Source organism: Grus americana, chromosome 5 (genome assembly GCF_028858705.1).
Source record: "Grus americana isolate bGruAme1 chromosome 5, bGruAme1.mat, whole genome shotgun sequence".
Taxonomy (NCBI): Eukaryota; Metazoa; Chordata; class Aves; order Gruiformes; family Gruidae; genus Grus; species Grus americana.
Window position 1 is genome coordinate 42,595,430 of NC_072856.1, and position 206,748 is coordinate 42,802,177.

General features: G+C 41.8%; 5 protein-coding genes and 1 long non-coding RNA gene across 17 annotated transcripts; 3 read left to right on the top strand and 3 right to left on the bottom strand.

Annotated features, from left to right (window-relative positions):
- Positions 1-10,914: 10,914 nt before the first annotated feature.
- Positions 10,915-15,340, bottom strand: LOC129206531 (uncharacterized). Its single transcript, XR_008577188.1, has 3 exons — positions 15,241-15,340; positions 14,249-14,323; positions 10,915-10,994 (listed from the first exon to the last, which is right to left on the bottom strand). It is a non-coding gene; the product is annotated as an uncharacterized LOC129206531 (long non-coding RNA).
- Positions 15,341-30,702: 15,362 nt separating this feature from the next.
- Positions 30,703-55,228, bottom strand: LOC129207402 (uncharacterized). The gene is made up of 8 exons (XM_054828276.1): positions 54,724-55,228; positions 42,140-42,261; positions 40,897-41,035; positions 39,914-40,035; positions 38,068-38,178; positions 33,748-33,854; positions 32,403-32,493; positions 30,703-30,918 (listed from the first exon to the last, which is right to left on the bottom strand). The coding sequence occupies exons 1-8, from the start codon at positions 54,980-54,982 to the stop codon at positions 30,802-30,804; spliced, it is 1,068 nt and encodes a 355-aa protein (XP_054684251.1). The 5' UTR covers positions 54,983-55,228; the 3' UTR covers positions 30,703-30,801.
- LOC129207397 (signal recognition particle subunit SRP54) lies at positions 55,228-92,366 on the top strand. 4 transcript variants are annotated; one of them, XM_054828264.1, is made up of 17 exons: positions 55,228-55,459; positions 58,931-59,039; positions 60,441-60,532; positions 61,109-61,193; positions 62,134-62,238; positions 63,457-63,523; positions 63,609-63,666; positions 64,368-64,518; positions 65,459-65,607; positions 66,990-67,090; positions 67,196-67,282; positions 67,675-67,748; positions 67,992-68,100; positions 68,888-69,058; positions 69,508-69,603; positions 89,151-89,248; positions 90,087-92,366. In XM_054828264.1, exons 2-17 carry the CDS (start codon positions 58,962-58,964, stop codon positions 90,297-90,299), a joined length of 1,734 nt encoding a protein of 577 aa, XP_054684239.1. In that variant the 5' UTR covers positions 55,228-55,459; positions 58,931-58,961; the 3' UTR covers positions 90,300-92,366. The 4 variants fall into 4 exon arrangements, with proteins under 4 accessions (XP_054684239.1, XP_054684236.1, XP_054684235.1 ...); XM_054828261.1 differs by lacking the exons at positions 89,151-89,248; positions 90,087-92,366 and adding exons at positions 55,874-55,936; positions 70,234-70,687; XM_054828260.1 differs by lacking the exons at positions 89,151-89,248; positions 90,087-92,366 and adding an exon at positions 70,234-70,687.
- A 772-nt stretch (positions 92,367-93,138) lies between these two features.
- Positions 93,139-109,844, bottom strand: PPP2R3C (protein phosphatase 2 regulatory subunit B''gamma). Of its 5 annotated transcripts, none has more exons than XM_054828266.1 (14): positions 109,698-109,844; positions 108,766-108,893; positions 106,967-107,071; positions 106,257-106,369; positions 105,340-105,437; positions 102,521-102,591; positions 101,459-101,591; positions 100,852-100,908; positions 100,271-100,326; positions 100,115-100,190; positions 99,348-99,484; positions 97,545-97,682; positions 94,277-94,336; positions 93,139-93,558 (listed from the first exon to the last, which is right to left on the bottom strand). In XM_054828266.1, the coding sequence occupies exons 1-14, from the start codon at positions 109,744-109,746 to the stop codon at positions 93,370-93,372; spliced, it is 1,410 nt and encodes a 469-aa protein (XP_054684241.1). In that variant the 5' UTR covers positions 109,747-109,844; the 3' UTR covers positions 93,139-93,369. The 5 variants fall into 5 exon arrangements, with proteins under 5 accessions (XP_054684241.1, XP_054684240.1, XP_054684244.1 ...); XM_054828265.1 differs by having other exon boundaries at positions 100,271-100,347; XM_054828269.1 differs by lacking the exon at positions 109,698-109,844 and adding an exon at positions 109,282-109,564 and having other exon boundaries at positions 100,271-100,347.
- A 98-nt stretch (positions 109,845-109,942) lies between these two features.
- On the top strand, positions 109,943-165,378 carry PRORP (protein only RNase P catalytic subunit). 4 transcript variants are annotated; one of them, XM_054828257.1, is made up of 8 exons: positions 109,943-110,117; positions 110,672-112,095; positions 114,370-114,417; positions 119,953-120,085; positions 134,604-134,711; positions 159,687-159,835; positions 160,712-160,907; positions 162,573-165,378. In XM_054828257.1, exons 2-8 carry the CDS (start codon positions 111,092-111,094, stop codon positions 162,699-162,701), a joined length of 1,767 nt encoding a protein of 588 aa, XP_054684232.1. In that variant the 5' UTR covers positions 109,943-110,117; positions 110,672-111,091; the 3' UTR covers positions 162,702-165,378. The 4 variants fall into 4 exon arrangements, with proteins under 4 accessions (XP_054684232.1, XP_054684234.1, XP_054684233.1 ...); XM_054828259.1 differs by having other exon boundaries at positions 109,971-110,117; positions 160,712-160,839; positions 162,573-162,974; XM_054828258.1 differs by lacking the exon at positions 109,943-110,117 and adding an exon at positions 110,280-110,576.
- A 3,521-nt stretch (positions 165,379-168,899) lies between these two features.
- On the top strand, positions 168,900-179,561 carry PSMA6 (proteasome 20S subunit alpha 6). Of its 2 annotated transcripts, none has more exons than XM_054828274.1 (7): positions 168,900-169,100; positions 173,237-173,331; positions 174,066-174,147; positions 174,403-174,558; positions 176,533-176,711; positions 177,580-177,674; positions 179,358-179,561. In XM_054828274.1, the coding sequence occupies exons 1-7, from the start codon at positions 169,025-169,027 to the stop codon at positions 179,413-179,415; spliced, it is 741 nt and encodes a 246-aa protein (XP_054684249.1). In that variant the 5' UTR covers positions 168,900-169,024; the 3' UTR covers positions 179,416-179,561. The 2 variants fall into 2 exon arrangements, with proteins under 2 accessions (XP_054684249.1, XP_054684250.1); XM_054828275.1 differs by lacking the exon at positions 168,900-169,100 and adding an exon at positions 172,109-172,136.
- The last annotated feature ends 27,187 nt before the right edge of the window (positions 179,562-206,748 follow it).

The following is a 206,748-nucleotide window of genomic DNA, read 5'->3' on the forward strand; positions in this document are numbered from 1 at the left end:
CAGATATTCCAAAATATCTATTCAGCTATATCCATTACCAAATAATTCCACGTGACTAGTGTTATTCTAGAACAAGTAGAGCACATGGAATTATTTTACTAGAGTGTTGCCACTTTAAATTCACACCTAACTTTATATTGGAATAACTAATGTTTAGCCAAATCATATCCTTGGAATCATGCAAAAGCAAAAATTTTACTCAGTTTTATCTGTATTATCATGGAATTGGTGGGGGTTTTTTCTGTAGACTATGTTTAGACGCTTGCTTTTTTGTTCCTTTTTTCCCCCAGAGTTGCCACTTTGTTCTCTCAGGGTTCAGCTGAAGTCAGAAAAAAACCTCATTGAATTTCTTCATAAAGAACTTCCTTGGACTTTGAATGGCATGCTAGGTCCTCAACTCTAATTTTTGTAAAAAACATATGGTTGAAAAGATAAATGTGAAAAATGCACTTATTTGTGTAAATGATTGCTAATGAGTTGTTCAGCTAAATGACATGATATCAAGAATCGCTACCTTTTTCTCAGTTGACGGGAGCATGTAAAAAAGAAGTATAACATGTATGTGAGTATTGACTCATTTTATTGCACTTAGTAGATTTTTGGGGGATAATATCATCCCTTTTCATTCCAAACACTGTTTTGAAAATCCTTCCTTTCCATAATGCAAACAAACTGTAGATCACTTTTTTTAAAGCTTACGGCACCCAGCAAAAACATCTTATTTATCCAACCATGCATTTTATAACTTACCAATATAGAGTTTTTCACCTTTTGCCCTTTTGCTGCCACCTTGCTGACCCAATTTACTCTTTTGATCATATATCTTTATTTAGACTTTAAACTATGTGAGCAAAGACAATGTGCTGGTTTTATCAATCCACTCCAGCTGTGGGTAACAGTAACATTTGGTCTATTGTCTTTTACTGGCTGTAAAGCACTATGCTCAGTTTTTAATAACATACTCACTTATAAATAACATACTTGAGTCAAAAAAAAAAAAAAAGGAAGAGATACGCAGATGATTTTTCACAAGGCATTTCATTTTTCTTTCATTCTAGCTCAGTTGTATTTCAACATGTTCTAAAGAAGTTCTGTAATCACCAGGATAGGAGGTTCCTTATTCTGCAGCTGCCGGATGTGTTCACTACTTGTTGTTTTCACGAGTCACAAATAAAAGTAAGGAATCAATCCCTATGGTCAGTGAATTTTTGGTATCATCACATTTTTTGGTGGTTTCTTAAGAGTCTTAACCCAGGCATTCCACAGTTGCAAATGCAGACACAGTCTTTGGGTCTGCTGCTATCAGTGAGGGCAGTAAGTCATGACCGGAGTCTGCTTTGCCTATTGCTAAGGTTAAACACCACCTGATACGGCAGGGCCCATCCCTCGACAAAGCCCTCGGGGAGCACTGAGATGTTTCTTACATCATCAGAGTTATTCTACAGAAAGGTATTCCATCTTCTTCATTTTTTCCACAGTTTAATAGGATTTAGACATACAGTTTTACTGCTTTTAATGGATGCTGCATGCTTAATTTCCATGCAACTCTAGAAATTGAGAGATGTTCCTTTAAAGTTTACTTTAATCATATCCTATTTTTTCCCTTTCAGAAAGGGCTATTAAAGCTGATTATTAAGCTGATAACCTTATACTAGTGGGGAGGAACTCTGACCTCATGTATTTTGCAGCGATGGCCATGTATGATTGGCCTCTAACCTGATTACAAAACGATAAAATGATGTTGTGAAACCACTATTCATTTCCTAATAGTGTCTCTGAAACCAGCTTAAATTCTGAGAGGATTGGTAGTGCATTTTCTTAGTTACAGTTGTAGTGCACAGGATACAAGATTATTGACACTACTGTAATTTTCTGACACTAAAACATTCTGAATTTCTCATTGCTAACCAATATTTAGAATGAACGATGACTGATGAATGCTTTTGAATGAATGATGGGTGAATTTGCTATCTTTTGCTACATAGGCACATTGTCACTATTAGAGTGATGTATGGCATTTTAGAACAGATATAAATATCCTGCATCAACCTGCTTGAAACCTGGATCTGAATCGACAAGATATTCTTTATGCAGTCAGATTTTAAGACTGAGAACTCTCAAACTACATAATACTAACCTACCATTTACTAAGTTTGCATTCATCTTATTTGAATTACTTACATCAAACACCTCTCTGTCCAGTTGATGAGTAGAACCAATAATTTCAAGGATGTTACTTTATGATTTCATTATATGACTATATAATCCCAACTTTTTTTTTTTTTTTCAGTAATACTGAGATTAGACAAACCTGCTTGCATATTGAAAGAGATCCCATGCAGTGCTGTTTCTGTTGAGGAGCACATGAAAAAGAGTTGGCCCCATAGCTGATCTGGCTTATATTTAGTCAAAGATTACAGTGAGGACCCAATCTGAAACACATAATTCTGCTCAAATGCACACCATGTTGGATTTTCACAGAGTCATTCATTCAACAAATGTGATGACTCACGACTGTGACTAGTATTCTGACTTACGTATCCATTTAATATGAGACCCCCACCTTATTTTTCTCTGTCCTTTAGGAAGGATGAGGCAAAGAGATTAACTCTCTAGGGACTGTTTTGATGGTAGATGAAGCCAGTAGCTGTTGTAGCCTCAGTTTGACTAGACGGGGACTCCGGATGTCTCTCCACTTGACCACACGCAGGCGAGTTGTGGTGTGGGTGGGTGGAATGGCCCCACCATGGCACTTCTGCATGTGCTTAGATCCTGGCCACCACTTCAGCCCATGCTGGAGTAAAGCGGTAACTTGCCCTGGGTACAAAACAAACTACAGGTTTGATTTCATGCTTTTGTAGGACTCTGCTTTTCCATAACTGCTTGTATTAACAGGGTGCTGGCAGAGTGATCCAACCCTGGTGTGCTGAGTCCTAAAGCCGGAGAGGACCCCACCATACTACGTCATGGCCACAGAATATATTCCTTAGGGGACTGCTACACTCAAGGGAGATCCTTTGAAAGGAGAGCTCCTGAGGCACAGCCTACGTGACGATTCTCCCTCCTCCCACAGATCCAGGGACAGGCATGTATTAGGTGGACACTGCTGTCCCACGGCGTTGGGGCCTCACACCCAAGAGAAAGGGAGATACTGATGGAATTTCTACACTTCTTAAAAGTCAGGCACTTGTAAATATGTTTGGCTTATATAAAGCATGCACGCAGAGCAGAACTAAAGGAGAAACAACTTAAAAGGTGCTTTGGTCTTGCTGGCTTTGGAAGACTTAGGACAGCTGGAAAGTTAGGAGAATTGTTACTGCACAGTTGCTAAGCATTCATAGCAAGGAAGAAAATGTAAACCTTTTTGTTACCGGCACCAATTTAGCACAACAATTGATAGAACAAAATTGTTAAAGATTCAGTAACTTGTGAATTAAGAACCGAAAATTATTTCAGTTGTAATTTCCAGTCATTCAGGAAGTTCCTAAACAAAAAGCAAAGGCAAGCCTTTATAATCCTAAGACCACCTTCACACGTGGAAGTTACAGTGCCTAAGACTTCATTCAGTATAACCCCACAGCGTGGATATAGATACAATGTAAAAATGCTTATATCCACAGTTTATTGTTCTATAGGAACACTTTCTAGTGATGCAATTTTTCATTATGCATCTCTAAATGTACCCATGTTTAAGGTTGAAATGGTATAAATATCTCAGGCTAAAATGCTTTTTAAAAATTTGCACCCTAGTTATCATAATTACAGAATATCATAAAAAATTGGATGTAAATCCACCTTTACAGAGACAGTAACACTTAAACCAGCATACTGAGCATCCCACTGTCCCCCAGAAATCAGAAAGTTACTTTTAATTGCAAGCCTCCTTTAGGGCAAAACAAAAGGTCACCTACAGCTCTGCCTAGTCCCCAATGGATTAGGTTAGACCGTCCTTTAAGAAAAGCTTTCGGTTACACTCAGTACCACTGACTCATCTGAGGTCCAGGGACAGAAATGCAGCTAATAATGAGAAAAAGGAGAAAGTGTGCGAGATGGTTCTTTTGTACCTTATCTTGGTAAGTACCTCCACTAAAGCCAGTACCAAGGAGAAAGGTTTAAAAGGTCAGATCAGGTTTAAAAATGCTCATGCCTTCCCATCGCCGCCCTGAACTATCTCGATTTTTGTTTTCTTGTCTGTGAGTGGGTGTGTTGTGCCTCTGTGACAAAACTAAAGTTCAGTGAGAGAATTTCCTGCTTCTTAGATAGGTTTTTAACCATGCAAGCATACTCATGACCTCGATTCTCCATTTCTTGCCTGTTGTGCAATTGAGAGTTTAGCAGCAAAAGGAGTTACAACCTCAGTATTATCTAATACTTGTGCATATTGCCTGCACACATAGTTGAATAAAAATGTTTAACAGCTGACATAAGTTGAAATAAACCACTTTTCCCCCCCCCCCCCAAAAAAAAAAAAACTTCATTCACACAGTCTGAAGGAATCTCCTGGCAAGAGGACAATTTGTCATAAAACTCAGGAGGAGGAAAGGGAAAGGTACGCCAGGAAACACAGCTCGGGTCTGTGCTGATGGTCAGATTCTCAGTAAGTTCCACAACAGCCTGTGACTACAGCCCATCTCTGAGGCCATCTACAAAATCTTCTTCATGTCTAACATAAAACAGTTGTGACTTTCCAAATGACTTTGCAGAAGCAAATAGAAGCAGTGCCCTTCTGGCTGGCAAAGCTCGGTCCGACTGTATAAATGAGGAAATGCTGCCACAGAAGTTTTACTCACTGCTGTCAATTTGTATCTTCGTTTTAGGCAGACGCTGCCACCCCGGCGGGCACCAACTCGGCAGGCTGGCCTGTCAGTGGGATTTGGACAGAGTTTGGCGCTGACGGTGGGATGTAGTTGAGCGATGAGGAGCCCAGGGCCGTTGTGCAATGGGTGTGGAGGAGGCCGGACCTGCTCCTATGCCAGCCAGGGTTTAACAGCCAGGGCACTGCTGTGGTGCTTCCATACGCGGCTCCCGGCTTCCCCAGAGAAGGGCTGGATGTCTGGCTGTTTTCATGCCCCTCCTCGCTGCTTCACGCCTCCCTAAACCATGAGCGGTTCGGCATTGGTGCAGGACGGGGACATCCATCCACCAAGGGGCCTCGAGTCCCTCCAGCCCGCAGCGCAGTGCGTGTCTGGGCGGCAGGGAGGAGGCCAGCCGGCAGGGCGGGCCGCTGACCGAGGCTCTTTGCCCTCCGGCCGCCAGCCCGGCCACCAACCCGGCCGCGAACGGGGGGAACCGGCCTGGAGCCCGGGCCGGGGCGCGGGCCGGAGGCAAGCGGCCCGGCCGGGGCGCCCCCTGGCGGCGGCGGGAGCGGGCGGGGGTCCCGGGCGGTGGGCGCCGCCGCAGCCGCCGCTGCGGGGTCTCTGCGTGGGCAATGGCGGCCGTACGGCAAAGCCACTCATTAGGGGCAGCCTCGTGGCGGGAGGAGCATCTGCGCACTCGCCTGTAGATAAGGCGTCTGGTTAAAGCTTAACCCGAGTGGGCTGAGGCAGCGAGTGTCGGCGGGAGGAGGCGTTTTAGGGAAAGCCCTCGCGGTTTGTCCGACCCGTGTCCCAGGGGTGCACGGGAGGCTGAAAGCCGCCGCTCCCCAGGTGGCTGCCTGAGGAGGAAAGCTCGGGGTCAAGGCTGCCGAGGAAAGGCCGCATAGTCTGTCACCTTAACCTCCTCCGCACGCCCATTTGCGTGTGTCTCCAAATGGCAGGTTGGGAACCTCGGCAGCTGCCTGGGCTGGCACCAGCAGCCCACCGTGAAGGAGGTCCCCGCTGCCCGAGGGAGGCCCGCAGCGCTCTCCACCTTTTAGCCCTTTGCTGACGTTGGGTAGGAAGTGTCTTCTGGCTGCAAGCCACGTGGAAGCTTTGAAGCGTGTGGGTTATGGGCACCCGGGTTTGGCCGTCCCTTTAGTCAACAGTGAAGAAGCGGCGATCGGTTCGGTGCCATAAGCTGCGCTGTTCCTCATACTCCAGCCAGGTCACAGCCAGTGCTCAGCGTCGGTGTGTGGTGCATATAAAGCCTCTCAGAAATGAAGAGGTCCTTCTGCTGAGAGTTGTAAAATGTAATCAGTTCCAGTGGGGGTCAAACAACAAAATGCCGCTGGGAATAATTTGGACTTTGTTTCTTCAGTTAAACCAGAGTTGATCTATATAGCTAGTCTTTCATATGTCCATGGTGTATAGACCTTGTGCATGTGACCATCCTTTTTTGTAAAATTAAGTCTGTCCCTTCTGTCCCTTATTTTGTAAACTTTCAATTCATAAGGATTCAGGGAAGGATAAAAGTCCCTGAACATAGTTACGGTTTCACAGTGTTAGGGAATGCAGGAGGGAACTTTCCTGACTCCTCTTTTTTTTGTTTAACACTGTCTACTCCTGAATCCTACTCTTAGAGGTATCGTGAGCTTTGCATGCAGACCAGACCATGAACTACTTTAAGTAGAGTTATTTTGGCATCGGTTTAGCTGCTGTGCTGTGAACTGTCAGGTGGACACACTGAGAAACAAGGTGTAAATGTTATATTAACACATTAACACAGGGTTTAAAAGGTATTTAGTTAAGTGGGTGTAAAAAGTGATCTAGATGAGCCAACATAAACTTTGTGCGTAGACTAGTTTTAGCATTATTTGGAATTAAGTTATTTTTGTCTGGAGTTTGCCCATGTAGGAACTCTGCTTAATTATGTATCAGATGACTGGGGTAAGTATATGCTTGTCCCACCAAAGGGAGATTTGCCTTGCAGTATCTGAAATATGTGACATAGTATGCTTTCCTCCTATAGTAGTAGTAAAGCTAAAAATCCAACCCTATCAGCTGACTTACTTACACACTGTTTTCTTTACACTTAAATGTCATTTATTAATTCCTTTGACAGTCAATAGCCATGTATTTCAAGACATAAGTATTTTCCCCTATACGAGTATGTTCCAAACCGTTTGCAAAGGGTCTGTGAGAGGAAAAGCTCATTAGTGTGCTTGAACTTCTAAAGAAATTAAATGTAGGGTGAGCAGTAAGATGAAAAAATATCCAGAAGGAGGGAATGTTACCCCCGTAAGTTCAATCATACTAAAATTACTCTTTAGTTCATTATGAAACCTGATTGTTTTTTTTCCTAATAAAAATAATATGGATGAATATGATCTGCAATTTTTCTGAAGGAGTAAGTGAATACACACACACACACAAACCTCTCGTGGGCAGGATCTTTAAAGATTCAGCACTGTTCAGCATGTCAAAACACTTGAGCAGCTGTAAGATCAGAACCCAAAAGCCTACAAGCAAGGATGCAGCACCTGGGAAGGCCATTAAGGTAAAGTGAAAAATGCTTACATGCGTCCTATTGTAGTTGCTGTTTAAATAATCTTATCTGAACTTAACCATTGTACTAAAAAAAAAAAAAAATTAATAATCAAGTATTGCAGGTTACTTGCACTTATGCAACTTGAAAACAAAATCTATCAGTTGAGCCAGGTCCTTGGCTCTACTCCAATAGTTCAAAACAGGTCTAGAGCCAGCTTAACTGCCCCAGCCATAGCTATTTTCACTCCTCCAGGAACAGCTCTGCAGGGCACGGACCCGCTGAGGCAGCCTACGCTTCCCTACTTCTGAACTCCGACTCCCGGAACACAGGCGCAGAAACAAACGGCATGGGCAGCCTGTACCTGCTCAGCAGTGCCTCTCTGCCTCGGGAACACTCCCCCTGGGCTAGGAGCAGCTGATTAATTCTTTAAACAACAAAACAAACCCCAAGATAGTTAAACAAAACGTTCACTGTGCCTTTCCTTTGTTTCCTTTTTTCTTTTTTTTTTTTTTTTAATTCCTCATCTTTGGAGATAGGCTAGAATTAGCATTGAGAAACTATTATTTTTTAATGTCAGCTGATAGGGTTCAAGCATGTTTGCTTTTCCTTGGTCTCCAGTGAATCATCCAAGGTATCATTTTAGAGTTCCTGTTGCTTGTTTTATACAAACACGCTCTCAGGCTTCTGTCTGGTGAGGAAGTAATGAGAATTTGTGGAGTAATAAAAAAGAGTCAACATTTTACAATGTTGAAAACTGTTAATAATCAACATCAAAAGGCTTTAATCTGTTGACAGTCATATACTTGATTTATATAGCTGGCTGCCCTACTGCCTCTTCTTTCAGGCTAACTGGAAGGTGCTCCGAGATACATGTCTTTGTACAGGAATAACTCTGGAAACATTGAGGTAGCAGCTATCCAAAGCAATGGGTTGAATCAGAAGGCCTGAGCAAGAAGTAGTCCATGCGGTACGTGTGATTTTCCCAGGTTGGTGTGAATGAATTAAGAGCAAAGGCGCTGCCTCCAGGAGCAAAAAAACCCCAAAGAACCCCAAAACAAAACAGAACAAAAACCCAACCCTCTGTCTAGCAGTTGCCTAGAGCGAGGGGACGGAAATTTTGTTTTTGTGTTCCTGTTGCCTAGAGTCATGTAAAACCTTTGCCCTTTTACAACTAGCTACAAATCCTGGGGCTGCCTGGGTGTTGCACTGTGTGAGAAGGAAGAAGAAAGGCAAGAGAGAGAAAGAGGCCTTTGGGGCATTGAATGGGCCTGAGGGCCAAGCACAGGCTTTGGGAACAAGAAATTGCTTACTGTCTGTTTATTTACAAAGACTTTAGAGGAAGGGCTAGGGCTGGTACTACCCCTTTGTCCTTCTGATAGATGCACTAATTCAAAGATTCCAATAATAACTTTTAAAGCCAGGAAAAAAATGTTATTTTTCCCCTTTTATGACAATCAGATGTTCAGTGGGAGGAACACTCAATGTGCATCTAAGAGATTGGTGATGCCAGTTATGAGGAAAAGAGAACTTCACCACCCTCAAACTAGTTAGGTTGCCAGTACAGTAAGCAGCCTAAACAGTGCAGAGATAAGTCCATACTCATTTCATGTGTAGTAGGTAACACATGTAAAACCCTTATCTACAGACACCATAAACTTGCAGGGCTTGCTTAGCAAAATGAAATGACGACTAAGGTTCTCCAGACGTGGGCTAGTCTCTTTCCGGGCTTGACTGAGAAGGGAACAGAACAAGGACACCTGAGAGAGATGCTGATTTCAGCCCATTTAAAGCTGCTTCACTGGCATAAGTGATTATCACCTCCTGTCCTTTGTTTCTGCAGGTGCATTAAACCCTGTTACAAAGAAGGATTTTTATCAGTACCATATTTTGGAAGGTCAGGCAGTGACAGTGGTGGAAATATGACATCCAAAAAATGAAAAGACAATGCAGGTACCTTGTGGAAAGTACTCTTTTCATCATTTCAGCACTCAGCTTCTCCTAATCTCCTTATCACTTTGCGTGAACTTTGTCTCCTGAAAAGATAAGAAAAAAATTACACACCAAATGATTCAGCTAACTTCCTATTCTAACACTCTGCAAGGAAAGTGGTATATAAATGTTATTCGTACAAGGTGAATTTCACCTTGATTTTCACTGTCTGATTTAAAAAATATGAGATGTATAACATTTCTGTTAATGTTGCCATTTTCAGCTCATTGTTTGTTTTTTTGGTTTTGGTTTTGTTGGGGGTTTTTTATAGCTTTGAACATGTTACAGTTTCCTAGAATTTCTAGTTCCAGAATAATTTAGATCATTAGGAAAAATAAATTGTTAGTATTACTTTAAGTGCATGCTTATCAATCAGAAACACAGCTCAGCATTGGACAGTCGTATCCAGTTTTACAGCAGTAGTGTACATCAAAAATTAGTTTGCTCTGATGTTAAAATTTTTTGGGGGGAGGAGAAAGAAGTCACAGTTCCTTGGGATATTTATAGTATTTAAGAACACTTTTAAGTAACTTGTAATGGTAGATGCCATTGGGTACTCTGTCATAAATGGTTTTCTTATTCACAACATGTAATGCATATTATGCTACGCTTCAAGCTAGGCCCACATTAAACTTTGTAGAAAAATAAAGACCTCGTCTGTATTACTGTATGAATTACATTTGGATTTTGTTAATGCCACATTCTATTTTGATTTTTGTTTTGAATACAGCTCTTAAGTGGGGCTTTTAGACATCAATTTGATAGTATAACACATGATGGACTTCAACGGATTATGTTTGAAGCTCCAACACAGGTATCGATGGCACACGCTGAATGTTGTTACCATGGAGTAGAAAGTGGACTTGTTACAACAGGACTAACCTTTGAATGGCTTGGGCAAGAGGCCCACAGAGTGAGATTCCTGCTCTTCCAAGTGCTGGCCCCTTTCTCCCTGTCACAGGAGACATACCTCCTCTCACCTCTACTGGGCAGCCTCTCCCCAGGAGCGTGTTCTCCTCCCCCGGGGTACGTGGTTGCGGATTGCTGCCCCAGCAGACAGGGAGATGGCTAAAGGACATCCTGACTTGGGTTAGAAGAGGAGGAGGGACTTGGAGGACCACTGGGAACTCAGAAGGGCTGGGATACCAAGCTGCTCCAGAAGGATCCCAGGTGTGGAGCTAACAGTTGGCAATGCACTGGAAAGAGTTAGGAATTGTTGCCCCGTAAGTGATAGGATCAATTCACAGCACCGTAAGTCTTCCTAGAACAGGACCAGGCCACATGCTAACAAAAATTGCCACATTTAACCAGATTTAATGTTTCATTAAGGCTTCTCCAGGGTAGAAAGCCGCACTCCCTTGCAAATGACAGTGGCTTCTCACACTGCATGTGTGAGGCTCCTAGCACCACTACAAGAGTTTTAACCTTCTTTCAAACAACACATTTCTGTCCTGTATGTCCCAGCCCCACTTACTGTCTCTGGCCTTACCTATGCTTCCAGCCCTGATCCTTTCCAACTGCTGCTCTTAATCATCCAGTCATAAACATCCCTTTTAACGTGTATGTTGAGCTGCCAGCTTGCTTTTCTCCTTCTAGAATGGCTGCGGTTATCGATTATTCAAAGTTCTACTGTAACTGGCAAGTAACAAGTGATTTCACAGCTGTTTAAAAACATCCAAGAAAATAAAGTTGGAACTTCAGGGGCATGTAGATAAAAATATTTACAGTCGTCGTTAAATAGGTTAAAAAGTAGGTCATTCTTCTTTTATTTCTTCTCTTTCCTCTGCCATTTAACATCATGTGTGAGGATTTTCCTTTTCTAAGTTACACAGCTGCCTTCATCAGCACTGCTCTCCCGTCTCGTAAAAAACAAAGAAACTGGACCAGGAGCTTCTCGCATGTTCTCAGTTGAGGCCTGTAGTCCAACCTGCATCTTAAGCACTGTTTGTATGATCCTCACTGGGAAGATGTAGTTCTGCTGATTTCTGAGTGGTTTTTTCCCCTTGTCTTGTCCTTGGTTTTTTGTTTTAATACTTTTATGTAGAACTAAGCAGATAAGTCTCCGCGTGGTGTGCCTCGACATGCTACTTGAATCACTCTGGCTTTGTTGAAGGACGGAATTGACACCCATCTTGGTTTACTGCTCTGTTCGTAGCTGCTGAGTCCTGCCTACCGCAATCCTTCCACAGCCTCATAACTCAACGACCTGTCCCTTTTCCCGTCAACACAGCATTTCTCTAAAGAATGTTGTTGACCAAACAAATACCTGCAGAGAGGATGAGACTGCTTTTTAAAAAAGTCAGTCATCTGGTGAGGTGATGAGAATTTGGGGAATTCTGTGCTATAAATACACAGATGTTTATAGTACATATATGGCCTGCTTGTAGACAAAGCCAGCACTCAGGAGACTTCAGCATACAGAGAGAAATATAAACAGGAGATGTTTAGCTCTGTCCTAGTGAATTATGTACCAGACACAAAGACTGGGGATTCTGAGGGTTATTTTTGAAAAGTTGAGCGTTTGAGTCCTACACCATTCCTAAATGCCCTAAGTGAAGCAGGGGCTGAAAGAAGGGAAGTCAGATTCTGGTGGCAGAGAAAATCTTTATATTGCTGCTAGCCTACAGTTTTCAGTTATTGCCTTTAATTATTCTTGAATTGTATCATATTAGGCATGGCTTATTCAGGTGTTTCTCAAGCGCAACAAGTGTTTTGTTTCAGCAAAGCGTAAGGGTTACCGAAAGAGTGACTCCCAGCAAGTAATAATTCAGTACGGAAATGTAGATTTAATTCAGAGGAAACTATTTTTAAGACGTGTCATCACTGACAGAACAGGCTTCGGTTGGTATAAGCTAGTTATTAATGGCTTTCTGATGTTAGGCACGGTATAGGTCTGAATGTGATTAAGTTAGCAGGAATTCTGCCACTCTTTGGTGACAATGACGTTGAGGCCTGAACTGAAAAATAAGAACATCTTAGCAAGAGAGTAGCTATTCTGAATAATTCAACTAAAATATTAGAAAATTTCAGGGTAAATGGAAAGAGCAGACCTTAGCATGAGTGATTAAAAAGAACTACAGTTGTTAAGTTTTACCGTTGTTAAGATCTAATTATTACGCAAAGCTTCAAAAATCCCAAATGTTGCAGTTTACCATTATCAGCTTTTTGAGTACCTTATTTCTCAGCGATGGCGTGATTAACATCTAACTATGAAGGCAGCTCAGACTTCTTATAGTGCTGCTTTAGCTGTTAGTAATAATATCAGCCCTAGCAGAATCCCTAAACCTAGTTTTCAGTGTATTAGTACAGGAATAATTTGTTTCTCAACTGTTACTTTGAAACATATTGATTTTTCAGCCTACACATGTTTTCACTTGTTTGCGATCTTATCTTATTCAAATTTCAGAACCGCACAATTCACTGCTAAGATAAAGAATGCAAAATTATCCACCCAGTTTGGCTTCAGACAAACAAATGCAACTCAACACAAACAAAGGGAGTTGTATCCAAGCATTATTTGCCTGTGTTCTTAATATTTCAATACTTTGTGGAAGAAAGCAAGTTGGGTAACAAGCTGTTTTGACTTCATATCCAGTACACTTTCAGGTTTCTCTAGTCTCCAAAGCCAAGAATCCAGTCTAAAGATGCCACAAAGCTTCAGCATGCTTAAGGCAAGGCAGTGCCCTGCTTTTTTTCGAACTTTGTTGCCATACTTTGGAATAAAATAAAAGTTTTGCTGTAGATAAAAAGAAAAGCATGTCTGAGACATTACCTAGATCTTCTCTGCCTATTCCATATATGAGCTATGCTCGGAGGAAGGAACCTTGGGTTGGAGCTGGTTAGATTTGCTTTTTCTGCTGAAACAGGCTCCGAATTGGAAGCACTCTGCTTGGATGAACTTTCAGCAATCAATCAGAGCTGAAGCCAAGCTCCCCAAAACAGGGCACTGCACCAGCCAGGTCTCCGGTCTCCGACCCGCTGGCAAATGGTCTGTGGATACAACATCCAAATCATCCATCTCGATACCGGCTGACACAACTTCCTTAAAGAGCAATTTGTGACTTTTCCAGGAAAAGCTCAAGCCCCACAAGTGTGGACGTTGGCATGTGACTGCTGCTCTTGCTATCATGTAGGAAACGGGGTCAGCTTTGTAGAGAGCGGCCTCTTGACTGCTCTGGGTTATTAAACTGGCAGCTTGAAAGCCAGCTGCCAGAAACCTCCACAGCCCCAGAAACCTCCTCCCGAGAGTTAGCAAGCCTGAACTGCAGCCCTGTGAAGGACTGCGCTTTCTAGCTAAGTAAACCCCTTTTGTGATTCCTTGTCTTTTAGTGAGGTCTCATTTTGGACTGACTTGTTTGTCCCCATCGCTACCAGGGAAGACAGGACCTGACTTCTCAAATAACTTTTGTGTTTGTCCCCAGCGGGACTTGACACTTCTTGCCCACGTTACGCAAGGCTGTCCTACCCTACGTGTGACAGAACTGCTTGGCAAGATCTGCCACCACCTTTCCTTACAGACAGGGCTGCTCTTTCAACCCTGATTGAATAGAAAGTGTTTGCCAATTTGTGTGTGTTTTATTTTAATTTCCTCCGCCCAGATCTGGAGAGTGCCTGCCTATAAATATCTGCTTATAGGGTGCTTGGGGAACCACCGTTTTCTCCAGGGATTAGATCGTGCTTTCCAGTCATATCTTGCCATGGAAACAGACAGGTAACGAAGGAGCTGAGTTGGATTTCTCTGCATCAACATCTCAGTTATTCGTTCAGCCAGGTGGCAAACTCTCATTACAAAATAAAGGCTGCGATCCAAAATGATGGTTACAGTAAAAGCAGGATCCCAAAACCAAAGGGTTCGCAGTTTAATAGAGATAAACAATCTTTTCCAAATCAAAATAAGTACTGCAGTGGTACCTACCAAATATGATAAGGAAATTTTCCAATCTTACTATAAAAAGTTTTCCAGTCAATTTTGAATGTGTTTCAGACTGGCCTATGAATTAAAAAAATGTATATTAAACCAGAGACCAGAATGTGTGACTCAATTCTGGTTCAGTCTGCAACTGAATTCCAGACGTCATAGAATGATTTTCAAGATGTTATTCAAAGCAATGGAATATGTATTTTAAAGTCAGCTTAATCTTGCCTAGATTTTGCACAAAAATCATTTGGAAATGCGTGCTATTGCAATTTTTTATTACACTTTAATCTGTTATAGTATTCAAAACAGCTATTGGAAATTAAAGGCTATTATCCTGCAAATATCACCATTAACTTTACTGAAATTACCAGCATGCTATTAGGGACTGTTAATACCAAGAATTAATAAGTAAAAGCTTTCTTAAAAGTCTTTGCTGAACCGGTACAAAACTATGTCAGCATTAACAATAAAATTATTCTGATTTTTCAGGATGCTATTGAAATTATAATGAATTTCTGAATATACAGATTGATCAAAACAACTAGTCAAAAAAATGAGGGGTTTGAGAAAGGCTAAGCCTTTCTTTGACAATATACCACACTGAAATGCCTAGAACCCCTGCAATGGATGCAAAAGATTTGCCGTGGAACATCTCTCTGTGCTCTTGATCAGAACAAGAGACAAAGAGTATTCCCAAAAAATTCACCATGTGTTTGACAGCCCTTAGTGAAGAATGAAGAAAGACTTTAGAAATCTAAGTTTGTCCAGGCAGAGCACATAGTTTCTATATCAGCTTTAATAAACCTTGTAATAAGTCTCATCATATTATTTTAAAGGTTATTTAAGAAACTTAATCTAGAATAGTAGTTTACAGTAGTGTCATTCCCGGGCAGGAGTTACTGATTGCGTGGTGCCATTAATGTATGTTAGCTAACTGGAAAGTGTTGTGGAGATCAGAGAGAATGTCAGCAGAGAACTAATTTTCTTACCTTCAGCTTTGCTTAGCCCTTTTTACCTCTTGTGTGTGAAAGAGCAGTGGTAGCATTTCGTTCCTCATTACTCCACGGAATTAACATTTTGTGTGTGATCGCCATTCAGCCCAGTTTGTACCTCGCTCATGATGCTAGACCCAATAAAAAGGGTGGTAGGAGCATTCTGCCAGAAGGTGAGGGAAAACAGCTACAGAAGGACTCTCTAAGTGAAAATGTTTGAAAGTCAAAGGGAGGGCACATGTTGGACTTCACAAAAGAAAATGCTGGTTTCTGTTGCAATGTTGGTTACACAATCACATAAGGTTTTATTTTTAAAAGCAAGTAAAAAAATTACAGTGCATCAGCTCCTCAACTGGTGTAAATCAACATGGTTTTATTGACTTTGATGGAGCTATGTCGATTTATACCAGATGAGGATTTGGCCCACTGTATGGAGATATTTTTATTTCTCTTCTCACTCTATCAGTTAAGGAAAGGGTAATAATCAGCAAGCTGGAAGCAATTATGTGTGTGTGAGGAGGGGGTAGTTTCATAATAGCTAACTTGATATTATTTCCTGTAAAATGCATCAGGAGAATAGAGCCTGGAGCCTGCTGACCAGTTTGGTTTGTAAAGAAATATTTGTTCAAATCTGTTTATAATAATTTGTCAAACGATGGGCAGGCTTGGCTCAAGCGCTTGCCCTCCCCTGTCACCAGAGGCGGCAGTCTTGGTGCTGACCAGGGCACCCAGCGGCAGCTGGCGAGGAGAGGGCCAGGCAAAATTTGGCTTTCCCTGGTGTAAATCTGGAATAATTCTACCAAAATCAGTAGAAATATTCTCTATTTACAACAGTGTGCCTAAAAGCACAATTTGGCAGAGTTTTCAACTGAGCATTTATAAGCTGTTTCTGGCAGCAAATAAGAATGGGGGAGGGGAAGATTATTCATTGCAGATGCTTTGTAAGATTAACAGAGGCTTTCTGGTGACAATAAAGTCTACTAACACAGTCACTTTTGGAAAACGCTTTTCAAAATGTGATTTGAGGGAGTTTTCTGTCATCCTTTAATTCTTAGAGCATTTCATGGTGGTAAAAAGTGCTAACCGAGACCTCAAGTGAAATGATCTAAATTGCTCTCTTTACCCTGGCGAGGCAGACGAATCCCAACCTGCGATACCAAGCGGACTAAAGCAATTGATGGGAAGCCAAGACTTCTGAGAAATCATTTTGGATAAATGCATTTCATAAGGTTCAGCTTTAATTATTGTTAAGCAGCCACACATTGACAAGGGAGCTGAAGACAAACTAGTCACAACTAAAATAAATTGAAAGATTTATCAAATTATTTTAAAGTTATAATGCAGGTTATTCTAAAATTCCAACACTAGCACTATTAACACTAAAGTATGCCAGCCAGCTCTTGCAATATAGCATGCTCATCTGTTATCTTTGCTCTCAGGGATAATTTAAACATACTTTTGTAATGTTTTTAACATACAAATATCATTAAAATTACTTCACACCCTGTTAGATTCGATGCAGTTATGCTAGGCTAACGGTGCTTCTATCACTGTAGCTCGTACGCATATGGCTACCTCTTCTGAGCTGATCTACAGTTAAATTGATCCCAAAACTGGCATGTAGGTGAACCCTTAAGCATTAGCAGACAACTCATAAAAGACCGGAGAATACGCGGTTCAGAAATTATTCTGGAAAGATGCATAAATGCAGTTCTTGCCCTGGCTACGGAGAGCCCCATGGAGCTGCACAGCCCTTCTTCCCTGCGCCGGCCCTCTCCAGCCCTCCCTGCTGTCTTTCCCTGGGAAAGGTCAGGTAGCCTATTAATCACGCTCTCGTCTTTGATTTGCGGTATATATATGTCCACCGCTTCCTGGATCCTTTTGAAGCAAGGAACAATGAGTAACTTTCCAAGGAAAGAGTGGGCTTGCTTATTTTGGGATTCTTTTTTTAATAGCTCAAATACGAACTCCTTAAAACCAACAGGAGATAACACACCGTTTCAGCTAGGGCAGGTGACAGCGTTCTGACGTTGAATTTAAATCCACTTTCCCATAGTGAATGTGTAACTTTAGGTATAAGCCACTAGGTTTGTTATTGCGTACGTTGTTACAATGCATCTTTCACTGGTTTTGTTACTCTGCTTTTCAGCTACTCAGGGAAATTCATGGGGTGATTTTCCCCAGCAAGTTTCAAATGTATATGCTGTTCTGCTCTGGGAAAGACAACTGCAGGGTCACGATCACCTTTTCTAGTGAGAACATAGAATTGAAAAACAAGTGCAGTATTGTAACCAGCACTGCCTCTTGATTGATTGAATTTCTATCGTTATGGGGATTGTATAAAAGAATTATTCTTTTTTTTTTTTTTAGAAATACATGCACCCAGTTCCTTTTTACTATTTAATATATTGCACAGATCATAACTGCTTACAGACAGTATTCCTAGAATCAATTCACACAAAGAATAATTTAAAAAGGATGAGAAAACTTTGAGCATGACATATTAGTGAAATGAAGGTAGGCTCTTTTCATTTTTTTTCTGCTTAGGTTTTAGATCTTTACAGAAAAAAACAAACAATGAAAAGATCATTTTCAAATGTGGTGTGCATTGTGAAGACGATGTCCCAGCTAATTTTGATGTGGACAGAGATTATGACTGAAGTCAGGAACACACAGAAGATTAAATCCTAAACCGTAACCCTGTTTTCATAGAAACGTATTAAGGAAACAAAATAGAATGACATACCTAAACCAAAGCATTTCTAAGTAAGGCATCTGTCAGATTTTTCCATGAGGTGTAGGCATTTTAAGATGTGCTGTGACAGTATTTGAGATCGTTGTGTTTTAGTATTGCTCAGCTTTCAGGGTAAGGGTGGTCCAAAGCCTGAAGATGAATTTCAGGGACAAGCTGAGTAGTAGCCAGGAAAAAGGTTAATATTACAGTAATTACCAGTTCATACGTGTCAGCTAATCTTTAACTTGAGAAAACACTGGACGAGGTCATCATTAAACCAAGTGAAGCTTGAATGTATGATTGAACTTGAGTTTGGTGTCAAACTACATAGAGGACGAGGTATTACACCAGTCTCTGCTCCCATACATACTACTGGAGTTAGTGCTTAGCGCAGCAGAACTTCAGGCTGACAGCGCAAGTTCTCATAGGCAGCATCTGTGGGATGTGGTGCATCCCTGTTTGGTCTTGATCAGGGACCAAGATAATCCTGTCTCCAGACAGAACTGAAGTCTACTGAGAGACCTCCGAAAGGGACCTCTTGGGGTCCTGTGGGAACCAGCGCTAACCTCTTACTGCTTTATTCACTCACTGATCCCCAGACACAGGAGGGGTCCCATGCTGCACCCACCTGAGGTGCTGCCGGTCTCTGAAGTCCTCTGTTGGCAGAACCCTCCTCCCGCCAGCCGGCTCCTTGGCCCCTCTTCCCTCTAATCCACAGTGAAAGTTTTTGGTTAAAGCAAAGCATAAGAGAGTGCAGGCAGAAAGCAGAACGGCTCTAAAAGCCCTTTCACCCACCAGCTGAAACCCCCGGCCAGGCAGAATTGGGGTAAAAACTGACAGACTACCGGTTCCCTTCCAAGTGCTCTAGCCTGGTCTGAGAAGAAATACTAATCACATCTCTACGCGTGTCTACTGTCTAAAAGAGAGGTCAGCTATTCTGAGGTTTTATTTAAGGTTCTGGAAGCCTCCTAAGGTTTTTTGTGGGCTGTTTTGGGTTTTTTATTGTTGGGTTTTGGTTTGTTGTTGGTTTTTTTTTTTTGTTTTTTTGGTTTTGGGTTTGGTTTGGGTGTTTTGTTGTTTGTTTGTTTGTTTTTTTTAACTACACATGTAGTTAATTGGTTTACCAGTTGGGAATAAATCTTTGGAAGCAAGAGACGCCCACGTCTTTTTGATCATCATGTTCCCATAGAAATTACGAAGACTGGAAAAAATAGAGGTGGAAGGGATCTCTGGAGGTCATCTAATCCATCCTCCATTCTAAGGCAGGTTGAAACAGCAAAGATCAAATTGCTGGAATATCTTCACTCACATTATCTGTTTCCAGTGTGCAGCCTGTGTCTGGCTCCGCTACAAGGTTTTACAAAAAGAATTAGTGAGGGACTTACAGCTCCCTGGGGAAGAAATTAAAACAGGAGTGGAAGTCACAGAATGACTTCTAAAATGCTGTTGCTCAGCTTGGCCTCCGATTGAGTATAAGTTTAGTAGAACTGTTAATTAAAAAAACTTAATTTGATTACTCTGGGTAGTCCTGAAATTTAAGAAGCTAGTGTCAAGGCCCACAGAGCCTGATACCAGCTACAGTCTAATTACTAGGCTGGAATTTTTTAATTACTACAGATAAGAGTATTGGGGGAAAACTGTCATGATTCAAAATTCAGAAACCACATCCTCCCTATTTTCTAGCCATCCCACTCAGCCTCTGAGAGGGAGTGTTGAGAGTGTAGTAAGTGGAGGCAGATAACCACATCCCCAATCTGCTGTCATCCTCAGACAGCAGAATTTCCGACGTGCCTTCTGCTTAACAAAGAGAAGTGATGAAAACAAAGAGGATGTAAAAGCAACATCACTCGTTAACAGGTGCCTTCACAATAACTACTCGTAGCTGGCCTTTTGCCTACAGGCAAAATTTCCATTGGCTTTTTAGCAAATTTCTGCCATGTCTCCACTTAGAAAACTCAAGATGAATCAGCTAAAGGCATGAAGAAGTCGTGAACAATTTAAGACATCTTAAACCCAACATAGATCATCTTGTTCAGGAGCAAAGGGTCTGCAGAGCTCTGATCTCCCGCTCTGAACGTCCCTTTTGTCGGAAAAAGTTTAAGATATCATAGTCATGAAAAGTTACTGTCTCTTTTGCCAGGTAGCAGAGCAGGATTCAGGGATTTGTGAGGGATGTCCTGGTTTACAGCTTGGTGTCTTAGCATAAGCCCACCTTTAGTATTGGCTTAAGCTGAACGCTGGGCTGTGAACAGGGAGGGGTGAGGTGTGGTACCCATCCTGTTCTGCTCTGGGGATGAGAGTAGCAAACTGGTTGTGTTAACGCATTAAACTGCCCAGCTAGATTTGGCAAAAACTTGTCCAAGTTTTTGGTTCGTTATAAGCAGACCCTACTAAATAGCATCAAACTAAAGCCACTTGATTTGTGATGGAAACCTCCATCTTGGGACTGAAGGCATTTTAAGGGCTGTGACAGATGGGCTCTGCAGCAATCTTTAACGCTTTACCTCCCGTGTCTGCTGTAACCCTCTCCCAGCGCTGTCTGCCCCAGCAGCAGGGGAATGGAGAGCAGATGCCACCCAGGGTGGTTTTGCCTCGGAGTCTGGCCTGGGGACCCTGCGGGCCGAGGCAGCAGCCCCTGCTTTGGCCACCGCTGGTGCAGAGGCAATGACCCTTGGCAGTGAGGTGGAGGAGATGGGAGGCAGGCAACGTGTAGCTGTCACTGCTAAACCTGACAGAGTCCAACCATGACGTCTCGCCCTCAGCCAATTTGCCAAAACCTTCTGTAGCCGCCTCATGCTTCTTCACATGCATAATAATTTGACCACAGTGAAAGTTTTTGGTTAATGCAAAGTGTAAGAGAGTGCAGGCAGAAAGCGGAATGGCTCTAAAAGCCCTTTCACAGCTTTGATCTGAAACTTTCTGGGTTCCAGTAAACCCATTTTGCCCTGCCAGCAGCAATCCCCACAGGAACACGAACACGGGCCCCGTCTCCTCCCTCTCGCAATGCCCACCCCCCTTGCGTCTGGGCATACCTGCCAAGTTTTGTGCATCTCTCTGTCTGGCACCTATGCAAATTAAGCAATCTGTATCTAATTTATATGTGGTCATAAATACGGCTTCTGAAAAAACACCGGCTTTAGGGGTCATTAAAAGTGTTAGGCTGAGCCTAGGCTCCGCAAGGAGAGCTCCTTCAAGTACCAGGGTCTGTGCGCAGGGGAGACGGGAAGGATCCTTCTTGCCAGCCAGCCTGGAAAAAGCAAGTTTTTGTGGAAAGCACACGTAAAGGTGAATAGCAGTGAGCACAGCAGCAGGACAGAACTTGAAAGAGGTCTGTTCCCACGGAAGGAGGAGTGCTAGCTCCTGTCCCATGCTGCACCCACCTGAGGTGCTGCCGGTCTCTGAAGTCCTCTGTTGGCAGAACCCTCCTCCCGCCAGCCGGCTCCTTGGCCTCTCTTCCACCTAATCCACCTCTTCCTCAGTGGATGCCCAGTGCCTTAAAACTGCCCTGGGAACGGGGAGCACCCAGGGGAGGAAGGCAGGGCTGTCTGCCAGCTGCGCATCACGCCAGCTCCCGGGGACAGACACAGAAACCACAGCCCACGCCAGCCTCCTTGCCTGGAGCAGTTTTCCCTAATTCTTTCAGAACAAGTCTTGCTGCTCCCAATTTCTCCTGCTTTTCCTTCTTGCCTTGCTCCTCTCCCACCTCACAGGGAGGCTGGCTGGGAACCAGCATCCAGGTGAACCAGTTTGGGCAGAAAACGATCCCAGTTGGTTGACCTCCGTACTCCAACTCCACTTACTGAGGGGTAATGGGGCAGCCCGTGCGCACTTCTGAAAACACTGTAGGAAGAGTAAAAGGTGGGAACGTGATTGGGAGAGGCGGGGTGGTTCTACAGGGCAGGGGAGAGAAAACTGGCTGGGTCATGGAAGAAGCAAAGTGGAAGCTGTGGGGAGAGGTCCTCGCTTAGCAAAGCCAGTGCTGCAGCAGCAGAGGGTTACGCTTTTCAGGGCTGCAAGCGATGGAAAGGGCTCAGCTATGGTGCAGGGCTAAACAGAGCTTATCGCTAGGCTCAGGTCATCCTTGGGGCTGTAGGCTTTATCTTGTCTCCCTGAGCAGTATATTGCTACTTCCCCCGCCGGACGACCACCAGTGTTTGCTGCTCTGGGGATGCTGAGAAGTTTGCACCTTGTTCCTCCCGTGCTGTGATCACAGCAGTGGGGCGAGCCCATTCCCATGGGCTGGAAATACTTGCCTTGGAGCCGAGATAGCTCTGCCAGTTAATCTAGGCTGTGAGCATGGATGTCATCTGCGCATACAGAGCTTGTCTGCTCTCCTCTCCGCCGGGGTCCTTCACGACCATTAAGGCCTGCATGGGGAGGGGGGGAATGTTTCTGACCAGCTGTGTGTCTTTTCCACTCCCTTCACACCCTTGCAGGAAGGACAGAAGAACAATCCCAAGTCTGGATACCATAACACTGTAAGTTACAAGACAGTACAAAACCATAAATCCGTATTACTGAAAGGCCAGTAGCTCTGGGTTGAATGGTCTGCTTCTAAGTGTCAGTAAAATACCTTTTTCTAGCTACTAAATAAAAACTCATCCCTGCTATTTGTGAAAGCTAAACCATATGTACAGTTATGATGAAATGTGGGTGCTGCAACTAACTTCTGTTAATTCAGAGCATGAATATCAACTCAAACCGATGAGTGGTAAGAGGAAAAAATAGTAAAACATGTAAGAACATCCTTCTGTTACCAGAGTGTTTCAGGGTGGCATCAACTGTTCTGAATACAAAGTTTGGGCAAAATAGTTGACCAGGAAAAAACCCCCACACCAAACAAAACCAAACAGAAACCCAAAAGACAAATACCAGAAGGGCAGGCCAGAGTGGCTCAGAGAAAAAGGAATGCAGTGTTGATTTTTGTCGTACACGTACTGTAAAAGGGGATCAATTTGAAAGGGATTGGAAAATTTCACAGAAACCATCTTCTTATCCACATCAGTATAAACAAATCTAATTCTTGTGCAGTGCTCAGTCATGCTGTTCCTGTGAGCAAAGCCCTCTCAGAGCTGAACAGCAAAACAAGTCATTTTAAGGTTCCTCTTACCTGCAGGAAAGCCTAAGGAGGATGGGAAGGAAGAAAAAAGTAGCCTTAAGAGGTGCTTTCAGCCTTCTAGACCTTAGCTGGTATTAGAGACCCTGGGATAACTGCTAACCAGCTCATAGTTGGCTATTCTTCAAGTTAAAGCATTAATATTTGGTTTTTTAATCAGAGCAAACAAAATAATACCAATCCAGAAGCACTTCAAAGGTAGCTTAAAGCCATTTCTGTACTTTCTCCCTCAGCCCACACCTTTGGCTGTAGCTCAGGATCTGAGTATCTGTGCATAAATAGGTTTAAAGATCCATCTTCAGAAGTCTCGGTGCCCTGAGTTAAAGGTGGAGAGCCAGATATTCAGCTGATAAGAACTGAAGGAAATTCACTGATGTCTTGCACACATGGATTTACACCAGCAGGCATTGAAACAGCACGCTCCCCTTTTTATTTATCTAACAATTTCTGTACTCAGCACCATCTGATAGGTCATGGCGGCTCTTGTGAAGGGAAGATGCTTAAATTGTGCAGACTTTGTGCTGCACAGAGATACTTCCACTCACTCGGTTACCTGATGGGAAGGGATGAGTGCCCTGTAGCAACCTCTGTGCCGGCGCCTGACTTTTGGCACCTGATCTAGCACATCTCCCATTCCCATGCGTGCCTCCAAGGCACTGGTTCCAGGGCAGCAGCACAGCGTGCCTCACTGCGGAGGCGCACCAGCATCTGAGATGAGGCATGGAGCAGAACACAGGCTAAAAACCTCTGCTAGGCGTGAGCTGAAGCTCCTCTCCAAAGCTGGCACTCACCGGGGAGCAGTAAGCAAGAGCTCGGGGAGTTGGGATTAGGAAACAGCCCTGCAGAGAGGCAGGATACAGCAGAGCCGGCAGTGGCCAGGGACGGGCCAAGAGGCAGGATCAAGCCCGTGGGTAAGAAGAACTGAGAAGGCAAGAGCCAGGACCGTGCAGCGGCAGCAGGAAGTGGCCCAAAAGCAGGAGCTGGAAGGCGAAGATGCTGTACTCGGAGCCTGCATGAACAAAAGAAAAAAAAAGCTACATCTGAAAGGTAGCTCCCCGGCTATATCCCACAACTGCGTGCACAAGTAAAGCAGCAGAGGTAGCATTAAAAGCTGGTGTAACACCGCTACAGCTAAATGTCAGCAGTAGCCTAAAGAGGGAACTTCACTCTGAAAAATGCATAGCTGTGAAATCCATAGACAAAACTGATGTGTGCTTTTATTAGTACCAAAACAGCAGTTTGACCTGAATAGCAATTTCTGTTTGGCGTCGAAAGACAAACAGGAATAGGGTCCAAAATGAGTCATTAAAAATAAAAAAAGCCCAACAACATGTACTCCACAATCAGCCCCTTCCTGAAAGAGGACCAAAAGCTGTACATATTTTGGAGTCTTCTCTTCCACAGCAAATCTTAGTGTAGCTTCAGAATTTTTGGCTGACACCTTGATGACACTGAAATAGAGAGTCAGTCTACAAAGCAGATTTTAACTAGGCAGTGGAGGTCCTTACTAATTCCAGTAAGTGCATTAGAATTACAGACTCACAGTATTGCAACACCACATGTTGTACTTACACGTGTGGTAGTTTTGCTTATAAAATCCTTGAATGCTTACTGTGACCCACTCATTGCCTGGCTCTGTTTTGGATTTTTTTGCTGATGACCTTCTGGGTTATTGCCCCGGCAGGAACGGAGCTCTGACAATGACCTACCAGTCATTGGTCCGGTCTTTCTAACATGCCCAAGTGGGAAAGGACCAGGGAGAACGTCCAAGATGCTCCTGTGCAGAGTTCCGAGAGAGACACGTACCTAGCATACTAGTTTGAGTAACTGTTTTCCCTAATTGTCGCAGTTCCTAACTGAAATGTACTTACTATTCAAAATGCTTTCAAAATTACCAAGAAAATGTACCAGTTTATGCACGTCCTCAGCTTGCACACCTTACGCAGGACTGAAAGAAAACACGCAAGCATCTATTATCTGTAGTACAGAATACTGCTCCTCAGCATCCAGCCCGGTTAGTTGGCAAGTGCTTTTACACCGTCATGCTTAGTTTCATTTTAAGACACTAAGCCTTGTGTTTTGTTAGCTTTCCATTTAACGTACTACTAAAATTCTTAAATTTTCCTTTGTTTGTTTCTTTGTTCAAGCAGTTGGAAGCAGGCAGCTCCACCCGAATTCTTCTTTTCATTACACCAGTGCCCTTGCAATGTTTATCTGCGTGTCAGCTTGGTGCCTGTACGCTAGTATCTTTAACGTTTTGCCAGGAAGCTGTCAGGGACGTTCCCCTCCCCTCCTCCCTCCCCAGTAAATTGTGTACTATTTATCTTCTTCATGTCATTTTTAAAATAGAGATTATTTATTTTAACAGCTATGCATGTATTTTCATGCTCACAATTTTAAGTCCCTGAATACATTGACCACAAAAAGTGCACCCACCTATACTACAGCTGATCATGTGCGTGCAATTACCTCATTTACACAATCACAATAACACCACAAAATTCAATGCCCCATCTGGAAGATAGGAAGTAATATTTCCTTTCTTCTACCTTTGTCCATGTACGCAGCAGACTCTTGAGGATAAGCAGAGTCTCATTCCGTGGGTGGATATATATACACACGTACACAATACACACACAGTACTGCAGACAATTGAGGCCTGATCCCTGTTGGAGCTGCTGGCAACTCTGGCAAAATATTCTGCTTCAAATTTTGGCATGAAATCTCCTGCTGACTTTCCCCATCCTTGCTATTTCCAGCCCAGGCCGACAGTTTTGGCTAGCTGCCTTCCACGCTCCAGCAAACCTGGGGAAGCACAGCTGAGCAGAGGCAGAGCCCCCCTCACCCCACTTGCCCCGCAGCCTTTGGTGGGGCCTGGGGCAGGTGATGGAAAAGCCAGCCCTCCCAGCCATCTGCACAGGGAAAGGAGCAGATGAGGAAGAGCCCAGGAGGACTCTGCTGCACCCTGTGATGACAAATGAAAACTGCTTTCCTCTTCTTTCTGTCCCATCAAATGGAAGGAGAACCTCCTGAGAAGAACAAATCCAAAACCCCCTGAGATAGGGTCTACAGGTAAAGAAGTACCATTGGGACGTCATGCAGGTCATACAGCAGAAAAAAAGGAGGGGGATGCAAAATGCTTAGTAGAAAAGACTTGCAACTAATGGGGAACTTCTGGGTTTCAGTTTTTAAGTTCTATTTGCTGGCATTCCTGAAAGACAGAAGTGGGGAACGACTCCAGCATGTGTTCACGTAGGGAACTCCTACATTACAAGTCTTCAAGCATACTGCTACCTTGTTCCTGTCAGAAAAGACTCATCCCTGGGGCCACACAAACATTTCATTTTTTAAATATGGCAAGTTGCATTGAGTTGCAGGAATAAAAAATATTAAGCATGAAGTTCCATCTCTCTTTCTACCTGAAAACCCTGTGCCACACTGATCTGCTTTCAAATAACGAGTGGAAGTACGGACATTTCCAGAAAGAGCATTTAATATGCATTTGTTGGCCAAGCAGCATTTCCGCCTCCTCCAGTTATTTCTACAAATACATGCCCCTCTACTGTAGAGGGCCTGGGACAGCCCAAGGGCGAATTTTGAGAGGCCATTTGTTAAAATGCTGGCAATGAGCAGTGGCATTGTGCATGCCGAGCTCCTGCTTTGCAGAGGTGGGGGAGCCAGAGCCTGGGTCTGTGGTGATGCCTGAGAGATGAGATGGAGCTGGTTCTGCCCGTTTCTCTGGAGTCCCTACCAAGAATTCCTGGAAAGTGCAAAGCAGCCCCTTAAAAACGCTTCCATCATTACTCCAGTCAGCACTGACCCTTAGAAGTTGCTCAGCTGAAGTTACTGGCTATGTTCACCATTATTGTCTGCCAGGAAGAGACAACATGCAGGCTGCAGCCACGCTTAGGCAGAGCTTGTGTGTGCCTCCTGCTGCACTGCAGGCCAGTCCTGGCTCTGTGAGCGGGGAGAGAGAAGACGGCTGAAGACACAAGAGACAGGAGGAACCTAAGAAGGAGAAAGAGAGGACGACGTAGATGGTGAGCAGTGAAGGAGGTGGATTTGGGTTTTCCCAGGCTTGCCCCACTGTCAAGTTTTCCCAGGCACAGGTCCAGTACTGCTTAGTGGGAAAAAGCACACGTGGCTTTGAGAGCCAGGCTGCCCACAACAGGCATTTGTTGGTATTTTTTTTTTAAAACACAATCTCGAGTGAAAATATCTGCCACGTTTTCTGTCTGCGAAGTTAATCTATCATTCTTACCACTTGATAGTTTTTGCCCTATTACACTGGATCTGAAAAGTCTTCTTTGGTTTATAGTTCTTCATGGATTTAAATTTCAGATAGCTCGTTCTGCAGAAGCCAGAGTACTACAGGGAAAGTTATGCTGCTAGGGAAGAGCGGAGCTGCTTTCCGTGCATGCCAGAAACTCCTGGTGATTACAAGCACTGCGGATGCGCAGGTCCCTCAGATTAATTTGTTCTAATCCAGGCCTACAAATGCAAAATTTTGTGATTTACGAGTTGTTCGTGACCACAGTGTTTCCGTCTCATAGCTGGGGTTAGGACCTCCGTCAGGTCATACGCAGAGCTGTCTTTCACGGGAAGATGCAGCACACCGGCTGTGCAGCCCAAGAGCTGCTGGGGACAGCGAACAGCTCGGGGGCTGGCAGCCTGCAACAGCCACCGTGCCATCTGCTGTCACCATCACGGAGCTGCCCTGCACCAAGACCGAAAATCTGGGTACCACTGGGGGTTTGTTTCTCCCCTCTCCTCCTCCCAACTCCAGTGGCCATCTAACAGCAAGGAGAGTATAAAAACTGAGGGCAGTAGCAAATAATTATTTGTGCATTTTCAACACTGCGGTGTGGTTAATCTAGGCTTCCTTTTCAATGCCATCTTGTGAAGAAAAGGGCCAGAAAGTTTATCTCAGAGAGGTACTGATATTTTCTTTGCCTTTCAGGTCTTTTAAATTAGGTCAGTCTACAAAGAACAGTTGCTGTTTTGCACTTTTCATATGACAATCTCAAAGCAATTGATATTCAATTAATTCACAACCTTGCTCTGATTTTGGATTTGTTATTCCCATTTTCACCGTAGACACTGAGGCAGAGAAAAGTTAACCATCTGCCAAATACTGCGCAATACAGCAGCAGCAGAACTGCAAACAAGGACTCAGCGTGCTGGATATAACCTTGGCAGCTTCCTTGAGCTGAACAAGCAAAACCTGCGTTGAAGCAATACACACTCTTGGGAGGATTTCAGCTGACGTCTGAGGCCTTTGGAGTGTAAGCAGGGAGGAACAATTTGCCCACTTCCACACAGGGTTTTGCAAACCTCCTCACACCTTACTTTTGCTATCCTTGTGCATGGGAATCTATAACAGGGCTAAAAGGGGCCAGATAAGAGAAGGTAAAGCTGGAAAAGGGACAAATTGAATTAATACCTTCTTTCACACACTAGCTGTTTCTAGCTCTTCAGCAGAGGAGTTAAGCAGCTCCTAACATCCTTAAGAATGGCCCTATGAGCTCTGGCCCTAGGAAGCCAAGTTAGGAAGAGATGTCTAAAGGGACAGAGAAGTTGTATTTCTCTGTACCAGTTTAACGAAACCAAACTGAATTACCACCACCTCTTCTCTGTGAGCACGCCGGGGTGCAGGTTTAAATCAATGATCTGCTATGGGCAGGAGAGGAAGACAGAAGTTTCAGCAGCTTGAACTCACCTCTTGAGTTTCTCCTGATGTCTAAAAAAGACAGAGGGAGCTTCCCTGTTGCACCCTCTGTTGCATATGAGCTCCAGATGCGTGCATGCTATTTCCAGAGTCAGAGGATACAGATGTCATCAAATATGCTGGTGATCTGCTCCAGTCTATTGAAATTTTTTTAATCTGAGATCAACACCCAAAAAAAGTATTTGAAGACTCAGCATGAAGAGGGGAAACAACTGCAATGAAAGCTATAGTTCCCATATTACCAAAACAAGGTGCAGGGCACAGATTATACCCAATATCATGGCAACTGATTCAGGAGATCTTGCGGTACCTCTGGAAGAAATAAGCAACATTCTGACATGGTGTTTTCTTCTCACGTGATAGTAGGGTTATGAAGTAGCTTTTTAAGACCCAGTCAGTTTTCCTTTTATAGCAGCCTATTTATACTCTCCAAATTCAGTCACAGCTTCCACTGTACTGTACTGATTACTCTAGTGCTCATTTCCTCATTCTGAATTGCACATGCACTTCTTTTCTCATTGTTTATTCTCTCCTTGTTAGATCTATTAGCCTTGCATTACGTCCACCCCGTTGCTTAGCCTCTCCTAGGTTCTCTTTCTTGGGGCATTTGTCTCATTGACAAGTAAGTAATCAACAGCTCAGCTATTGTACTTTAATAAAATAAACATTTTAAGAAAAGCTTTCCATCTTTGTTCATTTTTAAATGCATGAAGAATAGATTCAACACAGTATTTGGGCAGCGGTTCAGTATCACTCAAGTTAAAACATCCTCCTCCACTCCAAACAGACCATGAAAATAAGATTTCTTTAAACTCGCTGTCCTTTCTACAGTACCATTTACTTACTATGTTAGCGAGTGCCTAATGGCCACTGCTCCTTTTTGCTTACAGCATCTATTATCAAGTTCACTGACCTGTAAATCATTTGAAGACTGAAATCCAATTTGAAGGTTTCCCATTTGCACTATACATAAGTTGTGTAGAAAACTTTTAGACATTAACAATGCTTCTAAATTCACAATGCACTTAGTCCAAAACTCCTGAAGTTAATATTTTTGCACTTGGATTGTTAATGTCTGCTAAACCTGAAACATTCTTCAGCTGACTGAAAGCTTCACATCCTTAGAACGTAAAATCTAAATATAAATGTGGTAGGCGTATGTGGATCTTTTCTCTCCAAGGAGGCTCTGTTACGAATTTCCAATGTTTTACGCCACCACCAAGCCTCCGCTAAGCCGTGACACCTGTTCAGAATTTTCAGCTTCTTAACCCCTTATTACACTTCCTACCATCCCCAGCAGAAGTACAGGAAGTGGAACAGAGTTCTGTCGTCCCGGACTTGCTGTATTAATTCTCAATGGCTCCTCGGTGTCTTTCAGTATTTTACATTAATAGCCACCTTAAGGACAACTAACTAAATGGAAGGACTTGCTTCTCACAACTGGTGCCAGTAGATGCTCTGGTTATCAAGAGACCCTGGAAAGAAAACCTACAAATTCCATAGGAGGAACATTAAAGTTAATACTGTTAATAATAAATATAATCACTGATAATAATAAACAGTCTATACCAAAACAACAAACTCTAATGTACTGCAGCTTTTAAGTAACATTATGCTAACTGCATTCTTATCATTCACATTAATAATGATTTGCTATTCTTAGGTTTGATATATTTAGCCAACACTAGCAGTGCACAATCCTAGTGAACAAAAATTCTTTTAGCATCAGTACATAGCCACTCTAACATTTCTGCAAAAATTAAACCAGAAGGATATCTCCTAGTTAAAAGTCAATAAACTCTGTTGAGACAGAATGCCTCCATCAGAAAAACCTGTTTCAAAAGATTCCTTTTCATTACAAATCACTCAGATTAATCACAATAAGAATTTTGACCTGATTTATTCACACAAATCAATCCAAATTCATTTTAGACCCAAACTATATGATATTACAAGGATACTAGTAATTTTTTCCAGGTACTAGAGAATCTTGTATAAATGTATTTGTTCAAGTGCTTCTCTGTCAACATCCTTTTCCAAATACACATCATAGTTTAGCTGCATCTCTTCGACCCATTGGCTGAGCTGTATATCCATCTGAAACAATGGAAACAGATTCTTAACACAATGTTGAGAAAGTAGCAGCAGTTTGAAGGTCAGTACAAGACTAAGAAGGGAAAACATAATAAGAGAGATTAGTCATTCCAAATTATGTAGCAATGATACATTCATTTCTGGAAGTGCCATTTAACTTAAATAGGAGAGAATAAAGATAACTTTTTAAAAATTATCCCATTTAATAGCCTAGATATTTTGCTAGCATATTACAACTGCTTCTCTACATGCATTTGTTTAAGCCTCAAGCATCCTGATCAGAGAGCAACATTCTGACAGAAGTGTTGAGGGAGCAGCTAACTGTCCCATGGAAGAATCACAGGTACTTTCTTGTTTTACACCCAGGGAGTACTGCATTAAGGCTACAAAGGGCTTCTCAACTGCTGTGTAACTACTGCCTGCTCCAAGAAAAGGTCAAATGACACCACTGCTGCTCCTGGGGCTGAGGATCTATTTCACCCATCAGCATACAGGCAACAAGTGATTCAATTTCTCTAAAGCAGATTACTGTGGCGAGCAAGCCACTTTATAATTAACCTTGTCACATATGATCAGTGTTTTGTTTCCTAACTAAAGCCAGCCCACATAATTTGTCTAGGCATCATACACCTAGCAACTGTAATCTACCGATGACCTCTGGCAAAATGGACACGGAGCAGAGGTCAGTCCATCGGAAGTGGTTCCTACTCAGGGAACAGCAGCAGCAACACAGGGTGTTCGACATCTCTGAAAGTTGCGCTGTCGTCATGTTTCTTTCCAACTGCAATTTAAAGCTACGTCACTGATCCAAGGTGCCTGATGGTAATCACTTGGCTAGCTGGGAGACCGCATCTCTCCCTAATCTGTACTTCTAACAGCTCATACTGGCATATTATAAGTAATTTTCTATGCTTTCAGCAGGTCAGAAGACAGAGTATTGTCAGCGATGGTCCTTCTTTAATATGTCCCTTTCTCTCACTGGCCTAACAAAACAGTTTGTCATGTTTCAGGGCAATGTGCAAATGTAGAGCTAAATAGAGACAACATTTCAAGGTTTTGCCTCCAAAAGTTTACAAATACATCTGTACTTCCGAGTTTCTATCCCTATATCCGGAAGAAGTCTGATGGAAATGCAGATCATAAAACTTACTCACATCATAATATGGCTTTGCTAACATTTTGTGGGGCTTTTTTACCTTCACAGCTAAGGTACTGTTAATAATACATACGATAACACAATGATTCATGCATCCTATTGATAGAGGCTGGGATTTCCATTTTTACCAGTGGGGCAACCAAAGCACAGGCAGATGTGTTGGTAGTCAACCTGGAAACAGAATCCAGAGTCCTACATCTTTTAATTGTCGCATAAAATTACATATCCTTCCTCACAGCAATACTGGCAAGTAGCTAACCTCAGCTACAGAACTGCCACTTTCATAGGAAGTGACAAAATGTGTTGACTAAAACCGGCTGAAGGAGCTTACCTGGAGCTTTGAGATCGATTCTTTAAGGCTTGGAACTGTGACTAGTAAGGACCCTCTTCTCCTTACATTACAAGCAATGAATTCCCAAGCTCTGAAACATATTTAAAAGTAGGTCACCAATTTTTAGGAAAAACCCCACATTTGATATAAAATGAATCTAACACTTTTACAGTTTAGTGGCCAGAGGTAAACTAAGCTTAAAGACTTGCTACACATGCTTATCAGTCACTATTAATATCTAAGCAAGTATCTTTGTATGAACAACACCAAGCTTCGTATTAAAACCAGAGGGAATATATGGTCTTACAATGTTATATTTTGTAACTTTTTAACTCTGATACATACATGCCTATCATTTTGTACTGTCAACACCTTCACTTTGGACTAGGATTAAACATTGACATTTGGTCCCTTTAAACTTTCGGTTTTGAAGAAAAGTCAGTCTCTGAGTGCACTGTTTTATTAAGCTTAACAACAAGCTGCTCTTTACATACAGACTTTGCAGTTGTGACATAATACTTAAGACATTAGCAATCAGAGTACTTAAATATAGCCCCTAGCATTCCTTTTTTTCTGATTTTGCAAGTCAGATCATTTCTCACAGCATGGCAATTCAGACTAAAAAGAATTTAATTTCCGGCATTCTTCGAATGTCGTTTCTCTTCATGGTACTAATGCAACATTAAACCTCTATCCCCAAGTTCTTGAAGAATCAAATGAATTCTCAGTCATGTGCCTGGAAACAAATCTGGCAATTTGAAACAGCCACTACCCTTCACCCATCCACTCTGCCTCTCTGGTGACATTACTGCCTGGTACCAAGGGTAGGAGGACAAGCCTTCTCTGAAACTGCTAGCAAATGTCAGACTGGTGGCTGGGATGGTGGAGACACAGGCACCCTTTCTTTTTGACTGCCCATTCTAAATGCACAGTAACTTTGGATGGTAAAGTTATTTACATTTTAAACTGATACTGCTGGATGAGCTAAAGCTCATCTGTGAGTGTCTTGTACCTGAAAGAGAAGAATTGTAGCCACGCTTTATGCCGATCTATTAATTTCAGATCCTTTAACAGCAAGATACTATTTGAACAGATCAGTGCAAGGATTCAGGGCAAGGTTTGGGTAAACAAAGCACCAGTGTTTAGTGGGTTTAACAACAACAAACAACTGCCATTACACCTTAGCAGTTAAGTATAACAATTAAGTGTAGGCAGTTTAAAACAATTTCCTTATGCAGTTTATGTATGTGACTTGAAAAAGCACAACCTTAAGGTTTTCCATAACTCACAAGGTTACACACACACTGCCAAAGAAATAGATTACTTGTTTGGACACATAGCTTACCTGGCCTGTTCCTGTCTGTCAAGAAAATATTCAAAGACATTATTCATTACAACAACATCAGCTTTCTGAAGAAGTGAAGCCTGAGTACAGATGTCTGCGTGAACCACCTGAAGGAGAAAAATTTCACAAGGCATAAATTAATTTAAGAGACAAATACAGCCTTCAAGTAGCCATGAAGCCTGTCAACCTAATACAGACAGCACCTGCTACCACTATTTTGAACCAGTCACAAAAATGAGTATTTCACTGGCTTCGTAGTAGATAAAACTGAAGTAAATAACCAGAATAAGCTTTAAAAAAATGAAAAAATAAAAATCAGATTTATCTCCTCTGATTAAAATACTCCATTTATTACATTAAGTGAAATAAACTACACCTGACTTTTGGTCTAGAACACTGTGTGCCATAAAAGAGGAGATGATGTATGTGATGGCTGCTACATTTCACTTACCTAAATTTTATCACAAATGCTCGCTGATTTCAGGAAAGGAGCTAAGCTAGCTAAAGCTTCCTTGAGGATATTAAAAGGCATCTCACAGGCTCAGTGGGTTACTAAAGGATTATAGCTAGAAAAGACACTACAGACCCAGGTTTGACAGCTGAATGATCATGACATATATTGGGACTGGGAATGCTGGAAAGGCAGGATGCTCAGGGGCACTGGAGGACAGCAAGTGCTTTACCTTACTAAACAACTGCCTCTCCCGTCAGCATAGGGGCTGGTGTGATCTCAACTACCTTCACCTACCAAAAAGGATATTAGCACATCATGTCATTTTCAAACAGGTGAGATTATAGTGACAGGAGAACATGGATGCTCATTAACACTCTGACAAGATGTGTTTGATTTCCTCTTAAAGACGGAGAAATACATCACGTCCTAAATCTGAGGAGAAACATAAATTGGAATATCTTTTGAAGGGATAAGAGAGAAAGCCAATCTGAACATTACTTGCATTCCACAAATTTTTTGAAAGTGCATCCCTCTATGTTGAAAACAGACAGAAAATCTGAATAACTTCTTTTCTTTCCTGTGTGACCTGTTAGTAGGTTGTGCTGGGAATATAATAACCTGATGGATTCAACATTTCACATTTTGTCAAATCTTTCCAAAAGTGACCAGATGTAAAAAGGAATTCTTAATACTGACAGGAAAGCTGAATGTTAGTATAGAAGATTAAAACCACTCACCTGTTGAAAAACATTTTGCCCACTTAACAGTCTATCAATACTTCTTGGGAGGGTAAATTACGTATTCCTCCTCATAACAAACACGCAACGCATGCTGTTCTGATTGACAGAGGAAACAGATACTGCCACCCCTACAACTTGTAAGGGTTCAAGTGTGGAAAATACAATGAGTTGCCACAGTTTATGACGCTGGTTCATGCTATCAGAATGCAATTGCATTCATAGCCAAATATTTCAATATTAGTAATAACAGAAACAAAATTCTACCGTTCATAACAAATTAGGCATCACAGCATTTCATCTTTGAGAGCTATATTCTGTGGGTTCTCTGCAAGTGACCTGATTCAGTAAAACAAATAGCTTTATCTCCTTAAACACATCACCATGGAAAGTTGTTCACCACCGCCTGCAGCGAGTGGAAAGGAAGCAACTGTGTTCTTGTACCTTACCCAGAACTGGCAGGTTAGTGTTTGAAGGCTCTATCTCACTGAGAAACAGGGACAGTTTAGTTGTCAAAATGACTGGTTAAATTGCTACTTTCACCTCCAGTGTATGGACATCTGAGCTATTTATCCACTGGTTCATGAAAGTTAGAGCTTTTTAGGACAATTAAGATTGGCAGTAATTTATCTTAAACAGTGCACTGTAAACTGTAGCAGTACAGGAACTGATGAAGAACAAGTTTAAGCATTAAGGCAGCAGAGAAAGAAGACAGACCACTCAGGCCACCATCACCAGTCCTAAATGCAGTCGGTCCCGGTTGTCAACTCATGCCCTCTGCATAAATCCACTGCTAACTGTAGATTAAAATGAAAGACCATAAACTGGGGTGGTAGAAGTATTATGGATACAGGCTTGACTGCTGCCCTGTCACACAGGCAACAGCCTCCTGCAGCGGGGCAGGACAGACAGGTAGGGGTAAAACATGCCTCACCTAGATATGCCAGAACTCATGTATCAGAACTCAGATTTACCTAGACTGTAAATGGGATCTGGATAACTCTTTCTGAGGCTAAGGAGACATTTTATTTTACTCTCCTATTTTCAAGGGCAAAAATAACAAAACCACAGAATTTCTGTACAAAAAACCTGAGCAGCAGTCCTTTAATCCAAACACAAGTGACTGGTGAACTGTTCCACCAGTGGACTTCTTGCAGCACAAGAAGTCATGATTAATACTAAATTTTCTTAATGCCCTACTAATGGCAGTCCTAATATTTTAAGCCTCAATTCAGAGAGATACTTAAACTACTGGGAAACTTTGAACATGTGTTGATGTTTCCTTGACTTGAATAACACTTTAACTTAAAATTAATCTGCATTTACAGAGTAGGTGACTGAGCTGACTGAAGTGACCTAAGCACCCCATTCTCCCCAAACACATCCTCACTCCTGTTGGGGAATGTGGGACCACGTAAGCATGAGCCAGACCCAGGTATTGTTCCAGCCAAAACACTTTTTTGCTGGTTTCTTCTTCAGCTGGACCAGTTCCCACACCCGCTGTGTGCTGGCACAAGAGAGGAGGCAGCAACTGATTTTAAAGCTGCCCTGTTGCCCAATGGAATACGCACCAAGTCTTTCACGATTACAAGCAGCTTCTAAATTGAGGTCTCGAGTTTCCTAAGATTTGTTGAAATGTTTACCCTCCGCCCAGCATCTCAGTGTTTGCTTAAATAGCAAAAGATGCTGAGCAACTTTCTATGTGCTTTAACAAACCCAGTGTTGACCAAAGAAACACAAGGTTCACTCAGAAATTTAGCCACTAAAGATATCATTCCATTCTGCTGTCCTTTGGGAACATACTCTAATAAAAAATTCAGAATATCTTGAAAAAACAATCATTATTTAAGAAGGGTCTCTTAAAAGTTTTTCAAATTTGTGTCATAAATTATTATCAGCAACTGGATTCTGACTTTTTCAAGCTGGTATGTATCTCTAGAGAGGATTCATTTGGGAGTGAAATAAAAATCTAAGATTGAAATGTTCAAAGCAGGTTGATCACAGGAGTCACATGACTAAATTAGCATCTAATGAGACTCAAATAGCTAAGTCCTCAGGCACTGCTTTGAAAACGTATTATCTTCTTATCTTTATGCTCTGAAATTAATACTTCAGCAGAATTACAAGGTGTGAAGGAAAAAACCAAAAAGGGTTATAATAAAGAATATACAAGGCTGAAAAGCATGCATATAGACCTCCAGCTCCACTGAATTAACTTGACAGAGTTCCTAACTGCACTTTCAGTCTCATCACAATAAGGTGTTATGAACACAAAACATATGCAAAAGCCAAAGGTTATGGATAAACTGGCGGCAACTGGGATTGAATTGGGCAACCCAATGATACTGCTTACCTTGTGTTAAATATTTTATGTTTATTATTTCTTTCCAGTTTAAAATTGGTTATTTTAATTCCCAAGAAATTACTACACCCAGCAGTTTGTGTGATTCCATTTGAGAGCACATGGATGCAACACAGGATTAAAATCAGTCTTCTATCCAGCATATTCTACCTACCAACTTTTGCTGGTAACAAAATAACTGGTATTCCCCAGAAAGGGAAAAAAATTCTCATTAAAATAGTAATAGTTTTTTCCATAATGGGACTAGGGAAACGGTTCCCATAATGATATCACATTGTTTGAAACCCATTTTTTGTGGAAAGCACATATGCACTGACATTCCAAGAAAGGAAATACCAATAGCCATACGTCCTTTAGGTGTTCTTAGATGCAAATTTGCAAATCCTACAAACATCTTTCTGCTAATGTTAACGAAACAGAGACATTTAGTTTGACAGAACCTCTATACACTCAGTTTCACAGAAGTTAGTGGGAATAATGTCTTCAATTTCACTGGGAGAAACAGCTCAGATATATATATGTTTTGTGTGAGCCAGTAGGTAAGTCCATTCAGGAAAAAGGCTAACACATGTTATCATATTTTGATAGTTTCCCTCTTCCTCTCTGCTATATTTTTTTTTTCCCTAATGCAAAGCCTTTGTTAAGGACCAAACCAAGCAAAGGCAGAAACAACTTCTCAGAATGCTTATTTACTAGTCACTCACATAAACAGGATACCTAGCACACAATAGTTAAAAATACATACACTAAAGCATACATTTAGTTACCTTTATTCTGTCAATGAACTGGTATTTTGTAACCATCATTTCTTGCAAGTGGCAAAAGTCTGCATTCATTTCTACTCCATACAGTTGCGATGCTGAGCTATAAAGATAACCCTACATTAGGAAAAGGAAATTTAGTAACTGTGATGCCTTTAAAACAAGTTCAAAAATTTCAGTTAATATGGAAAAAATAAAGCATAGGTTAAGATTAAGAAAGCATTTTAAAACAGCAAGTTGAGAAATGTCTTTCAGTGGATGTGACATGTTTTTCAGAGGTAAGCCCCTGATCTGGCAATTCCCACTTAGGTCTCACAAATTTTAATAAGAAATCCAAAATGATATGTCAAAATAATAAAAAGAAAAGACAAACTCCAACTTCAATTGCAAAACAGATGGAAAATGGTCTAAGAAGGAAAAAGTAGTACAAACTAAGTTACAAAAATAGAGTGAAAGGAAAAGACTGCACATTTTTGTTTCTTGAGAGAATGGAAGAAGAAAATAGCAAGACAAAAAAAAAAACCCAAACCATGAGACATACACATAGTCAAAGTGAGTGAAAATGGAGGGCAATGTACTGGTAATATAATGGGATATGTTGGTACACAATCTTTGACAGCACCTCTAAGTATTGTATTACTGCCAGTAATTCAGTTGCTTCATACAGGTACATATGAAAAAAGATAAATTATCCCTTAATAATAAGCCCAAAATAATGGTTCAATTTCGGACTGAGATTTTTGAAAGTTGTTGGAGATGTTTGGGGAAAAAAAAAAAAAGCACAAATACTTGAGCCTACAGGGCCCTAATGAAGATATTGCTTCAAGTGCCATTGTCTCCAATGAACGCCATAATTACTCTTTGCCAACAAAGGCAAACAAACAATGCTAAAGATACAGAACATCTGAGATCTCTATGTACTACAGCTAATTATTACAGTTTTCTGAAACCATTCAACTCGGAGAGTAGAAAAGCAGCCTGTGAAGGTGAAGTCACCTCTCCTCCAATACAAGCCAAGAACATGATTAAAAAGGAGAACTCTTTTTAAAAAATGTTTCCCCTGCTTTATCTTCAGACTATCTTCTACTATAACAATACAAGCATTTAAGTACTTCAAAACAAATTGAGGCTAGCAGAAGTGTTACCATTTAAGGACCCAATGCTGCAAATATTTACAAATGGGAGTAACTTTCCTCATTTGAGTAGTCCCAAAATTAGATTATTCAGATGAGTAAAATTACATGCTCAAGCGTTTCCAAGATTGAGCCCTAAACAGCCATTGACTTTTGTAAGAAAGTTGTAATGTGTGTTTTGCATTGCTGTTGGCCATATGTTGCACCAGCCATGCCAAAAGCAATCAAAATTGCACTCAAGTTTCTCGATGAAGTATTTTATGTGCATTTTAAAACACAGAGCAGGACAATATGTTTTCAGAGACAAATTCATATCAAAGTCTTCCTTTGTATAATTTAACAGTTTGTCAGCTTCATAAAGGAATTTAACATAACTAATCTATATATAGACATGGTCAAGACATAGAGGACAAACTTACTTATGAAAGAGAGACAGAGCAGGAACTAGCAAAAGAGCAGCATGTGTGACAGCAATATGCTACTCTGTTGGACAACAGACTTTTCCTCTGCATAAGCAAGATCATTCATATTCCCTTTTGTAAGGAACAGAACAAGAACTGAAATCACTAGGAAACAGCACCTTACACTGTTCAGAGAGTCAGATCAGAGGTGCCTCTCAGAATTACCCGTCCAAGATGGAGTAATGAGAGTAGGCAGTCAGAGAAGAGGGAAAGTGTTTGTCACAGTAATAAAATATGAATTCCTGTGCTGGAAGTTACCGCAAATAGCACTGCACCAAGCCTGGAGCCAACGTCAACCACTACCTTTCCTGTCAGGTCAGGCAGTACATGGTGATAAAGAAACTTCAGTTCCATGAGGGAAAAGGAATGCGAAATAAACTCTGGGAAATAAGAACAGAACAAAGGTGTTGGGTGGGCAGTACTAACTACTGTGTTAGTAACCAATGAAATACTAATCTGAAGAGTTATCATCACTGAAAACCAGTATGGTTTCCTGCCTGAATTACCGTTGGGGACTCTGGAAAACCAGGGTTTGCAGCTCGGAGGTAGCCTGCTAAGCAGTCTATCCCGAGTCTGGGGATTCCTTCCCTTACATGGAGAATTTTGAAATCCTTCATGAAACTGAATTACCTTTCTCTGCACAATGACATACATTAAAGAATACAAAACAAAGTAACTTGGAATTGCTTAAGTGAAGAAGGAAACATGGTACCTAAAGCTCAATACAATTCACGCAAACCTTTTTATGGGCAGATATATTAATAGCTTGAATTTCAACTCCAAGGTTTTAAGGAACGGAATGTTCTCCATATAAACCATTCCTCCCTCAATGCCTGTGCTATACTGGCGACAGCACTGATCTGCACCACACCACACACAAGCTTTAAGACAGATGGTGCTTTCTACTGCTTTTCAGCGTGTGAGAGGCGACTGAGGCTATTGCATGGACTCCTACAGGATTGTCTTCCTCTTGCATCTTCCTTTTCAGTGGTACATAGCCCTGCCTCTTCCCTGCCCAGTTTTTGTGAGCAACTAGCGTCACCCATATACTGCAAATTAATTCAACTTACATGTGTAGGAATCTCCTTCCATTGGTCATGGGAAATAATTCTGGCCTGTGTACTACACCGGTCTGGACAAAGTCCTCCATCAGCTGGATGCTGCATTGTCCCGCTGAGTCACTGCACAAACCAGTTCAGTTAAACTGAATTTGTTTCTTGTGTTCCCAAAAGAGCACTTACCTAAAGATGCAGTCTTGTATGAGCCACACGCTGTGCAGTAGCTCCTACTCATCTTCCCCTCCTCACACAATGAATCAACAAAATCATCATCATAAAGGAATGCATCAACATGAATCATGGGCAATGGATTCTGGTGTATCTGAGAAGAGGAACAAAACCTAAGAAAGGCAGAACCAAGTCTCTTTAATTTCACTTAGGACTGTTACACAGTTAATTGTCCCATCATCCTACCTTTCCCAAAATCCCAGAGATCTAAGTATTTCCCTGCTCAAAAGTTACAAATCAAAATTAAACCACAGAAATCCTCCATGTAAAATGGATCATCAAAATCCACTGAAATAACCAGCAAGTGGAAGTCAACAAAGGAAAGCAAGCTGGTTTTGACAGCTGAATAGGAGACCTGCTGTCAATTTTGTCTCCTTAGAGCTTGCTTGGCTATAGAGGAAGTACAGCGTAAAGGAAGCTTTTTCTCTTCCACTTTTAACGAGGAGAATGTAACTTAAATTTAGGAAAAATGGCAATTTTGCTTCTCAACTTCAACTGCCTGAATATTTTCATCTTCATGCCTTATACCTCAATCTAGAAACACCACTGATTAACACGGGCGTCATTTTCAATCAAAAGCATACCAGTTAGGATGCTTGCCTTCTCATCATCTCAAGGGGTATAATCTTCATCCTCCTACTTCTCTGTCCTCCCTCTCAAAGGCTTGCTGCATGTGGCCAATCCACTTTTCCTGTTTAAGAGCCACACACCACTTTTCTGGGAAATGCGCTAATTTTCCACCTATACTGACAGCTCAAGTAGAAAAGGTGCTCTCCTCTCCCACAGGACTCACAGCCCACCTCTTCTGAGCCATCAGAATCTGAAAAGAGCTGGAAATCATTTCTGGGCTGCCCACATTATGGCAACAGTGAAACACTGGCCCTGTATTTCTGCTTTCTTTAAGGGGGCTGTTAGAGTGTATTATGAAGCTAGCATTAAAGAATCACTGTGACAGGTGTCATACCACACAGAATGAAAGCTACGCCAAATAACTTGTGATCGAAGTATTAAGAACTATGAAGCAACTTTCTTGGGGTCACACAATCATGCAGCAACAGACCTGAGAACCAAACTGAGATTACCTATACCTCAATCCGGTACTCATTCTCTATTATGAGCTACTACTAAAACTGAAACCAGCATAGTCCCCAAATAAATGATGTGGTTCAGCAAAAGGAGACCATAACAATTAGCTTACTTTCTGAATAGCTTGATGTTCCGAACTAAACATTGCCTCGATGGGTAAACAATTCCGCAAATCTTCAGCAATCTTTTTGAGCACAACATCATTGTTACTCACCACAAGCTCATCAAAGTCATCTATAAATCAAGACACAAAAAAAACAAACAAAAAAAACCCCTGAACAATCATATGTAGATCATGTGGACTAAGTGATGACCAGTACAATACAGTTGCAAGACATAAACAATACCAGATGGATAAGGTTTTTATTTGAAATGCATTTTTCAGCCGTTGTTAGCTTTTCCAGCCAATGACAGATTTGGATTGTAATAACTTTGCCACTTAAAATAAATGTAGCACTTTTTTGAAATCTCAAATTATTTTCATATTTATAAACTTATAACTCACATATGATGGTCTGGGCTGCCACCAAAGTGATACTGTTTCAGCTTAAGATATAAAAACATCAAAGATGTTTTTGAACTATTGGAGAAATTACAAAACTCATAGTTGCCTGAATGCAGGCTTTTTTTTTTTTTTAATACAAGTTTCTTTTTATATATACCATCTTTCTAATAAAGTGGTTACAAAAAAACAGGGATAATGCACAGTTCAACAGTTCAACTCACAATACATTTTACATGACTTAAACTATCAAAATATTTCAAATGTTAAAGAAAATAGGAATGGATGTAAAACAGTACGTTTTTGCAAAGCCACACTGTAAATTCTTGCTATTTTTCCAGGATATCCCTGCATTACTTTAACACTTTTTTTTTTTAAGACATCTAGAAAAAAAATCAAGCGGGAACTTTGGGAAGTCACCAATCCTTTCTTCTTCCAAGGCTGAATCAATAGTAAGTGTCACTACTTCTCCAACCTACTCTTTTGAAAAAGATTGTTAATGCTGAAGACTCTACAAGCTCCCTTAGAAGTTTATTCCAGTGCTTGACTACACTTACTATTAGAAAGGAATAATTTTCTTAATAATTGATCTAGATTTCCTCTGCCACAATTTAAACTCAGTACTCTCTGTCCCACTCACAATATAAATAGAAAAACTTGTTCCTCTCCTGTATATAGCAACTTTTTATTTCTTTGAAGGCTTGTCATGTGTCCCATCAGTCATCTTTTCCAGAAGAAACAAGATCCACTTATCCAGCCCTTTCCTGCATTCTTTCTAGGAGTCTGATCATTCTCATCACTCCCCTTTGGATCTTCTGGACTCTCTCATCCTTTATGACCTATAGTACTGAGAACTAGACACATTACTCCAACTAAAGGTTTATTTGCACTAACCAGACTTTTCACATCTTGCAGCCAACATCCTGCTTACACACCCCAGTTTCATGTTAGCACTCTTCCCAGAGCATGATGTTTCTAACTGACATTCAGCACGAGATCTGCTGTACACCAGTACTCTGTTCCCTTTCTGTTACATTTTCCTCAAAAGAAGGACTAAATGAAATTCCTTTTTGTCTGGACATCTCACTGCTCTGAGGGCACTGAACTAGTTCTAAACAAAGGAACATCTGAGGTCAAAACTACATACCTGTAAATGAAACAAAAACCACACAACAAAAAGCAGCCACAAACCTAATCCTGAAAAAATACGCCAAACCCATCTATTGATTCTTGTCTAAAAATAAACATGTTTGTCCTCTCTTCCTCATCCCTTCTGTTTGTTTCTTGTTCTATTTGGACTGCTACCATGTTGGGCAAGGAGTGTGTTTTTTGCATATTTGTATATCACTCACCAAAAGAAAATCTGACAGATTTTAGAGTTATTTAAAAAAAGTTAATGTTTGTTAACATTGCCGTCCCAGGTGGGAATATTAGTATAGACAAGCCTGATGGCAAGCAGGTTCAAAATAAATCTACAGAACATGCCACAAGTTTATCTATGTATATCTAACATACTTAATCTTTCCTGTGGAACACAGGCAATGCTAGAAACAGAAATTTTAAGGCTAGTCTAAGAAACAGAGACCAGCTAAACTTTTAACTATGAAATGCTTCTGAAATGTTTTTTGCTTAAGCACTGTAGTGAGAACAATTTGATTAAAAAACCCTCATTCATTAGCGCAAGGCACTATCTTCTTAGAGTCTAAATGTAAATGGTTCTTTCAACATGTCCCCAAATCGACTCCAACAGATAATCCTGAATCCCACATAGTAAACAGCAGAAACTTTACATCATCTGGATTCCCTTAACATATATTTGGTTTATTATTTATTAAATGCCTAGCAGTAACGCTCCAAGGCCCTGATGGGCACAATACCGTTGGTAGTCGTCATACGACAGGAAGACAATTTGGTGTTCCAAAGAGCTCACAGTTAAGTTCTCAAGAACCTCAGCTCCTAGAGAGATGCAGACTTTGCATTGAGGAACACAGGAGGGATACAGGCAGCAGCTGCAACAGCATGAACACCACAACAGGTGCAATGCAGCAGCTCCAGCTTGTCAGCATTTTAATTTGAAACCTCTAATGAGCACCCGTCTCCTGTTAACCTCATGGTCCATCCAACAACTTGCAGATTTGTTATGAATATCCCAGAAGCAGTGAGTGATTTTTCTGATCAGCTCAGGGAACATATCCATGGCTGTGACACAGCACATAAGTAACCCCAGACATTATGGGAAGATGGACAGATTCAATCGTTGCCTAACTGGGACTGTCAGCACCACGACAGGCCCTCAGAGTGCAAAGGACCCAGAGATTGCTGAGGTGGATAACATCTGAGGAAGCAAGAAGGAGAAAAATCATGCTACAGACAGAACAAGAGAGTAGAAAGCTGATATTAGCAGCTGTACAGACCAGTGCCTGTGGGCAATAAGCCCCTACATCTGGCACATGCTTTAAAACAATACTATTACTATGCAAGAGAGCTCATCCAGCTGTTATACAGCCTGTTAAGAGTATCAAATTCATATATAGCGTTTAATGAAATGCAGGAAGTGTTCATAGACCACCAGGCCAGCCACATCACACTGCAAATGCAGAACTTGAGCTCCCTTTCTCCCAGAGCTGGTGTTGTCAATAGGATCTGCTCCCTCATGGCCTGGGTGACCTTTTCTGGCCAGCATCAGTGGAAGGCAGCTCTCTAGGCTATTCAGTGTCCCAGGTCTACAGTAGAGACACGGGCACTTTCAGTGGGAGACCGCACACTCATCTTCCTCAAATGCAGAATACCCCCTTCCCTGCTTTGACTTGCACTTGTACAATACTCGTCACAATACTGACCATCTTATGTGGGGCCCTCTGAGCTCTTCTTATGAAACAAAGTACAACACAAAAGAGTTCTTGTGGATGCTTTGTATGAAACAGGTCCTAAGGAAGATCTTACAACACATATGTAGCTCAAACAAAAAAACTGTTGAAACATCGATACTGAAAAGTAAATGATGAATGGAAATGCTCCTTCCCAACTATCAGTTAATACTGTAAAGCATAAGCATGCAGGAACAAAAAAAACCCCAAACATGGCAGCTTCAGCAGAAGCTGTGCATGCAATGCTCTGCACTTGCGTTGTAGTCTGCAACTGAACTCAGACACGGAGAGTTGCCTCATTCCTGTCAAAGCAAGAAACAACAACAGCTACCACAATAACTCATTTACTTTTGCAGTATGTAAATATTTATAGATTGCCATCAAGTATGGAACCCAGGTGCCAAATATGAAAATGGGCATTTCTGCCTCAGACCAGTACAGTTTTATCAACTCCACCCTTGTGTTTAACAAATTGCTTGCTCTTGAGAATCTCAGTATCACCTTACAAGAGATCTTCAAAGAAACAAAAATAGAAAACTATTTTTGATACCATTTTAGTGCCTGTTATATATATGAAATGGAGAGTGGGCAAGCCAACCCCTGTGTTCATCGAACAGACAACTAACCAGGAAAGAACTGTACAGTTCATGAAATACTGCAAGATGAATCATAATCATTTGTTTATGGCGGAAGTCTGAGTGCATAGTGTTTGTATTTTACTTCAAAAACCGGTTCCACTGGATCTACTCAACATGCATTCATAAAATTTAATTAACACATTGCAAAAAGCCTAATTAACACCCTGGTGCTGCTCAGCCTTTCTACAGCAAATGTAAGACAAGCTAAGAAAACATCACAAAGCCTCACACTGGATAGAGGGCACCGCTACACCAACATCTAAACATCCTGGCACTGCGAAATACATGACTGAAGACAAGCAATATATGATTTCCAATGACAACAGAAGATTATGTGTCACATACATAGAAAGAAAAGGATTTAGCAAAGGCAACCACAACAGCAAGCACCTTATGGTTTTCTACGTATATGTTAAGACTCACAGAAGTAAAAAGCAAACATTAACATCCATGTTACTTAATATTAGGTTAATTTAATCATTCAGTGTGTTTTAATGATACTGAACAAACAGGTCAAGGAGGAAGTCCCATATCTCTAAAGCATTACTATCTCCTTTTTTGGCGAAACAATTTGAAAAGCAATCTGCGACCTCAGTATACCAACTTCTTCAGGAACTCTAAATACTATTTCTATCCCTAAGCATACTTAGCTATTGGTAGATAGTAATCAGCTTTTTCCAACAGGAATATAACCAGAGCTTATTGTATTAGTTTGTGGTGGGTTGAGCCTGGCTGGGGGCCAGGTGCCCACCAGAGCCGCTCTCTCACTCCCCTCATTCACTAAACAGGGGAGAAAAGGCATAACGAAATGCTTGCAGGTTGAGATAAGGACAGGGAGAGATCACTCACTAATTATCGGCACGAGCAAAACAGACCAAACTTAGAGAGGGAATTCATCTAATTTATTACTAGGCAAAACAGAGTAGAGGAATGAGAAAATAAAATCAACTCTTAAAACACTTGCCCCCACCCCTCCCATCTTCCCGGGCTCAACTTCACTCCCGGCTTCAACCTTCCCCCCCCTCAGCGGCACAGGGGGACGGGGAATGGGGGTTACGGTCAGTTCATCTCACGGTGTTTCTGCCGCTTCTTCATCCTCAGGGAGAGGACTCCTCTCATCGTTCCCCTGCTCCAGCATGGAGTCCCTCTCACGGGGTGCAGACCTTCAGGAGCAAACTGCTCCAGCGTGGGGTCCCCCACGGGGCCACAAGTCCTGCCAGCAAACCTGCCCTGGCGTGGGCTCCCCTCTTCACGGGTCCACCGGTCTGGCCAGGAACTTGCTCCAGCGTGGGCTTCCCACGGGCCGCAGCCTCCTTCAGGTGTCTCCACCTGCTCCGGCGTGGGGTCCTCCACGGGCTGCAGGTGGAATCGCTACACCCCCTCATCCTTCCTCCATGGGCTGCAGGGGGACAGCCTGCTTCACCATGGCCTTCACCACGGGCTGCAGGGGGATCTCTGCTCCGGCGCCTGGAGCGGCTCCTCCCCCTCCATCTGCACTGACCTTGGTGTCTGCAGAGTTTCTTACATCTTCTCACTCCTCTCTCCGGCTGCAAAAGCTCTCTCTCTCAAAGTGTTTTTCTACTTCTTAAATATGTTATCACAGAGGCGCTGATTGGCTTGGCCTTGGCCAGCGGCGGGCCCGTCTTGGAGCCGGCTGGCATTGGCTCTGTCAGACACAGGGGGAGCTTCTAGCAGCTTCTCACAGAAGCCACCCCTGTAGCCCCCCCGCTACCAAAACCCTGCCACGCAAACCCAACACATAGTTCTTTAAGTCTTTTACATTCATAAATTGAAAGAAGCTTCAAAGTTAAGTGTTAAACAAGATAAGTCACATAGCTATTTTATAATCACCAGTTTTCCCCACCATTATTAACTTTCAGTGACTAACAACTTAGAAGTACTTGGTATTCTTGAGACCTCTCTTGCAGCAGTATCATTTGTCACAACAAAGGAAATGAATGTCAATTCCTAAAGTTGGTGATTCATCAAATTACAGGTAACATCCCATTTTAGTTTACCAAACAACAGAGTAGTGGAAAAGATTTTTGGTATGGGATAATTTTAACAAAGAAATACATTCCAGTTAATAAGGCTCTGCAATGCTATTTTGATCTCCTCTGAAAGAATTTTTACCCAGATAAATCACTTCTACCAATTTGGATATGAAGCCTTGGACTAAATTGATTTTTCACACACAGAAAAAATTACATCCTATACTGGTTACACTGCAGAAACCCAAGCTTTCATCCTTTTAAAGGGACTCAGTCCACTTTAGTTCTACCTGCAGAGATAGTAGTTCTGAAAGGAAACATTAAAGACCATTTCCTCTAAAAGAGTCGAGTTTTTTCTTATATGATTTCCTATTCTTATCTTGTGAAGATCACCATCTGACAGTTGTACCTATCAGGTCTGGGAACACAATAATGCCTACATCATAAAGTACATAATAGAAAAAGCTGGACAAACGTGGTCTGTTCCTAAGAGTATGATGAGAAGTTTCTTTTCCATATGCAGAACACTGTACTAAAGCAGCAGGTCCACCATGGTCAGGTTGAGTTAATTTTGTCAGATGCCCCTCCCTCACTGCTTGTGAAAAGCCTGAACTGACAGCACTGACTGCCCTCAACTTTCAAGACACAGGACTAAATCTACGCCAATTTCTTAAGAAGCTGGTTTGCTCCCAGTACAAGTGAATCCAGAAGAAAAAAATTAACTTGCACTTAATTATATATTGTTTAGCCTTAACGTAGAGGATTTCCAACCATTTATTATTCAACAGTTGTTTTGAGTAATACATCACTGTATGAACAATCGGCAATTCAAACCAGTATATCACTTTGAAAGCTTTATATTTAAATGTTTCTAATGAAATGCATAGAATGGAAAAGTTTGTAAGATTGTTCTATTTTATTGTTGCACGACTGGAAAAAAAAAAAATAAAAGCTAGTATTAGAACAGTCAGTTTCAGCCCTGCTGTGAAAAATTTTTTTTAAATCTATCTCAGACCCCGCAACAGTACATGAAAAACCACAAAGGGTCTTTTTATCACTTTAGCTGTGCTTCACTGACATGAATCAAGAGATGGGCTTTTGTAATCTGCATTGAAGGCTGAAGTACAGCAAAAGTATTCAGTAGTTGCCAGTAAGTCGAGTGGTTTGATGACTTCAATCTCAAACTTGAAATTAGGATTCCTGTGTTTACTTCCTCTGATTCCTGCATCCCTGTTCATGAGAGAGAGCTTGATCAATTCTGCTTTCATTGCTTATCTTCTTCAGCACCCATTCTTACCAAATGCAACCTCTCCTGCTACTGAAAATCCTTAGTGAGCTTGGGTCAGTTAGGAAGCGAAAGGCAATATGACCATGCACACATTTATATAGAAGCTATACATCAAATGCTGGGACCCATCTGAGGGGGGATCTTCAGGAGGGTTTCCCCAAGTGGTTTGAATTAGCTCTTGGGCTTCACCCAAGTTTTCTTAGCCAGAACTTCTGGAACATGGTTATTGCAGAAGGATATTAAAGCATTAATCATCCTATTATAAAAAAGTTCAGTTAAGACACCAAAGGTTCCTGTTATTCTTTCCAACTCTTATTATTTCATTTTCTTTGAGATCTAAGGCTAATTCAAAAGAAAAGCTGGAATGCAAGTCACCGTGAAATGACGTACATTTCACTGCAGCATGTGGGAAGAGCTGGCTGATTGCGAAACAAGCAAAGCAGTGTTGCTAAGCAGCTGCCTTAAAACAGTAATGTCTTCTTCCATCATACGTAAAGATTTGGAATTTCTAAATCTTTTTTTTGCAATACCAAAAAAAAAAAAAAAAGCATGACTGGTTATTTTATTCTGTATTCGTACAAAGAAGAAAATGAATAGCATCTTGCATACACTTACATTCCCGTACTTACTAAGGAAGATTAGTCAGAAATCATTAGAGTGAGAATCTGTTCAATGTTCTCTCAGTTCCACGTACGTAAGAGTCTTTATTTTGTATAACTGGCTTTACTAAAAAGTAATTTGGCTCTTCCATGGAAAAGTCTTTCAATAACATTCCATGCATACAGCATGCAAGTCAGAAAACACCAATTAAGTTAAATTAATAAATAAGGCTATCTTTGCGACAACACTAATCCTAAAGGGCAACTGCTTTATGCAAAGCTTTACTTTCAGGCTGCATGTACACTTTACTTGAGAGAAAGGCGTGAGGGAGGAAAAAAGCCTGACTGTAGCTAGCACTGGAATCGTGCCCAGTCCTCCTCAGCTGGAAGTAAAACTAAGCTCAACATCTTGACAGAAACAGGAATAGGATGGCAGTAGGAGGTGGGGGGAAACCCACACGCCAGAAAAACAACTTGTCTGTGAGGATGCCATTTTTGTTTGCATTTATCCTATCCTTGTTTGCTTACACTTTTTTCATTTGGAGTATTACCCTCCCATCCCTAGATTTTTTTCTTTTGTTCATCAGAGGTTTGTTTCTTCCTACATCTGTATTGCCAAAGACTAGGCTTTTACGTCTGTGTGGTACAGACATCTAGTAACTTCTTAGCATCTCCCATAAAACTGTTTTCTCTCTGCCCAGAGAAACCTCAAATTCCCCAGCTGTATCCAGAGTACAGTAGCAGAAACCTCAGTACCGGCTCTTCACTATCCTCTGTCCAACCAGTATTACTACAGCACTATCCAGGTGTGACAATGAGCAGGACAATACAATTACTCAAACACAAGAATTCTGAGGGGGCAAAAAAACCTCACAGTAAAAGTTACCGTCAGTATGTGGCCACAGAAGCAGCTCAGAGAAACAATACAAATAAGCGTCATCAAGAGTGTTGTGTTGGGGACATCATCCAAAATATTTGCAACTCCAGGGAAACTGCAAAAAGGGCAAAGAAATGTGACCTGCTGGGCAAATGCCTCTGCTTACTTACTGTTCAATGCTGCAGGAAAATAAAAACAGTAAGAGAAAGAGATATCTCTATTTTCCTCCAGTCCTGTACTCGCTCAGGGTGAAGAAAAGGAAAACTGGAGATATACTGCAAGGACACAGACATTTAGAAAAAGCAGAGTGGAAAAACAAGAGGTTAATGGCCTAACGAGTCAATGAAACACATTTTAATTGGGTAACAGTGAAAAAGTATTACAGAAAGGTACAGAGCTTTCTAATTCTCTCTCCTCTACCATATACCTACATGTACATATGCTTGTACGCTAGAGGGGGAGACTGTAGCACCTCAAGATAGCACAGAAATTGGGCAAACATTAATACTTTTACTTAAAACTTCATAAGCAACAGATTCAGAAACCAGTAACTTCTACAAACAGTAGGAGGAGACCAAATTCTACAGGCTCTAAATTTCTCCACAAATGTGGCAATCTGGGAAATAAAATTAGCCTAAGTCATACATGTCCTAAATGATCCATCGGGGAACAAATATTGTTGCCTATAGCTTTATACTGCATCAGCACTTGGCAAAATGCAATCACAAACTGTAAGGAAATGCCAAAAATGCAGATGCCCAAAGTGCAATTTCATTTCTCAGAAAATAAATTAATAGCATCCAGCCAGGACATTAACAATGATTTTTTTTTTCCTGAAAAAGAGAGAGAAATTTGGTATAAATTATTATCAGAGCACAAGCCTGTAAACAAAGACAATAAAATATCATGGATATTGACTGTAAGAATCCTAAACCAAAAAAGATTCTGAAGATGGCCTATCAAGGAGACTACAGAGATGAAGTCATATTCATTACTTCAGCTGCTTGATCCTGATTGCCCTGTCTCCTGTCTACTCTGCCCTCTGATCTGCAGCATATGAGCTAAAAAGCCATTGAATGGCAACTACAAAATTAATTATGTTAGTTTCAAGATGATGTACATAGTGAAGCAGCAGCAATCAGCATTAGTACAATCAAACTAAAAGCAGGAGGACACAGATTGCTCAGATGTACCAGGCACAAAGTAGTCCAAAATTTGGAATCTGATCTACGCTTCAGCTTGCATCTTAATTACGAAGAGTAGACATGAAGCAAGAATATATATTTCCTTTCCCTGAAAGACTTAGGCATGGATCTAGATCATTAAAGTTCAGAAAAAAATATTTGAGAGATCATAATCTAATGAAGGCTAGGAACCATAGCAGACTTGTCCTTCACAGAAACGATCTATGAGAATTTTTGGAAGCTGTAGCATAAAAAGGAAGATTTTAATTAAAAAGTTCTTCACTGACACAGGATTTTTGCAAGTCTACATAAACTATGTCATTGGCTAAAAATTCCTACCGTAAAGCACAATCATAGAATCGAAGTGGAGAAAATAGTAAGTACCTGTTTCCTAACTGAAACAGTTTAGCATTTTCAAGTTTCACTAGTAAGTTCCCACGTGCTTTACTGTATTTGTAGGAGTCAGTAAGCTGAGAAAGCCGTATATGCACACCACACTAATATAGTGTAGAAGGAGCTGTAATGATTTACGTTAAGGGAACAAGCAATACGAATGATTGCACATGAAATTCAATGAGATTTTTAAATTAGAGCATATTGGATGGAAGAAAAACACTTCTAAGAAGATTATTTACAGTAACCCAGGCACTGTTTAGCAGGCAGACCATGCTGCTGCATCCAGACAAGGACTCAAAAAGGAAGGGATGAAATATCGCTTAGAGCAGATTGCTCTACCATTATGTCTATACACACGTATGTGTAGACATATATATGTGTGCAGACATATACATGTGTACGTACACACACAGATAGTTACAATTAACACTAACTACATCCATTGAACTTCTGCCTTCAAGTCTTAGGGAGTCCCATCTCTGCTCTAGTTGTGAAGGCTGACTGGCAGATGCTCTGAAACATGTGGCGATGTCTTTCCTAGGAAGGAACTGGTTGGGGTGGGAGGGCTGCATGCCCACCCGAGGAGGGTACAGGCTGCTTTCCCAGCTGGTTCCTTTCCCCTAATGCCAGCAGAGGGCCCGCTCAGCCAGGGAAGGATCTTTCCTGCCTCTCTCCATCCCAGTGGCCGTGGGAGCTGCAAACCACAGGGCAACAGTGAGTTTGCAGTTCTAAGTACCTGGACAGCTGGACAACTTCTATGTGTCATAGTTGGCCTTTGTGCAACAGTCCCCACGTGTTTGCTTATGAAGATATTTCTACGTGAAAGTGGAGGTGCTGCAATGGAAGACCTGAAGAAGAATAATCCTAGCACAAACAGGGCATGACTTGGGGAAGTAATGTATCATATAACAATTTTTTCCCACCCAACACACAATCACCAGGGAGTGGGTTTACTGTCCCAAGAGGCAATGATTAATAAACAAGACACACATTTATCAGCTGCTTGAGACTGGATCAAAGGATTCGGGGGGCATTCAAGAGTCATATCTGCAACAGCAAAATGCAAATATACCCACAGATTAAGCGGCATTTAGTCAGTTTATTCAGCATGGCATTATGTGCCTACAGCTTTAATGCACTGCCTATGTTCAGGTTTTCCATGTCATCTTTTTGTTCAGTTGCAAATTAACAGCTTGTGCACTGACCCACATTTCCTTTCTTCATCTGTCACAAGATGCTTGATTGCAGCACGTTGATGAGATTATACTGAGGCACAAACAAGAAAGTAAACAGACAGCTATGTTAACTTAAGGCGACATTAACTGGGGAAAGTAGTGCTTGCAAATTAGTTCAAACTGCGATTTTCAAGCTTCTGAAAGACTGCTGTGAACACATGTGAAGTTGAACAAGACAAGACTAATGTCTAAAAATCTCTAGATACGGCAGGAGCAGAGTACCTCTGTATGACCTCTGACGTTTCAACCTGGAGAGTTTAAGAGGTTACCACCCCAGCTGTCTGTCTTGCTCTTCTGCTGGCAGCGCCCATCTCGGCGGCACAGCCGGCAGAACAGCCACGAGCCTGCACCTCTGCCACGACACTGGCAACCCTAAGCACGCCACCAGCTCCCGTTCCGAGAGATGACAACGCGCTGATTACAGCGGCTGAGAAACGCGGGGCCGTGCCAAGGAACTGCTTCAGGCACAGCAACCTCTGCTGAAGAGTCGGAGAGGGCGGGCGGCATCAGACGGGCTGGCGGCACCACGGCTTCAGGCCTCCCCTGCCTCCCCGAGCACTGCAACCCGCGGCAGCAGCCCGGCTCCCGGGCAGCCCCCTCGTCCCGGCCAGGCCCAGCCGGGGCGCGGCGCACCAGGCGACTCCGGGACTCGGGCGGGGGGCTGCCGGCCGGTACCCGCCGAGGCAGGCGGGCCCTGTCAGGCTTGTCAAGCAGCGGAGCGCCCCAGCCCGCGCACGGCTCCCCTCAACCCGGGGACCGTTAGGCGGGCACGCGCTCAGCTCGCGCGCGGCCCCACGGGGGAGAAACACCTCCCGCCGCCCCCCCCCCCCCACTCCGGCTACCGCACCGCCGCTCTCTCCTCGCCCCGCCGGCGGGGCTTTCCGGCAGGCCGGCCGCCGGACCGGCAACGGGGAGGACGCCCGCTCGGTGCCAGCACCGTAAGAGACGGGGCAGCCAGGCCGCAGCGCCGGCAGCGGCTCGCCTCGGCGGGACACGGCTCAGGCCCGCTACGCCCACCGGGCCTCCCCCCGCGATCGGGGCCTGCCCGCCGGGGCCCGCCAGCTGCCGGGCGGCGGCAGCGGCACCCGGAGCGCAGCGCCCGGACCGGGCCGCGCTTACTGGTGTTGCGCATCCAGTGCAGCAGGCGGGGCAGGTCGGCAGCGCACGTGCCCCGCACGGCGGCCAGCACCGCGCGCCGCGCCGCCTCCAGCTCCATCGCGCCGCGCCGCCGCGGGGGGGCGCTGCTGCCGCCGCCTGACGTAGGCGGGGCCTCGCACCGCGCCTGCGCAGGCCGCCCGCCGCCTTCCGCCGCCCGCACGTGCCCCGGGCGCAGGGTGCCAGGGGAAAGGCCCGCACCCCCCCACCCGCTAGTGCGCATGCGGGAGGGCGGTGCCGCGCAGAGGGCGCCTTGTGCGCATGCCCGGTCTGGCCGGCAAAAGCCCTCGCTCCGCGCGTGCTCAGGGGGGTTGGTCTGATGCTGGCACTGTGCCCGGTCCCGCCTCCTCGCTCTGTGCGCAAGTCCGTGGGGAAGCCCTGCCCTTTCCCCGCCTGCGGCCGCGCTGGCCGCCCTTAAGCTAGCAGGCCGCAGTTCCTCGCGGGGCTCCGTGGGGCGTGGACGGGCGGTTTCGCCGGGGTCACCTTAAGGAAGCAGCGGGCGCGCGTGTCCCGGAAGCGGAAGCGAGCTGGGGCCCGCGGGGTGAGGGCAAGTGGTGACGTTTCGCTGGTCGGCGGGTAGTGGTGGCCGGTGGTGTCTCGCTGTTGCCAGCGGCGGCTGCGGAGCGCCGGGTGGCCTCACCGCGGCGGGCTGGGCTCGGCTCGGCTTGGCTCCGCCCGCAGGCCCCGTGCCGCGCTCCCGGTGAGTACTCGGGCTGTCGGCGCGAAGCGGGACCGCTCCCGGCGGCGGTTTCTCGGGATGAGGCGGGGACCCTCGGCCCAACCCCGGCTGTGCTGCGGCGGCGAGGGCGGGCAACCGGGCCCTGTCGGCGCTAGGGGATGGACGGCGGGCCTGTCCTGCGGCAGCGCGGGGCGGCAGCCGAGCCGGGCTGGGGCCTCCTGTCCGCCGAAGCACTGCTTGGCTGCGCTGTCCGGGCTCCGAGGGAGCGGAGCTCCGGGACTCCTGGGCGAGCCCAGCCCGGTGCTTCGTCCGTTGGCAGCCCTAAACGCACAGGGGGAAAGGCAGGAGCCGGGCACGTAGGTAAGGCTGTGCCTTCACCGTTTTTTTTTTTGTTTGTTTGTTTTTTTTTCTTTTCCGCGAAAACGAGGGCTTCAGGCCATAAGCAGGATAGTGAGTCCCTGCTGCGGCTCCGGGAGTGCCTTGCTGTCCGTCTGGCAGGTAATTTTAGAAGATGGAGACTAGTAAGGTGGGGTTTGAATATCGCTGCAGTAGCTTAAACTATTTCCATCTGTGAATCAGCCTTTGGGTTTTTTTAGGTTATAGTATTAGATTTTAAGCAAATCTTAAGCTGCGCATGTATATGTTTAGTATAGCTTTATTTTACAGGTTTTAACAAGCAAAAGGCATACTCACTTATCTTTTAAACAGCTGTTAAAGGTGTTATCTCTTAAAAATTCTGCGCATTAAAAAGTACTGCAAGTTTAGCTAGGAAGATTTTGGTTAGAGGATTATACTAGATGGATAGGTAGCCTGTATCTTCAGGGTTGATTCAGCTGGTTTGCTATGGCTTAAACCCCCACACACACTGTTTTTGTTGCCCTTTATTCCCAACATGCCTGCTTTTCACCAGCAAGCAAAGAGATCTTGGGATGCTGCGCAGCAGAAGGATGACCTGGGAGCTCAGTGCGGAGGTGCCCAGACTGCACAGAGCTCACGGCCTTGCTCAGCATGAGGCCCGTTTGATACAGCCTGGCTTGTTTACTGTGGGGCCTTGCCAGATTTAAACCTGTTCAGTGTGTTTGTGGAGTGCTGCATCAAAGCTAAAAAGCTCTTCCACAACTACAGATGCTCTGAATACAGCATATACGTGTTCTGCAGTGAAGTCACAGTTAATGCCTTCTGGCTACCTGCCAACCCAAGTTGGCTACCTCCTAAGACAGCTTATGTGTCTTTTTCTCTGTAGTGTGGCTCACAACTTGGATGGACCGTATATGAAAAGTTATATTAATTTCTGTACTTGGCATACCTTAGTAACTCTGATGGCGTATAAATCCTTAATGCGCTAGAGAAAGCAGTTGATACTAAAATACTTACACTCATCCCCTTAGCATAGTATTTGCATTATTCTTATTGTAAGGCTATTGGAAGAAGCTTTTAGAGTTCTGCAGTGGAAGCATTTGTTTATTAGGACATAATTAATTTTCTGTATTTGGAGATCCTTAGAATTCTGGAAACTAAATACTGAGTGTTCACCTGGCTGCTGTATGTTGGTCATCCTATCAAATTTCTGAGCTCTGACATCCAAGTGTTCTTGTTAAGTTTTGTCCATGGCTGCAGTGTTAGCAGCTCAAAGCTTACTGAGATGCAATGTTATTTTTAATTTTTTTTGCATTTTTGTGATTTTCATGGGAAATGAGTTTGAAAAAAAAATTTCAACATACGTTTTGCTGACGCACTTTGGTAGATCATAGTGATGATGCTTTTTCACACTTATTCTGTAAGAATGTGACTTGTATGTCTTGTAAGGAAAACTTGGAGTTTTCATGCTTCAGATGTCATGTAGAAGTCCTCTTCCAGCAAAGTAAGATGATGGACATCCAAACCTGTTAGTGTACTGATCTGCAAATATTTTACAGGCAGGAAGCGTAGACTCTTTTTTTAATGAAATATCAAGATGGCATGGTAATGTATGTCAACTTGGAATTGCCTGTACATGCAATGTACATTGAAATGTGTAAATATTTATTTCCATCATTTGCTACATCTGAGGCCTGTACTTAGACTGAATTTATTTATCCCTCATCTTCTGAAATTTCTGGAGACTTCGTTCTGTTGCGGCCTCAGTATTGGAGGGGTTGGACTGGCAGTTGGGTTTTGGTGTGTTTGCGTTTTTTTAACCTGCCAACTTTGTGACAATATTAACTCTCAATTAGGCAAAGCAGTTGGGAGGTTGGCTTATGTGAGTGACTTGTCTTATCTACTTTGGAATATATCTTTACACTTATTTATAAACGCATCGTAAGCATGACTTTTTGGAGCCTTTGCAGCTGGTAAATCTCAGTGTGTACATAATGAGCTTCCTGCTATCTTACCAAGGTTGGAGCCCTCTCTGTTAAATAAAAGAAGAATGTAACTATTGATGTATTCTTCATTTTACTAAATGGACCTGCCTTTCTTGTTTGTTTTCTTCTCTACCCATTTGGGGGGGGGGGGCAGTCCCAAAAATATTGAAAACTCTCAGCTACTTTCATTACAGAAGCTCTCATTATTGGGAAGTTTGCTTTCAATTCTGAAAGGAGGAATTCACATGTGAGATTCTGAATTCAGCTATCAGCAAGGTAGTAGTTTCAGTTGGATATGAGAAAACAACTGTGAAATTGGAAGATAACCGAGACAAGTCTGAAGTGTTCCATTTCAGCAGTAACTATGGTGTTACAAGTTTTTTTGCTCTTCAGACAAATTTTGGTTTGTCCTTTTCAGAATTTTAGATTGCTGTTTCTGCCATGTGTTCTACTGAACATCTCCACACCTTGTATAGGAGGTGGGGTGGTTTAGCATGTTGACTAGACTATGCATGTCCTTAGAAATTAACTTGTTATGGTTTCCTAACTATAAGTTGTGGTATGCTTTAAACCAAACAAAACCAGTCTGTTTTTTCAATAAAGTTGTTAAATGAAATTCACATTGTATTTTTTATTAAAATGCAAGTATGTTTGTACAGTTACTGAAATGGAAAATTTAGTTGTATTTAGTGTAAGGTAGATAAAATAGAACCAATCAATAATGTTCAATTTTGCTAGCAAAATATTTTGCTTCTGATCATACTGTCTTTGCAGGATGCAGAGCTTCTAGGCTATTCAGCTTGATTTTATTCTGTCATGCAGTATATTGCTGATAAGAAGATAAAAGCAGTTAGAATCCTATCTGGAAGCCTATCTGGACTGTTTTTTCATGGTGAATTCAATGCACAAATATTCCAGACAGTGAAATGCTTCCTAATTGCAATGTGGTATCTCTGTTTTTAAGTAGGCCATCAGGATAGCCTAAAATTAACTTCAGGGCAATATTTGCTAAAAATAACTTGAAAAAAGTAAAACTTATGTGCTTTCTGGAATGCAAAGCAGGTTTCTTAACCCAAAAGATACTGGAATAAATAATTTGCAAAGGCATAGCTTCAACTAGTTTTAAATTTAACTTTTAATTGTTTTCCAGATTCTTTTGAGTTGTACTTGAAGCAGCCAAAATGGTTCTAGCAGATCTTGGAAGAAAAATAACTTCAGCATTACGCTCACTGAGCAATGCTACAATTATCAATGAAGAGGTATGTAGTATGCATATGCGATGGCACTAACATTTAGAAAGCGAAGTTCTGAAATGCTGAGAAGCTTGAACTACATTGATGTTACCCTGAGGCTCTCTTCTTCCTTCAAGTAAAACTTCTAGCTAGAGATTTAGCCCCCTGATAGTATTGCCAAAACTTAGAACCAGATTTAGACATGTATAATCACCTCAGGTGTAGTGGGTCCCATGGTCAAAGGGTCCTTGAGCCTGGTGGCTGCACTTACGGAGATTAGTGTTTTGAGAAAGCGATACATGCCGAAGTTTGGGTGGGAGATGAATCGTAGCACTCGACATAGCCTCACAGCTTATGTGTGTGTGCATGCATAGCTAGACTATGGAGACGTGTACTACGAGGCTGCTAGAAGCTGAAGTCTGGAAGAACAGATAGCCTTCAATGTAAACTTTGCTGTCTGAAATGTGAGGATTATGTTTGCTGCCTTTATATTCAAGCCAATACAGTGTGTCCTTCTAGAAGCTGTTTGACTTCGTATAATCTGTATTTTTTTAGTTAAGAATTTGAAATTATAAGTAAGTGTTTTCTGTTTATAGACTGAAAAGCAAGATGGAAAACTAACTGATGTGGTAGTTTAGAAGTGCCTCTGAGTAAATAAATTGCTAGAAACTCTCTTCAGATAGGCAGACAGGTGGCTTAAAGTAACTAAAAAGTAGGCTTATCAAGGGTTGTAGGGTTGGAACTTGTGCATAGAGGAAAGGTTTTAACTAATCTTCAGCTGGGTGACAACAAATCATCAACTGAATCAAATGTAGCCCAATTTTTTTTTGTGGTAGAAACTTTTCTCCTGCAAGAGCTCAAGCTGTGCAAATGAGGCCATTTATGCAGGTGTTACTTTCAAAAAATCTTTTCTTTCCAAAGTCCTAGAGCTACTAAATTTTGTTCCTGAGGCACCTGTTTGCCTAAGGCATACCCCAGAGCAGCAGCTCAGTTTCTGCTGAGAATGCAGATAGCAGTGTGTCCATCTTGCATTCAAGGAATACTTTTATTTACAGAGATTGTATTGTGTTAAGAGATTCATTTGTGGCTTTGTTACAGCTGTCTCTAAGGAGTACCCCTAGGGAAGTTCAGGAAGTCTTGCTACCATATGAGCCTCTGTTGTCCTTAACATGATAGGAAGTGTTCTGTGTTACTTCGTTATAGTGTACATATTACAAATTGAGGACTCTTCTTTTTCCAGTATTACACTTTCAAATTAAATTGCATTTATGTAGGAACAAATGCATAGACTCTTTTGTGGCAGACTGCATGCATTTAATTTGTAAAAGCCATGGTTATATCATAAATACACTTTCATATTCATATTTTGCACTAATACTGGCCTAGTCAATACTGTGTATTATAAACCCATTTTTTTATACTCCAAAGGTTTTAAATGCTATGTTAAAAGAAGTATGTACAGCATTACTGGAAGCTGATGTCAATATTAAACTTGTGAAGCAACTCAGAGAAAATGTCAAGTAAGTGAAATAATTAAAATGCATTTAACTTCTAATGTTTGTACAAGTTGTAATTTGAGGTTACAGAAGAATAATTAACTTCTAACTTTATATGATTTTTTTAGACACACCCAGTTTACCTTTAATAGGAAAATAACAGTTTGAACTAAATGTCTTGCCAGTTCCATCAAAAGAATCTTCAAGTTTAGCCAGTTATTGCTGTTATAGTCTTGTTTCAAAGAAACTGTTGCTGTGATCAGTTGAGTGGTATAATAAACAAGTTCTTTCTTAATTCCTAGACACCTCATTTTCATGTGTTCTGTGCTGGGTATAAATAGATCTGTGTATATGACCAGTAGTGTTACCTTGGCTATTTTCAGATGTGTAATTCAAGTAGATTCAAGTCTGAAAGATGCAAGTATTTTAGAAACCTGTTTTTGTCTTGTATACAGAAGTAATGTTTCCAATGCATGCTGCCTCTTAAACATGTCCTATCTGAAAACTCAAGGCAAATCAAGAGTGCTGTTCTGGTTGCAAAGACTTCATTTATTACTAAGTTTAAGTTATGCTAGTGTTTCATGGTTTTCTTCAACTCAGGTCTGCAATTGATCTTGAAGAAATGGCATCCGGCCTTAACAAAAGAAAAATGATTCAGCATGCTGTCTTTAAGGAGCTTGTTAAGGTAGGACTTCAAAATGCTGTATTATGTCACTTCTCTTGTACAGCCTGGGCTGTGGAAGCAGTACAGTAGCAAGCGAAGCTTTAAGGTTATTGTGTGGTACCTACAGTTATGCTTTCTGTTGTAAGGCTACTTACTACTGCAAACACTGGTATTCGTCTGATTGAAGCTACTTTCTGGGCAACTCTGACTAACTTCAATTTAAGCGTCAAGTTCAGCTATTCTTACTCTTCAACTGAAATTTAAACACAAAATAAGGGTAAAGTACTGTTGGCTTCTGAACTGTCTTTGGTTGTCCCAGAAACACACCTTTGCTACCCTAATGAAGATTGGTTCACACTAATTATAAGCCTTTGAAAAAGTGTTAAGTAACAACCCAGCAGTTCATGGCAACCCTTCTCTTTAATCTGCCTGCTTGGTCAAATCAGCACCTGGGTATCAGTACTCTGTCCTCTTTCCAGTTAACAGTATTAGTCTTCTGTTCTTCTGTAGTCTCTGCCCACCCACATGATGGCTCTCTGGAATGTTTGTACCTTCTACTCATTGGAGAAGTGAGGCAGCAACCCTAAAAAGTCTTCTGTATTGTAGGATTCTCACCAGAAGAGGTCCATCTTTAGCAGTGATGATGGAGTGGACGTCACGTTTCTCTGTTAGTTGTTATACTTCTGCCGTATATACAGGCCACCCTGACTTTGGTGCTTGGCATTAGAAAGAAATTAACACTGTCACAGAATTATTACGTGTAACACTATATACTGTAGATATTTTGCACATGCTGTTGCTGCTAACTGTAAATCAATGAGCATATAAGCCAAATTAAGACCAGAATATGCAAAAACTGGTTTGCTCCATTGAATACAAAACCAGGCACCTAACATGACTGTGACACTGACTGTGCTTCTGAAATTCAGTTCTGCGAGATATATTATACTTTGTTCTTTAGCTTGTAGATCCTGGAGTCAAAGCATGGACACCTACCAAAGGAAAACAGAATATTATAATGTTTGTTGGTTTGCAAGGAAGTGGTAAAACAACAACCTGTTCAAAGGTAACTTGCGCTGAATCTGTTTGTGGTTTGAGTTTTTCTTGGCAGGGAGTGGCGGTGGACTCCTTTTGTAGGATTTGCTTGTGATCTGTGCTGTTTCTATTAGTGGGAAAGTACTAACTGATTACAACCTAGAGATATTTTTGCAGAGGGGTTTCAGAGATGAGATGAATGTCCAATGTAATAGTCTTCTGGGGCAATTTATGGTTTATAGGACTTGAAGATTTTTTTAAACTAAACTTTTGATGAAACAATACTGTATATGGATAACAGATTCTTTCTAGTCCTTGGTTTCTGGGTTTAAGACTAGTACTGTGAATGGAACCTATCTCACTTCATTACCTGTTTGGGGCAACCAGTGGAAGTTGGTGTCTGTGTTTGGTATCTCAGCTAAGTATGAGTCAGTGGTGTGAAACCTCTTCCAGCCCCAAATTCATTGAGGAAACTTGGATTTGTATTTTTAAGGCTAAAAAAGAATGCTCTGAATTAACATTAACCTATTTATGATGGTGGTTGGGAGGAAAAAATATCCCATGGAAAGACTGATGCATCTTTGTTGCTTTTTTTAGTCATATGTTTCTGAGATTCACACATAGGCTATACCAAATATATCACTGCTGATTTCATAAGACTTTCCTAGTGCTTCTGTAGGCAAGCTGCATTTTGGAAGTTTGTCTTTGGTCAATCAAATGTTCTGTGAATGTACATTGTACCAGTAAAGCTGAGTGTTACAAGAAAGTAAGGATTCCATCCATCGCTTTAAAACATGTCCTTGCAGTGGAAATATCTTTGTTCCTATGGAAATTCAGAAACAGAGCTGTACAAGTTGTAGCCATTCCAGTACTTAATATTGAGGTACTTACTGCTTTGGGTAGTTTCTAAAAGCTAGTCCTATCTGCGGTATTAACAGTGAGCAGAATCCAGGAGTTAGTAAAATGGGAACTGGAATTATTTATAGTCATTCCTAGCTCAGGAAACTGAAACCATAAGCAGAGTCAAGCAGCTGTTTTCATCTCACCATTAATAATTATTTGTATGCTTTTCTAAGTAACAGAGATGCTAACATTGCTACTTATACAGTGTTTCTGAGTGGTCTCAGTTATAGAAAGGCTGTCTTGACTTTGTGTCCTCTGCATGTACTTCAGTGACTTGTTAGCTGTTAGTGTCATGCTTTCTAGCGGGGTTTTGGTGTAAGTACTTGTTTTGGCTTTCTCTTCACAGCTAGCATACTTCTATCAGAGGAAAGGTTGGAAGACGTGTTTGATATGTGCAGACACATACAGAGCAGGTAACCACATCATTAAAGACTGTTCTTATCTCTGATACTTACAGATGTCTTTTTAACTAGTCCCTTGACTATACCTGTCTTACAGGTGCTTTTGACCAGTTAAAGCAGAATGCCACAAAAGCAAGAATTCCCTTTTATGGGAGGTAAGCATCTTTCAGATTCAGTTTGGAGAGCGATTCAACTCCAGCAATTTATTGTTCTTTAATGAATATCTTGCACTGAGCCTCATCGAGTGCTCCCTAATTGCTTAGATTTTATTAAAGTATTTGCTCTGATCAGATGAAAATTCTGCCTAGTTCAGTATACTGTCTGCCAGTAGTAGCAGGTAGGCATAGTGTAAGAAGAGATCAGGCATCCAGGGATAATTCCCTAGAATGTTCTCTCAGCTTATAGCAGTTTATAGGCATCTACCAGGCACATTCAGATTTTCAGGAACTATCTTTACAGATCAAAGAAGATGATTTTTGGACCCTTAATTTTTACTGTCAAGTAGTGGCGGGCCTAAAATACCTTTTATAAAGCAGTAAATAACTTTCCCTAAGCTTCACTGGAGGTACTGTCTAGGTGCTCAGTTAAATCTTCTTTCAGAGAAGGGCTAGTAGAACTTAGTGTAGGTGTAGAACTTCAGCAGGTGAGACAGTCCTTTGTGCTTCAGTTCACTGAATATTAAGGGCAAATGGCTTAGGAAAGAATATTTTTAATCAATTTTTGCTTGATGTAAGAGGAAGTCCCTCTTGAAATCCAGGTAGATTTACAGTTAGCAAGTTTACAGTCAAGTAATGAAAGTTTGAATTAGTTTATTTTGGGGGAAAAATTATATGTTGATGTTTCTTTTTGTGATCAGTTATACAGAAATGGATCCTGTCATTATTGCCTCAGAAGGTGTTGAGAAATTTAAGAATGAAAACTTTGAAATAATCATTGTTGATACAAGTGGACGTCACAAACAGGAAGACTCTTTGTTTGAAGAGATGTTACAAGTTGCTAATGCCATAGTGAGTAGTTTCAAGAAATACAAAACTTCTTTTATAGTACTTTGAACACAATTAATTGATGTTTACTTCCTAATGTTCTGTCTGGATTTTGCTCCTCTGGAATGTGTCAGCACTTTAACTGCTGGAATATAATAACAATGGCAAACACATATCAATAAACAAGAGCTGGATGATTGGTGCTTGATATTTCTGTGTCAGCTTCAATTCTTGTATCTGTAATTCAGGGATGCTTGCACATAACTAGACTACCATTCCTGCTTTAACTTTTCCTTTTCAGGATCTTTGCGTTGAGAAACTAGATAAAAGAACCAGTCTGATCTGGTGTATGTGTACTAAATTTTACTAATTGTACTAATTTAGCTATGTGCACTAAACTTTCTGTGATGGTCATGAATAATTGCCCTGAAAAGTGCAATTGGAGAAGGTGATTGGATAACTTTCAACAGTTTTGATATGTAAATGAAGCTGCTGTTTCTTGTATGGGTTTAAGTCTGGCTATTCATTTGATTCTGTGGTCTTGCATGACAATACAACGCTTCCCACGCAACTCCTGCTAATGGCTAAATTGTTTTCAGAGGAATGGATGTCTTGAAGCTCTTAATGTAAAACCAAATTGAAGATGATGTTAGCCATTAATTGCTTGTAGATACTAATAAGCTTATTGGCTCAGATACTGGCTAAAATCACTCAAAACATAAGTAATAACTGTAAACCTATTAAAACTTTAACATTCTGTGTTGTAGATAAGACTTTCACATAGTAATACAGCATCAGAGTTTTTGAATGGTCCTTAGACAATACTGTTCATAAAACAGTTGCCCTCTTGTTTTAAACTGCACAGCCGTTACACAGTTATTGCATTAAGTTCTGCTACTGAACATAATGCATGAACACTGGTTAAGAAAACAGGAAGTGATTATTTTGTGTATCTCTCTTCTAGCAACCAGATAACATTGTTTATGTGATGGATGCTTCCATTGGCCAAGCTTGTGAAGCTCAAGCTAAAGCTTTCAAAGATAAAGTAGATGTAGCTTCTGTTATTGTTACTAAGCTTGATGGACATGCAAAAGGAGGTGGAGCTCTTAGTGCGTAAGTATTGTGATATAATAGTGTCCAATGTCTGGCCATGGATGGACAACCACAAAATGTGTTAGTGTGTCATGGAAACCTGTCCTGTGAAAGCGTCCCTGGCACACTGCGCAGAATCTGAGATTTACATAAGTAATAGTTATGTTCTAACCCTATTTCTGGTGGATAGGATCACCCATTGATATTTAGAGTCAGTCAGAATTGGGTATTACGACGTACCTCCAATACAGTAGTGTGTATTGTCATGTGTTAGATGTCTGTCTTCTGAAAACAGCATCAAGCAATCCTATTTATTGCATCTCGCATATCAGGAGTTTTTACCAAAAATATAGGTTTGGACTTAATGGATACGGCTTACCTGAAGAGTTTTACTTATTTAATGCCCAAAATTTTTTTCCCAAAGGGGGAAAAACTCTAGTTAGTCATATCTAATGGCCTTAAAACTGTGATGCAAATCAAACTTCTGGATTGCCAGTGTCCAGCAATTTGGTAAAAAAATTAGTCTGCAGTCATAGTTTCCCAAATTCCATTCTTGTTGGACTTCTCATGTGGTGTATCTTGACAGACATTATTGACTAGAAAATGTTACATTTTATCTCCAGCCTTACATGATGGTGTGCCAGACTAATCTCCAGCAGCATCTCAATGATATAGCTTATATGGAGCTGAAATGATTTGTCAAAACAGTCAAAGTTAACTGATGCCAACTTACTAAAATCACTGTCTGGCTTTTGATCTTAAGTGTTAGAGTTCTTAAGCTGCCATATGTATTTTGCTGTTATATGTAGCACAGTGATGGAAAACTAAAGAGCAAAATGAAAATACTGAAAGCTTGTTCCAGTTGTCACGCACTTGTATGCATTAAGTCTGCTGTGTTTGTTCTATACTTTCTGTAGACTGGAAGCTGAGTTCATCTAAAAGCTAGTGCCAATGATTGATTGGTGAAAGGGTCTGATATTTTTGTCTAAGGTTTTTTTCCTGTGTTGAAAATGAGATTGCTGTAGGAGGTACCTTGAAAGAAAAAGTAATCAATACCTGTCTCATCTGACCTCCTAAGATTAGGATAGAATGGACATGATTTATTTTTCTTTCTTTCCTCTCAAGTTTTAAACTTAGCAATAAAAATAAGGACCTTCTATTTCTGTTGATTTTTTTCAAAGCAGAGTTTGTATTTTACAAAGTACTAATTAGAGAATCATCTTGTCAGCTACTCCCAGCTACCCATCCTAAATGCTGGATGTTTTTGCATTAATAGTTTGAGCATTAAGAAAGGTGCTTCAGAGAGGATGCACTGTGGTGATGCCTAGCTGATTACGTTAATAGTTGGTACAAAAGATGGGTGGGTTTTGACAGGCCATTTAATAAAATATCTTTTACTGCAGAGTTGCTGCCACAAAGAGTCCTATTATTTTTATTGGAACTGGCGAACACATAGATGACTTTGAACCCTTCAAAACGCAGCCTTTCATCAGCAAACTTCTTGGTATGTACTATATACAACTATACTTAAGACACTTCAAATTGGATAGTAGAAAGTCAAAGTGTAATATTTTTTAATGCCAACTTCAGAGCTGTGGTTTTCTTCCAGGTATGGGTGATATTGAAGGATTGATAGATAAAGTAAATGAGTTAAAGTTGGATGATAATGAAGCACTCATAGAAAAGCTCAAACATGGTAAGTCATTCCCAAAGCCTGAATAGCGGCTGTATTACCATGACCTAATCATGCCAGATTCTCAGAGATGTAGACCACTGAGTTAATTTGTGTTATATGTCGAGACAATGTGCACAGTGAAGAATGGTTATTCTTTCTCTAATAAATGTTGCAGGCAAGTAAATGATGTTTTTCAAGTGGTAAGTCTGTCAGACTATAACTGCAGAATAGCACATGTTTAAGCTTGTTATCTAAAATGGTTTAGCCATGTTAATAGTGGAGAAGTTTACTGGTCTGTTTATCTATGTAGTGTAGTATTTACCTTGTAAATACAAAGAATAATAATTGAGAAAGGACAGTAAGACCAAAATGTTAGTGTGACTTCTGCTAATCTTTTTTTGGTTGTTCTTCAGGTCAATTTACGTTAAGAGATATGTATGAACAATTCCAAAACATCATGAAAATGGGACCATTCAGTCAGATCTTGGTTAGTAATCCCCAAAATAATTTTATTTTCAGATCTTCATTTATATTTAACAACTTCTGCTGTAAGCTTAGAACTCTTCATTGAAACTAGTGCTAGAGTCTGTGCCTTATGTTTATCAAAACAAACAATTTGCCTACTGCGATGTATAACTGCTGAACTAAAATTTGCTGTCCATATTTCTGGCTGCTTAAAGTTAGCTTTGCCTATTCTGACACAGCTGTTGTTTTTAATTTTTAAAACAAGGGTATGATCCCTGGTTTCGGAACTGACTTCATGAGTAAAGGCAATGAACAGGAATCAATGGCAAGGCTAAAGAAACTGATGACTATAATGGACAGTATGAATGACCAAGGTAAAAGAAGCTTCACCCACTATTTCTTTTCTCTGTTTTTGAACAAGCTTATTTACAGAGATCTTTTTGGAAACAAGCTGGATGTAAGGCAGCATCTACAGTGACAGAAAATGATGTGGAACATTTGTCACTCTTAGAAATGTGAAGGAGTACATATGTGTCTCAAACTTTCTGAATAAGTCTAAATATTTAGAGAGATACCTTGACCATTGCCTGCTGCTGCTTTATCTTGTGTAGAATAGGTGGGACTCTGAAGCATTCTGTTGGAAATAAATGTATTTTTATTTTTCATACTGTAATTGTGCTTCTTAAATTATTAACACCATACTTGCAAATTAAAAAGTTACATTCATCTTTAATGTGTCATTGCTGACTGTCTTCCTACCCACCTTCAAATTTACTTGGTGACGTAGTCTGGTCTCTGGAATTCATGGTGTGTTGCTTCTCATCCACCCATAACTTTTGCAGGAGAAGTATGCTCTTACCCTTGTGCTAAAGCCACTAATGTGGCTTAAGACCAAGTATGCTGAGAGCACAGTTTATTCAGGTGACTTTTTCTATCATGGTGATTAGCATATGAACATAACAGCTTTTTAGTACTATTCCCTAGAATACTATGTCTCAATTATTTATGTAAAATTCTGCATTACCACTTCTAAAACTACTTCTTTGTTTTCTGGCTCAAAACTAAATTATCAGCAGTAATGAGAACAAGTTTGCTACCAACTGTAACAGATTTTAAGGTCTAACTGAATGGATTTTTTTCTTTTCCACAACATATTTGCAGAACTTGACAGTACAGATGGTGCCAAAGTTTTCAGTAAGCAGCCAGGAAGAATCCAAAGAGTAGCAAGAGGTTCGGGTGTTTCTACCAGAGATGTTCAGGAGCTTTTGACCCAATACACTAAGTTTGCACAGATGGTGAAAAAGATGGGAGGCATCAAAGGGCTTTTCAAAGGTAAAAAAAAAAAAAAACCCAAACCCAAATGTTTATTAACTCAGTGGGGAGGTCACTTGATGTGTGCACACAGAGGAAATGTCAAAACGTAGATGAGGTGTTGGGAGGAAAGAAATTGAGTTGCATTTCACTCATTTTCATGATGTTTGAAAGCTCTTTTATGTAACTGGTAAGAGCTGCACTGTTCTTCATGACACTGTGTAACTTAGCAGTGAAATCTACTGTATTCCTGGTTTTATCAATGGAGAGTTCATTACTACTACAATACTGACACTAACTTATGTACTGTTATGTGGGGCACAGGGACTGTTGATCCTTACATGCTTTTAAGTGGCTGCTGTAGTAACTTTTGATCATGGATTTGGATCTAGAATTAGGAGGTAAAATTCTGATTTATTTTTACCCCCATATATTAATTCACTTTATAATTGCTTCTTTCATTTTTTTAGGCGGTGATATGTCAAAGAATGTAAACCCATCTCAGTTGGCCAAACTGAACCAACAGATGGCAAAGATGATGGATCCAAGAGTTCTTCATCATATGGGTATGTGCTGGCTTTTTACAGCTTCGAGAGGATTACCAATTATGGTGGAGCATGTGAAATATAAAGTGAGGCAGGTGGTGTGAGAATGTGTGTATTATGTATCAGTATTAAGTATTTCTAGGTTTTCTAACAAGAATCATAAAGTTTAATCCATATGTTATGAATGCTTTGCACTTACCAGTGCTTAATCTGGTCTCTTCATTTGGATTCGGCTCTCAATGAGCAGTTGGAGTGGTGTCTAAAATAGTGATGACTTGAAACATGACTGTGGTAAAGCAAATCTATTCCTAAAGTTCCTTCCAAGCTCTGCCTCAAAGCTGCTTTTGTCAATTTAACTGTAGTAAAGACTCCTATACTGGAACCTCACTAATTGATAATGGTCATTCCTTCAAGGTTATTTTGTCTAGATCCTAATGCACAGGTTGTCTTAAAACCTACTTTAAGCCTGGTGTTTTGTGACCTTTCTGTAATACTCAGTTGTCCATTCATTAGCCATTTAAACCTGGCTTGACAGTCTTGAGCTTTTGCATGTTACTGAAACAGTGTGTGTGTTGTAATGAGGCCTCAGAAGCAAGATAGCTGTGCTTCAGAGTTAATTAACACAGCCATGTTCTCACTTATTTTCTGCAGGTGGCATGGCAGGATTGCAGTCAATGATGAGACAATTTCAACAAGGTGCTGCTGGGAATATGAAAGGCATGATGGGATTCAATAATATGTAAAGAAGCCTTAATAAAAATGGACTTGGTTGACTCTTCATAGCAAATTCACTGAAGTTGCATTCTTCCTTTTTGCAGTGATGGAGGAGTGGTCTTTTGAAATCTTATTCAGGCTTCTCAGTTTCTACATCTAATTTCTGAAAACTATTTTTGCTTAAATTAGTTCCTCTCCACTAATACCTGATGGCACAAAGAGTAATTCAATTTAATAATACAAGATCATGTAAAATTTTAATATTTAGAGACACTTTTTAATTGTTTACATCAAATGGCAGCCATTATATTTGTAAACAACCCTGATCTTTGGTTATAGTAACATAAAATGTCACAAATATACTGTAAAATAAACTTTAAGTGGTTATAAACAAGGGAATGACCTATTTCTTTAGTTCTCTTGTAACTGTCCTTTATTGGCTTGTAGTGAGATTTCCTTAGTTTGGTTTGTTTCTAATGACTGTTGTAACTCATGTTTGGCATGGATACTGTAAGAATAATTCAGTATCTGAAATGTGCTGTTGCTGCTCAGGTGTTCTCCTTGGAGCATTTTTAGAAGGTGGATGTGCTGTGCTCAGCTTTGTATAAAACTTTATTCTCAAGAATGTTATCATTTTTCCCTGTACATAAAGAATGAAGTGACTAAAACCGTACAGTTAAGCAGATACCAAGCTGTCTTATATACTGAAGATAATCTTATACCAGGCTGCCAACTAAGCAGTTTCAGAAACTGGGTAGACCAGATGAACCTTGAAATACCAACATACATCTTGGTAAATATGGTAAGATCTTTCACCCTTTATCTTAAGGAAAGAGGGTATGATATGCATTTATTTTAATATACTGCAGAGTGCTTGGGTTGTAAATGGACACCCAGCTCTCTCGCTTAAATAAGATAAAAATTAAATGTAGTAATCAAAACAAGTGTCCCTCTGTCAGCCAGTTCTTTGAGAAGGTGGCAGCTCAAACAGCTGACAGTGAATAGCTTATATAGGTAACTGTGCTCTTGTGCTAATAAAACATAAGGTATGCTGTAACATAGTTTATAATGTGGAAGTATCTGTGTGATTAGTGGTAGATGTATTCAATGTTGAAGGATGCTAAAAAATTTTCAGGTATGCCGTTTACCTACAGGACTGCATTTTATGCATAGCATTAGTCTGTAAAAGGATCAGCTAAATTGGATCTTAGTATTTTAAATGTAATGACAGAATGAGTCCTTGCATATCACTAGCTTGGGGGGGAGCTGTCCTCAGCTACTTAAGTCGTGTGTGTGTGTACTAAAACTCTATAGTATTTTTCAGTTCTTGAAGTACAAACCAATGCAATATATAAAACCATGCAGCAAAGAGAAGCAGTCGGTAGGGGAGCACGGATAGTTAAGTTGAATGGTTTTGATGGAAATCGAACATGAATAGGCATATTGAGGATGAACAGTGAAGCACTGTGCTTCTGGACATGCTCAGTCACAGACCATCAAGTTACCAACAATAACTCTATTTTCAATTCATTGCATACATTTAGTTTTAGTCTTCAGTTCACCATTTCCAAACTACTACTACTGCTACCAGACAGGAAGAGAGTTGTCACTAGCTGTGTGTTGGCAGAAGCAAGTTCAGAAAGCATTTCCTTTGAAGTATGTGTCAGTTGTTTATGCCAGCATATACCTTAGAAACAACAAATAGCAGTATATTGCTCTTACCTTAACATGCCAGAGTCTACTTGGAATAATTGCCTGAAGAGCTCAAATTTAAAAAAAACCCAACATTAAAAAAAATACATAGATTGATGTTGGAGCCACTTGAGGATAGAGTTCATGTGTATAGGAGCACCTATAAAATTCTTTCATAGCTTTATAGAACAACAGTTTTAGGGAGTGTGGGCAATAAAGCTTTTTTGTTGATTCTGCAGAGCAAAATGCATAGAAGAAAATCCTGAAGTTGTTGCAGGAGAGCAGAAGCTGTCATGTTATATGTGTTGGGTTTTTTTCAATTTGGTATTCCGAATGGGAGACTGAATTGTATCAAGCTAGGAGAGGCCACACAAAACACTGCCAGCAAGTGCCAGGAGTAACAACTCTCCCAGCACCATTTTCTTGCATTAGGCTTCTTGTACTCACCCTCCACAAGATCTCACCACATTGTACAGAAAAGCTCTCTGGCATACCCAAAGCCTGAAAAGTCAGAGAAACAAACTTCACTGGATATAATTAGAAGCCTGAGATCTATCTTCCTGTGTATATCTTACTGAAAGCTGTTGCTGCTGCTCAGACACATTTGTCTGATGTTTTGGACACATGGCTAAATGAAATTTCTTGAACTTGCAGGAAGGAAGGGTTAGGTAATTGTAGTGCCCGGGGAAGGCCACTAGAAGGAGGCAGTGGACAAGAGTAATGTACAAAACAAGCTCAGCTCTTTATTTCTGTTTTAGAAATGCACCCTTATTTCAAAATCGGTGACATCCTGCAGTCACCCTTTCTTTGGTTACAGGATGTTAATAAGCTTTGACATCCAGCACGCTAATACAGAAATAGGTATCTGTTGCATGTTTACTTTTTTGGAAGATGGTGGCAGTTCTGTAAAACTGGAAGATGTTCATCAGCTGTGAAATAATCATGTATTGTTTGTGCATTCTTTACCAGTTTGCTGCATTTTTAAGGAAAATCCTACTGATAGGGCTAGAACAATAGGTTTAATGGAATTTTTTTACTTCTTCAAGAAAGAAGATGACCTTAGCAATTCAAATATGAATATCCTCTCATTGCAGCTAGGGCAACTAAAGCCTCTCTGCTGAAGAGCCTACTAACAGTTATGGTCAATAGATAGGAGCTGGACAATTAACTATGGGCACACACAAACAGCCATAGAAAGAAACAGGCATGGGTTTATTTAACGGTCTCCCTTTCCTCAAGAATTTCAATATTGACGCTTGCTCAATCTAAACTTCAAATTTAAGTTGCAAATGCTAATTGTTCTAGGAGGTGAAAGATTAACTTCAGTATTACTGTACAGCTGCTGTCATTGCAGTAGAGGCAAAGGAGAGCAAGTTGGCTGGTTGATGATTGGGTGCTGTTTTTTAAGAGCTGCTACCCTATTTCAACCAGTCCTTATACTAGACAGAATGTAGACTCTACTGAGGGTAAGAGGTATTTATGTGTCCTTACATTTGGTTGTTTCTTTGCATTTTTAAGTAATACCTCTTTGTTTTAACATACAAGGCAGATGCTCAGTCCTGTACTATCTAAAAGAGTGCTCTAATCTTTCTTTCCTATGTTTCTGTAATCATACGTTCAATAATACATTCTGTGTGTTAGCCCTTTTCATAAGGGGAACATTTTCTGCCTTGTGCTAGTATAATTGTAAATCTGGTACATCTATACTTTACCTGGGACTTTGATAATATGACTAAGAAAGCATCTAAGAGCCCATCTATGCTACAGACTGTAATTCTTTGGAAACTATTCTTAATGATACAGGATTGAAGTAAGTACATGTTACAGCCATTGGCTCCAACTTTTTAAAAAAAAAAATAAAATTACTTACTCCTCAGTCCCATAAAAAGGATGTTTCAAATGCTTCCACCTCCAGCGGTTTTCACAAGTAGTTGGCACTGGCTGATGTGGCCTAGGTCAGGCCTGGCCCCTTGCTCAGGCAGTGAGGGAATGGACTCCCAGCTCTCCGCTGGAGCAGTTGAGCAAACCAATTATCTGACAGATACTTTTCCCTGCCTGCTGGGAATAAACATTATTTTCTCACCCAGGCCAGGGACCAGGGCACTCTTGGTTTGTATTTCTTTCTGTCTGGGGCTTGTCCTTTAAAATGCTTTGAATTGCCTCAGCTAAGTCCAGGGACAGGAAGGCTCGGCAAGCTGCCCCTTCAAGAAAGAGAGAGGGATACTTAAATGCTGTCAAGTAACTTCATGCGCTTCTCAAAATATTCCTCTGTTTTGCACATTTTTACAATAGTCTAGGAAGATGATGTGTGTGCTTCCCACAACACGCAGAGTTTTCCCTCTTCGCAGAAGGGTTATGTTTCCCTCTGTGTGTAGGTACGGCTGTACCTGCCAGCCGGGCTGCTTCTGCTCTCTTCCCCGTCTTCCTCACGGGCTCCGGTTGCTGCTGGGAGAGAAACCAGGGAGGCGGGTCGCGGCTTACGACGCGGCCAGCCCCGACGGGGCACTCCACCCCTCTGGGCGCGGAGGGGGACCGGGCGGCGGCCCAGCAGGCCGCGGCGGGCTCCAAGCGCCGCCCCGACGGGCGGTGTGACGGGCGGTGCCGCCCGGCTGCTCGCCTCCCTGGGCCGCGGCGGGCCCGCTGCCGCCCTCCCCCGGCGCCGCGGCGGGCGGGAGGATGGAGCAGGGGCTGTCCGCCATCACCCTCTACTGCGCGCCCGCCGCCGGCCCCGCGGCTGCCGCCTGCGCCATGGAGCCTGAGCAGGTGAGCGGTGCCGGGGCCGGCGGAGCGGCCTCTTCCCCCGTCCCTCCCGGCCGGGTCACCCGGCAGCGGGGCCCGGGAGGAGACTGCTTCCGGAGAAGGGCGAGGCCCCTCGGGCCGCGGTGGGGCGGGCGGCGGCGCTGGGGTCCGGCCGGGGTGTGGGTGGCGGCGGCGGCCTGGACCCCCCCGGGCGGTTCGTGGGAGCTGGGGGAAGCCCCTGGCGCTGGTCGGTTCTCCGCAGTGTGTGGGGAGGTGGTGGGAGATCAGTCTGGCTGTCCTTCCAGCGCTCTGTAATTACAGTCAGCACGGCGGGCACACATGTCTCCGGTGTCTGCTGTTCACCGGCAGATAATGCCTCTTACAAACGAGCCTGATTAATATTGCATTGAGACAGGTTTCCGCTTCCCTCCGCGCTGTCAAGTTGGCGAAGGTGCTGGAGGTGGTGAGGGACACGGGCTCTTAATGACAGTGTAGCCTGGCGAGCTCTCCCACCCCATCCACAGATGTCCCTGGCAGTGGCCTCGGCTTCGTGCTGAATGCTTTATGCACTGCACCTTCCCTCGTTTATGTGCCTTTCCACAGCTTCTTGTTCTGAGGGTCTTTTCTTACAGTTGTCCCCTCACTGTGTTATTTGGTTGTTTTCTGTTCCAGAAAGAATCGTGATGTTTAATTTCAGTTGAAACACAAGGGTGAAAAGCAATACGGAAAAAAACACCAAAACAAACAACCCTCCCAAAAAACCCTAGTCAAAAAAAGTAACACAAATTAAATCAGTAAGGCAGGCAAGATAGCATGAATAGAAATATTTCTCATTTACTGTTACCAGCCTCCTAGTAACTAGCACTATCAGGTCAGTAGATCTGTGCAAACCGAGTTACTCATCTTTCTGAGAGCGGACATCACAGACTTTGGCATTTTGGGTCATAAGCTCTTGTAAAGATACCCGAGTCCAACAGATTAAAAGATGCCAAAGTGAAGAGTCTGCTCTCCCTATTACTTTTTGCTTTTCTTCTTCCTCTCCTTGATGAAACTTTATGTTATTGCATCACCTAATATTTGTTGTGTGAGCTCTCCTAGCTCACCTGCAGGTGTCCTGGCACACCTCATCCTTAATTGTAGTTTATTTATTTTGGCATTTTGGTTGTGGACTGAAATGCCATTGTGCTGGGTATTGTACCAACACTGTCAAAATGTGCGTTGCTTGCTCTCTGTTTCTGGCCAAAGGGTGAGATAAGAGAGCAGGTGTAAAGAGAGTAAACAAGGAGCAGCAGCTTCAGATGACAGGCAAGGTTTCTGTGGGTGCCATAAACCCAAGAAAAATTCCAAGAGGGCATCTAAAAAAAAAAGGAAGTTGCTTTACAGTGTTCACCAAATACCTTCAGAACGTTAGCTAGTGTGACGAAAGCACAAGGGTGACTGGCCTTTGTGTCTGATAGTTGCTGCAATAGAAGCCAAAGTAAATACTTTTATGGCATGAGGTTAAGAGAAATGCTGAGTCTTTCAAGACCCATACAATGTGTTGGAGAGGGATGAGCCGTGCACTGAAAGAATGATGTTTGTAACAACTTCTTGAATTGGAAAAGAAGGTGGAATTTGTAAAGGAAGATCAAAAGTGTAAAGCCTCAAACAGGAGATACTGTAACATTTGAGCTATAAAGTGAGCCTAGCTGACAATTGTAGAATAGATCTGCATTGCCACAGTTTTGGAAAGATAAATAAAATTTACCAATGCTGAACTTTCTGCTTGCAGCTTGGAGAGTTGGCTTTTATTGATGTTGTGCATGTAAAAATTAAAAAGGACAAATGTTACTGTGATGACTAAAACTGCATCCGGGTTTGTTGACTAGGTGATAACGAAAGCAACAGCTGATATATATTATTTTATTTAATAATTTAGGACTCCAAACCAGTTTACTGAGGGAACCAGATTCATCATTTCTTGATGAATCCTTACTGTCTTGAACAACTGCATTTATCTGAAACTTTGTACCAGTACCAGCTACACGGAGCTGCTTAATGTAGGTAGTGTAAGTGGAGATGGGTGTGCAGGGAATTAAAACCTGTTTTTTTCAACTTTAAATAGTAACTACAATTTTTTCTAAGTTAAAATATTTGAAGCATTTGAGTTAAACGACCCAAAATCAGATGAAGAGACTGTGCCTTCAGAGGAACTTTAGGGAGAGGTTCGTGTTGCTTACTGTTATTAATCACAGTAATATTTGTGATGCTGTGTTGCAAGAAATAGTGCTCTTCAGCACTGTGACTAAACATGAAAAATGGCATCATTGTACGATGCCCATAAAGGAGACTGAAATGTTCATAAAAGGCTGATTCTGTGGTGCTCTTTGCTCCAAAAAAATACACAACCGAGTCGCAGTAAGTGGCGCCTGCTTTTACAGCAGCAGTAAGGAGCGCTCCCTGTGCTTAGGTTGCTTTGCTGTTTTCAGCATTTGTATTTTTGTAGCTTTGCTCTTCTGCTCCTGCTCTGTTCCCGAGACTGATAGGCAGCAGAGAGAGCACACTGGGCCCTAGATAGTCAGTTTTGTTTGTCTACATGAAAATGTATTCTGCGTGAAAATGTAATGCCGTTTCAGCTGAATTACCCCATTGAAAACTTTCATGCCCCTTCATTCTGCTCTGCTCCTCCAGGAAAATGCCCGAAATGCTAGGGGAAGCTGAAATGACTTGCAGTTTTGAGAAGCGGTGGTACAAGGGCTGGGAGAGACGATGAATGTGTGTGCTCCCTCTCCACGCTGTGGAGCTCAGCACGTGATCTTTACCTTCCCTCCCTCTACTCTACCAGCATGAGAAAAATCTGTGCCTGGAATGAAGAAAGCCATTCTGCTCCCCATGGCCCCCTCCTGCCCATCTCTACTGTGCTCACTGGCTTTCCCCGCTAACCGAGCCCGTTTGTGTTCTAAAGCTAAGCATAAGAGACAGGAATGGTGATGCTGTGCTTGCAACGATTAAGATATGTCTTACAATGATGTGATAAATACGTATTTTTATTCATAATTTTGATTTGTGACACGTACAGACTGTTAAGGTTGCACAGACAAGAAGTCGAAAATTGGAACGTGCCCATTTGATGCAACCTGAATTCTGTGTACATGTACGCACGTCTCATTCCTTACAATATGGCTATAAATTGCATAAGCTCGTGCATTTTTAAAAACCTTTGTGGTCTGTTAAAAACATGTGGCTGGCATTTCCTAACTTCTGTGTCCTTCTCTGCATGACAGAAATGTTTTCAAAACAGCTGTATGCATTTGATGCAGTAATATCTAAAAGCCCTACCAAAGTGAAGGCTCTGTTTTGATAGACACGATACAAAACCTTACTAAAATTCTCAGGCCACAGGAGTTACTAACCTAAAGAATTATCGATTGGCCTTTGAACTGGAAGGATATTTTTTAATGCTTGTGACCCAAAGACTGCACTGTAGTATTCAGCTGCTGGAAGAACAAAACCAGACATTGTACTTCTCTTTTTATATGTCCTTAGCCAGAAAACTAAGTGTTGTTCTTTTAGCATGGTCCCTTGTACTAATCGTGATTAGTACGTTGTGATTGCTCACGAAAGCCCACAGAGACAGATTCCTTGGTGCATCTTTTTAAAGCTTGAGCCTGCCTGCTTAGTTACCCTTCATTCAGTTCTCTTTTGCGCTAGAGGTGCCTAAGCTTGCTAAGAAGTGGCTACAGCCTGTGAACTACTTGATTAATTTCCCTAGATATTCATTCTGAAACCAATGATACTTTTAAATATTAACACTTATGTGCTCATCAAATTAATTTAAAGAAGTGTCCTGCTAAGAAACTCCTACATAACACAGTGCTTTTTCGGAATAGATGTTTTTAATACCACCTGTCCATGCTGAAGTGAAGGCACTTACCTTTTTGTTATTTTTAGCAAAGAGATTGGTTTTTATGTATCTGCAAACAATAATGTTTCAGTCTTATCTTTCACCTACAGCCAAGCTCTTGCAAAAGGCCATTGTATATGCTAATCAATCTAAAATACTTTAAATGTCTCATGAAGTGTTTTAAGGGAGAACTTTTCCAGTTCCAGAAGCATATAGTTGAGATAATGATTTATCTTTTTTCTTCTTTATAGCAACTTGCAAATGGAGATAGAGGCTTTGAGAATGTGGAGCTGGGTGTCATAGGAAAGAAAAAGAAAATTCCAAGGAGGGTTATTCATTTTGCAAGTGGAGAAACAATGGAAGAATATAGCACAGATGAAGAGGAAGATGAACAAGAGAAAAAAGACCTGTTGCCACCTGTAGATCCTGTAGGTATTTTACCTGATAAATTGCTATTTCTAGTTTACTGGGTAACTACCCACATTTTATACTTTTAATTTTTGTGTCACAGATCTGATTTAGTATTTAGTATTAAAGATTCCCTTAATTTGATTGGCTCTAAGCACTGAGAAATCTGTGAGAAGTATTCCTGAGAAGTTTTATCCTGGAGTCCTCCACTAAAGTAGCCCTATTAATTAGAAATGGGTTTAATTTCTTCACGGTTCTAGTCTGTCCTCTCCAGCATTTCCCCCTCTAATAATATTTGCTTGGTGTCTCCTTGATTCATACTGTTGTTTAAAAAAATGTGCAGGGAAGGCATCTGTTTCCTTATGTTTGGTGACAGTGGAGAGTTGAACCTATAATTTAGTGTTATCATACCAACAATTTGATATAATTAAAAGCGTATAGAAGGGAAAGAAACAGATGACTTGCAGAAACAAAGGAAAACTAGTGTAATACATGATATATGAAAAACAGGTTTTAAAGGACCTGCCTAGTCCATGTACGTAAAGTTCATCTGTGTTGTAAGCTGTTAAGATGTTGCTCGACCTGTGAATGGAGTCTCCATTTATTGGTCCAAATTCAAGTGGAGTTTCAACAATTAAAGCTGTCTTCCATAGCGTGTGCTGTAGCTGCTAAAATACGTTCTCCTTTTTGTCAATGATTCTGGATCTATACTTAAGGGGAAAATGAAATATATCATCTGTTTTATTCTGTTGGCGTGTCTGACAATCTATTTTGTAGCGATAGTGTATTTGCAAAGCTCGCGGATGTGCGTGCCAGCACTGGCGGCAGCACCTCCCGGCCCTCTGGCAGTCAGTCCCAGAGAAGATCCGCATCCATCTCTTCATCCCTCCACATCCCCAGTCTCATGTTTCTTTTATGAACTGGTGTCCCAGCCAAGTCTTTTCTCTACCCTCCTATGACAATCCTTACCCTGTGAAGTGGGTCTGCAGTCGTATTCCCTGATTGCTGGCGGGGCTCCCTTCCTGCTCCTCTCTGGGCTTGGTTGCCCGTTTTGGGCTAGAGCTGGAGACTCTGAAATTGGCCGGAACCTTCCTGGCATGCTGGAGTGTGGTCGAGTGGCCGGGAGCCGCTGCGTTGTGCAGCAAGTAGTCCTGCCTGGTGGCACAGTGGAGGCCGATGCCGGTGTTCCCACGCTTCAGATAAGAGTCTTTGCATGCACGGAAACCGGTGCTCTGTTTTCCACTTGACGTTGCTGTTGAAATGGCTTCTGCATCATTGTTTGGGAGTCTGTGATTAAGAAACGTTGTGGTTGAAGCTCTCTATTTACTGTACAGTAGCAGGCCCTGTATTTCTTTCCTGGGAGAGCAGGGCTTTGTTGCAGGGACTGCAATGAAGACTTTGACTTTCTGCTCATTCTCTTCTGAAGAAGCGGTGAACCATGAGGGGGTTGCTTTGGGAAAGACTGTCAATCAGTTCTTTTTTTTCCCCTTTGTAAAATGAATTTAGCTTGAAGAAAAAAGAAAAAAGTGTTTTGAGGACTGAGCTGCAATGAGACTATGGGAATTAAGCTTGGATTGGTGTTCCTAGTGATTCATAGGTGAAGCTGCTGCATTTCAGCTTGGATGGATTGATGGCACTACTATCTCTTTCTTGTTAGGCAGCCCTTGTACACAAGGAAGAGTAACAGCCTGAGAGCAGGTAGGATATCATCAGTATAAAAACATGCGTGAAGTTTATATATTGAAAATAAATGTGCTATACTTACAAACAGTGAGTAGATTTTAAGCTGCCTTGCTGGGTGTTGGATTTTTTTTCTCTGTAAGGATCTACTCAAAGAAATGGAAGAACTGTGAAACTTGCTGAATAATATGGTAGCATTCAAGTATATTCAGAGTCAGATCTGTTCCCCACTCTGCAGGTTGTGTCAGATATCCACAAATGCATACGAAGAGATATTTTTTTTTTTCCCCAACTATAATTAGCAGAGGACCAGATCTATATAGAGATAATACACTTTTTGTGTGCCATTTCCTCTCAGTAGAAGAGTTCCGCTGTGATGCAGTGATGGAAGGCTCGGGAGCCTTGACGTACGTGTTGTGAGGCCAGAGATGTGCATGCTGCTGTACAAATGGACACCTAACTAAAGACCTCTCAAAGATGCACAACAGCCAGGAATTCTGTGTGATTGTTCTCCTGCTTTCTGATACAGATTTTTTTTCTGAATACCAAAAAGTATATTGTATGGCACAGTTAAGATTGCTTTATTCTCCTTTTATAGGTTATGAAATCTTAATTTTTATTACGCTTTTTAATAAAAAGACCCTCCAAACCAGAATAGTTTATTGTGGAGCACAGTATGCCTTATTATGCATTGCTTTTTACCTTGACAGAATAAACTTGATTAGACCAAGGGTTGCCATTAAGTGAAGTTTACCTTATCTGCTGCATGCTTCGTGTAACCCAGCTGAGCCAGTCAATTGAAGAAATGTTAGTCCAAGCTGAGCTTTGATGTTTTAGCCAACAGCTGCCTTAAAAATGTTTTTATTGTAGGATTTCTATAAAAGCAATTAAATAGTCGGTTTGCTGAGACCAGCATGTCTAAAACTTGTTATCTCAGTTGGGATACAAAAAAGTATGTTGCAAGTAATAGCTGTTTCTGGTCCAATTTATTTTTAGAAAAAGTACATTTAGTATTTTGAATAGAAACTTTGCATCATGAAATTTCAAAGCTCAGCTGGTATTGGCATCCTGGCAGCTTCTGAACAAGTTTAAGGGAAACAAATATTTTGCCGTGTTGTAAAGAAACGCCTTCAGTAACTACGTTGGTTTAATTGTGTTTCAGACCTAAGCAGACAATGATAATGTCTTTCTTACAAAGCAAAATAACATGTATATATCCTGGTAATATGATAACCAAAGCAGTCAGTGTGATGGACTGCTGCCACTCGCAACAAAACAAATTCTCAACAAGAACTGGGTCTTAAATTTTGCTTTAAAACAACAATTCTGATACTTCTATAGGTCAGCATTCAGTTCATTAACATTCTTGGACTGAAGTGTCCATTCTGTTGGGTTTTGATTTGTGGGTGGTTTGTTGGTTTTTTTAAGAGTGAGTTGAATCCAGAACACAGGGTATGCTTAATAAATTTTTCTCTGAACTTTTTTAGATAATAGCATTCCGTTTTATCCGAATGTTCTCAGATTAAAATTTAAATGCTTTAATAACATAAATGCTTTAATTTTCACTGAATCTTCTATTCTGTCCTAAAATTAGGTGCTTACACTTTATATGTAAATCTCATTTTGCTTCTGTCCACAAAAACTTTATTTTATAGTAATTAAATGTCTCTAACCTGTTCTAGAAGATAATCTTTCTGTTTATCCCTGGAGGGCCACTTGCTATAAGGTCTGTTGCATTCACTTATGACATGAGTAGGCAGAAGGTGGAGCATGATACTTTGCAGAGCAATGGTAAGCAATATAACTGTTGGCGATAACCTTAGAATTCATCCTGAGAACATCTCTGTGACTGAGCTCCAGAAGAGATTTAATTATATTAACCTTGAGTGATTAGAAAAATTGAAACACATTCTTATGGCAAGATTACCTTGATATCCTGTAGTTGAAAGGAGCTTAAGTTCAAATAGCAGAAAGTCCTCTCTTGAGGACTGTCGAACTCTGATTTTCTTTTATGAATATGGGGATCAGGGAGGAAAATAGTTAATGACAAAATAATAGCTGCTCATAATATAAGTTTTTTGATGGAGGATGGTATGTGTGGCATACACTGAAGGACCCATTATAACAATGACCAGTCAGTAATTAAACTAATTTAAAATGTATTTTGGCACAGTAAACAATGGAAAAGTATTTATTTGGTGGTATATCTAGACTCTCAAATACATGATTTGTTTTTTCTTAATAAATTATTCTTTTTCTCATTCACCCTCTTCTCTGGCAAAAAAACCCAACCCTATGTTCTTTGGGAAGTTCAAGTGTTAATTAGGGACTGAAACCTGGCAAAAAGAAATGCAGATGTGGATTGTTTGTATGGAGGAACACGGTGCACTCAGAAGTTCAAGGCAGCATATGTGTGTTCCCTTCAGCAGCCCCATATTAGGAAGCAAAATCATGTTCTGTTGTTGAATCAGATAAACCCTCTTGGGTTTATCGATGGTTGGATCCACTATGTTCATTCCTACTTAAAATGCAGCACTTGAATTCAAATCGTACATTAAGAATTTTTGTAATTTAAAAACCATAACCATTGTCATAACCATTATGTTTTCTATTTAAAACAACAAAATAAAGTCAGGATAGCTGAATAGTATAATGAAGCATTGTAGAAACATATACTAAAGAGACTGATGGTAGGAGAAATAATGTCCCCTTGTAATAAATCAGCGTCCTGTGTTTCATACTGCTGCCCCTTGTTTCCAGTCAAGAAAGACTGTGCCCTTGCATTGATTAAAGACTGAACATTAAGGCTTCTCTGGCCAAAGGAGGTTGACATGCAGTATCTGGGTATGTGGTCCTTACTGAAGAAGCCCTGAGCTGGGTACCATTTTTCAGTATCACTCAATGCATTGAAGCTGCTTCACAGAGTAGGGTTAGTTTGTACCGAGCAGTTGCTAACAGCCCTGTTCGCATCACCCGAATGGTTCTGGTTTTCTCCAGTACCTCTCTTCTCACCTCACCTTCGCCATTCCTGCTCCAAGGTGCTCTGGGAAACTGCCTGAACTTACCCTGGGGAAGTAAGGAGATGGGAAAAGGAAGATGTGTTCCCTTGTTCCTGCTTGTTCTTGGTTGTTTCCTCTCCAAGACACCTCCTTTTTCCTGTTGAATTTGTGTGAAGTAGCTTCTCTCATGGTTTTATATTGCTTTTTGAGACATTTGAAAGAATGCTCATTTTTTAAATTGAGGGGACTGGCAAAGCCTTGCCTGGAGGGGGTGAAGAAGTGTCTGAATGGACTTGAGATGCATTTTGTCAGAAAGCAGAGGTTTCCATGAAGTTGAACTTAGAAGTGCTCGTAACATTCCAAACTGGCTTTTAATTGTGGTGGGGGAACAGTAGAAATAGGCAGAACCTCCGTGTCTGCCAAGCCTCAGATGTTCCCTGCGCTTGTGTTACCACAAGAATATTCTGTATCTGAGTTAGTTCTGTCACGTTGAAGTTCAGCTTCTCTTTTCATCCCTAAATGTTAAGGGGGCTCTTACAGCTTCTTGCTTAGGGCTGCACAGCAGGCCCTTGTTTGTCCTGCACGCTGTGTGAATGCTTCTTAACCCCGTCACCTCGTTACGAAGGATTGTGCAGAGCCTCGTCCATGCCATTATTTGCACCTGTGGCAACAAGCTTTTCCAACACTTTTCTTGACTGCTTCAACCAAACAAACTCCGAAATGATTGTCGTTAGCCTGTCTGCCAACTGAGCACATAATCAACGCGCTGGAGGTGCTTTTGTGCAAGCAGGATAGCAGCTGGTTTTGCTTACACTTTTAACTTGGCAGGACATTTTCCATACCCACTGCCAAAGATATATAGCATCTGGATTTTCTCAGCCTGCCCAACTTGAGTTTCTGGCTTGACAGACGATTTCTTGCTGCACTGATTTGTGGAGGCTATGCTTGGAAAGCACTGAAGTCTAGTAGCTTGGGTATGCGCGTGCTGAGGCTATCCCAGCTAGTCTCTGTAGCTGTATTATTTACAATAATATTGGTTGTCCTGTACAGATATCTATTAAATAGTAACCAAAAGCTTTTAGCAACAAATTAGAAATGCATATGTGAGTGGAGCTAATGGGTTTCATTTCATAAAAGGAGATGTTATAATTGCTACTTTCCACAAGGAAAGTACCTCTATAGCCATTTTTACTGGGGGGAAATACATAACAGAGCTTGCCTGAATACAAGACTGTTAACTGTAAACATGTTTTAGTTCCCTGTGAAATTTGAGTTTGCCTTTTCACAAAAGCAAAAGCCTACAGCTTTTTCTTAAGAGATTGTAATCTACTTTTCTCCTTCTCCTTTTTATTACATGGCTTGTTGTTTGTTTTATTTTATTTTTTTAAAGAGATACAGCCTCTTTCCTTAGTGAAGAGGATAGTCTATGTATGCCCATTCATTTCTAAATGTTCCTGAAGTTCCTTGGGGTAAGTCTCTCAATTTGTCTGGAGACTGCGGTACTTGCTCTGTGGTGGTGAACACACCATAATCATGCAAAGGGCAACTCTCCCTCCTCTTCTTCCTCGCCTGTCCTTCCTGTAGAGCCCGTATCCCTCCATTGCAGCACTCCATTCATGCGAGCTGTCTACCGCATCTCTGGGATCCCGGCAAGGTCCCAGCCCTGCACACAGAGCTCTAATTCCTCGTGTTTGCTCCCCGTGCTGCATGCCTTAGTGTGCAGGCACTTTGGAGAGGGACCACGCATGCTGATTCCCCAGAAAGGGTCTGGGGTTTTTTTCCCATAATGGCACCTTGCAGGTATTTCCTCACCTACATACAAATGCTTGAGATGACCTCACCTGAACCCTGTTTTGTTCATTTTGGGTTCTTCACTGTTCACCCCAGGCCCTTTGCTTCTTAGCCCTGTCCATTGCTCCCTCAGAGGTACTCTCCATAGCTCATCGTTCCTGGTTTTGTTAGAATCACAGAATAGTTTGGGTTGGAAGGGACCTTTAAAGGTCATCTAGTTCCACCCCAAGCAATCTTCACCTAGAAGAGCTCAGAGCCCCGTCCATCCTGACCTTGAATGTTTCCACGGATGGGGCATCTACCACCTCTCTGGGCAACCTCTTGCAGTATTTCACCACCCTCATTGTAAAAAATGTCTTCCTTATATCTAGTCTGAATCTACCCTCTTTTAGTTTAAAACCATTACCCCTTGTCCTGTCACAACAGGCCCTGCTAAAAAGTTTGTCCCCATCTTTCTTATAAGCCCCGTTTAAGTACTGAAAGGCCACAATAAGGTCTCCCTGGAGCCTTCTCTTCTCTAGGCTGAACAACCCCAACTCTCTCAGCCTGTCCTCATAGGAGAGGTGCTCCAGCCCTCTGATCAGCTTTGTGGCCCTCCTCTGGACTCACTCCAGCTCCATGTCTCTCTTGTACTGGGGACCCCTGAGCTGGATGCAGTACTCCAGGTGGGGGTCTCACCAGAGTGGAGCAGAGGGGCAGAATCACCTCCCTCGATCTGGTGGTCACACCTCTTTTGACGCAGTCCTGGATACAGTTGGCTTTCTGGGCTGCAAGCACACATTGCTGGTTCATGTCCATCCACCAACACCCCCAAGTCCTTCTCCTCAGGGCTGCTCTCAATCCCTTCATCTCCCAGCCTGTATTAATACTGGGGCTTGCCCTGACCCATGTGCAGGACCTCCTTACACTTGGCCTTGTTGAAGCTCATGAGGTTCACATGGGCCAATTTCTCAAGCTTGTCCAGGTCCCTCTGGATGGCATCCCATCCCTCAGGTATGTCAGCCGCACCACTCAGCTTGGTGTCATCTACAAACTTGCTGAGGGTGCACTTTATCCTACTATGTCATTGATGAAGATATTAAACAGTCCTGGTCCCAACCTGGCCCCCTGAGGGACACCATTTGTCACTGAGCTCCATTTGAACATTGAGCCCTTGACCACTACCCTCTGGATGTGACCATCCAACTGATTCCTCATCCACCAAACATTCCACCCATCAAATCCATCTCTCCCCAGTTTAGAGAGAAGGTTGTTGTGGGGAACCAAGTCAAAGGCCTTACAGAAGTTCAGACAGATGACATCCATAAGTCTTCCCTTGTCCACTGATGCAGTCACTCCATCATAGAGGGTCACTAGGTTGCTCAGGCAGGGCTTGCCATGCTGGCTGTCTCGAATCACCAAGGTGCAATTCCAAATGATAATTCTTATCTGGTTTTAAATACTTGGAAGCAGCCTCTTGCTCAGGGACCACTTTGAAGGTTTGGTTTGCAATTCTCTCATTGTTGTAATGAGGGACTATTTGGTTAACCCACTTCTCATCTTGGCCTGATGGAATTCAGAACATTATGAAAAAGTCTTTCTAGTTATAGGAGCCACCTTGGGACTGAGCTGGACACTTGTCATTTCCCAAGTCTGGGACTGGGAGACAAGAAGCAGTGAAACAAATGTCTTCAGATGTAAACAGCAGTTATCTTTATAACTTACAATTATACCTTCCTTCATGCATGGCTGCTCAAGACTTATTTTAAAACAAAAATATTTTGGTAGCTGGCAAACAGGCAGCATTGCAGATCTTTCTTCTCAATCTGTTTGAGCTTTTGCATGTATTAGATATGCGGCAAACACACAGCTATACGTATTCACACTACTCTTGTTCTTACAGACAACGCTCACGTGGGGACCCTACTTGTGGTTTCACATGCTGCGAGTTGCCACGTCAACCTTATCAGGTATTGTTTTATTTAATTCTTAGGTAAACCAGTAAGGGAACATTGCAAGTTGCTTTGACAGACTGTAAATTAGCTTTGTGAGCTACTGGCCATTTTTTCCCTAAGAAGTATGAATGAACCTGTATTTTAATCTGTGGCAATGCACTCTCGTATGAATGAACCTGTATTTTAATCTGTGGCAATGTACTCTCTTGCCTTGGGCACTTTTTAAAATTTATTTTCAGTCAACAACTCTTGAATGGAAGAACAAACAGAAAATTGCCTTTTGCTGAACACTTCCCCCCGCTTTTTCTCTACATGGAGATGATAGGGTGGTGTTGGCAAGGGAGTGTATCAGCTTTCTATTAGGTTTTGTAGGGAACCATTTTGTGTGATGTTACCTAAAAAAAATGCTGTTTGGAGTAACTAATCTGACAGGGTTTTTATGAAGAAGACAATGAGAAACGATCCCAAGAACACATCTAGTCTTGAGCTTTACAATGGACTTCTGAGGTTAAAAACCAAACAAAAATAAGACTATTGTCAAGAGTCTTAAACGCACTGCACAGAAATTTGACCTGTGGACCTCATAAAATTTTGTGAAGTTTTAAAAATGCTTGTCCTAGTCTGTGTTCTTCACAAGGTGTAAAGTAATCTTTGAGGGGTTTTTTGATAAATATTGTGGAGTTTCTGTCATGCTACACCTAATATTGAGTATTTTAAAAAAACACTGGCAGTCTATTCTATTAGCTTATCCTTATTTTTAGAAACACTTTTTCTCTAACGTACAGTGTAATTCTATTCCTCGTCATATTTGTTCTTCATACACAAAGGTAGCTACTGCTTTCCTGTTTTTCAGAAGTCTTTTTGAAGATTAGTGCTTCCTTCTTCCCACTTCAGTTTTCCCTCTTATATTTGTAATTTGAACTAGTCTTTTGGACAGAGCTCTGGATGCCAGGATAAAATAAAATAAAAATAAATAAAATTAGTTATTGTCAATATTCTTTGAACCATTCAATCACTAACTTCTAAGCTGGTTTCCCTGAAGATGACTCACTCATCTGCATCCGCAGGGCAGATTTGCAATTTGAAGTGCAATATATTTGAGTTTTTGCTTGCCTTTACTCAAGGACCAGTGCTGTAGCCATCATCATGGTAAAGAGACTGAGTGACACAAGCCCCCAGTTCTACATCTGTGCGCTACCTGTTCTAGCAAAGTAGCACTGCATGTAGCCTCCAGCTTGAAACTGGAGACCGCTGAAACCTAAATATTTTATTAATGCATTAGTATGCAACACAGAGCATTGTTAAAAATGTTACTGACTTCAAGTATGCATATGTTAGTAAATAACTCTCTAGTTTGCTGGTACCATTAGACTGAAGTGCCATGTATTTTTGTCTAACCTTAATTTTCAGTTAACGTTCAGTTAAAGGCTTATCCTTTAACTGATTCCCTAGCAGAACAAACCTAGATCCAAAGCTGAAAGTAGCTGAATTCAAACAAACACTACCACCATCTAGATTTTCACTGATTTCTATGTTGTTCTCCTTTTGTCCATTTTTGATCTTAAAGAACAATTATTAGTATATTGAGCTAATAATGACATATAAGTAGATTAGCCTGGCAGATTTTGGCTTCTGAGTGAAGCAGGACTATGGAAAACCATTCAGGAAAGGTGCTTAAGAATTTTCTTCTAGATACTAATTGCATGTAAACCTCTCTTTATTTTTTAGTCTGTGATTTCCTTGGGGAAAAGATTGCATCTGTTCTGGGGATAAGCACACCAAAATACCAGTATGCCATCGATGAGTATTACAGAATGAAGAAAGAGGTACACGTGTGAGATGCGGTTCTTGCACTCTTTTTCTCCCAACTTGCATTCCTTGGTATTTTAAGAAATTAAATTTGTATTCCAGCATTAAAATGAAGTTTTAGAACCTCTTGTTTCAGCTTGCCTTCAGTTTTCATTTGATGCATGATTGATGCTTGGTTATCCATCAGTCTCTTCTCACCAGCTCATCAGTCTTAGAACCGGCTGGATCTTGACTGCTGCTCTGTTTGCTTCCCTTGTACAATGCCTTTTCCAGTCAACAGAGTGAGAGAGGTGGATGGAGCAGGTACTGGACACTGTAAAGAGGCAGCTGCTAGGAATACACTTTTCCCACTGTAAATCTTATTCAACAAAGCATCAACGGTAACTTGAACATGAGGTTACCACATGTTCTTAACCATAACTGGAAATAGACTGATAGGTAGCCAGTGCTTTATGCAAAAATGACCCCAAAACAACCACTTAATAACCTTCATTTGGAAGAGATGGGAAACATATTCAAAGCTTTACAACTTATTTTTTATTTTTGATAGCCCTTTATTATTAGGAGATGAAAAAGCTTTAGCAAAGGTAGACCTATTGCTGTTGACTAAAAACTGCTTACCTAGACACAGGACATTTTTTCTGTTTAACACAGTTTAATCCTTCACTTTCAGCAATTCTTTTTTCCCTCCGATAATGGGAATTCTGGAATGGTATGATCAACTAGTCACCATTTTACAGTGGATCAGATGTCCTTGCCTTGTAATAGAAACTGGTACTTTCTTATGGAAAGACTTAAAGTGAAATGGAAGTAAGTGGTAAAGAGTAGCTTACAAATCCGGTTATCTATTTGTAGGAGGAAGAGGAGGAACAGGAAAACAAGATGTCAGAAGCAGCAGAAAGACAGCATCAGGAACAGCAGAACAAGGCACAAGCTGAAGCTCCTGTCCAGACAGACCAGCCTGAAGCAACAGCATGCACTTCATTTGTGAATGTAAACTTTGAAAATGAGGAAGACTGCCAGTCTGCTGGGGAAAATAAACAAGATGTAGTTCCTGTCCCTCCTTAAGTGTAAAGCTCTGTATAATGTAGGAAATAGGAAGTGTCAGGTGTCACAATCTGGCTATAAGCAGCAGGAAAAAAATAGGATTGTACTTGTTCAGTGAAATACAGCTTCTAGCATTCTTATTGATCAGGAGAGAGCTGGGCAATGTCTGTTCAGGCTGTGGGCCTAATAAAGGCTGAGGCATTCTGCCAAATTGGCACTTCAGTTGAAATGAAAATTGCACTACAAACATTTCATCTGAAATTGAATGTATGAGCTAATTCCTGTGTAAAGCAATTAAAAATGTCTTTTCTTTGAATTGCTGTGTCTCTAACACCTCTGGATTGCAGATGCAGTGCTGTTTCCTACTTCTAAACACCTACTTCTGATTTGCACATTGTTTGCAACTCAGCTCTCTATGAATAGATTAATAGGAATCAATATCCTGTAACTTAAGTCATTGTAATAGCATCTGATTTCCCCTATTTATTGTCACTAGTGTATGCATGTATTTTTGTTGTTGTGTTAAACACAAGAGATAATGCTAATTAGATTTAAGGGTCCACTGACTTTTTTTTTTTTAATTAAAAAGCCCACCAACTTTGAAGGAGGCTGTAAACACCCTTAAGAACTCACTAACAAGTACCAGCACTCTGGGAGGCTAATAGTGCTTATCTGCTCCATTCAGTGCTGTAACAAAGTACAGAACTAGCATCAGTGTAAAATGTTCTCACTCCAAGTCCAAGAAATAAGATACTCACCTGCTTGAATACTTCTTTACCTGCTCTGAATGGTCACGGGAAGTAAACTAAAGTCTTGCTAAATTATACTAAATGCACTGGACACTGTGTATGGGACCAATCTAGAACTATGAAAACTGCTCTGGACATAGATTACCTGAGTCAGTGTACTTGATTAATCTAAACAGACTATTTGTTTAATTACCAGTAAGGAATGTGCCCTTACAGATGGTTTTCCCCCCCTCTAGCACAGAATACATAAATAACTAGAAATCACAAAACCAAACTTAGGACTCTTCCTTTTTCATAAATAAACAAAACACTTTGTTGCAATGCTGCAACAATAGTAATTTTTTGTTTTTGTCTAAGTGAAATGGAGGTAGTTCCAGAGCTTTTAAGTAGCCCCAAATACCAGTTAAGGCTCTTTTACTGCAACAACTGTCATTCTACTCATAGCTTGTAAAAGGTGAATGGTTTACTTTGCGACAATCAGCTGTCAGTGCCCCAGTCACTTTCTATAGAGAATCATAGACAGAAGAGCAGAAAGCTCCATTAGTTACCACATGAAACATTTCTTCTGTCCTCAAGACTTCTAAAAAAATTTTTAAAGAATAGTCTTCAGTGAAATTTTGTGTTGGGTGTCATCATACATCCCTGGCCTTGGTCCCACTACCAGCTAACTAAGGAGCCCAATGTAACATCACAGGCCAGATAATTTAGCTTTTCGTTTCCAGAGTTACATATTTCAGACAACCCTCTGCCTGAAGTAGTGTCCCACAGAGCACAAATGCCTCCTCTCATCTGCCATTAGCACTCCAGTGCTACAGAAACTTGTCTGAGGAGAACTGATTCATCAGTTCTATTCCATCTGTTTTGAGGCTCTGTTCTTTGCCTCTCTTTGAATGGTAAGACAGAGGGTGCTGACAGCTGTGTAAAATCAGTCCTGAGCCCTGAACATCTGCCAGGGAGAGCTTGGTTCAACACCTGGGGAATACACACAAAACAGCTTCTTGGGAGTTCGTATCAAAGATAGAAAGCCTCACATAGCTCAAGAGTAAAACCTTTACAGCTGGAGGATGCTTTGCTTTTCTGCCAAGAAATTGTCAGTTGTGTTGGTTTTTAGGTTTTTTTTTTCCTTGTCTCCTTACTACCTGTTGCATAAGAAATGCTCTCACTGCCTGGGGTTTAAACTTCTTTGTATAAAATACTGTATTACTTACTGTGCCTTAACTGAATCCTTCCTTCAGTTTTTTTGCAAACTGTATGAAAGTTGTTACTTTCATAATGGTTTAATTTTTCTGTAAATGCATTAATTGGTTATTTTCTATTTAATATAATTTTTGAACTGGAAGTTGGCTATGGCTTTTCCTTTAAAAGGGTGTGGCCTTTGAAACTATGCCTGCACACAAGAGTGCTGTGCCTGTTCCCTGTTTTCTGTTGAGTCACACATCCTAGTGGAATACTCAAGCACTGAAATTCAAGGTACCATACCATCCCCACTCCTTCTGTACAGTCTCATGTAGTACTTGTTAACATACTCCATGCTAACATACTCATCACTACCTCAAGCTAATAAATAGTACAGGATTACAACCGCCTCTAGCCTGGAGCTACTGTAATTTTATCTGAAAGTTAAAACATTTCTACAGCTTTGTTAAGAGTTTTACTGCTTCAACTACCGCTGTCATACAGCTGTATAATTAAGTTAAATTACATAAAATATTTGCACAGGAGGTAAAGTTGGTGAAAGCCTGGTGTTTGGATTAGTTTTAACTAGACCTAAAGCTAGTGCAATTTTATTTCTGTTAACGAACCTCTTAAGAGAAGTAGGTAACGATTCAGTCAGGTCAATACCGTTTTTCTGTTAGGCACTTACAGCTGGACACATACAGAAGAAAAAGGCCTAAGCTCTTTACCTCTCATAAAAGACTTCTGCCTTTACAAGAAAATGCTCAACAGTGTTATGATTAGAGGAAACCCTATAGAATGCAGTGGTAGGCTTGGGATGGCTGAGTGGACACAGGCCAGTGCTGCAGGCACCAAGAACCCCATCCTTACTTTCAGCATAAATTTGCATTCTAGAATAGGGTATTCCAATAAGAATAGGACTTGGTACACAGGGAAAAAGTCCAAAAATATTTATTTTTAAAAAAAAGAATCATTTTTACCTCTTAAACACCACTCGGTTTTGTTTTGGAAATTAGTTCTGCAATTCTTGCATGTACCACATTTTATGTTATATGGGGGGCAGGGGAGGGAAGAGGCATTGATGCAGATAATGTTTCCAGCTTCCAATAGTTCATGCATCAGATTGAGATATCTCTATGGATACAGTCTGCTCCTGTTCAAAAAAGTCATGTATCGTCAACATCAGCAGTGTTGTCATTATCACTTGCTACAAGGACCTCTCTGTTCTCGTACGTCCAGAACCCATTCAGGTCAATGAGAATGCTGGTAACAGTGTCCCCTTGACTGCTATTGATTAAGTCTTGAAGGGAGATTTTGTAAGGATCCTTGGGCTTTACCATATCAAAGATTTCATCCTATGAAAGAAAAGTAAAAATTGGGGAAACACACACACACACACACACATTAATGAGCAGAATAATGGCTACTTTATGCCATATACAGAATGATCTTTGGGTAACTAGTACCCATCCACACCACTTTACCAAAAAAAACAAACCCAAAACCAAAAAACACCCTGTCAAGTCCCAAACCATTTAAGATACAAAGCACAATAATTGGCTCCAGATAGGAGCAGTGTGCTCAGCTCCCACTCAAGTAAGAATTTGCTTTTCTGGGTAGGCTTTGGCCTCAAAGGGGCAACATGAAACTCAGTTTGCTTGTATGAGCTAAGTTTTATAGAAGCTTTCGTACTTTAAGTACTAAAATTGCTAAATGTAAAGTAGGCAGTAATCAAGACAGTTTTATAGACAGGTTTTTTTAGTCATTCCCCCTCCCCCCGGGATGATCCTGAATCATAAAATAGACGTACCAATTATCTTCAAGCATAAGGCACAGCAACATGTATTTAACAGGTACTTCGTCTATTAGTAAGGAAACTACTAGAACAGTTGCATACCAGATTTCTTACAGAGCAACTGCTGAATAAAAAGATATTTTAAAAACCTATGAGCAGGATGAGTTAGATCATCTCTACTACTCTGAAAGTAGATATTCAACAACCTGGAAACTATAAGTAAATTATGAAATGCTTATTCAAATGTTTCATGTAGTAATTTGTTCAGTAAAACTAACCTTGACATCCTGAAAAGAAACTGGTTCTTGTCCATGGATTTTCATTTGTTCCTGAATAGCCTGGAAGCAAAAGAAAAGTTAGGAATTAGTGCAGTATTACACTGACACTGTATGAAACTTTTTAATGCTTCTGCATCTTAAGCTGTATTGCCCTGTGACAAAGCATTCATGGTACAGCTTGCAATCAACTCTCTTCCACAAGTGAGACAGGAGTGAGTTAAGGCATAACAAATGCTACTCATGTCTAGGTTCACAGTTCTTAGCCAATATAAGTATCCAAATTTCATGATGATCAGCGTTTGAGCATTCTGCAAGTGGGATATGCAGACACTTGAATATTAGCTCTCAACACTCCAAGCTTAAGATAGTAATACAGTCAAACCAGAAGGTTCAGTTTTCTGACAAAGTGCAAAATACAGACCACAGAAAGAGAGAAGGAGAAAAGACCAACCAGACAGACAGACAAAGCAGTGTGGCTACTCACACTTTCAATTACTTTGAAAATAAAACCTGTATTCTGGTTGATCGAATAATAACGTGAAGGAGACTATGTATTTGTCTAGTTGAACATTTGTCCATGCACAGATGGGTTCTCCCAGTTCATGCCATCAGTGGGCATTTCTTGTTTTGAGCAAAATAGTATTCCCTACCATTAGTTCTTTTAACATGGTACTATTTAAACAGCTGCATCACCAAACATCTGCCTGCAAATAACAACTATGAACGAAACTGTTTGTTGCACTAGTACAGCTGTCCTGACAGGGCCATGCAGCTTGTGCCAGCAAAGCCTCTGTAGGTGCAGAGCTACCCACACTCATGCTAGCAGAAAAGCAATTATTCACAGTGTCAAAAGGAACTGTTCTGATTTCAAGGAAAATGTAGAATGTTCCATTTCCAAACATTTGAAGGAAGGACACATTTTGGAGTATGATCAAGCATCTGCTGTACTCAACGAATCTTTTCAATAACTAAGCCAGAATAACTATGTAACAGGAGACACGCACAAAAATGACTATGCCACAGTAGTTTATGCAGAATTACCTTGTTAAATTGCTTTCATATTAGAATCAGTTACATACAATGACAACACTAAAATGAATGTTTTTGTAAAATGTAAAACTAAGTTAACACCCTTCATTAAAATTGGAACCAGAGACTGTCGATACAGCCCCTGGCCTCCCTGAATCCTACTGCCATGCGAAAAGAACTGGAGAAAGTGGTGGGAATGGTGAGCTGTAAAAGCAGGGAGAGAAGATGAGTCATTGCTTAGTTTCTCTAAGATCCTTAGTATTGCCAAGTCCTGGCCCAACGGTTGCCCATCAAGTGCACAACACAGCTGCAACTACTAAACAAAGTTCACAATGAAGTTCAAGAGGCACATGCAAAACTCCTGCCTGCATCTGCAGCAGAATAACCCCATGCAGGGGCCAGCTGGCTAGAAGCAGCATGGAAGGAAAGGGGCTGGATGTCTTTGTGCACGAGAAGTTTAAGAAGAATCTGCAGGGCGCCCTTGTGGTGATGAAGGCAGATAAATACTGGCCTGACTTCGTACAAGCATAGCTAGCAGGTTTGGGGAGGTGATTATTCCTCCTGACTGAACATTAGGACACAGTACTCCAGATGCAGCCTCACAGCTTCGGGCTTCCCTTTGTGAGACACTGCCAAACCAGTGGGAACCCACTAAGAGGGCTGTTGGGATGCTGGGGGGCTGAAACACAGCACAGCTGAGAGGAGAGGCTTGAGGAAGGGATTAATTCGCCTGGAGAACAGAAGGCTGGGGTAGTGGGGGAAATCTAATTACTATTTTCAACTACCCAGCAGGTGGTTAGAGACAACCCAGCCAGGCTTGTCCTGGAGCCACACAGTGGAAGGACAAGAGACAGTGGCCACCAACTACAGCAAGAGGCATTCTAATTTGACAATGATGGGGACAAGGGTGAGGGGAGAAAAAAAAACCAAACAACTTTTCAGTCAGGGCAGTGAGACACAGGAACATGTTGCCCAAAGAGGCCACAGAGTCTCCCTCCTTGGAGATACCCAGCGCTTGCCTAGACAAGGCCCTGAGCAAGCAACTCGACCTAACCATGAAGCTGGCCCTGCTCTGAGCAGATGGTGGGAGCAGGTGACCTCCACTTGTCCATTCCACCCTAAATTATTTGACAGTTCCAAGGCACTAAAAGGGGGAAAAAAAAAAAAAGTTGTGGAATTTTTTTTTCATTTCTTAAAAAAAAAATAAAGCCTTTCCTTTTTAGAAAAGGTCTTCCAGATAAAAATAAAACTTCTTACAAAATTCTATGGTTGTAGTCAATATCAAAATTTATGTTCAACTAGAGACTTATTACAACATAGAAACAATGTGATTTGCCTTGAGCAGGCCCAAATGCTTTACTTAACAAGCTGAACAAAGTATGTACCTTGGTCATCATACTTTGAGCATATGGCTAAGTACAATGACATTATTATAACTTTAAAAATAAGCAATGATCCACATATAGAAAATTGAAGTGCTTGTCCCTGTGTCTCAATAGATATCACTGAAAGGATCTTGTACATGAAAAAAGCATCAGACTCATAACTCAGCCTAAGCCATCCACAGCAAAAACACTATTTTACTACATACCTCAGGTATCTGTTAAAAACCAACACAACAAAACATCTGCTGACCCCCCCCAAACCAAAACCACCACAAGCCAGAAGAAAAACAAAAAGCCACTTACAAAACACAATTTTGAGGAAGACTTTACAAGCTTTAGGTTAAAGTTAACAGCAACTAAAAAAAAATTAAGTTTATTTTGTATGTATTTGGGGAGCAACAGATAGAAATACAAAATATGAAAAATGAAAGAAGCTTTGCCATCAATATATCCCACAGCTGTACATGCCCATCACTGCATTTCATTATTTTCATTTATTCTACTTAATTTCCACTGTAGTCCTGAAATTCAAGCCATGAGCAATAACTAATTAGAACCATCATAAAAGATTCTAATAGGTAATCATCAGGCAATTTTAGAACAATTTCAATTAAAAAAAGATTTTTCCTAAATGAAATCTAAACAGTTAATTTCAACTGCAGATAAAATGTTGAAAATACCTTTTGAATTCTTTCCAAGTTTTGGAATTTTTTTTAAAATATTTTAAATCTTCTAAGAAGTAGTTACTAGCCTCCCAGTGGGTACTGGTAATTTAAAGTGATTCCCTGCAGACCTGCATGCAGACTCTAACACTATAAACACAGAAAATGGCCTACCTGTATAAAGAGACTTACCCTAAAGAAATAATTAAGGGAAAAGACATTCAGGTATCCTTTGTTCTCTATATCAAGCAGTTTGAAAATATATTGCAGAGCTGCAGGCTCCTTTCTGTTTTCTAATGCAAGCACAAAGTCCAGGTAGGTTTTATAGTCCTAAAAGTAGATACAATCATGTTTATTATAGTCTTCTTTCTAAATTGATTTTGCAAGCAGGAACTTTATAATTGGCAGCTATTTCATTGTAGGGGATCAGTCTATTTTCTGAAAAAGACAACATGAAACAGAAAATGGCTGCTACCACCAACATGAACAGAAAGGTTAGTTTTTAAGGACTCCTGATGACAGGAAATCCTGCCATTTTGGAGGTAAAATAGGATTCCAAGCTTAAATCCAAATTAAACATGCTATATATACTTTTAAACAATGTTTAATACATCTTTAGACTGCTGAACATACCCAAGTAGCGATGAAAAGCCGTATAAAAAGTATTCATCACCACAAATCAAGTGTCCAGTAGCAGTAAGCCTACCGTTATCAAACTGTGAACTATATGGCCAACTGAAGTGTATAATTCTTAAGACCAGAGCAGGCAGTTTGGGAAATCATGCAGTAGAAGCATTAGCAGCCATCACAAATACGTATCACACTTTTTTTCACTAGTACTGATTCTTGGTTTCCCGCTCAAGATACAGTTGTGACAGGGACAGAAATCCGTCAGCCCTATGTATATAATAACCCTGTCCACCTTAAACACCAAAGTTATGCTGCCATTCAGAGGGAGCTTGACAGGCTGGAAAAATGCGCTGACATGAGCCTCATCAAGTTCAACAGCAGGAATGCAAACTCCTATATCTGAGGAGGAATAACCCCACGCACCAGTAGATGCTAGGGGCTAACTAGTCAGAAAAAAGCTCTGCACAGACGGACCTGCGAGTCCTGATGGGCAAAGTTGAACAGGCACCAGCAACACACCCTTCTGGCAAAGGCTGCTGACAGCACCCCAAGCTGCATTAGGAAGAGCTTTGCTGGCAAGCTGAGGAAGGGGATCCTTCTCTACTCAGCACAGATTGGACCACATCTGAGCACTGGGTCCTGTTCTGGTCTCCCCGATACGAGAGATATGGACCCACTTGGGCAAGTCCACCAAAGGGCACCTAAGAGGATCCCTCCCAACCTCAATGATTCTGTGATTCTATAAAAAACTGTTAAGACAGCAGAAGGACCGTATAGTGAATTTGTAATTTATCACTTTTAGAGTTGAGCCACCTGAAAGCAGACACTAAGAGTAGTGATACATTAAGCAAAGCTTTCAAAATAAATACAGATACAAGTTTTTATTTTAACTCTAACTTAGGTAGACTTCCCATTTTTCACAACTATGTAAAACCTACAACAAAAACCGCTATTGTCTTCATGAAGAAGTGTACGAGTCAGCTAACTTGCACTAGTCTCAAGTGTGCCACTTGTCTTTGGTTCTTTTTAAAGAATTAAATGTAATTAAAAAGCATTTCCACATATATAAATTTTTTCAACATGCACTTCACATTATTGAATCTACAAGAAGCTTTATCCTAGACTGGATTTTGTAGCACCTCTGTTTATTAAAACAAGCAACTTGTCTTCAAGTCACTCTGCAATGACCTTGCTGTTCAAAAATTAATTTTCTACTCTGCTGCACTGTCATTTGTGTGCACAATGATAACCAAAAATTGCTTTACCTCAAGCTACTCTATTTTAAAGATACTGATTATGAGACATTTCCTGTATCAATAAGCCAAAGCTTTTATGTTGTGAACAGAGTGAAAAGTATAGGATTACCATTTCTCCATCATAAGTTAAGCATTCCTGAAAGACACGATCCAAAAATATGTTGGTCAGAGTCCCTGTTCCATACCGGGACAGTTCTTCTTTGCTGAGCATGCCATTGTGATCTTTATCAAGGTTTAAGTACTGTCCTAGGAAGGAAATATAGAGGGCAAAACATAATATCTCTATATCAGCAAAGAACTGTTTCAACAGAGAAAGAAAATTTAACACTTTTTAAACATTTATTTCATTTTTATCATAAAGTTAATGCAGTTAAATGGAAATATGCTAGATCTACAATAATAGTCATAGAACATCATAAATGAGCACAGAACATGGCAGAGAGGGCAATCGTATTCCTAATAGTTCTACTCTAAGCTAATGCCTCAAAAGAAAAGGATGTGTATAAAAGGAGTATATTACTTTAAACATATTTGCTGTAAGCATGAAAAAAAGAGCTAAAGGTGATGCCAAAGCATGAACAGAACAGTCAAAAGACAAGGTTACAGAGGAAGCTTGTACCTTGTGCAACAAGCACAAGATGACGGGATAAAACTGGTAGAGAGCAACAGTGGAGAACCAAAACTGTAAAGAAAGTCAGGAAGATATACCAAAAGGATGGCTACAGGAGTTGAAAACGACAAGCTATCACAAGGATTTAAAGGGACAAAACCAGAGGAAAAAATAACACTAAGAATGTGACTAAGTCATACAAGGCAGAGAGTAGAGGGGAGAAGAAGGGGGGAAAAAAGCAAGCATTCATATATAAAGGAACCTACCATAAACTCTTAATGCAGAAGGAGCAGAAAACCAGTTTGTTTCCTGACTTTCTTTAGAAAGTTCTTCATCCCTTAACTAAGTGAAACATAAAGTTAGAATTCAGAAAAAGTATATGCTAAAGAAAATTAGTAAAGGATATACTAAGAGATCTTTACCTCCAATAAGTCATCCAGGAAGCTGCAAGCTAAAATATCCTGTATCTTTATCTTCCCTGCAGCAAGAAAAGGAAACACTTTTGACAGTCATCCAGCCAATATATACATTTGATTGTTCTCATTTAGGTGGTTCTACTTTAAAAAGACATATTCTGAGCAGAAAAAAATACCCTTTTAAAAAACCAAACCCAACTCCTGATGTTAAGGATAAGGCTGTAATTTAAGAGATGAAATAAAAATAGCTTTTAAAACAACTGAACAAAACTAGCCTGATACTGGCAGAAGAGGAGTTACCTTGAAGCCTTAAAAGCCAGAAAACTAGACAAATAATGTGAGTGTTCAACTCAGAATATAAAATAAAAAATGCAAAGAAAGCATGCTTAAAACATTTGTTGGAAGAATAGCCTCTTAAGTGATGTGATATTTTTACATTTTCAGAAACAACAGATGTGACACAAAGCTCAGGTGGCAGAACGCACTTCTGGTACAGCTTTGACTGCTGCACAGATCCTGCACAAACAGCTGTGCAAAATAATGGCATTTTAACTTCACACACACCTTCTCTACATGTTTGTAGTTACCTCTGCCAGAGGCTACTGCCCACACAACTCTGACATCTTCGAGTGGCACAGCTAGATCTTGAAAACACATGCAGTTTGTGACTTATATCAAAGGCATAGGAAAAAGCAAACCATTTCCAAGGGAGGTACATCTGTAATAAGGATTAGCAGCCATAAATGCAAACCTTTTCTAAGGAGTTTACATGGTGCACACAAATTTAATCACAGGAGAAATACATCACAATAAGCATTCTTGAGCATTTCCACAGCTCTGTGGATGTTCTCCCAAGCAGTTCTGTTGTTAGTTGCTGTGTTTTCTATCCACTCTGAACACTTACAAAGTTAGCTACTGCTAATGATGCATTAGGATGAAACAATATCACCTCTGTCAACTTGAGAGAGATAACTCTCTAGTACCACAACTGATAGGTATCTCGTTAAAATTCATTAGCTGTGAAAGTAGATTATTAGACCCACAGTCTTCACTGGAGATTAATCTTCAAATACAAGATTGCTGAATGAAAGCCCACAAAGACAACTACATATTACTTTGAAAACACAAGTATTTTAGGTGGAAACCTTTTTAAAAGTGAAAATACTCCCAAAAATTTAGAAAACATGGGCCTACCTGTTCTGAGAGGATCCAGAAAGAAGAAGAACTTTCTAACTGCTGTGCAGACATAGAAGGAGTAAAAAGATTTTTCTAAACCATCCAGTTGTGGCAGAGTAGGGATGAGTTCCAAAATATAGTTTTCTAAATCCTGCAAAATTAAGAAGAGAACACAAGCTTTAAACAGTACTATTGTTGCACGTTTGCTGTATTCCACCCTGGCTTTCAAGTATACTTTGTTAAAAGTACAATCCCGCAACAATGCACGAAAGCGGGCAAAAGCTTCTGTCTCTGTGCAAGAAATCACGGAGTGGTTTGGGTTGGAAGGGACCTTAAAGATCACCTAGTTCCAAACCCCCTGCCATGGGCAGGGACACCCTCCACTAGACCACGTTGCCCAAAGCCCCATCCAGCCTGGCCTTGAACACTTCCAGGGAAGGGGCATCCACAGCTTCTCTGGGCAACCTGTTCCAGTGCCTCACCACCCTCATAGAGAAGAAAAAAATCCTAGGTCATATACATGCACATGTGAAGCCATAACTGAAATAGGTCTACAAATAAAGCAGAATATTAACAAAGTAGATGATATTTACATGGAAATATAAGTGCATTCAACTGTACCTTTTTCAAATACCAATGCATAACTCTTAATTGGATTGTCCTATTGCTGAATATTCTTTAAGACATCTTTTTTAAGTAGAGTGGTAACTAGAACCTTCTTAGTTATTTTATAATATTAAGTCCTGTTAGAACAGGAGAATAATTCATTGAGGCCCACTAACCATCCTTTTTTGTGATTTCCACTATATCCTACTAAATCTAGCAATATGCTAACATGAAAGCTTTGATATCTACAATCTCTTTTTCAGAGAATTGCCCATATGTTAAGAAGACTAGCAGCACTCTCACTACCAAATCTCTAGGATATAGAGATTGCTATTTATCCAAACAAATGTGCCTACCCCAAATCTAATTATGATACAAGCTTTTATGATATAAGACCAGAAGAAAAGCGGAGCCTTTCTGATCCTCTATCGTTTGAACAAAGACAGACATTGAATTAATCAAGAATTTACTTACTGATTCTCTGAGGTAACCCTGTCCTGCCACATCATATAAACTGAGACCTATTCTTGTCTGATGAAGCCATACTGTAAAACAAGAAACAGAATTGCAGTGCAAGAAACCTGGGGGGTGGGGGGGGTGTGTGAGGCCTCATCAAAATTTGAAGTTATTCTAAAGGCAACAAGGCATTGTTGGATGTTAAGTGACTCTATTTCCCATTTTCCTGAGATTTAAGCTAAGCCATGATATACACCAGCTCTGCTCAGAAATGCCATTTCAGTCTAAGTTGGTCAGAGTCACTGGCAATATACGATACGCTGTGGCCAAAACTGCCTTATAGTAATAAGATGTGAGAAACAGCTGAGCAGACACCACATTTTATCTGGTACATGGAATCATACGGATTTGTTCTTTCACTGACTTAGAAACATGTGTAGCAGCACATTTTCACTGCATTAAAAACAGCTGTACAATGTGGCATACAGATTGCTTGTCAGATTGCTGCAGCCCCTTGTGCAGCATGAGACATTGCAGCTACAGCCAAGGGTCCCGACCTCACTTCTGAGTTACAACAGGAGAGTTAAAATAGCACGGGCACCTATTTTTGCAATGAGAAGGCACATTAATCAGGCAATCTACAGGACAATATGCAAGAGGCCACTGTTACAGCACAGTAACAGAGATGGAGTACAGATTAGGCATAAAAAAAACATTACTTACAAACTCCATGTTAAATTTAACTTCCATTTTATAAAAAAAAAAACCAACCAGTTTTAAAGTTCCTCTTATGAAATATGAGCTGTGCTTCATACCAACATTCATCTGTTCAAGGTAAGCATTTGTCAAGCCGGACTAAGTATCACTCAGAGATGACAGAGGTGGTACAGTGAGGCTGTTTGTTGGCTGAAGTTTAAAGGTGTGCATCATACACCCTGAAGCAATTCAAGACATTTTTACTAGGCTTGACTTGTTTGGGCAAAGCCAACAGACTTGACCACCTTTCCTCCTGAAGGGGGAGCATTACTGGAGGCAGATGGTGCTTTGGGAAATGCTTCACCATTATTCAGTTATTAACTTCACCACTCAGTCCCTCCCAAAAGGACTGTGTAGATCATTACGAAAGAGGAAGAAAGGCTGTAATCCATGGGCTGCAGGAAATCCTCCAGCTGGAGGCAGGAAGGAGAAAGACAGAATGCTATGTGTTCAGCACAAGTATGTGAATACATGTAGCTATTCCTAGAACTTTAACAAGCATATAAAAGTAAAAACCCAAAAGCTCATTAATGAGTTCAGCTGGTTAGAGAATACCATCACACCCCCAAGGCACAGCAGTTTAAGATGTTTTAAGCTCAGGGTGATATGGCCTCTTCCCTGCTGCAGCACCATTCTGGAGGCTGACCACTCCACTGGATGAGTTTCACCAAAACAAGGTGAAAATAAGGACTGCACTGCCCCAACTTGGCTCAGTTCAAGCAGCTGTGAAGTAACTCTCTTCATCCTCTGTTACTTCCGCCCCTTTCAGTGCCACACTGAAGGAGATTTAGCAGTAAATACAAATGGAAATCAGTAATTCCAATCTAAACTATTAACTGAATATTCCTACAGGAATTTAAGTCTGTTCTGTGTGAGGGCTAAAGACCAGGCCAGGCATCAAAGGAAAAAACTGTACAACAGACAACAGAAGTGATCTCAGCTACTGCACAGACATGCTACTGGGCTATCTTTACTAGGCAATTCCAATGCTGTAAGCTAGCAAAACCAAGGATCCTTATTCAACTGACCCAAACTTGCAAACAAACACTGCGATGGGACCTTACGTTGGCCAGAATTTGAAAATGAGATCTAATTGAGATGGGACATGCCAAAAGGCTTCCTGTCTTTAAATTTAGTAGGGTTCTTTGCTTTTGTTTGTTTGTTTAGAAAAAAGGTATCACCATAAATACACAAGACTTAAAACTTCTGGGTGAAACAAATGAAAGAGAGCTCTGAAAGAATTTCTGTTGTGTCCATCTGGGTGGGCCTTTTTGAAAGGCATATGGCTTTCACAGACTTCTTCACGAGTCTCCTATCCTGCAGCTTTTGGGTTTGCTGTTTGTTGCAAATGAGCCTGTTACTCCTTTCTCGCGCACTCTGCACATCTACTCACCAGGTTTCCTGCTCAACACATCTCTCACCCCTTGCACCACAAGATACTAAGTTAAACAAGCTGAGCTGCTCAGGGGAAAGGTACCATTTTCCCCTCCTGAAGGCTCTACCAGACCTAAGAACACAACAGTCAGAGGACAAGGCAACCTTCCTTTCTGCTAGCCAGCCTCATCTTTTTTAAATAAGATCTAATACAAATTTAAAAAAAAAAAATGCATGTTTCAGCCCAAGTAGTTATTTATGATCAAAAATAGCTGAAAGTATGGTAAGGCTACAGTGACAAGCACAAGAACATACTGACACATTTGACAAGTGCAGTTAGAAAATAGGTAACGGCACTCTGTAGAAGGAAAAACAGCAAAGCTATCTGCCAGACAGTCTGATCACAGTGGTTAGGATCACACTCACCACATAACTTTACTGTTTTGCTCTTCACAGTACTGCCTGAATAAAGGTAATTGGAACAGATCAAGGGTATCTCTGGCTGAGAGGAAAGGTGGATTTCAGAGGTAGGTGAACTCCCACATCCTAGTAACCAGAAGAAAACCCCAAGCCTCCAGGAAAACAGCATTAGCAATCAAGGGCTAGATCTCACTACTGTTGAGGAGAACAGCAAGTAATTAATATACCTTAAAATAGCCTTGAAAATAAAACAAATTCTCATTAACACAAGATAAATATCAACTAACCTTTTCGCATGACATAATTGAAAAACTGCATGATAGATACCCTCCCATAAGGATCATTATGGAGTAATTTAGCAAAGATCTTAGCTGTGAAGAACTGCCTGTAAAACATAAACACAAAGTTACTTCTATGCATCTGATTACACTGCACTGACAGATCCAGTTACAGTATTCAAAACTTACAGACACTTTAAAATACTGTTTTAACAATACAGAATGTGTTCAGTGTATTCAAAGATGTTAATTTGCTACACGACATCCATGAAGTGGGATTCTACCAAGTAACAACAGTAAAATCAATAAAAAGTAGCTTCCTTTGTTGCTCATGAGACTCTTCAGTGATGGGGGAGTTTTGAAAGCTTTCATTCAATTTAACTTCTCTTTAGTACAAAGTATTTGGTAGCATCCAATCTTCTACAATGATATGTACAGAAAAGAAACTGCCAGTGCTGACAACTAATCTGCTTCTGCCCAAAACTCAGTCACAAAGCTATGTGTGCAACAGCAGTCTGCAACAGGAGCATAAAGAATTCAGCGTATGCTGCATGCAGAGTATCTGTTAGGAAATTTTCCATCAGAAGATGTTAGGGAAGGTTGGGCAATATCTCAGGAGTCACGATCTCCTCCTCAAATACAAATGTGCTGTTTACTGGCCACTAAAATCATGAAAATGCTCATGCTGATGGGAATTTCTTCTTCAGAAGGATTCAGTACCCCTCTTGCAGACATTTCTATCAAAAATTCCCTCAGACATAGGGCAATACACCTTTGCAAGGATGCAAAGCAACTAATTCATCAAGAACTACATGGACACTATTTTATTTCACCATTAAACCATTTCCATCTATTTCAGCAACTGAAAGTTATGGCAACACTTAGGTTTAGCCAAAGCAAGCATATACAAGAGAAGGTGGCCTTACTTGCATTTAGGTCCAGCTTTTTCACCAACTTTCAAGAAGTTCTCATAGTTGATCATCGCTTCTTCCCCAATCATTGGTGATGTCTGATGTTTGTCCAGCAGAAACCACAGATTCTTAAAAGGCATTTATATTTGGTTAAGAAGATATCTCTCTAGAGAGATGTCAACATACTTAAGACAGAGCATCTAAGAAATGCAGCAAAAAATGTCGTTTTGCTGCAAGGTTATCTCAGTTAATCAGTACACATTGTCAGTTCAGCCAGAAAAGCAAGCAAGCGATATTGCCACTGCTCTAAACTGGTGTTAAACACACATGCGCACTCTCTCTCCCTCATTAGGATTTCCAGGGTCACATCCCTTTTGTCTTTGCACTGCAGTAAACACAACTCAACTCTTTGGAGTCTCTCTCAGTGATACATAAACAGGATTTGTTTCTTTTTCTGGACCCACTAGGGAAATGGCTGGAATATGCTGGAAAACTAGAAGCCACCAATTTAGTCCTTATATACATCATAACGAGGAAGCTTTACACTGACATCGCCAGCCCAAGACTACATAGAACTTGAGCCAGTACTTTGCAACCAGCCAACATGCCCAAATACAAAGCACCTTACCACCAGATTCTGGGGACAGACAGGAGACAACCATGCTCTGCAGAAGGAGAAAGTCTGTCAGAAACCATTATGAGACATACAGAAAATATTTTCTTACCTGCAGCTCTTCATTATCCAACAACTCTCTACTTTTTCGTTGTAGAAAGACTGCTCTAGATTCTTCTCTTAATTTCTGAAGCAAGACTTCATCTTCAGCTGGCAGCTAGAAACATTGTGGCAGTTTAATTTTCTGTACAGTGGTACCATTCAGAAACTACACATCTAGCAAGTACTCTTTGGTAGTTCTGATTCACACACTCTGAAGCTGTTTACTTGACAGAAAATAATGAACTATCTACCAGAATGCTGTATGATACCTGATTCTTCTACAGGGATATTACTTGCATACTGTCTCAAACTATTACAATATTGAAATATTTATTTAAAGCAGGACTTCTTTAACATGAGAGACAGAAACATACCCCATACCTGATAACCCATCCAGTAAGCACTTCCCCACAGTTGCAAGATAGGAGGGCTCACACATAAGAGACATTTACTACTGTGCTTTTACTCAGGAAAGAGCAGCACTTTCTATTTTGTGGTAGGTCTGACTCAAAAGTGTGACTGTGTACTAGACTTGTTTTGGCCAACAAAACAGATGGGACAACGCTTAGTATGAAAGTTCTGCTGATGTCTACATGCAAAACCGTGCAGCACTACCAGAACTTGGATGGTTGCATATGTATTCATCAATTGAAACACAGATACTTGAGAACTTAATTGGCAGAAACTCATGATCCTAAGGGATATAGGACCATGCAAGGTTAGACAACAGCTGAGTAGTCAAGTTGACAAGTGGCAGTATCAAGATGTCACACTTGTGCTCCCATACTACCCCATCCCAGTCTGATTCGTCTCACACATAAGTTGCCAGATGTAAGAACCAAACTCCTCCTAAAGAGTTAATGTCTCAAACCTTGAGTATGCGTACAGCAAAGAGATAACTAAAGCAGGAACTTTGTGGTTGGAACAACAAGCAAAATGTGCTTGCTAAGGAGGACATGGAGTGCACCAAAGGGTGCGTGGTCCTGACCCCCTTGTCCAACACCCATGACTGTTCCCAGAGATAAGGCCATTAGTGGTGTAGCCTACAAAAGGTCACTCAGCGGTAATAGGATACAGGGTCCCTGCAACCCCTGACTCAACTGGTGGAAAGGGTTAATACTAGCCTTCCCTTCCTCACATGTGCACGGATGAGAAAACACCGCCTTTCTTTGCCTCGCATGTAAACAAGGAAGATGGTCATTCATAGAGGCAGAGTTATGCTTACTATAAGAATATTTATACTGGGCCAGTTGTAACAATAAAGGAATTTGAGTAGACCTTTAGCATAAGTTGCCTTAATTTGACCTGAGCAGATCACCAACCTAAGCCCAACTGGATATTAGGTCCTAACACCGGACCAAGTATTTCTGCTGGATGATGCAAGCAACAGCCCTATCTTTAGTCTGCAAGACCAGTAATCCACCATTTTCATGAAGCAGCATCCCATCATGTCTGAACAGAAACAGGAAGATATGTTATTTATAACACCGGTATGTCAAAATTGAGTTAGAACTAGTTAAAACTAGTTTAGTTTCTCTGAAAGAGATTTCCGGTGTTTAGTAAACATCCAAGCCTACTGCCTGATTAGCAAACTACTTCCGGGCCTTTGATGAGATGTTTAGTAATTATCTGAAACTGGTGAAATTCACAATTGTACTAAACAAAAAAAAAACATGCTTAGCAATCCACATCATTCAGATTTCAATCTGCTTAACCTTCTGAAGCTGAAGTGTCCCTTTCAATAAGCATAACTTTATTTTGTAACACAGAATAGCCTCTTGCTGAAGTTTATCTGGATACGTCACTTACCCTGTAGTAAAATCGTGGTATGTTCGTATATGATGTAGTGTCACTTTTTCCTCCTCCTTTCCATTCCATGTAATATTTTGTGAACAATTCCATTTCTTCATCTTTTAGCTCCTGTTCACTCTTTTTGGCTGATTAACACAGAAAAGAATTTTCATGTTAGACTCAAAACAGAGATTTAATGTAACAAGGATCTTGAGAAAAAGTACTTAACGCTGATGCTTATATAGTTAAGCTGTTTAGTAACACAAATATTAGGTGAAAATGAATGGAGCACAGACCTATGATGTGATCATATAAGATACATCGATGTCACATATGTATTCGAGTATCTACACAGCACCTCTTTCACTAACTGCACACACCTGATTCTCTGTAGGGCGACTGTAACAGACACATGGTTATCACTGACAAAGCAGCAGCATTCTTGTTTTACAGTGGTAGCGTTTTTTTAAGATGCTGCAAGCAGCAGCATAAAGTCACCTTTCACTCTGCAACATTAGGGCTATCGTTACACACCTGTACGAGCCCTCTGCGGGCTCAGTTCGGAGCAGTGACCGGCCGAAGCTGCCTCAGGGGTACGTACTACAGACAAACCTGCCTTTACAGCACCAGGGTCCACACGGCTCCTCAGCGTCCCTCTGCCCCGCCCTGCTGTCACTCACCCCCAAAACAAGGGTGCTTGTTTCTCCACAGAACGAGTCCGAGACCTGCCTGGCCCCCACGGCCACCCGCACACGGGGAACTAAAGCAACACCGGACACGCCAACGCTCGCCCCGCTAGGCCTGACCCCCCACTCCCTTGTCCCTGCGTGCACCGGCGGCCGCGCACATCCACAGGGGACACCTTCCTGCCCGCCCCGCCTGAGGCGGCCCCAGCGCTCCGTCCCCTCGCGGCGAGGAGAGCCGCCGCCGCCCGGCCTCGGGACACTCACGGGCCCGGCGGGCGGCCAGGCGGCCCCGCAGGCTCCGCTTCCAGTCCATGGGCCCCGCCGACACGGCCCCGCGCGCCCGGCGGCACGTGACCGCCGCAGCCGCCAAGCTCCGGTCGGCGGGCCAACCCCGAGCGCATGCGCAATACCCCGCCCGACACGCCTGACTATCGGAGCGCCGTGCCCGTAACCGATATGGAGGAGCAACTCCCTCCCCTTCCGCCCTAACAGGGCACGCGGAATCACGTGCAGACCAGCCCAGTGAGACGCGATTGGCTGCAAGCCCAGGCGCGGGCCCGGCAGCGCTTCCGGGCTAGCGGGCGGCGAGCGCCTTGGCAGCCGAGTGCTCGCCTCTGTTGCAAGCGCCTCCCTGCCGGTGCCTCGCAGCGCCGAGGGGCCCATGGCCACCGCGCACCGAGCGAGGTAGGCCCATCCCGGGATGGGATGGATCACCGCGACCGTGCTTCGTTACGCTCTGGCGGGGTAAAGGGAGGAGGGGGAGAATGTTTCCCAGCAGGCCGCGCGCTGCTGAGGGCCGGGCCGCTGTGCACGCTGGGAGTTGTAGTGTACGGGGGCGCGGCCGGGCCGAGCATGCAGGGCACCGAGTGAGGGACGTGAGGCCTTGTGAAACGCACCGGCTGCCCATGAACCTCCTCGTATTTACGTTTATAACTTAACATTTACGTGAGATTTCACTGTAGTTACTGCTAGTGGTGTTGCTGTGCCTCTTTGGCAGCAGCATTACCAAGGATTTACGATTGGGGAAGCCAGTTCAACGGAAGTTTGTCACAGGTTGAAAGGTATGAGGGAACCAATGTAGGAATCCTGTGGTGGGACTGCCTGAGGGATCAGGAATGGGATTCCTGACCTGAAACTGTCGAGGTATCTTGAACTTTGTGTTTGCTAGCGTGCAGATGTAAATACGACAGGAAAGCACGAAGCAGGTCATGATGTTGTGGTGTTATTTTTATTTTTAGGAAACCTTCCAACTCGACTTGGGTGAAGGCAGGAAGAAAAAAATCTGTGCTTTTTGCCTAGCTGCATCAGAGTTGCCTGTCTGCATACAACATACTCAGTACTCATCTTTACAGTAACCAACAAACAGAAATGAGAAGCTGCAAACCTGCAAAGCATCTTCTCTAGGAAGAAAGATACCCTCATTTTGAATGAATGTTCTCACAGTCTGAAGAGATTGATTTTTGTGAAAGAAAGATTTTACCTTTTTTTGTTTTCATAAGAGGCAGAAAGGATTCATAGAACAAGCATTTTGAAACCGAAGCTTATACAGCTTGACAGCCCCTGGGCTTTTATAATAAATGTCCCGATGTAAACTGCATCTTCCATTTTATAACTTTGTTCTATAAAGTGGGCTAATAGTGAGCTAATTTCTTCTTGTCATGGCACTCCTTTCTCAAACTAGTCAACATTGTTTTCAGGCTTTGCTATGGAAATGTCGTATGTTTTGGCCTGTTTCAAGATGCCAACAACTGTTTGCTGTCTCTTTTAGCATCCCCAGTAGGGAAAAGGCTAGCTATTTCAGTTATATGACGTCTTCCAGCACTGCGTTACCAGTGGATCCCAAAGGAACTGATGTCTTTCCTACCAAGAAAAGGTCTGAAATTGATTATGAAGAAGAAAAAAAAGGATGGGATGAGGAGACTAAAGAAATATCTGAAGGGAAACTCCACTTTTCTTCCTCTGTTGGAGCTCCAAAGAAACGGTTAATGAGTCAAGTTCTGTCAAGGCATAAATTTACCAACATACAGCCTCCAGAAAAACCTTTGCAGGCTGAGGAATGGAACAGACTGAGGGAAAGCTTTCAGTCACCTGCCGTATTTGAAGAAGTGATGTTTAACAGTATGATCAGGTGCAACAGCCCCATTGATGTGGCCAAGTCCTTGCTGACCCATGTGGCAAAGAATAATGGTGACATTGCCTATAATTTGTTGCTCAAATATCTGGCATTGTGTGTCCAGCAGGGGCAGACTTCAGAAATTCATGATGTGTATGAGATAATGAAAATAAAATTTAAGATTTTAGAAAGTGGGGCTTACAACCTTATTATCAGGGGGCTGAGTAATTCAGATCAATGGAGAATGGCTTTGACTCTTTTGGAAGAAGTAAAAAAGATTATGATTCCCTCACGGACTAACTATGAATGCTGTATCAAAGCAGCCGGCCGTCACCAAGAAATGAACCTCGCATTTGAACTTTACCATGAAATGTTGACTAAGGATTTGGTGCCAACTCTGGATGTCCTGCAGGCCTTTTTTGACTTCAGCAGGGGTATGAAAGGTGCCAAGTTACAAAAAGAGCTGTTTGGTGTCCTCTTATATTTGAGAGACAACCAAATATACCCTCACAAAATGTTTATGCGGAGTATAAAGCTATGGTTTGAAAGGTAAATAATATTTCAATAGCAAGCTCCAGTTCATGAGGATGGGATTCAGATTATTCCACAGATCAAGTCTAATAAGAGCCCTCAACATCTCATTTTGGTTGTTGCTTTTCCATAAGAGACATATTGTCACGAAAGGATGCGTTTTATTTTTGCTCCAAGTGTAAAATTCATACCGATTTCACCTTTCCTTGAAAGATTTTACCTGTTAAATATTATTCCCTGGTACAGAACGTAGGAAATTGTGATGGGTCATAGCTATCCAAAATATCCTACTTCATCTCTTTCTGGGGTTGGTACGTTTGGAATATTGACAGATATAAGGGTTTTTCCTATAATCTGTCAGAGTACAGAAGTAGTAAGTTATTTGAAAATTAGATAGTTTCTCTCTTTAAAGGAGAGAGCCACCAAATTTACCTTAGGTTAAGTGAAGATTAAGTGTTGACTTTGTATAGAATAATAGGAGACGAATTATCTTGATAGGAGGCTCTTTGTTTTAGCACAGTACTTAGCAGGCCACGCAGTTTGTTTTCATGAGCAGTGACGGACAGACTGCAAATTGCAGCTAGTTATGCTGCGCATGCACAGTGTAGTACACCTGAGCCCACTGCATATTTGTCATGCTGTTGTATGTGAGCCCATCTGTGACTCTTTTTTAACTGTTGGCTTCGATTTACAAGTTAGTCTTCCTGGATAGAAAATATGGCTGTGGGAACGCACTATCACTAATAGAATAGTTTATACTGCTGTCCCCTAGCTGTTTTCTTTCCTGGGAACAGCCAGGGAACAGACAGAGTAGGCTTCAGTTGAGATGAATTGGTTTAGTGGCTGAAAGTATGTGGTGGGGTGCTATTTTCCCAGTGACTAGAGAAGGACTTACCTGTAGGTGTGTGCTGCATGCACAGGAAACTCAGCGTAATAAAAAGTCCTTGGCAAGGAGACTGCAGGGGCAGTGAGTATGTTGAAGAACCATATGTTGCCTGTATATAGTGGCAAACCGGTGCTGCAAGCTGAAGCTAGACGTGCAAACTCCTCTTTGTATCTTTAATACTGTGTTTGACTGTTAGAACAATTCATGAAAGATTGTAGTAGGCTCATGTTTTAAGATGAATGTTGGGTGTTTCCCTAAAGGAAGTAGTGTTTCAAACATGAAGAAGAAACAAAGTCCATAACAAAGGGATGAAACTACGTGATCAGTTATCCCTTCTGGCTTTTTATCTGTGGACCTGTACAGAATGCTTAGTTTTACCTGTCTGTTCCACTTGCCAGCACTGAATTTGTATATGCTGGTGGTTGAAAATAAATAAGCAATTTACACGGAGTTCCCAGAAAGGAATAGAATCAGGTAACTTCTAGCACTGTTAGTCTTGCAAAAACAATGCAGACTGGGAGGTAACTTTTGCTGACCCAGGAAACCGATGGTACAGTAAGCACGGAAGTGAGCTCTGTGAGTGTAACTGAATAGGTGTTAGTTTTAAAAATGATTTTTCTGAAGAGCAGACGGGCACTGAGTTTTACTACTGAGTAAAGCAAATACAGAGATCTGAGCATGCAACAAAGAATCAGAGTATTTTCTGTTGCCTACTGTCTTTGTAAGAAAACTAAAGAACCACTACGTATCAGCATGAGAAATGGGAAAGGAGTGCAGAGGCAGGATGGTTATTCCAAAGCCTACAGCATGTGTGATTGTGCAGCCTATGATAATAAACACAGTTGCAAAGGGAGAGATGTCTGCAGTTGCATGTTGTTGTGGATATCCCTATTCTGTAGCCTATTCCATTTGGGATCCTGTGGGCAATAAGGAATATTTACACCAGCATGATGGTGGTGGTGACGATGATGAAGATAATGATATGGAGTCAAAAAGGCTCAGTGTAGCATTTTGTTATGAGCGTATCTTTCTTAATTTCTCAGAATGGCATCGGCATAGAAATCTTGATTCCTGCTTTCCTATCTGTTTTCTGAGGTGCTTTATGAATGTGTAGGGCAGCAACTTAAAAAATGTCAGTGCAGCCTGGTTATTTGTGTGGTTCTTAATATTTGGGGACAACATAAACAGGGGAGGTTGATGATGTTTGTTCTCTGCATGTTGTTAAACGCTGGTTCTTTATATTTTCAAGCATTGCTAAATTATATATGAATCTTTGTAGGGTAGATGATTAATTGGTCTTTTATTTCTAAATGTTGACCAATATAGAATTATTCTTTATCTGTAATCCAGGTATTGTTAAATAAGAATCTAATGTTTTTATTTATCTTTCCCTGTGTACATATTAGTATACCAGGAGGGAACTGGAGAGGACAGCTGACCAACATTAAAGACAGGTAAATGCAACATTTTTTTTAAAAGTGAGGTGTTGTCTTTGATTATTCTATCTTGAACTCTTCTTTCATGAATATAAAAAATAGCTTTCCTTATATAAGAAAAGATTTTAATCCTTAAGAATATGAACCTTTGTTGTGAACATACGATTTCCAGAATTCCAGTTTCCAACTCATTCTTGTGCATTAAACAAGACCCAACATGCACAGTTGGAAAGGAGTTATGCTAAGCAGACCTAAGACAGAAAATTGCAGAGAAAAATAAGAGCTGGCTTATTTATTTACTGTTTAGGAATTAAAGACTTACTTTTTTGGTTGGCTGTGTAATACCATTGTTTAACAGGATATTTAACAGAGCAGTTTTGTGTGTAAATGGATGTCTTCTGTAAAACTGATACTACTCACATGCTGCAGTTAATTTGTACAGATGGAAGGGTTCTCCCTTCTCACCTGATTTTCAGTGAAGACAAAATGATTCTTATATTAGGTTTTCACAGGGATAACTTGGACACATGTTTCTATTACAGCAGAGTTTTCTTAATGTCTGTAAATTTCTATTTTAAATGTTACTCTATTTCATAGAATCATAGAATCTTAAGATTGGAAAAGACCTCTAAGATCATCAAGTCCAACCGTCAACCCAACACCACCATGTTTACTAAACCATGTCCCAAAACATAGTTCTGTGGTTTCATAGCAATTTTGCGACTATAAATGTATTAATTATAAGAATGACTCCAATAGATTATGGGGGGTTTTGGTGTTTTTTTAAAAATACACTGTGTTGCATACTCTGAAGTAAAAGCACATGTAGAGTCTGCTGGTTTTGAAGCCCATAAAACAGCGCAACTCCCTGTCCTAAGAGTAGGGATTGTTCCCTGGAAAGTGGATTATTATTATGTATGAGTGCATGTGTGTAACTATACTGTTTTTACCAAATTCTAGGCAACCTTTTTCAGCCTTTAGAGTTTTAAAATTCTAAAGCTGATTGTCTTGGTTAAGATGAAGTTCGTTATCTTACTGCCTGTAAACTGTTTTACAGACTTTAAGAGCTGTACTAACTTATATCACCTCACATTTTATCATGGATTAAGAGTCTGTGAGCAAAGTAGTGACAAGATGCCATATGGTAATTATTTTGTGATAGCTCTATGAACACTTCTTGTTTTGAAATAAACAAGTTTGAGGTAGGCTACTTGGATAAGTATTTGAATAAAATTTAAATGGCTTCATGAAAAGAAAAAGAATATAAGATTTTTGTTGTGTTTAAATTAAATGGCTGCTGACAGAAAAGATCCTTAGGATTTAAGAAAGCAAAAAAAAAAGTTTGTTGGTTTTCCGTGGGGTTATTTTGTGGTTTTTTTATCTTGATCATAAAGGACAAAGCCCTTAAGGTGTCTCTGAAACTTATGTGGTGATTGCTACTAGACTGGTCTCTGCAGTCTGCATAACTTATGTCTTAAAGCATGTTTTAACTGGAGTTAAAAAAATCCAGAAGAACTATTTTTTCCTGAACTGAGTTTGACAATTTAATGGGCTTATTCACAGGTTATTCTGATTTTGTAGAAATACTGGCAGATATATCAAAGATGCTCACATACAGGATATTTTCTTCTTCCTCTAGCACTGAGCTCCTAGTTTCTTTGAACTGTGATAGTCAGAAGCTTGAACCCTCTGCAAACAAACCTTGAAGTTTGCTGACCATATTTCTTTGAGAGTTACAAAAGCTTTGGATTTCAAAGGTCAGCTATAGAAAGCTGCAGTTCGAGTTTTTTGAGCCTGTGTTCAAATTACTGTAGCGTGTCTGACTTCATGTTTGATGCGTAGATGCCATGATACTCCAAATCTGTCTGTCTGTCTGTCTATCTCAAAAAAGTAGTCCCTCAAAAAAGTAGTTAAATGGTCAATTAGCTGTAAGGACAGCTATATATCCTACAGAGGTGAAAGCTTTGTGTGTGGGAATTTCTCGGCATGAAATCCTAAAATGATCAGTGAGAAGTTACAAAAATTGCAAGGTAATTTTAAAGGTGTGGTTGGAATAAAGCAGCGGTTACACTAAAGGTCCAATCCTGCAAAATGCTGAGTTTTTCTTGTGCTGCTTCTCCCTTTGGGAATCCACACTGAGAATTCACAAGAAGAAACTGGCTTCGGGAGCTTTGGCTGTTGCTCAGTGGTTGGGGTATGTTGATTTGTTGGGGTATGGGGGAGGTTTGTTTTTTTCAAGTAATCTGAAAGTGGTAGTCACAGAAGGATCCAAGTTAACTATGGGACAGGTCCTTAAATGTTAGGCCTAATGATTTTGAAATTGTCTCATAACACTTCGTTAGGCCTTTCTTCTCTGTTGCCAAACTGTGAAGTTCCTTAATGCAATTAGATGTATCTCATGGTAACTTTACAGCTATATGAGGAGCCAGTCTTGTTGCTTATATTAATACATAGGCTAAGCCTGCAGTGGCCACAGTGGGTTGAGCAACTGGAGCGTATTGTTTGTGTGCAGCAGTGAATGTCCATTGCTGAGATTCCATGCGTAACTTTTTTCAATTCAGTAAATGCACTGTCAGCATTGCAATTAATGCAGTCTTGGCTTATGGTATGTGCATTAATGTATACTAGACACAATTATTGGGAGAATTTAACATTGCTGATTGCCATAGTTTTAGAAAATTATAGCTTTGGCATCTCTAGGATATCCCTGTGGAGACAGCCAGGGAGAATAATTTGTTCCATTTTAGCACTTAAAGCTCAAATCCTACTACTCAGTTCTGAGATTGTGCTTGTGAAAATAAGATATTTGGATGGATTCAGAGAAGAATGGTTACTCCTTCAGTTCAAACTATGCCCAGCTGGGTGAATAGCTTCTGAGCATGATAGAAAAATGTGAAATATCAACAACATATCCTGCATGTAAGAGATGCTTAAGTGGGAGCAAGTAGCATTGTTTGTCAGCCAGGAAGAACCAAAGATGCCTTCAGACTAAGGGTCATTTTATTGCCTGCTGGAGAAGCTATTAGATTCTGCTTATTTTCTTGGTACTGTGGCTGGAGTGTCCAGTCTGGTGATGAAGACGTAAGCTGGATCTTATGTCTAATATTCTTGGCAGAAGTGCTTGAGAACAGACATGACTAACTGTGAATTCCTTTAGTGTTTGTTAATGTCCTATCTGACCATTTCTTTTTCCTTTTTCATGTAGCTATTAAAGAGTTAAGCTTGGAAAAATTTCTAGGTTTAACCCACAATCAGAGATGCAAGTCAAGAAGTGTACTCATGAAGTCTGTGTATATTTGTAGCTCATTGGTTTGTCTGTAGAAAGTGTATCTGCAAAACTTTCAGATAAGTTTTTTGGAAAAAAAAAGGTTGATGTAGTTCACAATTCAAGCACAGAGATGCAGGTTTTTTTGTCTCAGTCCTCCACTGTTACCCTACCTTACATGCTGGTTTTGTGGTGGGCCCAGAGGCTCATGGTAATGATGCATGACATACATTTTTGACTTGGGTATGGAGTTGTGCATTGTGTTGATTATGTGTTTTCTTTATAGGGGCTAAAGGGAGAGACAACTAGGAAGGAAAAGAATGGACAAATGGGACATGGAAGCAATGACAATTCCAGTTTGGTTTCCCGTAGACTATGCGTTAGGGCAGAGGTTGTGATTGTGAGACATGAAACAAGAGAAAAGGCTAGATATTAAAGATGATGTTTGTTCTTTGACTCAAGATACAGTTCTGGAAGACCATACAAAAATCCAGAGGTGGCCATGGAAGTTAGGCCTGTCTTGTTTTGTGTCTTGGAGTTATGTGTGTGCAGTGCTAGCAGACTGTAGGAATAACACCCCAACAAGAAGCTGACATTGTTCTTGTGGTTGGGGTTTGTTTTGATGGACTTTCCCAGTGATGGGGAGTTTCTGCAGCACTAGATTGGTTAGACAAAAACTTGTGCCTCATGGCTGGCATGGATCTGAGTGTTCTCTGTAGCATTGCCTCGCTCATGCTGTTCTGGAAATTTTTTCAGGATTTGCTATGATATGCCAGCACTCTTCCTGAGGAAACTAAAGAGTTTGATGTCTGTTTTTTCACATCCCTTATTGTTCTATTCTGTAATATTTTCTTTTATGATGGATTTTCAATCTCTTCAGTCTTTTAGTATTAAAAACATGCATGAACAGATCAGTGGAGAGTTCTTGTGTTTGTCAGAGACAGAACAACGTATAATTTGGAATTTGCAGAACCACAGTTGTCACCATAGCTGCTGGCCTTGCAGTAGGGAAACTAAGAGTACTGAGAAGTGGGCGATGTGAATGATGAAGGAAACTGTCCCGGCACTGCATGCAGTCACACAATCACTGACATAGCTGTGCATGATGGAGTGGTGTTTCTGGCTCTGGGAAATGATCACTAAATGATGGCGTTGGTTGACTATAGCTGCAGAGCTTTTTCATCTGCAACAGTCCACATTCCTAGATTGATGTGATGATATTTAGCCTGTGTTACACAGCAGGAACAAAAGTTTCTTAGCAAAAAAGAAACAAGTAGTGATTAGTCGCCAGGAGATAGCAATGTAAAACTGCTTTCTGTTTGGGTACAGTCAGCCTGATACTAGAAATCTCTAGTGGAACTGGGCATTGTACAGACATGCAGTGTTAGTGTTCCGGGCTTTCAAAGCAAATATGTTCTCAGTTTGTTCACTTTGACCACCTTAGAGAGATCTGATCAAATGGTCTTAGCCTAGAAATAAGGGGAAGTCTAATAGCAAAAGACAAGTGGCACAAAGAAGGCAGTCTTGCTCATTATTTGCTTTTCCAACAATACAGAAGATTTATGTTACCTTTTCTTTATTTATTTTATGTTTTGTTTTTTCTTTAGGGTGAGGGTATTCCTACACCTGTGACAGGTTTTGTTATTCCAAGCCTTGATAAACCAGGCACAGATAGCTTAGCTTTTTTGTAGGAGCAGTCAGTGGCACAATATTGGAACATTTAACTGGTGCATTTTCTTGTTGTAACGCTTTGGAATGGATTTATAGCTAGACCAAGGTTCTGTGGCCTGCCTGCTAGCTTCAACTAGTACGCCTACAGCTACTTCATATGTTCTGGCCAAATCAGTGCAACTGCATCACCTTCCCACATGGAGATCTGGGCTGTATGTTTCTGTGGGGACTTTCATGTGTAGTAGGGAAACTTCTACATATTAGAGATGTGGTAATGCTGAGAATTGAACTCTGATTTCTCAAGGCCTAGTTAAGTGCTGGTGAATATTTAAATACTCTTTTTTCCCCATGCTCTCATGCAGAATTTTAGTCCTAAATCCTCAAACGTCTCTAGACTTAAGTCTTTGATCCTGATCGCACTAAATCACATCAAAATATTTCTAGTGACTTTAGTAGGTTTTGGATGCATCCCAGAAAGAGTACAACTAATTTTCTGATGATTGTACTGTGTTGGAGTTCTTGTAAAGAATTGTGCTCGTACACAGGCACTCAATAAGTTACTAAAATTTCTTATATAAAAGCCTTTATCCTTCTATTTTCTTGTTTCACTATTACAGCGGACAGTGCCCAGTTTGCAACCATCAGTTGGAGGATAGTGACCTCACTGAAGAGGAGTATGATAATCTCAGAGAAAGAATAATAAGAGACGTGATACACGGAACTGACATGTTTAGAAAGACAAGCCCACAGGTAGGTCTTGCATGCTGTCAGGTTCATTGGCTAGGAGGGTAATATACAATTAATGTTCAAGTACTTTGAAAACATCACAAATCTTTTTTTTTTTCTTTACTTTAAACATTAATAGGCCATTAGATACTGCAGTATCCGATGTATCTTTTTCAATTATATTTATAAAATGGGTCTAAATCTTGACCTTTTCATATTGTCTTTGTTCTTATATTTTCAGTGAGCTGTTAATGGATACTGAAATCATTGAATTGTAATTTTTTTTTTACATTAAAAAATTTAAAAGTATGGAAATCTTTTAATCCTTCAAAAGCTAAACTTTATATATGTAATAAAACTCAGTAACTAAAACAAAATAAGACATCTAGTGTTTTGAGCTTGCAAAAAACTAGAAATCCTAGTGTTTCTTAAGTTCAGTATCATATCTGAAGTTTACGTTTATGAGCTGAATATTTGATTTTCCAGTTGGTTAGCTATTTGCTACAAACAATAAAGAACCCATTGTCTTTTTGTTCAGTCAACTTTCACAACCCACCCACCAACCAACAACCTACCTCTCAATTTTAAAGACACACTTTCATATTTATAATTCCAGTATACATCAGGAGTATTCAGTTTTTCAAAAGTCATCATAAATATATGAGAGGGCATAATTCCCAGACACTATAATATATTGCAGTTCTATTTCTTACTCATTTTGTGTGATCAGCGATGCGGCAGCAGCAATTCGGCATGAAGCTGAGCTCCGCTAGATGGAGCCCATGTCACATCTCAGGGTGGTTTTGCTTTACGTTTATGAGTATTGATGTCATTGTGCTGCAGCTGGCACCTCAGTACTGCACCAGTTCTGAAAATACGGAAGAGGACACCAGGTTTAGTTCTTCAGGCTTTCTGCCATCACAGACTTGCGTATGTGTAACAGTTGTAGAAACTTGAAACAGCTAGTGTTGGGGTGCTTGTGGTACAGGCAGCCTATTGTCCAGACATCTACTTTCCACACAGATTTTCTCCGCAGTTCAGGACTTTTAGCTGATTTAGCTGTGAATTGTACAGGGCAGGAAAATTATCCTTAAAAATGTAGCAATAATTTTAAGTATTTAATGGGTACTGATATTCTATAATAAGCAAAGGGATGTGTTTTATTGCACACTGTACAACTATCTGTTCTCTAAAAGCCTTTGTGAAAATTGTGGTTGAGGTTGGTTTATTAAAGAAAGCAACAACAAAACTTTTAATTCCTTAACCAATTAACTGTCTAGTCTGTGAAGTTTCATTTCTGTTCCCTGTGGTGACTGCTGGCTTGAAAATTTCAAATTTGTCAAGTATACAAGGCTAGATTAGCAGTTGCAGTCGAAGGCGGGGAGATTTAGGAAGAGAGTTCTGGGTAACAGGACATTCATGCCCAAGCTGAGCAGTAGTGGAAGTGATGCTCCCCGTTTGAGAACCTGATTGATCAAATGAATGCAATCTAATGAAACAAAGACTCAATACACTATTTTAAGTTTTGATGTCAGTAGATTTTGTTAGTCTGTGTGATAGCTGAAATTCTGTCATGTACCACTCCAGGGCCACCTGTTTGCTAATTTCAAGTTGACCATGTTCCAGTTCCCTATTGGCAGGTGGTCGGTCACCAGGGGGCTGAATGGAGATGAATTCAGTGTGCTTCCTGTTGGCCGTACAGCTTACAGTCTGCTCCCTCAGTGAATTTTGAACGTGGATGTGGGGGTAGAGGCAAAACAGTGCTGTGATGTGTCAGAGGTTTCCAGAAATACATTTGGGACTTTTTAGTTGCCTTTGTGCTGTGAAAGCAGACGTGTGGTGATGAAAATATGCTGTCCATTTTAGGTATGCCAGACTGTGTGACTTCTCCTGCAGCCAGGGTTTTCCAGAGGGGGAACTAGGTGAAGAGGATAGGATGTAATCAAGTATATCAGAGAGGGGGGATTTCCATTTTCCAGTCAGTCACTTTTTTGTAGTAGCCGCAATTCAAAAAGAAAACATTTTAGCTTTCTATTCCTTATTTTCTCCTAACTAGTTTTCTTTAGTGCATCTGTGTTTCTTGCAATGAAATTATTAGTCAGAGAAACAGTTTGACTTGTTTTGAGCTCTGAACATATTTTTCCAACAATGTTTCAAATTGAATATGTAATGCATTTGGAATCTTATTTTTTTTTTCTTCCCTGAGGAATAGTCTTTTGTCTTACTTTTGCAGCATCATCATTGCTTTATTTGATTTTATTTAAGAATAAATGTGATCAGAGTAGAAAATTAGGAGCAAGGATTTGGTTTTTTGAGGATCCCCCAAAAGTGGTCTGTTGTGCTATGATTAAAAAAAAAATCTTTTTTGTAATTAGTTTTAGGATAGAAAATCAAACAACTTGGGTTTGTACATCAGCACGATAGTGAACACTATTAACAAATATGCTGAAAAGATGGCTTGCGTGAACTATAAAACTGATTATCTATGATAAGGAAATACCTGTTACACTTTAAACATAGACATCGATTCAGATCTTTATGCACAGCTACTGAAAGGTCTATTGGGATGTCATATGATGATGTAAAATAGCAAGCTGCAACCTTGTAGGCTGCCATAGAGAGAAAACAATTGTAACAAGACTATCACCTTTTGTACCAATGTCTAGATGATGTTTTCAGTCGGATGCATGTTTACTCTGGCTGCATTTAATTAGGAGCTATGCCATTGAGCCTGAGGTGGTATAATCGGTACACTGGGAGGCAGAATCAACTTTTGCTGTGATGACTTTCATGTCGCAGCTGTTCCTAGGTGTTTCTCTCAAATATACAAATGCAGTAATTTCATTCCCTTTGTGGCTACTTCATACTCCTGATAAGCCTGAAAGGACTGTTGTGCAGGGGGAAGGAAGCACATGGGAGATGCGTATGTGCTATTAAGACAGCAGGAAGAGATGGGTTTGTGGGCACGTAAAGTCCCCACGCTAGATCTGGGCTAAGTGTGTAAAGGGGTTTTGCATTTTCTTCTAGAATGTAGGAGACTGGAGTGGGAAGAGAAAGTGACCTATTCATCTCAGTGTTATTTTTTACAGCTGAACGAGGTTGTGCCGTTTCCAAGGAGCCTTGAAAATAAAGCTCTATCTCTTAATTTTTAGATTGATGCCTGTTCTTTTCTATAATGCTTTGGTTCTTCTTCCACATGTGCATGTTTCCCAGCCCCATGATTTGCCCCAAAACCCTGTGTGGTATATGTCAGTCCTGTTCTGAACAGAGTAGTTTATTACTTCAAAAACTCCTGTGTCCTCCAAACTCTGAGAAAACTGTGTCTGGCACAGTCTGCCCTAATCCCATCTGGCAAAGGCTTCACTCCCAACTTCCAGCGTGATCTTCTCATTCTTCTACCTGCTTTGTTGACTCTCAGCTTGTGGTCAGAGTCAGCTAAATTACCTGTGCTTGAGTGGTTTCCAAGGTGAGCTACGCTTACCTGCCCTGAGATGCCTGGGTGATTATGTCTGTCCATCTTGCACCTGGATGTCATGGTTTCTTGGTCTGAGCTCAGGGAGAAAGAGAAGGCTGGTTAATTCAGTTAGGCCTGCTGTCTCCTGAGAAGATCAGGGGCTGAAGAAAGGAAAACACCTTCCCAGCAAACAGCTGATACTGTGTACACAGTGTGTGCCACAGCCCAGGCTATTTGTGCCATTTACCTCCTCTACCTCTATTCCCATATATGTTACCTCCTCCCTGTCACTGGCAGGGAACAAAGAACTTTCTGAGGGGAGGAAATATGGAAGGAAGGAAAAGGATGGGTAGAATTTCTCCCATGGGTTCATGTGCCCCCTTCCCTCCCAGATACGTGCCACATAGCAGCAAAGGGATCAGACTCCCAGTTAAGCATTGTGCTTGTCCTCTACAGTGGGAGTGCCAAAATTTGGCATGTTGCTGAATGCTGCAAAGCCCCTTGCACTGGGATGGGGGGCTGTTTTGGGTATGAACAGTTCCTGCAGTTTCTTCTCAGCTGGGAAAGACTGAAAGTCTTCTTGTCAGTTCAGTGGCAGGGTGGGTCACTTTGCTAGGGTTCGGTTTAAAATGACAGCACTTGGATTCAGAGCTAGCTTCTGCAAGAACTGTGCCGGCAGGATGAAAATCCTGCTAGTGCCAGCATGGGCTGAAAGCTTTTCTGTTAGTTCTGGAGAGAAATATAGGGGTGATGAGCTGTAGTTAATATTAGCATTAGGGCTAAGCCTAGGCTTCCAGATGTTAGAAATTTCTGAGCTTGCTTGCTTTTTTTTTTTTTGCCCTTTTTTTTTTTTTTGACTTCTTTCCTCTCCTCTAGGAGACCCAAGAGTAGGACAAATGCTGAGGTTGGCTTAGATGAGCAAGTTATGACTAATTTTTGGATGGGTATGAGTTACCGGCTCGTAGGTGGGCTGGGGTTTCAGGATGGCAGGGATGGGAGAACCTGTTATTGCTGAATCTAGAAAGTCCTGAAAGTGTGGTGTTTGGGGATTAGTGTTTTGGACATCAGGTGCTGGAGAACTTGATTTATTGTTGGAGTCTTACAAGTTCATTAGGATTGAGTGAGAGCTAATGCCAGTGGAGATGAAGGGCTTATTGGTAGCCTTTGGGTACGTGTTTGTGTTGGGCTATGGATAAGACTAGGGTAAGAGTTGATGTTTGGGAGTTAAAATACTTAAGGCACTCGCTTAATATGGCTGTGGTTAGGCCAGAACATTAACTTAGAGGTGGCATTGGTAAGGACAAATGTGTTACCTAGTCTGCAACAGCACTGGTCAAAAAACTTTCTTATAGCTGTTGTTTGATTATAGGATGGCCAGTGCTGAACAGTTAAATTCTACAGGTTTTGCAGAATAGCAGATTGATGACTAAGTCCATTGTTGCCTTGTGGGAAGGATACGGTCATTAGCTTGCAGATGAGGATAGGGTTAGCATTGCTATTAGAATGAAATGCACTGATATCAAGCCTGAAGACTCCTGGGTTATGAAGATGTGCAGTCATAGGTCTAGGGAAACCTACAAAGATGAGACGCAACATTTGCAGATAGGGTTGAACAGCTTTTTTTTGCTTTTTTTTTCCCCCAGATCTCTGCTAAATATGGGCCACTGCACTCAGTCAGGATAGGGTTAGTATTCAGTAGGGCAGGATCCTGCATTGCCTTACGAGGCAGGTTTGCTGCTAGATCGCTTGTCTGAGTGGGGCTCAGGATTAGCTGTGGGTTTGTGTCAGTTGCAGTGTTTTGGCTAGAACCAGAGTTAGTTTGGGGGTTAGAGAGAACACTAGCCTCAGAGCTTGATCCACTACCCAATCTTGTAGGTCTAGTAAGCACAGTATGGTGGGTATTGAGACAACTGCAGTAGTAGAGTGCCCAGAGTCTGAGACCACTGCAGCCCAACCTGCAGCCTTTATCCTGCTTTCTGTCCTCCTGCCTCCAGGTAATTTGGGGTGGATGTTACACTCTTGTGATATGATGTACTAGAGGGGAGGGAACTTCTGGAAGGAAGGAAAAGGAGGGGAAGAGGGGAAACTGAATGGGAAATGGGTGGTGAGAGACAAACGCAGTTGGAATTTTTCTAAGGTTTCTCTTGCATCTTCCCTTACCCCAGAGGCTCCTGATAATGGAAGCAAACAGAAGCACAGAGAGTCTTTTGGCAGGAGGATAAAAGACTTAGCTGCTTCCTTTGCAGCAAGAAATAGATCTAGATGAAAACATAAATTCAGCACATATTTCTTTTCCTCAATTACCTCAGTGTTAAAGAATCTCTCTCGGGGGTGGGTCAGATCTTCTGGGGTGGTCCACAGTCTTCCTTTTCTCGATTCATATAGCAAGGAATGAGGTGGGATTTTGTTCAGGTCACTTGGTCTCTTTTGCCATCAAATGGTTATGCAGCAAAATTAGGCCACCCTGCAATACAAGAATGCTCGTTTCTTCCAATCCACTGTCTAAACCTGTTTTGTTGTGTTCCACAGTCTTTTTAAACTACTAATTTGTCACCTCTGTATTTGGAAATTCTCCTAACATAATACATTCTTCATATTCCAATTAGTACAATCAAGTAAGAAAAATCTGATTGTTTGTTTGTTTTTAAAGCCAGTTGCTTGGTTAAAATACAGTTGCTAACCTTAACTTGTTTCTACTGTATGTCATCTGAAGATCTTGCTAAGCAAAATACAAACGTGCTTTGCTGATGCAGTGATTTTTCACAGATCTCTGTTTTCCTTACATTAATTAGAACATAGAAGAAGAAATAGAGGGAAATAGAAGAAATTGAAAAATTTCACCAAGGTTTAAGAATGGCATACCTTGATAAAGTATTTATTTTTTCTTGTTCGTTAGCTGATCAGAGAGGCAGACAGGACCACAAACATGAAGTCAGAACAGTAACTTTTAACTAAAGAATTAAACTAATTTGAATTATCTGAGTATCTGATATTTAAGGAGATTATTTTATCAGGAACCTCTTGGACACACAGTCCTTTACTTGCACCTCATGCATTCCACTAAGTAGGATCTTGAGACATGTTTACATAATGCAGACTGCATACACTACCATAATTTTTTAAGTGCTCACTGTCTCTGAATATTGCTAAGTTATTTGATAAAAGTGTGAGCACATGTTGATTTAAGACAATTTGAAATGTTACCTCTTGGACTTAAGCATTATTGAATGGTCTGTTACCCTTTGGTCCATTAGCAAAGGTCCTTCTAAGTCGAGGAGCTGGTCTCCAGCTGTGGTCAAAATCACATTATTCTGATGCTGTAGAGGCCTATGTGGAATTGTGTAATATAGGGCTTCATTATAATTTGTGATAATTAGAATAGCTTAACAAGTTATAATAATTTCATGTTATCTATCCAGTGCCTTATCTCTTAGAATTTGGTTAGATTTGTTTTAGAACATCAGCAATTTGAGCAGATGTTTTCATTACACTATGATGATCATTTAAGATACAGTTCCTTCAGAAATCTGTAAAATATAAGTGCACTTTCTTCCTATATTATGCATTGTTTCATCTTTCTGATGCTAAATTTAATTTGGTTTTGTATTCATTGTTGGTCTGGCTTCTTCTGTGCCATCCCCTTTCCTAAATATCTGTAAAATGTTTCATATGTATAGGAATTAGTACAGAACTTTGAAAGATGCTGCTAATTTTTTAGCACGACCCTTTGTTTTTTCTTTATTGGCTTTTTTTAATGCTATAATTAGTTCAGTGTTTTAGTAGCTTGTTATGAAGTCTTGTGTCAGGTTTTTTCAAAATCTAATTAATGCAATCTGTTTCTGTTTTACCTACTTTTTCTTTGACATAAAGAAAGAATTTTTAGATATCACCTTTTGCAAAAGGTGTGCACATTAAACTCTACCAGATCATATTATTCCAGAGGATTTGCACGATTTTTAGTGATCGGTTCAACCATATTACAGTGTACAGATGCTGGGTGCACAGGTTTATAATTACCTGGATTGTTCCTAGGAATATTAAAATAGGGTTAGAACATGTAACGCCATTCAGTCCCCCAGAACAGTTGCTGTTTCTCTTGAAATTGCAAATATTAGTTACCATAAGCGTTTGGTGGCAGTGTGATTTTTAAACTAACATAACTAGCCTTACCACCCTGCTGGCTGTTCATTCTTGTCCCTTTTGCCCCCTGCAAGCGTGCCAGGAAACAACTGAGCATTGCCCCATGATCAGCAGGGGACAAACCTAGATGACAAAATAATGTTTTGTTTTCCTGTGGGTTTTTTTTCAGCTAGATCAGTTCCTTGCTTAGATTTCCTTCAGACATTTGTACCAGCATCGCAGAGAAGGCAGCATGGAGGTATATCCAGCTGTCTGATATTCATGCAACATCCTTCCGCATGGATTTTATGGACTGTCTGTAATTAAGTGCTGGTCTGCCTCACTTGGGATGCTGTCTTTTCTATGCAGTTCATGATGCATTGCTTTTCTAGTATGCCCGTCTTTCTCTAATGCCCGTTACATTGTATTTAAGCATTCAAGGCAGTCTTTTCCTGGTTTAGCATTCTGTTAGGTGTTTTTTGACTTAAGATGAAAAGGTTCCAAAATAGTGTGTTTAATTTTGAAAGCACTGTGAATTAAAAATATTTCTGCCTTTGCAAAGTTTGTTTCTTTGTTTTAAAAGAAAGCTTGGTGTGGTCCATTTCTGTACTCTTGTACTTAGGATGGCAGCCTTGCAAAGATGAAGGCATTTTTCCACTGAGGAGAGCAGCACAAACTGCTTGTTCCTCCCTCCACGTTAAGCATGCTCAGGAAGGACATTTGATAGGTGCGCTGCCTGGATTGTTGAGGACCAAGTTTTGCACTAGCCTTGTGACTGACCCTCTGCTGTCTGATGTGGGCAGGCAGGAACAAGTCCTGCGACAACACTGCCTGCTTTTGACGGAGGACTACGAACAGGCAACACAGAAGCACGTCTCAGCCAGGTTGTCACTGTGCCTGTGAGTACCTTCCTGTTTGTGATGGTATCTCTAAAGGCTACAGCCACAGGAGTTTGTGACTCCCAGATTATTTGTTAACTTTAGAAGTGTAATAATAGACGACAAACAAATTGTATGCAATCCAGAGTACATAGTGATACCGTACACAATACTGAGAAAAACCTTCCTGCTTCTAAGGGTTTGAAGGGGATTTCCAAGCTTTGAAACTGGGGGGGGGGAATATTCAAACCCTTCAGGCATAGCAACCAACAGATTTAAGAGTGCTCCAACAGGGCGCCTTAAAAAAATTGGCTGGATTTCAGTTTGACAGCTGAATTTTATTTCTTACACTCTCATGCTCATTCCTGTCTTGTTCTGATACCAAGAAACATTGCTGAAAACAAAGCAACCCCCATCACTTTGTATTTTATGAAACTGTTAAAAAGTGAATGTTTTCACTTCTCTAAAAGCTGTTCTTATGGCGTTGAAAAACACCCTGTTTGATACTCTGGGTAGAGCTACATAATACTTAAGTGAGGTATAATAATATTCTGTTAATTAGAATTTGCTCTTTCCTTGCACTTGAGTATATTGCCATTTAATATGGAGAGGGGAAGCACTGCTTTTTCTGTTGTACAAAGCTTAAACTATTGTGAATACTTCTGGAAACAGGATATGTTGAATACTGTAGTTTTGTACTTTTTAATTTGAATGTAGTATGTCTCTGGCATTCCTGATGAGTGAGCGTAAACTATTGTTTAGAAGAAGTGACAAGCAGCCTTTTCTACAGTCATTTTAATAGTTTTTTGTAGGGTGGGGTTTTTTTCTTTTTTCCCTTTTTTTCAAATTCTGTGTGTTGGCATGAACATAATAGCCTTACTTGTATTTAAAAGTCCTCTAAGGATTTGCTCATGTATCTCCTTTGTATGTTATATTACTTTGGGTTTTGGCATTTAGATCAGTAGACATTTTGGCCTGTTGAAGAATTTGAGCAATACCACAATTTTTGTTTCTAGTTGCCAACATATTTCCTGTTTAGACTTCAGGAGAAAAATGCTCAAGTAATCTAACCTTTCTGTGATCTGAAACTTGTTGTACCCTTAGATGTGTTATAGACATTAAAATTATTTCAAAATACTCATTTGAGTTACTCTTACTGCTCTTATCAAAGGACGTGTTTGTTTAGCTATGTTTTCTTTGGTTTGTGTTCAATTGTAATGTTTATTTCTATGTTATATTTAACATAGTAAACCTGTAAATACTAATAATGAATTCCTCCCCTCGTTGTAGTGCTTTTGAGTCTGTGTGTGCAGTGGTATAGGAAGAAAAACATACTTTTCTGTTTATAAATCTATTTACAGAAGTTGAAATAGTATTAATACTTTTACAGAAAAGTCCTATTTTCAGATCTATTACTACTACTATTTCAAATATTACTGGCTATGCAAGCCAGACTCTTGAAGTCTGAGGTCACACTTTTTTTTTTTAATTATTTCTTAAATGAGTGGTTTAAAATAGAAAACCTAATCTTTTTTCTTTCTTTCTTTTTCAAACAATAATTCCTATACTTCTGTTTTTTAAAACCAACCTCTATCTCTTGTTTCGCTGCAATATCCCAGGTCGAGAGATAAATCTCATAAAGTGTTGTAGTTTTACAATCCATTAAGTTAGCCTAGTCAGGGCTACCTATGGGAAAAGGTGATGCCAGTAGTCTCACCTCCTCCCAGTCTCATTCCATGTCCTGGCTGCATTTTCATGCCAGGACAAACCTCTGTGCTCTGACCTGAACAGGGGGACTGGTACAGGCTAAAGACCGTTACATTGGCTCGGTTCATCCACTTCAGTCTTTCTCCTTGTGCGAACAAACGTGTGTGCCTAGGTAGAGGAGGGGGCAAGGCTAGGAATGAATGGCTGAGGGAAGGGACAAGGTAGAAACATCTCTTTCTGTGGTAGCACCAGTACATACCAATGTAAAATGATGGTGAAATAGCACATGAGTCATCCAGCCGGTGTGGAATACCAGAAAAATGTGAGAGTGTTTTGTGCTCTTGCCAAGATATGAATGGACTTGAGCCACCCACACAGTGGTTAAACAAAAGTTATTTAATATGTCTTTAATTCTTCACATCAAGATAAATTCCATCATAGGTCTGTTATGGCTGGCTCTTACTTCCAAATCGATTTAGTCACTGTGGTGTACATTTACAAAGATAAGTTTTCTTAGTAGAAGGTGTGGTGAATCATTTTTAAAGGTTGCGTAGTTGGCATTCCCCTGTTTTCCCGGCTAGGCAATGAATGAAATCAGGTGGGTTTTTTCAAATTCCCTTTTCTTTTGTAAGTGGTGTGAAACAGGATATCACTGAAGCCTCCTGTGAGTACCCTGCTGCGTTGTTGCACGTATTCCTGCTGCAGGGAGACGTGTTCACGCAGTGCGCAGGCTGCTGGGGGAAGTCTTGCAGTGAGGCAACAGCCTTGCTGTATTGCGATGCTTTCCTGCAGCTCCCGAGCATTACAAGGGCCCTGTCAATAAGCAATGCTGAATGTGTTTTTGAAGTTTTGTCCCTTCAGTTCCCAACTCTGCTGAAGTGAGTTTGAGTAGCATTTCTGAGGCTGAGAGAATGGACTTTTCCTCAGAAACTTTGTGAGTCTAACCCAGTCAGAACGAGTTAGAAATCAATGTAAGGTTTGCTGTATTTCTTTCAGTGCTCTTACCAAGAGAGAGACATGTTTTGCTACTTGTTGGCATGTTGAAGGGATTCATCAGAAGTGCCCCTTGTCATGCTCAGCAGAAAGTTTCCACGTAAATGTTCCTGTGGCATACACAAGGCTGTATGTAGATCACCCGTTGCATTCTCCTTTTGGAAGGGAAGCCTGGGTGAATAGCTCACTTCTTTTTGCCTAAACCAACCTTCATGACATCGTTGTACTGCATTGATGATTATCGAGTCTGGCTTCTCTTGATCAGCTGTACCCTAGCTGCAGCTGTGCTCTCCTTCATTTACTGCTTATAAAGATCTTCAATTTCTTCCTACAGTTGGCTAGTGAGGGAAGTATCTTTAGAGAATTGTGGGTGAATCATCTCTTCATTACTGTGGCTGCAAGTAGGATCTGCATAAAATCCAGACAAATCCTGATCTTTGAAAGATCAGCATCCTTCGAATTGTATACTTTTTCTCTTACAGTGTAAGTCTGTGTATGTTTGAATAACCTTTTGTACTGAATCTGGATGATGTAGCCTGCTGCATATTCCCAGGCTTCATCTCTTTCCTTCCCTGTGTCCGGAGAGGATGGGAAATGTGGTGACTCAAAACTCTCTCTCAGGGGAGCAGACCTGGATCTTCTCTGTGGTTCTTTATGTATTTTTTTTTTCTGGAAAAGGAAGGGAGCACTCTTGTGTGTTGCTGGGGAAATATGAATGGCGAGAAGAAAATGAACAGATCCTTGGGGATTTTCAGTCTGTCTAAGGCTTTTCACTGGAGTCTTCTGTATTGGATGACATAAATTAAACTTGGCCATTTGTCTTCTGCACTTATTCTATTAACTCCTCATTTCCCTGTGTGGATAAGAGTCTCCTGTGGCAGGAAACCCTCTCTCTCTACTTTATTGCACAGTTTACTGGTAGTGAGGCAAAACAATTGAGCAGATTTGGGAGTCTGGCAGGGGCATGCTGTCAGGCGTCTGTTGAGAATGGAGTAGGAGATGTGGCCGGGAGGAGATGGCTGCCAAAGGTAGAGTGGCCAAGGGAATGACACTGAAAAGGCTGCAGCTTCTCCCCAGCTCCAAAAGTAAACCCCAGAGAGCCTGGAGCTGGCTTCTGAGAGGTGCTGAGCTTGTCCTTGTGCTTCTCAGCAGGACCCTCCTGGCAGCTCCTGCTCCATCTGCCCTGCTGGGACAGGAGAGGGAGCCAAGCAAAGAGTGGACAGAGGGGAGCACTGACCCACCAAACTCCTCTGGTGCTCCCCCAACTCATGCTGTGGTGTTCCCTTGATAAAGCACTCTGCCCGTCAGGGAAAACCCATCCTTCAAGAACTGCTCTAGAACTATTGTCACTTGAAATAAAATACCACTTTAAAAATTCTCCACAAAGTGTTTGTTTTGTATCAAACTGAGCCCTTGAACACAAGATTACATGCACATTATGCTTTATAAAAATGTCTGCTTGACTGCAACCGTGTTACTTCAAATAACATTGGCATTTATTGGCATTAGGAAAATAATACTGTATTGGATTGTTTAGCAGGCGTTTTCATCTGCTTCCACTTTGTTTTGTCTTTTCCATTTTCACTCATCTTTGTCTCAAAACTCTCGTATTTTACCTTCATTTGGTCTGTGTGTGTTTTCCTTTTTCTCTTTCTCATGTTTCAGACAGCCATCCAGTATTACATTGATAACTCGTCTGATTTTGAACCATGGGGAAGTCCACTGGATGGCATAAGCCCAGAAGTCAGGAATCTTTGTTGTTTGGTTTTGCATTTGTTTTTCCTCCCGCTTCCTGCCACTGCCTTTGCTAGTGACTTCCTTTTTGTGTCTTGGTGTCCCTGTCAGCTGGCAATGAGACTATTTTTTTATCTATATAAAATACATTGAGATTGGGGCTGGGAGGCAGGGGGAAACACTTCATAAGTGCCAACGATTTTTTTTTTTCTTTTTTTTTGAGATGATAATTTTCTTGCCCAGCTTTTTATACTTTCTCAATAACAGCATTTATGTAAGCCATGGAGAAATGAATGATCACGTAAAAGGCAATTGATTATGGTGGTGCTAGACTGAGCCCTGTGTTGCCTGTGTTCTCGTCAGTGTGCTTTTGACCAGTACACCTGTGTTCACTTGGAAATTATACCTGAAATTTTAACATCTGATGAGGCATCCTTATCTCACTTGGTTGGTTTGTACTCTTAATACAAGTAACCCTTTTCCTAGTAGAACTTGTCATAAGCATTCTGACTAAATTTGAAATTGGTGATCATTTGTTACTGCCTGACAGCAATCTATTTTCTGGGCACATAAATTCTTCCTTTCATTCCTTTCCCCGAGGAAGAATTATATATGCTGTCTAGGTTTTTGTTTGGGTGCTGAGGTGATGTTTTTTTCTTTAGACTTATGTATTGCTGTATGGGAGAAGGCAAGATTAGAAAAGTGCTGCTTGAATTTTGAGCAGAAGGCATGAAATTTGCAATTGTTTTGAGTTCCTATGAAAGTTCATTTACAGACTTGGACTGTGAAATCTCTATTACCTGATAAAGAAGTCTCACCTGTTACTAGAAAGGTCATTTATGAAATCAGGTCACAGCCCACCAGGATGGATTAGGGTTCCTGTGCCTATTGAAAACAGTCAGAAGCAGGAAGTAGAAATCTAATGCAAGTGTCTGCTAAAAGCACTAAATCTTTCCTCAAAAATCAAGGGAGGAATTCCTGAAGATTTTATTACTTTGTATTCTGTTCTCCTCCTATGAGGTCTCAAGCCTAAAGCAATTGTGGTTTTCCTTCTGTTGTAAAATCTGGATGGATGCTGTTGGTTTGCTCAATCACTGCATTTCTGACCTAGTAAGAAAGGTCATTTTTTTGCTAGCTTTAAAGCTGTGTATTTCTCATGAATGGAGTGCTGTGTTTCTAAATTAATGTTTATTTAAATATAGGTCTGTTAGCCAAAGACTAGCATTCAGAGATTTCAGAATTCTTACAGAGAAACTAAATATAATGCTTATTTTACATTTGGAAATGTGAAGAGTTAGCGATAGTGTCACAGTCTACTGGTATGTGAAGTTGCTTTGTCTTGCAGCTGTTGCCTAACAATGACTATAGCATGTATCTTTGTAAAAGTGTACAGTTTGGACTATAATTTTGAAATTCTGGATGACTAAAGTTTTAAAAATTATATTGGAAGTATGAACTGTAGCACTTCTGGCTTTTAAAGACATTTTTTGGGGGTGGTTGTTTTAGCAAATATGCAAATAAAGATTTGAAATGTAGCCAGCAAAGGTAAAGTGAGAGATTTAGGCTTTGTTTTCTTTTTTTAATAAGAACTGAATGAAATCTGTTTCTGTTAAACTCAACTTATTCTTCCCTCCATTTGTTTATTTATTTGTTTCAGGAATTTGAAGCCTTTCAAACATTTGTGGAAAACCGACTTCCATTCGATATTGTTATTGATGGACTCAATGTTTCCCACATAAAACCCAGAAAGATGCAGTGTGAAAATGTAAGTGCTGCTTAAATATTCATTAAGAGTTTTTTGTATGCTTACGCTGAATGTAAAACAATTAGTGCCTCTTATTACTTGTCCTCTTGAGAAACTGATCAAACATTTTTGTAGCATGTTAGAATGAAGTTCAAAGCATTATTTAGACTTCACAAACTAAAAATGATCAGTGGGAAGATGGTTCTTCTTACATATTTGACTGTATTAGCCATAAAAAATCATACCTAAATTTCCCATGTATGCAATGCTCATAGTTACAGCTAAGTTATTGATAATAACAATATATTGTGTGAATGTGTATGTTTTCATAATAATAGGGATTTTGGGGAGCAGAGTAAATCTACCATGTAGAAAATTTAGTCTAGTATAGTTAAGCTGGTAAGGGTTCTTCTTAAAATAATGCCTTAGTTAGTTCAAACCACATCCTGTACAAGTTTAAACTTTATTTCGCTTCCTATTGCCTTAAGCATTTGAGTCCTCTTCTTACAAGGGCAGCTCAAACTGGCTTCAGTTCTTTCCACTTGGTCATTTTTAGAATAAACCTGCTTTTTTACTGATACCTATTTTTGAGAATTCTTGGCACTCCCGTTTAGCATTTCACTAAGAAATGGCTTAAGGTGTTTTGGGGGGGGGGGTGTTTGTCAATCAAATATTTACTTTAAATTAGGAATAACAAAGTAGCTGCTCACATGTATTCCAAAGCCAGAATTTAAATTTTCACGCTCTTGAAATTAAAACTAACTTATAAAGGACCTTGATAGTAAAGGAAGTAATTTACTTCTAGTAATTACAAGAAATACATTTTTGTTCTAAGAACTACTTTAAAACCATTCTGAAGAAGCAGGATATGCTTTCATATATGTAGATAAAAGCAGCTGAGCTAGGGAGGTTAGATAAACTTGCTGAAAGATGTTTGTTTGAGAGCTGCAGTGAAGTTTCATGAGATACTGGCTCATGAAGAGGGTACTTTCCTTACTATGAAAACAGAAAAGGAAGTTTACAAGTTGTTTGGATGGGATCAGGGAGGAAGTGTTGATTATCTGAGAAGAATCCCAGGCAGCATGTAGTGGCACAATGTTTCAAGACTCAGAAAGATCTATGCTGCCAAAGAAGGGGAAGAGAAATGAACCTCCTTCCTCAATGCATGCCTGTCCCAGTGTGGGAACTCTGAACAGGATCTTGAATGTTTTGTAAAAGCTGGAAGCAATGGAGAAAAGAGCCAGCCTGGTTTTGCAGGATAATTACTAATGATTTCTGATCAGAAATCTTACTAGGAGATATTAGAATGCTGAGCAGCATAAACTGCCTTTGAGTTCCTCCTTAGATTCTACTGTATTGGAAGGACTTTGGGATCCGTGATGCCAGGGAGCTCCAGAAGGACTGTATGGAGGCATCAACTTTCCATTTATGTTGTTCCATATAGGTACAGGTCAGATCTCTCTTGAATCCCAGGTATTAACAGATGAGGAGGATTTTTAGGAAGGTCTGCCTTTCCTTCTGCACAACACAACAGTAATGTGGGCTCACCGTATCTTACCTCCAGAAAAAGATTCTCTTAGCTAAATTTTTCTTGTTCTACGAGCTATGTTGCTGTTAATTATAATTGCATTTTGTCATGCACAAAAAATGTTGATCATTGAAGCTTCTGCCAGCTAGTCTTTTGTTGCTCCTGTTATTTGGATCCTGTTTTTGAGAGTGTGGGATTGTTACATGAGATAGGATGGCCATGCCCGTTACTCCTGCCTTATACCTGTAGATATTCACTGGCTGGGTAGTACCTTCTTTGGCATGGGAAGTGTGTATTTGCACTCTAAGCAACAAAACAGCCCAAAAGAAATACCCTTCTAGATGTATTTCTCTATTCATTGAGATACTTTAAAATTATTTTTATGATAGATGTATTTATAGAATTATAGATCATAGAATTAACTATTGAGTTTATAGGTTTTTTCAACTAGAAACATTGTTTAAATGTGGGATCATGCTGGATGCTAGCGAATCATGTTTTGTTTCTTCATGGCTCTGAAGTCCTGTGTTGTAACATGCCAGGAAAGGACTGTGTCTTTGTTCTTATTTTGGATACTTCTGACAAGCAGCATGTATTCTTGTTTTCCCACTCTTTTTTTTTTTTCCAAGACTGCTAAAAACAGAAAGAAAAAACAAAACAAACCCACAAAGCAGAGCAATCCTTTCTTCTGTCTTCAAACTTTTGTTCCAGATGAGGGAATGGAAGGCCACAGGAATCTCTACATGTGTTGCTTTCCTGGTTACTGGTGTTGCTGCCAAGTAGTCCCCCATCTGTGAATGCTGACCTCCCTGAACACTGTAGTCAGTCCTTTGAGGGCTGATTTTGCCACAAAACATCCTATTTTGGAGGCTTCTATCCTCACACCAGAGGCAGCTGAATGGAAAATGTGGAGTGGTGGGTCTGGGGCATTTACAGCCTGCCTTATTAAACTCTTCGGTGTTCATAGGGAGACATAGTGCAGAACTGAGAGGATGGAGAGGAGAAATAAACGCAAGAGAAGTTGGCAGTAGAGCATGAAGGATGGAAAAAAGCTAAGAGGGAAGGCGCCTAGGTTAAGGTGGCTGGCTAGGACAGCATGACTGGCCCATTTTGAAAAGGAGCATGCTCGTTAGTGACCTCTTCTGTTCGACTTGAGAGATAATAATAAAGGAGCAGTATTCCAAAGACCTGTGTTAAAAGCTGCCCACCCCATGGTTTACTTGTCAAAAAGCTACGTTATTTTAAGTCTCCAGATGGGAGTCAGTCTATGCGCTTTTCAAGGGTTCATTACTGCAGCTGTTAGACCCAGAAAGGATATTGTTTTATAAACTTTTCTGTTTCAGTGTGTAGTTAGAATGCAGCAATGGTTGAAGAGACAATGAGATTGTTGCTCTCCATTTATAACACACTGTAAGCGTTATGTGCAAATTGTTAGGTTTTTTGGACCATATCTCTTATGTGCTTTGAGAGAATAGCAAAAAAAAGGGCATCGTTAAACACAGGAGAAGGCCTAAGATTTATGTGACAATAATATCATAATTTAAATGCATTCTGGTCTTTATTTAAATGTAACAAAAAATACTGTTCCACTTTGTGATTTAGCTTTAAGAACTGTAACTGTTTAGCTGAAGACCAACTCTAGCTAACTCTTAGTCATATGATTAAAATAAGAAAACATTTATAAAATATTCCTTTCTTTTTTCAAACATCCTAACATTTGTAATTCCATTTAGGCATTCCTTAGGCATCTTGGGAAGGGGCTGGGTTGTGTGGACAAGGCATGAGTACCTGGAGGGATCAGAAGAGAAGAAAAAAAAAAAAAAAAGAAGTTGAAGGAATGATTTTTACTCATTTAATCCCCAAAGTGTTCTGACATTCTGGAAAACTAGATATGTGACTTCCAGTAGCCCCAGGCAACTTCAGTCCTCACAGCCAGCACTTACTTAGCAGATCATCATGAATATTATTGACTTGGCAGATTTACAGGAATATTCTGCGGCAATTTCTCTAGTATATGACCCTGTTGGTTTGTAATTACAATTCCCTTTTTTTCCAGGATGGTTTTATACTAGGTCTGTTTCCTGGTACAAATCACCATGAGGCTGCATCAATTACTGACAAAAAGAGGTGGTAGCACAAGGGTGTGAACAAAGATTTTTGAAGGCTAGGGAGTGGTGAGATCATCTGTTTTCATAGAATCATAGAATGGTTTGCGTTGGAAGGGACCTCAAAGACCATCTAGTTCCAAACCCCCTGCCATGGGCAGGGACACCCTCCACTAGACCAGGTTGCCCAAAGCCCCATCCAGCCTGGCCTTGAACACTTCCAGGGCGTCCACAACCTCTCTGGGCAACCTGTTCCAGTGCCTCACCACCCTCATAGGGAAGAATTTCTTCCAAATATCTAGTCTAAATCTACTCAGCTTAAAGCCATTACCCCTTGTCCTATCACTCCATGCCCTTGCAAACAGTCCCTCTCCAGCTTTCTTGTAGGTTCCCTTTAGGTACTGGAAGGCTGCAATTAGGTCTGTCTGGAGCCTTCCCTTCTGCAGGCTGAACAACCCAACTCTCTCAACCTGTCCTCATAGGAGAGGTGCTCCAGCCTCTCTGATCATGTTCATTTTGAAGGCACCGCACATAAAATGACTGTAAAACTGCAACGCTGAGTATTAGCCAGCATCTCTTTTCAACCCTTTGCTTCCTTACTGCAGCATTTTAAATTAGACGTTAAAGTTGACTCATAATTAAAGATATTATAGAATGGAAATTATTTTTGCTATATTATCCAGACAATAGAAACAAACTCCTGTAAAGTCTGAAATCATTCAGTCTTGTGTTTTTCCAGCTTTTTGTGCCTTCTGCTGCTGCTTAAGACTGTACCTGATGTGTATTTGCCTCGATGAGTCAGTTACTGTTTGTACTGCAAACATGGTAGTTTATAAACTGAGATATCCTTGCAGTTTAACTAAGCAAAGTTGATTCAGGCTGTAGCATGACGTTGAGTTAATCCTTTCCTCCAGATGTATCTAATTACATAAATCCTTAGCCAGCACACTGACATTTGGTACTCTCTGTCCTCTGCTGCCATAACTCCCCATAGTGCCCCCACCTTTCACCTTGTAAAGGTCAAGAGAGGGAATTTCCACATGCTAATTGTCTGGTTCTCTTATTAAACACAAGCTGTTACATAATTCTTAAATGTATTTTTTCCTGTTTATCACAATTTTTTGTAGAAGTATTCCTTGGAAGTGAGGGGGAATCCAAGTGCAAGGAGGATATCTAGGCACTGGAGCATCCCACTTTGCCTGTGGGAAAGGAGTGAAGGAACTACAATGATTTGTGCTCCAGCTACCCCTAGACTGTGAAGGGCCAGGGTGGGGGCAAGAGAGGGGTGAGGGAGCACAACCAGCAAGCACAATTTAAAGAGTATTTCACTATTTTTAATTTACATTGAGATTGGTGTATTTTAAATGAGGTATGCAGCTAGCTTCTTTTTTAACTGTACCCAGCTGGTGTTAGACATAACTGAATATATATTTCAAGTGTGTGTTGGATCAAAGCTAACTCACAGTTCCCTTCTTCAAACAGTTTGGCAGTTGGGGTCAGCTCTGCCTTAACTTTACCCTCTCTAATCTCTGTTTTAAACTCAGACATCTAAAAGATTGGTAAAATGGTTCCAGATTGAGTTCCTTAAGGCCGACAGCACACAAAGGAATAGTTTTTGCTCTTGGCAGATAGTTCAAAGTGGTTGCTCCCAAACTTAATCAGCATTTCTATAAATGGACTACATAAGTTCATATAATTCCCGTGTAAATTGGCAGTAGGCCTGTACAACAGCTGATGAAGCAGATCCTTGCTGTTCCCCTCCCATCCCATCCCAGTCTGGTGGCAGCAGCTGGCATGCCACCCCTACCACACCTCCCGCCTGCAGCAGCAGTCAGCTCCTGCCAGCAAAGCCACCAGACCTGCCCTTCTGCACCTCACAAGCTGCCACAAAAAAGCCAGGCTGTGATGGCTGTAGTTCAGGGTGCTCTGGGACAGGCAGAGGGGACAGGATGTGCCTTGCAGCTATTTCTTGTCTCTTCCAGGGGAAAAGCAGCAGACTTGTTGAGTGGAGGCTGCGCTCTGAATTGGAGAAGGGTTCTTTGATTAAATGAATCGTGTGGTCACAAGTAGCATAGTAATCGTGGCTGAACAGATGATTGCATTTTGATTTTCCATATGTTAAATATTTTAAAAAGAATATTTAGCAAGAGGATTCAAAGTTTAAAACTAATATTATAGTTTTGGTTATTCTAGTGGTTCTGTAGTAGTTATTCCTGGACTCCCTGCCTACTTTAGCAGTATGGAAAAGAGTGGGTAGAGAGAGGTTGCAGCCTGGAAGGGAAAGGTGAGAGTGAGAAAAAAGTTTCATCAGGATAGGGAAGAAACCCAGGATGTGGGATATTAGTCTACAGGAAAATGGTGAATTGTCTTGTTAAATTTTTGAAAAAAAGCCCAACTGTGACCACAGAATTGAAGAACTTTGATGAATTATGCTTCGTAAATTCAGTTCAGAACCATCATTTTGGTGTGCACTTTATTCACATTTTCAAGGCTCATTTTCCAAATATAAAACCAAATACCAAGACAAAAATAATAACTCTTCAAATGAAGTTAAAGAGGAGAAAAAAAAAGAAAAAACGAAAAAAACAGGGCACCTGTGACCCATCATTCTCTTGGGTTAGTAACCCAAATAAATTTTTAAACAATTTCATTTCTTTGAAATCTCTTCTTTTGTGTCTATAAATCCTCTATGATGAAAAAAGGGGGAAAGAAGTATTGGAGCTTACAGTGTTTGGGTAAAATAGTAAAACTTTCTCTCCTGAGTCTCACTTAACTAAAAATTATTTCAAGGTCACAAATGACACAAAGAAATTAACACCTGTGCATACATATATAGGTGACAACTACATGTACGAATATGCTCAGGTTTTCATGTGGTAATTTTTCCCAGTCTTCAAGTCTGTCTTAACTGTGCAACATGCATATGAGAGATCAACTGCACAATTAGTGAGACAGTGATACTTGATACTTGAGCTGTATGAGCTGTCCTGCAAAACAAGCAGTTATTAATAAATTTGACCCCCAAAAAGTCATGCATGGAAAAGAATTTTTCTCCTCTTTGACTCATTTGGCAGCATCTGTGATTTGTTCAAGTACTTTACTGTCTGTAAATGAAGCAAGAATTAAGTAGATCCATGAGTCATTCTCTGTTCAGAATCAATACATCCAACAGAGGTCTTATTTGTCATACTGTGACAGTTCATCAATTCTTCCTCCCACCAACTCTTGTCTTGCCACTCAACAAAGCAGTCAGACATGTGTTTGTTCATTTGCTCCCAGCCTTTTCCATCTCTTTCTTTTTTTTTTTTTCCCTCTTTTAACGGTAGTCCAAGTTTGCATTTCCGTGATAACGAAACATTTGCCCTATTGCTCAATATTGGAGAGATTTCTGTCTTTGCAACATGTGTTTCATTCTTTAGACCTGTAGTTTCATTTCCTTTAAGTAGTGCACAAATTATAGAGAAGATTTTTGGTGTTTTCACTGAAAATCACCTTCAGCCTCTGTGTAACATGATCTTAGAAGAGAAAGGAGCTCGGTACCCTTGAAACTTCACCTATTCTCAGCATTGCATTCATCTCTCAGCAGTTAATTTCTGGGGTTCCTTGAATATCTCAGCAGGTGGACTGACTCAAGTTCTTCTCTAAAGGTACATATAAGAGATTGATACTGATATGCTGAAATCTTTTCGCCTCCCCTACTATATTGGGGCCATCCTAAAACAGAATAGATCAAGCTAAAAAATTTTGGTCACCAGATCCAGAAGAGCAAGGCTGCCAAGCTTCTCAGAAGAGGTGAAGGAGACCAGACTCGTTTGCCTGTAAAACCTAGGTGAAAAGCCTGGCCTGCAAGTCTTCCTTCTCTCCTTGCAGTTCTTCTGAAACCTGACAGTTTCCGTTAGTGGCTAAAAGAGAAATAATATATTCAACTTCGTATACCAGTACACAGTAAGTGAAGGTATATTGGGCATCAGTGTGTCTGAGGTTCTAGAAGTACTCATGCAAGTGGTCGGCATGTGTGCTTCCACCAAAGAAATGCACGCATTGACTACATACCTTGAGCTGCCAAGGCTGGCTCTTCCCATAAGGGTATGCTCCAACATCCTTTGCTGCTTCTACAGCACTAAGAGGGGAGAATAGGAGGTAGGTAGGACTTCTTAAGAAAGGAAGTACAAAGTCAGACTGGCTACCCGTGAATACAGGGAAACTTTCTCAAAACTTTTAACTTTGCAGCATTGTGAAATGGGGAGGGGGAAGCTGGCAGGATTCCCTGACTAAATGCCTCAACAGTCGACTCTAAGCAACTCTTCTTCCTTTCAGAGGTTTCCAATCTGGTTTTGCATTTCTGACTGTCAGGCATTTTGACAACTTCTTCCTGCTGTTTTCTCCCAAAGTCAGATACTTCCTACTGTTGCCTCCCCCTACTATTTGCAACCTCTTGCTGCTGGCTATAAAACTGAATAAAAGCCAGTGTGATTAAATTAAGGATCTCTATTGGTTTCTGTCTGGTATTTATAATTTCTACCTTTGTATTTGCTGACAGCAGCAAATCAAAAGTTAAGGGAAGTACAGGAGCACCCAAGCACTCCTTTTTTATGAGGGGAATTGCGTCATATCTTTCGTAACAAGAATTCTTCTAGTCACTAGGAATATAAACTTGGAAATTCAGCAGAGCAGAATGAACGTGCCTTGATGATTCATGTCCCAGTGAACTTGGTAACTGTAGCAACAGGTTGTTTGTTGTATGTTGTAGAGAAGTCCTGCTAAAATCCGAGTGATGAAGTCAAATGAAGGTATCTTCTGAACTGTATGAGTTTCATTCCTGCTTTTCACTTCTGCCTTAGAAACCACAAGATGAGTTTTCTTTGGGCAGCCTGACTGACTCACCATTCATTCATTCATGGAATTGTTATCAGTGTGGCAATAAGAGGTGTGCTGGGCCTCCAAATCAGAAACCTGGTCTTTAGGGAACTGAACTGCTTCTTTAGAAGTAATTTTTCTATTGAAAGTCTCCATAATAGTGAGAGACTTAGTGCTGTTAAGATATGGGAAGCAGGCCAGAAAATGTGACAGTTGGGTTACTATAGGCAAGTTCTGTGTAAGAATAAATATTTGATTTGAGCCTGAGAGATGCTGGGGTTTAGTGTCATCTTAAAGGTAATGTGGATAAAATCTGCAGAACAATGATTGCATTCATTCATGTACTTCTGGATTTATTTATATATTTTGAAAAGCAATCAGGTTTTGGTTCACACTTGGCTTTTACATCTGATATTCTATTTATAGTAAAAGTAGGATAGAGAACATATTTGGAAGCTGTGTTATCTGAAGGAGAAAAGGTACAATGAAACAAAAGCCTAAACTGCATTTGCATTTATTTATGAAGTTGTGAAAACATAAATTTTTCAAACAGTAGGTTATTCCCAGGGATTTCAGTATATTGACATGCTGATTAATGATTCAACAATCCATTAAGCTGCATTTGTTGCTTTTTCTTTAGTTGCATTCTACTGGTAGAGCAAGAGTGGAAGAGACATTTGTATATAGGCAATTAAATATATTAAAATTGAGGTTGTAAAATCATTATAACGTGCAGTGAAGTTTAAAACCAAAGCTAAAGTCATTTATTTTTTTTAATCTTAGACTCATAGGAAGTCAAGTACAATTGTCCACAGCTTTTAATCTAAATCTCTTCATAAACTGTTTTATTTATGTTATCTGGAACATGGAAATAGGAACTCCTGTTTGAATCTAGGAGACCAGTTTCACCATGTGCTGGGAACATGATCTTGCTCACAGTATGCTTGCTTAAAACCAATTCATAAGAATTCCTGTTTCACGCTGAACTTCTGAAAAATTGCAAGAACTTTTGATTCTTATCCAAAATACCATTGCCCATTACAGATGACTTTTTTTGTATCAACCATTTGTTATGAAAACCTCACCTTTTTACAGTATTGATTTTGTACATCAAATGCAGAGGTGACAGGCAAGAAGCTATCCCTATTCTTTTACTTATTTTATTTAAGGGTGTGTCTGTGGAGTTCCTTCAAACAAGGGAGGGAGAAAGAGGCAGGGTGAAAAAAAAAGTCAAAATAGAATAGTGCCCAGACTAATTCTGACTTACACCTTTATCTGTGGTCTGAATCTAAATTACATCAAATTAGATTAAACTAATATGCTTATGTGTGCTAGTATAAAGAGGATATCTCATTCAAATATCTGTCACTTCTCTGTAGGCTGCTACCAGGACCATGCCATAAGTGGAGTCAATTTCTAGAAATTAGAAAAAAAATTTTTTATCCTCTTTGCTATTATAAAGATAAGAGCTTAATTACTTTCCCTACTTATTTTTGCTTTTGGTTTTCAAACCGTCCTGTGGCAATGAGTCCCACAATTATATAGGATATGATAACACATGTGCTTTTGTTTGTTTTAAACCTGTTGTCTGTTAATTTTGTACAATGGCCTCTGCTCCTTGTGCTCAGAAATGGTGAATAGTCCCTATTTGCGCATTCCAGCTAACTTGGCATTTTACAGACCTTCTCAAATAACCAACATATATTCTTTTTATAAATTCCCTGGAATAAAAAATTCCATACAATTGTTGCAAGATAGGTATCACACAGATTTTTGTTTCTTTCATTTTTGACTATGTTCCTTTCTTAATAGGGTCTTTGTTCTACCTGGGTGTGCATGATGACAATCAGGGCTAAAGAGTAAGATCCTCAAACTGGATTCGGGAGACCAGCATTTTATTGTGTAATGGTTGATTTCCCATTTGACTGCGAACAACTCAGTTTGAAGTATCCTGGTTTTGCAGGTTACCTGTACCTAATATAACAAGCCAAAGCTTCCTGTGGATTTTTCACTGTTTTTTAAAAGACATTCTTATTTGTCATAGAATGAAAATTCCTGATAAGCTTTTTTTTCCTTATTTACATGTAAGAGATGAGATGAATATAAGGTTTTAAATAAAATTGAAAATTAATTGCACCTCAGAAAGGTTCGGGAGTTTGTGTGTGCCACTGCAGCAATCCATTGCAGTCTCTCATGGATGATGTGTGGTGTGCCTCTGCTGCGGTTAAATTACAACATAGCAACAGAGATAGGAGGAGCAGGGAACAGCAATTTGGCATCATCAGTTTAACTCCCCACCACTAATGCAATCAAAACATGGTCTGGAATAGTACAAAATGTGAAATGCCTAGAAGCCTCGCAAGCATGTCTATTAATGGTTATAATCAGACCTGATCTATCCATACAAAACGTAATTAAGCTATTATCATACATGCTGGAACTTGTAAATGATTTTGTTGCCTGGTATCATGTGAGGAACAGGAGTGATGGAGTAAGAATACCAGTACCAAGAACATAGTAAGAAAGGTATGGCTACCTTTGCTGCTGTTCTTCAGATTTTCAGGAAGAGAAAACAACCCACAGGCTGATTTCTAGCACAGGCAATGCTAATCTACATGGGTTGTTCTTCTGTCATATAGAATGAACTCTGGGAAATATGGGGATTTTGGGGACTGCTTCTGGGAGAAAAGTCATAGCAACATGACCCAAGCTCAAATAAACTGCAGAGGAGGTCCTGAGTTGCAGGATCTCCTGAAAATGAGCCTCCTGTCCGCTGGGTCACCTCATACGCATGTCATTCTAAGTGTGGCAGGTCAATGGCTTACTGCTGCAGAGGTCGATCTTGTGCATAAGGTCATCCCTATCTCCGTGTGTAAAGCAAGAGAACTTTCCTTCATACTTGCGGAAACTCTCTAAACACTTTTCCTTATTTGCTTCTTAACCTGATATCCCCTGTTGCTTATAAGATTTTACAACTTTTTAGATCTTTTGGCTTGTATTTCTCTAAATGATAGAGAGCAAACTGAAAATTTAAAACAGTATATATGTATTTACTTGTTAGTAGCCATAGTGCTAACTGTTATACAGTAGAAATTTTCACTTTCAATCCTCCAAGAAAAATGCCTACCCCAAGATCTTAAAAATTAGTAATTGAAAAACATTAGATGAAGAAATAACCTGTCATGGTTTAACCCCAGCCGGTAACTGAGTAGCACGCAGCCGCTCACTCACCCCTCCACCCCCAAGGGGATCGGGAGGAGAGTGGAATAAAACTCATGGGTTGAGATAAAGACAGTTTAATAGGGTAACAAAGGAAGAGAATAATAATAGTAATAACAATAATAACAAAACAAGTGATGCACAAATGCAATTGCTCACTGCATGCAGGAAAAAAACCCAAACAACCTGATGCCCAGTCTGTTTCTGAGCAGTGATCCCACCTCCCAGCTTGCTTCCCCAGTTATATAGGGAGCATGACATTACATGGCAGGGAATATCCCTTTGGCCAGTCTGGGTCAGCTGTCCTGGCTGTGCTCTCCCAGCTTCTTGTGCACCTGGCAGGGCATGGGAAACTGAAAAGTCCTAAACACTACAACTACCTAGCAACAACTAAAACCATCAGTGTGTTATTAACAGTATTCTCATACCAAATCCAAAACACCAGCTACTAGAAAGAAAATAAACTTCATTTCAGCTGAAACCAGGACATAACCTTATAAAGCATCATTTCTGTTAGAGTTTTCCTTTTTATGTGCATCTCCATCAAATAAACATTCATATTCTCTATTCTATAAATATTATTTCCTAAATATCATCAAAAAATTTACATTTTAAATCACTCTGCTTAATCTCTGGCATTGTACTTACTGCCCTGTCTCATTGTTAGGAAACCTTCCTCTTCTTGAGAAATTCACTATTTCAAATAATTTACATATTTCATACTAATCTTTACAAGTATCTACTGTTTTTTCCTTTCCACCCAAAGATACTAGCTGGTGATGCTGTTTCTTCCTGATGTATTATTCACTAGTTGGTTCTTTAATGATCTGAATAATCTTCACAGTCCTAGCTGGAAACATACATTGAAGTTATGATGAGTCAGATGAGTCAGAAGCTAAAGAGGTTGTCAAAATTATGTAAACATCTTATACTCTATTTTCCAACCAATTTTATGAAGTATTAACTGATACTTGTGTCTAATTTTTCCAAATCATTTCTACCATTTCCAGCTGCTGCATTGTGCTATCCTTGCACGATGTTTTCCGTAGTGGCTGTTAAAACTGGACCTGTGCTTCTGTCATATTGACGATACCAACTTCCCTTACGTAAATCAGGAAATATTACTGATGCTTATGTCTGTGCTCATCATTGTCCAGCGTTCATCCATTTACCTGCTCACTTCTATGACTGTCAAAAAGGAAGCATTGAGTTGGCAGTAATATTTCTTCTGTCTCTAATATTTTAAATCTTTTTGAGTCTTGAGCTTTTAAGGAGTCATGTTGACATAGTTCCATGAGCAAGCTGTGCACATTGTGCACACTAAGCTCTGTAACAGAACTTAAAAGCCGGTTCAGTTCCACTGGTTCTGTGGAGTTGTTCCTGACTGACATGGTATACCACTGTGGGAAGATAAACCTTGCTGATGCCTTCTCTCCTTGTTTATTTTCTAATTGTGTGATATCTGGGTAAACTAGGTAGTGCTTACACTATACACTGGGGAAAAAAAAGTAGAAGTATGATGCAGGTGCTTGTTAGAGCTGTGGTTCAGTGGAATTTGAGCTTGTACATTCAGTGCAAGTTTGAGGAAAGCACAGTGGAAGATAGGTATTCCTTGAATATGACTTGATTGATTGATTGATTGACTGGAATTTTTTTCCACCACAGCCCTAAGTTGCCACATATTTGAGTAAATAAAATGAAGTAGTAGTAAGAGGGCTGCAAGCAGGTAGTCATAGAGCAGAACCAGTCAGTCTTAATGATGTTGATTTACCCTGCTCCTTATTGGGTGTAGTTATCCTGGGCTTGTCTAATGTTAATGTCGCTATGCTGCTTTCAGCATCTGAAGTCATTTGCGTGAGATCCCTGTAAAATATTGCACTGTGCTGTTTAAATCCATTTGTGTATGATGGCCCTAAGTCTCAATAGTTAAAGGAAGTGGCTTAAATAAAAGAATTGGAGAGTGTTGACTTTTTCACTTCTCATTGGTATGTATATATCTTCATACTTTGATGCCTTGCAGAGCGAAAAGCTGTAACTTTCCATTGAATGGGCATCCCCACATGGGCTTTCAGAAATACAAATGCTATAGGTTAGGTACTTCTTTTTTTCTCATTCCATTCACTCTGCCAGCCTAGTTAACATAACCAGTAATATGACACAGAGTTTTAACCCTTAGCTATCTGATAAATTTGGTAAACAAAATACTTCTGAAGCTATAGCGCTCTCTTGCACGGTGCATGGTCTTGGTGCGGGGTGCTTCAGGGGGTGTTAGGTGGGTACCTGCATTCTTCCCATGGAAATGGGCGACGGAGGGGAAGATGCAACAGAATTCCTCAAGTGTGCTGGCTGGTGTAGTCATATACAAATACCTGGAAACTAATGCTGAGTTCCCAAACCAAAATCTGCTTAAAAAAGATAGATCCTTTTATGAAATGAGGCATGGGTGGCTCTTATTTGGCTTCTGTTGTCTGAGCTGTTCTGGTGGTCATATTTTCATATTCTCAAGCTTATTTCTTTTGACTACTGGGGCAAAAAATAACTAAATAGACAAAGATTTTCTTATAACCAGTTGTTCCCAGAAGGTGGAGTATTCAGACAAATGCCAAATGTAATCCACAATTAATTTGTTGGAGCTGACAATATTATCTGTTTGTCAAATTGCTGTATCTTATCTCCTGAGTTAAGGAAAAATACTTTAGATAAAACAGTGGCCTGCCCAGTGTCCAGCTTTTGAGTATTGCAGACTGTTATCAATAAACTTATATTAAAAGCATTGAAGTAAATTAGATCTTGTGCATTGTAGCTATTGTGGGGGGCTTTCAGACCTAGCATCTCCAGGCATAGATATTGTCTGCAGTGTTACTAGAAGTAAAATGGCATGAGTCTGCAGTGATGTACGATCAAAGTTAATGACTGTGTTAAGAAAAATAATGCTGACCCATAGTTTACATTCACTTGTAATATACTCTGCATCAGATTTTTACTGTTTTTGCAGGAACAGTATGTTACTTAACAAGGTGTGCAGCCTTGATCCAAATGAGACAGATGAACCTCTGCCTTATGGGACTGGCAGTGCAAGGTGTACCAGTGTCTATAAAAGTCCTCTAAGTTTTTTTCAGCCTGGTAAATACCAGTTATGCTCTTACCAGTATTAAACAAATTCCTTCCTTGGTCCCTCCTTGCTGAAGGCCTTGATGCATGGTCTGGGTGCATGGTCTACCTGGCGTAGGTGGGTCTGACTCCGACCACACAGCTGCTCCTCCACCTCAGCCCTTTGTGCTTTAGTTTGCTTCTGCTGATTTTTATGCTGTTGAAGAACATTTTATATGTTCTCTGTCATATTAAACAATTTTTTTATTTTTCTGACCTTCAAAGAGAAATCACCTCTCACTTGAGCAGTGTTTGTTAATGTATTTATTTGTCTTAAGAACTACAAAATTGTTCTTATTGGAACACTTGTTTTTGAAGGTAACCTCTTTGTCTCTGAATGGTAATCTGTAGCAGGCAACTGGAAAATAGTACTAATGAGAAACAGAAAAAAAGCAGTGTGAAAATTGTGTTATAAATGTTTGCTGCATGTTGTAGTCTAATTCTTTTTTTTTTTTGACTGCAAGCAATCAATTTACTGATGGGTTTCCTTTGTTATCGTGTCATTCTGCCTGGACGATAAGCCTGTTGACCTATAAGCATAGAAATAGTCATTATTTTAAAGTTTTTGTAGAACTATCAAGTTTATTAAAACATAGGTTGTCACTGCAGAAGCATGGGTTTAATGTACCTTGAACAGCATCATGCCTGTGCCTGCTGTAGCAGTGATCTCCCCAGCTGCTGTGGCACCTTTCCTCAAAGAATAAAAGTACCGTCTGGGACTTTTTGAACCACAGATCGGACAGGGGGAAATCACTTAACATCACACTAGGTCAGTGACGCTGTGCAGACATCTGCACAGGACAGTGGTGAGAGCTAAAATATTGGTATCTTTTAAACTGTCGGTTTCAGTCTTACAAAGCCAATTTCAGTCCTGCACCAAGTTATTTCCTATCTATGGAAAGGATCAGTCAGGGTTGTGCTTTCATTTTCATAACACCCCATCACCACCGCTCCCACCACCACCCGGAGATCCTGCTCACATTTTGGATTTTCAGTACTTAAATATAACTTCTGACCCACACTGTGAAAATCTAAGATTGGCACAGCTGCATTTAGTTCACAAATGTTCCTTTCTAATAGCTAACTTTTTACATTCTTTCTAAAATGGGAAATGATAAAAGAAACTCTCTTATGGCCTTAAATCGTTGTATACAGCTGCTGCAGTAACAGTAGAAATGAGAGTACTGATGTAATAGCTCAGGCTGGATTTACAGTGAAAGACAGCAGACAGACCCCAAAGCTGTGACTTCAGCTGGGACAATTATTCCATTTCCAGTCAGTAGCTCTGATGGGTAATGTTTCACTTCTGAAGCCTATGCAAAAATAAGTAATACCTCATACCTTTTCATTTGTATGTAACTTGCTTCCTCACGAAAATAAAGGTGATGTATACATAGTACTTGGTGCATCAAAGCAATGTGTAGTGATCAGTAAGAAAATACTGTTGAAGAAACAGCAGTGCAGGCAAAAAGAATTCAAGGATAAGAACAAAGGATAGTATTGATATGTGGAAATGCATAGGTAACACTTCATATACTTTCACCTTTTACACATTTATTTTCCTACTCTTGTATAATCACAGATAGACAGAACCACCTAGCTCATCTCCTTGGTGTGGAGGATTGATGCTGATAACTCTTTTTAATACTTCGCAAATCTCCAGGTTCTGGAGAGTAAGTGCTCAGGAGAGGTCTGGATTAAAAAAAAAAAAAAATGCATGTAAGATGCCTTATATGTATGGTGAAGATCTTAGTATTTATTCTTTGTTGCAAGAAAGAAGATAAGAGGAGAGATAAAAGTTTACAATGGTATCAGCTACGTAGAAAACTATCTCGGAGAAGATCAGAAAAGAGAAATATCTTTGCCCTTTTACATGACTCAGGAAAGGAGGACATTCAGAAAATTCAAATTCATGAAAGGAAACATTTTTATGCCAGCCCATAATTAAAATATAAAACTTACAGCTGCTAGGGCTGGGCTATAGTTAATTGTGAATTGAACACTTCCCAGTTGCTACTTTGGATTTCAGATTCACCCTTTCTTTTCCATCTTTATGCCTACTTCATAATTGCTGAACCAACATCAAAGGGTCTGCTTGCATGTTTAAACCAACATTACACTTTTTGTAAGTGACTGGGAAAGAAAATGGTATTGTAGCTGGTTAACAAAACTTTTGGATTGAGAAACTTGACTGGCACTGCAGTGACTTACAAAATTCAACTTCCAAAAAATGCCATTATGTAACTGAAGAATGTTTGTTTGTCCACGTATTTCTTGAATTGTTCTAAGAGTCAGAAAAAATTCCCTGTTCTTCTCTTTTGCAATTTATACTACAAAATTCAGCAATTCCCCAACAGTCCATCTCTTCTTTAGCCATCATTTCCGGAAGTTCTTGGCATTATTTGTGTAATAACATGCTACGCTAACTATTGTCACTACCCATTTTTCTTTCTTTTGTTCATGGTTGACCTTTATTCATCTAAAGATCATGATGATGAAAATATTACCATTCAAAAGGAGTGACATTCAAAAAGTGTGAGCAAGAAGGGTCACGCTAAAAGGTTTGTCAGGTGTAAAGTCTGACAGTGTGGCTGAGAACATTTAAAAGTGACAATACATTCTGAAAAGCCAGACTCTGAAAAGCTGGTGTCTCCTCCATCTGATGATCCCACTTCTGCCTCCCCATCCTTCATGTCATACACACAATTTAAATTCTGTGTATAAGTTGTGTAAATATATTTCTTCGGTCCCTGCATGCATCCTGCCTTGATTCTGTTAATTCTCATAGGAAATACTGCTTCACTATCCATCACATCACTACTTGTCATGCCTTTTGGGAATAAGGCAGAGCAGGATATGGCTGTAATGAGATAATATATTGGAAAATATCTACTTCAAAACCTTTTTTCTTACATGCCTCTCTGCTGAGAAGGATAGGGACCTATCCCTATCTTCATATTGCAAAGGAGACATTTGTAACAGTCTTTCCAAACCTAAAGTTGATTTATGTAGGTTTGGTTTCTATTGTGCTGTTCTCTGAGCCGGTCAGTAGAACAGAAAACAGAGATGGCTCTTCAAGCTTGCTTGAAATTGGAAATTTTACCTATAGGTTATAATATAGCAGAATCTAATGTCAGAGCCTAATTACAAACATTTTACTTCTACATTCAGAACTTTCAGAGATTATTTTGAGCAGGTTCCACTATCGGCTGAAATCAAGTAGAGTTGTAATTGAAGATATCTCAATTACTGGCATAATAGCCAGGGTACCATGAATACAGGAAAACATAAATTATGCTGTTGCTTCTGTACCTGAACTGAATCTGTTTATGATTACTCTGCTTTACCGTCCCGACTACCCAGGATTCAAGAGGGCTCATTAGCTTGGATGCAGTCTGTGGAGTATCCTTGTAGTCAATTTTGACCTGGAAGTAGTATCTCTACATTCATCTAGTGCTGCACTGGAACCAAGTCCTCCAGTCGATGGGAACACTGGACTGTGCAGAGACACTGGGTGTCTTAGTGCACGGTCAGGTTGGACCTGGCTGCAAAAGCATCCTCAGGATGCCTCTGAATGACAACTTTGCAAACAGCATAGCTATATTTAGACATCACCTCATCTGAGCAAATGGAGACTACCGTACCATCCTCCATCTATATTACATCAACTTGGGTATCTTTGCTTCTGTGGTTTAGCTTTCCTGCTCAATCAATAATCTGCCTTTGATTAATAGAGTTGACTGTGAAGTCAAGAGCAGACGCTGGCATCTAAAAATGAACTACAAATTTTAATGAATTGTGATTGGGAGTTAAGACATATCTCTAGTGAATGCGTCAAGAGAGAATAAGTCAATTCTAGGTGTGGAGTCAATATAGACAGGTTAAAACATGTTAAACATTGTGTGGTTGCTGTTATTGATGTGCGATGTGCTGTCACTGGTAGAGTTTTGCATGATGATGTGTGTGTTGCATCAATCAAAATAGTCCTCCTGTAACACGGGATACAAACATTCCCAACAATATTGTTTCTGCAGTATTGCAGAGATCCCCAGTGTCATAAGGGATAATTCCCAAGAGTCAGTTAGCTGTTGGCTGTCTCAAGAGCATAAAGTAAACCAGGCTGATTAACCTTAGTGACTGTTACTTACTCATCCCTTACTGCTTTCCCTTCTAAGTAGCTATCCCCTTGCTAGTCAGGGGCAGGTAGTCTGTAGGGGATGAAGAAATTTGTATGCTGCCCCTGCATTTGAGTAAAGAGGACTTTGAGAGCAATTTACACTGTGTCATCAGTAATGATGTAGAGAATATAAGAAGCAGCTGCCATTATGTTGGATGCTGTGATAATGGTATTGAATCTGCTTTGGTGAAATTACCAGGCTCAGTGAGAAAGTCCAGCCTAAAGTACACAGGTTTTTTGAGCTTCTTTGTCTACAATATGTAAAAAGGGAACTAAAAATGATGAAATTGTAAGTCAAATAAATGTGGTGATGGTGGGAATTGACTCCTTGCTACCCTTTGGAGAGAATGCTCACGCTCAGCCCCACCTGACAGCGTACTTATGGCAGCTCTGTACCTGTGCTCAGCATTGGGGGTTCCTCTGCAGTTTCACAGCCACAGCGTTGGGTGGGAGGCCACACTAACAACAGGTGAAAATAGCAATAATAGAGCAGTTTGTTGCTGTTATTAGCAGATGCCTGGTTGTAGGTGTGTTTTGCTTTTAAATGGCAGTTAGTAAAACCAAATGTTTAGAAAACGGCAAACATGATTTATTAACAACAATTTAAACTTTTTTGGGGCGATTACTTCTTCATGCTATACCTGTATACAGCTGAGCCACATCTTGCTGAGTCACTGAACGGTGTGCCTCCCAGCAGCAGCGTTCAGGGATTTCCCATCTGACAAGTGGGAAACCACTGGTAGTGTCCAAGGAGAAAGGCTGTGCTACAGCAAGCTAACCTTTGAAACTGGGACACGTGGCACAGCGTGATCTAGTGATCAGAACAGGTGACTGGCAGTGAAGCCTTAGGAAATTTGTATCCTGCTCTGCTCGTAGTTCCTTGTATGAGGTAATTATTCCATCTTCCTTGTGCTCCACTATGCACTTGTGTAAAATGGAGACATAATTATGCATTTACTTCATAAGGCTGTTGTGAAATTTAAACAATGAGGATTAATCTTGCAGTGTGGCAAGGACTCCCTGCTCTCCCAGCATTACTCCGTCTTTGATCCCCATTAAATTGTGCAGAATTGTGAATGTGGATCACTGCAAAACTACTTCCAGGAATTTGTATAGAAAAGTTCCCTTCTGATGGGAAACTGTTAATATTTATTCTTACCTGAAAAGTGGTTCTTTTAAGGTATAAGTTGCTGATTTTTAAAATGTAAAACTACCAGTTACAGCATTTTCGGGCACTTTATTTCATATTTGCAAAGCTCAGCCTTTTTACATGATATGAGGAGTTCAACATCAGCATGATCCTGTCGAGTACGCGTTCTCGGTCCTATTGCTCTGCTTCCCCACCTCTTTTCACTCCAGCTCCTCTGTTCTAGAAGTTGCTGCCCTGATATGTGAGTGCAGTTGTGATTGTGCTGTGATTTGGTCGACAACATGGCCTAACAAATAGATTATTTCAGCACAACAGAAAAAAAAAAAAAGGTGCATTATGGTAGGAGGGCAGGAGCTTGGTGGCAGTGGGGAAATTCCATAAAATGGCATTGCTGCAGAAACAAAAAAGAACTCATTTACATGTGGGGAAATAGCTTGTCTCTCTGGGACTGTCCCAAGGAAAGATAAATGTATACTCAGCCAAAGTATTGTACAAATATGCTAGTTTTTCACTGATTCACAGATTAGGGTGCAGAAATCAGAGTTTGAACATGCACACTGGATACCTCCATTTCTTAGAAGAACCACATTGGGAGATACTTGATACATTTGTGAACAGCTGGTCTTCACTCTTCCATTCATCTGTGTCTAGTTTCATACTTCTTTTTCGCTGCGCTCTGGCTCCATCAGAGTTGTTTGCTGAAGTGCTGTGAGCACAAAATTGTTTGCATTGTAAGTAAAATGTTAAGGTTTAGGAGAAGCTTGAGAAAGATCTAATTAAACAAAGACTGGGGCAGCACGGGAATAATTGAAATGTAACTGATAAATGATGAAGGGGATTGCAAGCAGAACGTATTCAGCAGGTGCATATGAGCATGAGTTTCTTGGGGAAGGATCTAGTGATCTTCACAAACAGTTGATTAAAAAGTCTGTGTAGTTCAGAAAGAAACATAGATCCTGATGTGCCCTGTCAGAGGAAAAGAAAATAAGACTGAATGCAATGATAGTTCTCTATAGAATCCAGTAGTACTTCTAGTGCCCTGTTGCATGGCCAGAACTGCAGCAATTCACAGCTTCTTGCTACTGTGCCTCAGCCACATCTTGCCATATGAATTGAAGCAGCTGGTCTAACCATGCTTATTTTCCCTTCTCTGCAAAATGGCATCTTATAATTCCTGTTTTCAGAGAAAATGTGATTTTATTTGCTCTGCTGACAAATTTAAAAGATACTAACATTAATAAAAGGTCACTCACTAATTTTGTAATTCTCATTCTCAAGAAAATGAACAGCATAGGGAATGTGTGTGTCGTATGGTTTTTAATGTTTTCCACAGATTGCCTTTTGAACAGATTATCCAACTCAGCGTCTGATGTTTGCTGAGTAAATAATGTGAGAACATTCAAATGGTGCATCTAAATAGAGCTTATTGTATATAGCATATTTGCATTGTGTAGTGGCAGATAACAATTTTTAGATAACTTTTGGAAATATTAATTAAATACTCATGTCTTTTTAAGTGAGACATCACTAGTGCTCTTTCTTTGTTAACAGTATTATGTTCAGTTTCCTCTATGACTAAAACAAGTGTTATTGTGTGTCTCACGTCTTCCTTTCTTGAGAAGCAGCCAGGCGTGGGAGTAGACACACTTAGGAAACCCCCCATGTAAGTTCTGTGACTCCCTGTAGCCCACCGCTGTTGAGGACCCAAGCCCAAAATAAGATAAAATGCTCTTTAGTAAAGTTGCATCAGGCAAGGGAATGTGCAGAACAGAAACTATTTTTGCTTTCAGAAGATAAAAATAATTTTATCTTCTGTGTTTTAGTTGTGAAGGTTAATCTTTGTGGTAAGTAGAGGTGGGACAGTGTGCTCTGACGCAAGCAGGAGTTTCTAAATTTTTTTAATGGTGATTCCCGTTATTTTTATTGCAATTTAAGCCTGTTTTGCGTTTTTCCATTGCAAAACTGTAGCTAGTTTATACCAACCCCTCAGTTATTTTTTTCTCCCAGAAGCACTTCATATTAGAGAACTTCATATGCTAATAATATGTAGGAGAAGAAAAGTCCATATGACTAATAGGTACAAAGTGCCACTAGTTATAACCTTCAGAAAGACTGGCTTAAGGGAGTTGGATCCAAGCCAGTTAAATTTTTTATAAACTTGAGAATAGCCCAGATTGACTAATTTGTATCTGGAAAACCAGCTGCTTTTGTGTTAAGTGCAATTAAAAGGTGTTTCCTTTTTTTGGCGGGGGGTAAACTCCAGCAGTTCAAATACTGGCAATTCTTTATTGGCTGCAGTATCACTAGTGCAGCTGTGTTCCCGAGACTCTTTTTCACTCACAGTCTGCTTTTAGGAGTTGTTTCTTCTGTTGTCCCATCAGGATGCTCTTGCAGTCAATTTTTTTTATTTTAGACCTTATGGAATCAGTTTCTGGAGTGACCTTTGAAAACTTTTTGAACTTTTTCCACATGACTTTCCACTAACCTTCTTTTAACATAGAAAAACATTAGGCAAGAAGAGAAACTATTTTCATTTGGAATTTTTAAGAGGTTGCTTAAGTTACTCATGGTTCATATTTCTTCACTGTTGACTTCTCTGCACTAAAACGTGTATGAATGTAGTAGGTACATTCCTAACTTTTAGTAAGTTTAGTGAACTCAGCTTAACAAACTTAATTCTCCTTTGGTATTTGTATCCAACGATTTTGCAGGACTGGGGCAGTGCATGAGAACCAGAAAATAAAAGTGACTGTAAACAAGTAAAATGAATGAGTCAGTTTTTACTGCCCAGATGAGACATTCCAAAAAGAAGTGTTTTAATAACCTTATAATTTAATAATCAAATAAATTATGTGACACAGATGAGAAGATACATTATTACTTAATATAGTTACTTTGAAAGTCTTCCAGTAACATAAAAATGGTGGCTTTTGTTTGTATCTTTCAATTCAGTGTTCCAGTAAGATTTCTGAAACGTATCTCCAAAGATTCAGGGCATGCAATGGAGAGAATGCCAGTTTTATTTTTACCTCCCATTTTACAGGCAGAAAATACTGCATTTGGCCTTTTCCCGCTCACATGATGTCCTGTTTGTTTTAACCAGGGAAAAGTAGATTGTATGCATGCAGGGAAATAGCCAATGTCTGGCGTGATTTCCTGGAAGCAGGAAGTCAGTTCTGATAGGTGCTTTGCATTAGCACCAAGATCCTATGGCGTCATGAAAACAGTCTTCAGTCCCTCAGAGTCGGTGTTGGTAGCAGCAGCTTACAGGTCAACAGTTAACACAAAAAAATCTTCGGGCCTCCTCTCTCAATGCTCAGATCCAGATTCCTGGCATACTTAATTTGCTCCACCTGCAGGTCCTTTGCTGAGAGGGGTAGTCCCACGCTTCCTGTCCTCGCCGCCTCCAGGGGTGTGCTCCCATCAGTCCTCGCTTTTACTCAAGTCGATCAGCTGTGTGGCTGCAAGCTCAACCCTGCAAAAAAAAAATTCTCTTGTTGGATCAGTGAGCTCGTGGGTAGTTGTGATGTTGTTAGATCTGATGCAACAGAAGTAGTGGGATTGTGCAGCTTGAGAGAGGATTGAGTGGGACCACCTCTTTCCACTGCTATTTGCAGGTAGATCAAACTAAATGCCTTGTAAAATTGTACCCAAGAATTAGAAGAACAATTATTTCTAGCCCTTGAAACAAAAGGTCATGATACCAAATAATGATAAGGATCACAAATAGGAGGGAAAGGAGGGGAAAGAGCAAGAGAAAGAGAAAGGCAGTTGGAGCTATTACATCGAGAAGAGATAACAGGGAAGAGGGAAGTAGTTAGAAAAGCAGGAAGAAAGATTAGAGAAAAATGAGGAGATTGTATATTGACAAATAGTGGCAGCAAATGCAGGTAAAAAATAGGAAACACCTTTCCCTGGAGGTTGAGCATACTGTCCTCGGCCTTCAGACATGATCCCACAGTCTCAAGAAACAGTTCTTCTCTCTTTCTGGGCAGCATTGAAATGCCATTGCTTTGTGAGCAGTCCAGAGTAACAACCTGGATGCTGAAAGCCAGAACCCTTCCCCTCCGTGAGCTCCATCTGGGTGAGGTGGGGAGGGAAAGCCACAGGCACAAGTGGCACAATGAGAAGCATTTATTGCCGAATGGGCACAGCCCTAAGAGGCTGGTGAAAAGTCCCTCTGAAGAGAAGCTGGCATAGCAGTGAATTTGCCACCTGAGGATGTTGGTTCATAAGTGAGAGGCAAGTCTGGATGTGGCTTTCATAAACCCTGAATCCTGAGGTCACAAGATTTCATTTTACTGCTGCTTGCTTCTTCCCAGAAGGCAGCCCAGATCACATGTAGTTCTCTAATTTCGACAATAGGTGGGGCTGGAAAAGCAGTATGGGTTAGAGCTCAGTCCTTTAATACCAACAAAGGCTTCAGTGCTGAATCATTTCCAAAAGTAGGTATTATTTAAATCCCAATGTGATTCAGTTCCCTCAGCTGACTCTGAATTTCTGAATCTCCATACAACTCTTTCTGAGTTCATTCATGTCATTAAAGCTGCAAGACCTGGGAAAGTTTTATAATAGCAATGTATTTTCTGTGTATTTGAGAACAGCTTCCTACAATTAATTGTTTTGGATTTTTTTCTTTGTCATTAGAAAATTAAATTAGTTATCTGCTTAATTCATATTGCAGTTCAGAACTGTGGGGAAATGAGGGTATGCTACAAGTCCCACTAGTTGAGACACAGATGTGAAAGTGTTTCCTGTCAGTCTGTTCTTACAGCTAAGAAAATCCTTGGTTTTGCTTTGTTTTCTGCAGCTATTTGATGCTGTCAACTGCCTGGCAAAAGACAATGCCCGGTTGCTTGTGCTCGGCCGCAAACACATGCTGATTAATTCTTCCAATTGGAAAAGAGAGATTATGAAGGAGATGCAGAATAAGGCAGACTTCTTCTTTGCTGAAAATATGTAAGTTTAAGAAAATGGCTAAGTAGAATGGAGATCAACACCAGATTTATGTGCATTTTAAATCAGTATAAACTGCTGTAGTTTTTAGTACCATTACTAGTATCTCCAGCTCTGTGTGTGTGAAAGAGAAACATATCCCTTGCTATAGTTGCTTCAAAAACCAATACATATTAAAAGTTGTATTATGAAGAATTTCATCATTTAGAATCATGTTGACATCTGTATGGTTTATTAGGATTTATAACTGTTAAAACCACCGCCAAGACCACAGTGGCCGGAACTTACAGAATACCTGATAGCATCAGAGTACAGTTGTGGTCTGCTGTGTTAGCTCTGCATGGGGAGAGATGAATTTTGTGCCTGGCCAGCGTTACTTGGTAGCCCAGGAGCGTGGAAAGTCTGGAGCGCTGACTCCCTTGCTGCTCCCAGAGGAGAATATTTCTATGAGTGGAAACAGACCCTCTGCCTCTCTAAGATGTGTGATCCCCTTGCTCTTGCCATTATACTTGCATACATTATACTTTGTTATCATTTGTGATGACTGTTTGTATTCCAACAAAGTTTTGGGCATACCCTTATGAGTTTTAGCAGTTCTGTTCCACATAGCACTGTTATGTGCCAAAAGATTATATTGTTGTATTATCAGATTGTGATAGGAGGGAAGAATGCTCTGTGTAGCATGCAATTAATTTTTATTGCACTCTAACTTTTGGTGCCCTGTGGTAGGCAGAAGTTCTTTATTTTACCAGGGATCTAGAGTAGCGATGGGAATTTTCAGTGTTGTTGATGAATAAATCTCAGATCAGCATTTGATTCATTTCCTGCAGCCACTTACTGCCTTGTGAATGACGTGTCTTTTCCATTCATTTTGTCAAGCTCTGAAGATGATGCCTTCTTGTTATACGCCACTCTTCGATCAGGCAAGCATTGCAAGTTTGTTACTAGAGACTTCCTCCGGGATCATAAGGCTTGCCTTTCCGACAGTCTGACACGTCATCTGTTCCGTAAGTGGCAGCGTGGACACCAAATAGAGTTTTCCCCTTCTGTAGAAGGAAAGCGTATACATTTTTTGGTAAGTTTTCTGCTGCAATCAGAAAGCACACAGAGCATATTCATTAAAGATATGCAATTTCAAACTCCGGAAGCAAAAGATTCTTACTGGAGTCTAAGAAATGTATTTGTATCAATGGGCCCATGCTTACTGAAAATTCACAGTATTCACAAAGCATGCCACAAACATGGAAACTGTCAAAAAGACAAGAAATGCTGCCTAAATGTTTAAAATGTAAATGCAAATGCATGTTTGTATATCCAAATCTTTCCATTGATGTAAAACATGTGCCGATATTTTTTCATTTATTTTAAACATTGAAGTACTTTATTCTCCTCTTTAGCACTATTATAGAATACCATGCTTCTAATTGTACAATAGAACTTCTTTCATCTTTATTTTAAAGAAGCAGGAAAATACAGATATTTCAGTATTTGCTGTAATATTAGCCTAACATATGTATAAAGTTTCATGAAAGAAGTATTCAGCTGCAGAAATTACAATCTTCCAAGCGCAATATCATTTTACAGCACAATACTGTTATTGTCTAGGAGACATGTATCCTTGTGAGCCATAAGCAGTACATTAACAGGACTGCAGCTGTTTTAAGATTTTTCTAGGAAAAAATTCATCACTTGACATTCTATATCATGCAGTTTTTTGTTATGTGGTCTGTCTGCATTGTTATTGCCTACTTAAAGGAATACTTCACCTATGCAGATTCATTTTATTGCTGCTGTAGTTAAAATTGTAAAATAATACTCATCATTACGAACAGACCATAGAGATGCAATCTTATAAGAACAACAGCCTTTCATTCTGTGTTGCTATCTATGCGTTTCTTTTTACGGAACCAAATACTGAATGTAGGGTTACCTGAGTAACATGGCTTTAGCTACACCTTGTTTCTTTCTTTAGTAGGAAAGGGCTAGTAATTTTCACATCTTAATTCCCATACTAGTGATTTGGATATGGACATTCCCAGTCATAGCTGTCTTCTAGGTTATTCTGGAAGCTGTTGCAGGAAAGTGAACTTCCAAGACTATAGATACAGAGTGATAGTATGTTCTGAGAACCATAATTGCCACCGGTAATGTTTCTTTCATATTTGTGTTATAAACGTTGAGTTAGTATACCTGTGACATGTTAGACCAGAAAATAGTTTATTCTATTTTGACTAGAGCTCTTGAAAGTGTGATAAACCATTTTTGTTACATCCTCCTCAGCACAGAGCAAGTCAGTTCCGCAAAGAGGTACACTGGAAGAACAAACACAAGATGTCATTAATGTCATTAAATCCTATCAGTTCAAGCCTATAAACTCCACATCCTGAGTTAATTCCCATATGATTTCATTTCACTGAACAGAAAAACAACAATTTTGCTATTTCTAGAAATTGAATGCATTATGTTCAAATCATTATTATCTGGTAGAGGTTGAAGACAGAATTTTAACCATTTATAATGACTCCTAGACCACAAAATACTAAAGGATGTTTTAGTTTTTCCTCCAGTACTAAAATTTAGAATTTGTTTGGTGCAAGGAAATAAATGCGAGTTGTTAAAGAGATCAATCTATGGAGATTTCTAAGGTAAGTGTTGGAAGTTATAACTACCTATAACTGTTATTTTAGTAATATATTGTGTAAAGTCTAAAAAAATGTTTTTATCTGTCTTTATCCAACAGCCTGCTTTCCGTTATGACTGTGTGGTACAGACTACAGGTGATACATGGCACATCCCCTATAAAGACATTTCTGAGGAAAAATATTCATATCGAGTACCAAGAAAATGGCTCTGCATTCAACAGAAATGATGAAGAATGTAATTGGACAAGCTGAAGCTACTTTTTTTAATCACTGTTGCTGACTAGGAGAACTCAGTAGTACAATTATGGGATTAATGTGTGAGGCCTATAACTAAAGGAAAGTCAGTAACTGTGTTTTGTCAAAATCATTCCTGCAGTAAATCTGTTAACATCAATGGTGGTCTGGCAGGGATGAATTAGGTCTGTTATTTCCATCTTTACAGGCAATTTCTGTAGCCTCTCAATGTGTTTTGAATTAAAACTTGTTTTTCCCTCTTGGAATTTCAGGTTGTGTTTTTGATCTTTTTTTTTCTCTGAAGCTTTTAATCTACACTGAAATTCATAAAATTTGTACTTCAAAGAAATTGAGCGGGACTTCCAAACTACCTTCAAAATGGGCATAGCTGACCTTGCAACGGTGTCACACAGTGTCATTAGCCAATAAATGGAGCTAACAGGGCCAAATGATATGTTTACCGTTTGCAGACACGCACAGCCTTAATACTTTGTCATGCTAACTAGAATTAATTTGATCACATAGAATGCAAAAGATTTGTTGTAGCAACATATATTAAGATTTTGATTGGAAGAATTAGGAGACAACCAGTGGGATATTGTGTGCCTCTCGCACTCTTCCACACTCTTAAATTTGCTGTTTCTGACAGGGTTTCATGGCACCAGAACACAACTAGAAATTCTTACAGGCAGTAATAGGATAAAACTGAATTTTGTACAGATATTTTTATAAAACCTATCCCAAGTTATAAATAAAGCAAGAACAATAGTGTACCTTACAGGAAAGGTGTTCTAAGTTATTATTTATAAGTGTTTGTATGGTAAATGTGTTCATTTATCACACTTACCACTTTAATGCAAACTTTTCTCGCCAAAAAACATGGAAATGCCACATTAATCTCAGATGAAAGATCATGTTTTTGTGACATTTGTCTTGCACACTGAAAAATCCTCAGTTTGAAGTCTGAATCATACAGATTTTTTTGTATAGTATTTGCAGTTCTGAGCTGTTGCAGTGTCCCATGACAAGCTGTCTCAGGACTCTTAGCATTCAAGCATGTTCCCTGCTGGTTTTTTCACATCAGAGAGCTATCCTGACGTTTTCTACTCCTGGTTTGTAAAACAGCAGGTGTAATTTCCATGCATTCATGTCCTTCAGGTACTGTGCAGAAGGTGTAGAGGAGCTGGATACCTCTAAGGTAACCTAGAACCTTGGTTTTAAGTTCATCATGATGTTGGTAGCATTCATCACAGACACCTTTTCTGACAGAACATGCCAGTTCCTATGTGTCATCTGCTTTCTGGAGTCTGCCAGGGGAAAGCAGAGAGATTGGATATTCTTCTCTCACTCCTCAAACCGATTTACTTCTAATTTGTCCGAAGATTGTTTTTACAATTCTCTAAGTCAGAGAACTGCCACATCTCCTTGAAAATGCTGCATTGGGTCTGGCTGAGATGGAGTTAATCTTCCCCTCAGCAGCCCTCACAGTGCTGCACTGTGTATTGGTAGTGAGCAAGGTGTTGGTAACACACCAGCGTTTTGGCTCCTGCTGAACCGTCCTGACACAGCACTGAGAGCCTCTCACCAACAAGGGGGTGGGCAAGATCTTGGGAGGGGACACAGCCAGGACAGCTGACCCTAACTGACCAAAGGGATATTCCATGCCATGTGATGTCTGCTCAGCAATAAAAAGCTGAGAGAAAGGAGGAGGAAAGAGGGGGCATTCATCATTTGCAGCGTTTGTCTTCCAGAGTAACTGCTATGTACTGAAACCCTGCTTCCCAGGAAGTGGCTGGTCGTTGCCTGCAGATGGGAAGTAGAGAATAAATCTTTTGTTCTTCCTTTGCTTCCACACATGACCTTTGCTTTTGCTTTATTCAACTGCCTTTATCTTGACCCACAAGGTCTTTTTCCATCTTATTTTCTCTCCCCTGCCCCGCAGAGGAGGGGAGTGATAGAGCGGCTTGGTGGGCACCTGGCCTCCAGCCAGAGTCAACCCACCATAACACAAAGGTAGTTATATTGTTAAAGTGTCTTCCCCTGTACAGGACTGCTTAGTTAGCAGCCGTTGCTCTGTATGAGGGTTACTTACCCTCTTAAGTTCTGCAGCAGCACAAGCTGATCTGAATCAGCGCTGTTACAGTCCCAGGTTGGGACTAGCTCTGGTGGTCATGCGGTCCTAAGCAATTCAGAGCTGGGTCAGCTGAACGCAAACCCCTTAAAACATTTGTTTTGGCTAGGTCAAAATTGGCGTTGTTGTATGGAACTAGCACCATTGCACATGTACTGGTTCCTGTGTGGGAGGGGGGCTGAAACGTCAGCCTGCAGAAAGTGGGCACCTGCAGCTCTGCCTTGGGTCGGCTTTAGCTGACCGGAAACTGCACCTTGTCCTGGTTCTGGCAAGGATAGAGTTAATTTCACAAAGAGCCAGGACAGGTGAGCCGAGCTGGCCGGGGGCTATTCCATACCTTGTGACATCATGCTCACCATAAAGGGGGCCGGTCGGGCAGGGGCGGGTTCGGTGTGGCTCTGGGACAGGCTGAGCGGCCGGTCGGTCGGTCGTCGGATCGGTAAATTGTTCTTTGTTATCACCCATTGTGAATATCTGTTATCAGCACTGTTGTTGATTGTTTCCCTCTCCCTTGCTGTCCCAGTAAACTGCCCTTATCCCAACCCTCGAGGCTTTGCCGTTGTTTTTTTCTGTTCTCCTCCCCATCCCGCCGGGGGAGGGGTGAGTGAGTAGTGCGTGGCACCCAGCTGCCGGCTGGGGCTAAACCATGTCAACCTTCAGGTTATCCATTTCCTTGCAAGATGTGTTCATCCACTGGAGTTTGTATTTTACCTCACCCTGGTCATTAACAGACATGCAAAATATCAACATGTAACTGGAATAAATGCATCCTGGACTTCCTTTTGACTGAGAACAGACATGTCCCTCATCAATCACACTTCCTACCTACACATTCTTAGTGTATTTAGGGGAAGGTGGAACAGAATCTGGAATTTACAACAGGAAGATGTCCCAACATTAGTGCCAGAATTGTTGTGACTTTTTTTTTCCTTATGTTTGCTGCTAATACACTTTACTGTAGATCCTTATAGAGAATTAATGGTCGCCTCTCTCTGGAACCAGAGAGGAAACATTAGTGATCAACCTACAGACTTTCTCAATTGCATTCCGCCTGTTCATACAGATCTACAGAGTCTCCAGAGGCTCAGTTCTGTCTGAGGTTAATTTTTTGCATTTTCTTGAAGATATTTGTGAAGTAACATTGCTTTTGTTTCGCTGTAAGTCTGGAAACGTCAGATACTGAAAGAGGGAATTTAGAGATAACAGTGAATATGAGGATTTGCTTCCAAGTATGTAAAAGGAATTTGGGGGGTAAAGGGGGTTCATTGACAATAAACCTGAGAGCCAAACCAAAGCAACCTACCAGCATATCTACTTGACATCCACTACTTGTTAGTACAGTAAAAATCTAAGGATTTTTAATGTCTGTCTGGTAGTAGTTTATTCAATTGATGGGTCCACGCTGAATGCCAGAAAGGCAAGTCCTCCAAATGTTGCAGGAACTGCACTGGCAAGATGGACTTGAGGAAGGCTGAACTGATTCAGCCAATGCTATAGCTACTTTGTGAATGGCTTCGTCTCCAAGATCACCCGCTTATTGTTCACGACATTACAAATAGGTCAGTGAGAACAGTCTTCCTCCAGATCTGGCAACACAGACTTTGATTCTCATGTGGTTGATCTGATGTGATGAACACTAAACCAAAAATACGCAGTTGCTCTTCTGGAACAAAACTGTATTTTGGAAACTGAGAAAATTGCTGCATAGATGGAGAAACCTTCTGGAAACTCTATCCTGAAAGTGGCATGACTTCCACTCCATTGTGTCCATGGTATTGAGTAACTATTACTCTTTCCTTGGTCCAAGTCAAATATCGAATCTTTCATTCCAAACACTTAAGGATTTTCTCAATTGCTTACTTTTTGGCTATCAAGCTGAATGCTTGAAAATTTTTCCCATCCCCTTTTTCTCAAGGGAAAAAAAAATCTGGCATTAAACTCCACCGTTACAGAATGGAAGAGCTTTGTACATGGAAGGACGATGAGGGTGGGAATCCTCAGCCTGGAGAAACAGAGGTCTTAAGAGACACAGAGATCGTAAGAATTGTGAGTGTTGTGGAGGGGATGCGTAGGGATCAATGGCTTGCCATCTCTGCCAGTACAAATGGTGCTGGCAGATAGAAGGTTCAGATGAGAGGCGAGGGTTCAGATGAAACCACACAACACGTTCTTTATGCTGAGCAACTCTTTGCCACGGGTGTGTCATGGATGCAAGAAGTCCCTGTGAGTTGAAGGGGAGACAAGCAAGTTCATGAAAGAGCAATCCAGCAAGGGTTATTAAATAACCAGACACTATCTCTCTTAGGAAGTCCCTCCTGAGGGCTGGAGACTGGGAGGGGATGCAGGGACTGTCATTAAGGTGTTAAAGGAGGAGCTGCTGCCCGAGCATTCACACAGCATTCATGGTGTTGCGCACGCACACACTTATTCTTGGACGTGCTTCCTCCTTCTTCAGGCTCGATCCTAGGTTTCCCACAGCAGAGTCTCAGGCGTTGGATTTTATAAAATAATTTAATTGAAAGGTTCAGCAGCAGGAACAGCCTGGGCTGGGCGCTTCCAAAGAGAGGGACCCCGAACAAAGAAATCTCTGGGCAACTATACCCTTGTGATCCATACACCCACGCTTCACGTGCTGTCCACGTGTCTTTTAGTCCAGTGGTGATTTTTGGTCTGGGGTCTTCTAACATCTAATGGGATTCTTTTTCTGCATCCAGGCAGGCGGGCTCTTATCTTGTTGATTTGCAGTTTCAGCCGAAGGTTGGAGCCTCCTTATCTTCTGGTTTACACTCCTTGTGCACCTGCCCTTGCTGGCAGAACACAGAGAACTGGAGTCCCAGACTTGGGAAAAACACTACCAAAACATTTGTGTGGTATCAAAATACTTTCCCATACTAAAAGACTAAACACAGCACTGTCCCAGCTGCTAGGAAAATTACTAAGAAAAATAACTCTATTGCGGCCTGAAGGCTTCAGCAAATCTAACTACTCACGCTAAGTAAAGCTAAGCGAACTGCACAAATCACACCCTGTTATAATCCTAAGTAATTTATTCTAATTAAAACTTACTTATTTACGTTAAACAGCTAATATCCCTCCACAAAAGGTTCTTGATACTTCTCCTTGGGCACCTACTTTCGGCCACAGTTGGAGATGGGGCATTGGGCTGGACAGAGTCTGCGTCTGACCCAGGAGAGACGTTCTTAGGTACTCATGTGCTCTGTGTCCCAGTGCTTGCATCACAGCTTCAAACAGCTCACGTCTGCCCACAAAGCGCTGCCCTAATGAAGGGGACAAACTCTGTGTCCTGTAATACATAGCGAGGCATTTTATTCTCTCATAGTATTAATAAGGAAGGAAAAGTATATTGAAAAATTCAAGAAAGCAGACTTTTAGTGTATGGCATACACAAAATGCACCCGTAGTCTGCTATTTCAACAAAGAGTGAACTCGTCTAATAATAATCTTTTTAAATAGAGGCGCGGATACCAAAACACAGCTTTTCCAACTCTTTTAATGACCGACTTTAAAAAAAAAAAAAAGCCATCCCACGAAGAGTAGGGGAAATCCAAGATGCTGAAAGGCAAAGAGAGCATATATTCACGAGTTATAATTTGGGGAATTTCCCCTTGGACTGGACACTGATAAAAAGTCTTTTAAACATCACATTATAATGCAGCTGCGGCAACAATTACTCATTATTAACATCTTAAACAACTTTTTTTGAGGTTAGTATACTTCTTTGCTTTAAAATGATACTCATGGAAGAGAACCCAGGGAAATATTTTGTTTAAAAAAATTAATTCCCAACCTCCGACTGCCTCACCCTCGGCTCTCCCAGGCAGCCGAAGGGCGGCGGGCTGTCGGCCCCACCGGTTAAGCGCTCTACAGCTGCCGTGCCGCAATGGTCTGCATCTTGCCCACGACGTGGGTAACCTATCGCGACATGACGGCTCCGCCGACAGCACCCCTCCGCCACCCTACTGCGCATGCTCGGCGGGGGAGAAGCGCCGCGGCGCTCGGGCATGCGCAGTGGCGGGTGGACCGTGACGGTGCGCGAGTTGTGTGTTTCGGCGCCTGCGCGCAGCGCGTAACCCGGAAGTGCTCCGGTGGGTGCCCTGTCTGCGGTAGCGGTGGGGCCCTGCACGCTGTGAGCCCCTCGGCCGCGCCGCCCCTCCCCGCACCGCCATGTCCCGAGGCTCCAGCGCCGGCTTCGACCGCCACATTACCATCTTCTCGCCCGAGGGACGCCTCTACCAAGTCGGTGCGTGTCCGGCTCCGGGGATGCTGCCCCTGAATTGCCCCGTCACGGGCCCGGCCTGCCCACGCCGCCGCCGCTTCCCGCCGAGCGGGGCTGCAGCCGGCTCGGAAAACCTGTGCCGAGCCTGGCTGCCTTCGGGAAGGGAGGGAAACGTGGCGTCTCCTGTGGCTGGAGAGTCTCGGTTCCCGCCCAGCCTGGTCCCGCGCTGTGCGGGGAGAAGCCTGGTGGGAGCCTGGAGCAGCTGCAGTCCCTGGCGTGGGGGCCTGGGAAAGGGATCCTCGCATGAGTAAGGGAAGCTCAAAGCCAGGGTAGGCCCTCTCGAGTGTTCCCTGCCACACGGGGAGGCACCTCCTGTGATTTCAGGTGCTTGGAGGCCAAACCGACAGATGTCCAGAAGCCGTTTATTCCCTCTGTTGTGTTTCTTTCAGTTTATCTTGCTAAAGGTACAAGCATTGTGTTTTGGAATCTAAGAACTGCAATAGCTGTTTCAAATAGGGTTTGAACTGCCTCAAACCCTGCATGCCAGAGTAACCAAGTCGGTTTTTGGAGGTAACCCATGCTCTCTCTTGTTACACCTGAATGCCATGTGTTCTGTACATCATGGCCTGTGAGACAGCAGTAACCATCCTTTACTCCCAGGCTTCTTTGAACACTTTGCAATTAAGCTGCAGCCTAGCTTCATCTTCTTCTGTAGGCCACTGAATCTTTTATTCATATTTTTCCAGTGCAGCAGATTCTGCAGAAGAGCTTCTCCTTGTGCAGAATACTCTGTAACAGCACAGTCAACTCGTGGTCTGGCAGGACAGTCCATTGAGAGTGCTCCTGGGGGATCCTCACAACAGAGCCAGATGAATTGTTTTGACAGCATCATCCTGATGCCACCTTCCCCTGGAGCTTAGCAGCTCTTCTCCAGCTGCAGTGGCTTCACTGCATGTGCATTGCATGGCATGTCCATACATCCATCTGTTCTCCAGGAAAGGAGGTTGCTGGGACCAGACTGCATGAATGGTCAGTGGCAGCAAGTAGTTTCTTTTGTGTCTGCCCTTGAGTTCTTCTCAGGAAGGCAGCTATGTGGGCAGACAGCCCAGTCTTGAGCAGTTCTTTCTCCAAGGAGCAACTAGGAAAGTGCCTGTGTGTAGGTGTCTGTACACAGTTAGAAAGTTACCTGTGCTAGATACCGACATACTGGTGCTGTCTTACACCTGGAGTGTGTATAAGGTTTCTATGCGTCTTGTGTAGTAAGCCTTATACACGTGGATGGTAGGGACAGTGCTTCCTCACACAGGACGTCAGTGGCTCTGTGATGGAAGAGTCATGGGCTCCAATCTTCTGTTGCCATTAAAACAGCCTGGTTGGCCTGCATCACCTTTCTGGCTGTTTCTCTGTTGCAGTACTGCTTGTTGGGAATGTTTTCTGCATCCTGTAGCAAAGAGGAAACTGAGCCTTGTTCTTCTACCTCCTGGGTGTATTCAACCATTAGGTTAACGTATGAGGAATGTGCGGTACCTCCGTATCTTTTACCCATGTCTTAGAAGCAAGTATCTACATGTGTATTTGAGAGCCTCTGCACACAGCCTGAAGCTGTCTTAAAGATATTTTGAGTACCTATATGCCATGGGAAGAAAAATACGTAGGTGTGCATAGTTAACTTCAAGCGAGTATGAGCTCACTCTACCTGCAGCCAGGCTGATAACTCAGGTGTGGTGCCAGAGTAGTGTCTCTGTTGGCCAGCATCTAGCCACAGCATGGCCAGAAAGCGCATATTTGCTTGCGGTCAAATAGCCAAATCTAACTTTTTTCATTCTGTCTTTCATTCTTTTTAAATCCTGTACGTCCTTGTCTGTGTGCTGGATGGAGATTAACTACGTGCAGTGAAGGATAGGCATGGGCATGTGCTGCTTTAAGGCTGACTTAAGACTTCAGATTTTCTCGAAGTTCTTTTGGAAACACTGAACAGAGATTTCCAGTGTAGTCATATTAGACTGAGATGCCTGTGGTTTGCCTTAGATCTGTCTTCTGCTTCCGAAGCTCAAAAAGCTCTTGCACCTTTGAAGTGATCCCATATTAGAAAAGTAACAGTTATTCCATGTATATTTCTTGTTGCTGTGGTTAAAATCCTTCAGTGTTGTCTTGCCACCTATTAGTTCCAGTCTTCAAAAGTGATGTTTCATCTAAGTGGAATTTTGGAAGGTGAAGAAAATGATAATGTTCAAATTTCTGATTGTTCTGACGTATTTGGGGAACAGCAAGGAACTACTGTTTTTGAAAAGAATGTGTGTGCAGTACTACTGAAATACTTGCATAGCAGAAAAGAGATGTAAACACTATTAGCAATATATATATTTGGATTTGTTATACTGTAAGAGCCCCTATACTTTTTGGCTTGTCTCTTTGAAAACTGAGCATCGCAGATGCTAATGGGAACAGAGTGAGAAGGGACTGCAGTTCAGCAAGTCTGGTTGTTAGCACTTGTGAGCAAAAACAGTTTGTGAAGGCACCTATTCCTCTTCCCACCTAAATGTCACTGAACGGTTGAGGATGGAAGGCACCTCTGAAGGGTCATCTGGTCCAACCCCCTGTTCAAGGAGGGCCACCTAGAACAGGCTGTCCAGGACCATGTCCAGACAGCTTTTGCTATCTCCAAGGGTGGAGACTCCACAACCTCTCTGGGCACTCTGTGCCAGTGCTCAGTCGACCTCACAGTGTTTTCTGATGTTTAGATGGACCCTCCTGTGTTTCGGTTTGTGCCAGTTGCCTCTTGCCCTGTAACTGGGCACCACTGAAAAGAGCCTGGCTCTGTCCATCTTCTTTACACCCTCCCTTCAGGTATTTGTACACATAAATAAACAAGTGTCGCAGACTCCTAGCCTTAGGGCTTCAAACATGACTGGTTTGCAGGCTGTGCTAGCTCATGTCCTACTGGGTTCTGTGCTTTGCTCCAGGATAGCACTGATACTCCTGGGGAAGTTAAGTGAAGAGGTGAGTGAAGTTGTGCATCTAGCGGAGAGAAAGAGGGAACATTCATTATGGCATGTTCAGGTAACCAGCAAATGCTCTGATGCCTGAGAGTAATAAATACAGTGCCATAAATACATGGCAACCAGCCCTTCCACAACACTGACTCAGCAGATGGAACTTCAAGATCCTAGTATTGCAAAATGTGTGTTTTCATTTTCAGATTATTCCTCTCCTGTTGTGCAGTCTCTTCCACAGATTTGAATGCAGCTTTTACAACAGCGGAGTTTCTTGGTCCCATTATTTTAGAAGAAAGTTTTAGCAATTTGCTGTGCTGTTGGTTAGACATGTTCTAAATTCCAGTCTTAATCACATAGCTAACAAAAAACTCATCTACATTTAGCTAGAGTCTCAACGTTCCCTCTCCCAACCAGATATTAGGAAGTTCTGAATGTTTATCAGATATTGCAAGATAAATTATTTTTAAAGTTGTTGTTCTTGAGGCTTTTGAAACAATTAATCAAGGGAAATTTATTTCATGGATCATATCAAATAAATCTTAATCCGTTACATTTATCTGAATCATGCTGTTTAGTTGGCATGTGCATAAGTTTTATTTGAAAAAAGTTAATAAAAGCATTGTGGTGTTTGAATGTCGGGTAGAAAATGTGATTGTAATGTTAAAACCCATCTTCTGTGCCTGGTCCATCATTTCACTTTTCCTCTGTATCAGTTAAAATCTACAAAAGAAAATTACATCTTTGCAGTGATAATAATGCTTGAAACACTAAACTTCTGCATGTTAAACAAATTTTATTTAAGGGTTTACAGTTACTGTAGGTTAAGTCTGGACTGTTTTGGTCAAGTGCAGAATAGCCTTGTTGTTTTAAAACAAATTCTGTTGGTGTTAAGCATTCTACCTGAACAAAAAGGCAAATTATTAGAAATATTTGAAGGAAGCAGTGCTAGTGCTTTTGTGAAGAGAGTCAATGACTTAGTTACCATCAGAAAGTTCTTGTGTGCATTGTACTAAAGACCTTAAAGACACAAAGTATTGCACCAATATTAAAGTATTAAAAAGGCCAGAACTTGATGAGATTTCTGTGATGGGGGGAGTTGTGTCAGAGATGTTTGTACTAGTATCTGTAACATTGTTTTTTATTAACTTTTATGTATTTTTCTAGAATATGCTTTTAAGGCCATAAACCAAGGTGGACTTACGTCTGTAGCTGTTCGTGGGAAAGATTCTGCAGTAATTGTAACACAGAAGAAAGTACCTGTAAGTAGTCTGGTTTTGAGGGGGAGGCTGGAAGGAGATGAGAAAAAAGGTGAGGGTGAGACTCTGCAACACTGATATTGTATTAATTAGTGTCGACATATATTGCTGTTTGAATTTAATATCTTATTATTGTTCTGCTCTGTTTAGTGCTCAGTTGTACATTTCCTCACCAAGTACTGTAATATTGGTTTTCTCTGTAGTTGTCAAAGGAATAAAGCACGAAGTTGGTCCTGCTGTACTTTAGCATGCATACATTACTCTGGCTTGTAAGGCTGAGTTGTCCATAATCACTTTCCTGACTTCTTTGATTCCTACTCAGAAAATGTTATATCAGTAGCACACAGAACAGATTTTCACGAGTGTTTTAGCACAGTGGTGATGTAGTGTTGACAAAGGGGGAAAACCCTTGTGTTTGAAGGGCAGCATGAAATAAGAGTTGAAGTTTTTGTGTGTGTGTGTTTTCAAAATTTCTTTAGACGGAAAAGGACTTTGGTGTTGGTCATGCTCTAGCTGTCAGCCTTTTCCAGATACTGAGGTTTTTATCTTCCCCATGCTGCTATTTCTTCCTTCATGTGCCTATAGCAGTAAATAGTGGAGAGCCTGAAAGACAATTTTTAGCTGTTGGTTGATTTTTTTTTTTTGGCTCTTTTGTAAATACCAGAGCATCCAGTGTCTGTCTTTTTTGTACCTGAAGGGCAGTGTTTTCTATTAGTTTATTTCTATTTCCTCTTTAGGACAAGTTACTGGATTCCAACACAGTGACTCATTTATTCAGAATTACTGAAAATATTGGCTGTGTGATGACAGGAATGACAGGTATTTAATTCACCTCTTTTTAAGTATCTGAAGTGTCATTTTTTTATATATAGTTCACCAACTTTGCATCATATAAAACAAATAAGTGCTTTAGGAGATTTGTTCCACTCAGTCTGGTTTTGGAGGACTTGTCTAATTCTGATGTGTATATTTAAAGACAACTTAAAGTTGGGCCTGGACTTTGCATTCTCAAGCAGTGCTAGGAATAAACACGGTAAATGTTCAGTGAAATTAATGGTAGTTCTTTCTGTCTAGCTGACAGCAGATCCCAGGTGCAGAGAGCCCGCTATGAGGCTGCTAACTGGAAGTACAAGTATGGCTATGACATCCCTGTGGATATGCTGTGTAAAAGGATTGCTGATATTTCTCAGGTCTATACGCAAAATGCTGAAATGAGGCCCCTTGGTTGCTGTAAGTACAGTATATGGAATTAATCTTTACTGTTTTTTGTCTAAGCTTGCCACTTCAAGTATAAGAAATTCTCACCCATTTTCAAATTGCACGAGATATGGATGTAACTGAGGGAATAAGAGGGATGAACAGCCGAATGAGAGCGCAGTGTTGGAAGTCTTGAATCACAGCCATGATTTTGCCATTGACTGCATTGGAATCGGAGTAAATGATTTAGCCTCTTTAAAATGTGTGATACTATTTCACCTTAGTTTTTGGGGTCTAGTCTGTTTGCACTGCACAGTGATGTCTGTGAATGGGAGATGCTCTTCTTACAGGTGTCTGTGTTTGGGTAAATATCACTGTTAAAACAGATATGAGAGTGCAATTCTGCTTGTGTTGATTTTGTGGCTTTTTTATCTAAGTAGTATGTATAGGACAAAAATCTGCATAATTTTTGCTCTTAACCATGATACATATAATGTAGAGAAAAAGGGCTTAAAAATATTTCACTTGCAAACATTTCTACACCAGTCTTGTTTTATAACAGCAAATGCAGCTGAAGTAAAAAAAAAAATGATGTGTGTAAAGTTGTTTTTTGTAGATATTCCTGGTCATCTGTGCGTTCTGAGGTTGGGTCAGACTTGTTTTTTCTCTTGCATTTGGCTGTGAGCAAATTGTAACTGTACCGTTAGGCTGTCCGGGAACTGAGATGAATGACTTGATGTTTCCTCAATTACTCTTTCATTAAGCATTCTGTCTGAGTTTCTTTTTGTTTGCTTGGTGGTTTGTTTGGTTTTGCGTTGTTTTTTTTTTTCATTTAAGGAGAATAGTTACAGAATTGATGAATCACTTCTCGTAATCATGGTAGGCACTAGCACTTCTCACTAAAGAAGTAACGTTCAGTGTTGCACCACAGTTTCCATGATGGGGCAATTTTCCTATGCTTGTAATGTTCAGGAATGATTGTTTCTTTCTTCCCTTGGCATTTCCCATGCCTTCATACTACTGGAAAGTGATTTTTTTTTTTTTAAATACGTGAATGAAAATGTATTGTTCTTAACTTACCTTAATCTTTTTTTTTTTAAGAGATGATGGGAAATTTTTTTTCTGTTGTCATACATAATAGCTGCTCAGAATCTTATCAGCTAAAACTACTAGTTAAGTTACGCAAGTATAAAGTGAAAATAATTTAAAATCTTGACCTTGTTCTGGGTTTTGGGTGGGTTTTTTTGGTTGTTTTTTTTTTTTTAAGTATTGCTTTTGAGTTATTTTTAATATGCATATTGAGACTATACAACTGTAAATCTAGAATTGTAGGTGAACAAAGATGCATTTCAGAGATGTGGCCAGTTTGTGTTACTTGAAGTCTGCCCAACTTGAAATCACTTAGTCAAATGGTCTTCAAAAGCTCAGTTTTATATTCTGATATTTCCACATTTCATTCCAGATGGGTTTTTTTTTTCCTTTAAAGAAAAGAGGAGAAGGGATGTAATACAGTGCTTTTCAGGATTACAGTTGAGAAATCTAAAGTTGATCCTTTAATATTTTCATTAATTTCAACATATTTGTAAAGCTGCTTTCTGGTAAAAGGCACATGTTAATAGAACTATGCTTTTAAAGTGTCATACAATACACAGGAAGTGAACTGTGGCTGGGTTAACTTTTTATCGGGATTAAACTTTTGTATTTCCTGACTTTGTGGTTTTCTACACACCGAGCATGGCAAAAATGTTTCTGTGTGTAATGAGTAGCCTTCTTTGGGAAATCTAGTTTGCACTAAACCAAGTTGCGCACCTGGTAATGAGACGCTGGTGAGAAATGGCAAATTAGAGACAAAGACAGAATCGCAGCTCTAGGTATTGGACTAGTTCCTGAAAATGTACTGCTGTGCATGCATGCGTTTCACAGGACACGAGTATCTATTCTGTTCTTCGGTTGAATGAAACTGCTAAAATCAGGGAAAGAGAGGAATTAAAAAATTTTCTCTTCAAGGTATGATTTTGATTGGTATCGATGAAGAACACGGCCCTCAGGTATACAAGTGTGATCCGGCAGGTTACTATTGTGGATTCAAGGCCACAGCTGCAGGAGTTAAACAGACAGAGTCAACCAGTTTTCTTGAAAAGAAAGTAAAGAAGAAATTTGACTGGACGTATGAACAAACAGTAGAGGTAGGCCAGCAGAAGCAAATTTGTTAAAGTATTTTTAATGAATATGCTGTATGTAGGCTTGCAATATAGAGGAATGCAGATAGGCATTTCCTATTTTCTTAGAGTTCTGTATAGCTCCCAGAGCAAGTATAGCTATTCCAAGCAGAAAATCTTTTGAAGATATTTTGCAAGTGTTTAAATAGTCATCTAATCTGCTTTTTCTGCTTTACGTTAGCTGAAACAGAAACTGTAATTGTAGCACTCCCATGTAGCATCTAGCTACATAGCTGTTTTATAGAACTTCTTTTTTTTGCTCAGTCATCATTTTAGGAATACATCTTTAGCATTACTATGACCCTACTGCAGGGATAAGTATGAGTGAGGTTGCAAAGAACGCCTTTTAAAGCAGGTGATGATTAGGGTGGAAAAAATAAAGCCATGATGAAATGCAGCTTTTAAAAACAGCCAGTGTAATTTTAATTACCAGAAGAAAAGCCAAAATGGAAGCTATGCAAGTGACATGTGCTTTGAGTAATCTTAGACTGTCATGATGATGTCTGTTTTGTTTGCCACTAATGAAACATGTTCTGTCCGTGGGACCTGGGGTTTTAAATCTGTGCATGATAAAAAGTTTTGGTTTTGTTGTGGGTTTTTTTCTATGAAAATGACATGTCCCTTTGGTTTTTGTAGATTGGGCTTTTCAGGGAGAGGACCAGAGAGGGACTGTATTCTGCAACAAGGGGAAACTATTTTAAACTTTTCAGCTGAGGTTTTGAGGTGGAAGGAAGCAACTTAAAACTAGAAGGAAGGATAGTTGTTAATGCTATGTCAATTAAAAAAGCACCTTAGTGCTTTCTGTTTAATGATAAGGTTTTTTGTCATCTTTCAGACAGCAATAACATGCTTGTCTACTGTACTATCCATTGATTTCAAACCTTCAGAAATAGAAGTTGGTGTAGTTACAGTGGAAAATCCTAAATTCAGGTAAGTGATCAATGTTGATAAAACTTGGTACATTTCTCTGGTTAGGTGTGATTAGTTTTAACTTCTTGTGTCATGGTATATTGAGAAAAAGAGACAAATGTCAGAAGATGATGTTTTGGAGTGTTTTTTGTTTGTAACTCTTCAAAATGTGTAGGGGTAAAAGACATTGTTTAAAAAAACACCACAGTTTTAAAAAGCCTGTCATGGTTAAGGGATCCAGTAGAGAAAAGTGTTGTCTTTTTTTTTTTTTTTTTTTTTTCTTAAAAGGGTATTGCTTTATGTGATAATTAGAATGTAGTTACATCTGGTCTGGTGATTTTTTCATGCTTAAAAGAATAAAAATTTTTCTTTGTACTAGTATCTGGAGTCCACTTCCAAATCATAGTCATGACAACTAATGCAGTAAAGTCTGTTTATATTAGGGAAAACTTTGCAAGTCCCTTAATTTTTTTATCCTTTTCTAAATGGGATCTTTAAATGACTCTTGCTCATCTTGTAATTGTAGCAGTTTTTAACATCTCCAGTATATAGTTAATAGATTATGCACTTGTATGACTTGAAATATTCTATTTACATTTGACAAGATTAAAAGATCCGGGATTTAAAAATCACCGCAGTGATTTGGAAGTAGCTGAACTTTTACTTTCTGAGTAAACTGCATTCCCACCTAGCGTGAAAGCAAGATACCTGCAATTTCCTCCCTCCTCTGTTATTGTCTGAATCTGAGTGCAAGGTTACTTGGTTAATCTGTTGATACAGCACCTGGAAATCTTCCTGCTGAGGGCTATATCTCACATCAGATACAGTGTACTTGACAGCCTTCTCACCACACAATCTATAGCTGTGGAAGTAGGGATGAAATATGGGAGAGTAAGTTTTGGGGCTTTTTAGTTAATACAAAATGACCCTCTAGGTATGCCTTACCTAAATTTTAGGTAGGTCTGGCTTGCTGCAAAGGAGTTCAGTTATTTCTGCCTTAGTCTTTCATTGTTTTTATTTTGTTTAATTAAAAAAAAAAAAGGAACAGCTAAGTGGGGAAGAAAAGTCCTGCTGCTATAGTGTAGCTACTTGGTAGGTGGGGGTTGGAGAGAGGCTTCAAACCTTTGGGTCCTACAGGTGCAGTCTTTTGAGTGCTTCCTAATGTGTTTAAAGTTGACGTGGTGATGATGGGTTGTTTTGCGCTTGGTGGTGTGTTTAGGACAACAGAATAGCATAGCATTTTTGAGAAAGGACGAAGGAGCTGCATTACCCTTTTCTATGGCTGCTCAAGGGTCAAGTGCTAGCTTTCTGCCAAACTTCATTTACCCGTCTTATGTCCTTTTCAGAAAGGTTGGATAACAAGCAGAGGGAGAAGGCTATGAAAACCTGTCCCCCCCCTTGGAGTAATCATACTAATTACCATACCTATTCTTCTCACCAGGTCCCAGCTTGCAAATATATTACTCAAGAGGAATTACCTGTTCTTTTTCTACCATTTGTTACCTCTTTGCTCTGTAGTGCCTTTGATTCTTCCTTTATTTTTCAAAAAGAATTGGAATGTCAGCCTGTGGCCCTGGCAGCAGGACTTTAAAGGGCTGAAAGATGCATTGTATAAAACTTATTTGTGTAGATATTAGGTTGTAATATTGGAGCTTAAGGGGAAGAATCGTTTAAGCTATTTAAGATTTCTTTTTGTTCTTTCAGGATCCTTACAGAAGCAGAGATTGATGTGCACCTTGTAGCTCTGGCAGAGAGAGACTAATTAGCATTCCCATTTCCATTGTCTGTGCTTCTGGCCACGATATTTGGTGAAAACACTTATTAATGGCTTTAGATTATGTGTGGAAAACAACGTTCACTATATGATGTATTTTACTCTGTACTAATAAAACAGAGGTTTTTGAAATACTTGGTGTCTCTTTTTAATGTAATTAACTTTCAGTTCTGTGAAATTCTCATCAAAATACTTGATGACTTTGAATGTTTCTGTGATGACTGCTTGCCTTTTAGTTGTATTTTAATAGAAATTTTATAGTCTGCGTTGTATTTTTCATCTGAGCTATTTGGCTCCTAGTGTAAATGTTTATATCAGATTATGTGGGGGGGTGCATGTCTTGAGATAATTCTTACATTTACGTGGGTTCTCTTCTTGCCCTGATGTTGAAAGGCTTGTAACATTACTGGTTTAACTGGGGAAGTTAAGATAATATTTGCTCAGATTTGTATGAGGATATAGGACAAAAGTTGAAGGAAAAAACTTGAGCTGTGATTCCCAGTGCATTCCTTCAGACTGATTTATTTGGGGTACAGGTAGTGAATTTAACAGACATCTGCTATAAATGTTAGCTTCAGAGCTGTTTAATTATTTAGGGGAACAGATTCTGTACGCAGTGTACTTTGGGATTTTGGCTGTTTGTCACCTACCTGGTTTTGAGGCTTTGAGCAGTGCCAGAAACAAAGTTGGGGCTGGATGGGGCCAATAGACAAAGTTCACCAACAAGAATGTCTCTGACAAGGAATTCCCCTGGCTCCTTCAAAGGTTCTGGGTTAGGAGAAGACTGCAAAAACTTGAGTCAAGGTGAAGAAAAATGCATTTTTTGTTCTGCTGCAACTGAAGAGTTTTCAGCCTTCGCAGCAAAAAGGTAGATGATGAAGTTGTGAGGGAGGAGATACTGAGGAGAAAGGGAAGATCACCAGGCACTTGTAGCTGTTGGGTAGACAGGAAAGTCTTCTTGGAAGAATGCCAAGCTGATACCACTTACCTCCTTATCTTCATTCCTCTGCTGTGCTATTCCTATATTGGCTTTAATTACTACAAAATTCTCTTTGATTTTTTTTTTTCTGAGACCTTTGGGGAAGGCCTCATAAGTCATCAGAAACTGGGATTGCTTAATTTTTTTCTTTTTGCTTTACAGTTAAAGCCACTTGAACGTGTATTTTTCAAGTTCATTGTAGTAAAGGAGATGCAATTCTGTGCTTGGTTTTAACAAAAGGTAATGCTAACCTTATGTGATAACTGAGTTGAGATTCAAATGTACTGTGAATTGTTGACTTTACAAAGCTTCTTGAATTTCCATTGGTGCCTCCAAATTTCAGCTTCCCTCATGTCAGATAGTGTAGAATAGATGATAAGATGAAGGCACCCTTGCTTCTGGTTTTGGGTTGCTTATCTAAGAATTCTGGGCAGTTTTGTGCACCAACTGGCAGAACAAATACTAATGGCACATTTGGAAAGGTCTGTGTTGTTCCAAGTGACAGCTGAGTTTCTGAAACTTCCTAGGACCTTTCTTCCTAATACTCCAGTTGCATAACAATCTGGAATTTGAGTAGACTTAAGTCATCATTTACTCTGCTATAAAATAGAATCTACTGATACTTGTGTGTATAAAACTTCACTAATGACTTCTTGAACAAAACAAATTAAAAGGAAGATGATAATTGGGGAGCCATATGACTAGAGCACATTTGCATAGTATTTAGTATTAAAAAACTCCCTGCAACGCCTTTAATTCTAAATTTTGGAGCTTGTATGTGATTGTATAACTCGGGTGGTGGTTCTGAGAGCAATGGGCGTTTGTTTATACCTCGTGCTTTTGCAGTGCAGAACATCCCATCTTGTGTTGAGAGATGATGAAATAAGCTGTCTACAATAAATTAACTGGGAATGTCACATCTCTTTTTTTAATAAGCAAAGTTAAAATTGCAGCAACTGAAATGCCATTTTTGCTAATATTTTGTCCTGTAGTGAAAATTCATGGTTCTCTTTTCATACTAATGATGGGGATTTTTCTTTTTCAGTCAAAGCTTTTTGTTGTTTAAGGTAAGGCAGCTACGCAGATGGGGATACTTGATCTAATGGGAAAACCCCATGTATTACACATACACGTGATCACATTCCTCACACCCTGGAGCAGATAGCACCTGCAACCAAACTGTACCAGCCGTGTCTGGTGTGGAACTGTATCTGGTATCGCTTGCTGTTCCCAGCCTGGCGCTTGCAGAGAAACTAGAGTGTGCGTGATGTGATCCTAACGCTTCTGGTTTGGGTAGAGCTTACCAAGAGGAGCGATACCAGAGTTGGGCTTACTCCACGTGTTTGTGGTTTGTTGTGCCAGTCCTGAAAACTCTGGTAGATGCAGTTACGGTGTGAATGCACAAGTAGTTAAGCAGGAATGGGATTAAATCTTATTTGCATACTAGACCCAGATCAGTGTTACCTCTACTAAACTCAGACTGGCTCTGCACAGCCTTGTAACTGTGTCCACGTTACATTCCCAGTGCTCTTCAGTTGTAGTGTAGTGTGTAAGGATGCAAATGCCAAGTGCACGCAGTCAGCGTAGGTAAATCAGTATTGGACTCTGAAAAGCATCTGGATTTCTTATGAGCAACCCCCTACCCCCAGGGGGTGCCCAGAAGCAGTAACAGCATGTATTACAGACAGAAATAGCTTCACAGGGAATCTTGACATAAATAGTCTGTGGGTCATCAGGAGCGGCCTGCGTGTTCATCCTGGAAAAAAGATTTTAAGGCAGGCAGTAATGAACCTCTCTAGGATTTCAGATACTTCCGAAGTACAACATGTGGTACAGAATCAATTTGTGATGCACAGCATTATACTGTACCTTTTCGCTGTAAAGCCTCCAGCAATGACAGTCAAAGCACAGAGGGGTAGATGGGGAGTTCAGGTGGAGCAAGTATGTGTAGATAGATTCCAGCAATTTTAATGACATGGAATAATACACTGCATTCTTCTCTACCTTCTTTGTCCTGTTTCTCATTAAGCCAATGTCCAGGTGTACCAAATAAATGTTATGGTTCAGTGCACATTGTTGGAAGTAAGATGAAAGAACTAGATCTGTAGGTTGTTGGCATCTGAAGAAAAAAAAAAATTAGCTTTCTCTTTTATTTTCTCCCTGACATAGAAGCAAAGTGTGCTGTTTTGAGTTCTGCAAAACAGCAGCCTTGTTGGCTCATGAGATCAAGTTTTGTGAAGCGTATCCATGACAGTATTTGTTTTCTAGAAAAAACCCTACACTACCAGGGTAATAATGGTAGGGCCATTACTTTTTGTTTTGTAATCAGTGATTTTTTTTTTTTCAGATGGGAAGTTCTTAAATTGTCATAGCGTGTTCCAGCCAGTTCTTGCTAGTAACAATTTGTTCTGTTCTCTTGTTTTGCTGTAACCCTAACTATTTGGAAACAATGCAAGACATCCTGTAGTTCAGGATCCGTTGGAACAGTGAACTTAAACCTCTCATGCCCAAACTAAAACAAGGATCATCACATGTTTATGCAAAGCTGTTTAAAATAGTGTCTGGACTTTGCTTATCATGATTCTCACATTTAAAAAAAACACACCCAAAACAAAAAAAAAACTTTCTCTTGTCCTCTGTACTACGTACGGATAAACTTGCATTTCTTAAATGACTGTCAAAACCCCCAGTTATTAGTATTTGCTGCTGTTCACCAAGCTTTTTTTTTTTAGCATAGTAATTTTTTCTGTTGTAGTAGTCTTACCTGTGTTGCCATCATCTATGAAAATTCTGTGCTACAATGTTAAATATGGCAACTGTAATGTACTTGACTGTAAACCTGGTGAATAAATAGACCCAGCATATCACTAAGTCAAAATCCAGCTAACTGCATTTGGCAGAATTAGCTCACCTATGAACAAGTGTGTGCTTCCATTTTTTGGGTTAGGATTTTTTCTCCTGGTCCTTTTTAGAACCTGTCAGCCGTAGCTGAGCTTCCCGGCACCACAGATGCACCGCATGGCCTTGCTGTGCAACTCGTCATGGCTTAGCTGATGCATCCATTGAACCACAAGCCTCTGGAATAAAGTTTCTTAGCTAAGGCTTTCGCAGCATAGTATGCAGTGCAGATTAGGACACACAAGCCAAGCTGTAATTTTTGTGCCAGCAAATTATGTCTTTTTTTTGTTTTCTCTCCCAGAAAACTTCCTCCTGTGACACTGAGTGGCATAGAGTTGTGAACGTAAGATATTTAATCCCTTATGGGATTCCTTAGACTAGAAAGCAATCCCCTCTCAAGTTACAGTCAAACGTGGTGGTTGTGGATAGAGAAACATGGCATTAATGTGCATGGACTGGGATTGCATGATCAGGAACAGGGATGATGCCTTTCAGTGACATCTGATGCTGCTGTGATATTTGCAGGTACGCTCGCTTTCCTCCCTGTTTTGATCCCAGCTAAGTTGCTCGCCCTCTCCCTTCAGCCAGCACTGGTGCTCATTTACGTTTGTAAGGAGCTGTTCTGTTTACTAAACTGATGGAAAACATTGTTTTGTTTGGCTCAGTTCTCTGTCAGATTAGCAGCCTGAACTGGCTCACTGTACGATCAAATTTGTCATAGTGCTAGCATAAAGGAGGGAAGAGGGAAATGGAATGGCACTGCCTCTGGTTTAAGCCGTTGTGGAAACCACAGCCTGCATCACCAAGGAACAGGAGTATCCATGTTATCCCCTTGACTGCTCTTTGATTTAAACCTATACGATGACACCTGGTCCACCAAAGTGGTGTTCGCCTCTCAGCAGGTGACACAACCCTTCATTTGAGCAGTGTCAAGACTACCCCCTTCTAGTCTGAAGAAGGTTTCTTTGGGGATAGTGCTGTTACAGCAGCTCCTCCCTGGTTCCTCTGCTCCTATACGCATTGTGTAGCCCAGCCATTTCCAGGGCTACCCAGGCAACCTGATTTAGAAACAAGCCTATGTTTTTTTCAAATTAAAAAAAATCCATCCAGAGAAGTAGCATTAACTCAGTTTGGACACTGATTTAACCTTGATCCTGGTCCTGCAATGGTAGTACTAGCACAGGGGGCAGTGCAGGACAGGATCCACTTAAACTAGAGGTACATCTGTTAGGAGTGGCAGTCATAATCCTCCCTTGTAAGCAAAAATTTTCATCATGGAGAGGAGGAATATCAGTTCTCTGAATCTGTCAAAGTCTCCTTTCTGGAATCTAATGGGAGGTTGGCATGGCTGGCCAGGCAGGGGGTCTCTCAGGGCAGTGCAGCTGAGGAAGGTAGAACTTCCAACAAGGTGTCAAGAAAACCTGCAGCAAGTTGGCTGCCAAAGGGGATGGCCACCTTGGATGGAGTTTTAGCACAAGTGGGATGGGCAGTGTTTCGTTCGTTCGCTTTTCCATCTGTGTCCCTTAAACCACTTGTAGCTGTGCATACCTTTAGGGTGTTGTGAAGAAATTTATTTGTGTTGAACGTTAGCCTAGTTTCAGCTAACAGTATTTAGAAATGCCTGGCTGACAGGAAAAAAAAACACATTTCTTACCTAAGGATGTGGTGAACCTTGAAAATAGGCTACCAGGTTAGCTTAGTTACTCACTGCCCCCGAAGGTACGAGGATGTGCCCATAAAGGCTGGAGGCTTGCTGTGGAGGCTGGTAGCAGAAGGGACAGGAGAGAAAAGAGGATTTTCGGTGTTGACCGGGAAGGCTGTCTGACTTGCCGCGAGGTAGTGGCAAGTTGCCTGAACCCTCAGTCTCCAGCGGATCTCTCAGCCTGTAGCTCCTGGTTGGTCTGCCTCATGGGTGTCTGTGCACATGAAGTGTTTGTTGAATACTTGTTAGAAGGTTAGGTGACAGTATTCCCTGTTCTTGTCTCCAGAAGTTTCCATTACTAACCTCTCTTATCTAGTAACAAACCAAGTAAATAAAGTATAAAATAGTGCAAAATTAGCTTTGTAAGTGCAAAAATAGTTATATCCCTTGGGTGACAACAGTACTCACCAGGAAGTAATTTTTTTAACTTTTTTTTCCTACTTTGAGTACTTTGTACTGACACCTACATCTTTCTCACTCCAACGCAGGAAACAGACCTGAGTTCTTGTGTAGGTAGTTCAGCAGGGGACATCTGCCTGAAGTGCAGTAATGGTCCATAAATTCAAAGGCAAGAGTTACAGAGATGGGCTGCAACATAAGTCTGGAGGCGGGGGGGAAAAAAACCAAACCCAGATGTTGTGAATGTCCTGGCATCCAGATGAGGGTTTTGATGGTCTGGAAAAGGGCATAAGGTTGTCCAGAAAAGGAAGCTAACAAAAAGAATTAGTGATAAGTAGCATTACAAGTGGTCTATATTACAGGAATGAAATAGCAAAGGTCCTTCCCCTTCAATTTTAAGAGAGGGATTCAGTTATTAATAGAGAAAAAGAGGATAAAATGTTTTTTTCTGCTCTCTGATGCTAGACCTATCGACAACTGAAAGCGCATGCAATGCATTCTGCAGGACGATTGAGAAACTGCTTCTGTTGATGAAGCACATATTTGCAAAATGATTCTACAGCCCTTATTTCAAGTGCAGATAATAATGAATATGTGATGCTTTCCTACTTTGGTAGCAAATCAAAACATGTACCATCACAATACATGAGCACTTGTGCTTTGTAACAAGAATCGGCGTGTGTGGATAGATAGGCGCTGTAATCCAGCTCTGCCGCGAGCGTGGAGCTTGCAAAAGGGCTGGCAAGGCCAAGGTGTGCTGCAAGAGCAGAGCGGGCAAAGGAGCTTGTTTCAGCTTCTAGGCTCAGGTTCGTGATGTTTGGCTCTTGGCGTGAACAGACATGGGCGTGGGTCCGCAGCGTCTTTACCAGACCTGAGTGGGGAAACGGCTGCCTTCAGTCACTGCGTGGTTCCACGCCACCCCTCGTGTCAGCAAGGGCATCCACGTGATGAACTTCAACAGTTCAGGGTGTCCATCTGGGCCAGCGCTTGTCCCATCTTCGCTGCAGGATTAACTTTTGTCTGGCTCAGTTCACTGCCTCGCCACACAGCTGCGCGAGCTCCAGTGCTTGCAGAAAGGAGAGGATAAGATCTTGTGGAAACAGAGGGGGGTAGGACCCAGTTTAGCACAGGCTGATGTTTTGTCATCCTGTCAGAGTACAAAAGGCACACCCCTCGATTTGGTTGTGCCACATACTGTGGGTTGTCACGGTTATGTTGGTATTTTAAACCGTTTGGAGATGGATCGTTACCTAGGAGAATAAACAATTGCTCTTTGCCAACTAGTGCACATTGCTAGCTTGTGGCACTCTCCAGCAATAAAGTACAATCCTCCAACTGTACTTCAGCCCACGCTGCGGCTACCTCGCTTTTCCGCAGCCATACAAAGCTCGTGAAACTCTTCATGCACGTGCATCTTTCAGTTTTTGTGTAAAATGGATGGTTGTAAGGGCTGGATTTAAGAGCTGTGGTTACTGCCTGGAATCGTTCATGCTGGTGAAAGACTCGAGCTCCCTCCCTCTGCTCTTGACAAATACCGTGGAGCTGCTGAGACAGGTTAGCTGTGCTGGCTAGTATGTTGTTGCCTGCTCTCCCATAATATTCTGCCTCTGATTTGCCTTCAGAACGTTTGTTTAAAATAAAAAAAGAAAAGAAAGCAAAAATCTTAAAAGTACATCTATGCTGAAAGATATGCATTTAACACAACCCAAGTATTTGCAGTAACTGTGAAGAAAACCTGGGTGCTCACTTTTGCACATCCATTGACTTGTAGAGCTGGGAAAGGAAACAGTGCTCCCCTCAGTAGCAGGGTCATGTGAGGATAGCTGAGCACGAGAGGAAGCCAGCCCAAGCACCACCGTGCTCTCGCGAGCCTTGTGCCACAGCCTGTGGGAGCGGATTCAGAACAACGATTAAATATAGTTGCAGCAGAACCTGCTCGGCTTGTTTCAGCTGGATCTGTGCTTTAAAATTTTGATTAAAAATATCCTCGCGTGGTGCAGTCTCGCCGGCGATAGCAACAGGGCGGACGTGTCTCCACCAAGCTTTGAGCGCTGCCTGCTAGCCCTGCTGCAGGCGTTCTGCAGGGCACGGTGCTCAGCTCGCTTGCTCCCGTACAGCTACGGTGTTACACCTCGGGTGGCTTCGGAGGAGCCCTCTGCCACTGTTAGCTGTGAGAAGTATTGCCACCCTTCTTTCTTTCCTCTTCTTGATCATAAGTAATGATTATTCCAACCATTTTTAACATGTTTAGAGAGCGGTCTCATGCAAATCAACCAACTTCTATAAACTGCTCTTGTTTACAGGTGTCTTCAAAACCTCTTAGGCCCAGGACACAGGGATGCTTTTTGGTCTGAGAGAAGGGATTAGTGTTCTTTTTTTCTTTTTTTTTTTTTTTTTTTTGAGACAAAAATGACAAGTTCTACAGGAAGTGAGTTATACAATACCAGGATAAGGATAGTTTGAAATTTGTCAAATTGGCACTTGTCCTAGTCCTGTCCCCTCCAACTTCCGTACACTTAGCAGTTAATTACTCTTCTACTAAACTGTAAACAGCAGGAAAAATTCAAGGCGATTTTCCCCACCCCCAGCCGCTCGGAGGCCCACCCTGAAAGAAGCAGTGAAAACCTGTGCTTGTTTTTGTTGGTACCACACCTTCAGCACAGGGCTCCACCCTGGAGGGAATTCCCACGCTCGGTAATTGCACTGCAGCAGTACGGCCAAATATTCAACAAGCCCAGGAACGAACTTGATTGCAGATCCTGTAAATAAAGTAGAAATCTATATGAATGTGCATGGCCTCTTCAGAGTCCTTTCCCCCTCTGAAGATTTTCTCTCCTAGTGCCTTTGAATCTTCTGCAGCTGAGCCGAACAATGTCTGCTCAGCACAGAGAGATATCACAGCCTTTGCAGCTGGCGCAGTGTGGTTTTTCTTTTTGTTTCTTTTTTTCTTTTTCTTTTTTTTTTTTTTTTTTACAAACAGTTAATAATGGGGTTTTGTCTACTAAGACTAGAGCGGTCTGGTCTATGCTTTTATCTCTTGTGGTCAGATGGCCAGTGACTTCTTTCCACCTAGGGGTTGTGGGTCAAACCTAATCGTGCTTCAAATACTACGATGCAGATAATGGCCTCTCAGCAAAATTCCCTGCTGGGCTCGCTCCTGCATCTGAGTGCTTCAATTTGGGGGTTGGCCTCTTCAACAAGCTTTGTAAAAAGGCCTGCTAGGACCAAATTAAAAGACAAATCAGAGTGAGAGGGTGTGAGCGGCGAGGTGTTGCAGGCTCCACGGGGATGGTGCAGCTTATCTGTGCCCAGGCACGTACGCACCCCACCCCGCGCTCCCCTCCGTGCCGTGGAGCACGACACGCTCCCACCCCCTGCGGGGACCTGGGACGGGAGGGCACTCAACAATGCTGGGATGCTGGGAAGGGCCGGGGATGCAATGCTCGCTGCTGGGAAGCAGCTGCAGGCTGGCAGGGCACGGGTGTGGATGGAGCTCGTGGGTCAGTCCCAGCTTCCCCGGGGTCACACATCAGTCCTAGCCCTGCCAGCAGCGTTTTGTAGCGTCAGCAGGTCCACAAGTAAACGAGGCAGGAGGTCATTGTGCGCTTTGTGTGTGTCTTGCGGCTTACAGAGTCCTGCCTGGTTCGCGTGGGCCTGCCGGGTGATTGCCGTGGGCTGCCTGGGATGGGGAAACTGCCACAGCTTCAGCTGGGATTTGAGTTACTGGCTTAGCAGGGAGAAGTAAAGGCACCAAAACCCCCTCCTGGTTCCCTTGTTCCCAGACTTCTCCTCCATTCAAAAGTACCGTGTACAAAGACAGTGTGGCAGTCTGGGAAACCCCTGTCTTGCACAGTTTCCTTCCTCTTTTCTTCTTCCTAAAATGCAGTGGCTTTGTCATTACACAACCACACAGTCTCCTCTGAGCAAGGAAAGGAGAGCGCATGCCAGCGTCCCAGCCAGAGCAAGCACTCGCTGCTGCTCCATTCATCACTGTCTTTGCACACTCACCTCCCCGGGAGACCCTTCTGGTATGGGGAGGAGGGAGGGATCCTCCTTTTATCCTCAACCATTTTGTCAGGAGAATAGACAGTGCCTCCAGGCACAGGCAGCTTTTAAAACCCACAAACTTTCTAACTCTTTCTGGCCAAAATGTTCCTGATTTTAAGCAGATAAGGAGCAAGGAGAAACAGACTCAGCATGCAAACGGAGGAGAAGAGGTGCTGTACAATCAGCACTAACAGAGTTTTTAACTTTAGTAGAAATATATTTTTCACAAAGAGTAAAATCCCTCGAGCTACAGGGTCTGGAGAATTAGAGGCTATGAACAATTGGACCGCAAGCCTTGGTTCTCCTCCTCCTGCTATCAGCAGGACGGGGCCCAGGTATTACCATGGACTGTGTGCAATAGTTCACCCTGGTGAAGTGTGTTTGCTCCTCTTCTGGAGGTCAAGGATTATTTACTGGATGCTAAAGGGAAGCTGGTGTAGCCACAGTGCTGATTACCTTCCTCTAGAAATCCCCCTGAGCAGAAGCTGAGTAAGCTGAACGGGTGGGTGCTGAGGCCAGAGCAGTGCTTTCCTCCTAAAGCAGCTGTTGCCACATACAAAAAAGCAAAAGAAAAAGAAAAAAAAAAAGAAAAAAACAACCAAACCAAAATCAGGGAAAAAAAGGAAGGGCGGGGGAAATGTGCCCAGAGAGACGTTCTGTCACCATGTAGGTCTCTTGCTGCGTTCAGCTGCAAGGCAAAGCTAGCTGAAAAAATGGGAGGAATGTGCCTTTTCTTTTTTCCCATAAGGACTGCAGCATGTCCACCCCGCAGTTCCTGTGGGCTTGGTTTTCATGCTTTTTTCCTAACTAACCAATCTGATTTTTAGATGTGTGTGTTTTTCTCCCCAGTCCTGCAGGCTTGCTGGAAACATCCTCAAGCATTTCCTCCTCCGAGCAAGAGATCAGCAGGAGTGGGGAAGACCCCCAAATAACATGAGCGTGTCAGCTCATGGACCAAAACTTCTGCTTCTGCAGTGCTTCAGAGCAGCAGAGTGCTACAGGGGGAGGATGGGGAATACAACTGATTGTCACTGACCTTCCGATCAGCGTGTGGCACTCTGAGTCTGTACGCTCAGTGGAAATCAGGCCCTGACAGTGTTTTCTGCTTGAATCACTATGAAAGTGGGAGAGAAGAACTCTAGGGAAATTGGCATTAACCAGAAAATGGCATATAGCACTTTATACGTTGTGCTGTGCGGGACTTTCCCCCCACCTTCCTGGGGACGCCTCGGCGCGGTGAGCCACGGGAGCATCCCCGCCCCAGCCGGGCAGCTTGGTCCTGGCTTGGACTCGAGAGCGGCGGAGGACGCTGCCTGCCTGCGTTAGGGAAGTGAGAAACGCTTTAATAAGACCCATCAGGTGTGCGCTGTGTTTGCTTTGGTCTGGGTGATTCCCCGGAAAACCACAGTCCAGGCCAAACGGGTGGCTCAGTGCCGGCACTTGGCATAGCTCCACTGCCGCAGCCTTCCACAGGAGCCGTAACAGCAGCCTCTCCCCGACTCCTGCAGCAGCCAGACACCCCTAAAGGAAGAACAGAGTGTGAGACAGAAAGACCATCCTCCCGGCTGCTCCCGAGCCCACCAGAATGCCCTGCCTTCTCCCCAGCGTGTCCCGTCAGGGACTCTCCCTGGGGGGGCATGGAAAAGCGTCTTCCTTCTAAACCCAAGAACAGGCGTTTGTCTTTGCAAGTTTCCACAGGAAACACTCCGCTTTCTGAGCAAAAACACTGAAAAAAAAATCATGTGTGGCACACCCATTTGCACTGAAATCCAGTACATCCAAGTAGAAATTGCATCGGCTTGATCCAGGGGTAATTTTGCTTTGAGGATAGCGATTTCAGGCAATGTTGTCATCTATATCTCTCTGCTCTGATCTGCTTCAGTTGCCTGACAATTGCCTTGCCCCATCGCCCAGAGTTTCTGCAAATTTCTGTGTTCCTGCCCCCAACCCTGGCTGAGAAGTTTTCCTGAGTTCTCACAGATGTTGTGGGTAACGTCATATAGTTACCGTCCAAACCAGGGTTTGTGTGGCTGCCCCGAGGCAATTCCACGCTGGCATCTGCTTTTTGCTCTCCCACGTCAGGGTTCGGATCTTTCCTTTCAGAGGTCTTCTGCAGTGCCTGTGCTCTGTCAGCAGGTTACAGCGACTTCAAGGCAAATCTGCCCTGTAGCTCTCTGCCTTCTAAGGAAATGGAAGAAAGAAGGGCACTGACGGCTCAGCTACGACATAAAGCTTCCATGAAGCAGAGAAGAAAAGATCAGCTCAAGCACATGCCTTGCTGGCTTTGCTAATTAGAGTGGAAGTGGCGAAACCCTCCTTGATGAGCGGCAGCAGGTCATACGAGCTGAGTCACCAAGACACCTATCTGTCAGCAGGTGATTTGGGAAATGTCAGCCATCTCTCAGAGGACCCGCACATGTGATGGCATGTGCCGCTCACATTGCAGGTGTTCAAAGGGATCAGATTTAACTGAGCATGTTACTGAGGTGATGGAGGGTGGCTGTCACACCATGATTAACACGAGAAGTGAAGGGAGTCCTGCATACAGCACAGTATGGATACTTTTACTTTCAGCGTTGGTTTTGTTTATACAGCCTGGGCGTAGACAGGAACCCCACCAAAACAAGTTTGCAAAAGGAACATTTCATTTGTGGAAGGAACCTGGAATTTCCCAAGGTGAGAGCAGCGGGTTTAACTGATTGTGTTTCCACCGAGCAGCTGGCACCCTCTCCAGCACCCCACCTCAGCCTCCCCAGCCTCCTTGCCGGCTCCTCTGGCTGATGGCCAGCCCCGGAGCTCTGTGCCCATCTACCTGGTGCCAGGCCTGTTTTCAAGGTGAGGTCTTGTCCATAAGCAGAGGCAATGCCTGCGTACCGGATCAGCCATGCCGTTCATCTCTCCTCCCTGACGCACGGTGGCCTGGGGGGCTGCAGGGGCTGGACGTTGATGCTGCCAGTCGCCATGGTGAAGCACTGAGAGCCAGTGGACTCTTCTCCTGATTTTCCTGTTTCAGTAGGGCAGACACTTGGTCGTGCAAGTTTCCATTTTGCCTGGCAGTTTCTCATGGCAGCCCCATCTCCCAGCATGTCCAACATCCATTTCCTTGGTGTCCTGGCCTTGGCTGCTCCCTTGAGGGGGGCCCTGTCCTACCTCCACCCTGCTCTGTGCTCCCAGGCATTTGCAGGCAGTCCTACCGGCTTTTCCTGCTCATTCCCATCATGAGTCTTCAGGGCCCTCTCTGGCTTTTTATACAGAAAGTGCACAAACTTCACCTCTCCGTTCCTCTGGGCTCAGCAAAAGCCTCTTTGCCTGCAGCTTGGAAAGGATGCTGTTGCTGCCCACCCTGGTAATTTGGTGGATTTCTAGGAGGGTTTTCCTGCATGCATTGGGCCACAAGGACTTTTCTTCCTCTGGACCCAGGTCTGGAAGAGGTTTTCAGTCTCCCTGCTCTCACCTACCCCTCCCACTCCCCCAGGTTGCTCCCCCTCAGATGGCTGGTGGAGTAATTAGAGTGCAGTTTCCTGTGTTTGCTTCGGGCAAAATTATATAGGTTAAACTTATCTAAGCCACCCTGGCTGGTTCTGTCTGAACTGAACTAGAAGAAAGCTTGTGCAACCCTCTCTGCCAGCTGCGACACGGGTACCACAGTGCCCAGGCAGACCAGGGCCAGGCCTCCTCCACCAGCAAAGCTGGGGCTGAAGCAAGCCCTGTCCTGGCATTGCACTTCTCCACGAGGAGCTGAAAACAACAAACCAGTCCTGTGCTAAACAGAGCCGCTAGTCAGCTGGAAACCGAGCACAGGTTCTGCCTGAAGATCTGCCTCCCTTAACACCCAGACTCCTGACTCAGCTGGGGCTGGCTGCTTCCTCGGGTCTGGTGTGAACAGTGCTGCCCTTTCACAGCCTTTCTCTTCTCCTCCTGAAATATGCCATAGTCTCCCAGGTGAACATAATAAACTTCCAGCTAGGGCACCCACCCGAGAAGTGGGTTTCTTGTCCCTCAGCCCAGAGGCAGCTGGGTACACCACCATGGATGATGAGCCCTAGCCCCCAGGCAGGAGAGAGAGTGAGAAGAGGGGACACACTGTCTCCTCTCCCTCCCTAATGCCAGGGATTCAGGGTGGTGGCGTAGGGTCAGGAGCAGTGTGTGCAAGAGTGTGGGTTCAGGTTGCTTGGCTATGAGGGAGGGAAGATCTATCAGTGCTTTGTCCCAGGAGGGCGCATGCGATGTCCATCGAAGGGTGCTCTGGTGAGGCACGCACCCACGCAGACCCCTGGCTGCTCGGGGACTTCCAGGCCAAGCAGAGAGAGGCCACTAGTGAGTTTGTACACTCTGCAGGAGGTAGGGAGCTGTCGAGCGCAGGCTTTCCAGGTGGCGGGTTTGGATACAGGCTTTCACAGCCTACCAGCATCCTGATTTAGGGTCTTAAATCTCTTCTGGGATCTGTGCCCAAGTGCTGATTTCTGCTATGCTACTGGAGAACAAGTAGTTTTTCCTGAAGCTGGGATGTAATAGCTGCTGTATTTCTGGGGCACTTCAGATTACACTTCTGTAGACCCTGCAGCATCAGCTCCAGCTGGGACTGGACTATACAGCTCTTAATTCTCCTGCTGCTAGGTAGTTAAGATAGTCACTGACATGGGCAGAAGCATATCCCTGCACAGGTCTGCACTACTAGTCACCTAGGAGCCCAAGCAATGGTGAGGTTATACCACAGCATTCCAGCATTGGTCATGGCTGAAGACAACACACCGGACTGGAAAGACCTCTGGGTTGGGGATTGCAGTGGCCTTATTAAGTGTCAAGCTCAGCCTGTTGCTCAATGAGCTGTTTTCTTTCTTCATGTAACCCAGTATCCCTGACACAGCTTGAAACAGCCTGGCTAGCAAATAAATTGCAGCGAGATGAGCAATGTGAGCAGCTCCCTCAGTGGCTCTGCATGTGCCCAGGGCAGATCATCCCCAGCATAAATTACGGGTTTGCTCAACTCTGAAGACAAGGCCTCTGTTTTGCAGTACAAGTGTAAGAAAACATGAGCTCAGATTGCCCCAAGCACAGCTTTGATTCTCACGTTGCGCAAGTGCTCAGCGAGCGCGTGCAGCTACTGCGATGCCTGCCAGAGAGACGTGCTGGGGCTGATGGAGAAGAGCGACCTTGGAAGCTCTCATAACGTCCTGGATGCTGAGAATGTTTCTGCAAAATCGCCTGCCGGGGGCTTCCCTGCTCATGTAACTTCTGGCACCACCTTCCTGCAGAGCTGTCTCTGGTGGCCAATAGAGATTGCCAGCTCCTGCAGCAAAGCTTCTAGGAACGGACTTGTTTATCCCCTTTAAGCTGCTAAATGTAATCAAACAAAACTCTAGAGTTCAGTGAGTTGAGAAATGTACTTTGCACAGGAGCTTGTGTGACCGGAGTGTGGCCTGTCAGAAGCCAGGACTGGCCACGGCTGGCAGCTCCAGGGTGGTAGTGGGCTGGGAGAAAGAGGGATGCATTGGGATGAGAAAGAGGGTTAGCACTGGGATGGAAACAGCAAAAGCAAACCCTGGAAGCTGTGTCTCCTTGTAGGTAGCTCTGCAGCCCGGGCGGGTGCCTGTCTCCAAGCGCTGGCATTACTATGTGGCCAGAGCGTGTCCCTACAGGCATCCTGCCGAGAGCTGGAACTAGGTTCATGGTCCGTGGTTTAGGGAGGTGACTTTATTTGCATGATAGAAAGGTTTGGGGGCGGGGGGATTCCTAGCTTTATGTGTCATTTGATTCTGGATGGCTGCAAACTCGTGGCAACAGAAAAGCAAGCTGTACCAAAATTAATGACAAGCTATTCCATGTGCAGCCCTGGCTGCTGAGTCGGTGGGAAGTTTCTGTCCAAACCAGGGCTCAGACCAGCCAGGAATGCTAACAGCCTGCCGGCACGTGTGCGTGGGCACGTGGAAGGGGCCAAAGGGGCAGTGCACAGCTCCATCCTTGGTGAGCGATCTGCAGGGGAGGATGACTCTGACCTTTTCCCTGGAGGAGATCCACTGAGCACAGACCAGTTACCCCGTATCTGCAGCCTCCCTGGACATGCTCGCTTTTCACCCTTGGAAATTTTGTCTGTGCTGAAGCTGAGAACTTTGGCTGGCTGACGTCGAGCAACCCCAGCAAAACAGCAGCTGTGACCAGTCACCTCAGTGTTTGGAAATCCTGGACTCTCGATTGCACAAGTGCAGCTCAAGTGCCCTGGCTGTACCGCGCAGATCGTCCCCTCGTGAGCCAGAGATCCCACGTGTGTAACCTGCTGAGCTTACCACATGCACGCAGCTTCTCGCAGCACAGGCGTCTTTATTTCAGGCCAGGAAACCCCAAACAGAAATAGGGCAACCCCTGCCTACCCAAACAGCTTGCTGGGATTTCTCCCTAACAATGCACTGGGAGGTTTTTGCAGCAAACCATCACCCAGCTTGCTTGCAACCAGTTGCATGCTTTTCCTCGCCGCAGAGCCCAAGCCTGCTGCTCGGACCCGGCCGTTTTGGACAGCTTGCAGAGGCAGGCCCTGCAGCGTGCCTGGCTGCAGAGGCAAGGGCTGCAGCTCCCGGTTGCTTTGGCAGGGTTCCACGGCTGACGCGCTGGGCTGCCTGCCCCAGAAGATCTCAGTGTTTAGTCGGGCAGGAGCAGGCTGAAGCGGTGGAGGGAGTGTTAGCGTGGCGTTCAGCTCCTGGCTCTTCAGCCGAGCGTTACCTAAGCCTTGCGCAAAGCACGTCAGGATGAAAAATGCTGGATTCTTCTAGCAAGATATCTGTTCCTCTCCTGAGGGGCTGCACCCATGGGGAGTTGTGGTTATGCATTTTCCAGTAGAAGAGAGAGGGAGCAAAATATTCCAGCTGTTTCCTCCCACCCTCTCTCTTTCAATGCAGAAAGGGTTTCTGCTACCCAGTACTACAGTGCCAGAGAGCAAAGCCTCGCTTGGTTATCCCGCTATGGGAAAGGGACAGTCTGCAGAGCCCCGTACTGTCCCGGGGTGTGCTCCTTTCTGCGTGCCTCAGAGCAGGGGTGTCACCGAAATTCAGGAGTGAAAGAAAACTCCTTAACACCAATTTAGCATTAAGAAGCAGGCATTTCCTTTATCGCAGCTCTGGGTGTCAGGAGGATAGTTCCTCTAATCAGGCACACCTAACGCTGGTTCTTTTGTCATATTTATACACAGATGTTACAAAGATTACAAAGTAGTACACTCCCCGTTACAATAATTGGTTCATATTTCTTCGCCTAGTATGCAAACTAGAACGCATGCTCAGTTCCTTTCTCCGCCTCTATCTTTTGAGTAGGTGGGATAATTTGGGTAGGGGGCTTATGAGTCGGTGGTCGTGGGGACCCTGGCCCAAATTACCTTTCCCCTAGTTTCTCAATATTTCGGTATTGGTAATTGTTTGCTATACGCCTCAGCAAGATAAGGATGTTGCTGGAGGCAATTAATGTCCTCCCTTTCTGCAAAGTACATACATAAGGACCTTGAAGTGTCTTGTAGCTCCTCCTTTTTCTCATGATGTGCAGCAGGTGCTCATTCTAAGAATCGTTAGCCTTCTACCTAAAGTAATAATGAATAGTTTCTTATCACATATAATACAAGTAGGCCTTCATTACAGGCCTTTCTTTTTGGCTACGTTTTCTTATTATGTATAATACAAGCAGGCCTTCGTTACAGGCCTTTCTTTTTGGCTACGGGGGAAGGAAAGGAGAGGCCACAGAGAGCACTTCTCACAGCCCAGCTCTGCCATGACCTCTGATTCACCTCCTTCTCCCCGCCGTGTGGGCCAGCCTGGGGCTGGCAGAGCACCTCTGACCTTGGCATTCCCCTTTGCTTACGTAGGCAGCTCCTTGCTCCCCGTCATGGGCACCGGACGTGCTCAGCGGGCTCCAGCAAGCAGGCAGGCTTGTCAAAGTGAGGCGATGCAGTGCCTATCACTGCCACGCTGATGCCTCTCCGAGCTGGTCTTTTATCTCCCACCACCACATCCCACTGCCCTTTTGCATCTGTACACACAGAAAAGTCCTCTGTAAGGACTAACCGGCTTGTTTGGAAAATATCCCGCGATTCATTCTGCCAGCTGGTGCTGGAAAACAGCTCTGCGTGGCTCTGCACTTGCTGAGATGTGGTAAACAAATCTCCAAGGAGTAGCTTGAAAGTGAGACAGGCTTTTTCAGTAGATACAGATAAGGGCAGGGAAGGAGCACACAGCAGGGACCTGAGATGGGAAAGAAACAGTAAGACCTGTCACTGCTTTATGCGTTTTACTCAGAGTGGCAGTTGTCTTCTCTATTTCCCTTAAAAGAAAGAAAAGGCAAAGATGATTCATATCCCATTCCCCAGCTCAACCTTGAAGCAGCTTTACTGTGACTAAGGTCCTCACTGCATCATTTCTTTCTTCATCTGATGCTGAGAAGGTGGTAGCAGGGCAGGCTGTGATTAAGTGGAATTTCTTAATGTTGAAAGACGTTTGAGAATGGTCCCAGTGATTAATAAAATGACTTGAGGGGCCATAGGAAAATCTGATCCTATAAATTTTTTTCTGAAGAGCACAAACCTTTTGAAAGTCTTGTGTGTGAAAGCTTAGAGAACAGCATTTGCATAGAGTGCCTCTGCCAGCAGGGCTGAGCAAAGGTGAAACCCGCCAGCGCAGCATGGCCCCCGGCCAGCAAGAAATCCTCCTGAATTTCCACGTAGCTCCGGTTACTGAAGTCCACTGCCTTTTACTTTACCTTCTTGCACATTGCTGATGAAGCCTGCTAATTTAGTAGAGCCTAAAGCATCTGAGGGAGGCCCAAATCTTGGCTATCCCAGCAGACATCAAAGTGGGTAGTTTGCAACTGGAAGCACCAACTGCTTTAACACTGTAGGTGCTGGTTTTACCAGTTCGTATTCCTTGTGGCTTCGCAGAGGAGAGGACTGGTAGCACATTATTCTCCAGGCAGCTCTGCAAACACCTATTCCCAGTCCCTGCCCTGGGGAGCTTACAGCCCAAAGCCGGGCAGAGATGCTGTGGGCCAGAAGCCCGGTGCAGGCTGTGACTCCATGTCCTACGGCAGCATTTTGCATCTGCTGGTTTGCGGTGCCCTGAGGTGCACATGTAGCCTGCCCGGGCAAGGAGCAGCAGAGCTGCATGGCGTGGCAGCAGCTTTGCACCAGTCACACACACGGTGAGCAGCAGAGATGGAGCCAGCCCCGGCCTTTGCCAGCCCGTGCCACTGTTGTTACCAGAAAGTGCTTTTAAGGAGAGGTGATGTTTTACTTTCTCGTTGTCCTGGGTGCTGTTAAGGAGCAGGCTGAACCCTCCTATGCTGCAGCACTAAACCACTGACTATCCGTACCTCAGTTTTCCCCACTGGGGACTTACACCATTTGTACTACAAGTATTTTGAGAGGCTAATACCACATTCGGTCAGGCTCACTGCTGTTATTGCAATTCCTAATTTAAATTGTTGGCTGTTTGCTAGCAAAAACATTTCCTTCCCTCTGCCTCATTCCTTTGGTATTGATCAGCCTGTTCTGTCCTGGCTTCTCGCAGGGAGGTTTTCTCCCGGGACATCTGCAGCCCTGGTTGGCAGATGCTGGAAGCGCACAGCTCTCACGGAGGCCCCTCCAGGGGACTCTCAAAACCCTGCCAGCACCGTATCTGACATTGCACATGAGATCCGTGAGGTGCTGTGCGGGGACAGAGGGCCCAACAGATTGCAAGTTAGCAAAAGGGAGATGCTCTGGGTTTGTGCAGGAGCAAGTTCATTAGGTGTATGATTACAGCTGTGCAAGAAATAATTTAGCTGTCAGCAGTAAGACGGAGAGAGACACCGATGTAGCTGCTGTGCTACATCTGAGAAGAATCATCCCATCTGCAGCTTGATGCAGCTCATGCCGCATGCACACAGTTCAAATCATTTCCTCTTTCTTCTCCATTTCTTGTAATGCCAAAGGCAGCCGTGCATGTCAAGCTCTCACTTTTAAGAGCAGATCTTCAGTACATATTTCGATCATGTCTGAGTAGGAGCCAAAAAAAAACCCAACTGATGTTGGTGGGATAAAGGGACTTACTTCCCAGCCAGGAGAGCAGTCAGTCATTGCAGCGAGATCCACGTCAATCACAAGTCACCACCACACAGCTCCCTTATCCCTCTGCTCAGGGACCGCAGAGCTGAGCAAGTTCCCTGCTGAGGCCTTGATGTTTTGCAGATATTTGGCTTTACCATCACTGCCTCTTTTTCTCACCACTGCTTCATAAAAAAAGGTAAAATGAAATCCCATGCAAAGCAGCTCCATCACTCTGTGCCAGCTTGCACTTTACTTTCTGAAGAGCTCCTGGAGGCTCAGTTCAGAGGTGATGACCTCCTGATGACTTCAGTGGAGTTTGAAAGCACATGGTGCCTCTCTGCTTTAACTCTTTAAAGGGTGACATCTGCGGTGCTTGCTCTCATTTTAAAGCTGCCTCTGATGTCAGGAGCACTCGTGCTCAACAGCCAGCCCTGGACGGGGACTGAGCTGCCACCAGGAGCAAACAGCTTTGCGTATGTCACAGCACTGCTCTTTAGGCTAAATGATGATGAAAATGAAAATGATGATAAAAAAGTCTGCCCTATCATTAGGGCGTACTTGCCTTTTAGATCACCCTTAAAAGCTCTCTTTGTGATGGGGCCCAGCAGGGCTGCATCCTTCTTCATCTCTGTGCTGGGCCAGGGTCACATCCAGCCTGGGGCAAAAGTTCTGGTCTCCCTGCAGTGCCAGCGGGCAGACGTGGGGGAAGGGACACCAGGGGACAGGATCGCTTGTGCCGTGCCAGCACCCTGCGCTGCAGCAGCATCTTCACTGACACGTTTGCCTGCACACCCCAGCTCAGGCGGGAGGCTTGCTGCCGCCTAAAGGGAGGCTGCTCCCAAATGATTTCTTTGCTGTCCTCAGAGGCAGGACTCAGATGTTCTGGGGACTGGAGATGAAGGTGATATTTCACATGCCATTAAGCAAAATTATTAATAAGGCTACACTGAGCTGTCTTTATCCTGTGCTTACAAGGAATATGCAGTTTCTGTGGATAGCCTTCAAAGGCCCAGCTGTAAACTCAGTGAAGCAGAATGGCTGTAGTGATAAGATTTTTCTTACGGTGATGTTGAGAAGCCATGTGCGGTGGCATTTCATGATGAACGTGCTTACAACGCAAGGGACTTGCCTCCAGGAAGAGAATACACCGAGCTGCATTTGCTTTGTTGCTAAATGAAAGCATCTGCGTGGGAAATACCTAACACTCCCCGGGTCATGTGCATTGGCTCCACGCCTTGGGTTGAATCAGTCTCCAGACACGATCTAAGTCATGGGCAAAATCTCCGGCAGCAGGACACTGGTTGGTATCAGAATCGGCATCAGTTTACCTGCCAGAAGCCATACACTTGCCATGGATTGATTTGCAGCCCCAAAACTTTCAGCACAAGAGTGCCTTCGGGATCAGTTTTGAAAATATCGCCTCCCGTGAGCTGAGTTTTCTTCTTGATATATTTAGAGCGGCCCAAAGATGGAGTCGATGTGTAGAGGGAATAGGATGTACGCATGTGAGGGGGGTGGATGCCGTGATGGCGAGAGGCAGCCAAGCAGACCTGATGGAAGGCTGCTAGCTGTAAGGCTAACTGAAGACTTGCCCCTACACAAGCACAAGGACTTTAATAGCTATTATATAGATAGAAATTAGATGCAAATTTGGGGATTGGCTTTTCAGAGATGACACGGTAAGCCCCAGGTCAGAGGTATGCCCAATTCACATGACTCAGAACAGTGGGAGAGGAAATTCTGCTATGTCGCAACCACAAAAGCTTAGGAGAAAAAAATTTTCAGGTGAGTGAGAAAACAAACACCTGAACTTTCCAATGAGTAAGAAAAAAATGAAATAAATTCTTGTTTCCTGAGTCTACAGAAGCAATCTGTTTCGGTTGGGAAGTTCTCAATATGATTTTCATCATATGATTTTTTTACACAATATATTGTTTCTAACTGAAACAGAGCAAAACATTTCCAGTGCAAAATGGAAAAAAATTGGCTATTTTGAATTATTCCACTTGTTCTTAAATTCAAAGCAGAAAATTTGGAGATACTGGCGCTCATTCCCAGGCTGCTGCGGTGCAGCTCAGCTCACAACTTCTGCACCCGCAAGCCTTTGTGAGAAATGTCTGTGGTCCTACTTGTGGCACGGAGCTGCCGTGTGCTCTACTGAGGTGCTCTTCTCTAATTTTGTGCAGTGCATGGATGCAGCTCAGTCCTCTTGTCTTCTGCCCCTCAGCATGGCTGGTTTTAGGAAGAGGCTTCCCAGAATACCACACCTAGGAAGGCTTGGTCATGCCACCGTGTGCCTGGAACTGCTCATGGAAGGAAGCCAGCTGCCAAGTAACCAAGTGGTTTCCCTTTCCCACCTTGCTCGGGCTTCTCTGAAAAAGGAAACGAAGAGTTATCAGTTCTGTACTCCACAAGCCCCTCAGATACAGGAGAGACTCACAGAGGGAAGCAGGTGATCGGATCACCTTGGGAGTCAGCTGCGTGGAGAAGGGAAACTGGCTTTGCATGCCATGACCCAGGGGCAGAAGGCAATCCTGGCCAGAAGTCCTGGCCTTTCCTGGACCTGCTCACCTCCCTTCCCCTGGGACAGAGCCAGAGGGGAGGCTGCAGTGGGGAAAGATTAAGCATTTCTGTGTGAAAAGTGCTACCACTGTGCTGTGAAGGGGATGAGACCACCTCAGCAGTGGACCTGGGGGATCTGCTGGACCCGTGTCTGCTGCCGGTGATGTCTCACCTGGCTTTTGCAGCCCGGTGGCACTGCTGGCAGTTTCCCCTCTGCCTTCTCACCATTTCACAGTTGTTGAAGATGTCCTCATGCTGTTTAATCGCCTGTTTAAACCCAGGTGACCACAGGCAAAGCCAGCCAGCCTCCCACGCTGCTGCCGGCTAACCCCATTTCTACCTGATTATTTCAGTTCCCACAGGTTTGAGCTCTGTCCTGCGAGAGCGATTGTCAGGGCAGGAGACATGGCAGTTTGCGAGCTTTCCCTCGCCACGGTGGGGTAGTCCAGCAGCTCGGCACCACGTGTTTCAGCCTGCTGCTGCCGGGGTTCAGGGCTGCAAGGACGTGAGCGTGGAGAAGTCTGGAACAGATGGAAAGACAGACGATGTTGGGTGTTTTACTACAGCTTAGGAAATTTCATAGGCTGTTCGAGAGGAGGTGGAGGTCAAGTGTGCTCAGGGGCAAGTGGGTGGTGTGAATCCCCCTCCTTGAGAGGGTTTTCCCCAAGCCACATTTGACACAGCCCCGGGGTAAGGAGCCTCCATGCAGCTTTGGGGAGGGCTTGTTTGTTTGTTTGCTGGGGCAAAATGTCTCAGAGAAGCTGCTGCCAGGAGTGAGATCTAAGTTTTCAGATGAAATCCAGAAACATCAGCCTTGACGCACGCTGGAATGGAAACCCGTCCACTTAGAGAAAAACTGAAAGAAGAGGGTGGTTTCGTTCTGCGTGCTGCGCAGGCCGGGCAGCCGTCCTTGCCAACTCTCGGTCCTTCTCAGCTCAGAATACATGCAGGGCTTTGACTGAGACATGGCATGTCGTTTTCTCACGCAGAGAGGAAAAACATCACGCGGGTCCTCCCACGCTGCATGGGCGAACACCATGGGCTCTCCTTTAACGCCGGTCGGTGCTCGTCCAGGCTGGCTGCGTCTCGCTTGACCCCTGGGCACTCCCCGGTGCAAACAAGGGGCGTTGCTGAGGCAGAGCAGCAGCACTCACAGAGATCTTCTGTAGGGCCTTGGGAAAATCCCTCCTCCAAGCTACTGAAATCCAGGGGTAATAATTAACCAAGTGTTGCAGTGTAACTGTGGCCATGTGCCCTTCATGGGGTACATGTGTGTTAAAAATATTTGTGTTTTAAGGCTCTTTCTTGCAGCACTATGCACACGTTTGCTTGTATTTTGCTTTCAGCTGGAGGGATGAAGAGCTTCCCTTGAAAGATGTGGAGGAAAATGAATCTTAATTAGCTAAAACTGGGAATGGGAAAAAGATTTAAATTAAAGGGGTGCAGGCCTGTTCCTTCAGAGCAGGGAAGCCCCTGGGGCTGGCGGTGGGCAGGCAGGAGAGGCGATGGAGCCCGGTGCCACGGTTTGTGGCTGCTGTGAAGGGGTAGAACTGCAGAAAGGAGTGAGCGGGGAAAACCCCAGCTCTCTTCTGACAGGGACTGGAAAGTCCTGTTTGGAAAATTGGACAAGGAGACGGTCCTGGGAAAATCTGAGTGCTGGAGCAAGGGGAGGGAGGGCCGACAAACCTCCAGGGTGTTGGGGAGAGTTTCTGTTTCAACCCCTCTGGACTCCAGCTTCTTGCATGATGGCCTGATAAATGTGTCAGTGTTTAAAGGGAGCCTTTTGGCCCTGATGTTAACGCTTCGGAGAGCTGTCTGAAGGGACGGGGAGGTGAGAGGTGCCAGAGCTGTGACAGTCGCTTGCTGGAGATGAGGAGAGGCTGTGCAGCAGCCGTCCCAGCACCATTTGCTGTCCTGGCTGGTGTGAGGGGACAGGACTTTCCAGCTCTCTTGTCCCTTGGGATCCCACGCAACTCATGCTCTCCAGCAAAGCACCGGCACTGGGAGCACAACAATGCTGGAAAAGCCCTTCGTCCATCCCCCTGAAGTGAGGGTCCTCCCTGCCATCCCTGCATGCCATTATGCAATTCTTTCTTCTAGGAACAACCAGATGCTTAATTATTTCCACAGCTCAGCTTCTGCAGAAAAATGATCTGTGCTGGACCCCTGCCCAGTCCAGAGTCCACCATCATTGAAGATTTTCCATTAAAACAAGTCACAAATTTTACTTCTTGTCCTCCTCGGAGATCATGGTGTCTTTCCTCAGGTTTTGTTGCTGCTTCCACCTTTTCCATTCCTCACTCAACCATCTTGCTCATCCAAATCTGAACTGGAGCTGTGGGGCAAAGCCAGCAGCAGTGGGGCTGCCACTGTTGGGGATAGATTAAGGGTCCTGGTGGCCTCATTGCCTTCTGGCGCATTGGGTCCTGCTGGGGCAGGCAGGTAGATGTGTCCACCAGCTGGATGCAGGGCGCATGGCTGGCAAACACTGTTCATTGGCCCATGTCTGGCCTTATAGTTCACCTTATATGGTGTGTAAAATGTTAAGTAGTCGATAGAGAGCCCCTTCCTAATGTCAAAAGGCTGAAGGAGGAGGAGGAGGAGAGCAAGAGTTAAGGCCCCCATGTCAGGACTGTGGTCCCTCATGATGTCCCAGCCCATCAGCAGGCAGGCGGGCAGGCAGCTTCCGGGGCTGCCCGTCCCACCTCTCTCTGCTGAGGAAGCTGAGACACTTGCACCTATGTGTAAAACAGCCCACACAGCCCAAGCTGCATGAGAGGAGCACGCTGCACCATAACCTGAGAGCAGCAGAGCGAGCAGGCAAGGAGGGTGGTGAAAGGTGTTTGCTCGTGACTGCAAAGGTCAGGCTGGCACTGGAGCAGGGTTGTCTTTTGCCCTTGCTTTTAACAATTTCCAAAGCTGCAGTGAAGGGAAGAGAAGGGTTCCCAACTTACTGGGGGAAAATTGGGCCCCGGGCTCTGCTCTCCACCATTGCTGCCCTAGCAGCCTGCATTTTATCTGTCAACACCATAAGGTTCTTGAGAAGCCCAGGGCTGATGCTGAGTGAGCTGAAAGGCAGGAGAACAGGGACTGCAGGTGACCCCTGGGTTGTGGTTGGGGCAAGGGAGGCCTGTAGGGAGCTGGAGTTGGAGGAGGAAGAGGAGGGTGTGGGAGGAAACGGGGAGTTCAACTCTTTGTGTGCAATATAAGGAAGTATGGGAATATCCCTGCGGGATTATCAAAGAGATTTACAAGAATGGGCAGCAGGGAAAGGCTGGAAACCAAAATGCAGCCTCATGCTGTATAATGTCGTGATACGTGAATGACTTAGTGGTGAGGTGGTGTTGCAGGAGAAGAGGGAGGGGGAACCTGTGGAAAGGTGCTCACCCTGGAAGGCAGAAAAGAGCAGGCAGAGGTGGATAAGGGTGCCAAGGGCAGTAAGAGCAGAGGACACAGGCATGGCAGGAGCTGAGGCAAGGGAGGAGGCTAATGGAGAGAGGGTCAGAGTCAGGAAACTAAACTGAACTTCATAGGACCTTGATCTGCAGCAGCATGGCTGCTCTTGAAGCTTGCTGAGCCACTCAAGGCAGGTGGCTAAGTTGCTTGGGAGACAATTTTGAACCCAGCATGGGGAAGCACTGCAGGAGGACAACCAAGAGCAAGCTAGTGTGCTCTGCTGATAGCAGCTGTGGCAGCTGAATGAGGAAAAAATGATGCTGGAAGAATAAATGCATGAGGAGTTCTTGCTCCAAGTCCTACAAATGGGACTGTGCAACGTATCTGCCAGAGTGCCAAGAAGGTAGCATGAGGGCAGGCTATTACCAAAACCACTCTCAGGATATCTTTCTAAAGGCATAGGCATGGAAAAGCCAGAGACAGGGTGGACATGCAGCAGTTAAGGGCACATGTTTGAAACTGGAAGTGTGGGGGGTGACAGTGGCCAATCTCATTATATCATCAAGCGAGCAGGCAAAGCTCTGCACTGAATAGCAGCCCCACATTAGCAATGCACAAATATATAACATGCCCCAACCTATTTTGCTAACAAACACATACTCTCACATTAATCTCTGTCCTACTTGCTTTACCGTCTGTTCCTCTATATATGATACTTGGTTACTTTTGCATGACTGGTGGAGGCAAACAGTAGCATTAACTAGCATGCGGTACTTGGGCAATGATTTGTTTAGCTGCAAAACTTCCTTGTACAGTGAAGCATTTACTTAATTTATTAAGCCATTACAGAATTCTTGCAAGATTATAGCAGCACCTTCCTAATATACTGTTTGTCTAAATGTTGCAATGGGCAGCACAGAATGTACTGCTGCCTCCGAAACTACTCGACCAACCTGGTACTACTGATAACTGCACTTTCCTCCCTCCCTCTGGCCTTTGAATAAAAAGTATTTGTATTCAGATGGTATCTATTTAAATATTTGCATACCAGGTCCAGCCTTGTACCTGAGTACTTCCAGAACACTGCCATCTATAGCTGGTGAATGCCTCCACAGGGCCTTCACAGCATTTCCAGCTCCTGTTTTGCAAGGGGAAACCTGAAGTGCAGCAAATGAGAGGAACATTGCCTTTTCTATTTCTAGCCGTGGCAACATCATATGTAGTCCAGAAAGGCTGAAAGTCACTTGGGGATTCTTTGTTGGTGAAAAACCTGTAGCAGCA

Bases quoted from the DNA above. Each gene is read 5' to 3' on its own strand.
- LOC129207402 (XM_054828276.1), bottom strand. From the start codon at position 54,982: ATGCGCACTAGCGGGTGGGGGGGTGCGGGCCTTTCCCCTGGCACCCTG. The intron at 42,262-54,723 runs GTAAGCGCGGCC...CTTGATTTATAG, and splicing joins GCACTGGATGCGCAACACCA to ATGACTTTGATGAGCTTGTG. The intron at 32,494-33,747 runs GTAAGCTATGTG...AATATGTTTCAG, and splicing joins GACAGACAGGAACAGGCCAG to AGCTTGGGAATTCATTGCTT.
- LOC129207397 (XM_054828264.1), top strand. From the start codon at position 58,962: ATGGTTCTAGCAGATCTTGGAAGAAAAATAACTTCAGCATTACGCTCA. The intron at 63,667-64,367 runs GTAAGCATCTTT...TTTTGTGATCAG, and splicing joins AGAATTCCCTTTTATGGGAG to TTATACAGAAATGGATCCTG. The intron at 68,101-68,887 runs GTAAAAGAAGCT...ACATATTTGCAG, and splicing joins GGACAGTATGAATGACCAAG to AACTTGACAGTACAGATGGT.
- PPP2R3C (XM_054828265.1), bottom strand. From the start codon at position 109,746: ATGGACTGGAAGCGGAGCCTGCGGGGCCGCCTGGCCGCCCGCCGGGCC. The intron at 100,909-101,458 runs GTAGGCCCATGT...TGTGTTTTCAAG, and splicing joins TCTGGATCCTCTCAGAACAG to ATCTAGCTGTGCCACTCGAA. The intron at 93,559-94,276 runs GTTAGTTTTACT...TTTCTTTCATAG, and splicing joins TTTCTTTTCAGGATGTCAAG to GATGAAATCTTTGATATGGT.
- PRORP (XM_054828257.1), top strand. From the start codon at position 111,092: ATGGCACTCCTTTCTCAAACTAGTCAACATTGTTTTCAGGCTTTGCTA. The intron at 112,096-114,369 runs GTAAATAATATT...TGTACATATTAG, and splicing joins ATAAAGCTATGGTTTGAAAG to TATACCAGGAGGGAACTGGA. The intron at 114,418-119,952 runs GTAAATGCAACA...TCACTATTACAG, and splicing joins CTGACCAACATTAAAGACAG to CGGACAGTGCCCAGTTTGCA.
- PSMA6 (XM_054828274.1), top strand. From the start codon at position 169,025: ATGTCCCGAGGCTCCAGCGCCGGCTTCGACCGCCACATTACCATCTTC. The intron at 173,332-174,065 runs GTAAGTAGTCTG...TTTCCTCTTTAG, and splicing joins TAACACAGAAGAAAGTACCT to GACAAGTTACTGGATTCCAA. The intron at 176,712-177,579 runs GTAGGCCAGCAG...GTCATCTTTCAG, and splicing joins CGTATGAACAAACAGTAGAG to ACAGCAATAACATGCTTGTC.